The sequence below is a fragment of the Ranitomeya imitator genome, chromosome 6, assembly GCF_032444005.1.
Source record: "Ranitomeya imitator isolate aRanImi1 chromosome 6, aRanImi1.pri, whole genome shotgun sequence".
Lineage (NCBI taxonomy): Eukaryota > Metazoa > Chordata > Amphibia > Anura > Dendrobatidae > Ranitomeya > Ranitomeya imitator.
This window is the reverse complement of record NC_091287.1, coordinates 499801025-500089382: the sequence shown is the minus strand read 5'-3', so window position 1 is coordinate 500089382 and position 288358 is coordinate 499801025. Positions and strand designations below refer to the sequence as shown.

Below are 288358 nucleotides of genomic sequence, written 5' to 3'. Positions count from 1 at the left end.
ACGATCAGGTTTATTAGCCTGAAATTTTTGCAGCACCCGCCGCAAATCAGGGGAGATGGCAGACACAATTACTCCCTCTTTGAGGATACCCGCCGGCTCAGACAAACCCGGAGAATCGGGCACAAAACTCCTAGACAGAGCATCCGCCTTCACATTTTTAGAGCCCGGAAGGTACGAAATCACAAAGTCAAAACGGGCAAAAAACAGCGACCAACGAGCCTGTCTAGGATTCAACCGCTTGGCGGACTCGAGATAAGTCAAGTTCTTATGATCAGTCAAGACCACCACGCGATGCTTAGCTCCTTCAAGCCAATGACGCCACTCCTCGAATGCCCACTTCATGGACAGCAACTCTCGATTGCCCACATCATAATTTCGCTCAGCAGGCGAAAACTTCCTGGAAAAGAAGGCGCATGGTTTCATCACCGAGCAATCAGAACTTCTCTGCGACAAAACAGCCCCTGCTCCAATCTCAGAAGCATCAACCTCGACCTGGAACGGAAGCGAAACATCTGGTTGACACAACACAGGGGCAGAAGAAAAACGACGCTTCAACTCTTGAAAAGCTTCCACAGCAGCAGAAGACCAATTGACCACATCAGCACCCTTCTTGGTCAAATCGGTCAATGGTTTAGCAATAATAGAAAAATTGCAGATGAAGCGACGATAAAAATTAGCAAAGCCCAGGAACTTTTTCAGACTTTTCAGAGATGTCGGCTGAGTCCAATCATGGATGGCTTGGACCTTAACAGGGTCCATCTCGATAGTAGAAGGGGAAAAGATGAACCCCAAAAATGAAACCTTCTGAACACCAAAGAGACACTTTGATCCCTTCACAAACAAAGAATTAGCACGCAGGACCTGAAACACCGTTCTGACCTGCTTCACATGAGACTCCCAATCATCCGAGAAGATCAAAATGTCATCCAAGTACACAATCAGGAATTTATCCAGGTACTCTCGGAAGATGTCATGCATAAAGGACTGAAACACCGATGGAGCATTGGCAAGTCCGAATGGCATTACTAGATACTCAAAATGGCCCTCGGGCGTATTAAATGCAGTTTTCCATTCATCGCCTCGCTTAATACGCACAAGATTATACGCACCACGAAGATCTATCTTGGTGAACCAACTAGCCCCCTTAATCCGAGCAAACAAATCAGATAACAACGGCAAGGGGTACTGAAATTTAACCGTGATCTTATTTAGAAGGCGGTAATCTATACAAGGTCTCAGTGAACCATCCTTCTTGGCTACAAAAAAGAACCCTGCTCCTAATGGCGACGATGACGGGCGAATATGCCCCTTCTCCAAGGACTCCTTCACATAACTCCGCATAGCGGCGTGCTCAGGCACAGATAAATTAAACAGTCGACCTTTTGGGAATTTACTACCAGGAATCAAATCGATAGCACAATCACAATCCCTATGCGGAGGTAGGGTATCGGACTTGGGCTCATCAAATACATCCCGGTAATCAGACAATAACTCTGGAACCTCAGAAGGGGTGGATGACGAAATAGTCAGAAATGGGACATCACCATGTACCCCCTGACAACCCCAGCTGGATACAGACATGGATTTCCAATCTAATACTGGATTATGGACTTGTAGCCATGGCAACCCCAACACGACCACATCATGCAGATTATGCAACACCAGAAAGCGAATAACCTCCTGATGTGCAGGAGCCATGCACATGGTCAGCTGGGTCCAGTACTGAGGCTTATTCTTGGCCAAAGGCGTAGCATCAATTCCTCTCAATGGAATAGGACACTGCAAGGGCTCCAAGAAAAACCCACAACGCCTAGCATACTCCAAGTCCATCAAATTCAGGGCAGCGCCTGAATCCACAAATGCCATGACAGAATACGAAGACAAAGAGCAGATCAAGGTAACGGACAGAAGAAATTTAGACTGTACCGTACCAATGGTGGCAGACCTAGCGAACCGCTTAGTGCGCTTAGGACAATCAGAGATAGCATGAGTGGAATCACCACAGTAGAAACACAGCCCATTCAGACGTCTGTGTTCTTGCCGTTCAACTCTGGTCAAAGTCCTATCGCACTGCATAGGCTCAGGTTTAAGCTCAGGTAATACCGCCAAATGGTGCACAGATTTACGCTCATGCAAGCGTCGACCGATCTGAATGGCCAAAGACATAGACTCATTCAGACCAGCAGGCATAGGAAATCCCACCATGACATCCTTAAGGGCTTCAGAGAGACCTTTTCTGAAAATAGCTGCGAGCGCACCTTCATTCCATTGAGTGAGTACGGACCACTTTCTAAATTTCTGACAATATACCTCTATCTCATCCTCACCCTGACACAGAGCCAGCAAATTCTTCTGTGCCTGATCCACTGAATTAGGTTCATCGTACAGCAATCCGAGCGCCAGGAAAAACGCATCGATATTACTTAATGCAGGATCTCCTGACGCAAGAGAAAATGCCCAGTCCTGAGGGTCGCCACGTAAAAAAGAAATAATGATCCTAACTTCTTGAACTGGGTCACCAGAGGAGCGAGGTTTCAAAGCCAGAAATAGTTTACAATTATTTTTGAAACTCAGAAATTTAGTTCTATCTCCAAAAAAACAAATCAGGAATAGGAATTCTCGGTTCTAACATAGAATTCTGAACCACAAAGTCTTGAATATTTTGTACTCTTGCCGTGAGCTGATCCACACATGAAGACAGACCTTTAATGTCCATCGCTACACCTGTGTCCTGAACCACCCAAATGTCTAGGAAAAAAAAAAGGCAAAACACAGTGCAGAGAAAAAAAAATGGTCTCAGAACTTCTTTTTTCCCTCTATTGAGAATTATTAGTACTTTGGGCCTCCAGTACTGTTATGATAAGGTAATTCAGTACCACAATGGACATAGAGGTCAGAGCACATACAGTGACCTGACAGTAACCCAAAAACAAAGAACGAGCTCTGAGACGTGGGAACTCTGCTGACCGCAATCCCTAATCCTCTCCAACCACACTAGAGGCAGCCGTGGATTGCGCCTAATGCTCCCTATGCAACTCGGCACAGCCTGAGAAACTAGCTAGCCTGAAGATAGAAAATAAGCCTACCTTGCCTCAGAGAAATACCCCAAAGGAAAAGGCAGCCCCCACATATAATGACTGTGAGTTAAGATGAAGAGACAAACGTAGAGATGAAATAGATTTAGCAAAGTGAGGCCCGACTTTCTGAACAGAGCGAGGATAGGAAAGGTAACTTTGCGGTCAACACAAAACCCTACAAAAACCACGCAAAGGGGGCAAAAAGACCCTCCGTACCGAACTAACGGCACGGAGGTACACCCTCTGCGTCCCAGAGCTTCCAGCAAGCAGAAAAAAACAAATAGACAAGCTGGACAGAAAAAACAGCAAACAAAATAGCAAAGCGGAACTTAGCTATGCAGAGCAGCAGGCCACAGGAACGATCCAGGAGGAAACAGGTCCAATACTAGAACATTGACTGGAGGCCAGGATCAAAGCACTAGGTGGAGTTAAATAGAGCAGCACCTAACGACTTCACCACATCACCTGAGGAAGGAAACTCAGAAGCCACAGTACCACTTTCCTCCACCAACGGAAGCTCACAGAGAGAATCAGCCGAAGTACCACTTGTGACCACAGGAGGGAGCTCTGCCACAGAATTCACAACACCGGGGTCCCCAGTTTGCGTCTCGGTTCTGGAGAGAGCTTTGTCGTCTTCTCAGCATTGAGTTATATCTCTCTTCCGCATATCATCCCGAGACGAATGGGTTGGTAGAGAGGGCCAACCAGACCTTGGTCACATATCTGCGACATTTTGTCTCAGCCAGGCAGGATAACTGGGCATCCTTGCTATCTTGGGCAGAGTTTGCGCTAAACAACGCCGTGGCCGACTCCACTGGACAAACCCCATTTCTCCTTAACTATGGTCAGCATCAGCGGGTACCTGTGCCTATGCCCGTGTCTTCCGCCGACTCCAGGGTGGCAGACTGGGCTGTGGAGGCACGGGATATTTGGGACCGCACTCAGGAAGCCATTCGGGCCTCCAAGGAGAGAATGAGGTCCTCCGCCGATGCACATCGGCGCCCCGCTCCGACCTTTGCTCCTGGCGACTTGGTGTGGCTCTCCGCCCATAACATCAGGCTGCGAGTGGAGTCCACTAAGTTTGCACCTCGCTACTTGGGTCCTTTTAAGGTCCTCGAACAGGTTAATCCTGTGGTCTATCGTTTAGCCCTTCCGCCACGCCTGGGTATCACCGACACCTTTCATGTGTCCCTCTTGAAACCCGTATACATGTCCCGGTTTTCCGAGTCATCTGCTGGGACATCGGGTTCGTCTACGGACGATTACGAGGTGAATGCTATTTTGGGGTGCAAGGTGGTACGTGGTAAAAAATTTTATTTGGTGGACTGGAAGGGTTATGGTCCTGAGGACAGGTCCTGGGAGCCTGCTGAGCACATTCAGGCTCCGCAGCTCATTGCTGCCTTTGAGCGTAGCGAGGTCCAAGGAGGGGGGGGCCCTAGGAGGGGGGTAATGTTAGGGGTCGAGTTCCCGCCTCTGCACAGGGGGAATCTCGGGCCATCTCCGCTGCGGTCTCCCATTCCTCTCCTGCCGCAGTTGAGCCTGCTCAGCGGAGACGTCAGTCCAAGCGTCTTGCTCAGTCCCACTCTGTACAAAGAGTTACTGCTGCCTTTCCTGCTTCTGCCATTGAAGTCAGTGCTGGGCAGCGGCGAGCAGACGCCTCTGCGACTAAGTCCTGCTTTTCTCATTCTGAGCATGCCCTGAGTAAGATGTCTCAGTGGAGATCGAGGGTCACATGGTAGGAAGGTCCTATAGCTGCTAGGACTAACTCCTGCTTTTTACACACTGAGCATGCCCAGGGTAAGATCTCTCAGTGGAGATCTAGGGTCACATGCTCAGGTATGGCAGTCTCTCATTGGTCCTTCTAGGAAGGTCTTTTACTTGCTGCAGCTATATAAGGCTCGCATGGCTGCACGGCCATGCGCTAGTATCAATGTATGACATGAGTTTTGCGCCAGTGTGGTCACGCTTGTGTGTATTCAGGGACCCGGCTGAAATAAGCCACTAGAATACCGGCACCTCCGGTGAGGAGATTGTGTGTTTGGTTACAGGGCCCCGGCTGAAATAAGCCGATAGAATACCGGCTCCTCCGGTGAGGAGATTGTATGTTTGCCTCCTGGACTGCGTGACCACAAGCTGCTATCTGCTCAGCAGTTACTGTGTATTCCTGTGGAGTTTTACAGGACACAGTCCTTTCCTTATAGCGACTCTGTGAAGCAACAGAGTTCGCTTCTACCGCCATATTGTGCCGCTGTTTGCCAGCAGCAGGTTCTTTTCCTGCACGGTGGACCCCGGGCTGCGAACACACCAAATAACATCTCTATATTTACTCGGTGCATTCCGCCAGCCCTAACATATGGTTTCTTCTTTGCTTGATGGTCTGGAGCATTAACTTGCATTTGTAGTTTGCACGTAAAACTGTGTTCATAGACAAGAATTCCTGGAAGTATTCCTGAGCTCATGCAATGATGTGCACAACAGAATCATGCCTAGTTTTAATGCAGTTTTGCCTGATGGTCTGTAGGTCATGAGCATCCAATATATGACAAGCAGCCTTGTCCCTTGTACACGTGGATTTCTCCAGAATCTCTGAATGTTTTGATGATATCAGAGAAATTCCCCAAAGGAAAAGGCAGCCGCCCACATATATTGACTGTGAGTTAAGATGAAAGTCACAAACACAGAAATGAAACAGGTTTCAGCAAAGGGAGGCCAGACTTACTAAACAGACCGAGGATAGGAAAGGTATCTTTGCGGTCAGCACAAAAAACTACAAAAGACCACGCAGAGTGTGCAAAAAGACCTCCGCACCGACTCACGGTGCGGAGGTGCCACTCTGCATCCCAGAGCTTCCAGCTAGCAAGACAAAATCATGATAGCTAGCTGGACAAGGAAACAATGAACAAATAATAACTAGCAGGGACTTAGCTTCTGCTGGAGTAGACAGGTCACCAGAAAGATCCAAGAGCGAACTGAACCAGTACAAGAATATTGAGAGCTGGCATGGAGTAACGATCTGAGTGGAGTTAAATAGAACAGCCAGCCAAAGAATAAACTACGTCACCTGTGGAAGGAACCTCAGAAGCAGCAGCTCCACTCACAGCCACCAGAGGGCGTCCATGGACAGAACTCGCCGAAGTACCATTCATGACCACAGGAGGGAGTTCGAAAACAGAATTCACAACAGTACCCCCCCTTGAGGAGGGGTCACCGAACCCTCACCAGAGCCCCCAGGCCGATCAGGATGAGCCAAATGAAAGGCACGAACTAGATCGGCAGCATGAACATCAGAGGCAAAAACCCAGGAATTATCTTCCTGACCATAACCCTTCCACTTGACCAGGTACTGGAGTTTCCGTCTCGAAATACGAGAATCCAAAATCTTTTCCACCACATACTCCAACTCCCCTTCGATCAACACCGGGGCAGGAGGATCAACGGAGGGAACCATAGGCGCCACGTATCTCCGCAATAACGACCTACGGAACACATTATGGATGGCAAAAGAAGCTGGAAGGGCCAAACGAAATGACACAGGATTGAGATCCTCAGAAATCTTATATGGCCCAATGAAACGAGGCTTAAACTTAGGAGAGGAAACCTTCATAGGAACATGACGAGATGACAACCAAACCAAATCCCCAACACGAAGTCGGGGACCAACACAGCGCCAGCGGTTAGCGAAACGTTGAGCCTTCTCCTGGGACAATGTCAAATTGTCCACCACATGAGTCCAAATCTGCTGCAACCTGTCCACCACCGTATCCACACCAGGACAGTCCGAAGTGTTGTGAATTCTGTTGTCAGGCTCCCTCCTGTGGTCATGAATGGTACTTCAGCTGGTTCTGTCCATGGACTTCCTCTGGTGGGTGTTTCTGAGTTTCACAGGTGACGAGGTTAATTCGTTAGCTGCTGCTCTATTTAACTCCACTTAGATCTTTGCTCCATGCCACCTGTCAATGTTCCAGTATTGGTCTAGTTCACTCCTGGATCGTTCTTGTGACCTGTCTTCCCATTAGAAGCTAAGTTCCAGCATGTATTTCTTGGGTTTGCTATTTTTCTGTCCAGCTTGCTATTTAATTTGTTGTCTTGCTTGCTGGAAGCTCTGGGACGCAGAGGGAGCGCCTCCGCACCGTGAGTCGGTGCAGAGGGTTTTTTTGCGCCCTCTGCGTGGTCTTTTTGTAGGTTTTTGTGCTGACCGCAAAGTAACCTTTCCTATCCTCGGTCTGTTCAGTAAGTCGGGCCTCACTTTGCTAAATCTATTTCATCTCTGTGTTTGTATTTTCATCTTTACTCACCGTCATTATATGTGGGGGGCTGCCTTTTCCTTTGGGGAATTTCTCTGAGGCAAGGTAGGCTTTATTTTTCTATCTTCAGGGCTAGCTAGTAGTTTCTTAGGCTGTGCCGAGTTGCATAGGGAGCGTTAGGCGCAATCCACGGCTATTTCTAGTGTGTATGATAGGTTTATGGATTGCGGTCAGCAGAGTTCCCACGTCCCAGAGCTCGTCCTTATTATCAGTAACTATCAGGTCATTCCGTGTGCTCTTAACCACCAGGTCCATTATTGTCCTGACCACCAGGTCATAACAGTACAGGTGGCCCAAAGTACTAATGCATCTCAATAGAGGGATAAGAGAAGTTCTGAGACCATTTTTTTTTCTTTGCAGTGTGTTTTGTCTCTATTTTCCCCTTTACCTCTGGGTGGTTCAGGACACTGGTGTAAACATGGACATTCAAGGTCTGTCCTCTTGGGTGGATAATCTCATTACAAGGATACAAAACATTCAAGATTTTGTGGTTCAGAATCCGATGTCAGAGCCTAGGATTCCAATTCCTGATTTGTTTTTTGGTGATAGATCTAAGTTCTTGAATTTCAAAAATAATTGTAAATTGTTTCTTGCCTTGAAACCTCGCTCCTCAGGTGACCCTGTTCAACAAGTAAAGATCATTATTTCTTTGTTACGTGGTGACCCTCAAGACTGGGCATTTTCCCTTGCGCCAGGAGATCCGGCATTGCGTGATGTTGATGCGTTTTTCCTGGCGCTTGGATTGCTTTATGACGAACCTAATTCAGTGGATCAGACAGAGAAAATCTTGCTGGCTCTGTGTCAGGGTCAGGATGAAGCGGAGATATATTGTCAGAAGTTTAGAAAGTGGTCTGTGCTCACTCAGTGGAATGAATGTGCCCTGGCAGCAATCTTCAGAAAGGGTCTCTCTGAAGCCCTTAAGGATGTCATGGTGGGGTTTCCCATGCCTGCTGGTCTGAATGAGTCTATGTCCTTGGCCATTCAGATCGATCGCCGCTTGCGTGAGCGTAAAGCTGTGCACCATTTGGCGGTACTATCTGAGCATGGGCCTGAGCCTATGCAATGTGATAGAACTTTGACCAGAGCTGATCGGCAAGAACACAGACGTCGGAATGGGCTATGTTTTTACTGTGGTGATTCCACTCATGCTATCTTCGATTGTCCTAAGCGCACTAAGCGGTTCGCTAGGTCTGCCACCATTGGTACGGTACAGTCTAAATTTCTATTGTCTGTTACTCTGATTTGCTCTTTGTCATCCTATTCTGTTATGGCATTTGTGAATTCAGGCGCTGCCCTGAATTTGATAGACTTGGAGTATGCTAGGCGCTGTGTTTTTTTCTTGGAGCCCTTGCAGTATCCTATTCCATTGAGAGGAATTGATGCTGCGCCTTTGGCCAAGAATAAGCCTCAGTATTGGACCCAATTGACCATGTGCATGGCTCCTGCACATCAGGAGGATATCCGCTTTCTGGTGTTGCATAATCTGCATGATGTGGTCGTTTTGGGGTTGCCATGGCTACAGGTTCATAATCCAGTATTGGACTGGAAATCTACGTCTGTGTCCAGCTGGGGTTGCCAGGGGGTACATGGTGATGTTCCATTTTTGTCTATTTCGTCTTCCACTCCTTCTGAAGTTCCAGAGTTTTTGTCGGATTATCGGGATGTATTTGATGAGCCCAAAGCCAGTGCCCTACCTCCTCATAGGGATTGCGATTGTGCAATTAATTTGATTCCTAGTAGTAAGTTTCCTAAGGGCCGATTGTTCAATTTATCTGTGCCAGAACACGCCGCTATGCGGAGTTATATAAAGGAATCCTTGGAGAAAGGCCATATTCGCCCGTCGTCATCACCGTTAGGAGCAGGGTTCTTTTTTGTGGCCAAGAAGGACGGTTCTTTGAGACCTTGTATTGATTACCGCCTTCTTAATAAAATTACAGTCAAATTTCAGTATCCTTTGCCGTTGCTGTCTGATTTGTTTGCTCGTATTAAAGGGGCTAGTTGGTTCACCAAGATAGATCTTCGAGGGGCGTATAATCTTGTGCGAATTAAACAAGGCGATAAATGGAAAACAGCATTTAATACGCCCGAGGGCCATTTTGAGTACCTGGTTATGCCATTCGGGCTTTCCAATGCTCCATCAGTATTTCAGTCCTTTATGCATGACATCTTTCGAGAGTACCTGGATAAATTCCTGATTGTGTATTTGGATGATATTTTGGTCTTTTCGGATGATTGGGAGTCTCATGTGAAGCAGGTCAGAATGGTGTTCCAGGTCCTTCGTGCGAATTCCTTGTTTGTGAAGGGGTCAAAGTGTCTCTTTGGAGTTCAGAAGGTTTCATTTTGGGGGTTCATTTTTTCCCCTTCTACTATCGAGATGGACCCTGTTAAAGTCCAGGCCATTTACGATTGGACTCAGCCGACATCTGTGAAGAGCCTGCAAAAGTTCCTGGGCTTTGCTAATTTTTATCGGCGCTTCATCGCTAATTTTTCTAGTGTTGCTAAACCGTTGACTGATTTGACCAAGAAGGGTGTTGATGTGGTCAATTGGTCTTCTGCGGCTGTAGAGGCTTTTCAGGAGTTGAAGCGTCGTTTTTCTTCTGCCCCTGTGTTGTGCCAGCCAGATGTTTCGCTTCTGTTTCAGGTTGAGGTTGATGCTTCTGAGATTGGAGCAGGGGCTGTTTTGTCGCAGAGAAGTTCTGATGGCTCGGTGATGAAGCCATGTGCTTTCTTTTCTAGAAAGTTTTCGCCTGCTGAGCGTAACTATGATGTTGGTAATCGTGAATTGTTGGCCATGAAGTGGGCATTCGAGGAGTGGCATCATTGGCTGGAAGGAGCCAAGCATCGCGTGGTGGTCTTGACAGATCACAAGAATTTGACTTATCTTGAGTCTGCCAAACGGTTGAATCCGAGACAGGCTCGATGGTCGTTATTTTTCTCCCGTTTTGATTTTGTGGTTTTGTACCTTCCGGGCTCTAAGAATGTGAAGGCTGATGCCCTGTCAAGGAGTTTTGTGCCTGACTCTCCGGGTGTTCCTGAGCCGGCGGGTATTCTCAAAGAGGGGGTAATTTTGTCTGCCATCTCCCCTGATTTGCGGCGGGTGCTGCAAAAATTTCAGGCTGATAGACCTGACCGTTGCCCAGCGGAGAAACTGTTTGTCCCTGATAGATGGACTAGTAGAGTTATCTCTGAGATTCATTGTTCAGTGTTGGCTGGGCATCCTGGAATCTTTAGTACCAGAGATTTGGTGGCTAGATCCTTCTGGTGGCCGTCTTTGTCGCGGGATGTGCGTTCTTTTGTGCAGTCCTGTGGGACTTGTGCTCGGGCTAAGCCCTGCTGTTCTCGTGCCAGTGGGTTGCTTTTGCCCTTGCCGGTCCCGAAGAGGCCTTGGACGCATATTTCTATGGATTTTATTTCGGATCTCCCCGTCTCTCAAAAGATGTCGGTCATTTGGGTGGTTTGTGATCGCTTTTCTAAGATGGTCCATTGGGTACCTTTGTCTAAATTGCCTTCCTCCTCTGATTTGGTGCCATTATTTTTCCAGCATGTGGTTCATTTGCATGGTATCCCGGAGAACATCGTTTCTGACAGAGGTTCCCAGTTTGTTTCAAGGTTTTGGCGATCCTTTTGTGCTAGGATGGGCATTGATTTGTCTTTTTCCTCGGCTTTCCATCCTCAGACAAATGGCCAAACCGAACGAACTAATCAAACTTTGGAAACATATCTGAGATGCTTTGTTTCTGCTGATCAGGATGATTGGGTGTCCTTTTTGCCGTTGGCTGAGTTCGCCCTTAATAATCGGGCCAGCTCGGCTACTTTGGTTTCGCCGTTTTTCTGCAATTCTGGTTTCCATCCTCGTTTCTCTTCAGGGCAGGTTGAGTCTTCAGACTGTCCTGGTGTAGATACTGTGGTGGATAGGTTGCAGCAGATTTGGACTCATGTTGTGGACAATTTGACCTTGTCCCAGGAGAAGGCTCAACGTTTCGCTAACCGCCGGCTCTGTGTGGGTCCCCGACTTCGTGTTGGAGATTTGGTTTGGTTGTCGTCTCGTTATGTTCCTATGAAGGTTTCCTCTCCTAAGTTTAAGCCTCGTTTCATTGGTCCGTATAAGATTTCTGAGGTTATAAATCCTGTGTCATTTCGTTTGGCCCTTCCTGCTTCTTTTGCCATCCATAATGTGTTCCATAGGTCGTTATTGCGGAGATACGTGGCGCCTGTGGTTCCATCCGTTGATCCTCCTGCCCCGGTGTTGGTCGAGGGGGAGTTGGAGTATGTGGTGGAGAAGATTTTGGATTCTCGTGTTTCGAGACGGAAACTCCAGTACCTGGTCAAGTGGAAGGGTTATGGTCAGGAAGATAATTCCTGGGTTTTTGCCTCTGATGTTCATGCTGCCGATCTGGTTCGTGCCTTTCATTTGGCTCATCCTGGTCGGCCTGGGGGCTCTGGTGAGGGTTTGGTGACCCCTCCTCAAGGGGGGGGTACTGTTGTGAATTCTGTTGTCGGGCTCCCTCCTGTGGTCATGAATGGTACTTCAGCTGGTTCTGTCCATGGACTTCCTCTGGTGGGTGTTTCTGAGTTTCACAGGTGACGAGGTTAATTCGTTAGCTGCTGCTCTATTTAACTCCACTTAGATCTTTGCTCCATGCCACCTGTCAATGTTCCAGTATTGGTCTAGTTCACTCCTGGATCGTTCTTGTGACCTGTCTTCCCATCAGAAGCTAAGTTCCAGCTTGTATTTCTTGGGTTTGCTATTTTTCTGTCCAGCTTGCTATTTAATTTGTTGTCTTGCTTGCTGGAAGCTCTGGGACGCAGAGGGAGTGCCTCCGCACCGTGAGTCGGTGCAGAGGGTCTTTTTGCGCCCTCTGCGTGGTCTTTTTGTAGGTTTTTGTGCTGACCGCAAAGTAACCTTTCCTATCCTCGGTCTGTTCAGTAAGTCGGGCCTCACTTTGCTAAATCTATTTCATCTCTGTGTTTGTATTTTCATCTTTACTCACCGTCATTATATGTGGGGGGCTGCCTTTTCCTTTGGGGAATTTCTCTGAGGCAAGGTAGGCTTTATTTTTCTATCTTCAGGGCTAGCTAGTTTCTTAGGCTGTGCCAAGTTGCATAGGGAGCGTTAGGCGCAATCCACGGCTATTTCTAGTGTGTTTGATAGGTTTAGGGATTGCGGTCAGCAGAGTTCCCACGTCCCAGAGCTCGTCCTTATTATCAGTAACTATCAGGTCATTCCGTGTGCTCTTAACCACCAGGTCCATTATTGTCCTGACCACCAAGTCATAACACCGAAGGCTCAACCTGCCCTGAAGAGAAACGAGGATGGAAACCAGAATTACAGAAAAAAGGCGAAACCAAAGTAGCCAAGCTGGCCCGATTATTAAGGGCGAACTCAGCCAAAGGCAAGAAGGACACCCAATCATCCTGATCAGCAGAAACAAAGCATCTCAGATATGTCTCCAAAGTCTGATTAGTTCGTTCGGTTTGGCCATTTGTCTGAGGATGGAAAGCCGAAGAAAAAGACAAATCAATGCCCATCTTAGTACAAAAGGACCGCCAAAACCTCGAAACAAACTGGGAACCTCTGTCCGAGACGATGTTCTCCGGAATGCCATGCAAACGAACCACATGCTGGAAAAACAATGGCACCAAATCAGAGGAGGAAGGCAATTTAGACAAGGGTAACAAATGAACCATCTTAGAGAAGCGATCACAAAACACCCAAATGACCGACATCCTTTGAGAGACAGGGAGATCTTAAATAAATATGCGTCCAGGGCCTCTTCGGGACCGGCAAGGGCAAAAGCAACCCACTGGCACGAGAACAGTAGGGCTTAGCCTGAGCACAAGTTCCACAGGACTGCACAAAAGAACGCACATCCCGTGACAAAGAAGGCCACCAAAAGGATCTGGCCACCAAAAGGATCTAGCCACCAAATCTCTGGTACCAAAGATTCCAGGATGACCCGCCAACACCGAACAATGAACCTCAGAGATAACTCTACTAGTCCATCTATCAGGGACAAACAGTTTCTCCGCTGGACAACGGTCAGGTCTATCAGCCTGAAACTTCTGCAGCACAAGTCGCAAATCAGGGGAGATGGCAGACAAAATTACCCCCTCTTTGAGAATACCCGCCGGCTCAGGAACACCCGGATAGTCAGGCACAAAACTCCTTGACAGGGCATCAGCCTTCACATTCTTAGAGCCCGGAAGGTACGAAACCACAAAATCAAAACGGGAGAAAAACAGCGACCATCGAGCCTGTCTAGGATTCAACCGTTTGGCAGACTCGAGATAAGTCAAATTCTTGTGATCCGTCAAGACCACCACACGATGCTTGGCTCCTTCAAGCCAATGTCGCCACTCCTCGAATGCCCACTTCATGGCCAACAACTCTCGATTGCCAATATCATAATTGCGCTCAGCAGGCGAGAATTTTCTAGAAAAGAAGGCACATGGTTTCATCACCGAGCCATCAGAACTTTTTTGCGACAAAACAGCCCCTGCTCCAATCTCAGAAGCATCAACCTCAACCTGAAACGGGAGCGAAACATCTGGCTGGCACAACACAGGGGCAGAAGAAAAACGACGCTTCAACTCCTGAAAAGCCTCTACAGCCGCCGAGGACCAATTGACCACATCAGCACCTTTCTTGGTCAAATCAGTCAACAGTTTAGCAACACTAGAAAAATTAGGGATGAAGCGACGGTAAAAATTAGCAAAGCCCAGGAACTTCTGCAGGCTCTTCACAGATGTCGGCTGAGTCCAATCATAAATGGCCTGAACTTTAACAGGGTCCATCTCGATAGTAGAAGGGGAAAAAATGAAACCCAAAAATGAAACCTTCTGAACCCAAAGAGAAATTTTGACCCCTTCACAAACAAGGAATTCGCACGAAGGACCTGGAACACCATTCTGACCTGCTTCACATGAGACTCCCAATCATCCGAAAATACCAAAATATCATCCAAATATACAATCATGAATCTATCAAGGTACTCTCGGAAGATGTCATGCATAAAGGACTGAAACACAGATGGAGCATTAGAAAGCCCGAATGGCATAACCAGGTACTCAAAATGGCCCTCGGGCGTATTAAATGCTGTTTTCCATTCATCACCCTGTTTAATTCGCACAAGATTATACGCCCCTCGAAGATCTATCTTGGTGAACCAACTAGCCCCCTTAATCCGAGCAAACAAATCAGACAGCAGCGGCAAAGGGTACTGAATTTTGACTGTGATCTTATTAAGAAGGCGGTAATCAATACAAGGTCTCAAAGAGCCATCCTTCTTGGCCACAAAAAAGAACCCTGCTCACAACGGTGATGACGACGGGCGAATATGACCTTTCTCCAAGGATTCCTTTATATAACTCCGCATAGCGGCGTGCTCTGGCACAGATAAATTAAACAGTCGGCCCTTAGGAAACTTACTACCAGGAATCAAATTAATAGCACAATCGCAATCCCTATGAGAAGGTAAGGCACCAGATTTGGGCTCTTCAAATACATCCCGGTAATCTGACAAAAACTCAGGGACTTCAGAAGGAGTAGAAGGCGAAATTGACAGCAATGGAACATCACCATGTACCCCCTGACAACCCCAGCCAGACACAGACATAGATTTCCAATCCAATACTGGATTATGGACCTGTAGCCATGGCAACCCTAAAACGACCACATCATGCACATTATGCAACACCAAAAAGCGAATATCCTCCTGATGTGCAGGAGCCATGGACATGGTCAATTGAGTCCAGTACTGAGGCTTATTCTTGGCCAAAGGCGTAGCATCAATTCCTCTCAATGGAATAGGATACTGCAAGGGCTCCAAGAAAAAACCACAGCGCCTGGCAAACTCCAAGTCCATCAAATTCAGGGCAGCGCCTGAATCCACAAATGCCATAACAGAATAGGATGACAGAGAGCAAATCAGAGTAATGGACAAAAGAAATTTAGACTGTACCGTACCAATGGTGGCAGACCCAGCGAACCGCTTAGTGCGCTTAGGACAATCGGAGATAGCATGAGTGGAATCACCACAGTAAAAACACAGCCCATTCCGACGTCTGTGTTCTTGCCGTTCAACTCTGGTCAAAGTCCTATCACATTGCATAGGCTCAGGCCTATGCTCAGAGAATACCGCCAAATGGTGCACAGCTTTGCGCTCACGCAAGCGCCGATCGATCTGAATGGCCAAGGACATAGACTCATTCAGACCAGCAGGTGTGGGAAATCCCACCATGACATCCTTAAGGGCTTCAGAAAGACCCTTTCTGAAAATTGCCGCCAGGGCACACTCATTCCACTGAGTAAGCACAGACCACTTTCTAAACTTCTGACAGTACACCTCCGCTTCATCCTGACCCTGACACAAAGCCAGCAAGATTTTCTCTGCCTGATCCACTGAATTTGGTTCATCATAAAGCAATCCAAGCGCCAGAAAAAACGCATCTACATCACGCAATGCAGGATCTCCTGGCGCAAGGGAAAATGCCCAGTATTGAGGGTCACCACGCAACAAAGAAATAATGATTTTTACTTGTTGAACGGGGTCACCAGAGGAGCGGGGTTTCAAAGCAAGAAACAGTTTACAATTATTTTTGAAATTCAGGAACTTAGATCTATCCCCAGAAAACAAATCAGGAATTGGAATTCTAGGCTCTAACATCGGATTCTGAACCACAAAATCTTGAATGTTTTGTACCCTTGCAGTGAGATGATCCACACAAGAGGACAGACCTTGAACGTCCATATCTACACCTGTGTCCTGAACCACCCAGATGTTAAGGGGAAAAGAAAGACAAAAAACACTGCAGAGAAAAAAAAATGGTCTCAGAACTTCTCTTATCCCTCTATTGAGATGCATTAATACTTTGGGCCAGCTGTACTGTTAGTGCGCCCCCCGAGGAAGCAACTTGTGCGAAACGCGCATCGGGGCCTTCCTTTTCCACGCACAAGCATAAGGTTGGTTCTTTTACCGTTAGCTCTACGTTCACTCTCTATTTATTTTTACTCCCTGTTACCATGGTAGAATAATTCTGGCCTTACTTATTATACACTTATAGAGGGACTCCCGGGAACTTTCGTAATACATACTGTTGTGTATAGGGTGCATAGGGTTCCCCATGGTATTCGGAGTGTTTTATGTGTATGTACGTAGGCTTTGAACCTCCCTACAGATATATTACATCCTGGAGCCGTACTTTGGTGGTGTATGCTCTGTTATTTATTGGCACTGTTACTCAGTATGATTTAATTGTATGCATAGTAACCAGCTCACCTATTTGGATCCTTCATAAGCACTTATCAATATATTACCATACATAAATGTATTCTTTGTACGGCCCACCTGTTTATTGTGCTTGCGCGTGGCACTAGTGTTGCCTTTCTTTTATCATTGCATCGTTCTTATTGTTGTTTGTATTTACGTATTTATACCTTTTTAGAAAAAATCTTTTTTCTTCAATAAAATTATTGATTTTAGCTCCTGTGTCCATTTTTTGTTGGTTTTCTTGTACTGTTAGGGACCTGGTGGTTAGGAGCACCCGGAACGACCTGATGGTTAAACTCACACAGGACAAGCTCTGGGAAGTGGGAGCTCTGCCTACCGCAACCGCTAATCCTATCACACAACTAGAAATAGCCGTGGAGCGTACCTAACACGACCTAGACGCCTCTTCACAGCCTAAGAGCTAACTAGCCCTAAAGATAGAAAATAAAGCCTACCTTGCCTCAGAGAAATTCCCCAAAGGAAAAGGCAGCCCCCCACATATATTGACTGTGAGTTAAGATGAAAGTCACAAACACAGAAATGAAACAGGTTTCAGCAAAGGGAGGCCAGACTTACTAAACAGACTGAGGATAGGAAAGGTATCTTTGTGGTCAGCACAAAAAACTACAAAAGACCACGCTGAGTGTGCAAAAAGACCTCCGCACCGACTCACGGTGCGGAGGTGCCACTCTGCATCCCAGAGCTTCCAGCTAGCAAGACAAAATCATGATAGCTAGCTGGACAAGGAAACAATGAACAAATAATAACTAGCAGGGACTTAGCTTCTGCTGGAGTAGACAGGTCACCAGAAAGATCCAAGAGCGAACTGAACCAGTACAAGAACATTGAGAGCTGGCATGGAGTAACGATCTGAGTGGAGTTAAATAGAACAGCCAGCCAAAGAATAAACTACGTCACCTGTGGAAGGAACCTCAGAAGCAGCAGCTCCACTCACAGCCACCAGAGGGAGTCCATGGACAGAACTCGCCGAAGTACCATTCATGACCACAGGAGGGAGTTCGAAAACAGAATTCACAACAGAAACCATCCAAGTGACATCTGCTCAAACCCAAAGTACAGTACCTGGGCCATGTGGTGAGTGCTGAAGGAGTGGCCCCAGACCCCGACAAGGTCACGGTGATCAGGGACTGGCCGCAGCCCAGTAACATTCATGAGGTCCAGCAGTTCCTCGGGTTGGTGGGTTACTACCAGAGGTTTATCAAGGACTTCACCAAGAAGGCCGCGCCGTTGCAAGACCTGTTGGTGGGCCAGCCCAAGAAACCCAAGGGTAAGAATACCCTGCTGGATTGGAACGACGGACTGGAAGGGTCGTTCACTTGCTTAAAATCAGCATTAACGGGAGAGGAAGTACTAGCCTACCCAGAATACGACCAACCATTCGTATTGTGCACGGACGCCAGCAACGTGGGGCTGGGAGCGGTGCTGTCCCAGGTCCAGAAGGGCAAGGAACGCGTAATCGCCTACGCCAGCAGGAAGCTTCGCCCCACTGAAAGGAACCCAGACAACTACAGTTCCTTTAAGCTGGAGTTCCTCGCAGTCGTTTGGGCTGTGACGGAGAGGTTCAAGCACTATCTGGCCTCAGCGAAATTCACCATCTTCACGGATAATAATCCACTTACGCACTTGGATACAGCGAAACTCGGCGCCTTGGAGCAGCGGCGGATGGCCCGGTTGTCTAATTACGATTTTACCATCAAGTACCGGGCAGGGCACAAGAATGCGAATGCCAATGCATTGTCCCGAATGCCTCACCTACCCGAAACGGAGGAAGACCCAGAAGCATTTGAAGAAGTGGAACTGCCCGCTTTCCATCGGCCCAAGGCAACTCAGTGTTCCCATCAGGTGGAGAACAGGCACAGAAACAAACAGGGCGCCCCGTTGAATCACCTGCCCCGCCACGGGTGGACAGAGAACCAGGATGATGACCCTGCGGTCCGTCGGGTGAAGGAGCTCCTGACGCAGGCAGGTTTGCATCCTGGCCCGGATAATCCACCGGAGACATTACAGTTGTGGAAGGAGAGGGGCAGGCTGTTTCTTCACGATGGCAAGCTGTGCCGAAGGAACATCGACCCTCGCACTCACGAATTAGTGTGGCAGATTGTGGTCCCCAGACAAGATGTGCCCATGGTCCTGGGAGCATACCACGATGGGGCAGGACACTTCGGATGGAGAAAGCTAGAGAGGCTACTCCATGGGAAGTTCTACTGGGTCGGCAAGAAGGCTATCGAGAAGTGGTGTCGAGAGTGTGGCCCCTGTGGCCTACGCCGGAAGGATCGTGACAGCCAACGGGCTCCCCTGCAGCCCATCATCACCAAACTACCGCTCGAGTTGGTCGCGCTGGATCACGTAAAGCTAACACCTAGCCGGTCAGGGTATATCTATGCTCTCACCATGGTGGACCACTATTCCAGGTTCCTGGTAGTCGTACCCGTCAAAGATCTAACGGCTAGGACGGCTGCCAAAACCTTCCAGCAGTACTTCTGTCGACCCCATGGGTACCCAGAGAAGGTGTTGACCGATCAGGGGCTGGCATTTGAAGCGGAGGTGTTCCAGGAGTTCTGCAATTTGTACGGGTGTAAGAAGATCAGAACCACGCCGTACCATCCGCAGACCAACGGGATGTGTGAAAAGATGAATCAAGTGGTGATCGACTTACTGAAAACCTTACCTGTAGAGGAGCGGAACTTGTGGCCTACAAAGTTACCAGACATAGTGGACATGTACAACCACATTCCGGTGAATTCCACCAACTGCACCCCAGCGTACCTGATGCGAGGAAGGTCTAGCAAGTTACCCGTCGATCTGGACATGGGGGTTCTGACCCCCGAAGAGATATCACCAGATGCGGATTGGGATACCGAGAGACAGCAGAGGTACCGCAAAATACAGGAATCTGTGGAAAAGAGTCTCGCTCAGGCCAGACAGAAGCAAGATAGGGACTACAACCAGCGTGCTCCCGCGGCTCCATTGGCACCTGGTGAGCAAGTACTCAAAAGAAAGAGGAGACTACACAAGCTGGATGATCAATGGGAAGCAGAACCGTATACTGTTCTCCCCTCTGACTTCGACAATGCAAAGGTCTGTCTCATCAGTAAGGACGGAGGAGAAACCTCAGCAGCCATATCCAGAGACCACCTGAAAATATGCCCGGATAAGCTGAAAGATGGGGAAACAGATCCCAGGATTTCTCCGCCTGTGGAAGAAGAGAAGATGATACACACTGTTCTTGGCGATTTTCCCCAGTCCTGGACTCAAATAAATCAGGCCATTGTGGTACCTGTCCTAACGTTCCGTCAACCGAGATCGCCAGAACTAAATGTGGTGCCAGGGCAGCTGGACCCGCCAGCGCAGCCGACCCCACCAGAAGATGCGAGGCCAACTGTCGAAACAGCGGGTCCTCCCTCTGTCATCGGTGAATCTGCCATGCCCACCACTAATAGTGGTAGCACTGAGGACGCAAGTATGCCAGTGCTGCCCAGAATCACTAGAAGTGTAGCTAGAAGACAGTGCACTACACTAGCGATAGCAAGCGTAGCGGGTCCTGTCAGGCCAGTAGCAACCCCTGCACTGCGGAGGTCCACGCGTAGCACCAAGAACCAGACTCCACTTCGTTATAGACCTTGGCGATATTAGCGATAGTTGTTATTTGGTTGAAAATGCTTGTGTAAATATTTGTGTTATAGGTTAAAAATGGACAATGGTGTGATGGACAGTGAATCACTCCAAAACTTTCACAGGGGCCCCTTTGTTTAATCGGGGTCCCTGCTATTCGATGGTTACACCTACAGAACTGGGAGTCATGAACTATGCATGACCAATCTTTTGCAACGTTCAAGCGTCCTTACCTTCCATAACGGAAAGCACTGTTATGTTTATTTGTTCATAGTATATATATAGGAATTTTTGTGTGTTTTCTATTAACATGTATTGTTGTTCTTCTTTTCCCAGTCCGGGAGTACTGGATTTAACCGGGGGGGAGTGCAGCGCCCCAGAGATCTGGTCGTTGCAGTAGTATCGCTCTGCCACTAAGGGAAGTGATGGTACGTCTGATGGCACTAAAGGAGTTCTACTGACCAGGTATCACCAAGCACACACTACACTTCATACTCCGGCCACTAGGGGGAGCAAAAGGCTTATTTATTGGGCCACTTCTCACATTGGTAAAACTAGGGGTCGGACAGGAAGTTAGGCAGAACGAAGCCTGGGAGAGTTCCAGGGAGGATCTGTCAGACCTGGGAAATCTGGCAGGTACCTAGAGAAAAGACAGATGGTTATGGGACCGCTGTTGTGAATTCTGTGGCTGAGTTCACTTCTGTGGTCACAAGTGGTATTGCAGTCTCTGGGCTTCCTCCCTCAGGTGTTTTGGTGAGCTCATTGGCTGCCTTGCTATTTAGCTCCACCTGAGTCTGTCTTCCTTGCTCCTTGTCAATGTTCCAGTGTTGGATCTGAGCTACTGCATCTTTCCTTGGGCCTGCTGCTCTGCTAGATAAGTGCTTCTAGTTTGTTTTCTGTTTTTTCTGTCCAGCTTGCTATTAACTTTTGCTGGAAGCTCTGAGAAGCAAAGGGGTGCACCGCCGTGCTGTTAGTTCGGCACGGTGGGTCTTTTTGCCCCTTTGCGTGGTTTTCGTTTTAGGGTTTTTTGTAGACTGCATAGTTCTCTTTGCTATCCTCGCTCTGTCTAGAATATCGGGCCTCACTTTGCTGAATCTATTTCATTCCTACGTTTGTCTTTTCATCTTGCTAACAGTCATTATATGTGGGGGGCTGCCTATTCCTTTGGGGTATTTCTCTGAGGTAAGTCAGGCTTGTATTTCTATCTTCAGGCTAGTCAGCTCCTCAGGCAGTGCCGAGTTGCATAGGTAGTTGATAGGCGCAATCCACTGCTGCTTATAGTTGTGTGAGGATAGATTAGGTACTGCAGTCTACAGAGATTCCACGTCTCAGAGCTCGTCCTATTGTTTTTGGTTATTGCCAGATCTCTGTATGTGCGCTGATTACTGCACGCTGTGTTGCCTGATTGCCAGCCAGAACAGTACAAGGAGCCCTTCAATGATTTCCAATATAGGGAAAAAAGAAATCCTGACATAGTAACATAGTAACATAGTTAGTAAGGCCGAAAAAAGACATTTGTCCATCCAGTTCAGCCTATATTCCATCATAATAAATCCCCAGATCTACGTCCTTCTACAGAACCTAATAATTGTATGATACAATATTGTTCTGCTCCAGGAAGACATCCAGGCCTCTCTTGAACCCCTCGACTGAGTTCGCCATCACCACCTCCTCAGGCAAGCAATTCCAGATTCTCACTGCCCTAACAGTAAAGAATCCTCTTCTATGTTGGTGGAAAAACCTTCTCTCCTCCAGACGCAAAGAATGCCCCCTTGTGCCCGTCACCTTCCTTGGTATAAACAGATCCTCAGCGAGATATTTGTATTGTCCCCTTATATACTTATACATGGTTATTAGATCGCCCCTCAGTCGTCTTTTTTCTAGACTAAATAATCCTAATTTCGCTAATCTATCTGGGTATTGTAGTTCTCCCATCCCCTTTATTAATTTTGTTGCCCTCCTTTGTACTCTCTCTAGTTCCATTATATCCTTCCTGAGCACCGGTGCCCAAAACTGGACACAGTACTCCATGTGCGGTCTAACTAGGGATTTGTACAGAGGCAGTATAATGCTCTCATCATGTGTATCCAGACCTCTTTTAATGCACCCCATGATCCTGTTTGCCTTGGCAGCTGCTGCCTGGCACTGGCTGCTCCAGGTAAGTTTATCATTAACTAGGATCCCCAAGTCCTTCTCCCTGTCAGATTTACCCAGTGGTTTCCCGTTCAGTGTGTAATGGTGATATTGATTCCCTCTTCCCATGTGTATAACCTTACATTTATCATTGTTAAACCTCATCTGCCACCTTTCAGCCCAAGTTTCCAACTTATCCAGATCCATCTGTAGCAGAATACTATCTTCTCTTGTATTAACTGCTTTACATAGTTTTGTATCATCTGCAAATATCGATATTTTACTGTGTAAACCTTCTACCAGATCATTAATGAATATGTTGAAGAGAACAGGTCCCAATACTGACCCCTGCGGTACCCCACTGGTCACAGCGACCCAGTTAGAGACTATACCATTTATAACCACCCTCTGCTTTCTATCACTAAGCCAGTTACTAACCCATTTACACACATTTTCCCCCAGACCAAGCATTCTCATTTTGTGTACCAACCTCTTGTGCGGCACGGTATCAAACGCTTTGGAAAAATCGAGATATACCACGTCCAATGACTCACCGTGGTCCAGTCTATAGCTTACCTCTTCATAAAAACTGATTAGATTGGTTTGACAGGAGCGATTTCTCATAAACCCATGCTGATATGGAGTTAAACAGTTATTCTCATTGAGATAATCCAGAATAACATCCCTCAGAAACCCTTCAAATATTTTACCAACAATAGAGGTTAGACTTACTGGCCTATAATTTCCAGGTTCACTTTTAGAGCCCTTTTTGAATATTGGCACCACATTTGCTATGCGCCAATCCTGCGGAACAGACCCTGTCTCTATAGAGTCCCTAAAAATAAGAAATAATGGTTTATCTATTACATTACTTAGTTCTCTTAGTACTCGTGGGTGTATGCCATCCGGACCCGGAGATTTATCTATTTTAATCTTATTTAGCCGGTTTCGCACCTCTTCTTGGGTTAGATTGGTGACCCTTAATATAGGGTTTTCATTGTTTCTTGGGATTTCACCTAGCATTTCATTTTCCACCGTGAATACCGTGGAGAAGAAGGTGTTTAATATGTTAGCTTTTTCCTCGTCATCTACAACCATTCTTTCCTCACTATTTTTTAAGGGGCCTACATTTTCAGTTTTTATTCTTTTACTATTGATATAGTTGAAGAACAGTTTGGGATTAGTTTTACTCTCCTTAGCAATGTGCTTCTCTGTTTCCTTTTTGGCAGCTTTAATTAGTTTTTTAGATAAAGTATTTTTCTCCCTATAGTTTTTTAGAGCTTCAATGGTGCCATCCTGCTTTAATAGTGCAAATGCTTTCTTTTTACTGTTAATTGCCTGTCTTACTTCTTTGTTTAGCCACATTGGGTTTTTCCTATTTCTAGTCCTTTTATTCCCACAAGGTATAAACCGCTTACACTGCCTATTTAGGATGTTCTTAAACATTTCCCATTTATTATCTGTATTCTCATTTCTGAGGATATTGTCCCAGTCTACCAGATTAAGGGCATCTCTAATCTGTTCAAACTTTGCCTTCCTAAAGTTCAATGTTTTTGTGACTCCCTGACAAGTCCCCCTAGTGAAAGACAGGTGAAACTGCACAATATTGTGGTCGCTATTTCCTAAATGCCCAACCACCTGCAGATTTGTTATTCTGTCAGGTCTATTAGATAGTATTAGGTCTAAAAGTGCTGCTCCTCTGGTTGGATTCTGCACCAATTGTGAAAGATAATTTTTCTTGGTTATTAGCAGAAACCTGTTGCCTTTATGGGTTTCACAGGTTTCTGTTTCCCAGTTAATATCCGGGTAGTTAAAGTCCCCCATAACCAGGACCTCATTATGGGTTGCAGCTTCGTCTATCTGCTTTAGAAGTAGACTTTCCATGCTTTCTGTTATATTTGGGACATCATTTTTTTTTCTTAGCTCTGTCTTCAGTCTTTTTTTTCCCCTAGACATTAGAGTGCTTCAGGACACAGCTGTGGACATGGATATTCAGGCTCTGTGCTCCTCAATGGATAATCTCGTTGTAAATGTACAAAAGATTCAAGATACTATTGATCAGAAATCGATGCTAGAACCAAGAATTCCGATTCCTGATTTGTTTTTTGGTGACAGAACTAAGTTCCTGAGCTTCAGAAATAATTGTAAGCTATTTTTGGCCTTGAAACCTCATTCTTCTGGTAATCCTATTCAACAGGTTTTGATTATTATTTCTTTTTTGCGCGGCGACCCACAGGACTGGGCGTTTTCTCTTGCACCAGGAGATTCTGCATTGAGTAATGTTGATGCATTTTTCCAGGCGCTGGGATTGCTTTACGATGAGCCTAATTCAGTGGATCAAGCTGAGAAAAATCTGCTGGCTTTATGCCAGGGTCAGGTTGATGTAGAAGTATATTGTCAGAAATTTAGAAAATGGTCAGTACTCACTCTGTGGAATGAATCTGCACTAGCGGCTTTGTTCAGAAAGGGTCTCTCTGAAGCTCTTAAGGATGTAATGGTGGGATTTCCTATGCCTGCTGGTTTGAATGAGTCTATGTCCTTGGCCATTCAGATCGGTCGTCGCTTGCGCGAGCGTAAATCTGTGCACCATCTGGCGGTATTGTCTGAGAGTAAGCCTGAGCCTATGCAGTGCGACAGGACTATGACTAAAGTAGAACGGCACGAACACAGACGTCTGAACAGACTGTGTTTCTATTGTGGTGATTCTACTCATGCTATTTCTAATTGTCCTAAACGCACTAGGCGGTTCGATAGCTCTGCCGTTATTGGTACTGTACAGTCCAAATTCCTTTTGTCCATTACCTTAATGTGCTCTTTGTCATCATATTCTGTCATGGCGTTTGTGGATTCAGGCGCTGCCCTGAATCTGATGGATTTGGATTATGCTAAACGTTGTGGATTTTTCTTGGAGCCTTTGCGGTGTCCTATTCCGTTGAGAGGAATTGATGCTACACCTTTGGCCAAGAATAAGCCTCAGTACTGGGCCCAGCTGACCATGTGCATGGCTCCTGCACATCAGGAAGTTATTCGCTTTTTGGTACTGCATAATTTGCATGATGTGGTCGTGTTGGGGTTGCCATGGCTACAAACCCATAATCCAGTATTGGATTGGAACTCTATGTCGGTAACCAGCTGGGGTTGTCAGGGAGTACATGGTGATGTTCCATTTTTGTCTATTTCGTCATCCATTCCTTCTGACATCCCAGAGTTCTTGTCGGACTTTCAGGATGTATTTGAAGAGTCCAAGTCTGATGCCCTACCTCCGCATAGGAATTGTGATTGTGCTATCGATTTGATTCCTGGTAGTAAATTCCCTAAGGGTCGTTTATTTAATTTGTCCGTACCTGAACACACCGCTATGCGCAGTTATGTGAAGGAGTCCCTGGAGAAGGGACATATTCGCCCATCGTCGTCACCATTGGGAGCAGGGTTCTTTTTTGTAGCCAAGAAGGATGGTTCGCTAAGACCGTGTATTGATTACCGCCTTCTTAATAAGATCACTGTTAAGTTTCAGTATCCCTTGCCATTGATTTCTGACTTGTTTGCTCGGATTAAGGGGGCTAGTTGGTTTACTAAGATTGATCTTCGTGGTGCGTATAATCTGGTGAGAATCAGGCAGGGAGATGAATGGAAAACGGCATTTAATACGCCCGAGGGTTATTTTGAGTATCTGGTGATGCCGTTCGGACTTGCCAATGCTCCATCTGTTTTTCAGTCTTTTATGCATGACATTTTCCGTGAGTATCTGGATAAATTCTTGATTGTTTACTTGGATGACATTTTGATCTTCTCAGATGATTGGGAGTCTCATGTGAAGCAAGTCAGAATGGTTTTCCAGGTACTGCGTGCTAATTCCTTGTTCGTGAAGGGATCAAAGTGTCTCTTCGGTGTGCAGAAAGTTTCATTTTTGGGGTTCATCTTTTCCCCTTCTACTATCGAGATGGATCCGGTTAAGGTTCAGGCCATCCAGGATTGGACTCAGCCGACATCTCTAAAAAGTCTGCAGAAATTCCTGGGCTTTGCTAATTTTTATCGTCGCTTCATCTGTAATTTTTCTAGCATTGCCAGACCATTGACCGATTTGACCAAGAAGGGTGCTGATTTGGTTAATTGGTCTTCTGCTGCCGTGGAAGCTTTTCAGGAGTTGAAGCGTCGTTTTTGCTGTGCCCCTGTGTTGTGTCAACCTGATGTTTCTCTTCCGTTCCAGGTCGAGGTTGATGCTTCTGAGATTGGTGCAGGGGCGGTTTTGTCACAGAGAGGTTCTGGTTGCTCAGTGTTCAAACCATGTGCTTTCTTTTCCAGGAAATTTTCTGCTGCTGAGCGTAATTATGATGTGGGCAACCGAGAGTTGCTGGCCATGAAGTGGGCATTCGAGGAGTGGCGTCATTGGCTTGAGGGTGCTAAGCATCGCGTGGTGGTTTTGACTGATCATAAGAACCTTACTTATCTTGAGTCTGCCAAGCGCTTGAATCCTAGACAGGCCCGTTGGTCGTTATTTTTTGCTCGTTTTGATTTTGTGATTTCATACCTTCCGGGCTCTAAAAATGTGAAGGCGGATGCTCTGTCTAGGAGTTTTGTGCCCGACTCTCCGAGGTTATCTGAGCCGGCGAGTATCCTCAAGGAAGGAGTCATTGTGTCTGCCATCTCCCCTGATTTGCGGAGAGTGTTGCAGAAATTTCAGGCTAATAAACCTGATCGTTGTCCGGCCGAGAAACTGTTCGTCCCTGATAGGTGGACTAGTAAAGTTATCTCTGAACTTCATTGTTCGGTGCTGGCCGGTCATCCAGGAATCTTTGGTACCAGGGAGTTGGTTGCTAGATCCTTCTGGTGGCCATCTCTGTCACGGGATGTGCGTGCTTTTGTGCAGTCCTGTGGAATTTGTGCTAGGGCTAAGCCCTGCTGTTCACGTGCCAGTGGGTTGCTTTTGCCCTTGCCGGTCCCGAAGAGGCCTTGGACACATATTTCGATGGATTTCATTTCTGACCTTCCCGTTTCTCAAAAAATGTCGGTCATTTGGGTGGTCTGTGATCGCTTTTCTAAAATGGTCCATCTGGTGCCCTTGGTTAAATTGCCTTCCTCCTCTGATTTGGTGCCTTTGTTCTTCCAGCATGTGGTTCGTTTACATGGCATTCCTGAGAATATTGTTTCTGACAGAGGTTCCCAGTTTGTCTCGAGGTTCTGGCGAGCCTTTTGTGGTAGGATGGGCATTGACCTATCTTTTTCCTCGGCCTTCCATCCTCAGACTAATGGCCAGACCGAACGAACCAATCAGACCTTGGAAACATATCTGAGATGTTTTGTTTCCGCTGACCAGGATGATTGGGTGTCATTTTTGCCGTTGGCTGAGTTCGCCCTTAATAATCGGGCCAGCTCGGCTACCTTGGTCTCTCCATTTTTCTGCAATTCTGGGTTCCATCCTCGTTTCTCTTCAGGACAGGTTGAGTCTTCGGACTGTCCTGGTGTGGATTATGTGGTGGACAGGTTGCAGCAGATCTGGACTCAGGTAGTGGACAATTTGACCTTGTCCCAGGAGAAGGCTCAGCTTTTCGCTAATCGCAGACGCCGTGTGGGACCCCGACTTCGTGTTGGGGATCTGGTTTGGTTATCTTCTCGTCATATACCTATGAAGGTTTCCTCTCCTAAATTTAAACCTCGTTTTATTGGTCCGTATAGGATTTCTGAGATTCTCAATCCGGTGTCTTTTCGTCTGACCCTCCCAGACTCCTTTTCCATACATAATGTATTCCATAGGTCGTTGTTGAGGAGATACGTGGCACCTATGGTTCCATCTGTGGAGCCTCCTGCCCCTGTTTTGGTGGAGGGGGAATTGGAGTATATTGTGGAGAAGATTTTGGATTCTCGTGTCTCTAGACGGAAACTCCAGTATCTGGTCAAATGGAAGGGTTATGCTCAGGAAGATAATTCCTGGGTTTTTGCCTCTGATGTCCATGCCCCAGATCTTGTTCGTGCCTTTCATGTGGCTCATCCTGGTCGGCCTGGGGGTTCTGGTGAGGGTTCGGTGACCCCTCCTCAAGGGGGGGTACTGTTGTGAATTCTGTGGCTGAGTTCACTTCTGTGGTCACAAGTGGTATTGCAGTCTCTGGGCTTCCTCCCTCAGGTGTTTTGGTGAGCTCGTTGGCTGCCTTGCTATTTAGCTCCACCTGAGTCTGTCTTCCTTGCTCCTTGTCAATGTTCCAGTGTTGGATCTGAGCTACTGCATCTTTCCTTGGGCCTGCTGCTCTGCTAGATAAGTGCTTCTAGTTTGTTTTCTGTTTTTTCTGTCCAGCTTGCTATTAACTTTTGCTGGAAGCTCTGAGAAGCAAAGGGGTGCACCGCCGTGCTGTTAGTTCGGCACGGTGGGTCTTTTTGCCCCTTTGCGTGGTTTTCGTTTTAGGGTTTTTTGTAGACTGCATAGTTCTCTTTGCTATCCTCGCTCTGTCTAGAATATCGGGCCTCACTTTGCTGAATCTATTTCATTCCTACGTTTGTCTTTTCATCTTGCTAACAGTCATTATATGTGGGGGGCTGCCTATTCCTTTGGGGTATTTCTCTGAGGTAAGTCAGGCTTGTATTTCTATCTTCAGGCTAGTCAGCTCCTCAGGCAGTGCCGAGTTGCATAGGTAGTTGATAGGCGCAATCCACTGCTGCTTATAGTTGTGTGAGGATAGATTAGGTACTGCAGTCTACAGAGATTCCACGTCTCAGAGCTCGTCCTATTGTTTTTGGTTATTGCCAGATCTCTGTATGTGCGCTGATTACTGCACGCTGTGTTGCCTGATTGCCAGCCAGAACAGACCGCGCCTGCACTACCTTGCGGCGGTACCCTAAAAAAGAGACAAGAAAGGAAGGATATTGTGGAGCAGTGTAAACGAGATCAGCACAAAGGAGATCCAGTAGGAGTCGTGCCGAGAGAGAGAGAGGCAACATCTTACTGAGGTGCATAGTCGGTGGCCGGAGCACAGAGGAAGTAACAGTCTCCACGCATTACTTCAAACAGCGGCAGGGCAGTTAATTACAGGTTGGCTGTCTACCATACAACACCTAAGAAGGACATAGGAGGCAACGTGGGAGAGGGGCGACACTAGGGTTACAGAATACCTCCAGGCCTACCTGTCATAAAGGTGCGTCCTAGCCATATCATACCTGGGGGACGGAGAAGAGAAAGATCTAAAACGGATGAGAACAGCAGTTGTGAGGACTATCCTGAATGCTCAGCAGGGAAGCACTACAACACACAGGCGCTAGTGGGTAGACACTGATTTTCACCTGCAAAGGGAACCCTGGATGTGCCTTCAGACCGGCCGGCCTCAGACAGCCCTGGTGAAAGTGCCCCGGATTAAGGATCCTGAAACCTTCAGTAAAAGGTAAAGAAACTGAACTCTGTGTCCTCGTTATTCCTCGCACTCCGCACCACCATCTTTATTGGACGCCCCTTAGCAGGGTCACGACCAGGTCCAGCCACCGTGACAACCGCAGAACTGAAGGAGAAGGGACCGGTACCGAGTGACTTGTGGCCCTGTGTCTGGGGGCGCTCCATATGATACGGAGCCATCGCAGAACCCAGAAGGGTGATCACTGAGATTACCTAAACTCCAATAGCATATCTACCTAGTTATACAACTTAAAGACTATGGACTCCTATTAAATGGAAAAAAAATGTTTTCTACATAAGTTAGTGGTTGCTTTTAGTTGATAAAATTATACTAAGTTTTACAATGCAATCTTCATTCGTTCATTTATTTTCAAACTCCCTAAATCTGCGGTTTGCAGCCTGACCCAAGTTTCATATTTGTCTCCAGTGGGAGTGTCCTTCTCTGTAATACATGCTGGATCTAAGGTATGTGACAGCATATCCAGGGTGCTGCTAACAGCACTGCTCCAGTACTGTACGTTCATCTCTTTGTGCTTTCCTACTTGTCTAGGAACTGTTCTATATGCCCTCCAAGATCCTGTTGTCCCAATCCATGCAGATCTGTGCACAACTCCTTTCCTGCTGCTATCACTAACCATGAGAAAGGTGAAGTGGAGAGTAGAACAGTATCAGGAGCAGCTCAGCCAGGATTATTGCAATTATTACATCTCGGTTAGATAATAGACTTACAGACACTCTGCGGCCGAAGAAAAAAGTGACCATTTGGATCTAAAAGTCTATACTAATTCTCAATCTGCACATGGGATTGACAAGGCTATGGTTAGGTGGATTCATAACTGGCTCAGTGATCATACTCAAAGAGTGGTAAGAGATGGTTGTGCATCCGATTGGCAGAGTTTTTCAAGTGGGGTACCACAAGGCTCTGTCCTGGCCCCTGTGTTGTTCAATATTTTTATAAATGATCTAAATAAGGGAACTAAAGGTAAACTAATCAAATATGCAGATGATGCAAAGCTAGGAGGAATAACTAACACTAGACAAGACAGAGAAAGGATTCCGAAGGATCTAGATAAGCTTGAGCAATGGGCAGTGACTAATATAATGGTATTTAACTAGTAGAAGTGCAAGATTCTACATCTGTGCAAGAAAAATGAAAATCACATCTACAGAATAGGAGGAATAGAACTAAGCAACAGCACGTGTGAAAAATACTTGGGTATACTAATAGATCACAGACTCAACATGAATCAACAGTGTGATGCAGCAGTAAAGAAGGGAAACACAGTTCTAGGAGGTATTAGGAGAAGCATAGAGTCTAGATCACGTGAAGTAATTATCCCCCTCTACTCCTCCTTGGCCAGGTCTGGAATATTGTCTCCAATTCTGGGCTCCATAATTTAAAAAAAAGACATTGAAAACTGGAGCAAATTCAGTGAAGAGCTACCAGAATGGTAAGCGGACTGCAAAGTATGTCCTACAAGGAATGCTTAAAGGATCTGTGAATGTTTATCTTGCAAAAAAGAAGGCAAAGATGTCACAGTGTAGAGGGATCATCCTTCTTCTCATTTGCACATGGAAACACTAGAAGCAATGGAATGAAACAGAAAGGGAGAGGATACAGATTAGATATTGGAAAAAACTTTTTGACAGAGAGGATGAAGAGAGGAACAGGCTGCCACGAGAGGTGGTGAGTTCTCCTTCAATAGAAGTCTTCAAACAGAGGCTGGACAGACATCTGTCTGAGATGGTTTAGTGAATACTGCATTGAGCAGGGGGTTGGACACGATGACCCAGGAGGTCCCTTCCAACTCTATAATTCTATGATTCTATGATTGTTTGGCTCTATATCTGTATGGCGCATGTTCTATTGATTTTCCTCTAAGCTCACCTTGACTTCATTAGGCAATGTATAGTATACGGACATATGAAAAGTTAATACCTTCATTGTGATGTGTGAGTTGAAATGCAACCAGCAGAATTGTGAATGCAGCTCTGGGCTATAATAGAAGCTCCCGGACCCAAATGTAATAATCCAAAGGGCTTCCAACTTATTAAGAGTCTGAAATAGTATTGGTCTTCTCATATGTGCCAAAGGGATCTTTTGGTCCCCAGGCTACAGGGTGTGATGGCAACCCTTCCACCCCGTATAGTTACTCTCCTGTCTGTAACTCAGGATTAGTACCAGATAATCATGATTCACTTTGCAATTGTAGATCTTGGCTTCATCTTACCTAGCCTTGTATGCGTAAGTATATAGCATGTAAATTCATATGGCTTGGGATGTATTTATGTGTATAATTTATGTTCTGCTCAAAGACTCTTTTGTGATCGATCATACTGGTTTTACAACTAATATAATGGTGAAGAAGACCAAAACTCTAGGATTTCAGCCAATGCAGTGAAGCTGTGGTTTTCATCGAGAAGTTTGTCAAAACAATTGAGAAGAGATTGTAATTTTAAGATTTAATGGCAAATTAATATACTTGAAGTTGCGGCCAAAAGTGTTCTGGTTACTAAGTGATTATTCCAAAACAGACGCTAACAAAGCATTGAGATGTGTGAGTGAAACTGCGCGCTGAGGGTTAGTGCTGGGGACAGCGTGACCATCACAAGGTGCAGTTCACATGAGTATTTAACACCCTATAGAAAGAGATGGGAGAAAGGGAGTAGTTATAAAGATAGATAATTAGATCGTGTCTCCAGTTGTTGTAGGAGCAGGGATGTCCTAAGGAACGTGCAAGATGTGTATCAGCCATTCTTCTTAAAGGGGGAGCCACCAGGACCCTTTTATATTAACTGCATAGGAGTATTATGAGCATATTTTATATTACTCTGTTAGATTACATATGAATCTGTTATCTGATTTATTTCACCGTGCTATTTGGCCATTACAGTAGTAGGTTGACAAAACATTACTAAACCAAGCCTTAATTAAGGCCATCTATAAGCTCTCGGAAGCCATTATGTAACCTATTGGGTTCCCGTAATCGTGTCATGAGGGCCCAGTGGAAGTGTCAGAAGAACCCCCTCTGTCTGATTACTTAGATGTCATGGTCGCTTTTCACCATGGCATCTAAGGGGTTAAACTAATGCAATAAGAGCTAGCTCCAATTGCAGCATTTACTAGTGGGTAAAACAGCTGGCAACTGTGTACAAATCCTCCTTATTTTTGTCATACATATATGGCAAATGTCAAGAGAAGAGGATAGAAGCCAGTCAGGTGGCACTATGCCCCTCAGCTCACGAGACCCATAGCAATCGTGGGGCTTACCGCTATTGGTGGTATGCCACTGGTGAATAGTATGCAGTAGGTGCTGTCCCATATATAATCCAACGACCACAGGAGAAATGATTCTTAAAACTTGACATTTATTTATCATCATTTTAAAAAGCACAGATATGCAGATATGGGCAAGGAATGAATACTACATGTTTCAACCTACATGGTCTTAATCATAATCCAATGCACAGAGCCATGAGTGTGAATATACACAGGAACTGAATAAAGTATTCTTAGTACTTTATTGGCAGCAAAAAAAAAAAGTTAATGGCAAAGTTGCATGCTGTCATGAGACTGTCTATATCTCTGTTATTGACCATTAGCAAATAAATGGTTAACCACAGGCAGAGGTTTTGATCAGGCCAACTGGATACTTGCTTGAAGAAAATATTACACACTGTTGCAGCAGTGTTGTGGGTGAACAGCACCAATATAGCAGTGAAGAGTTAATTTTGCTTACAGCAAAAATAATATGGTTATCCATTGGTCTGAGCTAGAAAGTTATTGCAGATAGATGATCAACAAGCAGGAGTTTGCTGAAGAGAAGATCGGCCAGCTGAGATGAATGGATAGTGAGGCAAAGTCCAGAAACACACAAGGTGATTAAATGCAAAACCTACTGAATACTCAGACACCACATAGCTGAAAAACCAGGAGAAGGCAGTAAGGCCAGGTTCACACTGCATTTTAGCGGTCCGTTAGATGAACTACGTTACACCGCGGCATAACGCGGTGTAATGCAGTCCGTTAACGCCGCCATTAAGCCCTATGGCGGACGCATCGCTAGCACATGCCCATAATGGGCGTGCGCTAGCGATGTGCCGTCATTGAGTGACGGACCATGAGACGCGGGCTGCAGCATTTCCGAGTCCGTCACTGCTAGCGCAGATAGAGCATCTGCTAGCTCTATCTGCGCTAGCGGTATGACAAGTCGGCACTTGTGTTAACAGCAGCCCGTTAATGCATGTGTTGAACGGGCTGCTGTTAGCGCAATGTGAACCCAGCCTAAGAGAAGGGAGCAGAGATCGGTGCTGGTGCAGAGACAGGCGAGAGGGTGTAGTTCTAATAGTACAGCTATATTAGGGCTTCACAGTGTCTACAGGGAAAATACAGAGAATGTATAATGCTTGTATTGTTTCAATAAAACAGATGGGATATGCTGCATTCCAGGGGTGGACATATCGCTGATGCATCTGGTGCAACTGCACCGGGGCCCGGAGGTGGAGAGGAGCCCACAGGCAACAGCGACTATTTCAGCTAGATGCGAGTCCAAAGACGCACATTTAGCTGAAATGTACTACTGCACAGGAGACCCACCGGCTCCCTGCACTGAAATTCATGCCACCGGCATATCAGAGGCCAGCAGCTGACATGCCCGTGACTGGGGGCGCATGGCTGTGACATCGTGCACCATGGCGCACATGCTGACATCAGCTGCCAACTAATGCGCCGGATAAAAAAGAAGACACTGTGCATTGTGGGAACAAGAGGAAGGTGAGAAAAATTGTTTATTTTGTCTTAATGTTTTGGAGGAGAACAGAACAGTTCATATTACCCCAAGATGGGGCACATTACCCCAGGAAGGGAACCAGAATGGGGCACAATACTCTAAAAAGGGGACCAGGATTGGACACAATGCCCCAGGAAGGGGACCAGGATGGGATACATTGCCCTAGTAGGGGACCAGGATGAGACATATTACCCCAGGAAGGGGACCAGGATGGGACACATTGCCCCAGGAAGGGGACCAGGATGAGACGTATTACCTCAGGAAGGGGTCCAGGATGGGGCACATTACCCCAGAAAGGGACCAAGATGAGGCACATTTTCCCAGGAAGGGGACCAGGATGGGACACATTTCCCTAGAAAGTAGATAAGGATGGGACACATTTCTCCAGGAAACAAACTAGGATGAGGCACATTACTCCAGGAAGGGACCAGGATGGGGCACATTATCCCAGGATTTCTCACATTATCTTAGAAAGCGGACCAGGGTGGGCACATAATACCAGGAAGGGGTCCAGGATAAAATACATTACCTCAGAAAGGGGACCAGAATGGGGCACATTACACCAGGAAGGGGACCAGGATGGGGCTAATTATCCCAGGATTGCTGGCATTATCCTAGGAAGGGGAACATGATAGGGCACATTATATCAGAAAGGGGCAAATTATCCTTGGAAGGGGACCAGGATAGAGAAAATTATCCCAGGAAGGGGACCAGGATGGGAAACATTTTTCCAAGAAGAGGACCAGTATGGGGGGCATTATTACTGGAAGCGTGATTATTACCTAATGTCATCCTCTCCCACACCTCCACCCCATTTCATTATAAGACATATATTGTCTTCTCCCACCCCCTAATTTATTATAATGCTATCAGGGACAGGGGCCAAGGCTATGGGCACAGGTTAAGGATTTGCAGCTGAAAATTCTGCTGCCAAACCTAATGTGTTGGCAAGAGAAACACTGAGTAAAATACGTGGTTTTGACGTGTTTTTTACATGCATTTTTCTTGCAGATTTTTCCACACTCATTAGTAAGTGTGAACAACGCTGCAAGATTTCACATTATGCAGATTTTAATCTGCTAGAAATCTGCAAAGAAAAAATGTGTGTGCATGAGACTTCAGCGATCTTATTTGCTTTGCTAGTACTATAAAACGTTGCATATTTTCCACAGCAAATCCATGCAGAAGAAAGCAACAAAATCGCAAAGTTTGCACATAGCCTTCAAATAAAATGGGGGAGAGTCACAGAGACAGATTCATTTATATTTATTGGATGCAGAAATTATAGTTAATGGAGGGCACAGTGCTGCTTATCAGTTTAAGTTTTGAATGGGGTTCATGACTATTAGTATATTAATGAGTTGTATTCAAGGGGATTTTTGTATTCAAGGGGATTTTTTATTCAGGAGCCAAAAAGTATGTTAACAATATACTGTATGCGACCTCGTTATTTTTAGGGCTGCAGTGATCATCATGACAAGACAAGCCATGGATGAGAGATGTCGACATGAAGGTCTGACCAGATGGAGAAGAAACAACAGAAAACGACTCTCATCAGGTGAAACGTCAGCGGTCACTGGATCTAAGCATTTATACTGTATAACTTTGAGTAATTGTGTTATTTTTAAAATGACCTTAGACCTCCTTCACACGCCCATTTTTTGTATCCATATGCGGTCCATTTTTTTAAGGACCGCAAATTCAGCCACACGCACACCCATTGTATTGAATGATGGTGCACACTTGAGGTTTTTCACACAGACCGTGCAGTGTCCTTGTTATATTTAATTTTTTCAAATAAATGGGTAAAAGAGGGAGAGGGGAAGTATTTATTGGTATGGTGTATCTGAAAAAGTCATATTTTTCAAACTGTATAAATATTGAAACCATAAGTTACATAGTTCAGAATCTTTTATTACCGCTTAAGTTTTAAAAAAAAATTTGGTATCAAACTCAAAATTGTACAGACATGGAAAATTGTATTGTCAGGTCATTCAAAGTTATAACTCGTCTTGCAAAAAAATAATCCCTCATATGGCTATGTGGACGAAAAAATTAAAGAAATATGTGGCTCTTCCTCAGGTTTTGCAGGTACTCGGTGCAACTCGAAAGTAGGACACTTCCATAATATGGTCGTGTGCACGAAGACTGAAACTAATTTTTTTTTTACCCCGACTTTGTTTCATTAGAATGGCAGCACTTCTCTGATGAGATGAGCAGTGTTCCTGAAATTTGGCCCTAATAATATATACACTCCAATCCCTTAGATTTCAAGCCAACAGTTACTCAGTACTTTGCTTGTGCACAATATAATGACTCTGTGCAGGAGAAATGCTCATCCATGATGATTGCTACACAACATGATCATTTGTTGTCATTTAATTTTCAATTTTTCCCGTATGTCATCCCTAAACTAATTTAAAGGGGATAACCAAGGCTTTGTGAAAAAAAAGTGCCTAAGCACTAACAGACAGGTAGTTGCTACCTACCTATATGTTGTGCCTGGTGCCCGTCAAGACTCTGTTGTCGGGTGTCCCAGGGCCAGGGGCTCCTTTCCTGTCCCTAACATGAGAGGTTCCCTCGCTCGCCTTGTTCCTCAGATTACACCTGATGGTGAAGATGCTGGGGCCACGTACCTTGTCTTAGCTCCAGAATCTGCCCTCAGTCTGCATTCTTCTCCCACCCAGGGAAGAGGGGAATATTAGTGTACCATAGTACACCAACCAGAAAAAAACAAGGTAATATGGACAGGGATGAAGGAAAATACCAATCATATAAATATACTCACATAAATAACAGAGGTAAACACCAAAGAAAGGAGGATGGGGTAAAACCAAAGTAGGAGAAGAAAGGGAATTGTCACACATGCAAAACCTAGCAACAGTCACAGATATATCCACCAACCACTTTGTCCAACAACAACCAGCAACAACCAAAAGCCATGCAGTATAAGCTACAGGTGCTTTTCACAAAAGTTGAATATCATCAAAAAGTTAATTTATTTCACTGCAAGAGAAATTGACATGCTGCGTGTTACAGAACCCCCAGCACCAAGAATATGTTATGTTATATATATATATATATATATATATATATATTATGTATAATAGGTTCCATGTGAAATGCATCAGTCCATAGGCTGCATCCCTGGGCAGAGAGGACAAGATATCCCCCTTCTGTCCTCCCCCACCTTCGTAATTCCCCTAGTAAATACCAGCAGGCTCCGGCCCCCTGCGGCTATTGTAATGTATGTCTGGCCTGTTTTTTCTATTGGCCTGCCCTGTGTCTCTGTGTTATATATTCTGTGTGCTGTAAATAAAGTGTGTTCTTTTAGACTGGAAATACCTGGAGTAGCAGTCAGCTTTTATATGCTCCCATGTAATCAAGAAATCCTAGCCAGCGTCCTTCATTCAGAATCCAGCAAAAGCAGAATGGACCTCCTGAAACACGGGGGGTGCTGAAAGAGGTACTACAGCACAGTAGACCCCGTTACACTGGTGGCAGACAGCGGGATGTGATACCCCTTCTACAGGAGGAAAGGAATGAATGGAAGACAACTACCAGAAGTTAAAGAGGACTACACTAAAAGATCTGGTGGAAGCCCGAGGGTTAATCGCCAGCAACAAAACAAAAGCGGATTTGATAGCAGCCATCATGGAACACGACAGTGCAGCGCCCCCCAATGTGAACGTGGAGGAGACTGAATTCCAGAGGGAGGTAAAGAACAGACTGGCGTTCTATGGCCCAAACCCTGCAGTAGAGATCATACGAGAGGTGATGGCTGATGTGCGTACTGATCTGAAGGAAGAGATGGCCGAGCGGACCAGGATAGAGCTAGCCAAGATGGAGATGGCAGAGCGGACCAAAGTGGAGCTGGCCAAGATGGAGATGGCAGAGCGGAGAGAGGAGAGTCAGCGAGCAAGGGGAGCTCTGGCCCCCGACCAGGTACCTTCAACAGTAAGCCACAAAAAGATCCAGTATTATGCCTTCTGACAGTTGGGGGAGGCAGAGGAAGACATTGATGGCTTTCTGCAGGACTTTGAGCGGCAGTGTGCCCTTCATCAAGTGAAGCCGGAGGAACGGGTTCAAATTCTGGCCAGCAAGCTGACAGGCCGGGCAGCAGACGCCTATCGCACGGAACCTGATGAGGACTGTATGGACTATGAGCGGATCAAAGAAGTGATCTTGGCCCGGTATGCGCTGACACCAGAGGCATACCGCCAAAAGTTCCGCGGACTTATAAAACGAGTAACCGATACCCACACTGAATGGGCCTGTAAATTACGGCGGTCACTGCTACAGTGGGTACAAGGGAGCCAAGCAACCACTAAGGAGGACGTCCTCCAGCTCTTCTTGTTAGAACGATTCTTTAATGGACTAAACCCCGAGACACAGGAATGGCTTCGGGACAGGCGGCCAATGACTCTTGAGGAAGCCGCTCGTCTGGCCGATGAACATCATGACGCCAGGAGGCCTCAGTTGTCAGGATCGAAGATGGTCACTAGGGGTCCGCCCATGGACCTGGAGGGCCCCAAACCACCGAAGATTGTAGGGGGACCAGCTAGAAACCCGGTCTACCACAGTTCCCCTGGGGCACGATGCCACACCTGCCGTCAGCTGGGCCACCTGCAAAGACAATGTCCCAACCGGACTCAGCATACCCAGTGGCCAAAGGCGGGAACAGCTACCTTCCACCGGGCTGCTGTACACTGCTACCAAGGCAAAGCTGACCCGGCATTGGGGGCTACAACTAACCAAGGGGTGGAAGACATGGAGGAAGTGCTGCATGAAGTAGACCCCGTGCAGGCAGCCCGGGCAGATAGTCGACAACAGCATCGACAGGTCATGTGGGTTAATGGGAAACGCATGCAGGGACTAAGAGATTCCGGAGCAACTTTGACCCTTGTGAAGCCTCATCTCGTCCGGGACCAAGAGAAGACGGACCGGACAGTGGCAGTCCGTGTAGCAGGGGGAGCCATAAATCGACTGCCCACTGCCAGGATTCACCTGAACTGGGGAGTTGGGGATGGCCTTGTTGAGGTTGGCTTGATGGAGGTTTTGCCTGCAGACGTTTTGCTGGGAAATGACTTGGGGCCCATATTGTCTGCCTTCTCAGTTGCCCCTCTGGCTGAGACATATCCTGTGACCACCCGGAGACAAGCTCGAGCTGCGGAGGCGGAATCACACTCAGAGGAGGCCCAGGTAAGACATCCCAGCCCTACACGTATTCCCATAGCCAGACACATTTCTTGGTCCACCTCAGATGAATTTAAGAGGGAGTTACTTGAGGATCCTTCATTGGAGGGATATCGTGGGAAGGCACAGGAGGGGAGAGGGGTACTGGAAGGGGAACAGTTTATATGGAAGCAGGGACTCCTCTACCAGATCACAGAGCAGCACCACACAAGGACGAGCCCCACTATAAAACAACAGCTGGTAGTTCCCAAGAAGTATAGGCAGGAGTTACTGCGAATCTCTCATGACATACCCTTGGCCGGGCACTTCGGCGTCAGTCGCACCAGGCATCGTCTGACACAAAACTTCTTTTGGCCGGGGGTAACCTATGATGTCCGTCAATACTGCCAGACCTGTGACAGTTGCCAGCGCATTGGCAAGAGGGGAGATCAATGCAAGGCCAAATTACGCCCCCTCCCCATTGTGGAGGAACCATTTAGCCGAGTAGCGGTCGATCTGATAGGGCCGTTAGCCAAACTCAGTCCATCAGGGAAAAGGTATATATTGACAGTGGTAGATTATGCCACACAGTATCCAAAGGCGGTTGCGTTACCTAACATACTGGCAGAGACGGTGGCGGCTGCCCTGCTCCAGGTTTTCTCACGGGTTGGATTTCCCCGGGAGATTATCTCAGACCAGGGTACCCAGTTTACAGCAGAGGTGACCAACCAACTGTGGAAGCTGTGCGGCGTAAAGTCCATTAGAAGCACCCCGTAACACCTGCAAACCAATGGGTTGTGTGAACGCTTTAACGGGACGTTAAAACAACTCATTGGGACTTTTACCAGGACCTACAGGGACTGAGAGAAATTCTTGCCTCACCTCCTGTTTGCCTATCGAGAGGTGCCCCAAGAATCCATTGGATTCTCTCCATTCGAACTGGTATACGGGAGACGGGTAAGGGGACCCCTAGACTTAGTGCTAGAACACTGGGAAGGGGAGGGCATCATAGAAGGGGTTCTTATTGTAACCTATGTGCTGGAATTCCGGGACCGCCTACAGGAGCTGACCAAGGCTGTACGTGGGAACATGCAGGTGGCCCAGCGGTGCCAGCACGTATGGTACGATCGGAGGGCCAGAGAGCGCACCTTGGAAATAGGGCAGAAGGTCCTGGTGTTAGAGCCCACTACGCAGAACAAGTTCCAAGCTGCTTGGCAGGGGCCCTACCAGGTAGTGGGGAAAATAGCCGACACCACCTATAATTTTGCCGATTGTGACGACCCCAGGGTTATCCGCATGTTCCACGTGAATATGCTGAAGCCCTATCGGGAGCGCCCTGAAGAGGTAGTGGCCATCTGTGCACCTGATGCAGAGGATTTAGCCGGACTTCCCTTGCCTGATGTCTTAGGGGAGAGGACTCAGTCTAAAACATGGGACCAGGTACACTGGGGTGAAGACTTAGGTCCCCGGGAGAGACAGCAGGCGGAGGAGTTGTTGAGGCAGCAACAGAGGATGTTTTCGGGGAAAACCGGGTACACTCACCTGGCACAACACAAGGTTGAGACCCAGGATCGGACCCCCCTGCGACAACCCCCCTTCCGCATCCCTGAGTCTGTACGAGAAGGGATGCGACATGAGATACAAGAGATGTTGCGTTTAGGGGTCATTGAAGAGTCAGATAGTCCCTGGGCATCCACCATAGTGTTAGTGCCCAAGAAGGATGGGGCTACACGGTTTTGTGTAGACTATCGTAAGCTCAATGAGAAAACAGTGACGGATGCGTATCCCATGCCGCGTGTGGATGAGTTGTTAGACCGGCTGGCGGGGGCAAAGTATTTGACCACCATCGATCTATGCAAAGGCTACTGGCAGATTCCCCTTAGTCCTGATGCTATTCCCAAGTCGGCATTTGTCACCCCGTTTGGCTTATTCCAGTTTCGAATTATGCCATTCGGGATGAAGACTGCCCCGGTGACCTTCCAGAGGCTGGCTGACCGGCTTCTGGATGGTCTCCAGGACTATGCGTGTGCCTACCTGGATGACATCGCCATCTACAGCGCGACATGGGAAGAGCATCTAAATCACCTAGAGACAGTATTATACAGGATCCACAAGGCCGGAATCACCCTGAACCCAAACAAGTGTCACGTGGGCAAAGCAGAGGTTCAGTATTTAGGGCATTGGGTGGGAAGTGGGAAACAGAGACCAGAACCAGCCAAGATTGAGGCCATAGCCAAATGGCCCACCCCACGAACTAAAACACAGGTCATGGCATTTCTAGGGACAGCGGGGTATTACAGGAAATTTGTTCCCAATTACAGCAGCGTGGCCAAGCCCCTCACTGATCTGACCCGTAAGAACCAACCCCGGCAGGTAACCTGGACCCCAGAGTGTGAGGAAGCCTTCCGCCAGCTAAAGGACGCCCTCACCGATACCCCTGTATTGGCCGCACCCAATCCAACTAAACGTTTCCTTGTTCACACAGACGCTTCTATGTTTGGATTGGGGGCAGTATTAAGCCAAGTCAGGCCGGACGGCCAAGAACACCCGGTAGCTTACCTGAGTCGGAAACTACTGCCCCGTGAAGTGAGCTATGCGGCCATCGAGAAGGAGTGCCTGGCAATAGTATGGGCACTCAAAAAGTTACAACCATATTTGTATGGACGACAGTTTTCCCTCCTAATGGACCATAATCCCCTAGTCTGGCTTAATTGGGTCTCCGGAGACAACGCCAGATTACTGCGGTGGAGTTTAGCCCTACAACCTCTGGACTTCACCATCCACTACAGACCCGGCAAACAAAACGGTAATGCCGATGGACTAAGTCGACAAACGGAACTGGTACCAACCCCATAAACTTCGGTCATCCCCAAACCGATCCGTTAAGGATCAGACTGTGTATGCCGATCGCGTCGCTGAAAAGGGGAGCCGTGTTACAGAACCCCCAGCACCAAGAATATGTTATGCTATATATATATTATGTATAATAGGTTCCATGTGAAATGCATGAGTCCACAGGCTGCATCCCTGGGCAGAGAGGACAAGATATTCCCCTTCTGTCCTCCCCCACCTTTGTAATTCCCCCAGTAAATACCAGCAGGCTCCGGCCCCCTGCAGCTATTGTAATGTATGTCTGGCCTGTTTTTTCTATTGGCCTGTCCTGTGTCTCTGTGTTATATATTCTGTGTGCTGTAAATAAAGTGTGTTCTTTTAGGCTACGTTCACATTGGCGTTCCGCCAATGTGCGTCGCTGTTGCGCCGGCGACGCAGCGGCGACGCAGCGGCGACGCGCCCCTATGTTTAACATAGGGGACGCGTGCGTTTTTAGGGTGGCGTTTTTCGACACTTGCGTCGTTTCCGACGCTAGCGTCGGACGCAAGAAAATGCAACAAGTTGCATTTTCTGTGCGTCCGATTTTGGTCAAAAAACGACGCACGCGTCGCAAAACGCGCGCTTTTTCGTGCGTCGCGCATTGCGTCGCCGACGCAGGGCGGCGCAACGCTAGTGTGAACGTAGCCTTAGACTGGAAATACCTGGAGTAACAGTCAGCTTTTATATGCTCCCATGTAATCAAGAAATCCTCGCCAGCGTCCTTCATTCAGAATCCAGCAAAAGCAGAATGGACCTTCTGAAACACGGGGGGGTGCTGAAAGAGGTACTACAGCACAGTAGACCCCGTTACAGTGCAGTTCTGAAAGGCGCGCTGAGTGTCAGTGTCCTCTGGTGATCCGCAGGCGCACATACACGCAAAGTGGACATGGGATTTTTAGAAATCCCATCCACTATGCTGTAACAACTCGCTGCTGCAGTTTTGACTCTGCATAAATACGTCGCATCAAAACCACAGCAATTCCTGAATGTAACATAGTAACATAGTAACATAGTTAGTAAGGCCGAAAAAAGACATTTGTCCATCCAGTTCAGCCTATATTCCATCATAATAAATCCCCAGATCTACGTCCTTCTACAGAACCTAATAATTGTATGATACAATATTGTTCTGCTCCAGGAAGACATCCAGGCCTCTCTTGAACCCCTCGACTGAGTTCGCCATCACCACCTCCTCAGGCAAGCAATTCCAGATTCTCACTGCCCTAACAGTAAAGAATCCTCTTCTATGTTGGTGGAAAAACCTTCTCTCCTCCAGACGCAAAGAATGCCCCCTTGTGCCCGTCACCTTCCTTGGTATAAACAGATCCTCAGCGAGATATTTGTATTGTCCCCTTATATACTTATACATGGTTATTAGATCGCCCCTCAGTCGTCTTTTTTCTAGACTAAATAATCCTAATTTCGCTAATCTATCTGGGTATTGTAGTTCTCCCATCCCCTTTATTAATTTTGTTGCCCTCCTTTGTACTCTCTCTAGTTCCATTATATCCTTCCTGAGCACCGGTGCCCAAAACTGGACACAGTACTCCATGTGCGGTCTAACTAGGGATTTGTACAGAAGCAGTATAATGCTCTCATCATGTGTATCCAGACCTCTTTTAATGCACCCCATGATCCTGTTTGCCTTGGCAGCTGCTGCCTGGCACTGGCTGCTCCAGGTAAGTTTATCATTAACTAGGATCCCCAAGTCCTTCTCCCTGTCAGATTTACCCAGTGGTTTCCCATTCAGTGTGTAATGGTGATATTGATTCCTTCTTCCCATGTGTATAACCTTACATTTATCATTGTTAAACCTCATCTGCCACCTTTCAGCCCAAGTTTCCAACTTATCCAGATCCATCTGTAGCAGAATACTATCTTCTCTTGTATTAACTGCTTTACATAGTTTTGTATCATCTGCAAATATCGATATTTTACTGTGTAAACCTTCTACCAGATCATTAATGAATATGTTGAAGAGAACAGGTCCCAATACTGACCCCTGCGGTACCCCACTGGTCACAGCGACCCAGTTAGAGACTATACCATTTATAACCACCCTCTGCTTTCTATCACTAAGCCAGTTACTAACCCATTTACACACATTTTCCCCCAGGCCAAGCATTCTCATTTTGTGTACCAACCTCTTGTGCGGCACGGTATCAAACGCTTTGAAAAAAATCGAAATATACCACGTCCAATGACTCACCGTGGTCCAGCCTATAGCTTACCTCTTCATAAAAACTGATTAGATTGGTTTGACAGGAGCGATTTCTCATAAACCCATGCTGATATGGAGTTAAACAGTTATTCTCATTGAGATAATCCAGAATAACATCCCTCAGAAACCCTTCAAATATTTTACCAACAATAGAGGTTAGACTTACTGGCCTATAATTTCCAGGTTCACTTTTAGAGCCCTTTTTGAATATTGGCACCACATTTGCTATGCGCCAGTCCTGCGGAACAGACCCTGTCACTATAGAGTCCCTAAAAATAAGAAATAATGGTTTATCTATTACATTACTTAGTTCTCTTAGTACTCGTGGGTGTATGCCATCCGGACCCGGAGATTTATCTATTTTAATCTTATTTAGCCGGTTTCGCACCTCTTCTTGGGTTAGATTGGTGACCCTTAATATAGGGTTTTCATTGTTTCTTGGGATTTCACCTAGCATTTCATTTTCCACCGTGAATACCGTGGAGAAGAAGGTGTTTAATATGTTAGCTTTTTCCTCGTCATCTACAACCATTCTTTCCTCACTATTTTTTAAGGGGCCTACATTTTCAGTTTTTATTCTTTTACTATTGATATAGTTGAAGAACAGTTTGGGATTAGTTTTACTCTCCTTAGCAATGTGCTTCTCTGTTTCCTTTTTGGCAGCTTTAATTAGTTTTTTAGATAAAGTATTTTTCTCCCTATAGTTTTTTAGAGCTTCAATGGTGCCATCCTGCTTTAGTAGTGCAAATGCTTTCTTTTTACTGTTAATTGCCTGTCTTACTTCTTTGTTTAGCCACATTGGGTTTTTCCTATTTCTAGTCCTTTTATTCCCACAAGGTATAAACCGCTTACAGTGCCTATTTAGGATGTTCTTAAACATTTCCCATTTATTATCTGTATTCTTATTTCTGAGGATATTGTCCCAGTCTACCAGATTAAGGGCATCTCTAAGCTGGTCAAACTTTGCCTTCCTAAAGTTCAGTGTTTTTGTGACTCCCTGACAAGTCCCCCTAGTGAAAGACAGGTGAAACTGCACAATATTGTGGTCGCTATTTCCTAGATGCCCAACCACCTGCAGATTTGTTATTCTGTCAGGTCTATTAGATAGTATTAGGTCTAAAAGTGCTGCTCCTCTGGTTGGATTCTGCACCAATTGTGAAAGATAATTTTTCTTGGTTATTAGCAGAAACCTGTTGCCTTTATGGGTTTCACAGGTTTCTGTTTCCCAGTTAATATCCGGGTAGTTAAAGTCCCCCATAACCAGGACCTCATTATGGGTTGCAGCTTCATCTATCTGCTTTAGAAGTAGACTTTCCATGGTTTCTGTTATATTTGGGGGTTTGTAACAGACCCCAATGAGAATTATGTTACCATTTTTCCCTCCATGAATTTCGACCCATATGGACTCGACATCCTCATTCCCTTTGCTAATATCCTCCCTTAAAGTGGACTTTAGACAAGACTTTACATAGAGACAAACCCCTCCTCCTCTCCGATTTTTACGATCCTTTCTAAACAGACTGTAACTCTGTAAGTTAACTGCCCAGTCATAGCTTTCATCTAACCATGTCTCGGTTATTCCCACTATGTCAAAGTTACCTGTAGATATTTCTGCCTCTAGTTCTTCCATCTTGTTTGTCAGGCTTCTGGCGTTTGCGAGCATGCAGTTTAGAGGATTTTGTTTTGTTCTAATCTCCTCGCTGTGGATTGTTTTAGAAATGTTCTTACCTCCCTTCTGAGTATGTTTTCCTGGGTCTTCTTTGTTCAAGTCTAATGTTTTTCTTCCCGTCCCCTCTTCTTCTAGTTTAACGCCCTCCTGATGAGTGTAGCGAGTCTTCTTGCGAATGTGTGTTTCCCAGGTTTGTTGAGGTGTAGTCCGTCTCTGGCGAGGAGTCCATCGTACCAGTAATTCACACCGTGGTCCAGGAATCCGAATCCTTGTTGTCTGCACCATCGTCTTAGCCAGTTGTTTGCATCAAGGATCCTGTTCCATCTCCTGGTGCCATGCCCGTCTACTGGAAGGATAGAAGAAAAAACTACCTGTGCATCCAGTTCCTTTACTTTCTTCCCCAACTCTTCAAAGTCTTTGCAGATTGTCGGTAGGTCCTTCCTTGCCGTGTCATTGGTGCCAACATGTATCAGAAGAAATGGGTGGATGTCCTTGGAGCTGAAGAGCTTTGGTATCCTATCGGTCACATCCTTGATCATCGCACCTGGAAGGCAGCATACTTCTCTTGCAGTTATGTCCGGTCTGCAGATGGCTGCTTCTGTGCCTCTCAGTAGTGAGTCTCCTACCACCACCACTCTTCGTTGCTTCTTGGCTGTACTTTTTGCTGTCACTTGTTGCTGTGTGCCTTTTTCTTTTTTGCTTGCTGGTATTGCTTCATTCTTAGGTGTGCCATCTTCATCCTCTACAAAGATTTGATATCGGTTCTTCAGTTGTGTGGTTGGTGATTTCTCCACGGTCTTCTTGCTTCTTTTGGTCACATGCTTCCACTCATCTGCTTTTGGAGGTTCTCTGACACTTTTTTCACCTTCTGTGACCAGTAGAGATGCTTCTGTTCTGTCTAGAAAGTCTTCATTCTCTTTGATGAGTTTCAAAGTTGCTATTCTTTCTTCCAGACCCCGCACCTTTTCTTCTAAAAGGGCCACTAGTCTACACTTCTGACAGGTGAAATTTGATTCTTCTTCTGGTCGATCTGTGAACATGTAGCACATGCTGCAGCTCACCATGTAGGTTGTCACATCTGCCATGTTGCTCCTAGATCCTGCTGACTTGCTGTGTGTTTTCCTTCTTGTGTAATCTACTCAGCCAAGCTCTCTTGCAATAATGTCCTACAGGCAAAAATGTAGGAACAAGACACCCTACGGAAGAAAACTGTCACCATTCCCATGTTATTATGTTATTTTAGGTGTATCCATATAAATGGCCCACCCAAAAATGTTTGCCTCATCCCTGAACATAATGTTCTGTGTAAACTGAGGGTCCTGTTCCAATTTTTTGTTTTGCTCAGTCTGAAAATTCTGCGCGTCGATCTGGGTCATCCTCGTTGAGATGCTGCAGCAGCTGGATTTTGTAAGGGTGCCATTTGTGAGTAGCTAATATCCGCCGAAGGGATGTTCGACTGATGCCAGATCGGCGCGCTGAATTTGCAGAATGGGCAAAACAAAAATTGGAACAGGACGCTCAGTTTACACAGAACATTATGTTCAATGATGAGGCAAACTTTTTTGGGTGGGCCATTTTTATGGATACACCTAAATCAAATGGGAATGGTGACAGTTTTCTTGCGTAGGGTGTCTGGCATTGAAATTTGCTGCAATGAACCGGGTACTGCGTTCACCAGACATCAACACAATTTCTATCCACTCCTCACGTGTTAACCTCTGCGACATGTCAATGGCTGTAAACAAAGAGAAACTTGTAAATAACTCATGGAATAATAAAGTTATGTTAAAACCAAGCACACCATTGTTTTTCTTGTGAAATTCTCAATAAGTTTGATGTGTCACATGGCCCTCTTCCCATTGGAAAAAATAAAGTTGGATACAAAATGGCCTACTTCAAAATGGTCGCCATGGTCACCACCCATCTTGAAAAGAGTTCCCCATCCCATATACTAATGTGCCACAAACATCAAGTTGATATCACCCACCATTCCCATTTTATTTAGGTGTATCCATATACATGGCCCACCCTGTAGTACAGATACATACACGTATAGGTCCTACCAGGCTACACTAGGCCCTTATACCAAAAGCAAAAACATTCAGAGAGGGCTGCTGTTAGCATAGTATAGCACATAAAAATACAGACAATAAGTATCTCATGGCCCTAATTCTTGCCCTTCTCACCGCAGAGGTTGGCACCCCCTTTTGCTCAAATGGTGCCCACTCTCAGCGTAGCCTCAACCAATATTTATTCTGAACAAAATTCTCTCAAAATGGCGCCGACCACGTCTGCGCAGTAGCATCTATTGGTGATCTAATAGATGGTACGGTGCAGGCGCCGCCAGCGCATTTTTGCTAGAGAAAAAAAAATTGTCTTCACCAAGATGACGCCATTGGCGCCTGCGCAGTAGCATCTACCGGATTGCCATTAGCTGCTACTGCGCAGGTGGAGCCATTTTGAGAAAGAATTTTCTTTTTCAGAATAAATGTATATCACTAAATACAATAATTTAATACATATTATAGATGGGATCATGCTTGCAGCCTGGCGCCTGCCTGCTGAACGTAATTTTTTTTTAAATACATATAATATTCAGTATGTAAAATAGGGGGCAGGTCACAGAGATCAGTGACCTATCATAAGCCATACAGATGAATATGTAGGCAGAGCACCACATAAAGCCCCGCCCACAGCTCTGCCCACAGGCCACCCCAGAGCATGAGCATATCATTAACTCAAAACTGAAAATAAAGATTAAACAACAACCACAAGACGGATTTCATCACCAGGTACCATTTTAATCAGTATAATGGCGCCGACCTGACACTGTCTGTATGTTACTGTGCACAATCCCGCTGACAAGTTCCCTTTAATAGGTGCTTTTTCCATGCTCTTATGAAATCTGAATAAAATATATAGACACGTCTGCATGAACCACCGCAGTCAATGCCTCAAATTAGACAATTTTTATGCAAATTCACAAACATATACAAAAATAGACTGAGGCACCCTAATAGGTGCTTTTTTCATACTCAACGCATTTACCCCCACAGATCAGAGGTTCCTCAGGAGTACTGACAAATGTGAACATAGCATAGTTATGCCTTATGCTCTCAACAGGTTATCATGTACTGCATGGTACACAACACTGCATAGTTATAAGTAATAATGTTTAGCTTAGTATAGTAAGGAGATTGTTTTAATGTTAGATAATAGACAGTTTTTAAAGGGAGACAAATATGCATTGTATTATATTGTTGCTGTTGCGTTGATGTGCAATAAGATTTGCCTTTTAGAAGTTTGTCCTCCTTCTCTCCTTGCCTAGCTCCCAGCTCTGATGTCAGTAATCTCTTCCTTCTTCTTGCCAGATAGTGTATGTCAGTCATTTTCAGAATAATATTTTTTTACCTAATGTAATTTTGCATAATAGAAGAATTCAGCTGGAAATAAACCTTCTGGAATTTTCATATGTGCCTCTGCAGTCGAGTCAAGCTATCTGATGAAATTTCTTCATGTGAGTACCGGTACATAGAAACAGCCAATAAAGTGCGTCTCAAGAGCCCACACTCGCAGTCTAGTTACAGAGTCAGAGTACACATCAAACATCTGATCTATATTTGTCTTGATATCCTTAATCAGGAGAGAAAGAAATGAGTCAACTTTAATGTGTATGGGAACCTATATTGTAATTCTTTACATGGGAGTGGCACTAGTTGGAGAAAAAAAAATTAAAATGGATAGATGTACTAGCTGGGAATCGCCCCACCCTTGGTGAAATTGGAGAGTAATTTACACCAAGATTCAAAGTTACAATAATTTTATCTGTGATGAAAAATTAATTTGCGACCATGAAGGTTTGCTTGATCTTCTGTTTTACTGCTCCAACCAGCAGCGTAATTTATTTGTTGCCTTAAAGATTCTGGTCAGTTTCCTTTAGTTGCATATTTTATACCAAGGCAATCGATATTTCACTCACAGAAAACCCCTTTGAAGTGAAACTCTAGTAAGACTCCAAGTCTTCGGGGAATCAGCCAAGTATAGAAAAAAGCCTTCTCCTCTTCTGCTCATCTTCTAAAAAGACAACAAAGAAAATGTAAATGACATAAACCTACAATGATATATGAGACCGGACATTGGCTGGATAGTATTGGCCATCCACTCCCACATCAGTAGAGTGTCGCTTATTTTATGAAGGCATGTCGCATAATTTCCTTTATTCTACAAAGGGGCAAGTGAGTGGGTCGTCCTGACGGCATGACGTATATTTTCCATCCCCATTTCTTCTTTGATCTGAGGCCAAATTGCTCTTCGAACATCACTTTAATAGCCCGTTCCATCTCCAGTGGTGCATCTTATGCATTTTTCCATGCGTTCTGTAACCACATAAAAGTATGTAACCCCTTTAATACAGAGGAAGTCTTTTACAATCTGTAAGTGTTCTGGAAGTAAATATTGAGTCTTGACTTTGCTTTTTACAGCTTTTCTCTGGCATATTTGTAATAATTGAATATTCCATAACAACCCTGCATATCCACTGTTCATTGACTTCAGTGGAAAGTTCAAGATCTGTTATTGGATTCTTTCCCTACAATTCATGATGAAAGGATAAACATGAACACACATTTTAATGAATTGCCTCAGGCAAATATCTGTCTTGCCTGCTCATCTCGGTCCATGGAGCTTTCCCAGAAGATTTTTTTTTTTTAAATATCTGGAGGAAAGGTTAATAAAGCATGTCATTATACTGTATCATAAGAACCTGACTCAAGATTAAATATTGGGAATGGAAAAAATAGTTTATACATTGATATTCTTGTTCCTAACAAGGGGTAATATTCCAAAGGAGAGTTTAACATAATCCTTAACCTGTCAGTCCAGAATGCCCTATGGAATAAAACAGCAACAGTAGCATAAATGTAAAAATATGAAAGTATAGGTAGTCCCCAACTTACGAACATCCAACTTAACTTCGACCCCTAGTTCTGCATGTTGGACGACCCAAAACCAAATACTCACCTCATCGCTTAACTCTCCAGCCGCCATCTGGTCTTCTTCTTCCCACCTTTATTTGTTGCATCTCTGACTTCTTCACTTTAGGCTAGGACTTCTTGCCACCTTCGGGTCTGAGCCCACTGCATGCCACAAGGTTGCGTCATCATTGCGACCAAACAATCGCCAGTGAGCTCTGGCCTGGATGTACCAGAAGTCCTAGCCTATAGTGAAGATGTCACAGATACAGTGCGTCAGAAAGAAAAGGACCAGACGGCGAGCAGCACAGTGGCTGGAGAGGTAAGTATTAAGAGGTAAGCTTAAAAAAAACCTTATATGCATCACTTTTTTGGCTGCCCAACTATTCGCCATGCGGTCCTCTTCTTTTCACCGTCATGCGCTGCATCTACAAGACGTCTAAGCCAAGAAGGTCACTCCATGTTACAATTAATTCACTTTCACGTCACAACTTTTTGATGCGTTTTAAACCACAAGGCCTGCACATGGCCGGAAGTCATGTACCATAGTGAAAAGGTGAGAGATGAGGCATGCGACAGTGGAAAAAAGGACCAGGTAGCGGGGCAGCCGGGTTGATAAGCAGTGAGGTGAGTATACGTTTTTTTCCCTGGGCATGTTCTTACTCGCATACATATTTGGTTATGAACAGTTATAGTCTAGCCTAGGTTTAGTTAATAACCTAACAAACCAGGGACTGCCTGTACACAAAGGCTGAGCAGACACTGACCACAATCAAACCCGTATCTACCCATGTGTAAATATAAAATACACACATTCATATACAAATCACATACAAACACATTTTCCACAAATATATATGCTACACATGCATACTCTCATTACATGTGACAAATTATTTTATAGACAATGGGAAAACAGTTTTATGTACGGTTCAGAAATTTCTGGATGTTTGGCAATTCTGGTAGTACAATACAATTAATAGAGGATGCTCTTCCATTCAGCACCTGCATCTATTAGCCACAGCAAAGGGAAGCTATATAGTTTCAATAGAATCTGTGCAATACTTACTTTTCCCTCTGGAGGAGCTGCAGGGGAATTCAACACTTACCGCTGGTGGTTTCTCCATTGATTCCAATTGAATGCTGGTTGTCTAAGCAGTAGGATACTGTGTGATCAGTTTATGGTCGATTGAACCATCTAACAAAAAAGGTATTGACCAAATTATACAAGCTCTTTATAAAATGTACACAAGAAGTTTGTCCATGATAGCCTCACAACACTAAGTAAGACTTCCATGCTTTGTTCTAGCTTGGGGTTGTGGAGCCCTGGCCTTCACCCTGTAAACTGTACAAGAATGTGGGCTTACACAGAGTACTTGGGTTCAGTCATTGCAGTAGCTGATAGCCAATTGGGTTGGCACAAATGGTTAGGTCTCCGGGTCAGAACCAGGAGAGCAGACAAACAAAATTCTAAATCAGAAGAATGGTCAGGCCAAGGTCAGAATGAGAATCACAGATGCTAGACATTATCAGAACAAAAAGGAGTAAACCAGAGCTAGTATTACCTATAACTGGCATTTCCCAGCAGTATGTTGAGAGTTTTAGTAGGGTGTGGCTTTGTCCAATCTGACACAGCACTGAATACTGAAATGGAGCAGAATACTCCAGCTAAACAGCACCCACACCCATACTGCCAGACCGGAAGGCACCACAGATCTTTTCTACGCTACCCTTGACAGATTTTGCACCTCTAAGTGATTGCAGACTTGTGAAGTCTCATAACTCGTGTGCTGTGAGGATTCATCGTCGGGCATGTGACCGCAATTATGTGATTTTCATTCATGCAGTCATGTTACAACTAGACGTGAGCAGCCTCAATCAACGCAACTGTAAAGGGCAAGGCTGGATACGTCTAGTCAGAATGTGGTCATAAGAATGCCAATCGCATACTTGCCGTACCATGACCACACGCACGATGTAAAGATTCAAAAGTCTGCAGTCACAGAGAGTGACCGCAGACTTGTATCCTTAGGCCAGACAGACAACTCCTTTGAAAGTGAAAGGGGCACCCAGCAGCTCGTAGCTATTGAAGGACATAGTTTAACTTTAAGTTTGGTTGAATATTGTTTCTTGACGATGCTTCACCTTCTATGCAGATATACTGTATTTTTAATACTATACCAAAAATTACAACATAAAACGGATTGTATATGTATATAATAGGCAAAAATAATAAATGACAAAAATGTGTACTTTCTGTAAAAGTTCAAAGGATTTTCATGATTAAATATCACATTGCTTGGTTACAACCCACAAAACAATGACACAAAAAATGCTAATTTGTCTGTGCATTCATATACTGTTTATGGTGGCCTCTGGTGTGTCTGTGATTCTCTCTCAGAACGTCCATTACTGGTGACAAGAGGTCACTTTTAGCTCATCGGCTGGCTGGCCGGTACAGAGGGAGCCAAAAGAACACCACTGGGCATTGCAACAAAACATTTACATCCTAAACAAAGAAGCATTGTTTTGGAAATTATTCCAAGAAAAATATGTTTTGCTTGTAGTATAACAGAGAAATTGAATGCTTAATAATAGGACAGCCCTTTAAGAAAAATAAATGATACAATTACAGATCAAAAATACAACAGCACAAATTGTACTTCACCCAGAGGAAGGACCATTGAGATACAACATCAAAAATTAGACAACATTTTTTACTGGACATCTGCTTTTAATAATTAGTGTATTTTAACAAGAAATACAAAAATACTTATTTTATATCCATCATATAATGAGAAAATAGCTAAAAGTTATTTAAAGATACCAGAGTAATGGGCTACAAATTATAGATGTGTGTAATAATAGAGATTGTCATTGTATATACAGATTATTAGATTATATTAGAATTTATAACATTTGTTTAGCATTAGACATAACTAATAGTGGTCACAATTACTCTGTGCTCATGCTATCTGGGCATTAATTGCATTAATTGTTTGGTTCACCTGGTGAGGTGGATTTACAAAGCCGCAGGTCAGGATGGACACACGGGCTCAGAACGTTGGTACAGACGGCTGAAGGGCACGTAGAGGAGTGACGAATTGAACATACTGAAACCACGGGACCTGGAGGGCGATTGAAGAGGGAAACAGTATGTCTGGGCAGTGGCGTATCCAAGGGGGCAGCCGGGGCGTTTGCCCCGGGCATAGTCGACAGGAATTCGGCGGAATTCTGCCGCCCCCACACCGAGCCAGCTGTCAAATCAGAAATCAGGACATTATGGGGGCAGAAATCTGAGCAAATTATTGGGGGCAGAAATCAGGACATTATGGGGGCAGAAATCTGAGCACATTATTGAGGGCAGAAATCAGGACATTATGGGGGCAAAAATCTGAGCAAATTATTGGGGGCAGAAATCAGGACATTATGGGGGCAGAAATCTGAGCATATTATTGGGGGCAGAAATCAGGACATTATGGGGGCAGAAATCTGAGCACATTATTGGGGGCAGAAATCAGGACATTATGGGGGCAGAAATCTGAGCACATTATGGGGGCAGAAATCAAGACATTATGGGAGCAGAAATCAGGTCATTATGGGGGCAGAAGAAATCTGAGCACATTATGGGGGCAGAAGTCAAGACATTATGGGAGCACAAATCAGGACATTATGGGGGCAGAAGAAATCTGAGCACATTATGGGGGCAGAAATCAGGACATTATGGGGGCAGAAGAAATCTGAGCACATTATGGGGCAGAAATCAGGACATTATGGGGGCAGAAATCTGAGGACAGTATGGGGGGAGAATTTTAATTTTTACATTGTGAACTAGGGAAAGTATGGATGGGGGGGGGGGGGGGGCGCGAAACTGATCCTTTGCCCCGGATGCAGGAAAATCTAGATACACCTCTGTCTGGGCCCACACATAGAGGAAGGTAGCGGAACCACAGGTGTATCGCAAGGATGAATCCAAAATATCAGTCCAATAACAGTGACTGGTTGATCCAAAAGATCGCTAGCAGAAGGTTTACTGGCAGAATGGTATGCAGGAACCAGGAGAATTGCAAGATGACTGTGCAAAAATACAGAAAATGAGGTTTGTCAGATGCAGTGAAGAGCAGGAGGCACAGAAGGGGTTAACAAGATTTACTTTGAATGGGATAATTGTGTACAAGTAATACTTTGCGCAGGGAGAAGAAAAATAACAGCGTAATGTGCTGGAACACTGAGTGCAACAGCAGTATTTGCACAAAAATAACACAATATTTGGGAAAAGAGGGTGTATGAGAGAGGTAACTTATCGGTTGAAGTTCTTGTAGGCGAGAGGTTGGAACAGCTCCCGCTAACGTCGCAATCCGTGAACAAAGTCTCTGGCTCTGCTGCGCAGGAACGAAATGGACTGTCTCCTGACCGTACCAAAGTATCCGGGCTTGCTTGACTGGAGTGCGTCGGTGTGTGGGATCAGTCCCTTTTGTTGTTTCTTCTGGAATGTCTCAATACACGGAGAGCACACAGGCTGACAAGCCGCAGAGGTGTGTGAACCTCCCACGGGCTCGCTATGATCAAAGCACGAGGTGTACCGGACCAGTACGGGAACACCCGGGGGCAGTGCCGTCTCAGAGGGTGAGTCAGTTCGCAAGGTATTGGTGTATGTGGCGTCAGTATTTGAAGCAGTTGGGAGTGAGTCAACCTTCACCCTTCTCCCTTGTCGCCTTCCTGCCAAATCTCTCGTCTTCCCTTTTATCTCCCCCATGCCCCCTTCTTTCAGGTGCTCAGGCTCTCTCTCCACCCAGACCAATTGCCCCCCAGCAACTGTGGTGACAGCCCCGATAGTTCCGACCCTATTGCGCATATAGAACTGCTGACTCTGTTCTGGCTCATCTTCTTACAACTGCATAGTGTAATGGGATGGTTGAGCACTCCAAAATAAACTCTAGAGTCTCAATACTAAGACATTTCTATCTAGGCCTTAAAAGATCTGGGGAAATTATTTATGGTCATAGAGATACACTCGGCAAATCCCAATATGGGGAAGAACAAGGGGTGACAGCCATGCTCTTGTGATGGATGCAGTACGTGGCTAAGCATTGTCTGGCTAAAATATACACGGTCTTCCCTGAAATAGACTTGTCTGGATGGGAGCACATGTTGTCCTAAGGCCTCTCTATCTCAAAATTGATGGCGCCTTTCAAGATGTGCAATAGGCCCCTACCATAAGCACTAATGCAGCCCCATACCATCAGAGATGCAGGCTTTCTAACTGTGCCCTGATAACTGATAACAAGCTTGATGGTCCTTCTCCTCTTGAGTCCCCAGGGCATGGCGTCCATGGTTTACATTAAGAATTTCAATTTTGATTCATCTGTCCACTGAACTGTTTTCCATTTTGCCTCAGTCCATTTTAAATGAGCTTTGACCCAGAGAAGATGGCAGCGTTTTTGGATTACGTTGATATATGGTGTTAGGGGTCAAGTTCCCGCCTCTGCACAGGGGGAATCTCGGGCCATCTCCGCTGCGGTCTCCCATTCCTCTCCTGCCGCAGTTGAGCCTGCTCAGCGGAGACGTCAGTCCAAGCGCCTTGCTCAGTCCCACTCTGTACAAAGAGTTACTGCTGCCTTTCCTGCTTCTGCCATTTAAGTCAGTGCTGGGCAGCGGCGAGCAGACGCCTCTGCGACTAAGTCCTGCTTTTTTTAATTCTGAGCATGCCCTGAGTAAGATGTCTCAGTGGAGATCGAGGGTCACATGGTAGGAAGGTCCTATAGCTGCTAGGACTAACTCCTGCTTTTCACACACTGAGCATGCCCAAGGTAAGATCTCTCAGTGGAGATCTAGGGTCACATGCTCAGGTATGGCAGTCTCTCATTGGTCCTTCTAGGAAGGTCTTTTACTTGCTGCAGCTATATAAGGCTCGCATGGCTGCACGGCCATGCGCTAGTATCAATGTATGACATGAGTTTTGCGCCAGTGTGGTCACGCTTGTGTGTATTCAGGGACCCGGCTGAAATAAGCCACTAGAATACCGGCACCTCCGGTGAGGAGATTGTGTGTTTGGTTACAGGGCCCCGGCTGAAATAAGCCACTAGAATACCGGCTCCTCCGGTGAGGAGATTGTATGTTTGCCTCCTGGACTGCGTGACCACAAGCTGCTATCTGCTCAGCAGTTACTGTGTATTCCTGTGGAGTTTTACAGGACACAGTCCTTTCCTTATAGCGACTCTGTGAAGCAACAGAGTTCGCTTCTACCGCCATATTGTGCCGCTGTTTGCCAGCAGCAGGTTCTTTTCCTGCACGGTGGACCCCGGGCTGCGAACGCACCAAATAACATCTCTATATTTACTCGGTGCATTCCGCCAGCCCTAACAGTATACTAGCGCCAGGGTCTGGCTGGTAAATGGCGGACGATCAGCGTTTACAGCGGTACATCCAGCAGCTGGAGGGTAGGTTGACGGCTCTAGAGCGCACAACCTCAGCTGTGGATGTTACCGCAGTCGCTGTTCAGGCTGCAAGTGTAGCTGCAGCCAGTTTGTCCTCTGCCACCCCTGCTCCGACTTTATCCCGTCTCCCGCTTCCAGACAAGTTTGCTGGTGACAGTAAGCTATGTCGGGGATTCGTGAGTCAGTGCTCCATACATCTTGAGCTTCTGGCTGCACGTTTTCCTACGGAACGGGCGAAAGTGGAGTGGGCAAGCTGCTATGGGAGCGCAATGATCGTGTGGCGCAGAGTGCTCCTCTCTTCCTGGACGCTCTGAAACAGGTCTTTTTGGGACCTCGTGTCACCCACGATACCGCGCTCCGATTGTTGGCAACAACACAGGGTTCGTCCATGGTCAGCCAGTTCGCCGTGCAATTCCGGACTCTGGTCTCTGAGCTGGAATGGCCGGATAAAGTCCTTATTCCGGTGTTCTGGAGAGGACTGGCAGACCATGTGAAGGACGCCTTGGCCACCAGGGAGATTCCCGCCACACTGGAGGAGCTTATTTCTATATCTACCCGCATCGACCTCCGTTTTAACGAGCGGAGGTTGGAGCGGGCCCAGTGTAGGCAGAGGTTTCGGCTGGCTCCCACCTTCGCCAGACCTCTGGAATCCTCCGTTCAGGCCATGGAGGTTTCTCGAGCGGGACCTAAGTCTCGGACCGCTCGAGTACCCGTGGTTTGCAGAAATTGCCAACAAGAAGGACATTATGCCAATAAATGTCCACGGCGGTCGAGTAAACGATCGCGTCTAGTAACCCTTGGAGGAGGTTCACTAGACACAGCGGCATTTTCCTCCAAGCTGTCCTTCAAAGGGACAATCATATTAGGCTCTTACTCTCTAACAGTCGAGCTTTGTGTGGATTCTGGAGCTGAGGGGAATTTCATCTCCTCAGCTTTTGCTCTGCGCCATGCAATACCTCTGGTGATGCTCGCCAAACCGGTGACTGTTAGGGTAGTAAATGGGCCGACACTTCCATCTCAGATCACACACCAGACTGTCCCTTTCACGTTAGCTATGTCCCCATCTCAGGAGATAATTTCCCTTCTTGTCCTTCCCGAGGGAATGGATGAGATTCTGCTGGGAATACCCTGGCTCCGTTTCCACTCCCCACATATTGAGTGGTCCTCTGGGAGGATATTGGGTTGGAGTGAATCCTGTAAGGGCAGATGTGTGAAAGAGTGCGTTCAGGTTTCCACCACTGAGATACCCGCAAATCTCTCTTCTCTTCCCAAATACTATTGGTCCTATGCAGACGTCTTCTCCAAAAAGGCTGCGGAGACCCTTCCGCCTCACCGCCCCTATGACTGTCCTATAGATCTCTTGCCTGGAGCAGAACCTCCTCGGGGACGTGTCTATCCCCTCTCTCTTCCGGAAACGGAGGCCATGTCCCAATACATCCAGGAGAATTTGGCAAGAGGGTTCATTAGGAAGTCAGTGTCACCAGCAGGGGCAGGGTTCTTCTTCGTGCAGAAGAAGAATGGAGAATTACGTCCTTGCATAGATTACAGGAGTCTTAACGCCATCACCATTAAGAATAAGTACCCGCTGCCCCTGATTTCTGAGCTTTTTGATAGGCTAAGGGGAGCTAAGGTATTTACCAAATTAGATCTGCGGGGTGCTTATAAAACCTGATTCGCATCCGTGAGGGGGATGAATGGAAGACGGCATTTAACACCAGAGATGGGCACTATGAGTATCTGGTGATGCCATTCGGGCTCTGTAATGCCCCAGCCGTTTTCCAAGACTTTGTCAATGACATCTTCCGGGATATGCTTTCCACGTCGGTCGTAGTCTATCTGGATGATATTCTCATCTTTTCTCCAGATATTGACTCCCACCGGAGAGATGTTGGCAGAGTCTTCGACCTCTTACGGGCAAATTCTCTCTATGCAAAGTTGGAGAAGTGTATGTTTGAGCAGGAGTCTTTACCTTTCCTGGGCTATATCATCTCCGCCCAGGGATTGGCTATGGATCCTGCCAAACTACAGGCTGTGATGGACTGGCAAGAACCCCATTCTCTTAAAGCGGTGCAGCGCTTTATGGGGTTCATTAATTATTACCGCCAGTTCATTCCCCACTTCTCAACTTTGGTAGCTCCCTTGGTAGCCCTCACCAAGAAGGGAGCAAATCCAAAATTGTGGTCAGAAGAGGTCTCCAGGGCCTTTTCTTCTATTAAGTCCCGTTTTGCTAGTGCTCCCATCCTACATCGTCCCGATGTTGATAAGCCATTCATAATGGAGGTGGATGCCTCATCCGTTGGTGCAGGAGCAGTCCTCTTCCAAAAGGATGCTCAAGGTCGGAAGCATCCTTGCTTCTTCTACTCCAAGACCTTCACACCAGCGGAGAGGAATTATTCCATCGGGGACAGGGAGTTGCTAGCGATGAAGTTGGCTTTCTCGGAGTGGAGACATCTCTTGGAGGGGGCTCGCTTTCCCTTTCAAGTCTTCACTGACCACAAAAATTTGTTATATTTGCAATCAGCCCAGCAGCTAAATTCTCGCCAGGCCAGATGGTCCTTGTTCTTCTCCCGGTTCCACTTCACCCTCCATTATCTCGCTGGGGAGAAGAACATTCGTGCTGACGCCCTCTCTCGCTCTGTTGTGTCATCTGAGGAGGAGGAAGGGGAGCCTCGGCTTATTGTCCCTTCTGAGAGCCTGAGAACCGTAGCTCCGGTTTCGCTAGAGTCTGTGCCTCCGGGCAAGACTTTTGTACCCATTAATTTGCGACCGGAGGTTCTCTCTTGGGCTCATTCGTCCAGGGTGGGTGGACACTTTGGGACAAAAAGGACATCTGAGCTACTGGCGAGGTCGTACTGGTGGCCACATATGGTTCGTGATGTCAGAGATTACATTCAGGCATGTGTCTCCTGTGCCAAAAATAAATCTCCTCGACAACGGCCAGCAGGGTTACTCTATCCCTTGCCGGTGGCAGACAGGCCCTGGGAGATGGTGGGGATGGACTTTGTGGTGGGTTTGCCCAAGTCTCGTGGCTGTACCATCATTTGGGTTGTCACCGATCATTTTTCTAAAATGGTGCATTTGGTCCCGCTTCCACGGTTACCTTCTGCACGGGCCTTGGCAGCGTTGTTCATAAAACACATTTTCCGCCTACATGGTATGCCGGACAAAATTGTCAGTGACCGGGGTGTTATGATAAGGTAATTCAGTACCACAATGGACATAGAGGTCAGAGCACATACAGTGACCTGACAATAACCCAAAAACAAAGAACGAGCTCTGAGACGTGGGAACTCTGCTGACCGCAATCCCTAATCCTCTCCAACCACACTAGAGGCAGCCGTGGATTGCGCCTAATGCTCCCTATGCAACTCGGCACAGCCTGAGAAACTAGCTAGCCTGAAGATAGAAAATAAGCCTACCTTGCCTCAGAGAAATACCCCAAAGGAAAAGGCAGCCCCCCACATATAATGACTGTGAGTTAAGATGAAGAGACAAATGTAGAGATGAAATAGATTTAGCAAAGTGAGGCCCGACTTTCTGAACAGAGCGAGGATAGGAAAGGTAACTTTGCGGTCAACACAAAACCCTACAAAAACCACGCAAAGGGGGCAAAAAGACCCTCCGTACCGAACTAACGGCACGGAGGTACACCCTCTGCGTCCCAGAGCTTCCAGCAAGCAGAAAAAAACAAATAGACAAGCTGGACAGAAAAAACAGCAAACAAAATAGCAAAGCGGAACTTAGCTATGCAGAGCAGCAGGCCACAGGAACGATCCAGGAGGAAACAGGTCCAATACTAGAACATTGACTGGAGGCCAGGATCAAAGCACTAGGTGGAGTTAAATAGAGCAGCACCTAACGACTTCACCACATCACCTGAGGAAGGAAACTCAGAAGCCGCAGTACCACTTTCCTCCACCAACGGAAGCTCACAGAGAGAATCAGCCGAAGTACCACTTGTGACCACAGGAGGGAGCTCTGCCACAGAATTCACAACAGTACCCCCCCCTTGAGGAGGGGTCACCGAACCCTCACCAGAGCCCCCAGGACGACCAGGATGAGCCATATGAAAGGCACGAACAAGATCGGGAGCATGGACATCAGAGGCAAAGACCCAGGAATTATCTTCCTGAGCATAACCCTTCCACTTAACCAGATACTGGAGTTTCCGTCTTGAAACACGAGAATCCAAAATCTTCTCCACAATATACTCCAATTCCCCCTCCACCAAAACCGGGGCAGGAGGATCAACAGATGGAACCATAGATGCCACGTATCTCCGCAACAATGACCTATGGAATACGTTATGTATGGAAAAAGAATCTGGAAGGGTCAGACGAAAAGACACAGGATTAAGAACCTCAGAAATCCTATACGGACCAATGAAACGAGGTTTAAACTTAGGAGAGGAAACCTTCATAGGAATATGACGAGAAGATAACCAAACCAAATCCCCAACACGAAGTCGGGGACCCACACAGCGTCTGCGATTAGCGAAACGTTGAGCCTTCTCCTGGGACAAGGTCAAATTGTCCACTACATGAGTCCAAATCTGCTGCAACCTGTCCACCACAGTATCCACACCAGGACAGTCCGAAGACTCAACCTGCCCTGAAGAGAAACGAGGATGGAACCCAGAGTTGCAGAAAAACGGCGAAACCAAGGTAGCCGAGCTGGCCCGATTATTAAGGGCGAACTCAGCCAAAGGCAAAAAGGACACCCAGTCATCCTGATCAGCAGAAACAAAGCATCTCAGATATGTTTCCAAGGTCTGATTGGTTCGTTCGGTCTGGCCATTAGTCTGAGGATGGAAAGCTGAGGAAAAAGACAAGTCAATGCCCATCCTACCACAAAAGGCTCGCCAAAACCTCGAAACAAACTGGGAACCTCTGTCAGAAACGATATTTTCTGGAATGCCATGTAAACGAACCACATGCTGGAAGAACAATGGCACCAAATCAGAGGAGGAAGGTAATTTAGACAAGGTTACCAAATGGACCATCTTAGAGAAGCGATCACAGACCACCCAAATGACTGACATCTTTTGAGAGACGGGAAGATCTGAAATAAAATTCATAGAGATATGTGTCCAAGGCCTCTTCGGGACCGGCAAGGGCAAAAGCAACCCACTGGCACGAGAACAGCAGGGCTTAGCCCGAGCACAAATCCCACAGGACTGCACAAAAGTACGCACATCCCGCGACAGAGATGGCCACCAAAAGGATCTAGCCACTTAAGGTACCTTCACACATAACGATATTGTTAACGATATTGTTGCTTTTTGTGACGTAGCAACGATATCGTTAATGAAATCGTTATGTGTGACAGCGACCAACGATCAGGCCCCTGCTGGGAGATCGTTGGTCGCTGAATAAAGTCCAGAACTTTATTTGGTCGCTGGACTCCTGCTGACATCGCTGGATCGGCGTGTGTGACACCGATCCAGCGATGTCTTCACTGGTAACCAGGGTAAACATCGGGTAACTAAGCGCAGGGCCGGGCTTAGTAACCCGATGTTTACCCTGGTTACCATCCTAATAGTAAAAAAAACCAAACACTACATACTTACCCACAGCCGTCTGTCCTCCAGCGCTGTGCTCTGCACTCCTCCTGCTCTGGCTGTGAGCGTCGGTCAGCCGGAAAGCAGAGCGGTGACGTCACCGCTCTGCTTTCCGGCCGCTGTGCTCACAGACAGTACAGGAGGAGAGCAGAGCACAGCGCTGGAGGACAGACGGCTGTAGGTAAGTATGTAGTGTTTTTTTTTTTTTACTTTTAGGATGGTAACCAGGGTAAACATCGGGTTACTAAGCGCGGCCCTGCGCTTAGTTACCCGATGTTTACCCTGGTTACCGGCATCGTTGGTCGCTGGAGAGCTGTCTGTGTGACAGCTCTCCAGCGACCAAACAGCGACGCTGCAGCGATCCGGATCGTTGTCGGTATCGCTGCAGCGTCGCTTAATGTGAAGGGGCCTTAACTCTCTGGTACCAAAGATTCCAGGATGACCAGCCAACACCGAACAATGAACCTAAGAGATAACTTTATTCGTCCACCTATCAGGGACAAACAGTTTCTCCGCTGGGCAACGATCAGGTTTATTAGCCTGAAATTTTTGCAGCACCCGCCGCAAATCAGGGGAGATGGCAGACACAATTACTCCCTCTTTGAGGATACCCGCCGGCTCAGACAAACCCGGAGAATCGGGCACAAAACTCCTAGACAGAGCATCCGCCTTCACATTTTTAGAGCCCGGAAGGTACGAAATCACAAAGTCAAAACGGGCAAAAAACAGCGACCAACGAGCCTGTCTAGGATTCAACCGCTTGGCGGACTCGAGATAAGTCAAGTTCTTATGATCAGTCAAGACCACCACGCGATGCTTAGCTCCTTCAAGCCAATGACGCCACTCCTCGAATGCCCACTTCATGGACAGCAACTCTCGATTGCCCACATCATAATTTCGCTCAGCAGGCGAAAACTTCCTGGAAAAGAAGGCGCATGGTTTCATCACCGAGCAATCAGAACTTCTCTGCGACAAAACAGCCCCTGCTCCAATCTCAGAAGCATCAACCTCGACCTGGAACGGAAGCGAAACATCTGGTTGACACAACACAGGGGCAGAAGAAAAACGACGCTTCAACTCTTGAAAAGCTTCCACAGCAGCAGAAGACCAATTGACCACATCAGCACCCTTCTTGGTCAAATCGGTCAATGGTTTAGCAATAATAGAAAAATTGCAGATGAAGCGACGATAAAAATTAGCAAAGCCCAGGAACTTTTTCAGACTTTTCAGAGATGTCGGCTGAGTCCAATCATGGATGGCTTGGACCTTAACAGGGTCCATCTCGATAGTAGAAGGGGAAAAGATGAACCCCAAAAATGAAACCTTCTGAACACCAAAGAGACACTTTGATCCCTTCACAAACAAAGAATTAGCACGCAGGACCTGAAACACCGTTCTGACCTGCTTCACATGAGACTCCCAATCATCCGAGAAGATCAAAATGTCATCCAAGTACACAATCAGGAATTTATCCAGGTACTCTCGGAAGATGTCATGCATAAAGGACTGAAACACCGATGGAGCATTGGCAAGTCCGAATGGCATTACTAGATACTCAAAATGGCCCTCGGGCGTATTAAATGCAGTTTTCCATTCATCGCCTCGCTTAATACGCACAAGATTATACGCACCACGAAGATCTATCTTGGTGAACCAACTAGCCCCCTTAATCCGAGCAAACAAATCAGATAACAACGGCAAGGGGTACTGAAATTTAACCGTGATCTTATTTAGAAGGCGGTAATCTATACAAGGTCTCAGTGAACCATCCTTCTTGGCTACAAAAAAGAACCCTGCTCCTAATGGCGACGATGACGGGCGAATATGCCCCTTCTCCAAGGACTCCTTCACATAACTCCGCATAGCGGCGTGCTCAGGCACAGATAAATTAAACAGTCGACCTTTTGGGAATTTACTACCAGGAATCAAATCGATAGCACAATCACAATCCCTATGCGGAGGTAGGGTATCGGACTTGGGCTCATCAAATACATCCCGGTAATCAGACAATAACTCTGGAACCTCAGAAGGGGTGGATGACGAAATAGTCAGAAATGGGACATCACCATGTACCCCCTGACAACCCCAGCTGGATACAGACATGGATTTCCAATCTAATACTGGATTATGGACTTGTAGCCATGGCAACCCCAACACGACCACATCATGCAGATTATGCAACACCAGAAAGCGAATAACCTCCTGATGTGCAGGAGCCATGCACATGGTCAGCTGGGTCCAGTACTGAGGCTTATTCTTGGCCAAAGGCGTAGCATCAATTCCTCTCAATGGAATAGGACACTGCAAGGGCTCCAAGAAAAACCCACAACGCCTAGCATACTCCAAGTCCATCAAATTCAGGGCAGCGCCTGAATCCACAAATGCCATGACAGAATACGAAGACAAAGAGCAGATCAAGGTAACGGACAGAAGAAATTTAGACTGTACCGTACCAATGGTGGCAGACCTAGCGAACCGCTTAGTGCGCTTAGGACAATCAGAGATAGCATGAGTGGAATCACCACAGTAGAAACACAGCCCATTCAGACGTCTGTGTTCTTGCCGTTCAACTCTGGTCAAAGTCCTATCGCACTGCATAGGCTCAGGTTTAAGCTCAGGTAATACCGCCAAATGGTGCACAGATTTACGCTCATGCAAGCGTCGACCGATCTGAATGGCCAAAGACATAGACTCATTCAGACCAGCAGGCATAGGAAATCCCACCATGACATCCTTAAGGGCTTCAGAGAGACCTTTTCTGAAAATAGCTGCGAGCGCACCTTCATTCCATTGAGTGAGTACGGACCACTTTCTAAATTTCTGACAATATACCTCTATCTCATCCTCACCCTGACACAGAGCCAGCAAATTCTTCTGTGCCTGATCCACTGAATTAGGTTCATCGTACAGCAATCCGAGCGCCAGGAAAAACGCATCGATATTACTTAATGCAGGATCTCCTGACGCAAGAGAAAATGCCCAGTCCTGAGGGTCGCCACGTAAAAAAGAAATAATGATCCTAACTTCTTGAACTGGGTCACCAGAGGAGCGAGGTTTCAAAGCCAGAAATAGTTTACAATTATTTTTGAAACTCAGAAATTTAGTTCTATCTCCAAAAAAACAAATCAGGAATAGGAATTCTCGGTTCTAACATAGAATTCTGAACCACAAAGTCTTGAATATTTTGTACTCTTGCCGTGAGCTGATCCACACATGAAGACAGACCTTTAATGTCCATCGCTACACCTGTGTCCTGAACCACCCAAATGTCTAGGAAAAAAAAAAGGCAAAACACAGTGCAGAGAAAAAAAAATGGTCTCAGAACTTCTTTTTTCCCTCTATTGAGAATTATTAGTACTTTGGGCCTCCAGTACTGTTATGATAAGGTAATTCAGTACCACAATGGACATAGAGGTCAGAGCACATACAGTGACCTGACAGTAACCCAAAAACAAAGAACGAGCTCTGAGACGTGGGAACTCTGCTGACCGCAATCCCTAATCCTCTCCAACCACACTAGAGGCAGCCGTGGATTGCGCCTAATGCTCCCTATGCAACTCGGCACAGCCTGAGAAACTAGCTAGCCTGAAGATAGAAAATAAGCCTACCTTGCCTCAGAGAAATACCCCAAAGGAAAAGGCAGCCCCCACATATAATGACTGTGAGTTAAGATGAAGAGACAAACGTAGAGATGAAATAGATTTAGCAAAGTGAGGCCCGACTTTCTGAACAGAGCGAGGATAGGAAAGGTAACTTTGCGGTCAACACAAAACCCTACAAAAACCACGCAAAGGGGGCAAAAAGACCCTCCGTACCGAACTAACGGCACGGAGGTACACCCTCTGCGTCCCAGAGCTTCCAGCAAGCAGAAAAAAACAAATAGACAAGCTGGACAGAAAAAACAGCAAACAAAATAGCAAAGCGGAACTTAGCTATGCAGAGCAGCAGGCCACAGGAACGATCCAGGAGGAAACAGGTCCAATACTAGAACATTGACTGGAGGCCAGGATCAAAGCACTAGGTGGAGTTAAATAGAGCAGCACCTAACGACTTCACCACATCACCTGAGGAAGGAAACTCAGAAGCCACAGTACCACTTTCCTCCACCAACGGAAGCTCACAGAGAGAATCAGCCGAAGTACCACTTGTGACCACAGGAGGGAGCTCTGCCACAGAATTCACAACACCGGGGTCCCCAGTTTGCGTCTCGGTTCTGGAGAGAGCTTTGTCGTCTTCTCAGCATTGAGTTATATCTCTCTTCCGCATATCATCCCGAGACGAATGGGTTGGTAGAGAGGGCCAACCAGACCTTGGTCACATATCTGCGACATTTTGTCTCAGCCAGGCAGGATAACTGGGCATCCTTGCTATCTTGGGCAGAGTTTGCGCTAAACAACGCCGTGGCCGACTCCACTGGACAAACCCCATTTCTCCTTAACTATGGTCAGCATCAGCGGGTACCTGTGCCTATGCCCGTGTCTTCCGCCGACTCCAGGGTGGCAGACTGGGCTGTGGAGGCACGGGATATTTGGGACCGCACTCAGGAAGCCATTCGGGCCTCCAAGGAGAGAATGAGGTCCTCCGCCGATGCACATCGGCGCCCCGCTCCGACCTTTGCTCCTGGCGACTTGGTGTGGCTCTCCGCCCATAACATCAGGCTGCGAGTGGAGTCCACTAAGTTTGCACCTCGCTACTTGGGTCCTTTTAAGGTCCTCGAACAGGTTAATCCTGTGGTCTATCGTTTAGCCCTTCCGCCACGCCTGGGTATCACCGACACCTTTCATGTGTCCCTCTTGAAACCCGTATACATGTCCCGGTTTTCCGAGTCATCTGCTGGGACATCGGGTTCGTCTACGGACGATTACGAGGTGAATGCTATTTTGGGGTGCAAGGTGGTACGTGGTAAAAAATTTTATTTGGTGGACTGGAAGGGTTATGGTCCTGAGGACAGGTCCTGGGAGCCTGCTGAGCACATTCAGGCTCCGCAGCTCATTGCTGCCTTTGAGCGTAGCGAGGTCCAAGGAGGGGGGGGCCCTAGGAGGGGGGTAATGTTAGGGGTCGAGTTCCCGCCTCTGCACAGGGGGAATCTCGGGCCATCTCCGCTGCGGTCTCCCATTCCTCTCCTGCCGCAGTTGAGCCTGCTCAGCGGAGACGTCAGTCCAAGCGTCTTGCTCAGTCCCACTCTGTACAAAGAGTTACTGCTGCCTTTCCTGCTTCTGCCATTGAAGTCAGTGCTGGGCAGCGGCGAGCAGACGCCTCTGCGACTAAGTCCTGCTTTTCTCATTCTGAGCATGCCCTGAGTAAGATGTCTCAGTGGAGATCGAGGGTCACATGGTAGGAAGGTCCTATAGCTGCTAGGACTAACTCCTGCTTTTTACACACTGAGCATGCCCAGGGTAAGATCTCTCAGTGGAGATCTAGGGTCACATGCTCAGGTATGGCAGTCTCTCATTGGTCCTTCTAGGAAGGTCTTTTACTTGCTGCAGCTATATAAGGCTCGCATGGCTGCACGGCCATGCGCTAGTATCAATGTATGACATGAGTTTTGCGCCAGTGTGGTCACGCTTGTGTGTATTCAGGGACCCGGCTGAAATAAGCCACTAGAATACCGGCACCTCCGGTGAGGAGATTGTGTGTTTGGTTACAGGGCCCCGGCTGAAATAAGCCGATAGAATACCGGCTCCTCCGGTGAGGAGATTGTATGTTTGCCTCCTGGACTGCGTGACCACAAGCTGCTATCTGCTCAGCAGTTACTGTGTATTCCTGTGGAGTTTTACAGGACACAGTCCTTTCCTTATAGCGACTCTGTGAAGCAACAGAGTTCGCTTCTACCGCCATATTGTGCCGCTGTTTGCCAGCAGCAGGTTCTTTTCCTGCACGGTGGACCCCGGGCTGCGAACACACCAAATAACATCTCTATATTTACTCGGTGCATTCCGCCAGCCCTAACATATGGTTTCTTCTTTGCTTGATGGTCTGGAGCATTAACTTGCATTTGTAGTTTGCACGTAAAACTGTGTTCATAGACAAGAATTCCTGGAAGTATTCCTGAGCTCATGCAATGATGTGCACAACAGAATCATGCCTAGTTTTAATGCAGTTTTGCCTGATGGTCTGTAGGTCATGAGCATCCAATATATGACAAGCAGCCTTGTCCCTTGTACACGTGGATTTCTCCAGAATCTCTGAATGTTTTGATGATATTATTTACTGTAGATGAACATATTCAAAGTCTTTGTAATTTTATCTTCCACAATTTTTAGTTGTTCAAGGATGGTTGAACCTCTGACTATCTTTGCTTCTGAGAGACTCTGCCTCTCTAGCATACTTGTTTTATACAGTCATGTGGCATAATTGAAAGTTGATGTTAGGTCTCGAGTTCCCGCTTCTGCACAGGGGGAATCTCGAGCCACCTCCGCTGCGGTCTCCCATTCTTGTCCAGCCGCAGTGGAGCCTGCTCAGCAAGGACGTCGGTCCCAGCGTCTTGCTCATTCTCACTCTGTTCTGAGAGTTACTGCTGCTTCTCCAGTCTCTGCCATTAAAGTCAGTGCTGGTCAGCAGCGAGCGGACTTCTCTGGGACTAAGTCCTTGTCTGCACACACTGAGCATGCCCAGGGCAAGATCTCCCGTTGGAGATTGAGGGTCATGTGCTCAGGCTCTGCAGCACATTCCATTGGTCCTCTTGGCAGGTCTTGGAAGGGCAAAGTTTCTGTGGCCACTTCCTGTGCTGCAACTATATAAACTGCGCATGACCGCACGGCCATGCACTAGTGTACACTTGCTTACGTGTGTTTGTTGTGAGTGCAAGTCGTCCTTGGATACCCCTTCCCTATTGAATGTCTGTTCGCGGAAGGTGTATGGTTGCTATCTAGCGCCCGACTTATCCTACAGCACTAATCACACGTTACAGCGTCCAGCTGATGTGACCGCCAAGCTGCTTTTCATTAGTACACCACTTACTTTTGTTAATCCTATCCCTATTTTTTTTACGTGTTGCTGCCATCAATTTCTAAATGACTTAATTTTTTAAAATGTCTGACATTCATCTTCTGATGTGTGTTGTAGTTCTGCTGTGAATAGATATGGCAATATGAGATTTACAAATCATTGCATTCTTATTTTCTTTACATTTTACCCAACATCCCAATTTTTGGGGAGAACCATACATTTTCTACATCACCATAATTAACTTGTCAGTTTTCTCAACCCAAAATAGTCAAGCTTTGCCAAAAAAGGCATAATAAAAAATGCTAGGATGATAGATATGAGTACAGTAAGAGTAATATGGCAGCGGGTCTCAGTATAGATATGACATGTATAGTTTTCAAATTGTACATGTAAGAAAGGTGTGCAAAAACAGACATGCACTGTTAACTGTCTACATTTTTTAAACATTTTTACTATTTTTTTCAGCAAAATTCAACTTTTTTCCTAAAAGTTATGTGAAATGCTAAGTAGAATGCAAGTCCAAAAAGTGACCACCTGCGGCAGGGCGCTGTATTGATGTATCATGTAAAGATGTAAATAGGTGTGCAAAATAGAAAAAAAAATAGCTTGTGACAGACGCACAGAGGTTGACAGTGATAGATAAGTGTCTGAATTTGAAGTTGACAGTGATAGATAAGTGTCTGAATTTGAAGTTGACAGTGATAGATAAGTGTCTGAATTTTGGAGAATTTTCTTTAGTATTTTAAAACAATTATTTTGCCTTTTCACAATAAAAAGAATGCTCAAGAAATGCAAAAACTCAGTACAGTCGCTTGTGACAAGCAAGCACAGCATTTCTGTTTGACACTGATTTCAGGGTTATTTTATTCCTGTGGCTTGGTGCTCCTTTCTAGTGCATTGTGAATGAAGAAAAAAATGTGTAATTGTACGTTACTGCTCAATCATACTGAGTCTGCCACTGCTCTGTCGTCTTTTATCTTTCTCTCCACTTATCAATTGAATCTCTGTATTATTCACAGATTAATACATTCATCTTCTTCACTGCTGCAGTTGTACAACATATTACTGTCTGAAGTATTTATCCAATGCTTTAGTGATCTCTCTCTTTCTATCTCTATTGTTGAGCTTTGATCTTTAACTATTCAAAAAAAAGCTGCTGCATTCCCTGCCTTGACTTTTATACAGGCTATCATAGTCCCTCTTGCTTAGCTGTGGCTGCGTCTGAGGTCATCTCAATCCTTCTATGGCTTATGCAATGTGTAAAAAAATCAGTGAGCATTTCTTTATTGAATCATAAATTCTTGAAATTCATCAGGACCTACAAACTCCTGAGATTCGATTCACATCAAACCGATTTGCTCATTTCTACTTTGCACTACCAAAGTCCTGATCAAATGTATAGCATTCTTTGCGCATTTGACATACTTTCCATAGTGCGTGGTTTGAATATTTCCAATGACATTTTTTACAAATGACCCCATTGTGCTTGTTGTCTGGGAAATTCACTTTTTAAATTTCCCAACTCAAGTGGGAATTATTGTCGTAAATTTATCATTTATTCTCAAATTACCAATTGATTATTGTATAAGAGAACTGACTCTCCAGAGATATGAACATCCCTAGATCTTGACACTTGCCCTGAGATAATTAAAAACATCAATGTTCTATATGTCAGAATTGTCCTCAGTCGTTTATGGAAAAAGGCTATTTCTGTAAACATTTTCCTGCTTTTTTGGACACGGTTGGAAATTGAAAGCATACTCCCTGCAATGTGAGGTCAGATACAAGCGCACATTTATCATTAAATGTTGTTCTTGACTCGTCCATAACTTTTTTATTTCTCCATCTACATAGTCGTTTGACGACTTGTTTTTTTGCTGGATGAGTTGTGGTTCTGAATGACAAAATTGACATTGCCATAAAATTTAGTAAAAAGACAGGAAAAAAATTGGGGTGAAATTGTAAAAAAAAAAAGTGCAATTCCACCATTGTTTTTTGGGCAATGTTTTTACGGCATGGTGCAGTAAAAGTGACCGTACGGCACTACCATATTTGTTTTTCTTGTACTTTTTTTTTAGATTAAAAACAATCTGAGCATTGTAAAAAAAATTTGGTTTGTGCCCCCATTTTTCTGAGACCTGTAATGTTTTCACTTTTCAGTTAACCCCTTTCTGACATGGGACGTACTATCCCGTCGAGGTGGGGTGGGCCCCCATGACCACGGACGGGATAGTACGTCCAGCGCGATCGGCGGCGCTCACGGGGGGAGCGCCGCCGATCACGGCCGGGTGTCAGCTGCCTATCGCAGCTGACATCCGGCACTATGTGCCAGGAGCGGTCACGGACCGCCCCCGGCACATTAACCCCTGGCACACCGCGATCAAAGATGATCGCGATGTGCCAGCGGTGCAGGGAAGCATCGCGCAGGGAGGGGGCTCCCTGAGGGCTTCCCTGCGCCCCCCGCAGCAACGCGATGTGATCGCGTTGCTGCGAGGGTCTTACCTCCCTCCCTCCCTGTTCCAGACCCGGATCCAAGATGGCCGCGGATCCGGGTCCTGCAGGGAGGGAGGTGGCTTCACAGAGCCTGCTCAGAGCAGGCACTGTGAAGCAGCCTGCACTGCTATCAGATCGGTGATCTGACAGAGTGCTGTGCAAACTGGCAGATCACCGATCTGTATTGTCCCCCCCTGGGACAAAGTAAAAAAGTTAAAAAAAAAATTTTCAAATGTGTAAAAAAAAATTTAAAAAAATATTCCAAAATAATGAAAAAAAAAAATATTATTCCCATAAATACATTTCTTTATCTAAATAAAAAAAAAAACAATAAAAGTACATATATTTAGTATCGCCGCGTCCGTAACGGCCCAACCTATAAAACTGGCCCACTAGTTAACCCCTTCAGTAAACACCGTAAGAAAAAAAAAAAAAACGAGGCAAAAAACAACGCTTTATTATCATACCGCCGAACAAAAAGTGGAATAACACGCGATCAAAAAGACAGATATAAATAACCATGGTACCGCTGAAAGCGACATCTTGTCCCGCAAAAAACGAGCTGCCATACAGCATCATCAGCAAAAAAATAAAAATGTTATAGTCCTGAGAATAAAGTGATGCAAAAATAATTATTTTTTCTATAAAATAGTTTTTATCGTATAAAAGCGCCAAAACATAAAAAAATGATATAAATGAGGTGTCGCTGTAATCGTACTGACCCGAAGAATAAAACTGATTTATCAATTTTACCAAACGCGGAACGGTATAAACGCCTCCCCCAAAAGAAATTCACGAATAGCTGGTTTTTGGTCATTCTGCCTCACAAAAAATCGGAATAAAAAGCGATCAAAAAATGTCAAGTGCCCAAAAATGTTACCAATAAAAACGTCAACTCGTCCCGCAAAAAACAAGACCTCACATGACTCTGTGGACCAAAATATGGAAAAATTATAGCTCTCAAAATGTGGTAACGCAAAAAATATTTTTTGCAATAAAAAGCGTCTTTCAGTGTGTGACGGCTGCCAATCATAAAAATCCGCTAAAAAACCCACTATAAAAGTAAATCAAACCCCCCTTCATCACCCCCTTAGTTAGGGAAAAATTAAAAAAATGTATTTATTTCCATTTTCCCATTAGGGCTAGGGTTAGGGTTAGGGCTAGGGTTAGGGCTAGGGTTAGGGCTAGGGTTAGGGCTAGGGCTAGGGTTAGGGCTAGGGTTAGGGCTAGGGCTAGGGTTAGGGCTAGGGTTAGGGCTAGGGTTAGGGTTAGGGCTAGGGTTAGGGTTAGGGCTAGGGTTAGGGCTAGGGTTAGGGCTAGGGTTAGGGCTAGGGTTAGGGCTACAGTTTGGGTTGGGGCTAAAGTTAGGGTTCGGGTTGGGGCTAAAGTTACAGTTAGAGTTTAGATTACATTTACAGTTGGGAATAGGTTTGGGATTAGGGTTAGGGGTGTGTCAGGGTTAGAGGTGTGGTTAGGGTTACTGTTGGGATTAGGGTTAGGGATGTGTTTAGATTAGGGTTTCAGTTATAATTGTGGGGTTTCCACTGTTTAGGCACATCAGGGGCTCTCCAAACGCGACATGGCGTCCGATCTCAATTCCAGCCAATTCTGCGTTGAAAAAGTAAAACAGTGCTTCTTCCCTTCCGAGCTCTCCCGTGTGCCCAAACAGGGGTTTACCCCAACATATGGGGTATCAGCGTACTCAGGACAAATAGGACAACAACGTTTGGGATCCAATTTCTCCTGTTACCCTTGGGAAAATACAAAACTGGGGGCTAAAAATATTTTTTGTGGGAAAAAAAAAGATTTTTTATTTTCACGGCTCTGCGTTATAAACTGTAGTGAAACACTTGGGGGTTCAAAGTTCTCACAACACATCTAGATTAGTTCCCTGGGGGGTCACTTGTGGGGGGTTTCTACTGTTTAGGTACATTAGGGGTTCTGCAAACGCAATGTGACGTCTGCAGACCATTCCATCTAAGTCTGCATTCCAAATGGCGCTCCTTCCCTTCCGAGCTCTGCCATGCGCTCAAACGGTGGTTCCCCCCAACATACGGGGTATCAGCGTACTCAGGACAAATTGGACAACAACTTTTGGGGTCCAATTTCTCCTCTTACCCTCGGGAAAATACAAAACTGGGGGCTAAAAAATAATTTTGGGGGGAAAGATTTTTTTTTTTAATTTTCACGGCTCTGCGTTACAAACTGTAGTGAAACACTTGGGGGTTCAAAGCTATCACAACACATCTAGATGAGTTCCTTAGGGGGTCTAGTTTCCAAAATGGTGTCACTTGTGGGAGGTTTCTACTGTTTAGGTTCATTAGGGGCTCTGCAAATGCAATGTGACACCTGCAGACCATTCCATCTAAGTCCTCATTCCAAATGGAGCTCGTTCCCTTCCGAGCCCTCCCATGCGCCCAAAGAGTGGTTCCCCCCCACATATGGGGTATCAGCGCACTCAGGACAAATTGGACAACAAATTGTGGGGTCGAATTTCTCCTGTTAACCTCGGAAAAATACAAAACTGAGGGCTAAAAAATAATTTTTGTGGGAAAAAATTTTTGTTTTATTTTTACGGCTCTCCATTATAAACTTCTGTGAAGCCTTTGGTGGGTCAAAGCACTCAGCACACATCTAGATAAGTTCCTAAGGGGGTCTACTTTCCAAAATGGTGTCACTTGTGGGGGGTTTCTACTGTTTAGGTACATTAGGGGCTCTGCAAACGCGATGTGACACCTGCAGACCATTCCATCTAAGTCTGCATTCAAATGGCACTCCTTCCCTTCCGAGCCCTCCCATGTGCCCAAACAGTGGTTCCCCCCACATATGGTGTATCATCGCACTCAGGACAAATTGGGCAACAAATTTTGGGGTCCAATTTCTCTTGTTACCCTCAGGAAAATACAAAACTGGGGGCTAAAAAAATAATTTTTGTGGGAAAAAAATTTTGTTTTATTTTTACGGCTCTGCATTATAAACTTCTGTGAAGCACTTGGTGGGTCAAAGTGCTCACCACACCTCTAGATAAGTTCCTTAGGGGGTCTACTTTCCAAAATGGTGTCACTTGTGGGGGGTTTCAATGTTTAGGCACATCAGTGGCTCTTCAAACGCAACATGGCGTTCTATTTCAATTCCTGTCAATTTTGCATTGAAAAGTCAAACGGCGCTCCTTCCCTTCCGAGCTCTCCCATCCGCCCAAACAGTAGTTTACCCCCACATATGGGCTATCAGCGTACTCAGGACAAATTGTACAACAACTTTTGGGGTCCAATTTCTTCTCTTACCCTTGGGAAAATAAAAAATTGGGGGCGAAAAGATAATTTTTGTGAAAAAATATGATTTTTTATTTTTACGGCTCTGCATTGTAAACTTCTGTGAAGCACTTGGTGGGTCAAAGTGCTCACCACACCTCTAGATAAGTTCCTTAGGGGGTCTACTTTCCAAAATGGTGTCACTTGTGGGGGGTTTCAATGTTTAGGCACATCAGGGGCTCTCCAAACGAAACATGGCGTCCCATCTCAATTCCAGTCAATTTTGCATTGAAAAGTCAAATGGCGCTCCTTCGCTTCCAAGCTCTGCCATGCGCCCAAACAGTGGTTTACCCCCATATGTGGGGTATTGGCATACTTAGGACAAATTGTACAACAATGTTTGGGGTCCATTTTCTCCTGTTACCCTTGGTAAAATAAAACAAATTAGAGCTGAATTAAATTTTTTGTGGAAAAAAAGTTAAATGTTCATTTTTATTTAAACATTCAAAAAATTCCTGTGAAGCACCAGAAGGGTTAATAAACTTCTTGAATATGGTTTTGAGCACCTTGAGGGGTGTAGTTTTTAGAATGGTGTCACACTTGGGTATTTTCTATCATATAGACCCCTCAAAATGACTTCAAATGAGATGTGGTCCCTAAAAAAAAATGTTGTAGAAATGAGAAATTGCTGGTCAACTTTTAACCCTTATAACTCCCTAACAAAAAAAAATTTTGGTTCCAAAATTGTGCTGATGTAAAGTAGACATGTGGGAAATGTTACTTATTAAGTATTTTGTGTGACATATATCTGTGATTTAATTGCATAAAAATTCAAAGTTGGAAAATTGCAAAATTTTCATAATTTTCGCCAAATTTCCGTTTTTTTCACAAATAAACGCAGGTACTATCAAAGAATTTTTACCATTGTCATGAAGTACAATATGTCACGAGAAAACAATGTCAGAATCACCGGGATCCGTTGAAGCGTTCCAGAGTTATAACCTCATAAAGGGACAGTGGTCAGAATTGCAAAAATTGGCCCGGTCATTAACGTGCAAACCACCCTTGGGGGTAAAGGGGTTAATGGAGCTGTAGGAGGGATTGGTTTTTTTTTGCATGGTGATAGATATGATGTATTGAATACTTTTTACTGCACGTTTTGGAGGAGTGCAGGGGCCGAGAGCCTCTGGTGTCTCTTTTTTTTCTTTATGGATTATATTGTACGTATGAATTCATTTTACTTTTTCAAAAACTGGACTTTTTACAGCTGTGACAAATATGTTTATTTTTTATTTATTTTAACTTGGGAAAAAAGGAGTGATTTAAACTTTAATACTTACATTTTTTTTACATTTAATTGTATTTTTTGTTTTTAGTTCACTGAGCCTGTGACCATTTGATTGCATGCTTCAGGAACTGCTCAGAACATAGCGTAGAGCGCATAGGCTGTAACTACGTCCCTGACACTGACTAACATCTGACTCCGCATTAGAGGTGGCTGTCAGTCAGTGGCAGGCCATGGTTACAGCCACCGCTCACTATGCACTGAGGGGTTACTGAAGCCACACCTCTATGACCTCCTGGCAGTGAGACTCGTTCTGTGGTGGCCGCACGGCTTCAGAACTCTATCAAACTGCAGACTGACCCTATTACCTGCAGGTTAATAGCGTTTTTTACATGACAGGTTCCCTTCAAGTCAGAATTGTCCTTTACACAAACAATTTCTCGACAAGCCTATGAAAATTCATGTAATTTATTTAATTGCCATGTTTTAGGGTTTAGGGTGCTGGTGTCTGACTGAAGCAACAAGAAAACTAATGGCATCACCACTTCCCAAAGTATTACCACTGCTACGTCTTTGCAGGTGGCATGTAACCGATGATTTTGGTTGGCCAGGACCAGATGTTTGACAGCTCAATGAGGGAGGCCACCAGTCAGAAATAATCTTTTACTCAATAATAATTTGTTGGGGATTATATACAGTAGATAGAGGGTACACATCTTTATTAATGTATCCTTCACAATACGGTGCGTTTTCCACACACAGTTTCCATTCCTTCTACTTTACTCGCTTGTCCCATATCATCACCAATTCTTTCTATTTCACCACAACTCAGCTCAGTAATACAGTCCAGTTACCAATAATAAATAAAATAATAATCTTTATTTTTATATAGCGCTAACATATTCCGCAGCGCTTTACATTTAGCACACATTATCATCACTGTCCCAGATGGGGCTCACAATCTAAATTCCCTATCAGTATGTCTTTGGAATGTGGGAGGAAACCGGGGTGCCCGGAGGAAACCCACGCAAACACGGAGAGAACATACAAACTCTTTGCAGATGTTGTCCTTGGTGGGGTTTGAACCCAGGACTCCAGCGCTGCAAGGCTGCTGTGCTAACCACTACGCCACCGTGCCGCCCCAAGAGGACCAAGAGTCCTATTCACAACCCACGGTTCTGCATCTTCTTTACCCTCTAGGGAACTATATTGCCAGTATGGATTAACTTATTTTCTCTGTCCCTGATGGTCTGGAACTCCCGCCTGGGGCACTCTCTTCATCTCACGTATTCTGTCCCATCTTGGACGGTTATCTCTGGAGTTATAAAATCTGGGTCATACTGCTAGGCTTCTTCTATTATCTGTCTCCGATCAATGAGTCTGTCTTTTGGTCACTTCTCTCTTTCTCAATGATCAAACCTTAGGTCTGATTTCTATGCACACGTCTATCTGACTTTCTGACAGGAAACTGTCTCTGTCCCTTGACCTTAGCCTCTCCCCCTCTGGGCTAGTCCCAATCTTTAACACTAAATCTCCCTATCTTCGGGTAACACACTGTACCAACATCATTAACCCATATCACAATTCACATTACACAATATAACATTACCCTTTTTGTTGAAGGAAGAACATGGACAGCGAGTCCATCTCCTTACACAACCTCACAATGGCCAACTCTTCCTTTTTCCGACTGATTGCTATAGACAACTGTTTTAACTGTTTTCTGAGCTAGTTTTAGTAAATGCCATCTCCCCCACTTCCAATGTTTGCATTCATGGAAATTTAGAAATCTCCTGCAGTGAAAAAAAAAGTTTCCTTCTGTGTTTGTTTGGGACAGATCTCTTTATACACCAGATTAACAATGTTTTTACTGGGACGATTGAGTTTCAGTTTCCATGGAAAAGTAAATAAACACAAAGTTTTCACCGGATATTTTAAGTCTGTGATGCAGAATTACTCAACGAATTTAGATTTTTATAAAGCTGAGGATTTTACAAGAACATGAAAAGATTAATAGACTATAGTATCAAAGATCATTCTGTATTGGAAATAATTATTTTAACATGCGGACATTGCTGCAGAATTCACCAATTTCGATGTAAAGGTAAAAATCCATGGTGTCCCCGTTTCTCAAACTCCTGTCCTCATGGCCTCCAACATCTTGTTTTCAGGATTTCCTTAGTATTGTACAGGTTAGAGAACCGATTGCAGCTTCTGATGCCTTAATGATAATTCCATCACCTGTGCAATACCAAAGAAATCCCATAAACATGACGAGTTTGTGGCCGTGAGGACTGGAGTTTGGGAAACACCGCCATAGGGCATACACAACAGATCGTCCTTTTTGTAGCAAGGTGGCCTTCAGATTTATATGGGGCATTTGGAAAAAAATGTCGGTGTTGGCCAACTGTATCAGCTTAACAAGGATCGACCAAGTTTTTCCAGAATACCCCAGTTGGCTTTATTGACTGCCCATGTTTACCTATTATTGACAGAATTTTTATACATCATGTAAAGGGGTTTTCAAGAAACTTGCATTGAACTGAAAATTTACAAGGCATAAATCACATGTAAACATGGCGTTATTTAGTGTAGTGACACACGGGCCGTCATTCACCAAAGCTGGAAATCTGGAAGTCTTGTTGTTCAGAGCAACCAATCAGAGTTCAGCTCACCAGTACATTTCTGAAACTGCCCTTGAAAAAATATAAGCTGCACTGTAATTGGTTGCTCTGGGTGATAAGGTCAGTATTGTTGTTAAAGAAGTTTACCTCGCAATTTGGAGGTACCAATTTGGTTTTTCTAGATGTCCAGTTGCATATTGAAGATGGGGGGATCTCCACTACAGTTTACCGTAAACCCTCGGCATGCAATTCTTTATTACATTACAATAGTGCTCATCCGCCATATATGAAGGGATCTTTGCCCTATAGTCAACTTCTTAGGGTCAAGAGAATCAATAGTGATCCTGTGAGGTTTGCGCAGCAGTCAGTCGATTTGATTGGTAGGTTCAAGAAACGAGGGTACCCCCCATTGGTGCTAAATACTGCCTATGATAAAGCAGTTGCCACGGACATTTCTACCAACCTGAAAAAAAGACAAAAAGAAAAAAAGTTTGTTTTTAGTTTTAAATTTGGTCCTCTCGACAACCACATCAGAACCGTCATACGTAAAAATTGGTCTATTCTACGACAAGATACCGACCTTAAAGAAGTAGCAGATAGGGGACCTCTTTTCGCTAGCCGCCGCAGTAGAAATATTAGAGACAGCATAGTCCGTAATCGCTTTGTTACCACCAAAAATAATTGGCTTACGGACAGTATCCCTACAGGTAACTTCACATGTGGGAGCTGCAATTTCTGTAAATACCACCATACAGGCAATAGAGTTAGAGTAGGTCATATACAGCATGTTGTACGAGACTTTATTTCTTGCAGGACTACTCATGTTGTCTATGTTCTTTTTTGCCCGTGTAGACGCTTTTATATTGGCAAAACGTTTCGCCCGCTATTTGTTCGTATTAGGGAGCATTTCTATTCCATTAGAACAGGGAAAGGAGCTCCGAGGTTAATAGACCATCTACATACTCACCATGCAGGAGATGCCCAAGTGCTGAGATTTGCAGGTCTGGAGCGGGTTTCGTTGCCTGAAGGGGGAGGGGACTTGTGCCGCCTCCTGCTACGTAGGGAAGCCAGATGGATCCTGCGTGCAGACGCAGCAGGACCATCTGGTTTAAATGACAAGGTCGACATGTCGGTCTTCTTATAGAGTGTCTTTATCGTCATTACTAAAAGGTATATTCGGTTTAGTTTGTAGTTTTCAATGTGTGCTATTTTAATATTGTTGTTTTTAACATAATTTTGTTTTAAATGTAACACTGTTTATGTTTGGAGTCCAGGGGGAGGAGTTTAAGTTCCGGATGGGTCTATAAAACTCTTTCCTGTTCCACACAGCATTAGGACCCGTTGAAGTGCCGCAGAGCACGAAACGGCCGTTGTCCGTAGCTGACTCTATCCCTCCCTGCTTTCCGTTTATTAATATGTCCTAATAAAGTGATATTCACCGCAACAGGGTAAGTGCGCGCCTACTTTTTTCTATTTTTCTGCTGGATTCTGTGAACATTTTTTCTGGCTGCAGCACCCCGTTGTTTTAGGTGTAGAGGATTTATACAGCCAGTATCATCTGTTTTTGGTGCCAGACCGATAATATAACACGGTCACTGAGTTTGACCCTCGAGCAGTGCGGATGTGGGTGTCTTTCACCATTGGACATTGTTGTTAAAGAAGTTCTGACGAGTGTGGCCCAATGTTTCCACCAATGGTTATTATCATGATGTCCTTGACATATAGAAAGGGGAAATGAATATTAATACACTGTACATAAAAGCCCCCAAAGATAGGTCATCAATATTAAAATCCTTTAAAACTCTTTCAGAAATTCTATGCAGAATTATGACATCAGGGGTTAAAGGCTATATTAAGAATAAAGAAGGGTTTTGTGTGTTTTTATTTTGTTTTTGTCTCTAATTAAACATATTTTTCTGAGTTAAATGAAGGGTTAAACTAAGTGTATAACAATCTTATCAGGCAGATTTTAAGGCCCTTGGAGAAGACTTCCCACTGAAAAAGAAGATTCTTAATTGGAGATGTCAACTGGAAAGAGCCCACCTTGCCACCCAAGAATTTATTTTTCCTTAATGGTCGCCTACTTTTTAGTCATTCAGATTAAGGTTAGGGCTATACGGCCTTTGCCGTTGCCGGCTGGTGCCGTTGTTAAATCGCAGAGCATTGTGAGTAAATGGGGTTCGCATTGTGACTTCTAAGATAACAGCAGATCACGAAAAAATTCAACTATGTCGGATTTTTGCAACTTGCTTAGCGGATATAACGTGATCCCATTCACTTGCATTGTGCTACACAAAGCCATCTTTCCCCTTGATAAAGAGGTGCATTTGACACGTGAAACGCACGTCGGGGTCTCTTTACACCTGGCCCAGGGTTCCTCCTTGCTCTGCCACTGGTAAGTCCTGCCCTCCTTTTGATTTCTTGGTTTACTAATTGCATTATTGCGTTGGTTGGAGTGGCGACTTTACCATGAATATATTGGCACTGGCACTTTACTATAACTTCTAAATGTTTACATGGGCAGTTGCAAACATGGATTCCCTGGTTCCTCTGCTTCTATCCTGCTATTGCTTTACTTTTTGCAATTGTTTGATTACTATTATTCACATATGTGTTTTGATATATTACTAATAAATTTCCTTTTTATTTTATATACCTGAATGCTCCTTTTTCTCCTTCATTTACAATTTTTGGAGTGGGTATTTGTTTTTGCTGCTTGTGGATAGGCTATGTCTAGCCTTACCCTATGACATATAACATGTCACTGAGGATCTTGCATTTACAAATCCATCTTTGGCCGAGCTTTGTGCCGTGGTCAAAGTCACCGTGTAGCTCAAACCAAAATGATTGAGCCGTTTATTGGTTATTTATTATAATAAACATAAAATGTAGCACTCTGCAGCGCTATAGTATACAAATATGAAACGTGAAAATTGAATTTCATTACTGCACTCGAAATATGAAAAATTGAGAATGCTTAGTGCATAAATTGGCCAATTCATGTGTACCTGGCAGCCACGTTAAGGCAATTCTCGTTTGCCAGGACCTAATGCCAATCCTCTTTTAGGCTAGGTAACACATTAGCGTTTGTGTGCACAGCGTTAGATCCGCATCGATCTGCATGTGTCACGTGTACATATATTTAACATGGTGTACGCAGGGACATGCGTTTGCATGCGTCCGCATGTTTTTGCGTACGCATGCTTCATTTCGCGGTGTGTGGCAGTGTCCGGCGAACGCAACATGTTGCATTTTTTGAAGCGTCAATTATGAGCATTCATGTGTATGTGGATGAGTGTGTCAAAACAATGCATTACTGTCTATGGGAGCGCATTGGTACACAAGGACATGCAAACGCATGCGTTCGATACGTATGCATACTTCAGAATGAGCAGGTCCAGGAAGTGATTTTCTACTGAAAAACCATTGGAAATATCGAACGCATTCGCATAAATAACGCAAATGCATGTAAAAACGCATACAAACGCATGCACACGCAGCATTTTTTTTCGTCATGCGTAAGATGATGCGGATAAAAAATGCTTAAACATGCGTTTGCAGATGATATGCTGCGCACACAAACGCTAATGGGAACCTAGCCTTAGACAGTCTACACTTTTTCCGGGAACCTAATGTGAATCCTCTATGTCATGACTCTTGACAGGATGGAGCCGCCTCCATCCTGGTCAAGTCAGGGTTAATTTTAGTCCGCCTCTCTTTGGTTCTGGGGCGGCTATTTAATGTTGGCAGTTCCTGGATTGTTTGTTGGTGATACTTTAGTATACGCGGCTGGTGGTGGCTGACACAGGTTTACTCGTCCGTATACATTATGCCTCTGTGCTTGTGTGTCTTGTTGTAAATGACTCGGTTCTGTTTCCTGACTTCTGCCTTAGCATTCTGCTTTACACTGTTCTGTCTCTCCTGGTAATCAGACCCCTTGGCTTGTCCCTGTTTACTCTTGGTCTTATCCTTATGTACCTCGCTCCCTACTGGCTTTGACCCTCGGCTCGCCTTGACTACATTTTCTATTTGGTGCCTTGCACCCTGTGTGTTCAGTGTCTTTCCCTGCATTCATGTGTGTGGCTCCGCCTCCTGGTCACGTGACTGTCCAGTGCCAGGTCCTGCACGGCATTAGTGTAAGGTCCTTGAGCTTGGCGTGCCTTGTTTCTGCACTCCCTACATTTATTCACGTGCCCCCTGATAGCGCCCCCTAGGCAATGCCAGTGAGACCCTAGGTGTCACGACACTCTCCTAGACTAACGTCTAAATCTCAATGTATGATCCTGTTGCAATTAAAAACGCCTGAGGCTAAAGGGCGGAGTGCTCAGTCAGAAGGCTAATACAAATATCAAAAAACTGACCATCACATTGAAACATAAATCAGGTGTGAACAGGTGCCTACCTAGGAGTTGCCAACTCATATACAATAAACATAAAAGGTAGTCCTCTGTAGCACTATAGCATACAAATATGAAATACTAGTTGGCCCGTGCAAAATTTTCGCACATTGGTTGTCGGGGCCGCAGGCAATTTCAGGAACATCAAGCTGGTCAAATGTTAATGTATTTAATAGGATGAACACAGAGAGTTATTTATATATGTAGATTGGTATGATAAGTAAAAGCTAAAAAAATGTCTTGAGGTTGTGGTGCCACCTGCAGGTTATTGTTTGTTTCTGCAGGTTTCTGAATGAATGTTTAAACTGTATTTATTGATCAAATCATGAATGTGTGTTTTGTTTGTCTTTTCTTGCTGAAGGGGGCAAATTTTCCTTTCAAATGGTGTATTATTTGTGTGTGTGGGGTGAAGTAATCACCGAAAAAGCAGTGCATGTTTACAAATGTTTTTGCATATGTGACTCACCATTTGTGTGTGTGGGACGAAGTAATCACTGAAAAAGCAGTGCATGTTTACAAATGTGTTTGCATATGTGACTCACCCGCAGTGAAGTGTGCAATCCTTGAATTTACCTGAAATAGGCTGGGCAAGCTGGAAAGACCCCAATGCAAATGCCACCTGCAGGTAATTTGACCTTTGAAATGGTGTATCATTTGTGTGTGTTGGTGAAGTATAAGCGGAGCAAGTGTGCAATTGAATAGGCAGTGCATGTTTACAAATGTGTTTTCATATGTGACTCACCTGCAGGGAAGTGTGCAATCCTCCAATGTGCCTGAAATCGGCTGGGCAAGGAGTTCAGCAAGCTGGAAAGCCCCCAAGGCAAATGTTAGGATTTGTTTGTGATGTCTGTAAGCAGCTTTGGGGTAGTGTGGTGCCACCTGCAGGTCATTTTTCCTTACAGCAGGTTTATTAAAATTAATGTTTAAACTGTATTTTGTGATCACATCGTGGATATGTGGTTTGTTTGGCTATTTTCTTGCTGAAGGGGGCAAGTTTACCTTTCAAATGGTGTATCATTTGTGCGTGTGGGTGCAGTATGAACGGAGATACAAAGTAATCACCAAAAAAGAGTGTTTTGAAATAACATAGAAGGATCAAAAATTGAATTGCATTACTGTACTAGAAATATGAAAAAGGTAGACTGTCTAAGAGAGGATTGGCATTAGGTCCTGGCAAACAAGAATAACCTTAACGTGGCTGCCAGGTACTCATGAATTGGCCAATTTATGCACTAAGCATTCTCAGTTTTTCAGTTTTTATTTTGTTTTATGAGACTTAGTACACCTTGTGTTCTTTGTTGTTGGTATTCAATGTACATACAGATTCTGGTGTGAGCGGGGGCAGCTTTCTCAGCTCTGCTTCATGCTACATCTAAGAACTCTAATTTTGTCACAATTGCTGCACCCAGCAATCTAAGTGAACCTTCGCTGGAATCAGGGTCTCTTTTCCTACATTATGATGCTCTGAGATGAGGAAGCTAAAATATTGTGATGGATTCCCTTTAAGAGAAACCACATCTGCGACAGTTGTTCCCCCGCTGTGACGGTATCCCCTTTTACCACAATAGTTGTGTTTATTTTTACTAAGAATTATATTTCCAATATTAACTGAAATTATCTTTTTACTTAAATTACATTTTTCATAGAAGCAAGTCTAGAACTATTTCTTAAAAATAGAAAACTGCTGTAAAATCAGCATTATTTCATGATTGAGTAATGAAGCTATTCCTGTCGTACCATTACTGACACAAGCGGTGGAGTCCCTGTGGGCCACCCATCTTAACTTGACTAGAATAGATCATGTTTTCCCAATATGCCTTTGACACCCTGTGGGCCCCGTCATGTGCCCAGATTTGCCTCATATTCACATCAGAGCTAAATTTTTTCCAGCATTATGGAAGGGAATTTCCTAGACAGGAGCTTAGTCTGTCGTGTGTCTGGCAAGTTGCTAACAATGGTGGTTACAAGAATAATTGGGGGGCGGATGCGACAGCGCAATTACGTGCTCCATGTTGACCATAGTTGGCCACTGCAGGAACACCATGAGCGCAACAGTTTGCAAAAAATGATCCACCACTTTCTAATTAAGGTTTTAACCCTACATGGACCCAACTACGAGCCATTAATTTCCTGCAGCAGCTTATCTCCAGAGTTAGTCAGACATAGGTGCTGAGCTCACCCCTTCACTGCCATCAGTTGTACGTCAAATGAGTACACCAAATGCGGTAAAAGGCAGGGAAATAGACTGGAGAAAAGCAGGGGTTCGGAAACAACTTACATGTAATTTTTTACCCATAGATTTCATGTGCTAATTCTTTTTAGCTTAACATGAAGCACGCCTAAGCCATATACTGAATTTCTCTAATCCCCTCCACGACAGCACATAGGAGGTTGCCTCCCCATCCTAATTAGGGATGGGAAACAAAAGGTTTAAATAGCCCTCCCCTTCCCCTGATCCCCAGTGTTTTCCTGTCCCTAAAGGGATGAAGAGGTTTTTCCGTGTGTGCTCCTGGGATGGGCGGGCAACATCCTAGGGAGTTACTTTTAGCTGGGCAGCCTGGGTCGATCGTTCCTGACCTTCCTCCCTGAAGTTGCTCCTGCCGCAGGCGGGACCGCACCATCCTCTGGCACCCTTGGCAATGCTGGATGGGTAGATGGGGTAGATGGGGCTGGGGGCCTCCCCTAGCCCCCCAGCTTCATTACTCTGTCTCCTCTCATGCCTGCATGCCGGCGGTGTCTTCCGCTCTCTCCGGCATCTCGGGGCATACGGAGGAAGTGACGTATACCGCCGGGACAGGGAGCACTACATCACTTCCGCCCTGCGTTCCAGAGTGGAATGCACCGCCATTTTGGCGGGAAATTTAAAATTTAAGTTTTTTCATTTTTTTTTTGTCCTTCAATCCGGGAGGTGCTAGGAAGCATCCTATTACAGAGGGGGAGAGATCTCATCCAATTGGGTGAGGAAAAAAGGTGCTGAATCTCGGTTCCTATAAAAGGACCCTGATGGAAGACTCCATAAGGTAGGACTAAGGTCTGAATGATGGATGTGTCTTCGCTGAGAGATGCATCTGCAGAGCCCAGCGCAAACCCTGGCCCAGGGAGTATATCTGGTAAAGGGATACCCATCTTGGTTCAGGACCCATCCTTATGGGAACCTCCTTCTCCTCTCTTCTAGGGAGACAAGGATCCTGCACCAAAAACAAAAGAAAAAACTGCAAGCCACAAGTGCACCATTTGCAGTAAAAAAAAACTCCCCTCCAGTTATAAGAAAGTCTCGTGCCAGCTATGCACAGAGAAAATTGTCCGGGAGGAACAACCATCCATGACAGATGAAGTAAGAGGGGTGGTGCGACAGGAGATACAGTCTTCTCTGGCTACCTTTTCCCGATGCGGATTCTGTGGTGAAACTTTTAAAATTCATCCTCACCCACAATTACTTTGAATTTGACAACAAGATCTATCTACAGGAGACTGGCACAGCAATGGGAAGTAAAATGGCTCCACAGTAAGCAAATCTTTTCATGGCCAAGCTTGAAAATGACTTTTTGTCCTCATGTCCCATCAGCCTTCTGGCGTACTAACGCTACATTGATGACATTTTAATCATCTGGAAGGAGTCTGAGCCACAGCTAAAGACGTTCCATGAACAGTTTAATCAATTTCATCCCACCATCAACTTGACACTCAACTACTCCTGTACTGAAATTAACTTTTTGGGCACCATCATTAAGCTGCAGAACAATAAAATAGAGACATCTCTGTATCAGAAGACAATCGACCGTCCAACATACTTTAAATGGGACAGTTTCCATCCAAAACACATAAAAAACTCTATTGTCTACAGCCAAGCCATCAGATACAATCGTATATGTTCCAACCCAATGGATAGGGATGAACACCTTGGTCACCTCAGAAAGACCTTTTTGAATCATGGCTACCATCCAAGAACAATTGAAAACCAGATTACAAGAGCCACCAGAATATCAAGAAATCGCCTGCTACATTACAAAGCTAAAGAAGAAAATAACCGGGTAACTCTGGTAGTTACCTACAATCCAAATCTGGAGGTGCTAAGGGGAGCTGCACGGAAATTACAACCTTTACTACAAAAAGATGCCCCTTACAATCCATTTTCCCAGACCCCCCACTACTGTGTTTTAGGCAGCCCCCAAGTCTAAGAAGCATCATTGTCAAAAGCTTCCTGACCTCTCCAACAGCTGCAGGTACCTTTCCTTGCAATCAGGAAAAATGTAAAACCTGTCCATTTATAATGACCACGGACAAGATAAAGATCCCCACCTCACATCAGGACTACAAGATACCAGGTACTTTCAGCAGCGTCACTTCTAATGTGGTGTACCTCATTAAATTATTTGTACTAAATGTCCAACTGGGGGTCTGTATGTGGGGGAGACAGGGCAAAAACTGAGGACAAGGATGAATTCTCACCGCCATACAATAAGAGAAAAAAGAATGGATCGACCTGTGGCAATACATTTTTGTCTCCCCAATCATAACATTATGGACATTAAATTACTTGTATTAAAAGGTAACTTCAAATCTCAGAGACAGAAAAATATGGGAATATAAACTGATGATGACCTTTGATAGTCTTAGTGCAGGAATGAATGTGTCGCATGGATTTATGTCTTTTACATCAACTAAGGAACTAAGGAATTTGTCCCTCAGACCAATGTGGGGTCATCACAACAGAACCAGACCCCAATCAGAGGACAATAAAACATTCCTTAGGCTACGTTCAGACTAGCGTTGTGCGCCGCTGCGTCGGCGACGCAACGCACGACGCACGCAAAAACGCGGCAAAACGCACGCAAAAAAAATGCACGTTTTTTGCCGAAAATCGGACGCAAGAAAAATGCAACTTGTTGCGTTTTCTTGGTCCGACGCTTGCGGCAAAAAAGACGCATGCGTCGCCAAACGCAACAGACAAAAACGCATGCATCCCCCATGTTAAACATAGGGGCGCATGACGCGTGCGTCGCCGCTGCGTCGCCCGACGCTAACCCGACGCACACTAGCACAACGCTAGTCTGAACGTAGCCTTATCGAAGAACTGGTCCAATATTTATGGACATAACTGTTTATCACTCATGGTTATTCTGCTTCATGTCACCTGTCTTTTCCATGTTTTTTTTTCCTGTGATGTGTTGTGCATAAGTATGTTATTCTCCAAAATTTCTTTTAGTCTATGCCTGATGAAGAGGCCTGAGTAGTCTCAAAAGCTTGCAATTTGTTACCATCTTTTCAGTTAGCCATTAAAAGGTATGAACCACTGAGGACTCTCAATTCTAAATATTTTTCTATCTACTGGTAAACACGGTACCAAGATATATATCTTTCCTGTACCTTTTCCCAGTCATTCACGGGGGGGCCACAGTCTCAAAAAAAAGAAAATATACCCCTGAAGACATCTCGGACTCAGAAGCTGAATCATCAGTCTCTGGGGACTGGAGGGAGGAAGGTGAACTTACTCCGAGTCAGATGGAGGATGATAAGAAACTGTTCTTTTCCTCAGAGGATATGGAAGAACTGCTGTCAGCGGTCAGGAACACGATGAGGGTTGAGGAGGAGAAACCATCCCGCTCAGTCCAAGATGATTTATTTGGTGGTCTGAAGTCAAGAAGGAAGATGGTCTTCTGTTATGATACGGTGGTTTAGGAGCAACATGGAACGAGCTCTGAAGAAAGTGGTAACTGTACTGACCGCAGTCCCTAAGCTGAACACAACACTAGAAGTAGCCGTGGAATGCTCCTAACTCTCCCTAGGCATCTCGTCACAGCCTAAGAGCTAACTACCCCTAAAGAGAGAAGCAGGAAAACTATCTTGCCTCAGAGAAAATCCCCAAAGGATAGATTAGCCACCCACAAATAATGACTGTGAGTGGAGAGACATACACAGAATGAAACCAGGATGAGCACAGGAGGCCAGTCTAGCTTGATACATAGGACAGGATGGAATACTGTGCGGTCAGTATAAAACACTACAAAAATCCACGCAGAGTTTACTAAAAATCTCCACACCTGACTAAAGGTGTGGAGGGTAAATCTGCTTCCCAGAGCTTCCAGCAAGACAGAATTAATTCATACTGATAACGCTGGACAAACATAGAAGCACTGAACGGAAGTCCACAAACTGTGAACAGAAAAGAGCAAGCAAAAACTTAGCTTTGCAGAACTGGTCAGGATAACAGGGAACTCCAAAGAGATGTGAATCCAACCAGGAACATTTACAAGTGGCACTGGCTGAAGGACAGAACCAGGCATAAATAGCAGAGGAGAAAAGACGATCAGTGGAAGCAGCTGAAGACAGCTAACTCCAAGGAGCAGCCATACCACTTGAAACCACCGGAGGGAGCCCAAGAGCGGAATTCACAACAGTACCCCCCTTGAGGAGGGGTCACCGAACCCTCACCAGAGCCCCCAGGCCGATTAGGACGAGCCAAGTGAAAAGCACGAACCAAATTGGTGGCATGGACATCGGAGGCAACAACCCAAGAATTATCCTCCTGACCATAACCCTTCCACTTGACAAGATACTGAAGCCTCCGCCTCGAAAAACGAGAATCCAAAATCTTCTCAACCTCATATTCCAACTCTCCCTCAACCAACACCGGGGCAGGAGGGTCAACCGAGGGAACAACGGGCACCACATATCTCCACAACAAAGATCTATGGAAAACATTATGAATGGCAAAAGAGGCTGGAAGAGCCAAACGAAAAGACACCGGATTAATAATTTCAGAAATTTTATAAGGACCAATAAACCGAGGCTTAAACTTAGGGGACGAAACCTTCATAGAAACATGACGAGAAGACAACCAAACCAAATCCCCCACACGAAGCCAGGGACCATCACACCGACGGCGGTTAGCAAAACGTTGAGCCCTTTCCTGAGACAACGTCAAATTGTCCACCACATGAGTCCAAATCTGCTGCAGCCTGTCCACCACAGAATCAACACCAGGACAATCAGAAGGCTCAACCTGCCCAGAAGAAAAGCGAGGATGAAAACCAAAATTACAAAAGAAAGGTGAAACCAAAGTAGCCGAACTAGCCCGATTATTAAGGGCAAACTCAGCCAACGGCAAGAAAGACACCCAATCATCCTGATCAGCAGACACAAAGCATCTCAAATAGGTCTCCAAGGTCTGATTAATTCGCTCAGTTTGGCCATTAGTCTGAGGATGAAACGCCGAAGAAAAAGACAAATCAATGCCCATCCTAGCACAAAAGGCCCGCCAAAATCTAGAGACAAACTGAGAACCTCTGTCAGACACAATATTCTCCGAAATGCCATGCAAACGAACCACATGCTGAAAAAACAATGGAACCAGATCTGAGGAGGAAGGCAACTTAGGCAAAGGTACCAGATGGACCATTTTAGAGAACCGGTCACAAACAACCCAGATAACAGACATCTTCTGGGAAACAGCCGCCGCCTGATGATGCGTGCGGCTCAGTGACGTCATTGCGACGGAACTGGCCACGGCGCCATCTTGGATGCCGCCGGCGATGCAATTTCCGGTCGGGCGAGCGGCAACATGCGCCGCATCAGGTGGAGAGGGGGTAATTAGAGTTCAGTACTATATAAGGCACATTCCGGACACGTAGCAACATCGCCCCCTGACGAAGCTGACGCGAAACGCGCGTTGGGGCCACCGCGTGGGTTATCCTAGTTGCCTCTTATCTGGGTAAGGATCATTTTGACTTATTTACGGCGGTTCCCTCTATCTGGCCTGTTGATTATTGACCTGACCTGGGTCACTTAGCCTGTGCACAGGGCTAGATACTACTTATATCAGCTAGATAGTTCCATAGGGGAGCCTCATACTACCTGGTCCTTGACTCTTTAACTTTATGGCACTATGCACTTTAAAAGCTAATAACTGGGCATTAGGATTCCCCACAAGACGTCTGTTTTCCATCTTTTGCTACCATTCACCCTCTCTTGTATTTGTTTATATAAGGTTTACTTGAGAATGTCATTTTTGTATGTTTTTGGTTATGGTTGTTACTTTTTGTGAAATAAAAGATATTTATATATGGACTTGAACTCCATTTTTTCCTCCGTTGTATGCTATTTTGAGGAGTGTCCGTTGTGACAACAGTAATTAAATATCTCCCTGGGTGGAGGATTGGCTTTACCCAATCCTGAGCTATATTTTCTTGCAGCCCAGAGCCAGCATTTGAAGGGCTGGGCGCGGGAGGCGTCTGCCAGTGCGGTACAGCACTTGATGGAGAGGGTGACAGACCGACGACCGGTGGCGCAGTGTCTGGAGGATGACTCCTTGAGAGTATTGGGGAAATTATACCCAACTATGTTTTTGATACATAAATTATGGACCAGACTGCGACAGATTCGGGGGGTTACGGGGCTGACTAAATTTACACCGATATGGCTTAATAATAATTTGGTTGAGTTTGCGGCCCTTGGAGTGCTGGCGGAGTGGCAGGCCAAAGGAATCCACTTGGTGGCTCAGATAGTTCAACAACGAGGATTAAAGTCCTTTTCGCAGCTGCAAGGGGAGTTTGGATTGAGACCGTCTGGGGAGTATCAATATGCTCAGATGAAACATGCTTTTAAAGCTCAAAACAAGGGCGGTGGTATTGAGATCCAGGAGGACATAGTTCTGGAATACGTGTGTGGGGAAGGATCCACAAGGGGAGTCATTACCACCCTTTATAAGGACCTTCTACATGCATATTTGCTAGACTTCCCCCTAAAAGCGAGAGCGAAATGGGAAAGAGATTTAGGCCCAATGGAGGATGAAACCTGGGAGTCGGTGTTGGAGTGGGTTCCACGAGTGTCACTGAGCGAGCCGTATAGACTATCGCAGCTGTACATCTTGCACAGAGTCTATAAATCACCGGAAGTGTTGTGCAGAGCGGGGTTGCGTGCTGACTCTGAATGCCCGAGATGTAAGAATGAGAATGCAGGAATATACCACATGATGTGGACATGTCCAAGACTGGTTGCTTTCTGGTTGGTGGTACTGAGTCGTGTGGAAGGGGCGTATAAATGCAGAGTGCCGAGACATCCGATAGTGTGTATACTGGGACATGTAGAGGAAATTAGAGTGGATAATACCTGGAAGATAGCAATAGCTAGGCTATTATATATGGCAAAGAAGGTAATAGCAAGGAACTGGATCAAGGAGGAACCGCCTACAAGGGGTGAATTCCTGAAATATGTTAAACATGGTCTCAATTTGGAAAAGGGGGTCTACAAAAGACGTGGGAAAATAGAAACATTTGACAAAATGTGGTCTCCGTGGCTCGAGCTGGGATGAGTAGTTATGGGAAATGGGAGGATGAGGGCCTCTGAAAGGAAGAGAGTGCTAAAGGAACAAGCGGACATAAGTGAGTCAAATGGCTCAAAGAACCATCAATACTGGTAACAAAAGTATAAATGGGTATGAGCTGTCAGGGGAGGGGGAGGTTTGGGTTTTGTTGGGATTGTTGGGGATTTGGAAAATGTAAAAATTTTGTAAAATACTGGAAAAATGCATAAGTTGTATTGTTCATATTCGATTTTAATAAAAACCTATTTAAAAAAAAAAAAAAATCTCCCTGGGTAGCTCCCCCACTTGGGGTCTGAGCATGGTGGGGGTATTTGATAGAATATCTTCATATTTGATCTTTTTTGGCTATCTTCTGGGAAACAGGAAGATCCTAAATAAAATCCATGGATATATGCGTCCAGTGCCTCTCAGAGACCGGCAGAGGCAAAAGCAACCCACTAGCATGGGAACAGCAAGGCTTGGCTCGGGCGCAAGTCCCACAGGACTGCACAAAAGCACGGACATCGCGCGACAAGGAAGGCCACCAAAAGGACCTAGCAACCAAATCTCTGGTACCAAAAATCCCAGGATGACCAGCCAACACAGAGCAATGAACCTCAGAAATCACCTTACTCGTCCATCTATCGGGAACAAACAGCTTCCCTACAGGACAGCGGTCAGGCCTATCAGCCTGAAATTCCTGAAGCACCCGCCGCAAATCAGGGGAGATGGCAGAAAGAATCACCCCTTCCTTAAGAATTCCAACTGGCTCAAAGACTCCAGGAGAATCAGGTGAAAAACTCCTAGAGAGGGCATCAGCCTTAACATTCTTAGATCCCGGAAGATACGAGACCACAAAATCAAAACGGGAGAAAAACAGAGACCATCGAGCCTGTCTAGGATTCAGCCGCTTGGCCGACTCGAGGTAAACCAGATTCTTATGATCAGTCAAGACCACAATGCGGTGCTTAGCTCCCTCAAGCCAATGATGCCACTCCTCAAACGCCCACTTCATAGCCAACAACTCACGATTGCTGACATCATAATTGCGTTCCGCAGGCGAAAACTTTCTTGAAAAAAAGGCACACGGTTTCATCAAAGAACCATCAGACTCCCTCTGAGACAAAACGGCCCCTGCCCCAATCTCAGCAGAAGCGTCGACCTCAACCTGAAAAGGAAGAGAAACATCTGGCTGACGCAACACAGGGGCAGAAGTAAATCGGCGCTTAAGCTCCTGAAAGGCCTCAACAGCTGCAGAGGACCAATTCGTCACATCAGCGCCTTTCTTCGTCAAATCAGTAAGGGGCTTAACCACACTGGAAAAGTTGGCAATGAAACGGCGATAGAAATTAGCAAAACCCCAAAATTTTTGAAGGCCCTTCACAGATGTGGGTTGAATCCAGTCATGAATAGCTTGGACCTTAACAGGATCCATTTCTATAGACGAGGGAGAAAAAATAAAACCCAAAAAAAGAGACCTTCTGAACTACGAATAGGCACTTAGACCCCTTCACAAACAAAGCATTATCACGAAGGATCTGAAATACCATCCTGACCTGCTTCACATGAGACTCCCAATCATCGGAAAAAATCAAAATATCATCCAAATATACGACCATGAATTTATCGAGATAATTGCGGAAAATATCATGCATGAAAGACTGGAACACAGATGGAGCATTAGAGAGCCCAAATGGCATCACAAGGTATTCAAAATGGCCTTCGGGTGTATTAAATGCAGTTTTCCATTCGTCACCCTGTTTAATACGAACAAGATTATATGCCCCTCGGAGGTCAATCTTAGTAAACCAACTAGCCCCCTTAATCCTAGCAAACAAATCAGTAAGCAGAGGCAAGGGGTATTGGAATTTAACTGTGATCTTATTAAGAAGACGATAATCAATACAGGGTCTCAAGGAGCCATCCTTCTTAGCAACAAAAAAGAAACCCGCTCCCAATGGTGATGAAGAGGGCCGAATATGCCCCTTCTCCAAAGACTCCTTAACATAACTCTGCATGGCGGCATGCTCTGGCACAGACAGATTGAAAAGTCGGCCCTTAGGGAACTTGCAACCAGGAATCAAGTTAATAGCACAATCACAGTCTCTGTGTGGTGGAAGGGAACTGGACTTGGGCTCATCAAATACATCCTGGAAATCCGACAAGAACTCAGGGACCTCAGAAGAGGGGGAAGAGGAAATTGACATCAAAGGAACGTCACTATGTACCCCTTGACAACCCCAACTAGTCACAGTCAAAGTTTTCCAATCCAGCACCGGATTATGTTCCTGTAACCATGGAAAACCCAGTACAACAACATCATGCAGGTTATGTAACACCAGAAAACGGCAATCTTCCTGATGAGCCTGGGCCATGTACATAGTCATCTGCGTCCAGTACTGAGGTTTATCCTTGGCCAAGGGTGTAGCATCAATACCCCTCAAAGGAATAGGGCTCTGCAAAGGCTGCAAGGAAAAACCACAGCGCCTGGCGAATTCTAAGTCCATTAAGTTCAGGGCAGCGCCTGAATCCACAAATGCTATGACAGAAAAGGACGATAATGAGCAAATCAGGGTCACAGATAAGAGAAATTTAGGCTGTATAGTACTAATGGTAACAGACCTAGCGACTCTCTTAGTACGCTTAGGGCAATCAGAGATAACATGAGTAGAATCACCACAGTAAAAACACAGCCTATTCTGACGTCTGAATTCCTGCCGTTCTGTTCTAGTCAAAATCTTATCACATTGCATAGGTTCAGGACTCTGCTCCGAGGACACTGCCATATGGTGCACAGCTTTGCGCTCGCGCACACGCCGATCAATCTGAATGGCTAGAGACATAGATTCGCTCAAACCAGTAGGCGTAGGGAAGCCCACCATAACATCTTTAAGGGCTTCAGAAAGACCTTTTCTGAAAATAGCAGCCAGAGCCTCCTCATTCCATTTAGTGAGCACAGACCATTTTCTAAATTTCTGGCAGTATAACTCTGCCGCTTCCTGACCTTGACACAAGGCCAACAGGGTTTTCTCTGCACGATCCACAGAATTAGGTTCGTCATACAATAATCCGAGCGCTTGAAAAAATGCATCTACATTCAATAATGCCGGATCCCCTGTTTCAAGAGAAAAGGCCCAGTCTTGAGGGTCACCACGCAGCAAGGATATGATGATTTTTACTTGCTGAATGGGATCACCTGAAGAACGGGGTTTCAAAGCAAAAAAACAATTTGCAGTTATTTTTAAAGTTCAAAAACTTGGATCTGTCCCCAAAAAACAAATCAGGAATAGGAATTCTAGGCTCTAAAGCCGGAGTCTGGACAACATAGTCCTGGATACTCTGTACTCTTGCAGCAAGTTGATCCACACGAGAAAACAAACCCTGAACATCCATGCCAGAGCATATATCCTGAACCACTCAGATATCAAGAGGAAAAAAAAGACAAACCAGCGCACAGAAAAAAAAACGGTTCAGAACTTTCTTTTCCTTCTTTTGAGATGCATTTAATTCATTTTTGGCCACTTGTACTGTTATGATACGGTGGTTTAGGAGCAACATGGAAGAAGCTCTGAAGAAAGTGGTAACTGTACTGACCGCAGTCCCTAAGCTGAACACAACACTAGAAGTAGCCGTGGAATGCTCCTAACTCTCCCTAGGCATCTCGTCACAGCCTAAGAGCTAACTACCCCTAAAGATAGAAGCAGGAAAACTATCTTGCCTCAGAGAAAATCCCCAAAGGATAGATTAGCCCCCCACAAATAATGACTGTGAGTGGAGAGGGAAAAGACATACACAGAATGAAACCAGGATGAGCACAGGAGGCCAGTCTAGCTTGATAGATAGGACAGGATGGAATACTGTGCGGTCAGTATAAAACACTACAAAAATCCACGCAGAGTTTACTAAAAATCTCCACACCTGACTAAAGGTGTGGAGGGTAAATCTGCTTCCCAGAGCTTCCAGCAAGACAGAATTAATTCATACTGATAACGCTGGACAAACATAGAAGCACTGAACGGAAGTCCACAAACTGTGAACAGAAAAGAGCAAGCAAAAACTTAGCTTTGCAGAACTGGTTAGGATAACAGGGAACTCCAAAGAGATGTGAATCCAACCAGGAACATTTACAAGTGGCACTGGCTGAAGGACAGAACCAGGCATAAATAGCAGAGGAGAAAAGACGATCAGTGGAAGCAGCTGAAGACAGCTAACTCCAAGGAGCAGCCATACCACTTGAAACTACAAGAGGGAGCCCAAGAGCAGAACTCACAAAAGTGCCACTTACAACCACCGGAGGGAGCCCAAGAGCGGAATTCACAACAGTCTTCCCTATTCATCACAACGCCCAAAATTTAATCCTGGATGAATGGGAATTTCCAGAAAGGAAGTTGAACATTCCAGGTGAGATTTAGGATCGCTTTTCCCTGGTTGAAGGCACCTCAAAGTGTTGGACTGAACTCCTCAGGGTAGATATCCAGGTCACTAGGGTAGCCAAAAAAACTACACTACCCTTTGAAAACTCCTCACAACTTAATGACCCTCTTGACTGCAAGATGGACAGCTTACTGAGGAAGTCCTGGGAGGCATCAGCAGCTTCCTTAAAAACAAACGTCACATCCGCCTGTGTCATGTTTCTCTGGCTACAACAGTGGAAGACCATATTAGAAATCGTACCCCGAGGGAAGATCTTCTGACATCTTTACCTCTCCTACAGAAGGCGGTGGGCTTTCTGGCAGACACCTCGGCTGAGTCAGTTCGCATTGCGGCAAGGACATCAGTACTCTCCAATACTACCCGATGAGCCCTGTGGCTGAAGATGTAGAGCGGTGATATTCTAACCAAATCTAAGCTATGCTCCATTCCTTTCGAGGGCAAATATGTGTTTGGGCCAGCACTGGATTAGTTACTGGAGAAAGTAACTGACGAGAAGAAAAATCTTCCTGAACCAAAACCACCCAAGAAAAAACCTTTTCGCCCACCTCAGTCGCAGACCCCTCAATACAGGGGAAAGGGTAAAACCGGGCGATGGAGTTACCCCTAAAGGAGGTAAGGGAAAAATATTTTTCAGAACCCTCGCTCAGACAAAAAATGAATCCAAACAGGTATGGGGCAGGATTTCAAACCACTTCCCAAACTGATAGGACATAACATCAGACCAAAAAATCCTGGACTCAGTCAGATGGGGAGTAAAAATAGAATTCTCTTCTTTTCTCCCAACAAAGGGTAGAAGTAACACACCTTCCGTCTGCAAGGCCTCAGAAGATTCTGTATACAGAGCTCCAACAGATGTTATCCTTGGCGGTAATAGCATCGGTTCCAGAAGCAGAGCGAGGCTAGGGCCATTACTCCCGGCTATTTCTAGTAAAAAAAGCCAAGTGGGAATTACCGGGTCATCATCAACTTAAAGAAGCTGAATCGGCACATTGTGTACCGGTGCTTCAAAATGGAATCGATAAAGACTACAATACCATTGATCGGGAAGGGCTTTGCCATGTCCACCATAGACCTCCAAGAGGCATATTACCACATACCCATCCATCCGTTCTACCACCGGTATCTGAGATTTGCGGTTACTCTAGATCAAGAAATACATCACTTCCAGTTGAGAGTTCTTCCCTTCGGTATATTATTGGTGCCTCAAACATTTACAAAGATAATTGCGGAGGCCTTCTCCAGGAACAAGTCATCTGTATCGTCCCCTACCTGGATGACCTTCTTGTCATGGCTCCCTCCAACACCACTCTAAAAGAGCATCTTCGATCAGTCCTGCATACCTTGGCATCTTTAGGCTGGATTGTAAACCAAGAGAAATCAGACCTAAATCCATCAACCAAGAAGGTCTTTCTAGGAATTCTCCTAGACTCCCAGAACCTAAAATCCATTCTCCTAGTCACCAAGCAGTTATGCGTAAGATCAAAAGTGCGGACGCTAAAAATACAGAAGAGGGTGAACATAATATTCACCATGTCAGCGTTGGGATCAATGACTTCTTGCATCCAAGAGGTTCCCTGGGCCAAGGCGCACTCAAGAGTGCTCCAGAAGTTTATTCTCTCCCGTTGGAACAGAAATCCAGAGACTCTCAGTACAAGAATCTCTCTTCCACAACACGTAAAGCTATCCCTCAACTGGTGGCTCAGCCAAGAAAACCTGGCAAAAGGGATACCCTGGATCCAATATCCTATGACGTTGATTACAACAGATGCCAGCAAACGCGGTTGGCGAACTGTAACGTCTCGGGGAGTCTTTCAGGGAGTCTGGCCCAAAAAGATGGACTACCAGTCTTCCAATTTCAGAGAATTAAGAGCGGTAGAAGAAGCCCTGAGAGTAGCAGAACCATTAATCCAGGGAACCAATGTCCGAGTTTACTCCGACAATATGACCACCGTAGCCCATCTACATCATCAGGGCAGCTCAAAATTCGAACGTCTGCAGCAGATCTCGGCAAGAATATTTTGTTGGGCAGAACATCATCTCCTGTCCTTATTAGCTCTCCATCTGAAAGGATCCGATAACGTCAAAGGGAACTTCTTGAGGAGGACAGATATAGATCCAGGGGAATGGAGCCTCAATATGAGAGTATTCCAGGCTATAACCAAAAAATGGGGTCTCCCAGAGGTAGACCTATTTGCAAACTTGTAGAATGCCAAAACAGAGCGGTACTTCTCCAAAGGTCCAAACAAAACCCAGTCAAGGGTGAATGCCTTCACTCACCCGTGGAACTACAGACTGGCATACGCATTTCTGCCAATACCTTTATTACCAAGGAATCTGCAAAAGGTCAGAACAGACGGGGTCAAAACTATCCTGATTGCCTCTATCTGGCCAAAAAGGAGCTGGTTCGGAGCCCTAAAACTGATGAGCTCAGAAGGACCTCTGATCCTACATCTGTAGCACGACCTTCTAGATCAAGGTCTCACCTTTTACCCGGCACCCCAGAGCCTATGCTTGGCATCCTGGCTTCTGAAACCACAATCCTGAGAGCCAGAGGCCTCTCAGTTGCCGTTATATCCACTTTACAGAAAAGTAGGAAGCCGATCACAAATGTTATATATTCCAAAGTATGGAAAACCTTCTCAACATGGTATGGATCCACTCCCATTGATCCTTTCTACCCAGACATAGCAAAAATCTTAGATTTTCTACAGGACGGCTTATCCAAAGGGCTACGACCAAGTACCTTAAAAGTTCAGGTGTCAGCCCTGAGCTCCTACTTCGACCAAAATCTAGCTGACCATCGATGGATAAAGAGATTCATGTCAGCAGCTTCCAGAATCCCTCCAAAGAAACCCAACATGGTCCCATCTTGGGATTTGAACATAGTGCTAAAATGTCTAACTATTCCACCATTTGAGCCTATAGACCAGAGAGACAGATTATAATGGAAAGTGGCACTTCTCGTGGCCATTACAGCGGCAAGAAGGGTGGGCGAGATTCAAGCTCTATCCATCAGGGAACCTTATTTAAGAATCCTGGATGACAGAATAATATTCCGCATAGACCCGTCTTTTTTGCCAAAAGTATCATCTGACTTCCACAGGTCCCAAGAAATAATTCTACCCTCCTTCTGTGACAATTCAAAAGACGAGAGCGAAACAGGATTCCATTCTCTGGATGTTCGACCGAAGGTTCCCTTCTATTTGAATCATACAAAGCCTTTGCGGAAAGATCAAAATCTTTTTGTTCAGTATGGTGGACCAAACAGAGGAAAGAAAGCCTTGAAGAGCTCTCTAGCTAACTGGATCAAAAAAGCAATCAGGGACACTTACAGTAATCAGGATCTATCACCTCCTGAATCCTTGAAAGCCCACTCCACTAGAGCTGTCTCCATCTCCTGGGCAAAAAGGGCCAATGCGTCCATCGAGCAGATTTGCAAAGCTGCTACCTGGTCCTCCATCCATACCTTCACTAAACACTATAGATTAAATCTAATCTCAATAAGAGATCTAGCCTTTGGCAGGAGAGTCCTGCGAGCTGTTGTCCCTCCCTTACCATTATTCTTTGGTATATCTCCTGTGTGCTGTCGTGGAGGGGAATAGAGAAAATAGAATTACACTTATCGGTAATTGGTTTTCTAAGACCCTCCACGACAGCACGGGTAATTACCCCCCTAATAAATTATGTTCATTTGATTCCTTCGTGTACATAAATCAAGCATTCACTCTTTGTGGTCCTTGGAAAACACTGGGGATCAGGGGAAGGAGAGGGCTATTTAAACCTCTTGTTTCCTGTCCCTAATTAGGATGGGGAGGCAACCTCCTATGTGCTGTCGTGGAGGGTCTTAGAAACCCAATTACCGGTAAGTGTCATTCTATTTTTTATATGTCTTTCATCTGGAGGATTTATTGCCTCTTATAAAAAAAAATACAATAGAAAATAGTGGTCATAAAGTATTGACCAATGGCATGGTTTTCGTGGTGATCACACCATTTCCTCAGGACAGTCTATGAGGAAGTGGTGTGATCACCATGAAACGCGTAGAAATAAAGTCTATTCTCTATTACATCTACTTGGACTTCTCTGGTACATTATCCTGACAGGCGAGCAGCACAGTCTGATGCCCCATTCTCTTCACCTAACAAAGGATCATCACATCGGGGCTTGCAGCAGCCGCCAGTGCTAAGTGCAGTGGTTGTGTCTCACACAACCATAATAGGTGAGTGAATTTATACTATCTGTCACAAATATTCCCTTTATCTCGGATAAGACCCTATGTGCGCTCTATATTTCTTCTAGCTCCAAGATCCCATCTCAATATGTAGCAGGTGTAATAATAATAATGTTAGGAAATAACTCCAATTACGAATGTAGTATAGTATTTCTGATTCACTATGTCTGTTGCTCATGAGCAGGCATTGCAGGATCTTAGGTTTCCATGGTTACGAGCAACTAGCTGTCAGTATGTGAGTGGTCGTATGTGTCAGTGGTGAGTGGTCAGGGTGAACCAGGTACGGACTGGGGCTGAAATTCAGTCCTGGCAATTGAGATCACACAAGCCCATGTTGTCCCTGTCACCATGAACCAGATGGGATATATTACTAATATTACCCTGGATGGAGAAAAGGAACATTTTCTACAAGAACAATATTTCTAATGATACCCGTGGCTGCTTTGTTTGGTTCGCCATTTTTTGAGTCCTATACTTTTTTATTTTTCCCATTGATGAAGCTGTGTGAAAGCTTGCTTTTGACATGTCCTGCTGATGTTTCTGACCTCTGTAATTGCAAACAAAGGTTTCTGACCAAATGTTAAGTTCTGTTTTGCTATTGTATCAAATTCTTCTTTTATGCAATAAAATGCTAATTAATTATGTAAAAAAACATACAATGTGATTTTGTTTTTTTTTATTTTTAGATTCTGTCTCTCACAGGTGAAGTGTTCCTGCAATAAAAATTACAGACCTCTCCGATCTTTGTAGGTGGGAAAATCGGCAGTGTATCAAATACTTATTTTGCCCGCTGTAGGTAAATCCTGGTCTCCTATGAAGTGCAGCTTAAGGCTGCCAATGTGGCAACCATGGCAGCAATACTGCAATAATACAGTGTATTATAAAATCATTGTTCTCCTATGTACAAACATGGCAGACATCGTATTCTGCCACCGATCTACATGGATGAGATGTGTCTGAGGGATGCGATCACAAATCTCTATATAAGCAATGGCGGATAGCGTTACTCGCCAACCTGTGCTCCTAGTCCTTATCGGCTGCGCGTGGTGGTCCGGAAGGATGATGCAGTGACGAATTCTACAGACTTTATTTACAGAACCTTGATTAGATGAGATGTCAGGGAAGATGAAGGAATGAAGATGAGGTAGGAGTGAGGACTGTAGGTTAGAGCTGTTACAGAAGCACCAGATTAGAGATAATAGAAGCTCCAGGTTAGAGGTAACAAGAGAATCCTTTCTCCAGCTCTGCAGCACATGTGTGTTCTAAGAGGGCAGGGAGTACAAAACAGGAAGAGAAGGAAAAGATAGGAGGAGCTATAGACAGAAAGGTCTAAAGCCCCCGTTACACATAGCGAGATCGCTAGCGAGATCGCTGCTGAGTCACAAGTTTTGTGACGCAACAGCGACCTCAGTAGCGATCTCGCTATGTGTGACACGTAGCAGCGACCAGGCCCCTGCTGTGAGATCGCTGGTCGTGTCGGAATGGCCTGGACCGTTTTTTGATTGTTGAGGTCCCGCTGGGTAGCACACATCGCTGTGTTTGACACCTTACCAACGACCTCGTTGACAGGACGTCCCATTGAATCATCATGAAATAGCATCGTTGTACAGGTCGCTACAGGTCGCCGCATCGCTGCTGCGTCGTTGGGGAGATCGCACTGTGTGACATCTCACCAGCGACCACATAGCGACGCAGCAACGATCCCTGACAGGTCATATCGTTGTCGGGATCGCTTAAGCGTCGCTATGTGTGACGGGGCCTTTAGAGAGGAACAAAATATTACAGTGTAATACAGCAATGGCCATGTATGGCTGAAAGTCTATCAGAATAAGCTGAATAGCACACATGGCGTCCTTCATTTGGCTTCTGCCTTCCATTACAATAACAAGGCATACCTCCCAACTCTGAAAGATAAGAGAGATAGACACCTACAGTCATGGCCAAAATTTTTGAGAATGACACCAAAATTATATTTTCACATGATCTGCTGCCCTCTGGTTTTTATTAGTGTTTGTCTGATGTTTATATCACATACAGAAATATAATTGCAATCATATTATAAGTACCAATAGGTTATATTGACAGTTAGAATGAGTTAATGCAGCAAGTCAATATTTGCAGTGTTGACCCTTCTTCTTCAAGACCTCTGCAATTCTCCCTGGCATGCTCTCAATCAACTTCTGGACCAAATCCTGACTGATAGCAGTCCATTCTTGCATAATCAATGCTTGCATTTTGCCAGAATTTGTTGGTTTTTGTTTGTCCACCCGTCTCTTGATGATTGACCACAAGTTCTCAATGGAATTAACATCTGGGGAGTTTCCAGGCCATGGACCCAAAATCTCTATGTTTTGTTCCATGAGCCATTTAGTTATCACCTTTGCTTTATGGCAAGGTGCTCCATCATCCTGGAAAAGGCATTGTTGGGCGTCAAACTGCTCTTGGACGGTTGGGAGAAGTTGCTCTTGGAGGACATTCTGGTACCATTCTTTATTCATGGCTGTGTTTTTAGGCAAGACTGTGAGTGAGCCGATTCCCTTGGCTGAGAAGCAACCCCACACATGAATGGTTTCAGGATGCTTTACAGTTGGCATGAGACAAGACTGGTGGTAGCGCTCACCTCTTCTTCTCCGAATGAGCTGTTTTCCAGATGTCCCAAACAATTGAAAAAGGGGATTCATCAGAGAAAATGACTTTGCCTTAGTCCTCAGCAGTCCACTCCCTGTACCTTTTGCAGAATATCAGTCGGTCCTTGATGTTTTTTCTGGAGAGAAGTGGCTTCTTTGCTGCCCTCCTTGAAACCAGGCCTTGCTCAAAGAGTCTGCGCCTCACAGTGCGTGCAGAAGCACTCACACCAGCCTTCTGCCATTCCTGAGCAAGCTCGGCACTGCTGGTAGTCCGATCCCGCAGCTGAAACAGTTTTAAGATACGGTCCTGGCGCTTGCTGGTCTTTCTTGGGCGCCCTGGAGCCTTTTTAACAACAATGGAAGGTCTCTCCTTGAAGTTCTTGATGATGCAATAGATTGTTGACTGAGGTGCAATCTTTGTAGCTGCGATACTCTTCCCTGTTAGGCCGTTTTTGTGCAGTGCAATGATGGCTGCACATGTTTCTTTAGAGATAACCATGGTTAACTGAAGAAAAACAATGATATCCTTTTAAAGTGTCCAGTGATATCATTCTTACTTAATCATGACTGATTGATCGCCAGCCCTGTCCTCATCAACACCCACACCTGTTTTAATGGATCAATCACTAAAACGATGTTAGCTGCTCCTTTTAAGGCAGGACTGCAATGATGTTGAAATGTGTTTTCGGGGTTAAAGTTCATTTTCTGGGCAAATATTGACTTTGCAAGTACAGTAATTGCTGTTAAGCTGATCACTCTGACATTCAGGACTATATGCAAATTGCCATTCGAACAAATGAAGCAGTAGACTTCGGAAAAATTAATATTTGTCTCATTCTCAAAATTTTTGTCCATCACTGTACAGCGCCGCCGCAATTTTTATTTTACTCTAAACCAGTACTCGAATAATGCCTAGTCACTTATATATAAAGTTGAAAAAACTTGGCACTCACGAGAGAAATTAAGTATGAAAAAAAACAAGTTTCCATTTATTGTGCATCCAGAAAAATAACCATTGTCAAACGTTGCTCTCTCCATGTGACGCACCGCCTTGTGAGATGCAGGGCCTAGTATCTCGGAGGATGGTTCCGTCACGATGACTCCAATGGCTCTAACAATCCCTAGGTTCGGTGGCAATTATAAAGGGGAGACGACGGATATATGAGACTGTGAGTTATATTGATGCCCGCAAGGGATGAGGCTGCGGACGAAAGAAGCATACATCGGGGTCTCGTGCAAACTTGAGTAGCCTATAATATTTTTCTTAGGCTGCCGTCACACTAGCAGTATTTGGTCAGTGTTTTACATCAGTATTTGGAAGCCAAAACCAGGAGTGGGTGATAAATGCAGAAGTGCTAAATGTGTTTCTATTATATTTTTCCTCTAATTGTTCCACTCCTGGTTTTGGCTTACAAATGTTGATGTAAAATACTGACCAAATACTGATAGTGTGACGGCAGCCTTACAATTGCGATGGTCAAAGCCATTTCTCGGTCCCGGCTTTGGGAGGATGGTGGTAACTTTTCATTTGACTAACTGTGCTGCATGAGTATCAGATGGGAGTATCTAGGGAATCTGCTGCTCAGTTCTGCAGTTCCTTCTCTTGTCTTGGCACTCTGTTACTGTAAGATGCGGGGCACTCCGAATAGGGTGCTATTTGTACAGCCCGCTTGTCCCAATCCAGGAGCCCCAATTTTCTACCTCCTCTCCCCACCAAAACTGTCCATAAAGTGCTGTTTGTCCCGCACGCACCAACTGCCACTTATCTTCAAATCAGAAAACCATGTTGCGATGCCAAACTAAGGCAGAAGAGGGCAGCATAGTACTACAAGTTGTAATACCAAAACAAGGCAGGAGAGGGCAGCATCAAATTAAATACAGTAGTTTACCTCCTCCCAAGGCAAGACAAGGAGCCGGTGTCGCAAGTGTAATCATGTAAGGAATAGAGAACACACTTACCATAAGATATATAACATACATTAGTAATGGCTTTCCTGGTCACTACAAATGTAGTATGCACAATGCGGAGTGGGGAGGGCTTCTCGGGCACAGTGGGATCCTGCACTCAGTCCTGAGACATACACTTATGCAATATATATTCCTCACAAATTTCCTACTTGTGAAGACAAAAACGTAGGAAATTGTAAAATAATCGGTGATGATTCCAGGGTCTGATCAGTTTTTAATAATGCGTTCAAATCTCAAAAGTGAAGTATTATGGCCTCACCTAGTGGACACGTTCTTAATAGCTCCAGAGCTTTATGTTGGAAATATTACCAGTTCTTGAATTGATTGAATCTGTCAAGGAATTTGAAAATTCTTCTTCATTATTAGATTTGTTACAGCAAATGGCTACAGAGAAATCCCACAACTATTTTAGGGCACATTCAGAAGGCCGGGTTCATTTTTCAGAACACCAAGAACAGATCCTTCAATAAAAAAAGAAACCGTCTGTTCTTAGGCTGGTTTCACATTGGCGTTTTTTGGGGTGCGTTTTTGCGGTAAAAAACGCAAAAAAACGCATGGTGAAAAAACGCATGTAAACGCGTGTAAACGCTGCGTTTTTTTGATGCATGCGTTTTTGCATGTGGTGAAAAAAACGCAGCGTTTTGACACGTTTACATGCGTTTTTACATGCGTTTGCGTTTTTTAAATGCATGCTGAGAAATGTGTGACAGCTGCCAATCATCACAATAAAGTAAAAAACCCACTATAAACAGAAATAGTTAGGGTTAGGGGTAGGGGTAGGGTTAGGGGTAGGGATCATAACCCTAACCCTAAAGGGATCCTACCCCTAACCCTACCCCTAACCCTAAGGGATCCTAACCCTACCCCTAACCCTAAGGGATCCTAACCCTACCCCTAACCCTAAGAGATCCTAACCCTAACCCTACCCCTAACCCTACCCCTAACCCTAAGGGATCCTAACCCTAACCCTAACCCTACCCCTACCTCTAACCCTAACGGATCCTAACCCTAACCCTACCCCTAACCCTAAGGGATCCTAACCCTAACCCTAACCCTACCCCTAACCCTACCCCTAAACCTAAGGGATCCTAACCCTAACCCTACCCCTACCCCTAAGGGATCCTAACCCTACCCCTAACCCTACCCCTAACCCTACCTCTAACCCTAACCCTAAGGGATCCTAACCCTACCCCTAACCCTAACCCTAACCCTACCCCTAACCCTAACCATAAAGGGATTAGGGTTAGGGTTAGGATCCCTTAGGGTTAGGGTTAGGGGTAGGGTTAGGGTTAGGGGTAGGGTTAGGTTCCCTTTATCACCTTTATGTTGGGGGGTGGCATATCAGTGTGTTTTCTGGTTTTTTAATAAAAAAACGCATGCGTTTTTTACCGCAAAAAACGCATGCACCAAAAAACGCATGCGTCGCCATTGACTCCAATGTATTTTTTGACCCCCAAAAAACGCATGAAAACGCATGCGTTTTTTTTGGGTCCAAAAAACGCTTCTAAAAATACTACAAGTAGCATTTCAGAAAATGAACGCATGCAGTAAAAAAACGCATGCGTCAAAAAACGCGACCAAACGCGTACACAAAAAAAACACATGCGTTTTCAATGTTAAATATAGGGAAAAAAACGCATGCGTTTTTTTGAAAAAAAACGCTGCAGACAAAAACGCAAGTGTGAAACCACCCTTAGATGGAGCTTCATACACCAAATGATTCTGATCAGCAAAATTGGATCCAATTGACAGAAAGGAGCAAAAACCCACTTAAAATATGTATGTGTGAATAGATCCATTGAATTTAATGGGTTATAAAAACGGACGGCACATTGATGAGAAATCCGTCCCAATGATTAGAATTGTTTGTATCACAAACGTGGTCGGTCGCTTTACCTAATGCAGACTGATGTGTACAAATGTAAAGTTCTGCTTTGTGCACGTATCATTTATGTCATTTACTGCAAAGGTGAAGAATCCAAAGTTCAGCCGCTGCAGCCAATCCTCTGCCTTCATTTCAGGCACTTTTCACCTACTGTCCGCCTGTTAAAGAAACTGATAATAAACTACCGGGTGGGCCATTTATATGGATACACCTAGATCAAATGGGAATGGTTGGTGATATCAACTTCCTGTTTGTGGAACATTAGTATATGGGAGGGGGAAACTTTTCAAGATGGGTGTTGACCATGGTGGCCATTTTGGATACAACTTTATTTTTTCCAATGGAAAGAGGGTTATGTGACACATCAAACTCATTGAGAATTTCACAAGAAAATAACGATGTGCTTGGTTTTAACGTAACTTTCTTTTTTCATGAGTTATTTACAAGTTTATGACCACTTATAAAATGTGTTCAAAGTGCTGCCCAAGTGTTGGATTGTCAATGCAACCCTATTCTCCCGCTCTTGACACACTGATAGCAACACTGCAGAAGAAATGCTAGCACAGGCTTCCAGTATCCGTTGTTTCAGATGCTGCACATCTTGTATCGTAAGGCAATTGTCTATACCCTTACGGTATGTTTCCACGTTCAGGAAACGCTGCGTTTTTGACGCAGCGTTGAGCCGCAGCGTCAAACATGCAGCGTCCAGATGTTACAGCATAGTGGAGGGGATTTCATGAAATCCCGTCTCCACTATGCAGTAAAAAATGCATCCGGCGGACCTGCGAAAACGCACATGAGGCGCGTCTTTTAAGAACGCAGCATGTCCTTACATTGCAGAAAAACGCAAGGACAACGCTGGTGACCTGCCAGTGACCTCAGGTGCAGATTTTACCTGCATAAAATCCTGACCAAATCCTGATGCAATCCTGAACGTGGAAACATACCCTTAGGCCGGGGACACACACAACGTATAAAAAAACGGACCGTTTTTGACGGACGAGAATCGCACAAATGTTACCAAAACATTGATCCGTGTGCAGTGCGAGGATGTGATTTTCTCGCATCAAATGATCCGTGTGACATCCGTATGGCATCCGTACTGCGTGTTTTTATCGCAGGCTTGCAAAACCGACATACGGCTATACAAGGGATCCATGTGACAAAAAAAAACCATATATACTGTCTATATATATATATATATATATATATATATATATCAGTGAGACACATATATGTATATATATTAATATTTCATCCAGCGCGATATAGCAGAAAGCCGGTAATTCAATTACCGGCTTTTGCTTTCTCCTTCCTAAACCCGACATGATATGAGACCTGGTTTACATACAGTAAACCATCTCATATCCCCATTTTTTTTGCATATTCCACACTACTAATGTTAGTAGTGTGTCTATGCAAAATTTGGCCGTTCTAGCTAGTAAATTAAGGGGTTAAATGGCGGAAAAAATTGGCGTGGGCTCCCGCACAATTTTCTCCGCCAGAGTAGTAAAGCCAGTGACTGAGGGCAGATATTAATAGCCTGGAGAGGGTCCATGGTTATTGCCCCCCCCCCCTGGCTAAAAACACCTGCCCCCAGCCACCCCAGAAAAGGCACATCTGGAAGATGCGCCTATTCTGGCACTTGGCCACTCTCTTCCCATTCCCGTGTAGCGGTGGGATATGGGGTAATGAAGGGTTAATGTCACCTTGCAATTGTAAGGTGACATTAAGCCAAATTAATAATGGAGAGGCGTCAATTATGACACCTATCCATTATTAATCCAATACTAGTAAAGGGTTAAAAAAACACAAACACATTATTTAAAATTATTTTAATGAAATAAAAACAAAGGTTGTTGTAATATTTTATTGAACGCCCAATCCAATCACTGAAGACCCTCGATCTCTAACAAAAAAACATAATAAACCAACAATATCCTTACCTTCCGCAGATCTGTAAAGTCCAACGATGTAAATCCATCTGAAGGGGTTAAAATATTTTGCAGCCACGAGCTTTGCTAATGCAAGGTTGCTCATGTCTGCAAAACCACGGAGAATGAAGGTAAAGTAGGTCATTGACCTATATTTACCTGCATTTGCGGTGAGGCGCCCTCTGCTGGCTGTTCCTAGATCGTGGGAACTTTCCTAGAAAGCTCCCTGGCTCGAGTTCATATGAGGACAACCAGCAGAGGGCGCCCTCTTATATTACAATAAATATTACAACAACCTTTGTTTTTATTTCATTAAAATAATTTGTAATAATGTGTTTGTGTTTTTTTTAACCCTTTACTAGTATTGGATTAACCCCTTCCCGACCCATGACGCCACGTAGGCGTCATGAAAGTCGGTGCCAATCCGACCCATGACGCCTATGTGGCGTCATGGAAAGATCGCGTCCCTGCAGATCGGGTGAAAGGGTTAACTCCCATTTCACCCGATCTGCAGGGACAGGGGGAGTGGTAGTTTAGCCCCGTGGCTACGATCGCTCTGATTGGCTGTTGAAAGTGAAACTGCCAATCAGAGCGATTTGCAAAATAACCTATTATAACTGGTGAAATACAGTTAGGGCCAGAAATATTTGGACAGTGACACAAGTTTTGTTATTTTAGCTGTTTACAAAAACATGTTCAGAAATACAATTATATATATAATATGGGCTGAAAGTGCACACTCCCAGCTGCAATATGATAGTTTCCACATCCAAATCGGAGAAAGGGTTTAGGAATCATAGCTCTGTAATGCATAGCGTCCTCTTTTTCAAGGGACCAAAAGTAATTGGACAATGGACTCTAAGGGCTGCAATTAACTCTGAAGGCGTCTCCCTCGTTAACCTGTAATCAATTAAGTAGTTAAAAGGTCAGGGGTGGATTCCAGGTGTGTGGTTTTGCATTTGGAAGCTGTTGCTGTGAGCAGACAACATGCGGTCAAAGGAACTCTCAATTGAGGTGAAGCAGAACATCCTGAGGCTGAAAAAAAAGAAAAAATCCATCAGAGAGATAGCAGACATGCTTGGAGTAGCAAAATCAACAGTTGGGTACATTCTGAGAAAAAAGGAATTGACTGGTGAGCTTGGGAACTCAAAAAGGCCTGGGCGTCCACGGATGACAACAGTGGTGGATGATCGCCGCATACTTAATTTGGTGAAGAAGAACCCGTTCACAACATCAACTGAAGTCCAGAACACTCTCAGTGAAGTAGGTGTATCTGTCTCTAAGTCAACAGTAAAGAGAAGACTCCATGACAGTAAATACAAAGGGTTCACATCTAGATGCAAACCATTCATCAATACCAAAAATAGACAGGCCAGAGTTAAATTTGCAGAAAAACACCTCAAGAAGCCAGCTCAGTTCTGGAAAAGTATTCTATGGACAGATGAGACAAAGATCAACCTGTACCAGAATGATGGGAAGAAAAAAGTTTGGAGAAGAAAAGGAACGGCACATGATCAAAGGCACACCACATCCTCTGTAAAACATGGTGGAGGCAACGTGATGGCATGGGCATGCATGGCTTTCAATGGCACTGGGTCACTTGTGTTTATTGATGACATAAGAGCAGACAAGAGTAGCCGGATGAATTCTGAAGTGTACCGGGATATACTTTCAGCCCAGATTCAGCCAAATGCTGCAAAGTTGATTGGACGGCGCTTCATAGTACAGATGGACAATGACCCCAAGCATACAGCCAAAGCTACCCAGGAGTTCATGAGTGCCAAAAAGTGGAACATTCTGCAATGGCCAAGTCAATCTCCAGATCTAAACCCAATTGAGCATGCATTTCACTTGCTCAAATCCAGACTTAAGACGGAAAGACCCACAAACAAGCAAGACCTGAAGGCTGCGGCTGTAAAGGCCTGTCAAAGCATTAAGAAGGAGGAAACCCAGCGTTTGGTGATGTCCATGGGTTCCAGACTTAAGGCAGTGATTGCCTCCAAAGGATTTGCAACAAAATATTGAAAATAAAAATATTTTGTTTGGGTTATGTTTATTTGTCCAATTACTTTTGACCTCCTAAAATGTGGAGTGTTTGTAAAGAAATGTACAATTCCTACATTTTCTATCAGATATTTTTGTTCAACCCTTCAAATTAAACGTTACAATCTGCACTTGAATTCTGTTGTAGAGGTTTCATTTCAAATCCAATGTGGTGGCATGCAGAGCCCAACTCGCGAAAATTGTGTCACTGTCCAAATATTTCTGGCCCTAACTGTATTACAATCCAGCCATGGCCGATGCTGCAATAACATCGGCCATGGCTGGAAACACTAATGTGCCCCCACCCCACCGATCGCCCCCCCAGCCCCTCGATCTGTCCGGTACACTGCTCCGGCTCCCCTCCGTCCTGTGCTCCGCTCCCCCCGTGCTCTTGTCCGCTCACCCCCGTGCTCCAATCACCCCCCCTGCACTCCGATCCACCCCCCCCGTGCTCCGTTCCACCCCCCGTGCTCCGTTCCACCCCCCCCGTGCTCCGTTCCACCCCTCCCGCGCTCCGATCCACCCCCCCATGCTCCGATCCCACCCCCATGCTCCGATCCCCCCCCCCCGTGCTCCCCCCCACCCCATCATACTTACCGATCCTGCTGGGGTCCGTCCGTCTTCTCCCTGGGCGCCGCCATCTTCCAAAATGGCGGGCGCATGCGCAGTGCGCCCGCCGAATCTGCCGGCCGGCAGATTCGTTCCAAAGTGCATTTTGATCACTGAGATAGATTATATCTCAGTGATCAAAATAAAAAAATAATAAATGACCCCCCCCCTTTGTCACCCCCATAGGTAGGGACAATAAAAAAATAAAGAATTTTTTTTCCACTAATGTTAGAATAGGGTTAGGGTTAGGGGTAGGGTTAGGGTTAGGGCTAGGGTTAGGGCTAGGGTTAGGGTTTCGGTATGTGCACACGTATTCTGGTCCTCTGCGGATTTTTCCACTGCAGATTTGATAAATCCGCAGTGCTAAACCGCTGCGGATTTATGGCGGATTTACCGCGTTTTTTCTGCGCATTTCACTGCGGTTTTACAACTGCGATTTTCTATTTGAGCAGTTGTAAAACCGCTGCGGAATCCGCACAAAGAAGTGACATGCCGCGGAATGTAAACCGCTGCGTTTCCGTGCAGTTTTTCCGCAGCATGTGTACAGCGATTTTTGTTTCCCATAGGTTTACATTGATCTGTAAACTCATGGGAAACTGCTGCGGATCCGCAGCGTTTTCCGCAGTGTGTGCACACACATTTAGAATTAGGTTGTGCACACGGTGCGGATTTGGCTGCGGATCCGCAGCGGATTGGCCGCTGCGGATTCGCAGCAGTGTTCCATCAGGTTTACAGTACCATGGAAAACCATGGTGCGGAAAATACCGCGCGGAAACGCTGCGTTGTATTTTCCGCAGCATGTCAATTCTTTGTGCGGATTCCGCAGCGTTTTACACCTGTTCCTCAATAGGAATCCGCAGGTGAAATCTGCACAAAAAAACACTGGAAATCCGCGGAAAATCCGCAGGTAAAACGCAGTGCCTTTTACCCGCGGATTTTTCAAAAATGATGCTGAAACATCTCACACGAATCCGCAACGTGGGCACATAGCCTTAGGGTTAGGGTTGGAATTAGGGTTGTTGTTAGGGTTAGGGGTGTGTTGGGGTTAGGGTTGTGGTTAGGGGTGTGTTGCGGTTAGGGTTATGGCTACAGTTGGGATTAGGGTTAGGGGTGTGTTGGGGTTAGTGTTGGAGGTAGAATTGAGGGGTTACCACTGTTTAGGCACATCAGGGGTCTTCAAACGCAACATGGCGCCACCATTGATTCCAGCCAATCTCGTATTCAAAAAGTCAAATGGTGCTCCCTCAATTCCGAGCCCCGACGTGTGCCCAAACAGTGGTTTACCCCCACATATGGGGTACCAGCATACTCAGGATAAACTGCACAACAATTCCTGGGGTCCAATTTCTTCTGTTACCCTTGTGAAAATAAAAAAATGCTTGCTAAAACATCATTTTTGAGGAAAGAAAAATGATTTTTTATTTTCACGGTTCTCCGTTGTAAACGTCTGTGAAGCACTTGGGGGTTCAAAGTGCTCACCACATATCTAGATAAGTTCCTTGGGGGGTTTAGTTTCTAAAATGGGGTCACTTGTGGGGGGTTTCTACTGTTTAGGCACACCAGGGGCTCTGCAAACGCAACGTGACGCCCGCAGACCATTTCATCAAAGTCTGCAGTTCAAAAGTCACTACTTCCCTTCTGAGCCCCGATGTGTGCCCAAACAGTGGTTTACCTCCACACATGGGGTATGACCGTACTCAGGAGAAACTGGACAACAACTTTTGGGGTCCAATTTCTCCTGTAACCCTTGGGAAAATAAAAAATTCTGGGCTAAATAATTATTTTTGAGGAAAGAAAACGTATTTATTATTTTCACGGTTCTGCATTATAAACTTCTATGAAGCACTTGGGGGTTCAAAGTGCTCACCACACATCTAGATAAGTTCCTTTCGGGGTCTAGTTTCCAAAATGGGGTCACTTGTGGGGGGTTTCTACTGTTTAGCCACATCAGGGGCTCTGCAAACGCAACGTGACGCCCACAGAGCATTCCATCAAAGTCTGCATTTCAAAACGTCACTACTTCAATTCCAAGCCCCGGCATGTGCCCAAACAGTAGTTTACCCCCACATATGGGGTATCACCGTACTCAGGAGAAACTGGACAACAAATATTGGGGTCAAATTTCTCCTGTTACCCTTGGGAAAATTAAAAAATTCTGGGCTAAATAATTATTTTTGAGGAAAGAAAACGTATTTATTATTTTCACGGCTCTGCATTATAAACTTCTGTGAAGCACTTGGGGGTTCAAAGTGCTCACCACACATCTAGATAAGTTCCTTTCGGGGTCTAGTTTCCAAAATGGGGTCACTTGTGGGGGGTTTCTACTGTTAAGCCACATCAGGGGCTCTGCAAACGCAACGTGACGCCCACAGAGCATTCCATCAAAGTCTGCATTTCAAAACGTCACTACTTCACTTCCGAGCCCCGACATGTGCCCAAACAGTGGTTTACCCCCACATATTGGGTATCACCGTACTCAGGAGAAACTGGACAACAACTTTTGGGGTCAAATTTCTCCTGTTACCCTTGGGAAAATAAAAAATTGCAGGCTAAAAGATCATTTTTGAGAAAATATTTTTTATTTTTTATTTTCATGGCTCTGCGTTATAAACTTCTGTGAAGCACTTGGGGGTTCAAAGTCCTCACCACACATCTAGATTAGTTCCTTTGGGGGTCTAGTTTCCAAAATGGGGTCATTTCTGGGGGATCTCCAATGTTTAGGCACACAGGGGCTCTCCAAACGTGACATGGTGTCCGCTAATGATTGGAGCTAATTTTCCATTTAAAAAGCCAAATGGCGTGCCTTCCCTTCCGAGCCCTGCCGTGCGCCCAAACAGTGGTTTACCCCCACATATGGGGTATCAGCATACTCAGGACAAACTGGACAACAACATTTGGGGTCCAATTTCTCCTATTACCCTTGGCAAAATAGGAAATTCCAGGCTAAAAAATCATTTTTGATGAAAGAAAAATTATTTTTTATTTTCATGGCTCTGCGTTATAAACTTCTGTGAAGCACCTGGGGGTTTAAAGTGCTCAATATGCATCTAGATAAGTTCCTTGGGGGGTCTAGTTTCCAAAATGGGGTCACTTGTGGGGGAGCTCCAATGTTTAGGCACACAGGGGCTCTCCAAACGCGACATGGTGTCCGCTAACAATTGGAGCTAATTTTCCATTCAAAAAGTCAAATGGCGCGCCTTACCTTCCGAGCCCTGCCGTGTGCCCAAACAGTGGTTTACCCCCACATATGAGGTATCGGCGTACTTGGGAGAAATTGCTCAAAAATTTTTATGATCCATTTTATCCTATTGCCCGTGTGAAAATGAAAAAATTGAGGCGAAAAAATTTTTTTTGTGAAAAAAAGTACTTTTTCATTTTTACAGATCAATTTGTGAAGCACCTGAGGGTTTAAAGTGCTCACTAGGCATCTAGATAAGTTCCTTGGGGGGTCTAGTTTCCAAAATGGGGTCACTTGTGGGGGAGCGCCAATGTTTAGGCACACAGGGGCTCTCCAAACGCGACATGGTGTCCGCTAACGATGGAGATAATTTTTCATTCAAAAAGTCAAATGGCGCTCCTTCCCTTTCGAGCCTTACCATGTGCCCAAACAGTGGTTTACCCCCACATGTGAGGTATTGGTGTACTCAGGAGAAATTGCCCAACAAATTTTAGGATCCATTTTATCCTGTTGCCCATGTGAAAATGAAAAAATTGAGGCTAAAAGAATTTTTTTGTGAAAAAAAAGGCTTTTTCATTTTTACGGATCAATTTGTGAAGCACCTGGGGGTTCAAAGTGCTCACTATGCATCTAGATAAGTTCCTTGGGGCGTCTAGTTTCCAAAATGGGGTCACTTGTGGGGGAGCTCCAATTTTTAGGCACACGGGGGCTCTCCAAACGTGACATGGTATCCGCTAAAGAGTGGAGCCAATTTTTCATTCAAAAAGTCAAATGGCGCTCCTTCCCTTCCAAGCCCTGCCGTGCGCCCAAACAGTGGTTTACCCCCACATATGAGGTATCAGCGTACTCAGGGCAAATTGGACAACAACTTTCGTGTTTCAGTTTCTCCTTTTACCATTGGGAAAATAAAAAAATTGTTGCTAAAATATAATTTTTGTGACTAAAAAGTTAAATGTTCATTTTTTCCTTCCATGTTGCTTCTGCTGCTGTGAAGCACCTGAAGGGTTAATAAACTTCTTGAATGTGGTTTTGAGTACCTTGAAGGGTGCAGTTTTTAGAATGGTGTCACTTTTGGGTATTTTCAGCCATATAGACCCCTCAAACTGACTTCAAATGTGAGGTGGTCCCTAAAAAAAATGGTTTTGTAAATTTCGTTGTAAAAATGAGAAATCACTGGTCAAATTTTAACCCTTATAACTTCCTAGCAAAAAAAAATTTTGTTTCCAAAATTGTGCTGATGTAAAGTATACATGTGGGAAATGTTACTTATTAACTATTTTGTGTCACATAACTCTCTGGTTTAACAGAATAAAAATTCAAAATGTGAAAATTGCGAAATTTTCAAAATTTTCGCCAAATTTCCGTTTTTATCACAAATAAACGCAGAATTTATTGACCTAAATTTACCACTAACATGAAGCCCAATATGTCACGAAAAAACAATCTCAGAACCGCTAGGATCCGTTGAAGCGTTCCTGAGTTATTACCTCATAAAGGGACACTGGTCAGAATTGCAAAAAACGGCAAGGTCTTTAAGGTCAAAATAGGCTGGGTCATGAAGGGGTTAATAATGGATAGGTGTCATAATTGACGCCTCTCCATTATTACTTAGGCTTAATGTCACCTTACAATAGCAAGGTGGCATTTACCCTTCATTACCCCATATCCCACCGCTACACGGGAATGGGAAGAGAGTGGCCAAGTGCAAGAATTGGCGCATCTTCCAGATGTGCCTTTTCTGGGGTGGCTGGGGGCAGATGTTTTCAGCCGGGGGGGGGGGGGGCAATAACCGTGGACCCTCTCCAGGCTATTAATATCTGCCCTCAGTCACTGGCTTTACTACTCTGGCGGAGAGAATTGTGCGGGAGCCCACGCCACTTTTTTCCGCCATTTAACCCTTTAATTTACTAGCTAGAACGGCCAAATTTTGCATATACACACTACTGACATTAGTAGTGTGGAATCTGCAAAAAAAATGGGGATATGAGATGGTTCACTGTATGTAAACCATGTCTCAAATCATGTCGGGTTTAGGAAGGAGAAAGCAAAAGCCGGTAATTGAATTACCGGCTTTAAAGCTATCTAGCGCTGGAAGAAATATTAATATATATATATATATGTGTCTCACTGACATATATATATATATATATATATATATATACCTATTCTATGTGTAGACATTTATTCTACCTATTCTATTCTAAGCTGTCAGTGTGATTTTACTGTACACCGCACTGAATTGCCGGCTTTTCTCTCTAACAGCGCTGCGTATTCCTCGCAAGTCACACTGCTGGTCCGTGTGTGATCCGTATTTTTGGGGCTTCCATAGACTTTCATTGGCGATTCTCGGCCGAGAAACGCTGACAATCGCAGCATGCTGCGATTTCACTCGGATCCTGAATACGGCCAAGAAAATATCGGATGATGGGAGCTGCCCCATTGATTAACATTGGGACGAGTGCTATGCGATTTTTTATCGCATTGCACTCGTCCGTATTACGGTCTAGTGTGACCCCGGCCTTAGGGTATGTGCACACGTTGTGGTTTTTGATGCGTTTCCGTGGCGTTTTTGGACTCGCGGAATTGCCCCAAATCCGCAGTGCGTTGGGCACCCAATGTTAATAAATGGGAAATTCAAAAAACGCTGTGCATGTGCTGCAGAAAAAATGCGCGGATTCGCAGTGGTTTTTTTTCCGCAGCATGTCAATTCTTTGTGCGGAACTGCAGCGTTTCTGCACCCATTGAATTCCATTGTGTCAGGCCAATCCGCAGCAAAACCGCAGATGTAAAAAAGATCTGCGGCTTTGCTGTGGATGTGGGTGCGAAAAACGCTGCGGCCCGGGAGGAGGGAAGTGTGTGGGCGGGGTGTGGGCGGTGACTGTGTGCGTGTCTGTGTGTAGGCGGGGTCTGTGTGTGTGGGTCTGTGTGTGTGAGGTCTGTGGGGCTGTGTGCAGGGTCTGCAGGGCTGTGCGGGGGATTGCCGGGGCTTTGCGTAGTCTATGGGGCTGTCTGGGGGATTGCCGGGGCTATGCGGGGTCTGAGGGGCTGTGCGGGGGTCTGCCAGGACTGTGCCGGGAGGGGGAGCTCCGTTAAGCTTAGTGCCATGCTCGGGCATAGGAGTGTGGGCCATGTGCAGGACTCGATGTTGTGGCCCTCTTTGCTGATTAATCCACCGCAGCCTTCCCCTGATAACTGAGTGCTTGCGGCTCCCTTGACTTTGGCTGCACGAGTTTATGGACTAGGGGCTCAACAGGTAAACTAGAGACCACCCTTTGTCGCCAGAAGTTGTACTGTGAGCTGTGGATTCTCCTCTGAAGACATTACATCGGCCGTTGCTGGGACTACAACCCTCACTGGATCATCTGTGTCCGAGGAAACCAAGGACACGAAAAGTTTATTGAGTGAATTGCTATCACATTGTCATTGTTTATTTCCCCTCCATTTGCAATTTAACTGTTTATCTCCCTGCGAGGAGTATCTTTATTGTTCAATTAAATTGTTAACCCTTGTGTCTTGTGTCACTGCATCCCGCAACCTGCTTACATGTTCACTGTGTGGCAGTATTACATAAGCAGTGTAGGGCAGTATTACATAAGCACAGTATGGTGATATTACATAAGTACAGTAAGACTGTATTACATAAGCATTGTATGGCGGTATTACATAAGCACTGTATGGCTCTGTTACATAAGCACTGAATGGCGGTATAACATAAGCACTGAATGGCGGTATAACATAAGCACTGTATGGCGGTATTACATAAGTACAGTATGGCTCTCTTACATAAACACTGAATAGAAGTATAACATAAGCACTGTATGGCGGTATTACATAAGCACTGTATGGCTCTGTTATATAAGCACTGATTGGTGGTATAACATAAGCACTGTATGGCGGTATTACATAAGTACAGTATGGCTGTATTACATAAGTACTGAATGGAAGTATAACATAAGCACTGTATGGCAATATTACATAAGCACAGTATGGCTCTCTTACATAAGCACTGAATGGAAGTATAACATAAGCACTGTATGGCGGTATTACATAAGCAGTGTATGACTCTGTTACATAAGCACTAAATGGCGGTATAACATAAGCACTGTATGGCGGTATTACATAAGCACTGAATGGCGGTATAACATAAGCACTGAATGACGGTATAACATAAGCACTGTATGGTGGTATTACATAAGTACAGTATGGCTCTCTTACATAAGCACTGAATGGAAGTATAACATAAGCACTGTGTGGCAGTATTACATAAGCACTGAATGGCGGCATAACATAAACACTGTATGGCGATATTACATAACAAACAGTTTGGCGATATTACATAACCACAGTATGGCAATATTGCACAGGCACTTTGGTCTATTAGTTCAAGCAATAAAAATAACTGAACAATATACTTATTATAGTATTAAAAATGTACAAAATTTCCTAATCTATGAAAAATATGTGACTATTTACAGTATCTATACAGTATATCTATTATTTCATATTTATTCATTTTTTTAAAGCATTGAACAACAAAATATTACTAATCAAAAAGAAATGATGGCTGAGGCCTCATCCATAAGAGTGCCATCCATAAAAGTGCCATCTACAATGCCATCCATAACAGTGCCATCCATAACAGTGCCATCCACGCATGCCATCAATAACAGTGCCATCTACACATGTCATCTATAACAGTGCCATCCACACATGCCATCCATAACCGTGCCATCCACAGATGCCATCCATAACAGTGCCATCTACAGATGCCATCCATAACAGTGCCATCTACAGATGCCATCCATAACAGTGCCATCCACACATGCCATCCATAACAGTGCCATCTACACATGCCATCCATAACAGTGCCATCCACGCATGCCATCTATAACAGTGCCATCCATAACAGTGCCATCCACACATGCCATCCATAACAGTGCCATCTACAGATGCCATCCATAACAGTGCCATCTACAGATGCCATCCATAACAGTGCCATCCACACATGCCATCCATAACAGTGCCATCTACACATGCCATCCATAACAGTGCCATCCACGCATGCCATCTATAACAGTGCCATCCATAACAGTGCCATCCACACATGCCATCCATAACAGTGCCATCTACAGATGCCATCCATAACAGTGCCATCCACACATGTCATCCATAACAGTGCCATCTACAGATGCCATCCAAAACAGTGCCATCTACACATGCCATCCATAACAGTGCCATCCACGCATGCCATCTATAACAGTGCCATCCATAACAGTGCCATCCACACATGCCATCCATAACAGTGCCATCCACACATGCCATCCATAACAGTGCCATCTACACATGCCATCCATAACAGTGCCATCCACGCTTGCCATCCATAACAGTGCCATCTACACATAGTAACAAAGTTTGCAAGGCCGGAAAAAAGACATTTGTCCATCCAGCTCAGCCTATATTTTGTCAGAATAAATCCCCAGATCTAGGTCCTTTTTATGATCCTAATAACTGTAAGATACAATATTGTTCTGCTCCAGGAAGACATCCAGCCTCTCTTGAACCCCTCGACTGAGTTCGCCATCACCACCTCCTCAGGCAAGCAATTCCAGATTCTCACTGCCCTAACAGTAAAGAATCCTCTTCTATGTTGGTGGAAAAACCTTCTCTCCTCCAGACGCAAAGAATGCCCCCTGTGACAGTCACCTTCCTTGGAATTAACAGATCCTTGGAGAGATATTTGTATTGTCCCCTTATATACTTATACATGGTTATTAGATCGCACCTCAGTCGTCTTTTTTCTAGACTGAATAATCCTAATTTTGCCAGTCTCTCTGGGTATTGTAGTTCCTCCATCCCCTTTATTAATTTTGTTGCCCTCCTTTGTAATCTCTCTAGTTCCATTATATCCTTCCTGAGCACCAGTGCCCAAAACTGTACACAGTACTCCATGTGTGGTCTAACCAGGGATTTGTACAGAGGCAGTATAATGTTCTCATCATGTGTATCCAGACCTTTTTTAATGCACCCCATGATCCTGTTTGCCTTGGCAGCCGCTGCTTGCAGTACCATTCATGATCACTACATAATGTATGGCGCTGCGTCACTTTCACTTAGCTCTGATCCTTTCAATCAGTTGACCGATGGGGGTGCCAGAAGTTGAACCTCCACAGATCTGATATAGGAATCTCATTAACACAGATCCCCATCATCATGAAGCTTACACATGGGAATATAATACTATGTTATACAGTCATGGCCAAAAGTATTAACACCCCTGCATTTCTGTCAGATAATACTCAGTTTCTTCCTGAAAATGATTACAATCACAAATTCTTTGGTATTATTATCTTCATTTAATTTGTCTTAAATGAAAAAAACACAAAAAGAATTGTCCTAAAGCCAAATTGGATATAATTTCACACCAAACATAAAAAAGGGGGTGGACAAAAGTATTGGCACCGTTCGAAAAATCATGTTATGCTTCTCTAATTTGTGTAATTAACAGCACCTGTAACTTACCTGTGGCACCTAACAGGTGTTGGCAATAACTAAATCACACTTGCAGCCAGCTGACATGGATTAAAGTTGACTCAACCTCTGTCCTGTGTCCTTGTGTGTACCACATTGAGCATGGAGAAAAGAAAGAAGACCAAAGAACTGTCTGAGGACTTGAGAAACCAAAGTGTGAGGAAGCATGAGCAATCTCAAGGCTACAAGTCCATCTCCAAAGACCTGAATGTTCCTGTGTCTACCGTGCGCAGTGTCATCAAGAAGTTTAAAGTCCATGGCACTGTGGCTAACCTCCCTAGATGTGGATGGAAAAGAAAAATTGACAAGAGATTGTGCAGATGTTGGATAAAGAACCTAGACTAACATCCAAACAAGTTCAAGCTGCCCTGCAGTCCGAGGGTACAACACTGTCAACCCGTACAATCCGTCGGCGTCTGAATGAAAAGGGACTGTATGGTAGGAGACCCAGGAAGACCCCACTTCTTACCCCGAGACATAAAAAAGCCAGGATGGAGTTTGCCAAAACGTACCTGAAAAAGCCTAAAACGTTTTGGAAGAATGTTCTCTGGTCAGATGAGACAAAAGTAGAGCTTTTTCGGCAAAGGCATCAACATAGAGTTTACAGGAGAAAAAAAAGAGGCATTCAAAGAAAAGAACACGGTCCCTACAGTCAAACACGGCGGAGGTTCCCTGATGTTTTGGGGTTGCTTTGCTGCCTCTGGCACTGGACTGCTTGACCGTGTGCATGGCATTATGAAGTCTGAAGACTACCAACAAATTTTGCAGCATAATGTAGGGCCCAGTGTGAGAAAGCTGGGTCTCCCTCAGAGGTCATGGGTCTTCCAGCAGGACAATGACCCAAAACACACTTCAAAAAGCACTAGAAAATGGTTTGAGAGAAAGCTCTGGAGACTTCTAAGGTGGCCAGCAATGAGTCCAGACCTGAATCCCATAGAACACCTGTGGAGAGATCTAAAAATGTCAGTTTGGAGAAGGCACCCTTCAAATATCAGGGACCTGGAGCAGTTTGCCAAAGAAGAATGGTCTAAAATTCCAGCAAAGCGTTGTAAGAAACTCATTGATGGTTACCAGAAGCGGTTGGTCGCAGTTATTTTGGCTAAAGGTTGTGCAACCAAGTATTAGGCTGAGGGTGCCAATACTTTTGTCTGGTCCATTTTTGGAGGTTTGTGTGAAATGATCAATGTTTTGCTTTTTGCTTCATGCTCTTTTGTGTTTTTTCATTTAAGTCAAATTAAATGAAGATAATAATACCAAATAATTTGTGATTGCAATCATTTTCAGGAAGAAACTGAGTATTATCTGACAGAATTGCAGGGGTGTTAATACTTTTGGCCATGACTGTATGTTATATGATGAAGCACAGAACAATGATAAGTTAGCATCATTTGTAGTTTTTCAGTAGTTTTCTCATTTATATTTTGGACCCCAATGAAAAAGAGGGTCCCAATTATTATAACACATCTACAGCACCGGTCTCCTATATTGGGCAGAGCTCGTCTAACCAATGCATCTGCACCCCAATCCCTACTACACCACGGTCCAAAAGTCCAGTTTCCAACAGTGTTATTTAGGATCAGGTCAGAGATCAGTGATGGGAAAGTTAAGGTGAGGCAGTAAGGTGAGTGACTGCTCCTCTCCATTGAGATCTTCAGGTGGAAAACTCCAAACTCAATGTTGATACGGGTATTGTGAAACCTTTGGCACAAAGCTGGAAATGGTAAGAATGCAGTCTTCTACCACGGCAGTGGGTTAATTCCGTTATATGACATCAGATGACTTTCTCTGACATCATGGCCGCAGGTTTTGTTTTACGTCATTTGCTCAAGATTGTGGAATTCACAAGATGAAGAGACTAGAATGCTAATTTTTGAAGCAGGACATAGGCGTTTGCCCCGGTCCCATCGTCACAGTCACGTCTTCAAGATGCAAACTTTGAAAAAAGACACAGGCCTAAAAGAAAATAAAACAAACGTAACGTAAGCTAAAAGTACAAGACAAAAAGAAGATGGAGATGGTGATCGTTGTTACAAATCGACCGCTAAGGTAGGTCTCCTTATTACACATAAGTATGTCCAAATGAAGCAGGACTACCGGGCACAAACATAGAGCAAAAAAGTGCCAATAAATGCTGGCTAATACCTTTCATCTAGGCATCACCCCTTGTGAAATATGTGATAGAACTGTGTGACGATTAGAAGAACCAACCAGCAGGACAGGTACACCTTATAGATGACCTATTACACCAGAATTAGTGGGAACAAATGTAAACTATTAACCAAAGTTCTGGTCAGGAGCTAGAAAGGATCTGTCATCTAGGCATCATGTGAAGTACATGATATAAAAACAAGGTGGAGATGGTGATGCTTAGAAGGGAACAGCCAACAGAACTGGTCCCTGGTATGACATCTTATAAACAAGCATTAGTGAGCATAAGGGTTACCATGACAGTGTGGAGCCAGAAGACTGCAGTGTCAGGTTGCTCCTACTCCGACGCTGGGAAGAAGCATTTCATCTTCATTTTAAATGTGTTTATTTCTTCTGGCAGAACAGGAGTTAATCGGTCATGTGTTAAATCCCTGTGTTCACAGCTGTGCTCTAATACTAATCCTTGCCAGAGCTAGCATTTGCTGCATGGCTAATGGAGGGAGGGGAGTTCTTATGAGAAGGAGAGTTGGAGGAGTAATCTGTGACTGTTGTTTGGTTTGCATGCGTGGTAATTCCTTATCCTTCTCTATTTTGGTTTATTCCCCTACCTCCACACCCCAGTGCATTCCTATGTTATATGTGATTAAATATTTTGTATGCCTGTATTTTGTGTTGCCTTGTTTGTCGGGTGGGTGTACTACGGTACACAGTAGCGCCCCCTCTTCCCTGGGTGAGGGAGGTGAACAGACGGAGGGCTAACTTAGGAGATAAGGCAAGGGCGAAGGCATCTTCGCCATCTGAAGTATCCCGTGGAGCAGGAAGAGCTAGGGTGCCCCCTAGTGTTGACAGGGAAAGAGCCACTTGTCCCAGGTCACCCGGCAGCTGTGTCATGACAAAACCATCAACAAAAGTGCTAGAAAGGACCAGTCATCACCTCTTAGTGAAGTACATGATATAAAGAGAGTACTGATTAGAAGAACCAACCAGCAGGACTGGTCCCTTTATTGCACCTTACAGATGACCTATTACATCAGACCTTTTTGTTAATGGCAGTCAAGAAAACCACTGAGAAATATTTCAATGGTGGGTCAGATTGGCACCAGGATTTTATCATCATCATCATCATCATTATCATCTTAGCAATCCATGCTACTGTCATTTAAAATGGTAGATTAAAAAAATCATGGCTGCATTCTTCCAGTAATAGTACCACACCACACTAAATATGATTGGAGCATTATCAGGATAGAAATCAGGCTTGCCGAACCTAACTTCTAAAATTACCTTTTTCAAAAACACTTGTATTGCTTCGTCTTTGGGAGCGCTGCTCTGAAGCTTCACATTTATAGAAACACGGCCTGTGATGACATCAAATAGTATCAATTATTATAAAGAAAATTGAAACAATCAATCAATTACAAATAAGAGAAATCCCATATAAAGTAAATAAAAAAAGATTAGAGAGCCTAATATAATAATAATAACAATAATACAAGTTAAGCACAGTAGGAAGAAATTATATATAAAGAACAAGTGATATAGAAAACAATCGCTTTATTAGAGGTAGGAAACATTAATGACAGGTTTAAAAGTGAACCAGCGAATAGATGGCACCACAACACGGTAGGGTGTTTATACTTTTATACCTCCTGCTGTGGTGGGGCACCAACACCTCGACGCGCGCTTCAGCTTCTTGCCTTCTTCTGAGGGATTGATGTCACCCACAGAGCAGAGATTTAAAAAAGTTGCCCGTTGTAATGCTCATGTGGACGGCGCATGTCACGCTGATGTGAACCTGGGGCAGTCACATCTCCAGTAAATGTGTTTTGGTGCTATCTACTGGCTGACTCACTTTTAAACCTATAATTCATATTTTACATATCTAATAAAATTATTGTTTTCTATACCACAGGTTCTTTCTGCGTAATGTCTTCTTAGGCTTCAATTATTATAAATCAGAGGCTTTATACACTGTAGGCAGTGCCACTTACTTCGCACCACAAATAATTATTTCCTGCTATTCTCGATATGAACACTAGAGGGAGATCTAAACGCAATTATTATAAAAAAGGGGAAGTTGGCCGAACAGCAGCAAGAGGAGTAAAAAATACTAAGAGAGATCAGCAAAAGAATCACATAAATGTTTCCTGCAGTCCCATGTAACACCACAGCTAACACAGTGATAACTGAGTACAGATAATGTAGTAGATGTCACATGCAGTCCTATGTAACACCACACATAACACAGTGATAACTCTCTGAGTACAGGTAGTGTAGTAGATGTTGCCTGAAGTCCTATGTAACACCACAGATAACACAGTGATAACGCTCTGAGTACAGATAATGTAGTAGATGTCACCTGCAGTCCTATGTAACACCACAGATAACACAGTGATAACTCTCTGAGTACAGAAAATGTAGATGTCACCTGCAGTCCTGTGTAACACCACAGATAATACAGTGATAACTCTCTGAGTACAGATAATGTAGTAGATGTCACCTGCAGTCCTATGTAACACCACAGATAACACAGTCATAACTCTCTGAGTACAGATAATGTAGTAGATGTCGCCTGCAGTCCTATGTAACACCACAGATAACACAGTGATAACTCTCCGAGTACAGATAATGTAGTAGATGTCACCTGCAGTCCTATGTAACACCACAGATACCACAGTGATAACTCTCTGAATACAGATAATGTAGTAGATGTCACCTGCAGTCCTATGTAACACCACAGATACCACAGTGATAACTCTCTGAGTACAGATAATGTAGTAGATGTCACCTGCAGTCCTATGAAACACCACAGATACCACAGTGATAACTCTCTGAGTACGGGCTTGTTTTCACTTGCGAGGAACATGTCTGTGTCTCGCATGTGGAAACGAAGCTCTGGTGCCGGCACTCCGGAGCGGAGCGTGCGGCTGCATGTGTTGCTATGCGGCCGTACGCTCCGCTCCACAGTGCCGGCGCCAGAGCTTCGTTTCCACATGCGAGACACGGACGTGTTCCTCGCAAGTGAAAACAAGCCCTAAAGATAATGTAGTAGGTCACCTGCAGTCCTATGTAACACCAAAGATACCACAGTGATAACTCTCTGAATACAGATAATGTAGTAGATGTCACCTGCAGTCCTATGTAACACCACAGATAACACAGTGATAACTCTGAGTACAGATAATGTAGTAAATGTCACCTGCAGTCCTATGTAACACCACAGATAACACAGTGATGACTCTTTGAGTACATATAATGTAGTAGATGTCACCTGCAGTCCTATGCAATTGCAATTGTCTATGCTGTGAAGATACGAGATGTGCAGCCTCTGAAACAATGAGTTTCTCAGTGTGTCAAGAGTGGGAGAAGAGGGTTGCATTGACAATCCAACACAATGGGCAGCACTTTGAACACATTTTATAAGTGGTCATAAACTTGTAAATAACTTATGAAAAAATAAAATTACGCTAAAACCAAGCACCCCACTGTTTTTCTTGTGAAATTCTCAATAAGTTTGATGTGTCACATGACCCTCTTCCCATTGAAAAAAATTAAATTATATCCAAAATGGCCGACTTCAAAATGGCTGCCATGGTCACCACCCATCTTGAAAAGTTTTGCCTCTCCCATATACTAATGTGCCACAAACAGGAAGTTGATATCACCAACCATTCCCATTTTATTTAGGTATATCTATATAAATGGCCCACCCTGCAGTATATGTCACCTGCAGTCCTATGTAACACCACAGATAACACAGTGATATCATAGGCATCACTGAAACTTGGTAGCATGATACACATTATTGGAATACAAACCTTGAAGGCTACAACTTATTTATTAGAAACAGGAGAGAGGAGCTGTTGCATTGTATGTTAAAATGTAGATCTCGCAGAGATCCAAGCTTCAGAGACTGGTAGCTCTGTTGAAACTGTCTATAGATATGGATAACCTCGTTTTACAGATGTCTCTGTACTCAAAAACGTGCAACATAGTGATCATGGGAGATTTTAACTATCCTGATATTTGTTGGGAATCTCTCTCAGGCAAAAGTGTCGCGTCCAGACATTTCTGATCTTCTCTTGCCGATAACTTTATCGTTCAAAATGTAGAAGAGAGAACAAGACCAAAAGCAGTAACAAAAGGATTTGGGGGTTATGTCAAATGTAAAAGAAAAGTCAAAGATGCTATAGGATTTTTACAGGATGAAAAGGGTGAAGTGGTCAACAATGATATTGAGAAGCTAAACTTTTAAATTCCTATTTTGCATCTGTGTTCTCTAAGAAAGCAAATGCAACATCAACTGATCTTCATGGTGTCACCAAATGAATATAAGAATCCACACTATCCAGAAACAGAGATGATGAGGGAACACTGAGCTAATTTACATGAATTTAAATCTCCTGGTCCAGATGAATTACATCCTAAGGTACTGAAAGAGTTAGCAGAGGAAATTGCAGAACCACTTGCCAGAATCTTTGAAAAGAACAGGAGAAGTCCCAAAAGATATGGGAATGGCAAATGTCCCTATCTAAAAAAAAAAGGAAAGAAAACGGAGCCAGGATAATTATAGGCCAGTGAGCCTTATTTCTATACCAGGAAAGATTTTTGAACAAATTAATAAACAGCATATATGTAAGTGCTTGGATAAGAAAACAGTAATTAACCAGAGCCAGCATGGGTTTGTAGTAAACAAGTCATGCCAGACTAATTTAATTTTCTTCTATGATGGAATCACTGACTGGGTGGCTCAGAAAAATAAGGTAGATATAGTATATCTCGACTTCAGCAAAGTATTTGATAAAGTATCTCATACTATCCTTATTGAAAAAATGATCAAGTATGGGATTGAGAAAGCTATGGTTAGGTGGATTCAGAACTGGCTCAGTGATCGTACTCAAAGAATGTTAATAAATGGTTGCACATCCAATTGGAAAAGTATTTCAAGTGGTGTACTGCAACGCTCGGTCCTGGCCCCAGTGTTGTTCAACATTTTTATAGATGATGGTGAGCGGTCTGCAAGGTATGTCCTACGAGGAACGGTTAAAGGATCTAGGAATGTTTAGCTTGCAAAAAAAGAAGGCGGAAAGGAGACTTGATAGCTGTCTACAAATATCTAAAGGGATGTCACAGTGTAGAGGGATCATCCTTATACTCATTTTCACATGGAACCACGAGAAGCAATGGAATGAAACTGAAAGGGAGAAGATACGGGTTAGACATTAGAAAAACCTTTTTGACAGTGAGAGTGATCAATGAGTGGAACAGGCGGCCACAAGAGGTGGTGAGTTCTCCTTCAATGGAAGTCTTTAAACAGAGACTGAACAGACATCTGTCTTAGATGGTTTAGTGACTCCTGCATTGAGCGGAGGTTGGATACGATGACCATGGAGGTCCCTTCCAACTCTAACATTCTAGGATTCTGAGTACAGATAATGTAGTAGATGTTACCTGCAGTCCTATGTAACACTACAGATGACACAGTGATAGCTCCTCTCACCTGAGGAATTGGAGGCTGCTCTGGATCCTGTTATTGCCCTCGGAATGGTGTTGCTGCTGCCTGCAGTTCCTATGTTGCCAGGTGTGATGGTTTTTGTGTCATCAGTTATAGCAGCCGGCTCCTTGGCACCTCCGGTGTTTGTAGTCAGGGCAGTCGGCAGCGGTATTGTGGCACTGTTCAGTTTGGCAGCTGAAGTTGGTGCTCTGCCAATATTCAGTGCAGTATCTTGTGCAGAATTGGTGACCATTGGCACCATACTGGTGCTATGTCGGTGTGGGAGGTCAATAGAGACGTTCCCTCCGGTCGCTATATTGAACCCTGCCGGAGTCATCGGACTTCCCTGGTTCCCACTGGTCGTAGTCAGTTCTATGGTGTCACTCTGTGCCCAGACCAGCAGAAAACCTAAACCAAGAAAGAAGAAAGGAAGAAAGTCCTGTGAGATTCCCAACCACGGGCAGAGCCTCAATGGTGCCCACCGGCAAAAGCAGATTAGACCTCGTAGTTTCCTACCCTGAGGCACAGGTGGGATTATAGGAGAGGCATATAGGGCAACTACCTGGTATCCACCATCGATGAGCGCATTACTCCATGCTACATGTGGGTGACCTCAACGAGGGCAACCAGATCCTGTGGTGCCAAAACCATGAGGTCTGCCACCATAGTCTGCTTTCCTGTGGACACATTTGGCACCAGCAGAGACTGTCCCACTCATCAGGACTATTAGGCACACTATGATAATATTTGGGCACTGTGTGGCATGGGCACCACATGGTGTTGTTACGGGACATTATATAGCATTGTTATTCGGAGGTAGCATTACCATATTATATGTGCTATGGTAAAAAATTTTATACCTTGATTATTATTTAGACAAATAAACCTATATATCTTTAACAATTTTGTATTAGCTTTACAAGTGTTATTCATAAAAGTGAGTTGCCCGCCAGGGCCGTGGGGTACCCAGTACCGGGTCCGGTGTTCACAGGGGGATGTCACGGTGGCGACCCGATCTGTGGCCCAGGGCGCCCATGTAAAAGGGGAAAGTCTTTAAGGGGATTTGGTGAATAAAGTTTGTGTTTGTGACACCACCTGTGGTATTCGGTCAGTGGGGACCGACGCTGCATTAAGGGGTCCTCTGGGGTGATGTTATGGCAGCTAGATGGTATACCTTCTCACAGGTGAAGTATATCCCCAGGGCTCCCGATGTCTTGACCTAGGGTATACGTGAGTTCCGTGACCTGGAAACAATTCCCCCAATCCTCTTAAACAGGCCCCCCTTTCATACATAATAACCTAAAGAATAAACTTCTATCATACGTAAATCAACAGACTGAGACATATGTTGGATTTAATTGGCCACAGCAGCCATTTTATTAAAATAAATGATAACAGAACTTTTATAACAACCCAAAATAGGAGGGCGGTCCTCGAAGCCCCAAAGTTATAAACCTCAGCATCCCAAATTCCACAATGTTCAGCCCAGGATAAGTCTTACCCCCAGCCGTAAAGCACCAGCTCAGGGATAGATAACAACCAATCCTGGTCCACCGAACCCACCCTCATGCCAGGGGCCCATAAATCCACCTCACGCGGGATAACCGAACCGCGCCTTGTTAAATTCTCTCATGGGGTGTCCAGGACCTCTCAAGATCCCCCCCATTGAACCACCATTTACCATTTCCACCGACTTCAAGGACCTCCACCCCCGCCATACTGCCGTGACAATACCCTAACAGTATACACAGACCAAAAAACAAGTACATTTAGGTACCTCTTGAAACAATACTCAAAAAACCCTCACAGGCAGAATTCACCCCCTTTACCCTAGCCAAAAAGGGAAGGCGGGCGGGAGATTCCTCACTTGTCACGCAGGCACCTAAAATGGATGCCTGCGTGAGGAGCGTGCCCCCTTTTATGTGCCCCCTCCCCACAGTCCCTTAGTCTCACCTCCTCACATTCAAAAATTACCATTAACCCTCCCCTCATATCCGGATTAACCCTTACCTCACTACCTCATCTAAACAGCTCCAGCTCCCCAGGTCCCACATAACCCCATCATGGCGGCCTCCCCTTAAGTGCCGTGGGCCCCACAGTACGGCCTTTCTTGACATAGGGTATACGTGAGTTCCGTGACCTGGAAAAAATTCCCCCAATCCTCTTAAACAGGCCCCCCTTTCATACATAATAACCTAAAGAATAAACTTCTATCATACGTAAATCAACAGACTGAGACATATGTTGGATTTAATTGGCCACAGCAGCCATTTTATTAAAATAAATGATAACAGAACTTTTATAACAACCCAGAATAGGAGGGGCGGTCCTCGAAGCCCCAAAAGTTATAAACGTCAGCATCCCAAATTCCATAATGTTCAGCCCAGGATAAGTCTTACCCCCAGCTGTAAAGCACCAGCTCAGGCATAGATAACAACCAATCCTGGTCCACCGAACCCACCCCCATGCCAGGGGCCCATAAATCCACCTCACGCGGGATAACCGAACCGCGCCTTGTTAAATTCTCTCATGGGGAAGTCCAGGACCTCTCAAGATCACCCCCCATTGAACCACCATTTACCATTTCCACCGACTTCGAGGACCTCCACCCCCACCATGAACACGAATGGCCTGACACCTTAGCCATTCATGTCCCTCCACACCTTCAAACTTAATTCAATGCCACTGAGAATAGCCAAACACCACATATCATTTCCCACCGCGTTCAGGTGCACGCCATCGGCTCTCCAGTATGCTCCTTGACCCGATCCCAAGTCCACATGTCTCACAGCCAACGCACCATTCCGAACCATAAACCGTGATATAGCCCTGTTTACTTTGATCCGAGCTCTATTCACCCCTTCAGGGGATCTAGCACCTCGCCATAGTTTACGCGGAATTATGTCAGACCACACCAACAACACCTTTGGAAGCATGACCCAGAACCTCAGGATATCAAATTTAACATCCTTAATCAGCTCCCTACAAGACCGTTAAGCCAAATCATTCCCCCCTAGATGAATCACCACAATCTCCGGGACTCTATCCAGTCTAACGAAACGATGGAATTCAGGTAACCATTCCTTCCACACCATCCCCCTTTTACCGATCCATCGTAATGTCACTGTCTCTCGGAAAGACCCAATTGACGGCCGTCTGGACGCACCGCAGCATGCAACGCGGCCCAAACAACATACGAGTGCCCCATAATCCAGACGAGCACCGGATCAGCCCCTGCAATAAAGAAAGGCAACAAACAATTAACTCACCACAGCCCTGAACTCACAATAAGTTTGGGCGAACATACGACCGGAACCTAGAAGATTCCCAACTCCCAATTCTCCGTACCACATCCTCTCCAAGGCCCAACCTAGCAGCTTCAGGCGCTGCCCCGATCCTGGAGTGACCGCTATATTGTGTTGCAGGTAAGCCCGCTGCCGCCAAACATTTCCTAAATACCAAAATAAACTGAAAACGGGACAAGAAAGACCCATTTTCGTGCGCCAAGAATGGCTCATCTAACACACCGCCCTTTGCCATGTACTTCTTCACGGATGCCACAGGGCATAACGGGGGTCCCTCAACACTGAACAGCACCACTTTGCACCCCTTCCCATACACGTCCATTTTTGAGGACTTAACAAACACCACCACCCTATTCCCTTCAACATCAACGTTTTCTCTTTACAAAGTACCTCTTTTACTAACGGACGGGCTAACCAACTCTCCTAACCGAAATGTCCCGAAGAAGGCCAAAGAAAGAGCTGCCCGGAACAAAACCACTTCCCATTCAGAAAAACACACTTCCTGCAACTCCCAACCAATGGCTGAAAGCACCTCATAAGACACGGGACGCCGACCGTCCGAGGCCTTCCAACCTTTCTTCCAAACACGAATAACTTGCCGAACCAAAAAGGATTTCGTTAAATCCTTACACCCCCTGCATTTAAGGTTGAAGGCTAGCCCCGCCAAAAACTTATTCAAACGTGTCACAGACCATCCTGCCTCCCAATGATGACCAAGGAACAACAAACCATACTCCTCCTCTATCTCCTGATCCATACTTGACTTCCAGGATTCCCACAGGCCCCAAGCCGGATTATAATGAGACCAAGATGAGTCCGCGAGCGATTTGGCGAATAACTCCGTTACGGCCCTCGCGGCAGGATCCACAATTCCACCGGACAATCCAGACCCGCACTCTCCGCCTGGGGTGCCAGTTCCCGGAAAAGCTGCCACTGAAATTGAGAAAGAGCAACAACTATTGGATCAGGCGCTGACAAGCCAACTTCAGATACAATCCATGAATTGAACTTAAGCCCCAGGAAAACCAAATGCTGCAAGACCTTCACTACTGCAGGCGTAGCCACTGACAATGAGTTTACCGCCGTCACCATTCCTACATGCTCACAAAGAAAAGAAATCTTCAAGTTCCTCAATTTGTCGCCCCACAGGGCCAACACAACTACCCTGGGGAACAAATGCAGCAGTAACCGGTTGTTTGTCCAACCTTCCTCCTTCCATTCTTCTGGTTAAGCCGCTGCTGACCAGCTACCGTGAAAGAAAAGATCAAAGCCGCTCTTTTCGACAACATGAACCAAAATGCCAAAGGAAGCGGCATATGCAACAGGCTGAATCCACAGAGATCTGCCATTGTACTTGTCAAGAAAAGCCGCCCACACCTTCAAATCGTCCCGAAATTCTTTCTTTAACCTGATGAAATACAAAGGGGACTTTACCCCTACTGTTGCCAAGGATAGGCGGCGGCAGAACGCTCGACCCATCGGCATGATCCTACAGGCAAAGTTCAGTTTCCCTAACAGCGATTGCAAACCGCGCAAATTTATCTTCTTCAAACCAATCGCATTAACCACATCCTGACGCAATGCGGTAAGCTTATCTGCGGGTAGCCTACACTCCATTGCTACCGTGTCAATTTCAATGCCTAGGTGTTGTGAATTCTGTTTTCGAACTCCCTCCTGTGGTCATGAATGGTACTTCGGCGAGTTCTGTCCATGGACTCCCTCTGGTGGCTGTGAGTGGAGCTGCTGCTTCTGAGGTTCCTTCCACAGGTGACGTAGTTTATTCTTTGGCTGGCTGTTCTATTTTACTCCACTCAGATCGTTACTCCATGCCAGCTGTCAATGTTCTTGTACTGGTTCAGTTCGCTCTTGGATCTTTCTGGTGACCTGTCTACTCCAGCAGAAGCTAAGTCCCTGCTAGTTAATTATTTGTTCATTGTTTCCTTGTCCAGTTGGCTATCATGATTTTGTCTTGCTAGCTGGAAGCTCTGGGATGCAGAGTGGCACCTCCGCACCGTGAGTTGGTGCGGAGGTCTTTTTGCACACTCTGCGTGGTTTTTTGTAGTTTTTTTGTGCTGACCGCAAAGATAGCTTTTCTGTCCTCGGTCTGTTTGGTAGGTCTGGCCTCCCATTGCTGAAACCTTTTTCATCTCTGTGTTTGTGACTTTCATCTTAACTCACAGTCAATATATGTGGGGGGCTGCCTTTTCCTTTGAGGAATTTCTCTGAGGCAAGGTAGGCTTTATTTTCTATCTTTAGGGCTAGTTAGCTCTTAGGCTGTGAAGAGGCGTCTAGGTCGTGTTAGGAACGCTCCATGGCTATTTCTAGTTCTGTGATAGGATTAGGGGTTGCGGTCAGCAGAGTTCCCACTTCCCAGAGCTTGTCCTGTGTGAGTTTAATCATCAGGTCGTTCCGGGTGCTCTTAACCACCTGGTCCATAACAGTACAGCTGGCCACAAGTATTAATGCATCTCAATAGAGGGATAAAAAGTTCTGAGACCATTTTTTTTTCTCTGCAGTGTTTTTTGTCTTTCTTTTCCCCTTAACCTCTGGGTGGTTCAGAACACAGGTGTAGATATGGACATTCAGGGTCTGTCCTCTTGTGTGGATCATCTCACGGCAAGGGTACAAAACATTCAAGATTTTGTGGTTCAGAATCCGATGTGAGAGCCTAGAATTCCAATTCCTGATTTGTTTTCTGGGGATAGATCTAAAGTCCTGAATTTCAAAAATAATTGTAAACTGTTTCTATCTTTGAAACCCCGCTCCTCTGGTGACCCCGTTCAACAAGTAAAAATCATTATTTCTTTGTTGCCTGGTGACCCTCAAGACTGGGCATTTTCCCTTGTGCCAGGAGATCCTGCATTGCATGATGTTAATGCGTTTTTTCTGGCGCTTGGATTGCTTTATGATGAACCAAATTCAGTGGATCAGGCAGAGAAAATCTTGCTGGCTTTGTATCAGGGTCAGGATGAAGCGGAGGTGTACTGTCAGAAGTTTAGAAAGTGGTCTGTGCTTACTCAGTGGAATGAGTGTGCCCTGGCGGCAATTGTCAGAAAGGGTCTTTCTGAAGCCCTTAAAGATGTCATGGTGGGATTTCCCACGCCTGCTGGTCTGAATGAGTCTATGTCCTTGGCCATTCAGATCGATCGGCGCTTGCGTGAGCGCAAAGCTGTGCACCATTTGGCAGTATTCTCTGAGCATAGGCCTGAGCCTATGCAATGTGATAGGACTTTGACCAGAGCGGAACAGCAAGAACACAGACGTCGGAATGGGCTGTGTTTTTACTGTGGTGATTCCACTCATGCTATCTCCGATTGTCCTAAGCGCACTAAGCGGTTTGCTAGGTCTGCCACCATTGGTACGGTACAGTCTAAATTTCTTTTGTCCGTTACTCTGATGTGCTCTCTGTCGTCCTATTCTGTTATGGCATTTGTGGATTCAGGCGCTGCCCTGAATTTGATGGACTTGGAGTTTGCCAGGCGCTGTGGTTTTTTCTTGGAGTCCTTGCAGTATCCTATTCCATTGAGAGGAATTGATGCTACGCCTTTGGCCAAGAATAAGCCTCAATACTGGACTCAATTGACCATGTGCATGGCTCCTGCACATCAGGAGGATATTCGCTTTTTGGTGTTGCATAATCTGCATGATGTGGTCGTTTTGGGGTTGCCATGGCTACAGGTCCATAATCCAGTATTGGATTGGAAATCTATGTCTGTGTCCGGCTGGGGTTGTCAGAGGGTACATGGTGATGTTCCATTGCTGTCAATTTCGCCTTCCACTCCTTCTGAAGTCCCTGAGTTCTTGTCAGATTACCGGGATGTATTTGAAGAGCCCAAATCCGGTGCCTTACCTCCTCATAGGGATTGCGATTGTGCTATTAATTTGATTCCTGGTAGTAAGTTTCCTAAGGGCCGATTGTTTAATTTATCTGTGCCAGAGCACGCCGCTATGCGGAGTTATATAAAGGAATCCTTGGAGAAAGGTCATATTCGCCCGTCGTCATCACCGTTGGGAGCAGGGTTCTTTTTTGTGGCCAAGAAGGATGGCTCTTTGAGACCTTGTATTGATTACCGCCTTCTTAATAAGATCACAGTCAATTTTCAGTACCCTTTGCCGCTGCTGTCTGATTTGTTTGCTCGGATTAAGGGGGCTGGTTGGTTCACCAAGATAGATCTTCGAGGGGCGTATAATCTTGTGCGAATTAAACAGAGCGATGAATGGAAAACAGCATTTAATACGCCCGAGGGCCATTTTGAGTACCTGGTTATGCCATTCGGGCTTTCTAATGCTCCATCTGTGTTTCAGTCCTTTATGCATGACATCTTCCGAGAGTACCTGGATAGATTCATAATTGTATATTTGGATTATATTTTGGTCTTTTCGGATGATTGGGAGTCTCATGTGAAGCAGGTCAGAATGGTGTTCCAGGTCCTTCGTGCGAATTCCTTGTTTGTGAAGGGGTCGAAATGTCTCTTTGGGGTTCAGAAGGTTTCATTTTTGGGTTTCATTTTTTCCCCTTCTACTATCGAGATGGACCCGGTTAAAGTTCAGGCCATTTATGATTGGACTCAGCCGACATCTGTGAAGAGCCTGCAGAAGTTCCTGGGCTTTGCTAATTTTTATCGTCGCTTCATCGCTAATTTTTCTAGTGTTGTTAAACCATTGACTGATTTGACCAAGAAAGGTGCTGATGTGGTCAATTGGTCCTCGGCGGCTGTAGAGGCTTTTCAGGAGTTGAAGCGTCGTTTTTCTTCTGCCCCTGTGTTGTGCCAGCCAGATGTTTCGCTCCCGTTTCAGGTCGAGGTTGATGCTTCTGAGATTGGAGCAGGGGCTGTTTTGTCGCAAAGAAGTTCTGATGGCTCGGTGATGAAACCATGTGCCTTCTTTTCTAGAAAATTCTCGCCTGCTGAGCGAAATTATGATGTTGGCAATCGAGAGTTGTTGGCCATGAAGTGGGCATTCGAGGAGTGGCGACATTGGCTTGAAGGAGCCAAGCATCGCGTGGTGGTCTTGACGGATCACAAGAATTTGACTTATCTCGAGTCTGCCAAACGGTTGAATCCTAGACAGGCTCGATGGTCGCTGTTTTTCTCCCGTTTTGATTTTGTGGTTTCGTACCTTCCGGGCTCTAAGAATGTGAAGGCTGAAGCCCTGTCAAGGAGTTTTGTGCCTGACTCTCCGGGTGTTCCTGAGCCGGCGGGTATTCTGAAAGAGGGAATAATTTTGTCTGCCATCTCCCCTGATTTGCGGCGCGTGCTGCAGAAGTTTCAGGCTGATAGACCTGACCGTTGTCCAGCGAAGAAACTGTTTGTCCCTGATAGATGGACTAGTAGAGTTATCTCTGAGGTTCATTGTTCGGTGTTGGCGGGTCATCCTGGAATCTTTGGCACCAGAGATTTGGTGGCTAGATCCTTTTGGTGGCCTTCTTTGTCACGGGATGTGGGTTCTTTTGTGCAGTCCTGTGGGATTTGTGCTCGGGCTAAGCCCTGCTGTTCTCGTGCCAGTGGGTTGCTTTTGCCCTTGCCGGTCCCGAAGAGGCCCTGGACGCATATTTCCATTGATTTTATTTCAGATCTCCCTGTCTCTCAAAGGATGTCGGTCATTTGGGTGGTTTGTGATCGCTTCTCTAAGATGGTCCATTTGGTACCCTTGACTAAATTGCCTTCCTCCTCTGATTTGGTGCCATTGTTTTTCCAGCATGTGGTTCGTTTGCATGGCATTCCGGAGAACATCGTCTCGGACAGAGGTTCTCAGTTTGTTTCGAGGTTTTGGCGGTCCTTTTGTGCTAAGATGGGCATTGATTTGTCTTTTTCCTCGGCTTTCCATCCTCAGACAAATGGCCAGACTGAACGAACCAATCAGACCTTGGAAACATATCTGAGATGTTTTGTTTCTGCTGATCAGGATGATTGGGTGTCCTTTTTGCCTTTGGCTGAGTTCGCCCTTAATAATCGGGCCAGCTCGGCTACTTTGGTTTCGCCTTTTTTCTGTAATTCTGGTTTCCATCCTCGTTTCTCTTCAGGGCAGGTTGAGCCTTCGGACTGTCCTGGTGTGGATACTGTGGTGGACAGGTTGCAGCAGATTTGGACTCATGTGGTGGACAATTTGACATTGTCCCAAGAGAAGGCTCAACGTTTCGCTAACCGCCGGCGCTGTGTTGGTCCCCGACTTCGTGTTGGTGATTTGGTTTGGTTGTCATCTCGTCATGTTCCTATGAAGGTTTCCTCTCGTAAGTTTAAGCCTCGTTTCAATGGGCCATATAAGATTTCTGAAGTTCTTAATCCTGTGTCATTTCGTTTGGACCTTCCAGCTTCTTTTGCCATCCATAATGTGTTCCATAGGTCGTTATTGCGGAGATACATGGCGCCTATGGTCCCCTCCGTTGATCCTCCTGCACCGGTGTTGGTCGAGGGGGAGTTGGAGTATGTGGTGGAGAAGATTTTGGATTCTCGTATTTCGAGATGGAAACTCCAGTACCTGGTCAAGTGGAAGGGTTATGGTCAGGAAGATAATTCCTGGGTTTTTGCCTCTGATGTTCATGCTCCCGATCTAGTTCGTGCCTTTCATTTGGCTCGTCCTGATCGGCCTGGGGGCTCTGGTGAGGGCTTCTCAAGGGGGGGGGGTACTGTTGTGAATTCTGTTTTCGAACTCCCTCCTGTAGTCATGAATGGTACTTCGGCGAGTTCTGTCCATGGACTCCCTCTGGTGGCTGTGAGTGGAGCTGCTGCTTCTGAGGTTCCTTCCACAGGTGACGTAGTTTATTCTTTGGCTGGCTGTTCTATTTAACTCCACTCAGATCGTTACTCCATGCCAGCTGTCAATGTTCTTGTACTGGTTCAGTTCGCTCTTGGATCTTTCTGGTGACCTGTCTACTCCAGCAGAAGCTAAGTCCCTGCTAGTTAATTATTTGTTCATTGTTTCCTTGTCCAGTTGGCTATCATGATTTTGTCTTGCTAGCTGGAAGCTCTGGGATGCAGAGTGGCACCTCCGTACCGTGAGTCGGTGCGGAGGTCTTTTTGCACACTCTGCGTGGTTTTTTGTAGTTTTTTTGTGCTGACCGCAAAGATACCTTTTCTGTCCTCGGTCTGTTTGGTAGGTCTGGCCTCCCATTGATGAAACCTGTTTCATCTCTGTGTTTGTGACTTTCATCTTAACTCACAGTCAATATATGTGGGGGGCTGCCTTTTCCTTTGGGGAATTTCTCTGAGGCAAGGTAGGCTTTATTTTCTATCTTTAGGGCTAGTTAGCTCTTAGGCTGTGAAGAGGCGTCTAGGTCGTGTTAGGTACGCTCCACGGCTATTTCTAGTTGTGTGATAGGATTAGGGGTTGCGGTCAGCAGAGTTCCCACTTCCCAGAGCTTGTCCTGTGTGAGTTTAATCATCAGGTCGTTCCGGGTGCTCTTAACCACCAGGTCCATAACACTAGGAAGCTCAACACCGTCACCGGGCCAACTGTTTTTTCTTCCGCTAAAGGCACACCAAAGTTTTTTGCCACACTCTCCATTGTGTGCAACAAGATCAAGCAATCTGCTGATTCCGCTGGCCCTATAAACAGAAAGTCGTCTAGATAGTGGGAACATGAACGAATCCCAGACACATCTTTCACCACCCATTCTAGAAATGTACTGAAGGCCTCAAAGTAAGCGCAGGAAATTGAGCAACCCATGGGAAGGCATCGATCGACAAAGAAGCCGCCATCCCAAAAACAACCCAATAAATGCAAACTGTCGGGATGAACTGGTAACAAACGAAAAGCCGCTTCAATGTTGGTTTTCGCCAGCTTAGCCCCCTTTCCGCATACTCGAACCCACTCCATCGCTGAATCGAATGATATGTACGACACCGAACTTAACTTGGGGTCAATACCATCATTATCCGAAGATCCCTTCGGAAACGATAGGTGATGGATCATCCTATATTTATTAGGTTCTTTCTTAGGGATCACGCCGAGAGGTGACACCCTCAGATTTGCAAAAGGAGGGTCGAAATACTGGCCTGTCATTCTTCCCAGAGCAACTTCCTTATTCAACTTATCTGAAACAACTTCCGGGAATTGTAACGCAGATTTCAATTTTTTTCTTTTCAAACTAACATCCTGCTCAACAAAAGGAATTTTGAAACCTTCCTTAAAACCGTCGCGCAATAAAGCCGCAGCTGACCTATCAGGGTATCTACTTAGAAAGACCTCTATCACGACCCACTGCACCGGAGTCACCCCTTTTTTCAGCTGAATCTCCACCTTTTTGCTTGTTATCTCTGAAACATATTTCGGCGCTATGCACCCCTCCCGCACGATGAACACTCGTGTCTAAATTTACACTTGCTACCGAATCTGCATCATTGAAAGCGAAACACAGTCCTTTCTGCAAAGCCTCTCAGTGTCCTGACTGTCCCGAACTCCCGGCGCCCCCATGAAAAGGCTGGCTGGTCTGACCTAAACGGGACGAGACCATAACTCTCATCCACAACGCTATGTCCTTGTGATCCCACCTGATATTCGGTCTAAAAGCCTTCCGCTGACGAAACTGTTCGTCATAGCGTAGCCATCCCTGTCCCCCGTAGGTCCTGTAAGCCTCCCCTATGGCATCTAAATAGTAGAATAGCGCCGAGCAATTTACCGGGGCCTTCTCCCCAATTACGCTAGCCAAAATAGCGAAAGCTTGCAGCCAATTTGAAAATGATATGGGAATCAGCCTATATCTCCGTTTCTCATCATCTTCTTTTTTAGAGTCCTCCCTTCTAAGTCTGTCCAAGTTAAATCTCTCCAGGGGTAAAAGAGAAAATATTTCTATGTACTCCCCCTTCCAGATTTTTTCCCTAACTTCTTGCTTTAAGTGCGCCCCTAACGGGCCCTCAAAGCATACATAAACCTCCCCCCTAGCCGCATCGTCCAGCTGAGGGACGTCCTCCTTTTCTTTTTCCCGCGAAGCTCCTTCACCTGACGCATCAATCCCTGACCCAGGTCCTACGGACAACGCCGTGGCCGCTCCGCCACTCTCCCTTGATGAGCCTCCAGTGTTTGACGCGGGCCCCGCACTGCTGGACACACCCGTAATCTCAGGCAACTCTCTAGACCCCTCAAACGGCCCCGTATTTCCCTAGCATCAGGGGAAACTATGCCTGGCATATTAATAAGCGGAAAAATGTTCTCACCTAGCTGCCTGGGTGCTGTGAACCCAGCAGCCGAAGATCCAGCTCCCAGCCGAAGGTGTCCTGATTCAAGGCCGGCCTGATCCGCGATGTTGACTGCCGAACTCCTGGTTGCCGTATCCGGGAACTGGCAACCTGGCGATGCCGCCGACTGCCCTGCCGCTGCAGATGGAGAATAGGCCGAGCAAGCATCCTGCCACCCGCTGGAAGATGTGTGGCTCCTTGCCACCGATACGTCCCTGGCACTGCCGCCCGAAGCGACGGAATGTCGCCTGGCAGCCACTGGAAAACCCTGGCTACCGCCAGCAGAGGGCGCTGCTGCGCTGATAACACTGGAGCTGTGCACTGCTGGCAGAGCTGGCTGACTGCCGCCCGCATTGTCCCCGTCGCTGAGGGGCCACGGTACCTGACCCCCGTCTCCTCGGCTCTCTCTGCCGCCCTCGCTGAGCGGTGCCAGCAGACGTGCTGGCGCCCGCAGCACTGGCTCCTGTCGCCCCTCGCCGCACGGACACAGAAGGAGGGGAGGAAGGCTCGGCCCCCCGGTGTAGGCCCCGCCGCTCTGGAGGATTCCTCCTGGCGCAGCGCCGCAAGGTGGAGGGGCCAGCACTGCTTACTGGAGGGTCCCCGTAGGGGCTCCTGTTTTGGCGCCGGGCCCTGGGGATCACGTTGGGGCTTAGGTGTGCCGGAGGCCTGGTCCTCCGCGGCCAGCGAAGATACATCCGCTGTCCCCTGGAGGAGTCTGTTTACGGACGCATTCAGCCAATCTGTCCCCTGGGAGCTGACTGCCCGGAGACGCTGGAGGATCGCTTCAACCTCCATGCTGGTGAGTACAGGCAGATTCCACGGAGATTCCTCACTTGTCACGCAGGCACCTAAAATGGATGCCTGCGTGAGGAGCGTGCCCCCTCCCCACAGTCCCTTAGTCCCACCTCCTCACATTCAAAAATTGCCATTAACCCTCCCCTCATATCCTGATTAACCCTTATCTCACTACCTCATCTAAACTGCTCCAGCTCCCCAGGTCTCACGTAACCCCATCATGGCGGCCTCCCCTTAAGTGCCGTGGGCCCCCCAGTACGTCCTTTCTAGATGGAAGATGGTGGATGGTGCAGTAAAGAACGAGGACACAGGTTTGCAGTCTCTTTACCTTGTTTACTGAAGACTTCAGGCAGCCATATATCTAGGGCACCAGATCACAGGGCAGGCAGGGTCTGGCCGGCTTGGAGGCAAGTTGGGAGTCCCTTTATCCAGGTGGAAATTAAAGCCTTCTTCTAGCGCAGTGGTGTTGTAGTGCCTTACTGCCTATGGCTTCAGATAAGGTCCTCACAGATCATATCTGTCCCCCATATAGGATAGGCCAATACCTGTATGACAGGCAACTCGAGCCTTTTTACAGGGACTTTAGCACGCCCCAGGCTCTATGTGTTACTGTGTCTCAGGTAACTTGCAGTTCAGCTGTCCTGCCGGTCTCTGATGTAAGTCGTGGAGTCCCTTAGAACCTCAGTGTTCCGGCTACCAGTGTCTGCGCCTCAGAAGGAGGCATCCTGCTCATGGCTGGTCTCCCACTGGTCTCCTCGCCTGTGCTCCTCTCTCCTACACGCTCACTGCAATATATTTGGCTTTCATATAATCTCTTTCCAGGAGCTCCAGCACTGCGGCTACACAGCTCCGTACACCTTCTTCTGCTCCAGTCTGCTTCCTGGCACTAACTGTTCTGACCTTCCCTTCAAACCACAATATATTTACATATACAGGGGAGTCACCTAGTAAATAAGATCAAAAGCTCCCCCTTGTGGCATGGAGTGTGAATATGTTGCATGCTTGTGTTTACCTGGTGACAGTTATCCTTTCTTGCCTCCAAATGTAAAAACACTCCCCCCCTGTGAGGAAAGCAATGCTACTGTGACAACCAGGACCCTAGGGCGCCACAAAAGCAGTAGCACAGGGTGTTGTATCTGATGTAGAGGTGTCTGTGGGTTAAGTTGTCACTGAGCTTCTGAGATCAGACAAGCCCGTACACTAACAGCCATCGGTTGTGTGCACTTGTCTCCGATCGATCATCTTCCCGATTTCATCAAAACTGGCAGATCATATGGTGCAGTCATCTATGCACTGTATGGAACTTGTATTTAGACACTGAAGACTCAGTTATCTGGGCATATTTATATCCTGTAGAGCACTGTTATATAATGCACTGTTATATATGCACTATATGACACTGTTATTTCTAGATTGTAATGCACTGTTATTTGTGCGCTATATGTCACTGCTATTTGTGCGCTATATGACACTGCTATTTGTGCACTATATGGCACTGCTATTTGTGCACTATATAGCACTGTTATATATGCATTATTTAGCGCTGTTATAAATGCACTATATGGCTCTGCTATTTGTGCACTATATGGCACTGTTATATATGCACTATATGACACTGTTATATATGCACTAGATGGTAGATGGTACTGTTATATATGCACTATATAGTACTGTTATATATGCACTATATGGTACTGTTATAAATGCATTATATGTTATGTGTTATATTATATGTACAGCCTGCACTGACCCCGCTGCCGCCTCATCACTACTGAAGCTACCGCCTCACCAACACCGGAGCTGCAGCAACCCTCAACCTATTGTCTCCTTCCCCATAATCCTGTAGAAGGTAAGCCCGCAAGGGCAGGGTCCTCCTCTGTATCAGTCTGTCATTGTTAGTTTGTTTACTGTAAGTGATATCTGTAACTTGTATGTAACCCCTTCTCATGTACAGCACCATGGAATCAATGGTGCTATAGAAATAAATAATAATAATAATATGGCACTGTTATATATGCACTATATGGCACTGTTATAAATGCACTATATGGCACTGTTATAAATGCACTATATGGCACTGTTATAAATGCACTATATGGTACTGTTATAAATGCACTATATAGCACTGTTATATATGCACTATATGGCACTGTTATATATGCACTATATAGCATGTTATATATGCACTATATGGCACTGTTATATATGCACAATATTGCACTGTTATATATGCACTATATTGCACTGTTACAGTATATATGCATTATATAGCGCTGTTATATATGCACTATATGGCACTGCTATTTGTGCACTATATGGCACTGTTATATATGCACTATATAGCACTGTTATATATGCACTATATAGCACTATTATATATGCACTATATGGTACTGTTATAAATGCATTATATGGCACTGTTACAGTTATATGAAAAAGTTTGGGCACCCCTATTAATCTTAAGCTTAATGTTTTATAAAAATTGTTTTTTTTGCAACAGCTATTTCAGTTTCATATATCTAATAACTGTTGGACACAGTAATGTTTCTGCCTTGAAATGAGGTTTATTGTACTAACAGAAAATGTGCAATCTGCATTCAAACAAAATTTGACAGGTGCATAAGTATGTGCACCCTTATCATTTTCTTAATACCTACTTTTTACTGACTTACTAAAGCACTTTTTTTGGTTTTCTAACCTCATTGAGCTTTGAACTTCATAGCCAGGTGTATGCAATCATGAGAAAAGCTACTTAAAGTGGTCACTTGCAAGTTGTTCTCCTGTTTGAATCTCCTCTGAAGAGTGGCATCATGGGCTCCTCAAAACAACTGTCTAATGATCTGAAAACAAAGATTATTCAACATAGTTGTTCAGGGGAAGGATACAAAAAGCTGTCTCAGAGATTTAACCTATCAACTCCATTGTGAGGAACATAGTAAGGAAATGGAAGAACACAGGTACAGTTCTTGTTAAGGCCAGAAGTGGCAGGCCAAGAAAAACATCAGAAAGGCAGAGAAGAAGAATGGTGAGATCAGTCAAGGACAATCCTCAGACCACCTCCAGAGAGCTGCAGCATCAACTTGCTGCAGATGGTGTCACTGTGCAGCAGTCAACCATACAACGCACTTTGCACAAGGAGAAGCTGTATGGGAGAGTGATGCGAAAGAAGCCGTTTCTGCAAGCACACCACAAACAGAGTCGGCTGAGGTATGCAAAAGCACATTTGGAGAAGCCAATTTCTTTTTGGAAGAAGGTCCTGTGGACTGATGAAACCAAGATTGAGTTGTTTGGTCATACAAAAAGGTGTTATGCATGGCGGCCAAAAAACACAGCATTCCAAGAAAAACACTTGCTACCCACAGTAAAATGTGGTGGAGGCTCCATCATGCTTTGGGGCTGTGTGGCCAATGCTGGCATCGGGAATCTTGTTAAAGTTGAGGGACGCATGGATTTCTCTCAGTATCAGCAGATTCTTGACAATAATGTTCATGAATCAGTGACAAAGTTGAAGTTACGCAGGGGATGGATCTTTCAGCAAGACAATGATCCAAAACACCGCTCCAAATCTACTCAGGCATTCATGCAGAGGAACAATTACACTGTTCTGGAAAGGCCATCCCAGTCCCCAGACCTGAATATCATTGAACATCTGTGGGATCATTTGAAGAGGGCTGTCCATGCTCGGCGACCATCAAACTTAACTGAACTGGAATTGTTTTGTAAAGAGGAATGGTCAAAAATACCTTTATCCAGGATCCAGGAACTAAAAGCTACAGGAAGCGACTAGAGGCTGTCATTTTTGCAAAAGGAGGATCTACTAAATATTAATGTCACTTTTCTGGTGGGGTGCCCATACTTATGCACCTGTCAAATTTTGTCTGAATGCAGAATGCACATTTTCTGTTAGTACAATAAACCTCATTTCAAGGCAGAAACATTACTGTGTCCAACAGTTATTAGATATATGAAACTGAAATAGCTGTTGCAAAAAAAAAAATTTTTTATAAAACATTAAGCTTAAGATTAATAGGGGTGCCCAAACTTTTTCATATAACTGTATATGTGCACTATATGGCACTGTTATATATACACTATATGGCACTGTTATATATGCACTATATAGCACTGTTATATATGTACTATATGGCATTGTTATATATGCACTATATGGCACTGTTATATATGCACTATATAGCACTGTTTTATATGCACTATATAGCACTGTTATATACGCACTATATAGCACTGTTATAAATGCACTATATGGTACTGTTATAAATGCATTATAGGGCACTGTTATATATGCACTATAAGGCACTGTTATATATGCACTATATGGTATTGTTATAAATGCACTATATGGCACTTTTATATATGCACTATATAGCACTGTTATTTATGCACTATGTGGCACTGTTATATATGCATTACATGGCACTGTTATATGTGCACTATATAGCACTGTTATATATGCACTATATGGTATTGTTATAAATGCACTATATGGCACTGTTATATAAGCACTATATGGTACTGTTATATATGCACTGTGTGGCACTGTTATATATGCATTATATGGCACTGTTATATACAGTGGGGCAAAAAAGTATTTAGTCAGTCAGCAATAGTGCAAGTTCCACCACTTAAAAAGATGAGAGGCGTCTGTAATTTACATCATAGGTAGACCTCAACTATGGGAGACAAACTGAGAAAAAAAAATCCAGAAAATCACATTGTCTGTTTTTTTAACATTTTATTTGCATATTATGGTGGAAAATAAGTATTTGGTCAGAAACAAACAATCAAGATTTCTGGCTCTCACAGACCTGTAACTTCTTCTTTAAGAGTCTCCTCTTTCCTCCACTCATTACCTGTAGTAATGGCACCTGTTTAAACTTGTTATCAGTATAAAAAGACACCTGTGCACACCCTCAAACAGTCTGACTCCAAACTCCACTATGGTGAAGACCAAAGAGCTGTCAAAGGACACCAGAAACAAAATTGTAGCCCTGCACCAGGCTGGGAAGACTGAATCTGCAATAGCCAACCAGCTTGGAGTGAAGAAATCAACAGTGGGAGCAATAATTAGAAAATGGAAGACATACAAGACCACTGATAATCTCCCTCGATCTGGGGCTCCACGCAAAATCCCACCCCGTGGGGTCAGAATGATCACAAGAACGGTGAGCAAAAATCCCAGAACCACACAGGGGGACCTAGTGAATGAACTGCAGAGAGCTGGGACCAATGTAACATGGCCTACCATAAGTAACACACTACGCCACCATGGACTCAGATCCTGCAGTACCAGACGTGTCCCACTGCTTAAGCCAGTACATGTCCGGGCCCATCTGAAGTTTGCTAGAGAGCATTTGGATGATCCAGAGGAGTTTTGGGAGAATGTCCTATGGTCTGATGAAACCAAACTGGAACTGTTTGGTAGAAACACAACTTGTCGTGTTTGGAGGAAAAAGAATACTGAGTTGCATCCATCAAACACCATACCTACTGTAAAGCATGGTGGTGGAAACATCATGCTTTGGGGCTGTTTCTCTGCAAAGGAGCCAGGACGACTGATCCGGGTACATGAAAGAATGAATGGGGCCATGTATCGTGAGATTTTTAGTGCAAACCTCCTTCCATCAGCAAGGGCATTGAAGATGAAACGTGGCTGGGTCTTTCAACCTGACAATGATCCAAAGCACACCGCCAGGGCAACGAAGGAGTGGCTTCGTAAGAAGCATTTCAAGGTCCTGGAGTGGCCTAGCCAGTCTCCAGATCTCAACCCTATAGAAAACCATTGGAGGGAGTTGAAAGTCCGTGTTGCCAAGCGAAAAGCCAAAAACATCACTGCTCTAGAGGAGATCTGCATGGAGGAATGGGCCAACATACCAACAACAGTGTGTGGCAACCTTGTGAAGATTACAGAAAACGTTTGACCTCTGTCATTGCCAACAAAGGATATATTACAAAGTATTGAGATGAAATTTTGTTTCTGACCAAATACTTATTTTCCACCATAATATGCAAATAAAATGTTAAAAAAAACAGACAATGTGATTTTCTGGATTTTTTTTTCTCAGTTTGTCTCCCATAGTTGAGGTCTACCTATGATGTAAATTACAGACGCCTCTCATCTTTTTAAGTGGTGGAACTTGCACTATTGCTGACTGCCTAAATACTTTTTTGCCCCACTGTATGCACTATATAGCACTGTTATTCATGCACTATATAGCACTGTTATATATGTACTATATGGCACTGTTATATATGCACTGTATGGTACTGTTGTTCATGCACTACATAGCACTGTTATATATTCACTATATGGCACTGTTATATATGCACTATATGGAACTGTTGTATATGCACTATATAGCACTGTTATATATGCACTACATTACACTGTTATATATGCACTATATAGCACTGTTACATATGCACTATATGGCACTATATAGCACTGTTATATATGCACTATATGGCACTGTTATATATGCACTATATGGCACTGATATATGTGCACTATGTAGCACTATTATATATGTACCATATGGCACTGTTATATATGCACTATATGGATTCACTATATAGTACTGTTATATATGCAGTAAATGGCACTTTTATATATATAGTCTATATGGCACTGTAATATATGCACTATATGGATGCACTATATTGTACTGTTGCTACATATGCACTATATGGCACTGTTATATATGCATTATATGATACTGTTATATATACACTATATGGCACTGTTATTTATTTACTATATGGCACTGCTAGTTATGCATGGTATGATGTTGCTATTTGTGCACAATATGGTTGCTTTTTTGCAGAGTTTTCTGAAGTTTTCTCTGTTTATTTCCATCTACGATAAGGGGAAGTCATCCCAATATCTCTCCCAGGATTCCACACACCTGGATCCATAATTCTGGAAACTCACAACCCCCATCATGTCTATTCTGTGCCTTGCTGAGGCGGGGAGCCGTGCGGATACCCAGATACACTATACAACTCTGAGACCTTCCTGACTACAAGAGAAGGACACCGCTGCCAGAAGAAGAAGCCTCGGAACAGACAGCAGGACGTCCGGATTTCCTGTCCGTGTGCGTCTCACATGTGGGTGAAATGCATCGAGCGCCGGGATCACGAGGAACAATCCGCTACACGAAAATCACTTCCTGCAGGGGGCTCGATATATGGACTAAACAACAAGCAATCACGGGGCTGTGACCCTAGATCCGGTCCCCTACAGACCCTATTACATGACCTAGAGGGGTCGCCACCCAGCTTTCCACTGATCCTGAATGACCTCTACGACATTATTGTCGTGTAGTCACATTTTACATCTGTCTGTGTCATTTACCACTGTGCGGCTTGCATTGTATTCATGGATAAGGTTGGGGAGCCCCTAAAATCTCTAGAAATAAAGGGGTCTTTGCTTCTCCATAATATCTTATAGGACATGAAGAAACATCCGATCCATTATCGGACGCAGCAGGATATTGTGGAACTCACCGAATAAAGTCATGGAGGCGAGGAGCAGCGTGGGCAGCAGCGTTACATCCCGTCTCTGAGGCATTGCTCTCTGTTATCAGCTGACGATCATGCACTAATGTCTTGCAGTGTCTCTACCACGGGGCCCGACCTGTGCTGGGAGAAGGCGATGCGTCGCTCCGCTCAGGATCCGTCATTTTACTAAAATACAAGGCAAATAATAAACACAAAAGCAAAAGGGGTCATCCAACTCCACAGACTATTTTGTTTTCTTTTTCAGTTAAAGTCGTGTATTTGTAGCTCAAAAAACATTTTTGCAATTGGGTTTCATTAATGTTGGCATTTACAGACTCTTTGCATCTCTGCACATTCAGCTGTGGGATCTGTGTAAGAATTCAGAAAAAGTCTGATAAAAGAGTTAGGGTATGTGCACACGTTGCAGTTTCGCCTGTGGAATTTTCTGAGCAGATTCTGCATCTCTTGGCAGAAAACTCAGGTAAAAATCCGCACGGATTTGATGCGTTTTTGATGCTTGTTTTCATGCAGATTTGTATGCGTTTCTATAAGCTAAATAAAGATCTATTATTTAATAAAAATAAAATAAAAAAGAATTGTGATGTTATTTCTTGTCCGACCTCTTCATTTACATACTCCATTGACGAATAATGTTTACACACACAGAAAGATAGATAAATAATAGATAGATGATAGATAGTAGATAGATCTAAAGATAAAAGATAGATGATAGATGCATAGATAGATGGATAGATAGATTATACCAAGCCCGATGTTTAGTACTAAACATAATAAAATGGTACATAAAGAGTTAAATAAAGACACACGCACAAAATCTGCGCTAGGCCGGGGTCACACTTGCGAGAAACTCGCACGAGTCTTGCACATCAATAGCCGGCAGTGCCGTCTGGCACTTCAGCGTTCAGCTGTATAGAAATACATGCAGCCGCACGCTCCGATCCAGAGTGCCGGCAGCAGTGCCAGATATTGATGCGAGAGACTCAAGCGAGTTTCTCGCAAGTGTGACCCCAGCAGAAAAGGCTATGCTGACAACTGTGGGCTGATATTGATAGCTTAGGAAAGGGCCATGGATATTGCCCCCTCCCTCCCCCCCCCCGGCTACAAACACCAGCACACAGCCAGCCCAGAAATGGTGCATCGCTAAGATGCGCCAATTCCAGCACTTAGTCTCTCTCTTCCCACTGTCCTGTTGGGGTGGCATATGGGGTAATAGTTGGGGGTTGATGCCACCTTTGAATTGTAAGGTGACATCAAGCCGGCTTAGTTATGGAGAGGCATCAATAAGACCCCTATCCATTACTAATCCTATAGTTGTGAAAGGGATAAATAAACAAAGCACAGCCAGAATAAAGAATTTTAATGAATAAAACACTACACAGTTTTGCCATCTTTATTCTTCTGCCAATCAATGTGACACCATCGATATCTTGAAAAAATTTTTTAGATAATAAACCAACACACTCACTGGTCCAATGTAGTCCATTTAATAACGAGGGTCCCACGATGATCTTCCCTATAGAGCAGTCACATCAGGAGACACACTGCCAGGAGACAATGGCTCCTGCAGTGCATCACTGAAGAGATTACCTGAGTACAGGCGATCACTTTAATGGTACCGTCACACTCAGCAACTTTCCAACGATCACGACCAGCGATACGACCTGGCCGCGATCGTTGGAAAGTCCTTGTGTGGTCGCTGGAGAGCTGTCACACAGACAGCTCTCCAGCGACCAATGATGCCGAAGTCCCCGGGTAACCAGGGTAAACATCGGGTTACTAAGCGCAGGGCCGCGCTTAGTAACCCGATGTTTACTCTGGTTACCATTGTAAATGTAAAAAAAAAACCACTACATACTTACATTCCGGTGTCTGTCACGTCCCTCGCCGTCAGCTTCCCGCACTGACTGTGAGCGCCGGCCGTAAAGTAGAGCACAGCGGTGACGTCACCGCTGTGCTTTATGGCCCAGTGTGATGAAGAGGCCGAAATTAATGGACCAAGCCTTAGCTTTGATAAAGAAGTGAATGCAACAGCTGCAGACTTGTGCTGGACAAGGGCGGACATACCATTGATGTAACCTGGAAATCATATATAGAGAAAGCACCACAACAGCCAAAATCATAAATATATCAAAATAATTTTTTTAATTCATAAACATAATAAAAAACAACAGACAAAAAGACTTTGTAGGGATGTGACAGAGGTAAGCCAAATTAAGGTGGCACCATGGGAAGAGCCAGATACCCTCAGGTACATATAGGATAGAACTATTTGCTCATAAAAATACATAAATATAATATGCCAAACAAAGTATCCATTAGTAGAACCTAACACTTGATACAATCAAAACATGATAAACCCAGGCCGGTCCGCTCACGAGGCATCGCCCACACGATCATGTGACCAGAGCTCCGTGAGCCGGAACTGCCCAGCCGGATTGAGACGGACGTCATCGGAACCCAGCCGCCAGGGGCAGACGCACATGCGCTCCAGCAGTAAAATGTAAGTATGCGGTGGAAATCAAATGTAAATAACATCAATACAGAATCTTACTAGACAAACATTAGTGACACCAATTGGAGTGACATACAATAAAGTGCAATACTAAAGTGAAATAACAATTTATATATGAATCAATACTTAGTTAATAAACACCCCCAAAATTGGGAATATATCCAAAAGTACACAACAATGCATAGTGAAATAAGAACCCCCAGATACGGGGTATACATAGACATCAAGCTATCAATAACAGAATAGTGATACAAAAGTGATAAATCCATTAAGAATCTTATAAATTTATATAATAATTATGAAATGGGATTCCTCCATAATAAAGTCCCAATAAGAGAGCTGAATGAAGAGGTAAAGTAGATCCAAAGCAAATCCACACGTGAAGGCCGAACAGATATGCCATCACCAGCAAAACAGGCAGACCAACGTTAATAAGAAAAAGTACTGAAAATATAAAAAAGTAATTAGTAATTAAATACACCATAAAACACAATTAAAAATGCCAATTAAAAGCACAGCACCAAGAAATCTAAAGAAAAGGGGCAAAACTTATAACCTCACTAAGGCCTTGAGGATGTACAGTACGAAGCCTCCAGATCCAATATGACTCCCTTTGTGCCAACAGGCGACTTAAATTACCCCCGCGCAAGTTGGAAACAATCCGGTCAATCCCCTTTACTTCAAACCGAGATGAATCACGAGTGATATTTCTTGAAATGACATGGGATAGTCTTCAATGACTCTACATCGTCCTCCTTAGCTGCAGCTAAAATATCACGAACGTGATCACGCGTTCGAACCTTTAAGGCCCGCATAGTAAGGCCCACATAGATTTTATTACAAGGGCAAGATGCATAGTAGATGACCACTGTTGTAGTGCATGTAATGGTTTGCGTAATGACACACAAGCCACACACTTTCCACAAGGTTGGCACCCCCAGGCGCTAATCCGAGGGGCAGACCCAGAGGAAAAAATAGAAGATGGAGAGAGTGGCACAAAATAACTCTTCACTAGGTAATCACCTAAATTTTGGGACCTCCTAGCCGTAATGGAAGGTCGTATTGGTAAATATTGCTTCAAAATTGGATTGGTGAGTAAAATTGGCCTATATTTAGCCAACGCATCTTGCATCTTGTTCCACTGAGAGTGGTATTGGGTAACCAGTTTTACCTGTGCGTTATCCTTGGTCCTACCAGGAGAATACAGGAGTTGATGCCTCTCTGTGTTTCTGGCTCTGTTATATGCCCTTTTTAACCTCCTCCTACTATAGCCCCTGTCCAAAAAACGGTTCGTCATCTCCTTGGCTTGAGCCTCAAAATCTTCAATAGATGAACAAATCCTTTTGATACGGAGAAATTCGCCAATAGGGACAGAATTAATCACACAAGGAGGGTGGGAAGACGACGCATGCAGTACAGAATTGACCGCCGTGTCCTTACGGTAGGCATCAGCAAACAACATGCCATGCTTGCCCCTCCTCACGGTGACATCCAAAGAATCAGTAACATTCAAATCAAATTTGAAGGACAGGATAATGTTTGTCTAGTAAGATTCTGTACTGATGTTGTTTACATTGGATTTCCACCGCATACTTACATTTTACTGCTGGAGCGCATGTGCGTCTGCCCCTGGCGGCTGGGTTCCGATGACGGCGTCTCAATTCGGCTGGGCTGCTCCTGCTCGTGGAGCTCCGGTCACATGATCGTGTGGGCGGTGTCTCGTGAGCGGACCTGCTCACCCGGTGACGCCCTCGTTGACCCCTGCTTCAGGGAATGTTGGCGTTCACATGCACCATGTTTGTGCAGTACCTGTATGGTTTAGACCTTGCGATAGAGCGGCCCGGCACATATAAGGTTCTGGTTACCTCTGGATGCCATCCCCCAGAAGAGGGCAAAGCGCCGAAACGTGCGTTGGGGACGGTGGCACCTCCGAGCTCCAGATACCGCTCAGGTAACGTTTACATGTCATCTTTGTGTATAGCTACTCCTTACTCCTTTTCCAGTTGTGGCACACAGCCCTCCTGGGTTTATCATGTTTTGATTATAGCACGTGTTAGGTTCTACTAAATTGATACTTTGTTTGACATATTATATTTATGTATTTTTATGAGCAAATAGTTCTATCCTATATGTACTTGAGGGTATCTGGCTCTTCCCATGGTGCCACCTTAATTTGGCTCTGTCACATCCCTACAAAGTCTTTTTGTCTGTTGTTTTTTATTATGTTTATGAATAAAAAAAATTATTTTGATATATTTATGATTTTGGTTGTAGTGGTGCTTTCTCTATATGTGATTCCCATGTATTAGTAGCACTTGGGTAGTGGGTGCGAGCCTTTTATTATTGGTTTTGCATTGATGTAACCTGTGTAGCCACACAGATGCCCAAGACATAATGGGGTCTATTTCCACCACAAAAACTGGTGAAACTGAGCATTATGATGAGTTGATAAACGCAAGGGACATTATACTGTTCGTTCTTGCACATGGGGCCATGGTCTGTCTGTGTCCTTGATATATTGATGTGCATAACCTCAGTTTGTTGGTGTCAGTTCCCCATTGAATGATCGTTGCTGAAAGCCAAAATCTTCAACAGTAAGGCCGGGTTCACACTGCGCTATGGGCGTCCGTTAGATGGACTACGTTACACCGCGGCATAAACGCGGTGTAAAGTAGTCCGTTAAGGCCGCCATTAACTCCTATGTTGGACGCATTGCTAGCGCACGCCCACAATGGGCGTTCGCTAGGGATGTGCCGTCATTGAGTGACGGACCCGGAGACGCGGGCTGCAGGGTTTTCGGGTCCGTCACTGCTAGCGCAGATAGAGCTAGCAGATGCTCTATCTGCGCTAGCGCGATGGAGAATGTCTGCACTTGCATCAGCGGCCCGTTCACGTATGTGTTGAAAGGGCTGCTGTTTAACGCAATGTGAACATGGCCTAAGCTCCAATGTTCAGGAGCTATGTACAGTCATGGACAAAAATTTTGAGAATGAGACAAATATTAATTTTTCCAAAGTCTACTGCTTCATTTTTTCTAATGGCCATTTGCATATACTCCTGAATGTCAGAGTGATCAGCTTAACAGCATTTACTGTACTTGCAAAGTCAATATTTGCCCAGAAAATGAACTTTAACCCCCAAAACACATTTCAACATCATTGCAGTCCTGCCTTAAAAGGAGCAGCTAACATCTTTTTAGTGATTGATCCATTAACACAGGTGTGGGTGTTGATGAGGTCAGGGCTGGCGATCAATCAGTCATGATTAAGTAAGAATGACATCACTGGACACTTTAAAAGGAGGCTGGTGCTTGGTATCAGTGTTTCTCTTCAGTTAACCATGGTTATCTCTAAAGAAACACGTGCAGCCATCATTGCACTGCACAAAAATGGCCTAACAGGGAAGAGTATCGCAGCTACAAAGATTGTACCTCAGTCAACAATCTATCGCATCATCAAGAACTTCAAGGAGAGAGCTTCCATTGTTGTCAAAATGGCTCCAGGGCGCCCAAGAAAGACCAGCAAGCGCCAGGACCGTATCTTAAAACTGTTTCAGCTGCGGGATCGGACTACCAGCAGTGCCAAGCTTGCTCAGGAATGGCAGCAGGCTGGTGTGAGTGCTTCTGCACGCACTGTGAGGCGGAGACTCAAGGCCTGGTTTCAAGGAGGGCAGCAAAGAAGCCACTTCTCTCCAGAAAAAACATCAGGGACCGACTGATATTCTGCAAAAGGTACAGGGAGTGGACTGCTGAGGACTGGGGCAAAGTCATTTTCTCTGATGAATCCCCTTTTCGCTTGTTTGGGACATTTGGAAAACAGCCTATTCGGAGAAGAAGAGGTGAGCGCTACCACCAGTCTTGTCTCATGCCAACTGTAAAGCATCCTGAAACCATTCATGTGTGGGGTTGCTTCTCAGCCAAGGGAATCGGCTCACTCACAGTCTTGCCTAAAAACACAGCCATGAATAAAGAATGGTACCAGAATGTCCTCTAAGAGCTACTTCTCCCAACCGTCCAAGAGCAGTTTGGCGCCCAACAATGCATTTTCCAGCATGATGGAGCACCTTGCCATAAAGCAAAGGTGATAACTAAATGGCTCATGGAACAAAACATAGAGATTTTGGGTCCATGGCCTGGAAACTCCCCAGATCTTAATCCCATTGAGAACTTGTGGTCAATCATCAAGAGACGGGTGGACAAACAAAAACCAACAAATTCTGGCAAAATGCAAGCATTGATTATACAAAAATGGACTGCTATCAGTCAGGATTTGGTCCAAAAGTTGATTGAGAGCATGCCAGGGAGAATTGCAGAGGTCTTGAAGAAGAAGGGTCAACACTGCAAATATTGACTTGCTGCATTAACTCATTCTAACTGTCAATATAACCTATTGGTACTCATAATATGATTGCAATTATATTTCTGTATGTGATATAAACATCAGACAAACACTAATAAAAACCAGAGGGCAGCAGATCATGTGAAAATATAATTTTGGTGTCATTCTCAAAAAGTTTGGCCATGACTGTATATAAATACATGCACAATGTATCTGCTCCACCTTTTATTGTTCCAGATCTATGAAGTCCTTTCTTCATGATGTAATTGTGTAATCTGCAGGGTTACAGGTGGACTCCACATTGTTCCTCTGTATCTGTAGATCAGCTCTTCTGGGATTATTCAGGAGCCGCCGATTCCGTCCAGCGCAAACAATAGTTGGTGCCATGCCACCATTCATCTGTGCACTGCAGTGTCTCCGTGTCTTACAGGCAAAGATAAGACGAGGCAGAAAGGAATACGTCCCATTAACCTTTCCAAATATGATGAAGTGGAACAGGTTTGTGTTGTGAATTCTGTGGCCAAGCTCCCTCCTGTGGTCGTGAATGGTACTTCGGCTGGTTCTGTCTATGAGCTTCCTTTGGTGGATGAGAGTGGTACTGCGGCTTCTGAGTTTCCTTCCTCAGGTGATGAGGTTAAGTCGTTAGGTGCTGCTCTATTTAACTCCACCTAGTGCTTTGATCCTGGCCTCCAGTCAATGTTCTAGTATTTATCTTGCTTTCTCCTGGATCGTTCCTGTGGCCTTTCTATCCTGCATAAGCTAAGTTTTGCTTGTGTTATTTTTGTTTGCTATTTTTTCTGTCCAGCTTGCTATATTGGTTTTTCTTGCTTGCTGGAAGCTCTGGGACGCAGAGGGCGCACCTCCGTACCGTTAGTCGGTGCGGAGGGTCTTTTTGCCCCCTCTGCGTGGTTGTTTGTAGGGTTTTGTGTTGACCGCAAAGCTATCTTTCCTATCTTCGGTCTGTTCAGTAAGTTGGGCCTCACTTTGCTAAATCTATTTCATCTCTGCATTTGTATTTTCATCTCAACTCACAGTCATTATATGTGGGGGGCTGCCTTTTCCTTTGGGGTATTTCTCTGAGGCAAGGTGGGCTTATTTTTCTATCTTCAGGGCTAGCTAGTTTCTCAGACTGTGCTCGAGGCGCATAGGTCTGGTCAGGAGCGCTCCACGGCTACCTTTAGTGTGGTTGGATAGGATTAGGGATTGCGGTCAGCAGAGTTCCCACGTCTCAGAGCTCGTCCTATGTTTTTGGTAATTGTCAGGTCACTTTGTGTGTTCTGAACTTCAAGGTCCATTGTGGTTCTGAATCACCTATCATAACAGTACTGGAGGCCCAAAGTACTAATGCTTCTCAATAGAGGGAAAAGAGAAGTTCTGAGACCATTTTTTTTTCTTTGCACTGTGTTCTGTCTTTCTTTTCCCCTTTACATCAGGATGGTTCAGAACACAGGTGTGGACATGGACATTCAGGGTCTGTTCTCTTTGATGGATAATCTCGCTATAAATGTACAGAATATTCAAGATTTAGTGGTTCAGAATCCTATGTTAGAACCTAAAATTCCTATTCCTGAGTTATTTTCTGGAGATAGAGCTAAGTTTTTGAATTTTAAAAATAATTGTAAACTATTTCTGGCTTTGAAACCCCGCTCCTCTGGTGACCCAGTTAAACAAGTTAAGATCATTATTTCTTTATTACGTGGCGACCCTCAAGACTGGGCATTTTCCCTTGCGCCAGGAGATCCTGCATTATGTAATATTGATGCGTTTTTTCTGGCGCTCGGATTGCTGTACGATGAACCTAATTCAGTGGATCAGGCAGAGAAAAATTTGCTGGCTCTGTGTCAGGGTCAGGATGAGATAGAGATTTATTGTCAGAAGTTTAGAAAGTGGTCCGTGCTCACTCAATGGAATGAATGTGCGCTGGCAGCTATTTTCAGAAAGGGTCTCTCTGAAGCCCTTAAGGATGTCATGGTGGGATTTCCTATGCCTGCTGGTCTGAATGAGTCTATGTCTTTGGCCATTCAGATCGGTTGACGCTTGCGTGAGCGTAAATCTGTGCACCATTTGGCGGTATTATCTGAGCATAAACCTGAGCCTATGCAGTGCGATAGGACTTTGACCAGAGCTGAAAGGCAAGAACACAGACGTCAGAATGGGCTGTGTTTCTACTGTAGTGATTCCACTCATGCTATCTCCGATTGTCCTAAGCGCACTAAGCGGTTCGCTAGGTCTGCCACCATTGGTACGGTACAGTCAAAATTTCTTTTGTCTGTTACTTTGATCTGCTCTTTGTCTTCCTATTCTGTCATGGCATTTGTGGATTCAGGCGCTGCCCTGAATTTGATGGACTTGGAGTTTGCTAGGCGCTGTGGGTTTGTCTTGGAGCCCTTGCAGTGTCCTATGCCATTGAGAGGAATTGATGCTACGCCTTTGGCCAAGAATAAGCCTCAGTATTGGACCCAGCTGACCATGTGCATGGCTCCTGCGCACCAGGAGGATATTCGCTTTCTGGTGTTGCACAATCTGCATGATGTGGTCGTGTTGGGGTTGCCATGGCTACAAGTCCATAACCCAGTATTAGATTGGAAATCAATGTCTGTGTCCAGCTGGGGTTGTCAGGGGGTACATGGTGATGTTCCATTTCTGTCTATCTCATCATCCACCCCTTCTGAGGTCCCAGAGTTCTTGTCTGATTACCGGGATGTATTCGATGAGCCCAAGTCCAATGCCCTACCTCCGCATAGGGATTGTGATTGTGCTATCGATTTGATTCCTGGTAGTAAGTTTCCTAAGGGTCGACTGTTTAATTTATCTGTACCTGAGCACGCCGCTATGTGAAGTTACGTGAAGGAGTCTTTGGAGAAGGGTCATATTCGCCCGTCGTCGTCGCCATTGGGAGCGGGGTTCTTTTTTGTGGCCAAGAAGGATGGTTCACTGAGACCTTGTATTGATTACCGCCTTCTAAATAAAATTACGGTCAAATTTCAGTACCCCTTGCCGCTGCTGTCTGATTTGTTTGCTCGGATTAAGGGGGCTAGTTGGTTCACCAAGATAGATCTTCGTGGTGCATATAATCTTGTGCGTATTAAGCGGGGCGATGAATGGAAAACAGCATTTAATACGCCCGAGGGCCATTTTGAGTACCTGGTTATGCTATTCGGGCTTTCTAATGCTCCATCAGTGTTTCAGTCTTTTATGCATGACATCTTCCGAGAGTACCTGGATAAATTCCTGATTGTATACTTGGATGATATTTTGGTCTTCTCGGATGATTGGGAGTCTCATGTGAAGCAGGTCAGAATGGTGTTCCAGGTCCTGCATGCTAATTCTTTGTTTGTGAAGGGGTCAAAGTGTCTCTTTGGTGTTCAGAAGGTTTCATTTTTGGGGTTCATTTTTTCTCCTTCTACTATCGAGATGGACCCTGTTAAAGTTCAGGCCATTTATGATTGGACTCAGCCAACATCTCTGAAGAGTCTGCAGAAGTTCCTGGGCTTTGCTAATTTTTATCGTCGCTTCATCAATAATTTTTCTAGTATTGCTAAACCGTTGACTGATTTAACCAAGAAGGGTGCTGATGTGGTCAATTGGTCTTCTGCTGCTGTGGAAGCTTTTCAGGAGTTGAAGCGTCGTTTTTCTTCTGCCCCTGTGTTGTGCCAACCAGATGTTTCGCTTCCGTTCCAGGTCGAGGTTGATGCTTCTGAAATTGGAGCAGGGGCTGTTTTGTCGCAGAGAAGTTCTGACTGCTCGGTGATGAAACCATGCGCCTTCTTTTCCAGGAAATTTTCGCCTGCTGAGCGAAATTATGATGTTGGCAATCGAGAGTTGCTAGCCATGAAGTGGGCATTCGAGGAGTGGCGTCATTGGCTTGAAGGAGCTAAGCATCGCGTGGTGGTCTTGACTGATCACAAGAACTTGACTTATCTCGAGTCTGCCAAACGGTTGAATCCTAGACAGGCTCGTTGGTCGCTGTTTTTCTCCCGTTTTGACTTTGTGGTTTCGTACCTTCTGGGCTCTAAAAATGTGAAGGCGGATGCCCTGTGTAGGAGTTTTGTGCCCGATTCTCCGGGTTTGCCTGAGCCGGCGGGTATTCTCAAAGAGGGGGTAATTTTGTCTGCCATCTCCCCTGATTTGCGGCGGGTGCTGCAAAAATTTCAGGCTAATAAACCTGACCGTTGCCCAGCGGAGAAACTGTTTGTCCCTGATAGATGGACGAATAAAGTTATCTCTGAGGTTCATTGTTCGGTGTTGGCTGGTCATCCTGGAATCTTTGGTACCAGAGATTTGGTGGCTAGATCCTTTTGGTGCCCGTCTCTGTCGCGGGATGTGCGTTCTTTTGTGCAGTCCTGTGGGATTTGTGCTCGGGCTAAGCCCTGCTGTTCTCGTGCCAGTGGGTTGCTTTTGCCCTTGCCGGTCCGAAGAGGCCTTGGACACATATCTCTATGGATTTTATTTCGGATCTCCCCGTCTCTCAAAGAATGTCGGTCATTTGGGTGGTTTGTGATCGCTTCTCTAAGATGGTCCATTTGGTGCCCTTGTCTAAATTGCCTTCCTCCTCTGATTTGGTGCCATTGTTTTTCCAGCATGTGGTTCGTTTACATGGCATTCCAGAGAACATCGTTTCTGACAGAGGTTCCCAGTTTGTTTCGAGGTTTTGGCGAGCCTTTTGTGCTAGGATGGGCATTGATTTGTCTTTTTCCTCGGCTTTCCATCCTCAGACAAATGGCCAGACTGAACGAACCAATCAGACCTTGGAAACATATCTGAGATGTTTTGTTTCTGCTGATCAGGATGATTGGGTGTCCTTTTTGCCTTTGGCTGAGTTCGCCCTTAATAATCGGGCCAGCTCGGCTACTTTGGTTTCGCCGTTTTTCTGCAATTCTGGGTTCCACCCTCGTTTCTCTTCAGGGCAGGTTGAGTCTTCAGACTGTCCTGGTGTGGATACTGTGGTGGATAGGTTGCAGCAGATTTGGACTCATTTAGTGGACAATTTGACTTTGTCTCAGGAGAAGGCTCAACCTTTCGCTAACCGCAGGTGCTGTGTGGGTCCCCGACTTCGTGTTGAGGATTTGGTTTGGTTGTCATCTCGTTATATTCCTATGAAGGTTTCCTCTCCTAAGTTTAAGCCTCGTTTCATTGGTCCATATAGGATTTCTGAGGTTCTTAATCCTGTGTCTTTTCGTTTGACTCTTCCAGCTTCTTTTTCCATCCATAACGTGTTCCATAGGTCATTGTTGCGGAGATACGTGGCACCTGTGGTTCCATCTATTGATCCTCCTGCTCCGGTTTTGGTTGAAGGGGAGTTGGAGTACATAGTGGAGAAGATTTTGGATTCTCGTGTTTCGAGACGGAAACTCCAGTATCTGGTTAAGTGGAAGGGTTATGGTCAGGAAGATAATTCCTGGGTCTTTGCCTCTGATGTCCATGCTGCTGATCTGGTTCGTGCCTTTCATGTGGCTCATCCTGGTCGGCCTGGGGGTTCTGGTGAGGGTTCGGTGACCCCTCTTCAAGGGGGGGGTACTGTTGTGAATTCTGTGGCCAAGCTCCCTCCTGTGGTCGTGAGTGGTACTTCGGCTGGTTCTGTCTATGAGCTTCCTTTGGTGGATGAGAGTGGTACTGCGGCTTCTGAGTTTCCTTCCTCAGGTGAGAGGTTAAGTCGTTAGGTGCTGCTCTATTTAACTCCACCTAGTGCTTTGATCCTGGCCTCCAGTCAATGTTCTAGTATTGATCTTGCTTTCTCCTGGATCGTTCCTGTGGCCTTTCTATCCTGCATAAGCTAAGTTTTGCTTGTGTTATTTTTGTTTGCTATTTTTTCTGTCCAGCTTGCTATATTGGTTTTTCTTGCTTGCTGGAAGCTCTGGGACGCAGAGGGAGCACCTCCGTACCGTTAGTCGGTGCGGAGGGTCTTTTTGCCCCCTCTGCGTGGTTGTTTGTAGGGTTTTGTGTTGACCGCAAAGCTATCTTTCCTATCTTCGGTCTGTTCAGTAAGTTGGGCCTCACTTTGCTAAATCTATTTCATCTCTGCGTTTGTATTTTCATCTCAACTCACAGTCATTATATGTGGGGGGCTGCCTTTTCCTTTGGGGTATTTCTCTGAGGCAAGGTAGGCTTATTTTTCTATCTTCAGGGCTAGCTAGTTTCTCAGGCTGTGCTCGAGGCGCATAGGTCTGGTCAGGAGCGCTCCACGGCTACCTTTAGTGTGGTTGGATAGGATTAGGGATTGCGGTCAGCAGAGTTCCCACGTCTCAGAGCTCGTCCTATGTTTTTGGTAATTGTCAGGTCACTTTGTGTGTTCTGAACTTCAAGGTCCATTGTGGTTCTGAATCACCTATCATAACAGGTTTGCATCTAGCACACGATGGACAAGTCTCAGCTAATCAGGAGCGATCAAGGAGCACCCGCAAACTCAATAGATGTAATTTCTTCACTCAAATCGAAAGAAGTAAAGTGCAAGCCATTATACATGGAGAAGACACAGATCAATACTACTGGAGGGGGCACTATGAGAACATTATTACTGTAGGGGGTAGTGAAGAGCATCATTACCAGACTGGGCACTAATGGATCAGTATTACTGGAGGGTGCTCTCTGGGGACATTCTAAATGGAGAGAGCACTCTGGGTACATCATTACTGAAGAAGGCAATAATGGATCAATATTGCTATAGGGGCACTATGTGGGCATTATTACTGTAGGGGGTAGTGAAGGGGTATCATTATCGGAACCGGGCACTAATAAATCAGTATTACTGGATGGGAACTATGGGGGAAATTATTACTGGATGTTGCATTATTACTGGATGGGACACTAATGGATCAATACTACCATAGGGGCACTATGGGGGCATTATTACTGGAGAGGACAGTAATGGCTCATTATTACTGGAAAGTGTCCTTTGGGGCATTATTACTAGAGGGGACACTCAGGCAGTGTTAATACTGGAGATAGTTCTGTGGGGGCATTAAAATGAGAGGGGACACTCTGGGGGTATTATTAATTTAAAGGGCACTCTGAGGGTGATTATAACTGGATAGGGCACTTTGGGGGCGATTATAATTTGAGCCACAAAATTGAGAGAAGTAGCAAAATTGGAAGCCAATGTAGGTTTGGAGAAAGTGGAAATGTGAAAAGTTAAGTCTCTGCAGACAAAATTCATCATTATGGTCTGATCCAGATGGAAAAGACATCAAGAGTGGACGAATCCACTCAGAAGAACGTTCTCTATAAGTCACTATACACTCATAGACAAAAGTGTTGGCATCCTTGAAATTGTCCCAGAAAATCAAGTATTTCTCCTAGAAAATTATTGCAGTTACATATGTTTTGTTATACAGTTAGGTCCATATATATTTGGACAGAGACAACATTTTTCTAATTTTGGTTATAGACATTACCACAATGAATTTTAAACAAAACAATTCATATGCAGTTGAAGTTCAGACTTTCAGCTTTCATTTGAGGGTATCCACATTAAAATTGTATGAAGGGTTTAGGAGTTTCAGCTCCTTAACATGTGCCACCCTGTTTTTAAAGGGACCAAAAGTAATTGGACAGATTCAATAATTTTAAATAAAATTTTCATTTTTAGTACTTGGGTTGAAAACCTTTTGTTGGCAATGACTGCCTTAAGTGTTGAACTCATGGACATCACCAGATGCTGTGTTTCATCCTTTTTGAAGCTCTGCCAGGCCTTAACTGCGGTGGTTTTCGGTTGCTGTTTGTTCGTGGGTCTTTCTGTCTGAAGTTTAGTCTTTAACTAGTGAAATGCATGCTCAATTGGGTTGAGATCAGGTGACTGACTTGGCAATTCAAGAATATTGCACTTCTTTGCTTTAATAAACTCCTGGGTTGCTTTGGCTTTATGTTTTGGGTCATTGTCCATCTGTAGTATGAAATGACGACCAATCAGTTTTGCTGCATTTGGCTGGATCTGAGCACACAGTATGTCTCTGAATACCTCAGAATTCATTCGGCTGCTTCTGTCCTGTGTCACATCATCAATAAACACTAGTGACCCAGTACCACTGGTAGCCATGCATGCCCAAGCCATCACACTGCCTCCGCCGTGTTTTACAGATGATGTGCTATGCTTTGGATCATGAGCTGTACCACCCCTTCGCCATACTTTTCTCTTTCCATCATTCTGGTAGAGGTTGATGTTGGTTTCATCTGTCCAAAGAATGTTCTTCCAGAACTGTGCTGGCTTTTTTAGATGTTTTTTAGCAAAGTCCAGTCTAGCCTTCTTATTCTTGATGCTTATGAGTTGCTTGCACCGTGCAGTGAACCCTCTGTATTTACTTTCATGCAGTCTTCTCTTTATGGTAGATTTGGATATTGATACGCCGACCTCCTGGAGAGTGTTGTTCACTTGGTTGGCTGTTGTGAAGGGGTTTCTCTTCACCATGGAGATTATTCTGCGATCATCCACCACTGTTGTCTTCCGTGGGCGCCCAGGTCTTTTTGCATTGATGAGTTCACCAGTGCTTTCTTTCTTTCTCAGGATGTATCAAACTGTAGATTTTGCCACTCCTAATATTGCAGCAATTTCTCGGATGGGTTTTTTCTGTTTTCACAGCTTAAGGATGGCTTGTTTAACCTGCATGGAGAGCTCCTCTGACTGCATGTTTACTTCACAGCAAAACCTTCCAAATGCAAGCACCACACCTCAAATCAACTCCAGGCCTTTTATCTGCTTAATTGAGAATGACATAACGAAGGGATTGCCCACACCTGTCCATGAAATAGCCTTGGAGTCAATTGTCCAATTACTTTTGGTCCCTTTAAAAACAGGGTGGCACATGTTAAGGAGCTGAAACTCCTAAACCCTTCATCCAATTTTAATGTGGATACCCTCAAATGAAAGCTGAAAGTCTGAAGTTCAACTGCATTTGAATTGTTTTGTTTAAAATTTATTGTGGTAATGTCTATAACCAAAGTTAGAAAAATGTTGTCTCTGTCCAAATATATATGGACCTAACTGTATGCATGTTTATTTCCTTTGTGTGTATTGGAAGAACACAAAAAAACAGAGGGAAAAAGGCAAAATTGGACATAGTTACACAGAAAACCCCCAAAATGGCCAGGACAAAATTGCTGACACCCTCAACTTAACCCCTTAGTGACAGAGCCAATTTGGTACTTAATGACCGAGCCAATTTTTGCAATTCTGACCACTGTCACTTTATGAGGTTATAACTCTGGAACGCTTTAACGGATCCCGCTGATTCTGAGACTGTTTTTTCGTGACATATTGTACTTCATGTTAGTGGTAATATTTCTTCGATATTACTTGCGATTATTTATGAAAAAAACGGAAATATGGCGAAAATTTTTAAAACTTTGCAATTTTCAAACTTTGTATTTTTATGCCCTTAAATCAGAGAGATATGTCACGAAAAATAGTTAATAAATAACATTTCCCACATGTCTACTTTACATCAGCACAATTTTGGAAACAAAATTTTTTTTTGGTAGGGAGTTATAAGGGTTAAAATTTGACCAGCAATTTCTCATTTTTACAACACCATTTTTTTTTAGGGACCACATCACATTTGAAGTCATTTGAGGGGTCTATATGATAGAAAATAATGAAGTGTGACACCATTCTAAAAACTACACCCCTCAAGGTTCTCAAAACCACATTCAAGAAGTTTATTAACCCTTTACGTGCTTCACAGGAACTGAAACAATGTGGAAGGAAAAAATGAACATTTAACTTTTTTTGCAAACATCTTAATTCAGAACCATTTTTTTTATTTTCTCACGTGTAAAAACAGAAATGTAACCATAAATTTTGTTATGCAATTTCTCCTGAATACGCCAATACCCCATATGTGGGGGGAAACCACTGTTTGGGCGCACCGCAGAGCTTGGAAGTGAAGGAGCGCCGTTTGACTTTTTCAATGCAGAATTGGCTGGAATTGAGATCGGACGCCATGTCACGTTTCGAGAGCCCCTGATGTGCCTAAACAGTGGAAACTCCCCACAAGTGACACCATTTTGGAAACTAGACCCCTTAAGGAACTTATCTAGATGTGTGGTGAGCACTTTGAACCCCCAAGTGCTTCACAGACGTTTATAACGTAGAGCCGTGAAAAAAACAATCGCATTTTTTCTACAAAAATGATCTTTTTGCCCCCAAATTTTTATTTTCACAAGGGTAACAGGAGAAATTAGTCCACAAAAGTTGTTGTGCGATTTCTCCTGAGTACATCGATACCCAATATGTGTGGGTAAACCACTGTTTGGGCGCACCGCAGAGCTTGGAAGAGAAGGAGTGCCGTTTTACTTTTTCAATGTAGAATTGTCTGGAATTGAGATCGGACGCCATGTCGCGTTTGGAGAGCCCCTGATGTGCCTAAACAGTAGAAATCCCCCACAAGTGACCCCATTTTGGAAACTAGACCCCCCATGGAACTTATCTAGATGTGTGGTGAGAACTTTGAATGCCCAAGTGCTTCACAGAAGTTTAGATTGCAGAGTCGTGAAAATAAAAAATATTTTTTTTTTCCACAAAAAAGATATTGTAGCCAAGTTTTTATTTTCACAAGGGTAACAGGAGAAAATGGACTGCAATAGTTGTTGTCCAATTTATCCCAAGTACGTTGATACCCCATATGTGGGGGTAAACCACTGTTTGGGCGCACGGCAGAGCTCGGAAGGGAAGGAGCGCCGTTTTGGAATGCAGACTTTGATAGAATGGTCTGCGGGCGTTATGTTGCGTTTACGGAGCCCCTGATGTACCTAACCAGTAGAAACCCTCCACAAGTGACCCCATTTTGGAAACTAGACCCCCCAAGGAACTTATCTAGATGTGTGGTGAGAACTTTGAATGCCCAAGTGTTTCACAGAAGTTTAGAATGCAGAGTCGTGAAAATAAAAAAATATTTTTGTTTCCACAAAAAAGATTTTGTAGCCCAAGTTTTTATTTTCACAAGGGTAACAGGAGAAATTGGACCCCAAAAGTTGTTGTCCAATTTATCCCAAGTACGTTGATGCCCCATATGTGGGGGTAACCCACTGTTTGGGCGCACGGTAGAGCTCAGAAGGGAGGGAGCACCATTTGACTTTTTGAGCGCAAAATTGGCTGTCGTGTTTGGAGACCCCCTGATGTACCTAAACAGTGGAAACCCCCCAATTCTAGCTCCAACCCTAACCCCAACACACCCCTAACCCTAATCCCAACCTGATCCATAATCCTAATCACTAACCCTAACGATAATCACAACCCTTACCCCAAAACAACCCTAATGTCAACCCTAACCATAACCCTAATCAAAACCCTAAATCCAACACACCCCTAATCCTAATCTCAACCCTAACCTCAAACCTAACCCTAATCCCAATAGACCCCTAATCACAACCCTAACCTTAACCCTAATCCCAAACCTAACCCTAATCCCAAGCGTAACCCTAATGCCAACCCTAACCCTAATCCAAACCCTAACCCTAATCCCAACTCTAACCCTAACTTTAGCCCCAACCCTAGCCCTAACTTTAGCCCCAACCCTAACCCTAGCCCTAAGGCTACTTTCACACTTGCGTCGTTTGGCATCCGTCGCAATCCGTCATTTTGGACAAGAAACGGGTCCTGCAAATGTACCCGCAGGATGCGTTTTTTGCCCATAGACTTGTATTGCCGACGGATCGTGACGGATAGCCACACGTCGCGTCCGTCGTGCACTGGATCAGTGTTTTGGTGGACCGTCAGCACAAAAAAAGTTCAATGTAACGTTTTTTTGTACGTCACATCCGCCATTTCTGACCGCGCATGCGTGGCCATAACTCCTCCCCCTCCTCCCCAGGACATAGATTGGGCAGCGGATGCGTTGAAAAACTACATCCGCTGCCCACGTTGTGCACAATTTTCACAACGTGCGTCGGTATGTCGGGCCGATGCATTGCGACGGCCCCGTACCGACGTAAGTGTGAAAGAAGCCTAACCCTAAATTTAGCGCCAACCCTAACCCTAAATTTAGCCCCAACCCTAAATTTAGCCCCAACCCTAACCCTAAATTTAGCCCTAACCCTAGCCCTAACCCTAATCCTAGTCCTAACCCTAACCCTAGCCCTAGCCCTAACCCTAATTTTAGCCCCAACTGCTCTTCTCCTGCCGGCCGGCAGATGGAGACAGATGGCGGGCGCACTGCGCATGCGCCCGCCATTTTCTTTTCCCCAGAAGATGCCGGCGGCCAGGAGGAGCAGCAGGAGGACCCAGGGACACCGGTAAGTATAATAGGGTCCCCGAATCCCCCTATTTCTCTGTCCTCTGATGTGCGATCACATCAGAGGACAGAGAATTACACTTTGCTTTTTTTTTTTTTGCGGTCGCCGGTAAACAGTTAATTACCGGCGATCGCAAAACAGGGGTCGGTAAAACCGACCCCGATCATGCTCTTTGGGGTCTCGGCTACCCCCGGCAGCCGAGACCCCAAAGATTCTCCCGGGGCCGGCCGGCGGGCGCACTGCGCATGCGCCCGCCATTTTGAAGATGGCGGCGCCCACCGGGAGCCACGAGGAGCACCGGGGGAGATAGGTGAGTATCAGGGGGCGATCGGGGACCCCTTTTCTCTGTCCTCTGATGTGCGATCACATCGGAGGACAGAGAAATTAAAAATAGATCGCATTTTTTTTTTTGCGATCGCCGGTAAACGGTTAATTACCGGCGATCGCAAATGCGAGGTCGGTACAAAACCCCCCGAATCATGTTCTCTGGGCCTCGGCAGCCGAGACCCCGGAGAAAATCCGACTCTGGGGGGCGCTATTTACTTTTTCCACAGCGCCGTTAATTAACGGCGCTGTGGTTTAAGTACCCTTAGCAGCCGCCGTTAAAAGGTGTATCGGCGGTCGCTAAGGGGTTAATATTTGGTTGCACACCCTCAGGAATAAATAACTGCAATCAGTCACTTACTATAACAATCAACAAGCTTCTTACATCTCTCAGCTGGGATTTTGGACCTCTCTTCTTTTGCAAATTGCTCCAGGTCTCTCATATGTGAAGGCACCTTCTCCAAACAGCAATTTTAAGATCTCTCCATGGGTGATCAATGAGATTTAGATCCGGACTCATTGCTGCCACTTCAGCACTTTCCAGTGCTTGGTTTCCATCCATTTCTGGGGGCTTCTTGAAGTATGTTTGTGTTATTGTCCTGCTGGAAGACCCATGACCCAGGACACAAATCCAGCTTTTTAACACTGGACACTACATTGCCACCCCAAATTGTTCGGTAATCTTCAGATTTCATGATGCCTTGCACAAAGTAAATGCACCCAGTGCCACAGGCAGCAAAACAACCCCAAAACATCTTTGAATCTCCACCATATCTGACTGTAAGTACTGTGTTCTTTTCGTTGTAGCCTTATTACATTTTCAGTAAACAGTAGAATGATGTGCGTTACCAAAAAGCTCTATCTTGGTCTCATTTGTCCACAAGACACTGTCCCAGAAGGATTTTGGATTACTCACGTACATTTTGGCAAACTGTAGTCAAGCTTTTTTATGTCTCTGTGTCAGCATTGGGGTCCTCCTGGGTGTCTTGCTATAGCGTTTCATTTCATTCACATGTGGATGGATAGTTTGCTCTGACACTGAAGCACTCTGAGCCTGCTGGACAGCTTGAATTTCTTTGAACCTTGGTTGGGGCTGCTTATCCACCATATGGACTATCCTGCATTATTACTTATCATCAATTGTTCTCTGCCATCCACAACAAGGGAGATTAGGTACAGTGCCATGGGTTGTAAATTTATTGATTATGTTGTGCGCCATGGACAAAGGAACATCAAGATCTCTGGAGATGGACTTGTAACCTTGAGATTGTTGATATTTTTCCACAATTTTGATTCTCTAGTCCTCAGACAGTTCTCTTCTTCTTTTTCTGTTCTACATGCTTAGGCTAAGTTTACATAAGCATTTTTGTGCGCAGCGTATCATCTGCATGCAGAAACGCATGAAAAAACGCATGAAAAAACGCATGCAAGAGCATGTTTACGCAGTGTTTTTATCCGCATCATCTTACGCATTTTTGCATGCGTTTGCATTGTTTATGCGCATGTGTTTGATAGGACAATGCTTTTCCAGGAGAATTTCCTTGACACAAGCCACACACAATGGGAGTGTCTCATGGGATTTCTATATATAGACACACTGCACAGATGAAATCCTCTTCTTTTGCTGCTGTATCCAGCTAAAAGATGGATCTTAGCGTGGAGCACTTAAATCTGAATTTGGATTTATCATAGAAATTGGCTTTTGCCTTTGCTGTGGCTTGTGAAAAAGAAAGAAGAGAAAAACGGAGATGTCGCCACTATTGGCAACACCCCACCGTGGAGCCTACTACTTGTTGTACACTGAGCTGCTTGAAAACCTGGAGAAGTTTTTCCACTAGGATGTTGGAACAGAGCTTCAATGAATTGTTGCTACGTGTCCAAAGATCCATCATCAGGCAGGAAACACAGCTATGTCGAGCAATTCCTGCTGAGGAACGTCTGTTGGTGACCCTGAGGTACGTAATTTTGAAAACAAGACATGTCATTAATATTCTTGTTATAACAGCCATGTACTGATCTTTTTTCCCATTTTCTTTTCCACAGATTGCTGGCTACCGGAGAGACCTTAAGATCTTTACATTTTCAATTTTAGATTGGAGTGTCCACCCTTTCTGGGATTGTTGGAGACACTTGCTGTGCTTTATGTGACGTTCTGCATGAAGAATTCCTCCCCCAACCCACAACTGAACTGTGGCTGGAAAATCCTGCAAAATTCAAGGAAATTTATAATTTTCCAAACTGTGTGGAGGCTGTAGACGGCAAACACATTCGGATTATGAATCCTGCTGGAAGTGGATCTGAGTATTTCAATTACAAAAAAATACTTTTCGATTACTCTCATGGCAATTGCAGATGCTGAATGTCGATTTGTCGCCGTTGACGTTGGCTCATTTGGACAAGGAAATGACTCACAGACTTCCAAAAACTCTGACATGGGAAGTTTGTATGGGAATAATTTCAATTTTCCACCACCACAACCTCTTCCGAAGGACCGCCAATACCGTTTGTTGTTGGGGATGAGGCATTTCAAATGTGTGCCAACCTCATAAAACCATACTCGAGTCGGGACTTGAATCACACCAAAAGGGTTTTCAACTACCGACTGACAAGGGAACAAAGAACTGTGGATTGTGCCTTTGGTTTGCTGGCATCTTAATGGCGCATTTTGGGAACACCAATCAATCTAAAAACTGAGACAATTGATGATGTGGTCAAAGCGTGTGTTGTTATGCACAATTACATCCTGGCAAAAGAGCGACAACAACATTAAAATGGATCACCTCCCCTCCCCCCCCCCAAAACAAAATAAATAAATAAATAAAACCACTAGGAAATAAAATAATTATATATTAGTATCCTGTTCTAATTAGGTACAAAAAGACAAGGCAACACATTTTCTTTAATGCTAAGTACTAACTAACAAAAAGGCATACATGAAAATTATTATACGGTCATGTTTCCCATGATGTGGATATATGGAACCTATAGATGAAGTAAAAAAGAAAATTGTCCTTGCGTAACAATGCATTCCCATAGACAGTAATGCGTTGTTTTGATGCACTCAATCCGCAATCAACCACATGCGCATGGCTGTGCATAATTGACAAATAAAAAAATGCAACATGCTGCGTTCACCGCACACTGCCAAACGACGCATGCGTATGCATATGCATGCAAACGCATGTCCGTGCGTACACCATGTTAAAGATATGTACGCTGCGCACAGATGCGCTAATGTGAAATCAGCCTTAGTGAGGCACACAGAGCAACACAATGCAAAGATTGAGGCAATTTCTCCCCTTTTTATCTAGTTTCAGGTGTGATTTTCATATTGCCCACACCTGTTACTTGTTACAGGAGAGTTTGAACAAGAACCACTTGCTTGAAACAAAGTTGTTTAACCATAATTTTACAAAGGTCACAGCAATTTTGTCAATTTTTGGGGTTTTGTGCTGGGCCTGTAAAAGAAAACATAAAATTAATAATAAACATTATAAATATTATACTTACCTGTCCAGCGACACGTTCTCCCGTCCCGCTGTCTCCTGGTCGCATCTGCTTCCGGGGCCGCTCATTACCTTCCCGCGGTATTCACTGCACTCGGCAGTCTTCGGCTTTTTCCAGCAGTGTTCGTGCAGTGACGTCTTTTACAGCCGCCTTGGACCCGAACTGTAACACGGGTTTCCCATGGAAACCCGTGTCCAGGACTGTGTGACTGAACACCATGTGTTCGGTACGGTCCCGAACTTTACAGTTTGGGTTCGCCCATCTCTAGTCATGAGTGGCTTGACACAAGGAATGCGACACTTGTAGTTCATGTCCTGGATATGTCTGTGTGTCGTGGCTCTTTAAGCAATGACTCCAGCAGCAGTCCACTCCTTGTGAATCTCCTCCAAGTTTTGAATGGTCTCTTCTTAACAATCCTTGCAAGGCTGCGGTTATCCTGGTTGCTTGTTCACCCTTTTCTACCACACTTTTTCCTTCCACTCAACTTTCCATTAATATGCTTGGGTACAGCACTCTGTGAACAGCCGGCTTCTATAGCAATGACCTTTCGTGGCTTACCCTCCTTGTGGAGTGTGTCAATTACTGCCTTCTGGACATCTGTCAAGTCAGCAGTCTTCCCCATGATTGTGGAGCCTATGGAAACAGACTAAGGGACCATTTTAAGCGCTTAGGATGTCTTTGCAGGTGTTTTTTGTTAATTATTCTAATTTACTGAGATACCGTATATACTCGAGTATAAGCCGAGATTTTCAGCCCAAAGTTTTGGGCTGAAAGTGCCCCTCTCGGCTTATACTCGAGTCAAGGTGGGTGGCAGGGTCGGCGGGTGAGGGCGCTGAGGCATACTTACCTAGTCCCAGCGATCCTCGCGCTGTCCCTGCCGTCCCACGGTCTTCTGTGCTGCAGCTTCTTCCCCTCTTCAGCAGTCACGTGGGACCGCTCATTACAGAAATGAATAAGCGGCTCCACCTCCCATAGGGGTGGAGCCGCCTATTCATTCCTCTAATCAGCGGTGCCGGTGACCGCTGATAGAGAAAGAAGCTGCGGCACGGAAGACCAGGCAGAGGGACAGCGCGAGGATCGCCAGGACTAGGTAAGTATAGCATATTCACCTGTCCTCGTTCCAGCCGCCGAGTGTCGCTCCATCTTCCCGGCCAGCGCCTCCATCTTCCCGGCGTCTGCGCTCTGACTGTTCAGGCAGAGGGCGCGATGACGCATATAGTGTGCGCAGCGCCCTCTGCCTGATCAGTCAGAGCAGAGACGCCGGGAAGATGGAGGCGCCGGAACGAGACGCCGGGAGCTGCAATCAAGGGAGGTGAGTATGTGTTTTTTCTTTTTTATTGCAGCAGCAGCAGCGGCGGCGGCAGAGATTTATGTGGAGCATCTATGGGGCACAGTGAACGGTGCAGAGCACCGTATATGGCACATCTATGGGGCACAGTGAACGGTGCGGAGCACCGTATATGGCACATCTATGGGGCACAGTGAACGGTGCAGAGCACTGTATGGCACATCTATGGGGCACAATGAACGGTGCAGAGCACCGTATATGGCACAGCTATGGGGCACAGTGAACGGTGCGGAGCACAGTATATGGCACATCTATGGGGCACAGTGAACGGTGCAGAGCACCGTATATGGCACATCTATGGGGCACAGTGAACGGTGCAGAGCACCGTATATGGCACAGCTATGGGGCACAGTGAACGGTGCGGAGCACAGTATATGGCACATCTATGGGGCACAGTGAACGGTGCGGAGCACCGTATATGGCACATCTATGGGGCACAGTGAACGGTGCAGAGCACCGTATATGGCACAGCTATGGGGCACAGTGAACGGTGCGGAGCACAGTATATGGCACATCTATGGGGCACAGTGAACGGTGCAGAGCACCGTATATGGCACATCTATGGGGCACAGTGAACGGTGCAGAGCACCGTATATGGCACAGCTATGGGGCACAGTGAACGGTGCGGAGCACAGTATATGGCACATCTATGGGGCACAGTGAACGGTGCGGAGCACCGTATATGGCACATCTATGGGGCACAGTGAACGGTGCAGAGCACCGTATATGGCACATCTATGGGGCACAGTGAACTGTGCAGAGCACCGTATATGGCACATCTATGGGGCACAGTGAACGGTGCGGAGCACCGTATATGGCACATCTATGGGGCACAGTGAACGGTGCAGAGCACCGTATATGGCACAGCTATGGGGCACAGTGAACGGTGCAGAGCACCGTATATGGCACATCTATGGGGCACAGTGAACGGTGCAGAGCACCGTATATGGCACATCTATGGGGCACAGTGAACTGTGCAGAGCACCGTATATGGCACATCTATGGGGCACAGTGAACGGTGCAGAGCACCGTATATGGCACATCTATGGGGCACAGTGAACGGTGCAGAGCACCGTATATGGCACATCTATGGGGCACAGTGAACGGTGCAGAGCACCGTATATGGCACATCTATGGGGCACAGTGAACGGTGCAGGGCACCGTATATGGCACATCTATGGGGCACAGTGAACGGTGCAGAGCACCGTATATGGCACAGCTATGGGGCACAATGAACGGTGCAGAGCACCGTATATGGCACAGCTATGGGGAAATATGAACGGTGCAGAGCACTGTATGGCACAGCTATGGGGAAATAATTATCTATTTTTATTTTTGAAATTCACCAGTAAATGCTGCATTTCCACCCTAGGCTTATACTCGAGTCAATAAGTTTTCCCAGTTTTTTGTGGCAAAATTAGGGGGTCGGCTTATACTCGGGTCGGCTTATACTCGAGTATATACGGTAATTACTTTTGGGTTTTCATTTGCTGTAAGCCATAATCATCAACATTAACAGAAATAAACACGTGAAATAGATCACTGTGTCTGTAATGACTCTATATAATATGAGTTTCACTTTTTGTATTGAAGAACTGAAATAAATTAACTTTTTGATGATATTCTAATTTAGTGAGAAGCACCTGTATATCAGCAGGTCTTTGCCATGGAATATAAGAGCTGAATGATGCAGAGGCAGAGACCCTGATTCTAGCTATGTGCTACTTACTGGACTGCTTGGTGCACTTTTGATAAAAAAAATCTTTTTTTTCGCTGTCGATGTAACAGTGATCAGAATGCTGAGCTATGTATAACCCCACCCACTCTTCTGATTGGCACCTTTCTGTGTACACTGTCAGCAAGCTGCCAATCAGAGGTGGGGGTGGGGTTATACAGATTAGCTGGACTACCTAGCATGGGACATATAGTCCTGCAGTGATAATCTCCTGCTGAATAAAACACTCATTGTATTGAAACTATAGCACACAGCCTAATAAGTGACACAACGCTAGAATCAGGGTCTCTGCCCCTATGTTATGCTGCTCTCGGATTAAACAGAAAAAACCTGCTGACAGATTCCCTTTAAGTAGTATTTATATTATCTACTCAAAATTAAAGCCCCCATTAAATGCAAACTTCCCTGTTCCTTAGCCGTTCTGCCCCCTATGGAGAATTGTCTTGATGTTCGCTGATAAGACAATCCGGAGGCGCTGATCCATTGTGGATACATTGCAAATATTTCTCCAGAAACCTCAGAATCTTCAGGCAAACCTAGGAGCGTCACATTACCCCGGCCCCACTATTTTAGGCCCTAATATATATTTGTACGTTCCCATCTGAGGCTTCTACAGGAAGTTTCCGTCCCCTGAGACATCTCCTGTTCTGCGCTGATCAGAGTCCCAGAGACGATGAATTCTCTGTACTTCTCACAGAGATGGATGAACCCGGAACGGTAAAGTTCAGGTTCCGTATCAGACACCTAGTGTCTGTGCCCGGACCCCCAAACACAGACTTCTCCCAGAAGTCTGTGTTACAGTTTGGGTTCGGCCCCCATAACAAAGCTTGTTAAAAAGCTGCGGCGCATCTGGACACTCCAAATGCTCAGAATGAAGAACATAAAAAACACAGTGGAAAACATAAAATAAACTTCCAAAAAAAAAAAAAAGTGCAAATTAAAACAATAAGGTGCAAGTGAAAAACAGGCGAAAAACTAGATGTAAAAAGTCAAATGCGCTAATGAACCGGCCCCCTTGTGCTTCAATCCTGCATCAGCTCCAAGATCTCTGCTAGATGTCAGTGAATTAGAACTCTCTGGTTTACATCCAATAACCCTGCACACAGCAAGGCGAGCGCTCAGCTCCACAAGGAGCATAGGGATCTGTCAGGTAACATTATTTCTGACAACTACTAGAAATATTGCGCTTAGACGTGATGTGAGTAAAGGCTGAAGGGTGCGTTATACGGGACTTCGGATATACAGTGTCTGCACATATACACGTAATATAGACAGAGATGACAGAGAACCCGGTCACTGGAAGAAATAAAATAAACCCTGAATTCATCAATGTGATTGGTCAAGGAGTAATAAATATGTGACGGATTTCGGGCAGAGTTTCCCTTTAGGTTTCCGGATTATTCTAAAGGTAGACTGACAGAAAGAGACAAAAAAAAAGAGAAAGAGAAGAGAAAAAAAAGACAAAAAGTGAAAGAAGGGAAAATTAATAAATAAAGATAGGTATAAAAAAGGCAGAGAAGAAGAGTGTGGCTTAAGAAAGAGAGAAAAAGAAAAAAGAAAATGAAGGAAAAATAAAAAGACAAAAAGCAAGTAAGGCTGGTTTCACACTTGCGTTTTTGTCTGCTGCGTTTTTTTTCAAAAAAACGCATGCGTTTTTTTTTCCTATATTTAACATTGAAAACGCATGCGTTTTTTTGTGTATGCGTTTGGTCGCGTTTTGCAACGCATGCGTTTTTTTACTGCATGCGTTTTTTTTCTAAAATGCTACTTGTAGTATTTTTAGAAGCGTTTTTTGGACCAAAAAAAACGCATGCGTTTTCATGCGTTTTTTGTGTGTCAAAAAATGCATTGGAGTCAATGGGGACGCATGCGTTTTTTGGTGCATGCGTTTTTTGCATTAAAAAACGCATGCGTTTTTTTATTAAATACACTGAAAACACACTAATATGCCACCACCCAACGTAAAGGTGATAAAGGGATCCTAACCCTACCCCTAACCCTAACCCTACCCCTAACCCTAAGGGATCCTAACCCTACCCCTAACCCTAACCCTACCCCTAACCCTAACCCTAAGGGATCCTAACCCTACCCCTAACCCTACCCCTAACCCTAACCCCTTTATGGTTAGGGGTAGGGTTAGGGGTAGGGTTAGGATCCCTTAGGGTTAGGGGTAGGGTTAGGGGTAGGGTTAGGGTTAGGGGTAGGGTTAGGATCCCTTAGGGTTAGGGGTAGGGTTAGGGTTAGGGGTAGGGTTAGGGGTAGGGTTAGGGTTAGGGGTAGGGTTAGGATCCCTTAGGGTTAGGGGTAGGGTTAGGGGTAGGGTTAGGATCCCTTTAGGGTTAGGGTTATGATCCCTACCCCTAACCCTACCCCTACCCCTAACTATTTCTGTTTATAGTGTTTTTTTTACTTTTTTTTAATGATTGGCAGCTGTCACACATTTCTCAGCATGCGTTTAAAAAACGCAAATGCATGAAAAAACGCATGTAAACGCGGTAAAACGCCGCGTTTTTTACACCACATGCAAAAACGCATGCGTCAAAAAAACGCAGCGTTTGCATGCGTTTACATGCGTTTTTTCACCATGCGTTTTTTTGCGTTTTTTACCGCAAAAACGCACCCAAAAAAACGCAAATGTGAAACCAGCCTAAGAAAGAGGAAAAAAGAGAGAAAAAGAAAGATAGAAGAAAGAGAAGGAAAGGGAGAGAAAAAAATGAAAGAGAAAAAAGAAAAATAGAACAAAAAGAAAAGCGGAAAAAAAGAGGAAAAATAAGGAACGAGATAGAAAAAAACAGAAAATAAATAAAAAAGAAAGGAAAGAGAGAGAAAAAAAAAAAATAGAAAAAAGGAAACGAAAAAACGAGAGAACAAGAGAAAGAAAGAAAGAAGGAGTAACCCCCTAGAACAGAGAAATAGCAAGAAACTTAAAGACAAAAAATAGAGCCAAGAGAGAGAAGGAGAGAGAAATAAGTGAGGACAAGAGCAGTGTAACGAGTAGGAGGGTGCTGGTTCTATAACCCTGTAAATCTGGTATTATTGGCGGTGTTTTACTTTTGACAGAACGCATCACTTTGCGGCATCTCTGGTCTAAGCGCTCTCATCCTTTTTTTTTTTTTCTGTGTAATTTGACCAGAATTTGCAGACAACTTTTTTGCACAGAAAACTAACAGTAAATGAGTAAATGTCTACAGATCAGATCTATGACCCCAGGAGCAGCGATCACCTGCGACCTGCTCCGGCTCCTCCACCTTCAGAGACCCTCCCAGACATGGACAGAATCTAGGACTGTCATGGACCAGGTCTGGTTTGGACTTACCTGTAGTAGATCCGTCTCCCCGAGCTTACACACACGGCACAGACCCATCTACGAGTCCTTCTCGCGTTTGTCTTCAATCACAATATTCTAGATCCTTCTCCTCCCTTTTCCTTGCATCTGGCAGAGAATCAGAAGCTGTGGAGAGACAATGGTCTGAAGCCATATAAGATACCGGAGTCCTCACAAACAATGGCTGACACAGATGTGCGAGGAGAGAGGAAACAACTGGGAGAATCCGAAGGAAGAGGCAGAAGTGGAGGACAGGATGGAGAGAGCGGAGGCCAGCCGCAGCCAGGACGGCAGCTTCCCCCATAATAGTGGGACGAGGGAAATCCTATTACTACAATTTATTTGTCTTTTTCAAGGAGTTCTCTAATTTAGAGAGTGAATAAAATCTAATCTGAAATTCCGCCGCAATCATTCGCATGGGCTGAAATCTTAAAGAAACATCGCACCCTGAACGGATACAATATATGATATCACCGGCGCTGTGACGGAGGACACGTCCGGACCAGTTACTCTGCATGGCGCAGGCTCAGTCCAGCCACTGTGACTGGTACTGGTGTGTGCGGTCCAGCTGGAGTAATCCGCTCCCTGATGTGGCCAGTGTCAGCACCACACCCAACCGGATCTCCTAACTTGCTTCTGTCCGAATGCTGCCAGTTATAGTCTACTAGATGGTGGCCGATTCTGACTGACAGAACTTGTTCAGTAAACGTGACTGAACTACGTGGCACTGTGATTGACAGAACTTGTTCAGCAAACGTGAATGAACTATGTGGCACTCTTACTGACAGAACTTGTTCAGTAAACGTGACTGAACTACGTGGCATTGTGACTGACAGAACTTATTCAGTAAACGTGACTGAACTACGTGGCACTGTGACTGACATAACTTGTTCAGCAAACGTGAGTGAACTACGTGGCACTGTGACTGACAGAACTTGTTCAGTAAGTGTGAGTGAACTACGTCACACTGTGACTGACAGAACTTATTCAGTAAACGTGACTGAACTACGTGGCACTGAGACTACGTGGCACTGAGACTGACAGAACTTGTTCAGTAACCGTGAGTGAACTACATGGCACTGTGACTGACAGAACTTGTTCAGTAAATGTGAGTGAACTACGTCACACTGTGACTGACAGAACTTGTTCAGTAAACGTGAATGAACTATGTGGCACTGTGACTGACAGAACTTGTTCAGTAAACGTGAGTGAACTACGTGGCACTGTGTGTGACAGAACTTGTTCAGTAAACGTGACTGAACTACGTCACACTGTGACTGACAGAACTTATTCAGTAAACGTGAGTGAACTACGTGGCACTGTGTGTGACAGAACTTGTTCAGTAAACGTGAGTGAACTACGTGGCACTGTGAGTGACAGAACTTGCTCAGTAAACGTAAGTGAACTACGTCACACTGTGTTATGATCTGGTGGTTTAGGAACAACATGAGACAAGCTCTGAAGGAGGTGGTATCTGTACTGACCGCAGACCCTGAACCTAGCAGCGCAACTAGAAATAGCCGTGGGGGGTACCTGACGCTCCCTAGACCCCTCGGCACAGCCTAAGATCTAACTTCCCCTAAAGATGGAAACAGGAAACCTATCTTGCCTCAGAGAAAATCCCCAAAGGAAAGATAGCCCCCCACAAATATTGACGGTGAGAGGAGGGGAAAATAACATACGCAGAGATGAAATCAGATTTTAGCATAGGAGGCCAGTCTAGCTTGATAGATAGGACAGGAAAGGATACTGTGCGGTCAGTATAAAAACTACAAAACAATCCACACAGAGTTTACAAAATCTCCACACCTGACTAAAGGTGTGCAGGGTAAATCTGCTTCCCAGAGCTTCCAGCTAACAGAAAAAAATCCATAATGACAAGCTGGACAAAAATAGAATGCACAGAACAATAAGTCCACAACATGTGGACTGAAATGAGCAAAGCCAGAACTTATCTTTGCAGAACTGGTCAGGAAACCAGGAGAATCCAAGCAGAGATGTGAATCCAGCCAGAGAACATTGACAAGTGGCATAGGCTGAAGACTAGAGCCAGGTTAAATAGCAGAGCCAGGAGAGACGATTAGTGAAAGCAGCTGCTAAAGCTAAACCCAAGGAGCGGCAGTTCCACTCAAAACCACCAGAGGGAGCCCAAGGCAGAATTCACAAAAGTGCCATTTACAACCACCGGAGGGAGCCCAAGAACGGAATTCACAACACACTGTGACTGACAGAACTTATTCAGTAAACGTGACTGAACTACGTGGCACTGTGACTGACAGAACTTGTTCAGTAAACGTGACTGAACTACATGGCACTGTGACTGACAGAACTTGTTCAGTAAACATGACTGAACTACGGCCGGACTGCAACTGTCGCTGATTGTTCGCGGGCGGCTGGCGTGACCAATCAGCGACACAGGATTTCCGAAACAGACAGAATTAGACAATTATATAGTAGATACTAGCTCTGGTTCACTCCTGTTCTTTCAGCCCTGATCGGCATGTTTGATTCTCGTTCTGACCTCGGCCCATTTACTAACGATTCTTCTGACTTACTATCGTGTCCCTTGTCATCCTTCATGGTTCTGACTATTCCTGCCAGCCTGCTCCACCAGCCAGCGGTAACTGGTATAAGTCCTCATCCCCGTATAGGGGATTGTATAAAGGGTTATAGACAGAGTAGCTACCGAACGTCTGTCCATGGCAGCCCTATATAGACCTGCCAGGAGACCATGGACAGAGCCACCTTATAGCAGTGCGGAGCTGGACATAAGGATTCTTTCCTAAGTGCTGTATGACTTCTTCGGCCATGCTCTGCCGGCTTAGAATCCACAGAAGGCATAACACAGAGTATAGCATTTGCTCAGAGCCCATCTAAGGATGATTGATATCTACAAAGTCACCTGGACAAGCACAACCTGTAACCCCTGGCCTGATCTCTAGAACCTTAGTAAAAGTTTAGCAGAGTTTTTTATGCAGCGTTTGGTGCAAATTCTGTGCCAAAATATACCCCAGAAAACTCTTCAAAATTAGTTCCTGAAAGACTGTAGTGCACATCTTGTGGGTTTTTTTTTCCACAGATTACAAAAAGCGTCATGTCAATTCTTTGGTGCATTTTTAAGTGTAAATCTATGGATTTGCTGTAGTTTTCATTGCTGATTCCAAATTTTTTTTGCAATATTTTTGAAACAGAAATGTATCAAGAAACACCCCATTGCTACACCCAATACCATTAAAAATGTGTCTAAAACCACAATAAAACAGTATAAAAAAAGTGTATTCTTAGAAAACTACAGCGAAAAAAGAAATTGAAGTGGTTTTTAGATATGGATTTTTCAACCAGAATAATCCCAAACAAAAGTCTGTGAAGATATCCTAATGAGTACTGCATCTCCACTTTACCTATTAGAGCATGTTCCTACAGTTTTATTTTTTACATGGATTTTTCTGGCTGAAGAATCTACAGCTGAAAACCATTTCTAAAGATACACAATGTCTTTTTATAATTCTTTACTTATAATATTGAGTGTAGCAAAAGGCTATGTTTTTTTTTGTTTTAGTGGAGCGCCCCGTCAGGGCAAGGGGGTACTCGGTACCGGGTCCGGTCGGCTCAAAGGGGAATGTCACGGCGGCGACCCGGTCCGTGGCCCTGGGATGTCCATATAAAAGGGGAAGGTCTTTAAAGGGATAAAGTTTATGTTCGTGACGTCACCTGTGGTATTCGGTCAGGGTGACCGACGCTGCTTTAAGGGGTCCACTGGAGTGATGTTATGGCAGATAGATGGTATACCTTCCCACAGGTGAAGTATATCCCCAGGGCTTCCCTTTGTGTAGATGGTAGAATGGTGAGAGGTGCAGTGAAGAACGAGGACACGGGTTTGCAGTCTCTTTACCTCATTTACTGAAGTCTTCAACAGCCACAGTCCAGGGCACCAAATCACAGGGCAGGTAGAGTCCGGCCGGTTTGGAGGCAAGTCCAGAGTCCCCTTGTCCAGGTGGAAATCAATAGCCTTCCCTTGCACTGCAGTGGTGTAGTCCCCCTGCATAAGCTTCAAATAAGGTCCTCACAGATGTTGTGTCTCTCTCTCTGTCCCCCATATAGGATAGGACAAAACCCGTATGACTGGTGACTTGAGCCTGTTTATAGGGTCTCTTAAGATAACTCAGCTCTGGGCGGGGACTCAGCTCTGGGGGGTGGGGGGTCACCGTGCCTCCTGGGTGTAGGTGCGGACAGGTAACCTGCAATTAGCTGTCCTGCCAGTCTCTGAAGTAAGGCTTCGAGGTCCTTACTACATCGGTGTTCCAGCTGCCGGTTATCTGCGCCTCAGAAGGAGGCAGCCTGTTTGGGGCTGGTCCCCTTCTGGCATCCTCTCCTGTGCTTTGCTTTCCTTCACGCTCACTGCAATCAATTCTGCTTTCAAAATGTCTCTTTCTGGGAGCTGCAGCTCTTAGGGCATGCACGGATCCATGATCCATGAACCCTCTATCCTCCTCAGACGGCTGTCTGGAACTGGCTGTGTCAGGAACTAACTAACTTTCCCTACAGACTACCAGTTATAAATATGGGGAGTCACCTAGTAAATAGGATGAGAAGCTCCCCCCTGGTGGCCTGGAGTGTGAATGTGTTGCATGTTTGTGGTACCTGGATGCAGTTATCCTTCCTTGCCTCTGAATGTAGCATCACTCTCCCCTGGAGGAAAGCAATACAACTGTGACGACCAGGACCCTGGGGTGCCACCTTAGCACATCTCAGCTGCATTAAACCTGGACATAAAATGCTTAGACAATTATGCAAAAATGATTTATGAGTGGAAAATGCACCAAAGTGTTGACTCTGCTGATCCTCCCATCTAATGATGAGATGACTCTGCTGATCCTACCATCTAATGATAATGAGATGACTCTGCTGATCCTGCCCCCCTAAGGATGATTTGACTCTACTGACCCTGCACTATAATGATAGAGAGGACTCTGCTGACCCTGCTGTCTGATTATAATGAGATGACTTTGCTGACACTGCTCTCTAATGATAATGAGATTACTCTGCTGATCCAACCCTCACTAATGATAAAGAGATGACTCCTTTGACCTTGACCTGTAATGATAATGAGATGACTCTGCTGACCCTGCCCTGTAATAATATGACTCTGCTGATCTTGCCCTCTAATGATGAGATGACTCTGCTGATCCTACCATCTAATGATAATGAGATGACTCTCCTGACCCTGCTCTCTAATGATGAGATGACTATGCTGATCCTGCCCTCTAATGATATGACTCTGCTGACCATTCCACCATAATGAGATGACTCTACAGACCCTGCTCTATAATGATAAGGAAATGACTCTGCTGACCCTGCTCTATAATAATGAGATGACTCTGCTGACCCTGCTCTTTAATAATAATGAGATGAGACGGCTGACGCTGTTCAGTAATTATAGGACAACTCTGATAACTCTGACTTTTAATGTTAATGAGATAACTGTGCTAACCCTAGTTTCTATTTTTTAATGTGGTGACTGCTTTTCCCATCCTTCAATGATAATGAAATTATTTTTCTAACCTTGCCTTCTACGCATGAGGCAACCCTTCTGACACCACAATCTAAAGACATACTTACTTAGATGACCATTGACCCTGCCCTCTAATATCATTGAGACTCTACTTATATTGTCCAAATCTACACAGCAAAGCTGAAAACTATGCTGCAGAAAATAACTGTCTAAAATTCAAAGGGTTCTTGTCATCTGAATCAAAGTTTGACTGTATTATTGCAACCATGCATATGTTACACTTGCAGCGTTTTACAGAAAATATACTTTGAAAAGTCATCTGAGGATTATTCGTCTCGAACTACATGTCTTCGACTGACAGGTTTCTTCCTATGCACACACATAGTTTATCACAGATTGTGAAGCTTCACGGGGTTCCCTCTGAGGTGGTGTAATATCGGGGGACCCAGTTTGTATCTAAATTTTGGAGGGCGTTTTGTTCTCGTTTAGGGGTGCATCTATCCATTTCCAAAGCGTTCACCGCAGTTCATCTGGAGAATTTCACTATTGTGAATTTGAACTGTGGTGAACTCGCCTCTGCACCATGATACTTTTTCTCACCGTACTAGCGAGGATCTCGCTGAGGTCACCACAGCTCAGCCCGGCTGGGAATGCAGCCTCAGTGACCGGCAGTAACCTTGATGATGTCACCACTAGTCACTGAGGCTGCGCTTGCAGCAGCTCCTTCCCCAGTGGTTCTCAGCCTGGATGGTCGCATCTTAGCACCGTCTAAGATGAAAACTGTTTATCCGCAGACATGAATTACAGTGTGGGACAGAACGACCGACAGGTGAGGGATTCAGTGGAATTAGGTGTTAGGTGAGTATAACTGTGTTTGTTATTTTTAACCCCTTTCTGCCATTGGAAGGAATAGTACATCCGATGGCAGAACCCCCACTTTGATGCGGGCTTCGGCGGTGAGCCTGCATCAAAGCTGGGACATGTCAGCTGTTTTGAACAACTGACATGTGCCCGCAATAGGCGCAGGTGGAATCGCGATCCACTTGGGCCTATTAGCTAGTTAAATGCCGCTGTCAAATTCTGACAGCAGCATTTAACAAGCGCTTCAGGCCATTGGGCCGGAAATGCACGCACCGCTGACCCGTCACGTGATCGGGGGTCAGCGGTGCATTGGCATGACAACCACAGGTCTCCTGGAGACCTCTATGGTTGCTGATGCTAGATTGCTGTGAGTGCCACCCTGTGGTTAGCGCTCATAGTAATAGTGTAATTCAGCTACATAGGGGCGATCGGAGCATCGCTCCTATGTAGCAGAGCCAATCAGGCTATGCCAGCTTCCAGCCTCACATGGAGGCTATTGAAGTATGGTAAAAGAAATTTTTTTTTTTTAAATATGAAAAAAAAAAAAAAAAGTTCAAATCACCCCCTTTTGCCCCATTCAAAATAAAACAATAAAAAAATAATAAACCTACACATATTTGGTATCACCGCCTTCAGAATCGCCCGATCTATCAATAAAAAAATAATTAAACTGATTGGTTATTAAAATGCAATAACAGGCAATCGTCAGCTCTTCTCGCAAAAAATAAGTCCTCACCCAACCCGAGGTTACGAAAAATGGAGACACTAGGGGTCTTGGAATATTGCCCAATTTTTTATTTTTTTTTAAGCAAAGTTTGGAATTTTTTTTACCACTTAGATAAGTCTATGAACTCGTAATGACATGGAGAATCATATTGGCAGGTCAGTTTTAGCATTTAGTGAACCTAGCAAAAAAAAGCCAAGCAAAAAATAAGTGTGTGATTGCATTTTTTTTGCAATTTCACCGCACTTTGAATTTTGTTTCCCGTTTTCTAGTACACAACATGATAAAACCAATGATGTCGTTCAAAATTACAACTTGTCCCGCAAAAAATAAGCCCTCACATGGCCATATTGACAGAAAAATAAAAAAAAAAGTTATGGCTCTGGGAAAGAGGGAAGCGAAAAAACAAAAACGCAAAACCAAAAAAAGCTCCAGGGGTTAAATAAAAAAGGAAGTGTTTTGCTTTATTTCTAATCAAGGACTTTTTTCTGACTGTGTCTTTACTTACCATACATCTATAGGATTAGTAATGGATAGGTGTCTTATAGCCTCTCCATTAGTAATCCGTGGGCTTGATGTCACCTGACAATACAGAGGTGACACCAACCCCACAAATATGAACCCCCACTTGCCACCGCTACAGGGCAAGTGGGAAGAGCCCAGCAAAGCACCAGAATTGGCGTATCTAATAGATGCACCTTTTCTGGGCGGCAGCTGGCTGCTATTTTCAGGCTGGGGGGGGGGGGGGGGGGGTGTCAATATCCATGGCCACTTACAAGCCCGAGAATACCAGCCCCAAGCGGTCTGCTTTAGCAAGGCTGGTTGTCAAAAATGGGGAAACATGACGCCATTTTTTTAAATTCTTGATAACCAACCTTGCTAACACTGACAGCTGAGGGAACAGGGGAACCCACGCCATTTCTTTAATCATTTAATTACAGCGCAGGCGCCGGCTGATGAATACTCCCTACAGCCGCCTGCTCTGTTACTAGCGGCAGCAAGCGTCGGCTGATGGGAGCAGTAGTCCCATCAGCCAACACCAATGACCAGAGGTAAATTTGACAGCATCGGAACCGCGGCTGTCTGATCGATGGTGATGATTTACCGCCGATCATAAGATGTTTTGCCGCACTGTCAATCACATGACAGCGCAACAAACATCTGGTGTTTGTGAACAGAACCCAATCAGTAACACAGACTTCCTGGTGAAGTTCGTGTTCGGTGTCGGTGCCCGAAGAGTAGATGTTCGGTACGGACGCTGAACTTTACGGTTTGAGTTCGCCCATCTCTACATTAATATATCTGCACCAGGTCTCCTGGGGGAGGGGAGAGCTTAGGACATTAAAAAGACCATAGTAAGGTCAGAGACTCGGGCCTCTCTACCTTTAAGAGTACCCCCGGGAAAGGGATAGTTGGGGTCCAAGTTCCATGAACAATTTAAGGCTACCCTTGCTTACCGAAGACCGTCACAGTGTGACAATACAGTGACTGACAGCTCTTCCTGTATATAGACAGATGTCAATCACTGTGTGTGAGGTGGTCGAGAGAGTTCAGTCCTGTATACATTGCTCCACAGAGACAAATTCTTACCAGAACATGTGTTCTTCATATTTCAAAGATTAAGTGAATGTTTATGGGATTGGTTGTGTACCAAGACCTCAATTCCGTGACTCTCCATTTGGTGGTTGAGCATGAACAGTCTACCTTTCACCAGTTCAGGATGAGCATGAGCAGTCTACTTTTTACCAGCTCAGGAAAAGCATATGGAAAAGCATGTGCAATCTATCTTTCACCAACCCAGAATGAGCATGTGTAGCCTACCTTTTTCCAGCCCAGGACGAGCATGCGCAGTGTACTTTTTACCAGCTCAGGAAAAGCATGTGGAAAAGCATGTGCAATCTATCTTTCACCAGCCCAGAATGAGCATGTGTAGCCTACCTTTTTCCAGCCCAGGACGAGCATGCGCAGTGTACTTTTTACCAGCTCAGGAAAAGCATGTGGAAAAGCATGTGCAATCTATCTTTCACCAACCCAGAATGAGCATGTGTAGCCTACCTTTTTCCAGCCCAGGACGAGCATGCGCAGTGTACTTTTTACCAGCTCTGGAAAAGCATGTGGAAAAGCATGTGCAATCTATCTTTCACCAGCCCAGAATGAGCATGTGTAGCCTACCTTTCACCAGCTCAGGACGAGCATGCACAATCCAACTTTCACCCACTGAGGACAAGCATGTGCAGTTTAGGTTTCACTAGCTCAGGGTGAGCATGAGCCATCTACCTTTAACTAGCCAATGGCAAGCATGTGCAATCTGCCTTACACCAGCTCAGAAGGAGCAAGCACAGTCTACCTTTCACCAACTCAAGAGAGACATGCAGCCTACATTTCACAAACTCAGTATGAGCATGGGCAATTTAACTCATTACAACATCATACGGCAGAGAGTTCCATAGTCTCACTGCTCTTACAGTAAAGAACCCGCGTCTGTTATTATGCTTAAACCTTTTTTCCTCCAAACGCAGAGGATGCCCCCTTGTCCCTGTCTCAGGTCTATGATTAAAAAGATCATCAGAAAGGTCTTTGTACTGTCCCCTCATATTTATACATTAAAATAAGATTACCCCTTAGTCTTCGTTTTCCCAAACTAAATAGCCCCAAGTGTAATAACCCATCTTGGTATTGCAGACCCCCCAGTCCTCTAATAACCTTGGTCGCTCTTCTCTGCACCCACTCCAGTTCAGCTATGTCTTTCTTATACGGCCCCCTCTATGTCTTCTTAGAGGCCCCTTTTTTACAGACAGCTGTCCTCTAGGCCATCATATACAGGTAATGTGGAAGATGGGATGAGGTCAACTCTCATTGTTCAAATATTCAATCTGCATAGTTTGTCCCTCACTACTTGCAGGTCAACAAGCTGCATGGAGTAATACAATGGGTAATTAACATATCAGCAAACACTGATTGCTCAATTACTCTATGTTCCTGTCTTCCAAGGATAGGAGCACAATCCGTTGCAAGAAATATCAATTGAAGAGTCAACGCTCAAACATCTATGGACAATGACTTAGGTCTAAATGACCTACTGTAAAATACCTCTGGCATAATTAAGAATAAATGCCATACGGACAGGGCCGGCGTTAGGGGCAGGCAGACCAGGCAGCTGCCTGGGGCCCGCATTCCCCCAGGGGCCCCAGCTAGCGGCAAGTCATGCAGCCGCTATGGGGCCCCTATGAGACAGGGGGGCCCGCCTGCCGCCAGCGCAGACTCCCCTGCCGCATTGAACTATACCGGCGTCTGCCGGTACAGTTCAAAGCAATGATGGAGGAGAGAGCGTCACCTTACGCTCCCTCTCCCATCATTCACCGCTCTGCCTCTGACACTGCGGGTGCGTGTCATCGCGCACTCACTGTGTGCTAGGCAGTGCGGCGGCAGCCACCGACACAGGAGCAGCGCGGGCACGAGGAGAGGAGCGTGTGTTTTTTTTTTACTGGACTGTGGGGCCATTCTCGGGAGGGGAGAGGAAGGGAGGGTGTCAGATCTTTTGGAACTCCTAAAGTGAACCCGCAGAACCACGTCAACAAACCTCCCAAAGGGTGAGCTGGCCTGGTGGGCCACCAATACAGGGAGTGTTAGGGGCAGGCCCGAGGGAGACTATTGCCGCAGAAGCTGATACCCAGGTACAGGAAGTAGGAGCGGAAAAGACGCAGAACTGGCTATGACGGAGACACAGGACCGACTGGCAATGACTGAGACTCAGAATAGGCAGGATATGGCGGATGCCCAGGACAGACTGGATATGACGGAGACACAGGACAGGCAGGATATGGCGGCCGTCCAGGACAGACTGGATATGACAGAGACACAGGACAGGCAGGATATGGCGGACACCCAGGATATGACAGAGACACAGGACAGGCAGGATATGGCGGACACCCAGGACAGACTGGATATGACGGAGACACACAGGACAGGCAGGATATCGTGGACGCCCAGGACAGACTGGATATGACGGAGACACAGGACAGGCAGGATATGGCGGACACCCAGGACAGACTGGATATGACGGAGACACAGGACAGGAAGGATATGGCGGACGCCCGGGACAGACTGGATATGACGGAGACACAGGACAGGCAGGATATGGCAGACGCACAGGACAGAGCAAGGCACAGAGGGACCTGGCTCAAATGAGGACAAATGACAGTCAGGCAAGGAGCAGAGGAAGGAGTCACCATAAATTGACCGAGTGCTGCAGAACTTCCGGGTCAAGATCCTCCAGAATCATAGAGTGGAGGAACAGAGCGTCTGTAGACCAGAGAGAGGAATTGCGCGTGCGCACAATGAGTGAGAGGTGCACACGTGCACCTGACGAGAGCCAGGGATCGGCGGCGAGTAAGGAGAAGATACCAGAAGGCGCGCACACACCGCTGGAGCGCGCCAGGACGGGTAAGTATGACGGCGCGCAGAGCGAGCAGCAGGAGGCGCCGTGACAGAGGGAAGGGGGATGTGGGCTGTGCTGTATACTGTGTGGTCAGTGCAGTATACTACTGTGTGGGCTGTGCTGTATACTACTGTGTGGGCTGTGCTGTATACCACTGTGTGGGCACTGCTGTATACCACTGTGTGGGCTGTGCTGTATACCACTGTGTGGGCAGTGCTGTATACTACTGTGTGGGCTGTGCTGTATACCACTGTGTGGGCACTGCTGTATACTACTGGGTGGGCAGTGCTTTATACTACTGTGTGGGCTGTTCTATATACTACTGTGTGGGCTGTGCTATATACTACTGTGTGGGCTGTGCTATATACTACTATGTGGGCTGTGCTATATACTATGGGGGTATACTATATTCTATGGGGGGAGGCTGTGTTATATACTATGGGGGCTGCATTATATTCTGTGGGGGGCTTTATCAGATTTTATGAGGGATGATTGCATCATACGCTTTGATGGGGCTACATTATATTCTATGGGGAGGTGGGCTGTATTATATCCTGTTCGGGGCTACATTATATTTTATTGGGGGGGGGGGGGGGGCTGTATTATATTTATATTCTATGAGGGGTGATTGCATCATACTCTATGAGGGGGCTACATTATACTATATGGGGGGCTGCATTATATTCTATGGGGAGGTTACATTATACAGGTCCTTCTCAAAAAATTAGCATATAGTGTTAAATTTCATTATTTACCATAATGTAATGATTACAATTAAACTTTCATATATTATAGATTCATTATCCACCAACTGAAATTTGTCAGGTCTTTTATTGTTTTAATACTGATGATTTTGGCATACAACTCCTGATAACCCAAAAAACCTGTCTCAATAAATTAGCATATCAAGAAAAGGTTCTCTAAACGACCTATTACCCTAATCTTCTGAATCAACTAATTAACTCTAAACACATGCAAAAGATACCTGAGGCTTTTATAAACTCCATGCCTGGTTCATTACTCAAAACCCCCATCATGGGTAAGACTAGCGACCTGACAGATGTCAAGAAGGCCATCATTGACACCCTCAAGCAAGAGGGTAAGACCCAGAAAGAAATTTCTCAACAAATAGGCTCTTCCCAGAGTGCTGTATCAAGGCACCTCAATGGTTAGTCTGTTGGAAGGAAACAATGTGGCAGAAAACGCTGTACAACGAGAAGAGGAGACCGGACCCTGAGGAAGATTGTGGAGAAGGACCGATTCCAGACCTTGGGGAACCTGAGGAAGCAGTGGACTGAGTCTGGTGTGGAAACATCCAGAGCCACCGTGCACAGGCGTGTGCAGGAAATGGGCTACAGGTGCCGCATTCCCCAGGTAAAGCCACTTTTGAACCATAAACAGCGGCAGAGGCGCCTGACCTGGGCTACAGAGAAGCAGCACTGGACTGTTGCTAAGTGGTCCCAAGTACTTTTTTCTGATGAAAGCAAATTTTGCATGTCATTCGGAAATCAAGGTGCCAGAGTCTGGAGGAAGACTGGGGAGAAGGAAATGCCAAAATGCCTGAAGTCCAGTGTCAAGTACCCACAGTCAGTGATGGTGTGGGGTGCCATGTCAGCTGCTGGTGTTGGTCCACTGTGTTTCATCAAGGGCAGGGTCAATGCAGCTAGCTATCAGGAGATTTTGGAGCACTTCATGCTGACCTGGCACCTGCTCACAGTGCCAAAACCACTGGTAAATGGTTTACTGACCATGGTATTACTGTGCTCAATTGGCCTGCCAACTCTCCTGACCTGAACCCCATAGAGAATCTGTGGGATATTGTGAAGAGAAAGTTGAGAGACGCAAGACCCAACACTCTGGATGAGCTTAAGGCCGCTATTGAAGCATCCTGGGCCTCCATAACATCTCAGCAGTGTCACAGGCTGATTGCCTCCATGCCACGCCGCATTCAAGCAGTCATTTCTGCCAAAGGATTCCCGACCAAGTATTGAGTGCATAACTGAACATTATTATTTGATGGTTTTTTTGTTTGTTATTAAAAAACACTTTTATTTGATTGGATGGGTGAAATATGCTAATTTATTGAGACAGGTTTTTTGGGTTATCAGGAGTTGTATGCCAAAATCATCAGTATTAAAACAATAAAAGACCTGACAAATTTCAGTTGGTGGATAATGAATCTATAATATATGAAAGTTTAATTGTAATCATTACATTATGGTAAATAATGAAATTTAACACTATATGCTAATTTTTTGAGAAGGACCTGTACTCTGTGGGGTGGTGGCTCCATTATACTGTATGTGGGCTGAATTATACTGTGTCGAGGACTATGGGCAGGGCCGGCTCCAGGTTTTTGAGGGCCCCGGGCGAAAGAGTCTCAGTGGGCCCCCCCTTTAACACATACCACGATTCATGATCGCATATAACACAGCCATGTAGTATATAACACAGCCCACGTAGTATACAGCACAGCCACGTAGTATATAGCACAGTCCATGTAGCATATAACAGCCCATATAGTATATAGCACAGCCACATATTATATAGCACAGCCCACATCGCGTATAACAGCCCACGTAGTATATAGCACAGCCATGTAGTATATAGAACAGCTGTGTAGCATATAGCACAGACATGTAGTATACAGCACAGCCCCCCTCCCCCCAAGAATGGTCCCATAGTCCAGTACTCACTGTTATAGTTACCAAAAAAAAAAAAAAAAACACTCCTCACCTCTCAACGTTCCCACGCCGTGCTGCTCCCTTCCAGCCCCGGTCTCGGCGGCTGCTGCTGCACTGCCTGACACACAGCGAGTGCGCGATGACGTCATCACGCACCCGCAGCGGCATTGTCAGAGACAGAGTGGGGAATGATGGGAGAGGGAGCGTCAGGTGACGCTCTCTCCTCCATCATTTGCTTTGAACTTTATCGGCAGACGCCGGTAAAGTTCAAAGCTGCGGCAGGGGACTTGGCGCTTGCGACAGGCAGGCCCCCCTGCCTCACAGGGGCCCCATAGCAGCTGCGTGATGTGCCGCTAGCTGAGGGCCCCTGGGGGAGCGGGGGCCCTAGACACTGGCAGCTGCCTGCCCCTAATGCCAGCCCTGAATGGGCCCCCCTGTCTCGCCAAGGCCACGGCACTTGCCCGGGTATGCCGGGTGCTGACGCCGGCCCTGACTATGGGGAATACGTTATACTATATGAAGAACTATGGGGTGCATTATACTACGGGAAGTGAATTGTACGACATGGATGACTATGGCGGTGCACTACACTATATAGAGCACTGTGAGGAGTGTATTATGCTATATGGAGGACTGAGGAGTACATTTTAACATATGGAGGACTATGAGGAGTGTATTATACTATATGGAGGACTATGGGACACATTATATTATATGGAGGACTATGTGGTGTGCATTTTACAATATGGAGGACTGTGGTGCACATTGTAATATATGGAGGAGTATGGGGTGTATTATACTAAACAAGCAAAATGCTGTATATTCTTTGGGTGATTGGATTGTTTATGCCGGAATAAAATCATTGTTCTCAGCAGCACATCGCCGGTGTAAACAGTAGATGTACTGCTGATAACATGATACTGTATGGTGATCTGTTAGTGATCTATTAGTGATCGTTCTGTCCCCATCATTCTTTCTCAGATGGTGGAAAGAAGCTGGGAAACAAGCGTCCAACGACTTCAGTATTGTCGATAACACTCGTTTAGCGGCCTGAACTCAGCACATGTAAATACAACCGAAATGCTTCTGTGTGATGTGCAATATGTTAGCATTTGGGGCCCTATTTTAAACTTTGCCTAGGACCCCACTTTGCCTACAACCGGCCCTGCATACGGAGAACAATCGGCATGGAGACTCTGACCGATTTTCCATACGTTTAGTGTGACTCCGGCCTAAGGGTATGTGCACACATTCAGGTTTTTTCGCGTTTTTTTTCGTGATAAAAATGCGATAAAACCGCATTAGAAACTGCAGACATATGCATCCTATCATTTAGAATGCATTCTGCAAATTTTTGTGCACGATACGCTTTTTTCCGTGAAAAAAACGCATCGCGGTAAAAAAAAGCAGCATGTTCATTAATTTTGCGTTTTTTTCGCGTTTTTCCCGCTATTCTATGCATTTGGAAAAAACGCAAGAAAAAATGCATCAAAAACGCGCAAAAAACCGCATCAAAAACACATGCGGATTTCTGGCAGAAATGTCAGGTTTTTGTCAGGAAAATTTCTGCCAGAAATCCTGACGTGTGCACATAGCCTAAGAGGTATCCTCGCCAAAAATCTGTCAGAAAAGCAGTGATGACTTGGGCCCTTGGTGCTGAAATACGAGACCAGAAAAAGCATATGTCATATTCATTGCATATCTGGGGCGAGAAATCTGAGCAGGATTTGAAACCGCTCCGATATAGAGTATAATTTGATTTCTTTGGAAGCGGAGGGGACACGCGCCTTTTGTTGGTAATTCGTGCTTACGGCACACACAGGAAATATAAATTATCAGCTTCCTGTCTCTGGAAAAACAGTGACGTGCGGCACACAGTTATTTTTGATTCACAATTCCCATCAGGGTCTATTGATTACGATCGGTGCCTACAAGTCATTGTTGAGAGTCTGGAACATTTTCCATAATAACATTTATAGTTTACTACATTCTTGGGCTGCAAAACAATAGCAGAACAAGACTGGGTCCAAAACTCAAAGCATCCAACAAGCCTCCTCTTCATGAATGGTTGTTTTCTGCTTTCTCAATATTTTTAGAAAAACTAATTTAGAAGCAGTTTTATAGAAGCCATATGATTTTACATAGGGGCGGTATTCAACACACCTTTCTTTGTCGTGTTTTTTCTTTGGTCGATATAGGGGCGGTATTGCAGTAGTTTTATTCTTGTACATAGGGGCGGTATAGTAGTAGTTTTATTCTTGTGCATAGGGGCGGTATTATAGTAGTTTTATTCTTGTACATAACATTATAACTCTTTAAAAAAATTCTGTACTTTTATTCATCTTTTTATTATTATGTCACATATATTAGGAGTTGTAGTTTTACTCTTGTGGTAAAACCTGCTGCTCCTGAAGAATTTGTATCCATCCACAGCTTTGTCATCACTGCACCATGTCACTTGGGAGCCATGTTCCTGAAGTTGGTTTACGGTAGAAAGTTTGAAACTTATTCCCATATAGGAACAAAAAAAAAGTCCAGTAGTCGGTAAAATGTCTCATGCATCGTATGAAGGCTCCGTCACTTTTTAAAAAGTTGCAGTAAATATTTGCAGTTTCTCAAGATCGCTCCTGTCTGACCAAAGCTGCCATCACCTCCACCACCAGACCACGTCACTGCCTTCAGATGGGTCTGTCTCGCTCAGAATGACCTTGACGTCCTCTCTTAGAGCAATTTCTTATGGAGAACTAAAACCCAAATCCGGTATTATTTCCAGAAAACCACGTTCCACAGCTGTAGCCAGCAGGGGTACACGAAGAAGGCAATGAAGGGGAAGAGGAGTGATCCGTAGAGGTAGTGGTCCAGCATGCCCCCCGCGATGGCCTGGAGGAAGAGCTGCCAGCATTCCAGGAGAGTCACTGGGTACTCAATCAGCTCCCGGTACAAGAAGATGCTGCCCAGAAGAGTGGTGGCCGGTGTGACTAGGACCAGCAGCCCCGCGAAAAGGAGCCTGGAAACAGAACAGACATGACCAGCTAAATAAATGCAAAACGGGGGGGAAAAAAAAGCTGTCAGTCTGAAGCAGCTCAAAAGTCGCCAGATACCTCTAGAGCTGCACTCACAATTCTGCCCTTTTTTTTTTTTTATTTAGCTTATAGCAGATTTCCGTATTGCAACTATAATAGTGTAGCTAAAAAAAAAAGTATACAGGAAGCAAAAAGTAAGGATGTGCAGGCTCAGGCCATACCAGGAGCACAGCAGATGTATGATTGCAGCTCCGGATGCAGTTAGATCTGGACAAGACAAGTCATTTGGAGATTTATTATTTGCAGGAAGAACTTACTTGGGTCCGACGGGCTGGACGATGGCGGCCACTGGCACAATGGTGACGGCCAGGATGAACCCCAGGGAGAAGTTAATGACGGCAATACAGCCCAGCTGGACGGCCAGATACAGGAGGGAGATGAGCTTCAGCATCATCCAGCCTTGGTCCGAGCCGGCCCCCGTCAGGACCCTGTGGGAAAGAGACAGGTGTGGCTTTATTAGGGAGTTGCACATTAGTCGCTCACCATATGAAGATAAAACCGTCTCCAGCGTCTCCTACAAGTCCGACCCACTAACCTCTTCCCACAACATCAATGTTCACTCGAGAGAAATGCCGTGTTCATTTTCCCTTCCCCAGAGCCGTATTCGGGGCTGGTTTATTGCGAAACGAGTTGTCGTTTATAAAGACCCCATTCACTTTACCATATAATGGACTGAAAAACGGGAAAATCGGTAATAACTAAAAATGGCAATTATCACATTGTTGTTGTTTTCCCTTTAGTGTTAATTTGAGATTTTTTACAGAACAGACTTTTCCTGATGCGGCGACACTGAATATTATCATCTTATTATTTTAATTTCTTTAATTTTAACTGGGAAAATTGGGGGGCGATTCCAAATGTCAGTGGTTCAAATTTATATGCTGTTTTTATTTTTATGTTTTACGGGTTTTGAAAAATATGTATAAAAAAAACTATTGAACCAAAAAAGTTGGTTTGTGTCGCCATAGCGCACTTATAATTATATATATATTCATATTGTTTATTGCTATTTATTCTATTTCTTGCGGCGGTGTATGAACAATTTTTTTTTTTTTTTTTTTTAAGATCTCCATGTGGGATGACTAGTTCTTTAAAGGCGTATTCCCATCTCCAAGATCCCTATATGTAGTAGGTGTAATAATAATATTAGCAAATACCTCGAATTAGAAATGTAGTATAGTTCTTCTTATAAGCTATGCCAATTACCCCATGTGAAAGGCATTATAGTAGCTTAGGTATCCATGGTTACGACCACTCATATAGTGACAGCTAGCTCTTAGTGGTCGTAACCATGGATACTAAGCTACTACAACGTGTGCACATGGGGAAAGCAACATGGCTAATCAGAAAAACTATACTACATTACTAACTGGAGGTGCTAATAATATTATTATTACACCTACTACATATTGAAGGAGGATCTTGGAGATGGGAAAATTCCTTTAAGTTCTGACCTTTGCAGAAACGTCAAACTAAATACTGTACATAATACCCGAGCCTGCTCCATACATTGGGACCCGGACGTACCACCAAAGGGTTAAAAAGCCAACAACATTACTGCAGGGCACCCACCTACAGGAGGCACCAGACAGTTTATCCCACAGCCCAAATATCTACACGTTCAATTTTATGAACATAAGAAAAAGTTTCACGACTTTCTAATAAACTTTGTGCCTTTTTTTTCTCACCATTTGCGAGATCCCTGCTTGCTTTTAGTAAATGGAAACACGCAGGCCTCCAAGGTGTCCTGACCCCGGCTCTACAGCGAGCAGGACAGGGTGACTGGGTGTGTTTGAGCCTGATCGCTTCCATTCCTCACCAGCAAGCAGAGATCTTGATCTTTTTTCGGACCTCAAACATTTTTTCTGACGGATTTCAGATGCTGCAAACTTCTTGGGACTTCTCTACCAGTCCCGTCCCACAGATGGACGATCCCTCCGACACGTGCGGATCCGGCCTTGTACCTGTGCGTGTTATGGGGCAGGGCCAATCCTGCCACGTATATAGCAATGGCGATCAGCACCACCGCCTCGGACTCCGACACCGGGAAGTGGTCGGTGGCCATCTCCTGGCTCAGCACCGGGATGTAGTACAGGCTGAGCCCCGTGGCGTGGCAGATCACGATGGGGGTCGCCAGCTGCAGGATGCCAGGTCTGCTCACCTACAACAAGTGACACAGACGATCAGTCCGGGCTGGGGAACAGCGGCCCCCCGGGAATATCATAGGAATGGGGGGAATATATACGAACCGCGTCACCGTCTCCAGCTCCGTCCTCGCTCATCATCTCTGTCCGGCTCAGCTTAATCCACAGATCCAGCGCGTGAGGACAAAGTCAAGGATCATTTAAGAGATAAATTCTTACACTCCAGTCACAACCAAAGCTGCATTCACAGTTCTGATGATTCCCTGTAAGATCTGATTAACGCTGCTCACTGCTGCCCCCTGTCTGTTGCCAGGGTCATTGTGACACAATAAGATTGTTACTGGGAACAGAAGGCGGTCTATTAGCGATGTCTGATACATTTCCTGTTCAGAGCCAATGGCATTTTGTGTGCAGCTCTGGATGTGACTGGAGGATGACAACTCAGGATTTTGTTGGAGAGAAGTAAATTATGTCAATTTGGATAAAACTGCAAAATGTTGGGGATCTGGTTTGCTAAATGGCGGCTCCCCAGGTATAAAACAGATGATAGATTTATTTTTTATTACTTTTTCAATTGAGAAAAATGAAGGTTACAAATGTTTTAATTTTCTATATTCTTTAAAAATATTTTTCAACTAATTTTCAATAATTTTTTTTATCCCCTTAGGGGACTTGAACCTGAAAACATATATACGAACAGATATACTATATACTGCAATGTAGGGAACATTAATGGTCTCATATGTAGCCCAGACAGAGGTAGGTGACAAATATGGCGATGATGTGAGTCTTCCGTTGGCCCCTGGCTGCCATTACAACCCATCAGTACCCTGTTTTAATGGAGGTCAATGTGTACCAGCAAAGAAACCATATAAATGTCGCCGTCAAAGATTGATCTAAATGAGTAAACAGCAGCGATAGGGGCTGGCTCCATTTGCAGCCGTTGGAGATCGGTGCTGGATATTTTTTGTTTTTTGTCCATTGTTTTCTTTTTCACTTTGATTTTTTTCCCCATTTTTTACCGCTAGGGGGCGCCATCTACATACAAATTAGTACAATTCCCATTGAAGTCAATGCTGTAAACATGTGTACACCTGCTCCCTCTAGTGGTGGCTAATTATCATTGCACTGTTTTGCTGAGGGACAAAGAACGTCTATCAGGAAAGTTTGAGTGCAGCCATAGCCCGGTAATGTCCGAGCTCAGCATCAGAGCAATATGCGGGGCAGGAAATAAAGCAACCATTACCGTACACACAGCATTGCAGTTTAGGATATTCGGAGGATGAGAATGAGGATGATGAAGCCGATGGCTGGCATGTAAATCCCGATAGACACGAATCTGGAGAGGGAAGGAAGCAGGTAGAAGAAGTAGGACTGGTGCAGCCGCTCCGACAGGTTATTCAGTTTGCGGAACATTCCTTCAATAGTCCTGGGAATAAAAAGAAAGGAAACAGTTCAGGTCCAGGGTTGTTTGGCTCCCCCTAGTGGACACTTGATGGAGTGCACTGTCACAGAAGCAGTATTATTATTATTTATATAGCACCATTGATTCCATGGTGCTGTACATGAGACGAGGTTACATCAGAAAACAAATATCACTTACAGTAAATAAAACTAACAATGACAGACTAGTACAGAGGCAAGAGGACCCTGTCCTTGTTGGCTTACATTCTACAGGATTATGGGGAAGGAGACAGTAGGTCGGGGGTTGCAGTAGCTCCGATGGTGTTGAGGTGGCCGTGTGGTCATTACAGATTGTAAGCTTTCCTGAAGAGATGGGTTTTCAGGTTCCGTTTGAAGGATCCAAATGTGGTGGATAACCGGATGTGTTGGGGCACAGAATTCCAGAGGATGGGGGATATTCGGGAGAAGTCTTGGAGGCGATTGGGTGAGGAGCGAATAAGCATGGAGGAGAGGAGGAGGTCTTGGGAGGACCGAAGATTACGTGAGGGAAGATATTGAGAGATTAGTTTGGAAATATACGGAGGAGAAAGGTTATGGATGGCTTTGTAGGTCAATGTTAGTAGTTTAAACTGGGAAATTGGGAGCCAGTGAAGGGATTTGCAAAGAGGGGAAGCAGGAGTGTAGTGAGGAGAGAAATTAGTCGGGCAGCAGAGTTAAGGACGGACTGGAGGGATGCGAGAGTGTTAGAGGGTAGCCCACAAAGGAGTATGTTGCAGTAGTCGAGGTGGGAGATGATTAGGGCATGCACGAGCATTTTGGTAGAGTGAGGGTTGAGGAAAGGACGGATTCTGGAAATATTTTTGAGCTGGAGGCGACAGGAGGTGGTTAGAGCTTGGATGTGCAGTTTGAAGGAAAGGGCAGAGTCAAGGGTTACTCCGAGGCAGTGAATTACCGGGACGGGGGAAAGTGTGAATTCATTTATTGTGATAGATATATCAGGTAGGGAAGATAAGTCAGATGGAGGAAAAGTGTAGTTACTCACCGATAACGGTGTTTCTCAGAGCCCATGACAGCACTACCAGAGAGAGGGGATCCGCCCTTCAGGGACAGGAAACCTACAGGATAAAAGGGCGGTACCTCTCCCCTGCATCAGTTTTTTGTTTACAGAGCATCGGAGGTCCTCCAGGTTAGTCACAACAACACAAAAAATATGCAATTTAATCATAATGCTTAACAGTGAACACCGTGTCTATATGTAAAAAACCACTTCACACAAATGTGCTCACCGCACACGTGATGAGGGGGGTGGGGGGAAGAAGCAGGTGCTGTCATGGGCTCTGAGAAACACCGTTATCGGTGAGTAACTACACTTTTCTCAGTCGCCCATGACAGCACTACCAGAGAGAATTACAGAGATCATTGCTTAGGGAGGGACCACAGCCTGCAGAACCCTTCTCCCGAAGGTTAGGTCAGACGAAGAGGCTAGGTCTAAGCGGTAGTGTCTGAAGAAGGTTGAAGGTGATGACCAGGTGGCCGCCTTACAGATCTGAACTAATGGTACCTCTGACCTTTCGGCCCAGGAGGTCGCCATAGCTCTTGCAAAATGTGCCTTCAGTCCTTGCGGAATGGCGTTCCCGGAGGATGAGTACGCCAAAGCTATTGCGTCTGTGACCCATCGAGCTATAGTGCCCTTAGAAGCTTTGAGTCCTTTCCTGGGTTCCTGGAAGCAGATAAAAAGAGACCCTTCCTTCCTATACTGCAGGGTGATTTTTATGTATTGGACCAGGCACCTTTTAACGTCTAGTGTATGGAATTTCTCTTCCTTCTTATTTTTAGGGTTTTGACAGAAAGGAGGAAGGATTATTTCTTGGGATCTATGGAATGTTGACGCAACTTTCGGTAGATAGGAAGGGTCTGTTTTTAATATAACTATCATCCAGAATTTGTGTAAATGGAGGGTTTACAGACAGGGCTTGGAGGTCACTTATCCTACGGGCCGAAGTCAGGGCTATTAGGAGGGCCGTTTTAAGAGAAAGAATTTTAAGGGGTACCGATTCTATGGGCTCAAACGGGGAGTCTGTTAAGGCTGACAGAACTGAGTTCAGATCCCAGGTTGGTAATCTACTTATAGTTAGCGGTTTAGACCTTGCGGCTGCTCTGATAAACCGTATAACCCAAGGGTTGGCTGCTATGTTCTCACAGTAAAAAGCTCCTAGAGCTGCTATCTGTACCTTTAAGGTACTTACCGAAAGGCCTAAGTCTAAGCCCTTCTGTAGAAATTCTAGTATTTCAGACACTGGAACACCATCTTGCAGTTTTACCCCAGAGGAGGACAAAATTTTTTTCCATGTTTTGCCGTATATTTTTGTGGTCACAGGTTTTCTACTTTTCATTAGTGTAGACACTAGTTTGTCAGAAAACCCTCTTTCCCTCAATAGTGACCTCTCAAAAGCCACGCTGTCAGATGGAGATTTTCTGATTGAGGGTGGAACACCGGTCCCTGAGACAGGAGGTCCGGAAGATCCGGAAGCACCCAGGGATCGGTGATTGATAACATCCTCAGCCATGAAAACCAGGCTCTCTTGGGCCAGAAGGGGGCTATCAAGATGAGTCTGGATCTGTCCTGCCTGATCTTTTTCAGAACTGCTGGAATGAGAATAGTAGGGGGAAATGCATATGTTAGGGTCTGTGTCCAGGGTATTGTGAATGCATCCACGGCCTGAGGATTCCCCCTGGGATCTAGGGAACAGAAAGTTTCCACTTTCTTGTTGTGCATATTGGCAAAGAGGTCTATTACAGGGATCCCCCATAGATCTGTAATTTTGTTGAATATGCCCTGATTTAGAGACCACTCCCCCTGCTTTAGTTGGGTACGACTCAGAAAGTCCGCTTTTTGGTTTTCCACCCCCTTTATATGTAGGGCTGATAGGGACAGGAAGTTGTTTTGTACCAGGCTGAAAATTTCGGAGGTAGTTTCCATTAATGATTGAGACCTGGTTCCCCCCTGGTGGTTTAAGTAAGCTACTACTACTTTGTTGTCCGAGCATACTCGGACATGATGGCCTTGCAGTTGGTCTAGGAAGTACAGTAGTGCATGATTCACGGCCCTCAACTCTTTTTGATTTGAGGAAGATCTGAGCTCCTGAATTGTCCATATCCCCTGAGTGACTCTGTCATCTAGGTGAGCCCCCCACCCTGTGGGACTTGCATCTGTGGTAACTATCTGAGACGCCTCTATTACCCAGGGAATCCCTTTTGATAAGTTGTTGAGATTCAGCCACCAGCCCAGGGAATGAATAGTGGGTAAACTTAGAGTCATTCGATTTTCTAACCGTCCTCCTAGTATTTTTTGGTTCCTTAAAATATCCCACTGAAGTGTCCTTGTGTGGAGCTGTGCCCACTGAACCGCTGGGAGACAGGCAGAGAGGGATCCCAGTAATGACATTGCCTTTCTTAGAGTCATGGTAGGGTTTGCACGCGCTTGTGACACTAGGTGGATTATGTTTTGTTTTTTCTTGTCTGGTAGGTAACAAACCTAAGAACTTGAGTCCAGGATGAGACCCAAGAATTCTTGAACCTTGGTTGGTTCCAGTTTTGATTTTTGGAGGTTCACCAGCCAGCCCAATTTTGTTAAGGTGTCTATGACTCTGTCGCATTGTTGACGGCAGAGTTCGGCCGAGTTGCTCACAATCAGAAAATCGTCTAGATATGGAATAATCAAGACGTCTTCCTCTCTCAGATGTGCCATCATCTCCGCTATCAACTTTGTGAAGATGCGGGGAGCAATTGATATGCCAAAGGGAAGAGCCCTGTATTGGTATTCCCTGGTCTGTCCTTTTATGACTACTGCCAGTCTGAGGAATTTCTGAGAGGTCTTGTGGATGGGGACGTGATAATATGCGTCGCTGAGATCTAGAACTATCATAAAACAGTTGGGAAACAGATTTTTTATCGTTGATTTTATTGACTCCATTTTGAATCTGTAGTTTTTTACATAGGTATTCAACTTCCGTAAGTTTATTATAGTTCGGAAGGTTCCGTCCGGTTTGGGAACCAGGAACAATGGAGAGTAGAATCCCTTCCCTCTCTCCAGAGGGGGGACTTCTTGGATGACAGCCTTGTTTACTAGTTTTACAATTTCTAGTTCTAGAGCTTCTTGTTGATGAGGAGATGATCTCAGCGGTGTTACCACATAATTCCGTGGGGGTAGGGATAAAAATTCTATGCGAAGCCCTTCTCCTATTAATTTCAATATCCAAGGGCTGGTCGAAATTTTCTCCCAGGCCGGGAGGAATTGAGTCAATCTCCCTCCCACCCTGGGGAAGACGTCACTTGGGGGGGGGGGTTTCTATCTCGAGGGGAGTTACCAAAAAGGAAACCTCTGTCTTTCCTTCTCCCGTCATCCCATCGGTTTTGCTCCCTCGGTCTCCTTCAAAAAAATTTTCTGTTCCGAAAGGGCCGTTTATTATATGTTGGGGCCAGGATGGGAAAACCTTTCTTTTTATCACCTGCTTTTTGCAGGATATCGTCCAAAGTCTCTCCAAAGAGGAATTTACCTTCACAGGGGATTGAACACAGTTTGTGTTTAGTTTGTAAATCCCCCGGCCAGCTTTTTAACCATAGGGTTCTACGTTCCGCATTTGAGAGAGCTGCCGATTTAGATGTTAATTTAATGGAGTCGGACGAAGAGTCTGCCAAGAATGCCGCGGCTCCTCTAATCATAGGGATGGACTCTAAAATTTTATTCCTAGGGACCCCATCTCTAATCTGTTTCTCTAAGTTGTCGACCCAAATCATTAAGGAACGTGACGTACATGCCGCTGCTATAGTTGGCCTTAAGCATCCTCCGGCTGACTCCCAGGCCCCTTTAAGAAAAGTATCTGCTCTTTTGTCAAGAGGATCTTTCAATGTTCCCATATCCTCGAATGGTAATGCAAACTTTTTCGAGGCCTTAGCTACCGCAACGTCGAGTTTGGGGGCTTTATCCCACGAGACCGAAGCCTCTTCTTCAAAGGGGTATTTCCTTTTAATAGAGGGAACCGATGCATTTCTCCTCTCAGGTTTCTCCCACTCCTTCTTAATTAACGTTTGAATATTTTCATTAAGGGAAACACCTTACGCTTTTTTTGGGAAAGACCACCAAACATAATGTCCTGTACCGTTTTATCAGGACGAGGATCTAACACCCCCATCGTCGATCTTACAGCCTTTACAAGGCTGTCAACCTCATCTAGGGGGAAGCAATGACGACCCCCACTTTCACTGTCTGAAGAGGAGAGGGATGAATCTTGCGTATCCGAGTTTTTACTCTCGGAGCTAGAAGAGTCGGAATTTCTATCAGGAACAGATTTCTTAGTAGATCTCCTGTCGCTTTTAAGGGAGTTAAACACCGTCTCAACCTCCGCTTTAATTACAGAGCGTAACTCAGAGGCGAAGTTCGGGGTCTCCTCACAGAGGACTCGCTCAATACAGGAGTCGCATAATTTCTTCTCCCAGGACTGTGGTAATGCTTTCTCACATAAGGGGCAGGTCCTATTTTTCATCTTCCCCGTTCTCTTCCTTGCCTAGATAAGGGAGAAGGGGAACCCCAATTACAAAAAATGAGCTTTCACGAAGATCACTCACCAATCTGACGCAGCCACAGGTACCGGTTCTGGAGGAGGGGTAGGATCCTGAGGCGTATGATCCGTGGCCGGCCGCAGGTTTACCACACTGGAACTACATGGTGTGGAATGGCTACTGGATCGGGAACTTCGGTTGCTTGCAGAAGTTCTCTTCCCCTGGGCATCTGGTTTCTGGCGCTGACGATGGCGCTGCTGCTGCTGCGGTGGCGGCGGCGGTGGCTGGAGCTGCTGATCGCTGTCTTCCATCTTGGAACAGCATGCAGCAAGGGTCTGTCAAGCGCACCTTCTTTTAAAGGGTGGCGCTTGGCCCCCTCCCCCCGTGGCTGCACTGTTTGGGGGAAGCGCTTCTTTCTTTTTCTTTTCATTCCTAGCCACTGTGCATGCGCACGCAGCTAGACGACCCGGAAATGAAGGATTCCGGTTCCGGGGCAGCGCCATCTTGGTGTAGCCATTCACCTCACTGCCCCCGAACCGGAAGTCCCTCCACTACTTCCGGTGCGGCGCCATCTTGGATCCTGGCGTCCTGTGGCAGTGTGCTGGAGCGCTCCAACTCCTATCCGGAGTGGCGGCGGCGCTTCCCCCCACTCACGCTTCTAGACCCCTCGGTCGAAGTCGTGGCGGCTTCGGATACCGGACCAGCCGTGGCAGGGGCCTCCCCGCCGCCAGAACTCGGACTGGCCGGTTCCGGATCTTCGCCAGGTTAGTCTTCCGGTCGTTCATGACAGGTACCGTCCGAGAAGGTTCCCCGTCAGGGACAGGAAACCAAACTGATGCAGGGGAGAGGTACCGCCCTTTTATCCTGTAGGTTTCCTGTCCCTGAAGGGCGGATCCTCTCTCATGGGCGACTGAGAAATAGGGATTTTTGTGTACTCACCGTAAAATCCTTTTCTCCGAGCCATTCATTGGGGGACAGACCGTGGGTGTATGCTGCTGCTGCCACTAGGAGGCTGACACTAAGTGATACAAAGAAAGTTCGCTCCTCCTCTGCAGTATACACCCTCCTGCTGGCTCTCAGCTAACCAGTTCACTGCAAAAGCAGTAGGAGATCAATAATAACATATGAGCGTATAGCATGTCATATTATATATGAGAGTATAGCATGTCAGATTATAAAACAAGCATAAGCTAATAACAGGGTGGGAGCTGTGTCCCCCAATGAATGGCTCGGAGAAAAGGATTTTACAGTGAGTACACAAAAATCCCTCTTTCTCCTTCGCCTCATTGGGGGACACAGACCGTGGGACGTCCCAAAGCAGTCCCTGGGTGGGGACAACATCAGATCAGGCCCTGTGTAACCGCGGCCTGCAGAGTCCACCTGCCCAGACCCACATCTGTGGAAGTGTGGGAATTATAGTGTTTCAAGAATGCATGTGGACTGGACGAATCCGCAAGCTAGCAGGCGTGCTTTGCCGACGCCTGGTGCCTAGAACCTTCGATAGAGAAAATTACCGAACACTTAAAACTGGTATGATGCAAGAAGGTATATGCCAAATTTATTTGAGATAACAAAAAAGGTTGCCACACAGAAATTGTAGATAGAAACCCAACGTTTCGACCCTCCCGGGTCTTATTCATGGAGTTACAAATTTTTGCAGCCGGCCGGAGCGTTACCTCAGGGAGGTGGGCCACAGGGAAGCCTGAGACTGCTTGTCAGCATGTGAATATCCCGCTGCAGAGGCCCACTGCTGACTGGATCCACTCACCATCGGTGCGCACCCCGACATGGAGCCGCAGCGCATGACTGCAGGTCAGGTATTGCAGCGTGGACGGTGCAGGGATAGAGGGATAAACCTCAATCCATCATACCTTTGCTAGGGAGGTGGTGAGGAACCGTCCGCCTCCTTGTGCCATCCGCTTTGTCAGTGGTGGGACAGTGGGGGCTGCTCGAACGCCAAAGAGTGTATCCACTGAGTTCAGCCCCCGGGAGGACAGGGCCATTTGTCCGGCATTAGGCCTGGCTGCAGAAGAGGGCATGTGGAGGCGACACTCCATGTGCTTGTCCGTTCAGGGTGTGGGGAGATCGGTGCCCTTGAAGGGGCCTGTCGCCCCTAAGAATCAGCCCAGGCGTGGCACGTCGCAGGAGAGGATACGGAGAGGCGACACTCTCTGTGCTTGCTTGTTGATGGTTCGGGGAGATCGGAACCTAGAAAGGATCTGTCGCCCCATTCGTCCGTTGAAAAAAATAAAATAAAAAATGTAAAAGGTAAAAATAAAATAAAGAGTTTTGGGTCTGAATAGCAGACCCGTCCGTGTGCCTCCTACGGACACTAAGCAAGAACTGGTTAGCTGAGAGCCAGCAGGAGGGTGTATACTGCGAGGAGGAGCGAACTTTCTTTGTATCACTTAGTGTCAGCCTCCTAGTGGCAGCAGCATAACACCCACGGTCTGTGTCCCCCAATGAGGCAAAGGAGAAAGATAATTAGTTCAGTTTTGTCCACATTGAGCTTGAGGAAGTGAGAGGAGAAGAAGGAGGATATGGCTGATAGACACTCTGGGATTCTGGAGAGCAGAGAGGTGACATCTGGGCCAGAGAGGTAGATCTGAGTGTCATCGGCATATAGATGGTACTGGAAGCCATAGGACCTTATGAGTTGTCCCAGGCCAAGGGTATAGATTGAGAAGAAAAGAGGTCCTAGGACAGAGCCTTGGGGGACTCCAACAGAGAGAGGGTGGGATGAAGAGGTAGTATGGGAGTAGGAAACGCTAAATGTGCGGTTGGCAAGGTATGAGGAGATCCAAGATAGGGCAAGGTCTTTGACACCAAAGGAAGAGAGGATCTGTAGTAGGAGGCAGTGGTCAACTGTGTCGAAGGCAAAGGACAGGTCTAGGAGGAGGAGTATAGAGAACTGTCTGTTAGCTTTGGCTGTAAGTCGTTCGTATGTTTGGTCAGGGCAGTCTCAGTGGAATGGTGGGAACAGAAGCCAGATTGTAGGCTGTTGAAGAGTTAGATGCAAAGTGAGAGGAAAGTTCAGCATGGACGTGCTGCTCAAGGAGTTTGGAAGCAAATGAGAGCAAAGATATGGGGCGATAGCTGGACAAAGCGCTTTGGTCAAGGGATGGCTTTTTGAGGATAGGTGTGATTGTGGCATGTTTGAAAGCAGAGGGGAAGGTACCAGAAGTTAGTGATAGGTTGAAGAGATGGGTTAGGGATCGGATTAGTGTGGTGGTGAGGTTGGGGAGGAGGTGGGATGGGATGGGGTCAAGTGCACAAGTGGGGAGGTGTGATTTGGAGAGAAGATGAGCAAGCTGTCCTTCAGAGATTTTGGAGAGGGAGGTTATGGGGTTTGGGCATTGGTCTGGCATACAAAGGGGTTGTGGTGGTCAGACAACAAAGACTTGCCTTGTTTGATCAATCTTATTTTTGAAGTGTGTGGCAAAGTCCTCAGCAACGATTAGGGAAGTCGGAGGGGGCAGTGGTGGGCGGAGGAGGGAGTTAAAAGTGTTGAACAACTGTTTTGGGTTGTGGGATAAGGAAGATATGAGGGTTGTGAGGTAGGCCTGTTTAGCAGAGGTGAGAGCTGATTTGATTGCGAGTGTTGCTTGTTTGAGTGCAGTGAAATCATGTTGTGAATGCGTTTTCTTCCAACGCCGTTCTGCAATTCTGGATACTTGCCGAAGATTTTTAGTGATGTTATTGTGCCAGGGTTGTCTATTGATTTGTCGCACTCTGCTATGCATGACAGGGGCGACCGAGTCGATGGCTGATGACATATTGGTAATGTAGAAATTAGTGGCAGTGTCTGTGTCGTGGAGTGAAGCTATGGAGGACAGCGGTAGAATAGAGTCAGAGCGTGCGAGGGTCTAGATGTGTGAGGATTCTACGGGGGGTGCGCATGTTGTTGGACATGGGTGACAGGTGAGGCGGACAGGGATGAGAAAGTGAGTAGATGGTGGTCGGATAGAGGGAGAGGGGAGGTGGTGAAGTTAGATAGAGAGCAGAGACGAGTAAAGACCAGGTCTAATTCTCCGGTCCTCCCAAGACCTCCTTCTCTCCTCCACGCTTATTCGCTCCTCACCCAATCGCCTCCAAGACTTCTCCCGAATATCACCCATCCTCTGTAATTCTGTGCCCCAACCCGTCCGGTTATCCACCAGATTTGGATCCTTCAAAAGAAACCTGAAAACCCATCTCTTCAAAGAAGCTTACAATCTATAATGATCACACGGCCACCTCAACACCATCGGAGCTACTGCAACCCCGACCTACTGTCTCCTTCCCCATAATCCTGTAGAATGTAAGCCAACAAGGACAGGGTCCCCTTCAATCTGTACCAGTCTGTCATTGTTAGTTTTGTTTACTGTAAGTGATATTTGTATTTTGATGTAACCCCTTCTCATGTACAGCACCATGGAATTAATGGTGCTATATAAATAAATAATAATAATAATAATAAGTGTCTGTCTGTGTGGGTGGCTGAGGAGGACCACTGAGTAAGTCCAAAAGATGAAGTAAGGGACAGGAGTTTGGAGGCTGCTGACTGGTGGGTGTCAATGGAGATGTTGAAGTCACCCATCATGATGGTGGGAATGTCAGCAGACAGAAAGTGAAGGAGCCAGGAGGAGAATTGGTCAATAAAGGCAGTGGTCGGGCCCGGAAGTCGGTATATGACAGCCGCTTGGAGGCTGGAGGGAGAGCAGATACGGACAGAGTGGACTTCAAAAGAGGGGAGGATAAGGGAGGGTAGAGGTGGGATTGGGTTAAAGGTACAGTTGGAAGAAAGGAGGAGACCCACTCCTCCACCATGTTTGTTACCAGAATGAGGAGTGTGGGTGAAGTGGAGGCCACCGTAACATAGCGCAGCAGTACTAGAAGAGTGACGTTACTGACCCCCCATGTGCAGTACTAGAAGAGTGACGTTACTGACCCCCCATGTGCAGTAGTAGAGGAGTGACGTTACTGACCCCCCATGTGCAGTAGTAGAGGAGTGACGTTACTGACCCCCCCATGTACAGTACTAGAAAAGTGACGTTACTGACCCACCATGTGCAGTACTAGAAGAGTGACGTTACTGACCCCCCCCATGTGCAGTAGTAGAAGAGTGACGTTACTGACCCCCCCATGTGCAGTAGTAGAAGAGTGAAGTTACTGACCCCCCATGTGCAGTACTAGAGGAGTGACGTTACTGACCCCCCATGTGCAGTAGTAGAAGTGTGACGTTACTGACCCCCCATGTGCAGTAGTAGAAGTGTGACGTTACTGACCCACCCATGTGCAGTAGTAGAAGTGTGACGTTACTGACCCACCCATGTGTAGTAGTAGAAGTGTGACGTTACTGACGCGCCATGTGCAGTACTAGAAGAGTGACGTTACTGACCCCCCATGTGCAGTACTGGAAGAGTGACGTTAATGACGCGCCATGTGCAGTACTAGAAGAGTGACGTTACTGACCCCCCATGTGCAGTACTAGAAGAGTGACGTTACTGACCCCCCATGTGCAGTAGTAGAAGTGTGACGTTACTGACCCCCCATGTGCAGTAGTAGAAGAGTGACGTTACTGACCCCCCATGTGCAGTACTAGAAGAGTGACGTTACTGACCCCCCATGTGCAGTACTAGAAGAGTGACGTTACTGACCCCCCATGTGCAGTAGTAGAAGTGTGACGTTACTGACCACCCATGTGCAGTACTAGAAGAGTGACGTTACTGACCCCCCATGTGCAGTACTAGAAGAGTGACGTTACTGACGCGCCATGTGCAGTACTGGAAGAGTGACATTACTGACCCCCCCCCCCATGTGCAGTACTAGAAGAGTGACGTTACTGACCCCCCCATGTGCAGTACTAGAAGAGTGACGTTACTGACCCCCCATGTGCAGTAGTAGAAGTGTGACGTTACTGACCCCCCATGTGCAGTAGTAGAAGTGTGACGTTACTGACCCCCCATGTGCAGTAGTAGAAGAGTGACGTTACTGACCCCCCATGTGCAGTAGTAGAAGAGTGACGTTACTGACCCCCCATGTGCAGTAGTAGAAGAGTGACGTTACTGACCCCCCATGTGCAGTAGAAGAAGAGTGACGTTACTGACCCCCCCCATGTGCAGTAGAAGAAGAGTGACGTTACTGACCCCCCATGTGCAGTAGTAGAAGTGTGACGTTACTGACCACCCATGTGCAGTACTAGAAGAGTGACGTTACTGACCCCCCATGTGCAGTACTAGAAGAGTGACGTTACTGACCCCCCATGTGCAGTACTAGAAGAGTGACGTTACTGACCACCCATGTGCAGTACTAGAAGAGTGACGTTACTGACCCCCCATGTGCAGTACTAGAAGAGTGACGTTACTGACCCCCCATGTGCAGTACTAGAAGAGTGACGTTACTGACCCCCCATGTGCAGTAGTAGAAGTGTGACGTTACTGACCCCCCATGTGCAGTAGTAGAAGAGTGACGTTACTGACCCCCCATGTGCAGTAGTAGAAGAGTGACGTTACTGACCCCCCATGTGCAGTAGTAGAAGAGTGACGTTACTGACCCCCCATGTGCAGTAGTAGAAGAGTGACGTTACTGACCCCCCATGTGCAGTAGAAGAAGAGTGACGTTACTGACCCCCCCATGTGCAGTAGTAGAAGAGTGACGTTACTGACCCCCCATGTGCAGTAGTAGAAGAGTGACGTTACTGACCCACCCATGTGCAGTAGTAGAAGTGTGACGTTACTGACCCCCCATGTGCAGTAGTAGAAGAGTGACGTTACTGACCCCCCATGTGCAGTAGAAGAAGAGTGACGTTACTGACCCCCCCATGTGCAGTAGTAGAAGTGTGACGTTACTGACCCCCCCATGTGCAGTAGTAGAAGTGTGACGTTACTGACCCACCCATGTGCAGTAGTAGAAGTGTGACGTTACTGACCCCCCCATGTGCAGTAGTAGAAGTGTGACGTTACTGACCCACCCATGTGCAGTAGTAGAAGTGTGACGTTACTGACCCACCCATGTGTAGTAGTAGAAGTGTGACGTTACTGACCCCCCCATGTGCAGTAGTAGAAGTGTGACGTTACTGACCCACCCATGTGTAGTAGTAGAAGTGTGACGTTACTGACCCCCCATGTGCAGTAGTAGAAGAGTGACGTTACTGACCCCCCATGTGCAGTACTAGAAGAGTGACGTTACTGACCCCCCCATGTGCAGTAGTAGAAGAGTGAAGTTACTGACCCCCCATGTGCAGTACTAGAGGAGTGACGTTACTGACCCCCCATGTGCAGTAGTAGAAGTGTGACGTTACTGACCCCCCATGTGCAGTAGTAGAAGTGTGACGTTACTGACCCACCCATGTGCAGTAGTAGAAGTGTGACGTTACTGACCCCCCATGTGCAGTACTAGAGGAGTGACGTTACTGACCCCCCATGTGCAGTAGTAGAAGTGTGACGTTACTGACCCACCCATGTGTAGTAGTAGAAGTGTGACGTTACTGACCCCCCCATGTGCAGTAGTAGAAGTGTGACGTTACTGACCCCCCATGTGCAGTAGTAGAAGAGTGACATTACCGACCCCCCATGTGCAGTAGAAGTGTGACGTTACTGACCCCCCATGTGCAGTAGTAGAAGTGTGACGTTACTGACCCACCCATGTGTAGTAGTAGAAGTGTGACGTTACTGACCCCCCCATGTGCAGTAGTAGAAGAGTGACGTTACTGACCCCCCATGTGCAGTAGTAGAAGAGTGACATTACCGACCCCCCATGTGCAGTACCAGGACCTCACATGACCGGATTGTCCTTCACTTACTCTCCGATGGTGACCATCTCGTATTTGTACTGGCGGAAGCTGTTGATGCCGCGCAGGGTGATGGCTTCGATGTGGTAGCGGAGGAAGAGGCCGTGGTCTCCCTGAGGACGGCCGGAACCTTGCTTCAGAACCATGAGCAGCATTGTGTGCAGGTTGTGCAGGTATCCGGGGAAGGTGTCATAGTCACTGCGCTGCAGCTGATCAACAAGAGGGAAACAGTGACAGCAGAGGAAAAGAAGGGGGCGCCGCACTTGACACATATGCCGGAGGGAAAGAGGGTGCCCCACTACACACATTCACTATGTATATAGTGTGCAGTGTTTGTGAAAGTTAGTGACGCCTAGAAAGCATAGAGAGCAGCACCGGTCTCACTGTGCCTCACCTTGCCCTGTATGGTGCACAGCAGCTGGTTCTTCTGGCAGAACGCTAGGAACAGGTTAACCATATCCAGGTTGGGCAGCTGCCCGTTCAGCCCTTCCACAACAACATCAAAGCTGGTGATGACGTCGCTGCTGATCTCTAGGGACAAGGCGGCCTGGATGGCTCCCGCTCGTCCCATCATCACTGACGACTGTATGTCTGTAAAGTGCAAAGAACACAGTGCAATGCTCAGTACAGCCACTAGATGGCACCAGAAGAATGCAGGGAGCTCACCACCCAGCACCAGCGGGGCATTCACACTGCACAGGTCAGACAGGCGCCCCTGCTCTATACACAGGTTCAGGTCCAATATTGCTAATAAGTCAGGTACACGACAGCGCCTCATACATGAAGGGTAATTCAGCATTTACATGTGGACCTGCAGCACTACAAGACCCAGCAAGCCAGATACAAGTGTAAACAATACACAAGGAATGATCGGATGATCGCTGTGGGTCCGTAATAACTAATATAGGAATAGATCGGGATGCCCACCCCCATAACATCCCCAACCAGCGGTCATCATGGCGAGGCGGCCTCGTCTCCGGGTTTATAAGAATATATAAAACTTAATCAATAAGAAAAAGTTCTTCGACCTTCTAAAATATTAATTTTCTTTGCAATCATCTCACTTTTAAGATCTCAGAGTAACATAGTAACATAGTTAGTAAGGCCGAAAAAAGACATTTGTCCATCCAGTTCAGCCTATATTCCATCATAATAAATACCCAGATCTACGTCCTTCTACAGAACCTAATAATTGTATGATATAATATTGTTCTGCTCCAGGAAGACATCCAGGCCTCTCTTGAACCCCTCGACTGAGTTCGCCATCACCACCTCCTCAGGCAAGCAATTCCAGATTCTCACTGCCCTAACAGTAAAGAATCCTCTTCTATGTTGGTGGAAAAACCTTCTCTCCTCCAGACGCAAAGAATGCCCCCTTGTGCCCGTCACCTTCCTTGGTATAAACAGATCCTCAGCGAGATATTTGTATTGTCCCCTTATATACTTATACATGGTTATTACATCGCCCCTCAGTCGTCTTTTTTCTAGACTAAATAATCCTAATTTCGCTAATCTATCTGGGTATTGTAGTTCTCCCATCCCCTTTATTAATTTTGTTGCCCTCCTTTGTACTCTCTCTAGTTCCATTATATCTTTCCTGAGCACCGGTGCCCAAAACTGGACACAGTACTCCATGTGCGGTCTAACTAGGGATTTGTACAGAGGCAGTATAATGCTCTCATCATGTGTATCCAGACCTCTTTTAATGCACCCCATGATCCTGTTTGCCTTGGCAGCTGCTGCCTGGCACTGGCTGCTCCAGGTAAGTTTATCATTAACTAGGATCCCCAAGTCCTTCTCCCTGTCAGATTTACCCAGTGGTTTCCCGTTCAGTGTGTAATGGTGATATTGATTCCCTCTTCCCATGTGTATAACCTTACTGAGTGTTGTCAGTGAATGGAAACATTCTGGCTAAACAAAAAAAAATCCATCCAGACGAGACACCATTCACAGCTGAGGATTCGTTACAATTGGGTAAACTCTCTGATACATAGAACAAATTATCAGCACGGAGAAGATATTGAGGGGCAATAGGGGGGTGTGGGGCTCTCGTACCGGTCACGTTGACGTCGTGGTAGCCCTCCAGCCAGGCCTCCATGCCGATTAGGTCGTGCTCGTTCACCAGGAAGATGATGTCCTTCGCCCAGTAGATCTGACCTGCGAGTGTACGGGACCAGAGTCACAAGTGTATTAACATTTACCATATGTGCCCCTAAAGGGTGTGCCAGGGGGCATCAGGGTGTAAAGGCTGCCTGTCATTATAGGAACGTGTACCATTGCATTGTGTCTGATCGGAGGGGGTCCGGGTCCAGAGACCCTCACCTATCAGTCACAACAGCGCTGTGAAGTGCACAGCTCGTACATGGGCTCAGTAGTAAATGTAGGGGTCCTTACACAGCCGTGTGTGCGCAGAACGGTGTTTTCAGTGATCGGTGGGGGGTCTTAGGACCCGGACCCCAACTGATCAGAAACACTATGCAGTGACTGCAATATAAAAAATACTTTTACAATACGACATTTACAAATAGAACTTCTAGAGTGAACACCAAAAAGTTTTTAAAACAATTGAGAAGGCAAAAGTGCAGAAATTCAGAAGCCGCCCCCCCCACTCCCAAAAAAGTGATCAGTCACATGTACCCAAAGCTGTACTAATAACATCAGCTAGGAACTCAGAAACCAAACCCTCACATGGCTCCATCGACAGAAAAATTAAGAGCCGCATAAGAACATTAGAAAAGTCGGGGGACCTCTGTGCTTGCTCAGGGGTCTCAGAGGACCCCCGGGGCTGACACATACAGGCATTATCACGCAGCCCCTCTCCGGTGGTCTCACCTCGGAAGTAGGAAGCCAGCGCCAGAAGCAGCCCCACTGCCTGGTTGTTGTTCTGGCCCTCGCTGCAGGGGACGCTGAGCACCAGGGACTCGGTACTGGCGGCACGGGGGGCCCGCAGGATGCCGTATACGTTGGTGCCTTTCACCATCTGACAACAGAAGTAGAGGATAATATTACTTCAGGGGACTTCCCCGCTGGCCGGACGCAGCTGTATCCCCCCGTAAACACATACGTAGCGCTCTGTGGACTCGTCAGGGAACGGCAGGTTCCGGACAAAGCTCTGAGTGTAAACCTCCAGCCCGATCCCACGCATCGTCCTCTCCAGCCAGGCGACAGGAGAACCCCTGCGCAGAAAGCAGACGAGCGTTAGCCGTCACCCTGCTCCAAGCACTGATCGCCTCCTGCGCTGATGGTTTGTTACAATGTGGCAGTGCAGTAACAGCCTGGATTGCAGCCCAGGGGGACTGGATAGGACTGTAACAAACCCTCAGATGTGACACATCTTGCATGTGATTTAGATCTACGTAACAAAACGTCAGCAAGCAGAGACATTGAAAATAGTGAGAAGCTTCACCGCAGACAATACTACACTATGTATTATCTGTAAACAGCCGGGATGGGAGTCCACGCTGATTGCCCCCCCGTTCCACACACTGATCTTTCACCCCCTCCCCCCGGCCCACACTCTGATCCCTCCGAAACCTTCCCCCTGGGCCCACACTCTGATCCCTTCTCCCCCCAGTCCACACTCTGATCCCTTCCCCCCCACCGGTCCACACTCCGATCCCCCCCACCGGTCCACACTCTGAACCCTCTCCCCATGGTCCACACTATGATCCCCCAGTCCACACACTGATCCCTCTCCCCCCCCCCCCCCACTCTCTGATCTCTCTCCCCCCCAGGCCACACTCTGATCCCTTCCCCTCCACAGCCCACACTCTGATCCCTTCCCCCCCACTGGTCCACACTCTGATCCCTCCCCCCCCCACGGTCCACACTCTGATCCCTGCCCCCCGGTCCACACTCCGATCCCTCTCCCCACGGTCCACACTCTGATCCCTCCCCCCACGGTCCACACTCTGACCCCCCACCCCCCGGTCCACACTCTGATCCCTGTCCCCACGGTCCACACTCTGATCCCGGAGTCGCTGCAGGATGTCGGGTGTGTACTGTGGTTGCAGCTCTGATGTGGTAACCTGTGTGCCGTCAGCAGAGTGCGGCAGAGGATCTTGTCACTCACCCGGCTGACTTCTTGTGTGCGGCGAATTCCCGGGCGTAGGAGAGCGCTTTCTCCCCGTACATGAACTTCTCGTCCACCATGGTGGAGCCCATGGAGTTCTCTGATATATAGGAGCGCAGTGTGAACGGCTGGAAAGCCAAACCCAGGAACCAGCCGAGCCCGATCAGGTAGCTGATGATGCTGTGGGGGGGGGGGGGGGGGGGGGGGGAGGAGCACAGAATTATGAGAGACCCTTGATATAGCGAGAACTCTTAATTGAAGGAGGCCACCATAGAAAGAGCAGAAAAGCACAATGCTCTGATCGCTCACTCTCTCTCCCCCAGTGTTTTGGTCTCCCTCTCTCTCTCTGCCCCAGCGTTTCGGTCTCTCTCTCTCTCTCTCTGCCCCAGCATTTCGGTCTCCCTCTCTCTCTGCCCCAGCGTTTCGGTCTACCTCTCTCTCTCTCTGCCCCAGCATTTCGGTCTCCCTCTCTCTCTCTCTGCCCCAGTGTTTCGGTCTCCCTCTCTCTCTCTCTGCCCCAGCATTTCGGTCTCCCTCTCTCTCTGCCCCAGCGTTTCGGTCTACCTCTCTCTCTGCCCCAGCATTTCGGTCTCCCTCTCTCTCTGCCCCAGCGTTTCGGTCTACCTCTCTCTCTCTCTGCCCCAGCGTTTCGGTCTCCCTCTCTCTCTCTCTGCTCCAGTGTTTCAGTCTCCCTCTCTCTCTGCCCCAGCGTTTTGGTCTACCTCTCTCTCTGCCCCAGCGTTTCGGTCTCCCTCTCTCTCTCTGCTCCAGTGTTTCAGTCTCCCTCTCTCTCTCTGCCCCAGCGTTTCGGTCTCCCTCTCTTTCTCTGCCCCAGCATTTCGGTCTCCCTCTCTCTCTCTGCCCCAGCATTTCGGTCTCCCTCTCTCTCTGCCCCAGCGTTTCGGTCTCTCTCTCTGCCCCAGCGTTTCGGTCTACCTCTCTCTCTCTGCCCCAGCGTATCGGTCTACCTCTCTCTCTCTGCCCCAGCGTTTCAGTCTCCCTCTCTCTCTCTGCCCCAGCGTTTCGCTCTCCCTCTCTCTCTACCCCAGCATTTAGGTCTCCCTCTCTCTCTGCCCCAGCGTTTCGGTCTCCCTCTCTCTCTCTGCTCCAGCGTTTCAGTCTCCCTCTCTCTCTCTGCCCCAGCGTTTCGGTCTACCTCTCTCTCTCTGCCCCAGCGTTTCGGTCTCCCTCTCTCTCTCTCTGCCCCAGCGTTTCGCTCTCCCTTTCTCTCTACCCCAGCGTTTAGGTCTCCCTCTCTCTCTGTCCCAGCGTTTCGGTCTCCCTCTCTCTCTGTCCCAGCGTTTCGGTCTCCCTCTCTCTCTCTCTCTGTCCCAGCGTTTCGGTCTCCCTCTCTCTCTCTGCCCCAGCGTTTCAGTCTCCCTCTCTCTCTCTCTGCCCCAGCGTTTCGCTCTCCCTCTCTCTCTACCCCAGCATTTAGGTCTCCCTCTCTCTCTCTGCCCCAGCGTTTCGGTCTCCCTCTCTCTCTCTGCTCCAGCTTTTCAGTCTCCCTCTCTCTCTCTGCCCCAGCGTTTCGGTCTACCTCTCTCTCTCTGCCCCAGCGTTTCGGTCTCCCTCTCTGCCCCAGCGTTTCGCTCTCCCTCTCTCTCTATCCCAGCGTTTAGGTCTCCCTCTCTCTCTGCCCCAGCGTTTCGGTCTCCCTCTCTCTCTGTCCCAGCGTTTCGGTCTCCCTCTCTCTCTCTCTCTGTCCCAGCGTTTCGGTCTCCCTCTCTCTCTCTCTGTCCCAGCATTTCGGTCTCCCTCTCTCTCTCTCTGTCCCAGCATTTCGGTCTCCCTCTCTCTCTCTCTCTGTCCCAGCGTTTCGGTCTCCCTCTCTCTCTGTCCCAGCGTTTCGGTCTCCCTCTCTCTCTGCCCCAGCGTTTCGGTCTCCCTCTCTCTCTGCCCCAGCGTTTCGGTCTCCCTCTCTCTCTGCCCCAGCGTTTCGGTCTCCCTCTCTCTCTGTCCCAGCGTTTCGGTCTCCCTCTCTCTCTGTCCCAGCGTTTCGGTCTCCCTCTCTCTCTGCCCCAGCGTTTCGGTCTCCCTCTCTCTCTGCCCCAGCGTTTCGGTCTCCCTCTCTCCCCCCCAGCTTTTTGGTTACCCTTACCCCCCCCCCGCGCTCCGCTCATGCACTCACCAGAGCGGGGAGTTGAGCCGTGTGATGAGACGTGCCAGCGCCTGTCGCCGGTTCGGGTCGGAGAGGATGCCCATGGTGCCAGTCTGCTCCCTGTAATAAAATACAAAACTGAAAGAAGCGGAGAAAGTAAAGAGGGGGACAGTGACTGCACCATTATAACCGAACGTTTTAACACCCAGAGTGCTGGAGTCAGGCGATGTTGGTATGTTAAAGCCGGGGAGGGATAATAGAAGCATATTATACCGGTGTTGAGGCTGGTCATTACAGCACTCAGCGTGCTGGAGTTAGGAGATGCTAGATCCAGCAGGCGGGGAGGGATAATAGAAGAATAAGGCTACTTGCACACATTGAGCATTTGGCTTGCAGAAATTCCTACATCTCTTTGCAACAAAAACGCAAGGTTTTGGTGCGTTTATGCATGCAGTTTTTTTTTTACAGTAAAGAATGCTTCAGGGTACTGGGATTAGGGCTTAGGGTTAGCAGCTGTCGCTGACACCAAGCCCTAGGAAACGAAGAGGTGTCAGCCAGACACACTCATTACTAACCAGTAAGTAATGTGTTAAATAAACACACACACAGTCACCAGCCTATGTAGGAGCATTAACAGAATGAACCTACATAGGCTGTAACCAAAAAGCAACTGGCAGAAATCAGCATACCTGTTAATTTTTACAAAAAAAAGGGGTCCCCTGTAATTTTCATAACCAACAGAGGGAAAGCCGACAGCTGATGTTAATAAAAGGTTCCCAGGCTATTAATATTCGCTAACAGCTGTTTGCTTAGCCTTCACTGACTAGGTTACAGGGGAACCCCATAAAAAAAATTGACGTAGGGTCCCCCTATATTTAATAACCAGCAAAGGCTAGGCAGACAGATGCGGGCTGATAGTAATAGCCTAGGAAGGGGCCATGGATATTGGCCTCCTCCCAGACTAAAAACGTCAGCTCTCAGCTGCCCAAGAAAAGGCGCATCTATAAGATGCGCCAAATCAGGCGCTTAGGCTCACTCTTCCCACTTGCTCTGGTGCATTGGCAAGTGGGGTAATAGGGTTGGGGTTCTTGTCAGCTGTGGTGCCGAAAGTGAGAGCTTCACTGATCAGCTGATAAACTTGTGTGACCTCTCTCATAGCAGCTCAGCGCTATACACTATGGGAGCGATTACCTCCTGGCAGTTTGTAGTCGGCGGCCGTTTAGAGCGGCCACATCTCCTAATGTGACTGTTCTACAAGTGAGATCGCCAAGGGACACTCTGGATTACGTGGACTACGGAGGACAGGAGACTATATGGTGGTTTATTATTTTTGATTGTTTACAGGAAACATTGGCATCGGGGATTTGTTGTTTTTTATTTGAATACTAGATGGTAGCCCGATTCTAACGCATCAGGTATTCTAGAATATGTATGTAGCTTATTTATGAATATTTTAGAATAATACTTTCAATACACAGGATTCGGCCAGCCGCGTCCAATTAGCGAAGTGTGATTCAAATCCTGCACCAATTCGTAGCCGGACTGCGCATGTCGCTGATTGTTCGCGGCCGGTCATGTAGTATATAACAGCCCACATAGTACATTGCACAGCCCGCGCAGTACATTGCACAGCCCGCGCAGTACATTGCACAGCCCGCGCAGTACATTGCACAGCCCGCGCAGTACATTGCACAGCCCGCGCAGTACATTGCAATGTGGGCACCATATCCCTGTTAAAAAAAATAATTAAAATAAAAAATAGTTATATACTCACCTTCCGTTGGCCCTGGATCGAAGCGGTTACCGACGCTCCTCGCGCACTCTGGTCTGAAGAGTGCATTGCGGTCTCGCGAGGTGATGACATAGCAGTCTCGCTAGACTGCTGCGTCATCATCTCGCGAGACCACAATGCATGGAGCGGTCACCGGGGCGTTGCAAGGAGCGGGAAAGGCCTGTTCCTGATCCGGGGGCCGACGGACGGTGAGTATATAACTATTTTTTTTAATTATTTTTAATAATAGATCTTTTTACTATTCATGCTGCATAAGCAGCATGAATAGTAAAAAGTTGGTCACACAGGGTTAACAGCAGCGTTAACAGAGTGCGTTACAGCGCGGTCAACGCTGCCATTAACCCTGTGTGAGCGCTGACTGGAGGGGGTTATGGAGCAGGCACTGACTACGGGGAGGAAGGAGCGGTCATTTTACTGCTGGACTGTGCCCGTCGCTGATTGGTCGTGACTGTTTTGCCCCAACCAATCAGCGACTTGGATTTCCATGACAGACAGCCGCGACCAATGAATATCCGTGACAGAAAGACAGACAGACGGAAGTGACCCTTAGACAATCATATAGTAGATGTATTTCATTATTTTACTTTTTGTTTTTTTACTTTGAACCCAGGTGTCAGCTGGTGGGAGAATCTCTCATCAGCTGACGCCTGTGACCTGCAGTAAGTTTTTTACCGCTGGTCACAGTAACACAGCTGTGGGATCAGGCTGACATCTGAAAGCGTGAATCCACAGCACTTTGACTGACAGTAACAATCTAACAGGTGGTAAGGTTACCGCCTCGCCGGTATTTCCCACGCTGTAACACAGATGATAGGTGACAGCGTGGGAAACCCCACAGGAAGTCCATAAAAACGCAAGCAGAAACTCAGCAAATCCACAAACATTTTTATACTCAAGTTTTTGCTGCGGATTTAACTGTCTCAATTGAAGTCAATGGGTGAAAAACACAAAAAATCTGCACAAAGAATTGACATGGTTCAGCAAAAACGCACTGCAAATACTGAAAGGAAAATCCCTGTCATGTGCACAGCACTTCAGGAATCTCATTGAATTAGCTGGGATAAGGATTCCCTAGTGTTTTTCGCCCGTTTCCGAGCGGAGAAACTGCACCATGTGCACACAGCCTAAGACACCGGTGTGGAGGCCGCACACTAACACCCAGCGTGCTGAAATATCCCCGTATCCTGACTCCAGCACGCTGGGTGCTATAATGTGCGGCCTCCACACCGGTGTATTAAACTCCTATTATAGCACCCAGTGTGCTGGAGTCAGGAAATTTCAGCCGGGAGAGATAATAAAAGTATAATACATTGGTGTGATAATGCTGCCGGGGGGATGGAGGGGCGACACAGTATAATATATGGGCGGATACAAGAAGCAGCGCAGTGTAAGATACAGGGGCTGTAGGTGAGAGGTGATAAAGTACAGGGGGCTGAGGGGGAGTCACTATAATGTACAGGGGGCTGAGGGGGAGACACTATAACGTACAGGGGGCTGAGGGGGAGACACTAACGTACAGGGGGCTGAGGGGGAGTCACTATAATGTACAGGGGGCTGAGGGGGAGACACTAACGTACAGGGGGCTGAGGGGGAGACACTATAACGTACAGGGGGCTGAGGGGGAGACACTATAACGTACAGGGGGCTGAGGGGGAGACACTATAACGTACAGGGGACTGAGGGGGAGACACTATAACGTACAGGGGACTGAGGGGGAGACACTAACGTACAGGGGGCTGAGGGGGAGACACTATAACGTACAGGGGGCTGAGGGGGAGACACTATAACGTACAGGGGGCTGAGGGGGGAGATACTATAATGTACAGGTGACTGAGGTGGAGACACTAATGTACAGGGGGCTGAGGGGGAGACACTAACGTACAGGGGACTGAGGGGGAGACACTATAACGTACAGGGGACTGAGGGGGAGACACTATAACGTACAGGAGGCTGAGGGGGAGACACTATAACGTACAGGAGGCTGAGGGGGAGACACTAACGTACAGGAGGCTGAGGGGGAGAGACTAACGTACAGGGGACTGATGGAGGAGACACTATAACATACAGGGGTCTGAGGGGGGAGCCACTATAACTTACAGGGGGCTGAGGGGGAGCCACTATAACGTACAGGGGGCTGAGGGGGAGACACTATAACGTACAGGGGGCTGATGGAGGTGACACTATAACGTACAGGAGGCTGAGGGGGAGACACTATAACATACAGGGGGCTGAGGGGGAGACACTAACGTGCAGGGGGCTGAGGGGGAGACACTATAACGTACAGGGGGCTGATGGAGGAGACACTATAACGTACAGGGCGCTGATGGAGGAGACACTATAACGTACAGGGGGCTGAGGGGGAGACACTAACGTACAGGGGACTGAGGGGGAGACACTATAACGTACAGGGGGCTGAGGGGGAGACACTAACGTACAGGGGGCTGAGGGGGAGACACTATAATGTACAGGGGACTGATGGAGGTGACACTAACGTACAGGGGTCTGAGGGGGAGACACTATAACGTACAGGGGACTGAGGGGGAGATACTATAACGTACAGGGGGCTGAGGGGGAGACACTAACGTACAGGGGGCTGAGGGGGAGACACTATAACGTACAGGGGGCTGAGGGGGAGACACTAACGTACACGGGGCTGAGGGGGAGACACTATAACGTACAGGAGGCTGAGGGGGAGACACTATAACGTACAGGGGGCTGAGGGGGAGACACTAACGTACAGGGGCGACACTATAACGTACAGGGGGCTGAGACACTATAACGTGCAGGGGTCTGAGGGGGGGGACACTATAACGTACAGGGGACTGAGGGGGAGACACTATAACATACAGGGGACTGAGGGGGAGACACTATAACGTACAGGGGACTGAGGGGGAGACACTATAACGTACAGGGGACTGAGGGGGAGACACTATAACGTACAGGGGACTGATGGAGGAGACACTATAATGTACAGGGGGCTGAGGGGAAGACACTATAACGTACAGGGGGCTGAGGGGGAGACACTATAACGTACAGGAGGCTGAGGGGGAGACACTAACGTACAGGGGGCTGAGGGGGAGACACTATAACGTACAGGGGGCGACACTATAACGTACAGGGGGCTGAGACACTATAACGTGCAGGGGTCTGAGACACTATAACGTACAGGGGACTGATGGAGGAGACACTATAACGTACAGGGGGCTGAGGGGGAGACACTAATGTACAGGGGGCTGAGGGGAAGACACTATAACATACAGGGGTCTGAGGGGGGAGACACTATAACATACAGGGGTCTGAGGGGGGAGACACTATAACGTACAGGGGACTGAGGGGGAGACACTATAACGTACAGGGGACTGATGGAGGAGACACTATAACGTACAGGGGGCTGAGGGGAAGACACTATAACGTACAGGGGGCTGAGGGGGAGACACTATAACGTACAGGAGGCTGAGGGGGAGACACTAACGTACAGGGGGCTGAGGGGGAGACACTATAACGTACAGGGGGCGACACTATAACGTACAGGGGGCTGAGACACTATAACGTGCAGGGGTCTGAGACACTATAACGTACAGGGGACTGATGGAGGAGACACTAATGTACAGGGGGCTGAGGGGAAGACACTATAACATACAGGGGTCTGAGGGGGGAGACACTATAATGTACAGGGGGCTGAGGGGGAGACACTATAATGTACAGGGGGCTGAGGGGGAGACACTATAACGTACAGGAGGCTGAGGGGGAGACACTATAACGTACAGGGGGCTGAGGGGGAGACACTATAACGTACAGGGGTCTGAGGGGGGAGACACTATAATGTACAGGGGTCTGAGGGGGAGACACTATAATGTACAGGGGGCTGAGGGGGGAGACACTATAATGTACAGGGGGCTGAGGGGGAGACACTATAATGTACAGGGGGCTGAGGGGGAGACACTATAACGTACAGGGGTCTGAGGGGGGAGACACTATAATGTACAGGGGTCTGAGGGGGAGACACTATAATGTACAGGGGGCTGAGGGGGAGACACTATAACGTACAGGGGGCTGAGGGGGAGACACTATAACGTACAGGGGACTGAGGGGGACACACTATAACGTACAGGGGACTGAGGGGGACACACTAACGTACAGGTGATCAGAGCCATCAATAATGACATTACACAGACATCACTGTCCCAGTCACCGGGTAACGTGCACACATTATACACCGCTCCTGGGGACTGTAATGTCCAGTCATCACACAGGTGCCGGATTATCAGACGGACTCCACAGACCCCGAACCCTCCATCTCTCTCACCTCCTCCGTGTGCAGCTGCTGTCACTGCAGAGATTTCCGCATCATAGAGACCAGAAAGAAAAAGACAGAGCGGCCATAAGTGGTGACCATGGAAACTGTTAGGAGGAGACAGCGCCACCTAGCGACACAAAGAGGAACTGCGCGGATAGTCTCTACATTTAGAGGGAGCTGCTGCCAGAGTGTATGTGCCCCCATAATAACAGCGATATCCACAGTGCCCCCATAATAACAGCGATATCCACAGTGCCCCCATAATAACAGCGATATCCACAGTGCCCCCATAATAACAGTGACGTCCACAGTGCCCCATAATAACAGTGACGTCCACAGTGCCCCCATAATAACAGTGACGTCCACAGTGCCCCCATAATAACAGTGACATCCACAGTGCCCCCATAATAACAGCGATATCCACAGTGCCCCCATAATAACAGCGATATCCACAGTGCCCCCATAATAACAGCGATATCCACAGTGCCCCCATAATAACAGCGATATCCACAGGTCCCCCATAATAACAGTGACATCCACAGTGCCCCCATAATAACAGCGATATCCACAGTGCCCCCATAATAACAGCGATATCCACAGTGCCCCCATAATAACAGCGATATCCACAGTGCCCCCATAATAACAGCGATATCCACAGTGCCCCCATAATAACAGCGATATCCACAGTGCCCCCATAATAACAGCGATATCCACAGGTCCCCCATAATAACAGCGATATCCACAGGTCCCCCATAATAACAGTAACATCCACAGTGCCCCCATAATAACTGTGACATCCACAGTGCCCCCATAATAACAGCGATATCCACAGTGCCCCCATAATAACAGCGATATCCACAGTGCCCCCATAATAACAGCGATATCCACAGTGCCCCCATAATAACAGCGATATCCACAGTGCCCCCATAATAACAGCGATATCCACAGTGCCCCCATAATAACAGCGATATCCACAGTGCCCCCATAATAACAGTAACATCCACAGTGCCCCATAATAACAGCGATATCCACAGTGCCCCATAATAACAGCGATATCCACAGTGCCCCATAATAACAGCGATATCCACAGTGCCCCATAATAACAGCGATATCCACAGTGCCCCATAATAACAGCGATATCCACAGTGCCCCATAATAACAGCGATATCCACAGTGCCCCCATAATAACAGTGACGTCCACAGTGCCCCCATAATAACAGTAACATCCACAGTGCCCCCATAATAACAGTGATATCCACAGTGCCCCCATAATAACAGTGATATCCACAGTGCCCCCATAATAACAGTGATATCCACAGTGCCCCCATAATAACAGTGATATCCACAGTGCCCCCATAATAACAGTGACGTCCACAGTGCCCCCATAATAACAGTGACGTCCACAGTGCCCCATAGTAACAGAACGTATTGATGCCATGGCAGCTGCTGCTGAAGCTCATCCTGTTTGCTCACGTGTAGTGCGGCGTGGGGCAGTAGCCGCAGATGAGGCTCCACCGGTCTCGCCCGGCGTGCTACATGAAGGCGTGGGTCCTGGCTGGGTGTTGAGAGGGCATTGCTCCGGTCCAGGCCGCGTGCAGCCTATGGTGTTGGCCGGCCAGGACTGTAGGTGTCACAGTTCAGTAAAGGAGACCCCCCGAGTCTTTACTGAACGGTAGCTTGGTTGGGATTATATACACAGGGTGGAGGGTACACAGCCTTATGGACGTTTCCTTCACAGTGTAAGGGTATGTGCACACGTTGCGGATTCTCTGCGGATCCGCAGCGTTTTTTGAGGTGCAGAAACGCTGCAGATCCGCAATTGATTTACAGTACAATGTAAATCAATGAGAAAAAAAAATGCTGTGCACACTTTGCGGAAAATACGCTACAGAAACGCTGCGGCTTAAAAGAAGTAGCATGTCACTTCTTTTTTGTGAATCTGCAGCGTTTTTGTACCCATTCCATTATAGAAAACCACAAGGGTAAAAAACACAGCAAATCTGCAAGAAAACCGCAGCAAAAACGCACAAAAAACGCAACAAATCCGCAGGTGCGTTTTCTGCTAGGAGAGGCAGAATCCGCACCAGAAATTCCTAAGGCTAATCCGCATCGTGTGCACATAGCCTAAGCCATATTCACACAGTTTCCTCCCGCTAAGTTCTACTCCAGGGCCAGTGAAGAACATTTTCGCTGCACTTCATCACAGGCCAGCTCTTCACCATAGTCCTGATCAGCAAGTCTCTCGACCCGCCCAGCATCTCCGCATCCTATTTCTTCCACTAGTGGCGCCCTTGATCTACCGCTTAGGATCCCCAGCAGTTCTGACACATCATCTTATCCAAAGACCCCTTTATGGTGAAAGGCCACTCTGTCTCTTCAACCATTTGTAGGTCGCACTACTCACTAATCCCTTAATCTTAGCTGTAGTTTGTCCACAATGGCAGCACTGCTCACAGAATACGTGCGGCAGCCGTGTGTCGCCCGTGTACCGACTGAGGACCACACGGACCGTGCAGGAGACAGCGCTACAGTTAAGCGCTGTCCCCTGCGTGTGGTGCTGAAGCCGGTATTTGTCCCTTCTCCCCAGCAGCGTTCGCTGGAAAGAAGGAATGAAAAATCTTTTTTTTTATTTTCCCTTAAAAATAAAGTTTGTGCGTCCCCTCCCGCCTCCCATCCCCTGTGCGCCCCCCCTGCTTGCCTGCCGGGAAATACTCACCCAGCTCCTGCGATGTCTCCTCTCTGCGCCGGCAGCAGGTCCTGTGTGAGCGGTCACATGGTCCCGCTCATTAAAGTGATGAATATGCGCATATTCATCACTGTAATGAGCGGGACCATGTGACCGCTCACACAGGACCTGCTGCCGGCGCAGAGAGGAGACATCGCAGGAGCTGGGTGAGTATTTCCCGGCAGGCAAGCAGGGGGGGCGCACAGGGGATGGGAGGCGGGAGGGGACGCACAAACTTTATTTTTAAGGGAAAAAAAACAAACATTTTTCATTCCTTCTCTCCAGCGAACGCTGCTGGGGAGAAGGAACGAATACCGGCTTCAGCACCACACGCAGCAGGGACAGCGCTTACTGTAGCGCTGTCTCTCCTGCGGGCGGTACGTGCACACGGAGGAGTGTACACTGTTTTCCGTGTGCACTTGTGCTGTCCGTAGTGTGGTCCGTGCTGTCGGTAAAAAATGGACATGTCTACGTGTTTTGCACTCGAACACATGGTCCGTGTGAAAACACGTACATGTGCAGAAACACATAGATTCTAATGGGTCTACGTGTGTCAGTGTCTCCGGTACGTGAGAAAACTGTCACTACACATACCGGAGACACTGACGTGTGAAAGAGGCCTTAATATGTTTATTAACTCTTCAGGTGTTACACAGCAGCAGAAGCAACATGGAAGGAAAAAATGAACATTTAACTTTTTAGTCACAAAAATGATCTTTTAGCAACAATTTTTTTTATTTTCTCAACGGTAAAAGGAGAAACTGGACCCCGAAAGTCATTGTACAATTTGTCCTGAGTACGCCGATACCCCATATGTTGGGGGGAACCACTGTTTGAACGCACGACAGAACTCGGAAGGGAAAGAGCGCCATTTGACTTTTTGAATGAAAAATTGGCTCCACTCTTTAGCGGACACCATGTCACGTTTGGAGAGCCCCCGTGTGCCTAAACATTGGAGCTCCCCCACAAGTGACCCCATTTTGGAAACTAGACCCCCCAAGGAACTAATCTAGATGCATAGTGAGCACTTTGAACCTCCAGGTGCTTCACAAATGTATCCGTAAAAATAAAAAAGTACTTTTTTCACAAAAAAATTCTTTTAGCCTCAATTTTTTCATTTTCACATGGGAAACAAGATAAAATGGATCCTAAAATTTGTTAAGCAATTTCTCCTGAGTACACCAATACCTCACATGTGGGGGTAAACCACTGTTTGGGCACACGGCACGGCTCGGAAGGGAAGGAGCGCCATTTGACTTTTTGAATGAAAAATTAGCTCCAATCTTTAGCGGACACCATGTCGCGTTTGGAGAGCCCCCGTGTGCCTAAACATTGGAGCTCCCCCACAAATTACCCCATTTTGGAAACTAGACCTCCCAAGGAACAAATCTAGATGTGTGGTGAGCACTTTAAACCCCCAAGTGCCTCACAGAAGTTTATAACGCAGAGCCGTGAAAATAAAAAATTATTTTTTAGCCCACAGTTTTCTATTTTCACAAGGGTACCAGGAGAAATTGGACCCTAAAAGTTATTGTCTAGTTTGTCCTGAGTACGCCGATACCCCATATGTGGGGGGGGGGGGGGGGAAAACCACTGTTTGGGCACACGTCAGGGCTCGGAAGGGAAGTAGTGACATTTTGAAATGCAGACTTTGATGGAATGGTCTGCGGGCGTCATGTTACGTTTGCAGAGCTCCTGGTGTGCCTAAACAGTAGAAACCCGCACAAGTGACCCCATTTTGGAAACTAGACCCCCCAAAGAACTTATCTAGATGTGTGGTGAGCACTTTGAACCCCCAAGTGCTTCACACAAGTTTATAACGCAGTGGCGTGAAAATAAAATAATTTTTTTTTCTTTCCTCAAAATAATTTTCAGCCCGCAATTTTTTATTTTCAGAAGGGTTACAGGAGAAATTGGACCCAAAAAGTTGTTGTCCAGTTTATCCTGAGTACACGGATACCCCATATGTGGAGAGAAACCACTCGGCACATGTCGGGGGCTCGGAAGGGAAGTAGTGATATTTTGAAATGCAGACTTTGATGGAATGCTCTGCGAGCGTCATGTTACGTTTGCAGAGCCCCTGATGTGCCTAAACAGTGGAAACCCCCCCCACAAGTGACCCCATTTTGGAAACTAGACCCCCCAAGGAACTTATCTAGATGTGTGGTGAGCACTTTGAACCCCCAAGTGCTTCACAGAATTTTATAACGCAGAGCCGAGAAAATGAAAATCATTTTTTTCTCACAAAAATAATTTTTTAGCCCCCATTTTTTATTTTCCCAAGGATAGCAGGAGAAATTAGACCCCCAAAGTTGTTGTGCAATTTTTCCTGAGTACGCTTATGCTCCATATGTTTGGGTAAACCACTGTTTGGGCGCAAGATTGGCTGGAATCAATGGTGGCGCCATGTCATGTTTGGAGACCCCTGATGTGCCTAAACAATGGAAACCCCTCAATTATAACTCCAACACTAACCCCAACACACCCCTATCCACAACCCTAACCCCAACACACCCCTAGCCCTATTCCCAACCATAACCCTAATCACAAGCCTAACCCTAACCCCAACACACCCTTAACCTTAACCCTATTTCCAACCTTAACACCAATTCCAACCCTAACCCTAAGGCTATGTGCCCGCGTTGCGGATTTGTGTGTAGATTTTTCCGCACCGTTTTTGAAAAATCCGCATGTAAAATGCACTGCTTTTTACCTGCGGATTTACCGCGGCTTTCCAGTGTTTTTTTTGTGCGGATTTCACCTGCGGATTCCTTTTGAAAAACAGATGTAAAACGCTGCGGAATCAGCACAAAGCATTGACATGCTGCGGAAAATACAACACAGCGTTTCCGAGCGGTATTTTCCCCACCATAGGCACAGCGGATTTGGTTTTCCATAGGTTTACATGATACTGTAAACCTGATGGAAAACTGCTACGAATCCGCAGCGGATTCCACACTGTGTGTACATAGCCTAATTCTAACCCTAACTCTACTCCTAATTGCAACCTTAACCCTAATTCTACCCCTAATTGCAACCCTAACCCTACCCCTAATTGCAACCCTAATTCTACCCCTAATCCTAGTGGAAAATAAAAATAAATATAGTTTCTTGATTTCATTATTTTCCCTACCTATTGAAGTGATAGACTATTTTTTTTATTTTGATCACTGTGATAGAACCTATCACAGTGATCAAAATGTACCTGGAATGAATCTGCCGGCCATTTTAGAAGATGGCGGCGCCCATGGAGAAGATGGACAGACACTGGGACTCGGTAAATATGGGGGGTGAGATTGCACGGCGGGGGAAGCGGAGGGGAGAGGAGGACAGAGGGGAAAAGATCAGTGGCGGTGGCAGATCGCGGTCTCCCGCCATGGCCGATGATATTGCAGCATCGGCCATGGCTGGATTGTAATATTTCACCAATTTTCATTGGTAAAATATTACGATTGCTCTGATTGACTTTCAACAGCCAATCAGAGCGATTGTAGCCACGGGGGGGCAAAGCCACCCACCCTGGGCTCAAGTACAACTCCTCTTGTACCTGCAGGGCAGGTGAAATTAGTTAACCCTTTCACCCCACCTGCAGGAGCGCGATCCAACCATGACGCATATGCTGCGTCACAGGTCAGATTGGCACAGGTTTTCATGATGCATACGCTGCGTCAAAGGTCGGGAAAGGGTTAAAAATCCGCTATAAATAGTAACGCAAACCCCCCTTTATCACCGCCTTAGTTAGGGAAAAATAATAACATTTAAAAAAAAAAATGTATTTATTTCCATTTTCCGGTTAGGGTTGGGGCTAAAGTTAGGATTAAGGTTGGGATTAGAGTTAAGGGTGTGTTAGGGTTGAAGTTAGAATTGGGGGGTTTCCACTGTTTAGGCACATCAGGGGCTCCAAACGAGACATGGCGTCCGATCTCAATTCCAGCCAATTCTGCAAACGGTGCTCCTTCCCTTCCGAGCTCTGCCATGCGCCCAAACAGGGGCTTACCCCCACCTATGGGGTATGAGCGTACTCAGGACAAATTGCACAACTATTTTTGGGGTCCAATTTCTCCTGTTATCCTTGGGAAGATAAAAAAAAAAAATGGGGTCACTTGTAGGGGTTTACACTGTTTAGGCATATCAGCGGCTCTCCAAACGTGACATGACGCCTGCAGACCATTCCATCAAAGTCTGAATTCCAAAACATCACTACTTCCCTTCCGAGCCCCTTTGTGTGTCCATACCGTAGTTTTCTCCCACATTTGGGGTATTGGTGTACTCAGGACAAATTGGTCAGCCCAGACTGACACACTGTCATTAACTGTCAGCTCTGGGGGCTGGAGAGAAGACCTGGACAGCTTCACAGCCATTAAATGTAAATCAGATCATTTCCATTCACTGCCAGCAAGCAGAATATATACACTGCAGAAAAAAAAGCTTTTCATTATTAAAGTGCTATTCCATTTTAAGTAAATTTTTTCTTCACCATAAAACTTCAGCAAAAATATAAAAAAAACAAAACTTTTTCTTATTAAACCAAAACATAGAAGAATCTGTCCCTGGTGTCCTCGGCTCCTTCACTGCAGTCTACGATTCTGTGCGGAGATCCGGCTTTCATGGCTCCTCTCTCCATGACTGTCCACACACTGATCCAGAGTCTCCTCTACGCTGCCCCTCGATCTCCGACCAGTGCCGACACCTCCTGTAAGTGGTCGCGCACCACCTGCTCCAGCACCGCATACACGTCCTTACACGCCTTGCTGGCCGCATCCATCACTCGCTCCAGGTGATCCTCGTGCAGCCGCGAGTTCATCTCCAGCAGCGCGATCTGCTCAGACTTGGGTAACAGCGCTAAAGACAAGTAGGGTCCCCCCGCCGACTCCTCCACGTAGCTAAGATCCGCCAGCGGTGTGTCCTCAATGAAGCCGGCTGAGCTGGCGCACACGTAGTCCCGCATGGGGATGCCGGCGTCGATCACAGCCAGGGTGGCTGCGTTCACACATGTGCAGTAATTGCCGCCATCAGCCTGTAGGATCTAAAAGGAGGAAAGTATATAATTATAGTATAACCTAAAATTCTGCTACACGGCCAATCCCCAGTCACAGATGGCTGACAACAGAGAGCAATAGATGACAGCTGGCCACTCCTAGCCTGAAACAAGAGATTGTATTGTCTGCAAAGGAAACAGCAGATATCAAGAACAAGGTTCCTTCATTCTGTTTGGCTGATAATAGAGAACAATAGTAGTATAGCAAACAGAGGTAGCATAAGGGTACCGTCACACTAAGCGACGCTGCAGCGATACCGACAACGATGTCGATCGCTGCAGCGTCGCTGTTTGGTCGCTGGAGAGCTGTCACACAGACCGCTCTCCAGTGACCAACGATCCCGAGGTCCCCGGTAACCAGGGTAAACATCGGGTTACTAAGCGCAGGGCCGCGCTTAGTAACCCGATGTTTACCATGGTTACCAGCGTAAACGTTAAAAAACAAACACTACATACTTACCTTCAGCTGTCTGTCCTCCGGCGCTCTGCTTTCCTCTGCACTGTCAGCCGGAAAGCAGAGCGGTGACGTCACCGCTGTGCTTTCCGGCTGGCCGGCACTGACACAGGATGCAGGAGGAGTGCAGAGAAGCACAGGGCCGGGGACAGACAGCTGAAGGCAAGTATGTAGTGTTTGTTTTTTTTAACGTTTACGCTGGTAACCAGGGTAAACATCGGGTTACTAAGCGCGGTCCTGCGCTTAGTAACCCGATGTTTACCCTGGTTACCAGTGAAGACATCGCTGAATCGGCGTCACACACGCTGATCCAGCGATGTCAGCAGGAGTCCAGCGACTAAATAAAGTTCTGGACTTTCCTCAGCGACCAACGATCTCCCAGCAGGGGCCTGATCGTTGGTCGCTGTCACACAGAACGATTTCCTTAACGATGTCGTTGCTACGTCACAAAAAGCAACGATATCGTTAACGATATCGTTATGTGTGACGGTACCTTTAGACTTCGGGGCTTTGGACAACTTAAGTCCAGCTGATATCAACAGTTTTGGCTAGTTTCTAATATGTATGGGGGCGCCGTCCAACTGATGGTCGTAGATATATCAAGTGGACATATCGGATTTCTGACTACGGATCACATTTCTCTCCGAGATAAGTCAGCGCCTTTCTCACTGAGAACACAGGAGGGAACTCCCGTGCCTGGGAGGGGCGGCAGAACATTACCTGGACCCCATTCACTTGAATGGGAGGCCCGAACATCCAGTGTTTGCTATGCTGTAATGTACATGACAGCGCGGCAAACACCGCTTCTGATCGGCAGTGAACTCATCCCCGCCGGTCAGAGAGATGCGGTTCCCACGCTGTCAGAAGCTGTGATCGGAGGTATAAAGTTTACCACTGGCCACTGGTGTCAGCTGATGGGACTACTGCTCCCATCATCTCAAACCTGCTGCCACTAATAACAGCGAGAGCTGGAGCGGCAGATGGGAGTATTCATCAGCCGCTCCTGTGCTGTAAATAAATAATTCTCACGGTGCTAGCGGGGATCTCAGAGAGGTCACCGCAGTTCATCCCAGCTGGGCACGGAGCCTCAGTGATGTCACCGCTGGTCACTGAGGCTGTGCTTGCAGTTTAGTCATCCGTCCTTATTAAAGGAGTCTGTGTCATTCTTCCAATTAAAAGGACTTTATTCTTGGTGTCTGTTTTTTGTACAATGCGACTATGGGGTTAGTAATGGTATGTGTCTTTCAGACGTCTCTCCATTACTAACCCGTGGCCTTGATGTCATCTGATGGTGACATCAACCCCCTTCCTCCACCAACTATCACCTCACTTGCCACCGCTACAGGGCAAGTGAGAAGAGCCTTGTAAACACCAGAATTGGAGCATCTAATAGATGTGCCTTTTCTGGGCAGCTGCGGGCTGCTATTTTTAGGCTGGGAGGGGGCCAATATTCTCAGGCTGGTAATGGGCCATGGATACCAGCCCGCAGCTGTCTGCTTTAGCAAGGTTGGTTGGCAAAAATGGGGGGGACCCCACGCTGTTGCTTTTCAAAATTATTTATTTAAATAATTAAAAAATATGGCGTGGGGACCCCTCTATTCTTAAAATCAACCTTGCTGAAGCTGACGGTTGCAGCCCGCAGCTGTGAGTTTTGCCTGGCTGGGTTATAAAAAATAGGGGAGGAACCCACACCGGGTTTTATAAATTTATTTATTTACAGCGCAGGAGCGGATAAAGAATACTCCCATCCGCCGCTCCTGCTCTCGCTGTTGTTAGCGGCAGCAGGTGTCGGATGATGGGAGCTGTAGTCCCATCAGCTGACACCAGTGACCGGAGGTAAACTTTATACTTCTGATCACAGCTGAGCGCTCACGCTGTTATTTGACAGCGTGGGAACCGCGGCTCTCTGACCGGCGGGGAAGATTTCACTGCCGATCAGAAGTGTTGTTTGCCGTGCTGTAATACACATGACTTTTTCAGACGTTGATAGCGAATATGTTTATTTTTTTTCCCATCTTTCATTTTGTAGTGGGAAAAAAAAAAAAGAGGGAAAACTTCTAAGTTTAAAATTCTTTTTTTTTTTTTAAATTCTTGCATTAAAGGGAACCTGTCACCTGAATTTGGCGGGACCAGTTTTGGGTCATATGGGCGGAGTTTTCAGGTGTTTGATTCACCCTTTCCTTCCCCGCTGGCTGCAATATTGGATTGAAGTTCATTCTCTGTCCTCCATAGTATACGCCTGCGAAAGGTAATCTTGCATTGCGCAGGCGTGTACTACGGAGGACAGAGAATGAACTTCAATCCAATATTTCGGCCAGCATGCAGCCAGCGGGTAAGGAAAGGGTGAATCAAACACCCGAAAACTCCGCCCATATGACCCAAAACTGGTCCCGCCAAATTCAGGTGACAGGTTCCCTTTAAGCGCCTTAAACCTGCAGCGCTTTGATTAGTCGCACTATACACAGATGGAGGCACATTATGGGAGGACGTGCTGCACAGATATCGCGTGCCTCGCCCCTTCTCACCTGCACGTATATATCTATCTGAGAGCGCGGGTACAGCTGGGTCAGGATGGCGGCCTCAAACGTCTGCTTCAGGTGTAGGGTCATCTCGGTGGACGTTCGGTCTCCGTGCGGCCGGCGCTTCCTTTCCCCGGTGCTGAATGTGGCCATGCTGTACTGGCAGTTCACCACCGCGCGATCATGGAGGGTTTTGGCCCGAGAGCCGCGGATCTAAGAGAAGAAACAGAGGGGACGGAGCCAGTGTCAGCACTGTACGATGTCAATAAAGCTTGATTGTGATAAAGTAAAAAGCTCAGTAACTTTACAACAGAATTTGGGCCAGATCCATTATTTAATTTTCTTTTGGCGTTAATGATGCGGTGACAGGGAGGGGGGGAGGTAGGATCGGAGTACATGTGCACAAAAATTATGAAACGTTATAAAAAAGTTGCGATTGATTTATCACATGCAAAAAAGTGGAAAACTAAAAATCAACATAAAAAGGCGCAAATCAAAACCAGGCAAAAAAAACACTAAAAACGAGACAAAAAAAGGGGCAAATGCAATAATGAAGAGGCCAAAAATGTATCATCTGGGGCTGTAACCGTCACCTCGTGGGGTCCGTACACCACCGCCAGCGCCTTGGTGTTCCCCTGCTCCATGTACGCAGAGCCGTCAGCCTGTGCAAACACTCCCATCCGGGCCTGGATCTTCCGCAGCTCCCCAGCCTTCCTCCCGTCCACACGGTAGCCCTGATCCGACAGCAGCTCCAGGCCGGCCATGCTGCTCCCTCTGCTGCAGAGAAGCTAAAGGAGCAGGGTGTGGTGATGATGATGATGATGATGATGTCACGGTCATGTGACCAGTCACATGTGTGGGTGGAGCCAGACTCCACTCCAGGGCGTACTGCTTGAAGAACTAAAGGACCTTTGATGATGTCATGGCCATGTGATCGGTCACATGTGTGGGTGGAGCCAGGCCCCAGGGTGTACTGCTGGAAGAACTAAAGGACCTTTGATGATGTCATGGCCATGTGATCGGTCACATGTGTGGGTGGAGCCAGGCCCCAGGGTGTACTGCTGGAAGAACTAAAGGACCTTTGATGATGTCACGGTCATGTGATTGGTCACATGTGTGGGAGATGCCAGGGTTTCTCCATGTGTTCCTGGAGATGATGAAATAAAAAAAAAAGGATCAAAAAGTCATATGTATCCAAAAAACAGTAAAATTAAGGAAAATGTAAAATGTGCGTCTTTCAGAAAATGGCGACACAAAAACAAATACATTAATATGGAAAAACGTCACTGCTGCTTACTGACATTCCTGCCTACAAGGGTTAATAACAGTTTGTTAATAGGTTTTTTGGTTCCCAAAACGATGTCGCTGACAAACACAAACCATCACCCCCATCATCTATATACATAATTGTCTAAGGGGTACTTCCGTCTGTCTGTCCTTCTGTCACGGATATTCATTGATCGTGGCCTCTGTCTTTCACGGAAATCCAAGTCGCTGATTGGTCGCCGCAAAACAGCCACGACCAATCAGCGACGGGCACAGTCCGGAAGAAAATGGCCGCTCTATACTCCCCGCAGTCAGTGTCCCGGGCGCTCCGCTCCCCGCAGTCAGTGTCCCGGGCGCTCCACTCCCCGCAGTCAGTGTCCCCGGCGCTCCGCTCCCCGCAGTCAGTGTCCCGGGCGCTCCACTCCCCGCAGTCAGTGTCCCCGGCGCTCCGCTCCCCGCAGTCAGTGTCCCGGGCGCTCCGCTCCCCGCAGTCAGTGTCCCCGGCGCTCCGCTCCCCGCAGTCAGTGTCCCGGGCGCTCCACTCCCCGTAGTCAGTGTCCCCGGCGTTCCGCTTCCCGCAGTCAGTGTCCCCGGCGCTCCGCTCCCCGCAGTGTCCCCGGCGCTCCGCTCCCCGCAGTCAGTGTCCCCGGCGCTCCGCTCCCCGCAGTCAGTGTCCCCGGCGCTCCGCTCCCCGCAGTCAGTGTCCCCGGCGCTCCACTCCCCGTAGTCAGTGTCCCCGGCGTTCCGCTTCCCGCAGTCAGTGTCCCCGGCGCTCCGCTCCCCGCAGTGTCCCCGGCGCTCCGCTCCCCGCAGTCAGTGTCCCCGGCGCTCCGCTCCCCGCAGTCAGTGTCCCCGGCGCTCCGCTCCCCGCAGTCAGTGTCCCCGGCGCTCCACTCCCCGTAGTCAGTGTCCCCGGCGTTCCGCTTCCCGCAGTCAGTGTCCCCGGCGCTCCGCTCCCCGCAGTGTCCCCGGCGCTCCGCTCCCCGCAGTCAGTGTCCCCGGCGCTCCGCTCCCCGCAGTCAGTGTCCCCGGCGCTCCGCTCCCCGCAGTCAGTGTCCCCGGCGCTCCGCTCCCCGCAGTCAGTGTCCCCGGCGCTCCGCTCCCCGCAGTGTCCCCGGCGCTCCGCTCCCCGCAGTCAGTGTCCCCGGCGCTCCGCTCCCCGCAGTCAGTGTCCCCGGCGCTCCGCTCCCCGCAGTCAGTGTCCCCGGCGCTCCGCTCCCCGCAGTCAGTGTCCCCTGCGCTCCGCTCCCCGCAGTCAGTGTCCCGGGCGCTCCTCTCCCCGTAGTCAGTGTCCCCGGCGCTCCGCTCCCCACAGTCAGTGTCCCCGGCGCTCCGCTCCCCGCAGTCAGTGTCCCCTGCGCTCCGCTCCCCGCAGTCAGTGTCCCCGGCACCCGCTCCATACTCCCCTCCAGTCACCGCTAACACAGGGTTAATGCCGGCGGTATCGCATTCCATTACCACCGCTATTAACCCTTGTGTCCCCAACCTTTTACTATCGATGCTGCCTATGCTGCATCAATAGTAAAAGAAAGTAATGTTAAAAATACTACAAAAACAAAAAACCTGCTATACTCACCCTCCGTTGTCCGCTGAGCCGCTCGCGACTGCCGCCATCTTCCTTTCCCAGTGATGCTTTGCGAAATTACCCAGAAGACCTAGCGGTCTCGCGAGACCACTAAGTCATATGGGTAATTTCGCAAAGCATTCTGGGAACGCAAGATGGCGGCAGCCGCGCGCCCATCTGCACAGCGCCGTTGGATCCCAGGAAGCGGAGAGACGGGACGCTGAGGAGCAGCGACAAGAATGGTGAGTATGTTCAACTACAAGGGGCCCTCGGATCGTTAGGGGAGTATGTTTATTTTTTTTAACCTGTGACATACGTGGCTCGGTAATATAGTACGTCACTGGGCAATATCGTACGTGGCTCTGTGCTGTATACTACAAGGTTGGGCAATATACTACGTGGCTGGACAATATACTACCTGGCTCTGTGCTGTATACAACGTGGCTAGGCAATATACTACGTGACTGGGCAATATACTACCTCGCTGTGCAATATACTACGTGACTGGGCAATATACTACCTCGCTGTGCAATATACTACATGGCTGGGCAATATACTACCTCGCTGTGCAATATACTACATGGCTGGGCAATATACTACCTCGCTGTGCAATATACTACGTGGCTCTGTGCTGTATAATACGTGGCTGGACAATATTCTACGTGGCTCTGTGCTGTATACTACGTGGTTGGGCAATATACTACGTGGCTCTGTGCTGTATACTACGTGGCTGGGCAATATACTACGTAAATGGGCAATATACTACGTAACTGGGCAATATACTATGTGGCTGGGCAATATACTACGTAAATGGGCAATATACTACGTAACTGGGCAATATACTATGTGGCTGGGCAACATACTACGTGACTGGGCAATATACTACATGGCTGGGCAATATACTACGTGACTGGGCAATATACTACGTGGCTGGGCAATATACTACGTGACTGGGCAATATACTACGTCGCTGGGCAATATACTACGTGGCTGGGCAATATACTATGTGGCTGGGCAACATACTACGTGACTGGGCAATATACTACGTGGCTGGGCAATATACTACGTGGCTGGGCAATATACTATGTGGCTGGGCAACATACTACGTGACTGGGCAATATACTACGTGGCTGGGCAATATACTACGTGACTGGGCAATATACTACGTGACTGGGCAATATACTACGTGGCTGGGCAACATACTACGTGACTGGGCAATATACTACGTGACTGGGCAATATACTACGTGACTGGGCAATATACTACGTCGCTGGGCAATATACTACGTGGCTGGGCAATATACCACGTGGCTGGGCAATATACTACGTGACTGGGCAATATACTACGTGGCTGGGCAATATACTACGTGACTGGGCAATATACCACGTGGCTGGGCAATATACTACGTGACTGGGCAATATACTACGTGGCTGGACAATATACTACGTGGCTGGGCAATATACTACGTGACTGGGCAATATACTACGTCGCTGGGCAATATACTACGTGACTGGGCAATATACTACGTCGCTGGGCAATATACTACGTGACTGGGCAATATACTACGTGACTGGGCAATATACTACGTGGCTGGGCAATATACTACGTGGCTGGGCAATATACTACGTGACTGGGCAATATACTACGTGGCTGGGCAATATACTACGTGACTGGGCAATATACTACGTGGCTGGGCAATATACTACGTGACTGGGCAATATACTACGTGACTGGGCAATATACTACGTGACTGGGCAATATACTACGTCGCTGGGCAATATACTACGTGACTGGGCAATATACTACGTCACTGGGCAATATACTACGTCGCTGGGTAATATACTACGTGACTGGGCAATATACTACGTGGCTGGACAATATACTACGTGGACATGCATATTCTAGAATACCCGAAGCGTTAGAATCGGGCCACCATCTAGTAATATAATATTTGGCTTCTGAGGCGCAACGGTAAAAAAACAACAAAAAAAAAAAAAAACTGGCAGAAAAGCTAAAGCTGGCCTAGACAGGAAGGGGTTAAGTTCCTAATTACAGGTACATTTTTCTTCGTCTACTTTTTGGCGTTTTTCGCTTCGTTCCTTTAATTTGTGCCTTTTTTACAGTCTCTTTTGCGTTTTCGCCTGTTTTTTTGTTTCTTTTACTTTCGCCGTTGTGTTTGGCGTTTTCAGATGTTTTTATTTGATTCAGTTGTGATTTTTTTTAACGAGTTGCAACATCTTTGAGCGAGTGTTTCCCAGTTTCCCTCAGATGTGATATTATGAACGGCGTTAGAATTTTTTTTTTTAAATTAAGTTACATTTTTTAAGCGGAACATGAAATATTTCACTCTAAAAAGATGCAAAAATAAAAATGAAAGCCAAAAATATAGAGCGGCGCTCCACCTGTTAACCAGTTAAATGCCGCTGTTAATCTGTGACAGCAGCGCCTACACTGCGTCGGCAGGGGGACGCGTCATTCCAGGCACCCAACGAAGCCCTCAAAGACGTGATCACGGGGTGGCATGAAGGTAAAGGGTCTGCTGAAGACCCTCACACCTGTAATGACGGTCTCCTGTGAACGCCGGCTTCTGTTCATAGGAGACGGTGATATTTGCTATTACAGCAAAACTAATAGCGCTGCTGTGTATAGAACAAGGGATCAGACGATCGCAGGGTCACGTCCCCAAAAGGACTATTAATTACAGTGAAAAGTTAAAAAAATAAAATAAAGTAAAAAAAGTTGAAATCCCTCCTTTTGCCCCATAAAATAATAATAATAAAAAAAACCACAAATATTTGTTATTCTTATATTTGTAAAAGTGCAATCAAAATATAAATTGAATTAACCCAATCGGTAAACGGCACAATGAGAAAAAAAAAAATCACAAAGCCAGAATTACATTCTTTTGGTTGCTGCAATATTGCAATAAAATGCAATAACGGGAGATCAAGGCAATATATCTACCCCAAGTGGTATCAGTAAAAACATCAGCTCAGGGCACAAAAATTAAGCCCTCACCCAGTGTCCGAACATGAAAAATGGTCTCGGAAATTGTAGGAATTTGACAAATTTTTTTTTCCCTATGTAACTAAAATAAACACTAGACATGTTTGGTGTCTGCGCACTCGGACAGAACTGGGGAATCAGAATGGCAGCTCAGATTTACCATATAGAGAACCTGGTATATATATATATATATATATATATATATATATATATATATATAAAAATATATATATATAAAAAATAACCCAAAAAACTATGTTTTGCAATTCTGCCGCATTTGGAATTTTTATTCCATCACATGATAAAATGAAGGATGTCGTTCAAAAGTACAATTCGACCCACAAAACACAAGACCTTGAACGGCGACGGGGAAGGAAAAATAGAAAAGTTATGAGAAGAAGGGGAGGAAATTACGAAGACGAAAAAAAAAACAAAAACAGAAAATAGCGGCGGAGTGAAGGGGTTAAAAGCATTCACGGCAAGAAAAACATGTATTAAAGTCTCAGACCACCGCGATAAATCCCACAGGAAGAGATTATAAATATAATCAATAATTGTATGAACCTAAAAATGACGCCATAAAAAAAAAAAAAAACGCTACCAGAAAAAAACAAAATAAAAAAACAAATGCCGCACGGCCGCATTGATGTAAATAAAAGATATGAATATTAATAAATGACAAAAAAGGAATAAAAATAAATATTTTAAAACACTTTTCCCCTTTGTAAAATGCTTTATTACTTTATTATCCCCCGCAGCCTCATAAGTCTAATGACCATGTAATTGCTACATGGCACACTCAGCTCAGCTACATGGCACACTCAGCACAGCTACATGGCACACTCACATCTGCTACATGGCACACTCACATCAGCTACATGGCACACTCTCAGCTCTGCTACATGGTGCACTCTCAGCTCTGCTACATGGCGCACTCTCAGCTGTGCTACATGGCGCACTCTCAGCTCTGCTACATGGCGCACTCAGCACCACTACATGGCACACTCACATCTGCTACATGGTGCACTCTCAGCTCTGCTACATGGCGCACTCTCAGCTCTGCTACATGGCACACTCTCAGCTCTGCAACATGGCGCACTCTCAGCTCTGCTACATGGCGCACTCTCAGCTCTGCTACATGGCGCACTCTCAGCTCTGCTCCATGGCGCACTCTCAGCTCTGCTACATGGCGCACTCTCAGCTCTGCTACATGGCGCACTCTCAGCTCTGCAACATGGCGCACTCTCAGCTCTGCTACATGGCGCACTCTCAGCTCTGCTACATGGCGCACTCTCAGCTCTGCTCCATGGCGCACTCTCAGCTCTGCTACATGGCGCACTCTCAGCTCTGCTACATGGCGCACTCACCGCTGCTACATGGCGCACTCACCGCTGCTACATGGCGCACTCAGTGCTGCTACATTGCGCACTCAGCGCTGCTACATCGCGCACTCAGCGCTGCTACATCGCGCACTCAGAGCTGCTACATGGCGCACTCAGCGCTGCTACATGGCACATTCACATCTGCTACATGGCGCACTCACATCTGCTACATGGCACACTCACATCAGCTACATGGCACACTCTCAGCTCTGCTACATGGCACTCTCAGCTCTGCTACATGGCACACTCAGCACTGCTACATGGCACACTGACATCTGCTACATGGCACACTCTCAGCTCTGCTACATGGCACACTCAGCGATGCTACATGGCGCACTCAGCGATGCTACATGGCGCACTCAGCGATGCTACATGGCGCACTCAGCGATGCTACATGGCGCACTCAGCGATGCTAAATGGCGCACTCACATCTGCTACATGGCGCACTCACATTTGCTACATGGCGCACTCACATCTGCCACATGGCGCACTCACATTTGCTACATGGCGCACTCACATCTGCTACATGGCGCACTCACATCTGCTACATGGCGCACTCACACCTGCTACATGGCGCACTCTCAGCTCTGCTACATGGCGCACTCTCAGCTCTGCTACATGGCGCATTCACCGCTGCTACATGGCGCACTCACCGCTGCTACATGGCGCACTCAGCGCTGCTACATGGCGCACTCAGCGCTGCTACATGGCGCACTCAGTGCTGCTACATGGCGCACTCAGCGCTGTTACATGGCGCACTCACATCTGCTACATGGCCCACTCACATCTGCTACATGGCACACTCACATCAGCTACATGGCACATTCTCAGCTCTGCTACATGGCACTCTCAGCTCTCCTACATGGCACACTCTCAGCACTGCTACATGGCACACTCACATCTGCTACATGGCACACTCTCAGCTCTGCTACATGGCACACTCAGCGATGCTACATGGTGCACTCAGCGATGCTACATGGCGCACTCTCAGCTCTGCAACATGGCGCACTCTCAGCTCTGCTACATGGCGCACTCTCAGCTCTGCTACATGGCGCACTCTCAGCTCTGCTACATGGCGCACTCTCAGCTCTGCTACATGGTGCACTCTCAGCTCTGCTACATGGCGCACTCTCAGCTCTGCTACATGGCGCACTCTCAGCTCTGCTACATGGCACACTCACATCTGCTACATGGCACACTCACCTCTACATGGCGCACTCAGCGCTGCTACATGGCACACTCAGCGATGCTACATGGCAAACTCAGCGCTGCTACATGGCACACTCACATCTGCTACATGGCACACTCACATCTGCTACATGGCACACTCACATCTGCTACATGGCAAACTCAGCGCTGCTACATGGCGCACTCAGCGCTGCTACATGGCACACTCAGAACTGCTACATGGCGCACTCAGCGCTGCTACATGGCACACTCACATCTGCTACATGGCACACTCAGCGCTGCTACATGGCACACTCACATCTGCTACATGGCGCACTCAGCGCTGCTACATGGCACACTCACATCTGCTACATGGCGCACTCAGCTCTGCTACATGGCGCACTCAGCTCTGCTGCATGGCACACTCAGCGATGCTACATGGCACACTCACATCTGCTACATGGCGCACTCAGCGCTGCTACATGGCACACTCACATCTGCTACATGGCACACTCACATCTGCTACATGGCGCACTCACATCTGCTACATGGCACACTCACATCTGCTACATGGCGCACTCACATCTGCTACATGGCACACTCACATCTGCTATATGGCACACTCACATCTGCTACATGGCGCACTCACATCTGCTACATGGCGCACTCACATCTGCTACATGGCGCACAGCATGGCGCACTCACATCTGCTACATGGCGCACTCAGCGCTGCTACATGGCACACTCACATCTGCTACATGGCGCACTCACATGTGCTACATGGCGCACAGCATGGCGCACTCACATCTGCTACATGGCGCACTCACATCTGCTACATGGCGCACTCACATCTGCTACATGGCGCACTCACATCTGCTACATGGCGCACTCACATCTGCTACATGGCGCACTCACATCTGTTACATGGCGCACTCACATCTGCTACATGGCGCACTCACATCTGCTACATGGCGCACTCACATCTGCTACATGGCGCACTCACATCTGCTACATGGCGCACTCACATCTGCTACATGGCGCACTCAGCTCTGCTACATGGCGCACTCACATCTGCTACATGGCACACTCAGCTCTGCTACATGGCGCACTCAGCTCTGCTACATGGCGCACTCACATCTGCTACATGGCACACTCACATCTGCTACATGGCACACTCAGCGCTGCCACATGGCACACTCACATCTGCTACATGGCGCACTCAGCGATGCTACATGGCAAACTCAGTGCTGCTACATGGCACACTCACATCTGCTATATGGCACACTCACATCTGCTACATGGCACACTCACATCTGCTACATGGCACACTCAGCTCTGCTACATGGCACACTCAGCGCTGCTACATGGCACACTCACATCTGCTACATGGCGCACTCAGCGCTGCTACATGGCACACTCACATCTGCTACATGGCGCACTCAGCTCAGCTACATGGCACACTCAGCACAGCTACATGGCACACTCACATCTGCTACATGGCACACTCACATCAGCTACATGGCACACTCTCAGCTCTGCTACATGGTGCACTCTCAGCTCTGCTACATGGCGCACTCTCAGCTGTGCTACATGGCGCACTCTCAGCTCTGCTACATGGCGCACTCAGCACCACTACATGGCACACTCACATCTGCTACATGGTGCACTCTCAGCTCTGCTACATGGCGCACTCTCAGCTCTGCTACATGGCGCACTCTCAGCTCTGCAACATGGCGCACTCTCAGCTCTGCTACATGGCGCACTCTCAGCTCTGCTACATGGCGCACTCTCAGCTCTGCTCCATGGCGCACTCTCAGCTCTGCTACATGGCGCACTCTCAGCTCTGCTACATGGCGCACTCTCAGCTCTGCAACATGGCGCACTCTCAGCTCTGCTACATGGCGCACTCTCAGCTCTGCTACATGGCGCACTCTCAGCTCTGCTCCATGGCGCACTCTCAGCTCTGCTACATGGCGCACTCTCAGCTCTGCTACATGGCGCACTCACCGCTGCTACATGGCGCACTCACCGCTGCTACATGGCGCACTCAGTGCTGCTACATTGCGCACTCAGAGCTGCTATATGGCGCACTCAGCGCTGCTACATCGCGCACTCAGCGCTGCTACATGGCGCACTCAGAGCTGCTACATGGCGCACTCAGCGCTGCTACATGGCACATTCACATCTGCTACATGGCGCACTCACATCTGCTACATGGCACACTCACATCAGCTACATGGCACACTCTCAGCTCTGCTACATGGCACTCTCAGCTCTGCTACATGGCACACTCAGCACTGCTACATGGCACACTGACATCTGCTACATGGCACACTCTCAGCTCTGCTACATGGCACACTCAGCGATGCTACATGGCGCACTCAGCGATGCTACATGGCGCACTCAGCGATGCTACATGGCGCACTCAGCGATGCTACATGGCGCACTCAGCGATGCTAAATGGCGCACTCACATCTGCTACATGGCGCACTCACATTTGCTACATGGCGCACTCACATCTGCCACATGGCGCACTCACATTTGCTACATGGCGCACTCACATCTGCTACATGGCGCACTCACATCTGCTACATGGCGCACTCACACCTGCTACATGGCGCACTCTCAGCTCTGCTACATGGCGCACTCTCAGCTCTGCTACATGGCGCACTCTCAGCTCTGCTACATGGCACATTCACCGCTGCTACATGGCGCACTCACCGCTGCTACATGGCGCACTCAGCGCTGCTACATGGCGCACTCAGCGCTGTTACATGGCGCACTCACATCTGCTACATGGCCCACTCACATCTGCTACATGGCACACTCACATCAGCTACATGGCACACTCTCAGCTCTGCTACATGGCACTCTCAGCTCTCCTACATGGCACACTCTCAGCACTGCTACATGGCACACTCACATCTGCTACATGGCACACTCTCAGCTCTGCTACATGGCACACTCAGCGCTGCTACATGGCGCACTCAGCGATGCTACATGGTGCACTCAGCGATGCTACATGGCGCACTCTCAGCTCTGCAACATGGCGCACTCTCAGCTCTGCTACATGGCGCACTCTCAGCTCTGCTACATGGCGCACTCTCAGCTCTGCTACATGGCGCACTCTCAGCTCTGCTACATGGTGCACTCTCAGCTCTGCTACATGGCGCACTCTCAGCTCTGCTACATGGCGCACTCAGCGCTGCTACATGGCACACTCACATCTGCTACATGGCACACTCACCTCTACATGGCGCACTCACATCTGCTACATGGCACACTCAGCGCTGCTACATGGCACACTCAGCGATGCTACATGGCAAACTCAGCGCTGCTACATGGCACACTCACATCTGCTACATGGCACACTCACATCTGCTACATGGCACACTCACATCTGCTACATGGCAAACTCAGCGCTGCTACATGGCGCACTCAGCGCTGCTACATGGCACACTCAGAACTGCTACATGGCGCACTCAGCGCTGCTACATGGCACACTCACATCTGCTACATGGCACACTCAGCGCTGCTACATGGCACACTCACATCTGCTACATGGCGCACTCAGCGCTGCTACATGGCACACTCACATCTGCTACATGGCGCACTCAGCTCTGCTACATGGCGCACTCAGCTCTGCTGCATGGCACACTCAGCGATGCTACATGGCACACTCACATCTGCTACATGGCGCACTCAGCGCTGCTACATGGCACACTCACATCTGCTACATGGCACACTCACATCTGCTACATGGCGCACTCACATCTGCTACATGGCACACTCACATCTGCTACATGGCGCACTCACATCTGCTACATGGCACACTCACATCTGCTACATGGCACACTCACATCTGCTATATGGCACACTCACATCTGCTACATGGCGCACTCACATCTGCTACATGGCGCACTCACATCTGCTACATGGCGCACAGCATGGCGCACTCACATCTGCTACATGGCGCACTCAGCGCTGCTACATGGCACACTCACATCTGCTACATGGCGCACTCACATGTGCTACATGGCGCACAGCATGGCGCACTCACATCTGCTACATGGCGCACTCACATCTGCTACATGGCGCACTCACATCTGCTACATGGCGCACTCACATCTGCTACATGGCGCACTCACATCTGCTACATGGCGCACTCACATCTGTTACATGGCGCACTCACATCTGCTACATGGCACACTCACATCTGCTACATGGCACACTCACATCTGCTACATGGCACACTCACATCTGCTACATGGCGCACTCAGCGATGCTACATGGCAAACTCAGTGCTGCTACATGGCACACTCACATCTGCTACATGGCACACTCACATCTGCTACATGGCACACTCATCTGCTACATGACACACTCACATCTGCTACATGGCACACTCACATCTGATACATGGCAAACTCAGCGCTGCTACATGGCGCACTCAGCGCTGCTACATGGCCCACTCAGCGATGCTACATGGCACACTCTCAGCTCTGCTACATGGCACACTCACATCTGCTACATGGCACACTCACATCTACATGGGACTCTCACATCTGCTACATGGCACACTCAGCGCTGCTACATGGCACACTCACATCTGCTACATGGCACACTCACATCTGCTACATGGCACACTCACATCTGCTACATGGCGCACTCACATCTGCTACATGGCACACTCACATCTGCTACATGGCACACTCACATCTGCTACATGGCACACTCACATCTGCTACATGGCACACTCAGCTCTACTATATGGCACACTCACATCTGCTACATGGCACACTCACATCTGCTACATGGCACACTCAGCGCTGCTACATGGCGCACTCAGCGATGCTACATGGCAAACTCAGTGCTGCTACATGGCACACTCACATCTGCTACATGGCACACTCATCTGCTACATGGCACACTCACATCTGCTACATGGCAAACTCAGCGCTGCTACATGGCGCACTCAGCGCTGCTACATGGCACACTCAGCGATGCTACATGGCACACTCTCAGCTCTGCTACATGGCACACTCACATCTACATGGCACACTCACATCTGCTACATGGCACACTCAGCGCTTCTACATGGCACACTCAGCGATGCTACATGGCAAACTCAGCGCTGCTACATGGCACACTCACATCTGCTACATGGCGCACTCACATCTGCTACATGGCGCACTCACATCTGCTACATGGCGCACTCACATCTGCTACATGGCGCACTCACATCTGCTACATGGCGCACTCACATCTGCTACATGGCGCACTCAGCTCTGCTACATGGCGCACTCAGCTCTGCTACATGGCGCACTCAGCTCTGCTACATGGCGCACTCACATCTGCTACATGGCACACTCACATCTGCTACATGGCACACTCAGCGCTGCTACATGGCGCACTCAGCGATGCTACATGGCAAACTCAGTGCTGCTACATGGCACACTCACATCTGCTACATGGCACACTCATCTGCTACATGGCACACTCACATCTGCTACATGGCAAACTCAGCGCTGCTACATGGCGCACTCAGCGCTGCTACATGGCACACTCAGCGATGCTACATGGCACACTCTCAGCTCTGCTACATGGCACACTCACATCTACATGGCACACTCACATCTGCTACATGGCACACTCAGCGCTTCTACATGGCACACTCAGCGATGCTACATGGCAAACTCAGCGCTGCTACATGGCACACTCACATCTGCTACATGGCGCACTCACATCTGCTACATGGCGCACTCACATCTGCTACATGGCGCACTCACATCTGCTACATGGCGCACTCACATCTGCTACATGGCGCACTCACATCTGCTACATGGCGCACTCAGCTCTGCTACATGGCGCACTCAGCTCTGCTACATGGCGCACTCACATCTGCTACATGGCACACTCACATCTGCTACATGGCACACTCAGCGCTGCTACATGGCACACTCAGCGCTGCTACATGGCGCACTCACATCTGCTACATGGCAAACTCAGTGCTGCTACATGGCACACTCACATCTGCTACATGGCACACTCATCTGCTACATGGCACACTCACATCTGCTACATGGCACACTCACATCTGCTACATGGCAAACTCAGCGCTGCTACATGGCGCACTCAGCGCTGCTACATGGCACACTCTCAGCTCTGCTACATGGCACACTCACATCTGCTACATGGCACACTCACATCTACATGGCACACTCACATCTGCTACATGGCACACTCACATCTGCTACATGGCAAACTCAGCGCTGCTACATGGCACACTCACATCTGCTACATGGCACACTCACATCTGCTACATGGCGCACTCAGCGATGCTACATGGCAAACTCAGCGCTGCTACATGGCACACTCACATCTGCTAGATGGCACACTCACATCTGCTACATGGCACACTCAGCGATGCTACATGGCAAACTCAGCGCTGCTACATGGCACACTCACATCTGCTACATGGCACACTCATCTGCTACATGGCACACTCACATCTGCTACATGGCACACTCACATCTGCTACATGGCAAACTCAGCGCTGCTACATGGCGCACTCAGCGCTGCTACATGGCACACTCAGCGATGCTACATGGCACACTCTCAGCTCTGCTACATGGCACATTCACATCTGCTACATGGCACACTCACATCTACATGGCACACTCAGCGATGCTACATGGCAAACTCAGCGCTGCTACATGGCACACTCACATCTGCTACATGGCACACTCACATCTGCTACATGGCACACTCACATCTGCTACATGGCAAACTCAGCGCTGCTACATGGCGCACTCAGCTCTGCTACATGGCACACTCAGCTCTGCTACATGGCGCACTCACATCTGCTACATGGCACACTCACATCTGCTACATGGCACACTCACATCTGCTACATGGCACACTCACCTCTGCTACATGGCACACTCAGCGATGCTACATGGCACACTCATCTGCTACATGGCACACTCACATCTGCTACATGGCGCACTCACATCTGCTACATGGCACACTCACATCTGCTATATGGCACACTCACATCTGCTACATGGCACACTCAGCTCTGCTATATGGCAAACTCAGCTCTGCTACATGGCGCACTCACATCTGCTACATGGCACACTCACATCTTCTACATGGCACACTCACATCAGCTACATGGCACACTCAGCTCTGCTACATGGCACACTCAGCTCTGCTACATGGCGCACTCAGCTCTGCTACATGGCGCACTCAGCTCTGCTACATGGCGCACTCACATCTGCTACATGGCACACTCACATCAGCTACATGGCACACTCACATCTGCTACATGGCACACTCACATCTGCTACATGGCACACTCAGCTCTGCTACATGGCACACTCAGCTCTGCTACATGGCACACTCAGCTTTGCTACATGGCACACTCACATCTGCTACATGGCACACTCACATCTGCTACATGGTGCACTCACATCTGCTACATGGCACACTCACATCTGCTACATGGCACACTCACATCTGCTACATGGCACACTCACATCTGCTACATGGCACACTCACATCTGCTACATGGCACACTCACATCTGCTACATGGCACACTCAGCGCTGCTACATGGCACACTCACATCTGCTACATGGCGCACTCACATCTGCTACATGGCAAACTCAGTGCTGCTACATGGCACACTCACATCTGCTACATGGCACACTCACATCTGCTACATGGCACACTCATCTGCTACATGGCACACTCACATCTGCTACATGGCACACTCACATCTGCTACATGGCAAACTCAGCGCTGCTACATGGCGCACTCAGCGCTGCTACATGGCACACTCAGCTCTGCTACATGGCACACTCAGCGATGCTACATGGCACACTCATCTGCTACATGGCACACTCACATCTGCTACATGGCGCACTCACATCTGCTACATGGCACACTCACATCTGCTACATGGCACACTCACATCTGCTATATGGCACACTCAGCTCTGCTATATGGCACACTCAGCTCTGCTACATGGCGCACTCACATCTGCTACATGGCACACTCACATCTGCTACATGGCACACTCACATCTGCTACATGGCACACTCAGCTCTGCTATATGGCACACTCAGCTCTGCTACATGGCGCACTCACATCTGCTACATGGCACACTCACATCAGCTACATGGCGCACTCACATCTGCTACATGGCACACTCACATCTGCTACATGGCACACTCAGCTCTGCTACATGGCGCACTCACATCTGCTACATGGCGCACTCACATCTGCTACATGGCGCACTCACATCTGCTACATGGCACACTCACATCAGCTACATGGTGCACTCACATCAGCTACATGGTGCACTCACATCTGCTACATGGCACACTCACATCTGCTACATGGCACACTCACATCTGCTACATGGCACACTCACATCAGCTACATGGCACACTCACATCTGCTACATGGCACACTCAGCGATGCTACATGGCACACTCAGCTCTGCTACATGGCGCACTCACATCTGCTACATGGCGCACTCAGCTCTACTACATGGTGCACTCAGCTCTGCTACATGGCGCACTCACATCTGCTACATGGCACACTCACATCAGCTACATGGCACACTCACATCTGCTACATGGCACACTCAGCTCTGCTACATGGCACACTCAGCTCTGCTACATGGCACACTCAGCTTTGCTACATGGCACACTCACATCTGCTACATGGCACACTCACATCAGCTACATGGCACACTCACATCTGCTACATGGCACACTCAGCTCTGCTACATGGCACACTCAGCTCTGCTACATGGCACACTCAGCTCTGCTACATGGCACACTCACATCTGCTACATGGCGCACTCAGCTCTGCTACATGGCGCACTCAGCTCTGCTACATGGCGCACTCACATCTGCTACATGGCACACTCACATCTGCTACATGGCGCACTCACATCTGCTACATGGCACACTCAGCTCTGTAACATGGCGCACTCACATCTGCTACATGGCACACTCAGCTCTGCTACATGGCGCACTCACATCTGCTACATGGCGCACTCAGCTCTGCTACATGGCACACTCAGCTCTGCTACATGGCGCACTCACATCTGCTACATGGCACACTCACATCTGCTACATGGCACACTCACATCTGCTACATGGCACACTCACATCTGCTACATGGCACACTCACATCTGCTACATGGCACACTCAGCGCTGCTACATGGCACACTCACATCTGCTACATGGCACACTCAGCTCTGCTATATGGCACACTCAGCTCTGCTACATGGCGCACTCACATCTGCTACATGGCGCACTCACATCTGCTACATGGCACACTCACATCTGCTACATGGCACACTCACATCTGCTACATGGCACACTCACATCTGCTACATGGCACACTCACATCTGCTACATGGCACACTCAGCGCTGCTACATTGCACACTCACATCTGCTACATGGCACACTCACATCTGCTACATGGCACACTCAGCTCTGCTATATGGCACACTCAGCTCTGCTATATGGCACACTCAGCTCTGCTACATGGCACACTCACATCTGCTACATGGCACACTCACATCTGCTACATGGCACACTCACATCAGCTACATGGCGCACTCACATCTGCTACATGGCACACTCACATCTGCTACATGGCACACTCAGCTTTGCTACATGGCACACTCACATCAGCCACATGGCACACTCACATCAGCCACATGGCACACTCACATCTGCTACATGTCACACTCAGCTCTGCTACATGGCACACTCAGCTCTGCTACATGGCGCACTCACATCTGCTACATGGCGCACTCAGCTCTGCTACATGGCGCACTCACATCTGCTACATGGCGCACTCAAGCTCTGCTACATGGCGCACTCAAGCTCTGCTACATGGCACACTCACAACAGCTACATGGTGCACTCACATCTGCTACATGGCACACTCACATCAGCTACATGGTGCACTCACATCTGCTACATGGCACACTCACATCAGCTACATGGCACACTCACATCAGCTACATGGCACACTCACATCAGCTACATGGCGCACTCACATCAGCTACATGGCACACTCACATCTGCTACATGGCGCACTCACATCAGCTACATGGCACACTCACATCTGCTACATGGCACACTCAGCTCTGCTACATGGCACACTCAGCTCTGCTACATGGCACACTCAGCTTTGCTACATGGCACACTCACATCTGCTACATGGCACACTCACATCAGCTACATGGCACACTCACATCTGCTACATGGCACACTCAGCTCTGCTACATGGCACACTCAGCTCTGCTACATGGCACACTCACATCTGCTACATGGCGCACTCAGCTCTGCTACATGGCGCACTCAGCTCTGCTACATGGCGCACTTAGCTCTGCTACATGGCGCACTCACATCTGCTACATGGCACACTCACATCTGCTACATGGCGCACTCACATCTGCTCCATGGCACACTCAGCTCTGTAACATGGCGCACTCACATCTGCTACATGGCACACTCAGCTCTGCTACATGGCGCACTCACATCTGCTACATGGCACACTCACATCTGCTACATGGCACACTCACATCTGCTACATGGCACACTCAGCTCTGCTATATGGCACACTCAGCTCTGCTACATGGCGCACTCACATCTGCTACATGGCACACTCACATCAGCTACATGGCGCACTCACATCTGCTACATGGCACACTCACATCTGCTACATGGCACACTCAGCTCTGCTACATAGTTACATAGTTACATAGTTATTAAGGTTGAAGGAAGACTATATGTCCATCTAGTTCAACCCATAGCCTAACCTAACATGCCCTAACATGTTGATCCAGAGGAAGGCAAAAAAACCCCATGTGCAAAGAGTAAGCTCCACATTGGGGAAAAAAATTTCTTCCCGACTCCACATACGGCAATCAGACTAGTTCCCTGGATCAACGCCCTATCAAGGAATCTAGTGTATATACCCTGTAACATTATACTTTTCCAGAAAGGTATCCAGTCCCCTCTTAAATTTAAGTAATGAATCACTCATTACAACATCATACGGCAGAGAGTTCCATAGTCTCACTGCTCTTACAGTAAAGAATCCGCGTCTGTTATTATGCTTAAACCTTTTTTCCTCCAACCGCAGAGGATGCCCCCTTGTCCCTGTTTCAGGTCTATGATTAAAAAGATCATCAGAAAGGTCTTTGTACTGTCCCCTCATATATTTATACATTAACATAAGATCACCCCTTAGTCTTCGTTTTTCCAAACTAAATAGCCCCAAGTGTAATAACCTATCTTGGTATTGCAGACCCCCCAGTCCTCTAATAACCTTGGTCGCTCTTCTCTGCACCCGCTCCAGTTCAGCTATGTCTTTCTTAAACACCGGAGACCAGAACTGTGCACAGTATTCTAAGTGTGGTCGAACTAGTGACTTGTATAGAGGTAAAATTATGTTCTCCTCATGAGCATCTATGCCTCTTTTAATGCATCCCATTATTTTATTTGCCTTTGTAGCAGCTGCCTGACACTGGCCACTGAATTTAAGTTTGTCATCCACCCATACACCCAGATCTTTTTCATTAACGGTTTTGCCCAGAGTTTTAGAATTAAGCACATAATTATACATCTTATTACTTCTACCCAAGTGCATGACCTTACATTTATCCCCATTAAAGCTCATTTGCCATTTATCAGCCCAAGCTTCTAGTTTACATAAATCATCCTGTAATATAAAATTGTCCTCCTCTGTATTGATTACCCTGCAGAGTTTAGTGTCATCTGCAAATATTGAAATTCTACTCTGAATGCCCCCTACAAGGTCATTAATAAATATGTTAAAAAGAAGAGGGCCCAATACTGACCCCTGTGGTACCCCACTGCTAACCGCTACCCAGTCCGAGTGTGCTCCATTAATAACCACCCTTTGTTTCCTATCCCTGAACCAGCTCTCAACCCACTTGCACATATTTTCCCCTATCCCCATTATTCTCATTTTATGTATCAACCTTTTGTGTGGCACCGTATCAAAAGCTTTTGAAAAGTCCATATACACTACATCCACTGGGTTCCCTTGGTCCAGTCCGGAACTTACCTCTTCATAGAAACTGATCAAATTAGTCTGACAGGAACGGTCCCTAGTAAACCCGTGCTGATACTGGGTCATGAGGTTATTCCTCTTCAGATACTCCAGTATAGCGTCCCTTAGAATGCCCTCCAGGATTTTACCCACAGTAGAGGTTAAGCTTACTGGCCTATAATTTCCGAGTTCAGTTTTTGTCCCCTTTTTGAATATTGGCAGCACATTTGCTATACGCCAGTCCTGTGGCACAGACCCTGTTATTATGGAGTCTTTAAAGATTAAAAATAATGGTCTATCAATGACTGTACTTAATTCCTGCAGTACTTGAGGGTGTATCCCATCCAGGCCCGGAGATTTGTCAATTTTAGTGATTTTTAGACGCCGCCGCACTTCCTGCTGGGTTAAGCAGGTGACATTTAATTGGGAATTTTTATCACTAGACATTTTGTCTGCCATGGGATTTTCTTGTGTAAATACTGATGAAAAAAAGTCATTTAGCATATTGGCTTTTTCCTCATCCTCATCCACCATCTCACCCAGACTATTTTTAAGGGGACATCACTATAATTTTTTAGTTTCTTACTATTTATGTAGTTAAAGAATATTTTAGGATTATTTTTACTCTCTCTGGCAATGAGTCTCTCTGTCTCAATCTTTGCTGCCTTGATTTGCTTTTTACAGAATTTATTTAATTTTCTGTATTTATTTAATGCCTCCTCACTACCTACTTCCTTTAATTCTCTAAATGCTTTCTTTTTGTCACTTATTGCGCCCCTTACAGCTGTATTTAGCCATATTGGTTTCCTCCTATTTCTAGTATGTTTATTCCCATACGGTATATACTGTGCACAGGTCCTATCCAGGATGCTAATAAACGTCTCCCATTTTCTTTGTGTATTTTTGTGTCTCAGGATATCGTCCCAGTTAATTGCACCAAGATCCTCTCTCATCCGTTGGAAATTTGCCCTCCTGAAGTTTAGTGTCCTTGTAACCCCTCTACTACACATCTTTTTAAACGATACTTGAAAACTTATTATTTTGTGATCGCTATTTCCCAAGTGACCCCCAACCCTTATATTTGATATGCGGTCTGGCCTGTTGGTTAATATTAGGTCTAGCAGTGCCCCCCTTCATGTTGGGTCCTGAACCAGTTGTGAAAGGTAATTGTCTCTCATAATTGTCAAAAACTGATTACCTTTGCTGGAACTGCAGATTTCCGTTCCCCAATCTATTTCAGGGTAGTTGAAGTCCCCCATAATAATGACTTCTCCTTGAGTCGCAGCTTCATCTATTTGCTTTACGAGGATATTCTCCATTGCTTCCATTATTTTTGGAGATTTATAACAAACCCCTATCAGTAATTTATTATTTTTTCCCCCTCCCCTTATCTCCACCCACAGGGATTCTACATTTTCATTAAATTCACCTATATTATCGCGCAGGATGGATTTTAAGGATGATTTTACATACAGACACACCCCACCCCCTCGCTTATCTGTACGGTCATTTCTGAACAGGCTATAGCCCTGCAAGTTAACAGCCCAGTCATGGCTCTCATCCAGCCACGTTTCAGATATCCCCACCATGTCATAATTATGCTCCAACAACATTAGTTCTAATTCGTCCATTTTGTTGGCAAGGCTTCTGGCATTAGTATACATACATTTTATGTTCCTCTCTGTACTTCTATTTCTTAAATTATTAACTGTTCTGACCCCAACCCCCATGCCACCGCCACCCCCAACTTCCTTATTTGTGCCCAGGTCTCTGTCTGCACTATCTTCCCCTCCTATAAAATGAATACCCTCCCCCCCAATTCCTAGTTTAAACACTCCTCCAACCTTCTAGCCATTCTCTCCCCCAGCACAGCTGCACCCTCCCCATTGAGGTGCAGCCCGTCCCTACATGGCACACTCAGCTCTGCTACATGGCACACTCACATCTGCTACATGGCACACTCACATCAGCCACATGTCACACTCACATCTGCTACATGGCACACTCAGCTCTGCTACATGGCACACTCAGCTCTGCTACATGGCGCACTCACATCTGCTACATGGCGCACTCACATCTGCTACATGGCGCACTCAGCTCTGCTACATGGCGCACTCAAGCTCTGCTATATGGCACACTCAGCTCTGCTACATGGCACACTCACAACAGCTACATGGTGCTCTCACATCTGCTACATGGCACACTCACATCAGCTACATGGTGCACTCACATCTGCTACATGGCACACTCACATCAGCTACATGGCACACTCACATCTGCTACATGGCACACTCACATCTGCTACATGGCACACTCACATCTGCTACATGGCGCACTCAGCTCTGCTACATGGCGCACTCAGCTCTGCTACATGGCGCACTCACATCTGCTACATGGCACACTCACATCTGCTACATGGCGCACTCACATCTGCTACATGGCACACTCAGCTCTGTAACATGGCGCACTCACATCTGCTACATGGCACACTCAGCTTTGCTACATGGCACACTCACATCTGCTACATGGCACACTCACATCAGCTACATGGCACACTCACATCTGCTACATGGCGCACTCAGCTCTGCTACATGGCACACTCAGCTCTGCTACATGGCACACTCAGCTTTGCTACATGGCACACTCACATCTGCTACATGGCACACTCACATCAGCTACATGGCACACTCACATCTGCTACATGGCGCACTCAGCTCTGCTACATGGCGCACTCAGCTCTGCTACATGGCGCACTCAGCTCTGCTACATGGCGCACTCACATCTGCTACATGGCACACTCACATCTGCTACATGGCGCACTCACATCTGCTACATGGCACACTCAGCTCTGTAACATGGCGCACTCACATCTGCTACATGGCACACTCAGCTCTGCTACATGGCGCACTCACATCTGCTACATGGCGCACTCAGCTCTGCTACATGGCACACTCAGCTCTGCTACATGGCACACTCACATCTGCTACATGGCACACTCACATCTGCTACATGGCACACTCACATCTGCTACATGGCACACTCACATCTGCTACATGGCACACTCAGCTCTGCTATATGGCACACTCAGCTCTGCTACATGGCGCACTCACATCTGCTACATGGCGCACTCACATCTGCTACATGGCGCACTCACATCAGCTACATGGCGCACTCACATCTGCTACATGGCACACTCACATCTGCTACATGGCACACTCACATCTGCTACATGGCACACTCAGCTCTGCTACATGGCACACTCAGCTCTGCTACATGGCACACTCAGCTTTGCTACATGGCACACTCACATCTGCTACATGGCACACTCAGCTCTGCTACATGGCACACTCAGCTCTGCTACATGGCGCACTCAGCTCTGCTACATGGCACACTCACATCTGCTACATGGCACACTCACATCTGCTACATGGCACACTCACATCTGCTACATGGCACACTCAGCTCTGCTACATGGCACACTCAGCTTTGCTACATGGCGCACTCAGCTCTGCTACATGGCGCACTCAGCTCTGCTACATGGCGCACTCACATCAGCCACATGTCACACTCACATCTGCTACATGGCACACTCAGCTCTGCTACATGGCACACTCAGCTCTGCTACATGGCGCACTCACATCTGCTACATGGCGCACTCAGCTCTGCTACATGGCGCACTCACATCTGCTACATGGCGCACTCACATCTGCTACATGGCACACTCAGCTCTGCTACATGGCACACTCACATCTGCTACATGGCGCACTCACATCTGCTACATGGCGCACTCAGCTCTGCTACATGGCGCACTCACATCTGCTACATGGCGCACTCACATCTGCTACATGGCGCACTCAGCTCTGCTACATGGCACACTCACATCTGCTACATGGCGCACTCACATCTGCTACATGGCGCACTCACATCTGCTACATTGCACACTCACATCTGCTACATGGCGCACTCACATCTGCTACATGGCACACTCAGCTCTGCTATATGGCACACTCAGCTCTGCTACATGGCGCACTCAGAACACTCAGTCACCTGTACATGTGCTAAACAGCAAACTCAGCACTGCTGCATCCACACACGTGACTACGACGTCTGGCTCCAGCGCTCACACAACTTTATTTATACAGTGTTTCTGCAGACAAGACTTCACAGTAGCTGGAGGAGCTTTGACACCAGGAAGGAGCGCGCCGTATATTCATATGGAAATGACGTCATGGAAGGTCCTTAAACACCTGGTAACAGCAGCCACCTACGAGCCTGGTCACATGGGTATGACGTCACGGAAGGTCCTATAGGACTGTGTAATATTATCTACCAACCCGTCCTCCCACCACTAGGTGTCGCTGGATATATTTGCAATGACGCTCTGTCCATCGGGTATAAAAGAAGCAACGCGAAGGCGGCGGCGCCATGTTAATTACACGTGCGATATGGAGAGGAGTGTAGTTGCCCTGTGTGAGGGGAGGAAACCTGTCTGTGACGCCATTACACCGCAAATCTATGATAGACAGCAGACGGCACTCCTTGCTGTCAATAGCGTTAGTGGGAATATGGTCTAGGGTTTTAATGATTCTATGAGGTAAAATTACCTCACAAAAGATGGTTCCTGTGAAGAAAGTTAGAGCGGTGTCTGAGATCAGTATACAGACACTAATCTTGTAAGGAAATCTGTAGTGTTAGTTCAGGACTCCACACTTAAAGTAAAAACACAGAATCTGAATTAATTTGGAAAGAAAATCCCCTAAAAGCTTCAATAATACATGTGCTGTTGTAGATGAGGAACCTGCGGAGACGAGGGGGGGAAATGAAGCATAGATGATTGTAAATGATCAATAGCGACAGCAAATGATGGCACAAAAGTGACTAAACACTAAAATAATGAGTAAATACAGAGATCCTCTGTAAAGCAAAGGAGGTGATGAGAGAAACAAGAAAATAACAGCGCACAAGACGTAAAATAGGCAAAACTCAGCGAATTATGTGTACATTTCTTCAAAACTAAAAATTACTGAAATAAAGCACGAAAATGTTTAAAATTCAATCATAGGTTTATAAAAATACAATAACGGGGATACAAGCGAAAACGCCACGCAGAGCTCCATAAAGTATCTGAAAAGCACATTCAGTATAAATAAAATTGATTTAAGAAACAGACGAGGCAGAAAATGATCTTACAGCGTCGTAATACAAAACAAAATAAGATAAAACGTGTGCAATACTGACGACAGGAAAAGGAGGAAAAAAAATTCACATTTTAAAACGAGAAAAAAAACATTCTGATGTGCAATTTGCCTCTCCAAGAACTAAAAACATATTACAGAATATAAAACGGGAAGAAATTAAACATAAATAATAAAAGGAACTGCGAAGCGCACTTATGTCACGAGGCAAATCCTCCAAAAACCTGCAGCAAATAGTACAACAGCAGTCCATGGGTATACATCCCGTATATTTAACCATGGTAACACAAAACCCGTAAATTTTAACAAATAAAAACACCAAATATGGATAATTAATGGCCGTGGTGTTTTATTCAGGGTAACCATAAAATTCTTTGCAATAAATAAATAATTCCAATAACCGTTTACCAATAAATTGACCATACCAAACCAATCCACCCAATTAAATTGGCAGAATTTCCCTCGAATATAACACACGATATAAAATTAAGGGAGGGGGTAGGCGGGATCTTCTTTCTTCAAAAGTGACTGAAGAAAACTGGGCAACTTTATGCTATTTATAGAAATTTTCCCGGTCATTTTATGAATAGACCAATCAGGTGAGGCCAAAAAAGGCGCCATAAAAACTGGTAATAACCAGACAAAACCAGCTCGTGTCCTCACAGCTTTACTCAAAGTATAATAAGACCATATATGGTCATAACAGGAAATAAAAGGAAATAAGACCAAAACAATAAGAACAAGATTAATTACTACAAAATCAGGGTCTGTGTTCCCATGAGACCCCTCCTACATTAGATTCGGGGAGGGGCTATCATGGTAACACAAAACCCATAAATTTTAACAAATAAAAACACAGACACCAAATATGGATAAATAATGGCCGTGGTGTTTTATTCAGGGTAACCATAACATTCTTTGCAATAAATAAATAATTTCAATAACCGTTTACCAATAAATTGACCATACCAAACCAATCCACCCAATTAAATTGGGCGATTTTCCCATACGCCATGGCTCACAGAGACATGCTCCCCCCACAAAACACCACAGCCATTTCTCAATCATAGTCTGAAGATCAAGATTAAAAATGTCTAGGCCTATGTCAGACAAGTGAATCAAATCATTCCGATAAAGTCCCAGAGTAAAACCTTTTAAGTTCAAATGCCTGTAAGAGAAACTTTCAACCAAAAACATGAAACGTTCCATTCCTTTGTTGATTCTTCATCTAATCCTGTCGAGGAAAATTAAATTCGGAGTGGACCATAGCAACCTCGGGACGATTTCGGAAAAAAAGAGGTGCTAAAAAACTTAAGTTTAGAAAAGAAACGTCATTTCTCATTTGCGCGAGGAGATCCACTGTTTTGTTTTTTCCAATATTGTTGCCTCCTACATGAATAATAACTAAGCCAGGTAACAGAAATTTTGCAGATAATTTAAGAAACTAAATCCTTCCACATCATACCTCTGACACTGTGCCAAAAAACTTGTAAATAACAGAAATCAAAAGAAAGGTTTTCAGTGTACGACCTATGACGAGCTCGCTTCTGGGCCCAAAAATGAAAGAGTGCCCAATGATCCAAATGGATAAACGATCTGCAAATGGAATATCAAGTTTTAATAAACATAAAGATCTGGATGAACATATAACTTGAATCTTCTAGATTCCCACCTGCCTAACTGCATAATCTTATCGTCTCTGAAACCCAACCTAGCTGCTTCCGTTGCAGCACCGATTTTGAATGAATGTGACGAAATTTGTAGGTGACCTTTTCCTAATTTACCGAGACATCTTTTTAATAATGTGTTGAACTGAAAAATAGTAGCTGGTTCCCCGTTTGAGTGAATAAAAAACGGGCAAGAGATAGATGACCTCAATTTCACCCAATTTTTAGCACTTGCCACTGGGCAAATAGGGGAGTCAGGAATTGAATTTAAACGGATGATAGATCCTTTGCACAACTGATCAGTTTTAGATCTTCTAATATATAAGATCAAATAGGAATCATGTATGGACACGTCAGAAAACAAACCTGACGGCATGGCCTTTTTACCTGAAACAATCTCGCCTACCCGAAGCGCACTGAAAAATGCAAAACAAAAAGCTGTAGAAAACAAACATGACTCCACAGCGTTGAAGCAAACCGCATCTAAAGCCTGGCATAAATCCTTAAATAGCCCGAAAGAAATCGTCCGCCTGGTGTCTTGCTTAAAAGTCCGTTTCTTAAAACCTTTTAAAAATTGTTTTACTGGGAAAAAACTAGATAAAGGAGCTTTACCCGCTAATTTTAAGAAAAAGGAAACCCCAGGAAATGATTTAGTTAATGCTGAGTATGAAATACCCTTTCTTTTCCAAATAATTTTATTGAACAGTATAATTGACAAATATCAAATGTGAGAAAAATTTTAGATTTTTGTAAGGGGAAGAAAAGGGAGTGGGGGGGAGGGGGAAGGAATGAAGTATAGGAGGGTAACAAAGGGAGAAACTGGAGAACTTTAATTCCAAAACTAATAACATAATTGGCTTGATACCATAACTTAGTTTTAAATGAGCACATTCTCAGACATTAGTAGCAGAGAAAAGGAAAAACCCGAAATCTCATTTGAAAGCAGTTGCTACTTGATTATTAATAGGAAGAATACCTGAAAGAGAAAATTAACTAGCAAAGGAACATCAGGTACCAACAAATAGCGAACAAGTTAGGTTTGAGGAAAAAGAGCATTCCATTTGTCCCACTTTAAACCATACCTGGATAGATTACCATTTATTACAGCAAATCTGTATTCCAGGGAATTATGAAGGTAGAGTCTGTCGACAACGTCCGAGAGTCCCAGCACCGTTTTCTTTTTCCAATAGAGAGCAATCAGGTTTTTTGTAACTAATAATATGTGTATAACCACATATCTCAAAGAAGGGTGAACACCATCGAAATCAATAGAGAGCAAGGCAGTTTGAGGGGTAAGAGTAATCTCTTTGTTGAGAATTTTGTTAATGTAGATGGATATCTGTCTCCATAGAGGCTTAATTTTTGGGCAGCTCCAAAACACGTGGAGCAAACTTCCATGGTAACCACATTCCCTCCAGCAAAGAGGAGATTGCGTATTATCAATATGAGAGAGCCTAACTGGAGTAAGATACCATCTTGTCAAGATCTTAAAAAAGGATTCGTGTAGGGTTAGATATATAGTGGAGGAATAAGAATTAATTATAGCCCTTTCCCAGAGCTCTTCGTTGAAAGGAGTTCTTGGATCTTTTTCCCAGTGAGATGAGTAGGAGTTTTTGGTAAAGAAAGTGTCATTATTGAAATGATTATGGAGATACTTTGTGCTCCAAAATATCTTGTGATTGGTATTGTTGAGGAGTAGAGTCGCTACTTCCGCCTTCGAATATGGTCCATTTATGAATTTATTGATTTGTTCTTTCAGCACAACATACAGTTAGGTCCATATATATTTGGACAGAGACAACATTTTACTAATTTTGGTTATAGACATTGCCACAATGAATTTTAAACAACAATTCAGATGCAGTTGACGTTCGGACTTTCAACTTTCATTTGAGGGTATCCACATTAAAATTGGATGAAGGGTTTAGGAGTTTCAGCTCCTTAACATGTGCCACCCTGTTTTTAAAGGGACCAAAAGTAATTGGACAGATTCAATAATTTTAAATAAAATGTTAATTTTTAGTACTTGGTTGAAAATCCTTTGTTGGCAATAACTGCCTGAAGTCTTGAACTCATGGACATCACCAGACGCTGTGTTTCCTCCTTTTTGAAGCTTTGCCAGGCCTTCACTGCGGTGGTTTTCAGTTGCTGTTTGTTTGTGGGCCTTTCTGTCTGAAGTTTAGTCTTTAGCAAGTGAAATGCATGCTCAATTGGGTTGAGATCAGGTGACTGACTTGGCCATTCAAGAATATTCCACTTCTTTGCTTTAATAAACTCCTAGGTTGCTTTGGCTTTATGTTTTGTGTCGTTGTCCATCTGTAGTATGAAACGACGACCAATCAGTTTGGCTGCATTTGGCTGGATCTGAGCACACAGTATGTCTCTGAATACCTCAGAATTCATTCGGCTGCTTCTGTCCTGTGTCACATCATCAATAAATACTAGTGACCCAGTGCCACTGGCAGCCGTGCATGCCCAAGTCATCACACTGCCTCTGCCGTGTTTTACAGATGATGTGATATGCTTTGGATCATGAGCTGTACCACGCCTTCGCCATACTTTTCTCTTTCCATCATTCTGGTAGAGGTTGATGTTGGTTTCATCTGTCCAAAGAATGTTCTTCCAGAACTGTGCTGGCTTTTTTAGATGTTTTTTAGCAAAGTCCAGTGTAGCCTATTTATTCTTGTTGCTTATGAGTGGCTGCACCGTGCAGTGAACCCTCTGTATTTACTTTCATGCAGTCTTCTCTCTATGGTAGATTTGGATATTGATACGCCGACCTCCTGGAGAGTGTTGGTCACTTGGTTGGCTGTTGTGAAGGGGTTTCTCTTCACCATGGAGATTATTCTGTGATCATCCACCACTGTTGTCTTCCATGGGCGCCCAGGTCTTTTTGCATTGATGAGTTCACCAGTGCTTTCTTTCTTTCTCAGGATGTACCAAACTGTAGATTTTGCCACTCCTAATATTGTGGCAATATCTCGGATGGGTTTTTTCTGTTTTCGCAGCTTAAGGATGGCTTGTTTCACCTGCATAAAGAGCTCCTTTGACCGCATGTTCACTTCACAGCAAAACCTTCCAAATGCAAGCAACACACCTCAAATCAACTCCAAGCCTTTTATCTGCTTAATTGAGAATAAATAATCTTAATAATCTTTATTTTTATATAGCGCTAACATATTCCGCAGCGCTTTACAGTTTGCACACATTATCATCACTGTCCCCGATGGGGCTCACAATCTAGAATCCCTATCAGTATGTCTTTGGAATGTGGGAGGAAACCGGAGTGCCCGGAGGGAACCCACGCAAACACGGAGAGAACATACAAACTCTTTGCAGATGTTGTCCTGGGTGGGATTAGAACCCAGGACTCCAGCGCTGCAAGGCTGCAGTGCTAACCACTGTTCCACCGTGCTACCCCAATGACATAGAGACAATGAGAATGACATAACAAAGGGATTGCCCACACCTGTCCATGAAATAGCCTTGGAGTCAATTGTCCAATTACTTTTGGTCCCTTTAAAAACAGGGTGGCACATGTTAAGGATATGATACTCCTAAACCCTTCATCCAATTTTAATGTGGATACCCTCAAATGAAAGCTAAAAGTCTGTACTTCAACTGCATCTGAATTGTTTTGTTTAAAATTCATTGTAGTAAGGTCTATAACCAAAATTAGAAAAATGTTGTCTCTGTCCAAATATATATGGACCTAACTGTATGTCATGAAATCTGAAGGCTGTAGATTAAATTTTTCTTTTAGTTTTTCAAAGGTAGTAAAGTTGCCGTTATACAAATCTCTAATTTAATGCCCAGTTGTGACCAATTCGCTGGTAATTGGGAGTTATAGATATCCACGAGTAATGAAAGCGGGAAGTTATATAATAATTCTGATTTATTGATGCCTCTCTTAGGTTTTGCGAGTTTAACCCATGCGGCGGAAATAGCTCCTATAATGGGGTGTGAAGATGTGGGAGATTTAGATTTGAATATTTTATCGTATATACAATTTTTTAGGGGGACGGTATTTGTTGTAGGACAATTCCAGTTCCACCCAGGCTGGATTTGTTGAGTAATTAAGCCAATTAAGACTTTGCTTTATGAGATTACTGAAGAAATAGGCCTGAATGTTCGGTAATCCTAGGCCTCCTCTGATTTTATTTTTATAGAGGATATTGCTAGCCACCCTTGCTCTTTTATTACCCCATATAAATGAATTAATCAACGTTTGTAGTTTGTTTAAAAGGGAAGTAGGGATCATTAGTGGAAGTGTCCTAAACAAATAAAGGATTTTGGGAAGGACGATTGTCTTGACTGCAAGTACTTTACCTGCCCATGTCAGCCCTGACTTACTCCATGTAAGAAAGTCGTGTGAAATAGTGTTTATTACTTTATCAATATTAATTTTGATAGTGGACGAGAAGTTTTTAGTGAATAATACCCCTAAGTAGGGGATTTTAGTCTCTTCCCAGGTGAAACCCGTCCTCACCCTCAAGTATTCCTCGGTTTGTTTGTCCAAATTGAATTGAAGTAACTTGGACTTTTTGTTGTTTATTTTAAAGTAGGAGATCCTAGAGAAAGACTCCAGGATCTCCAACAAATTTGTAGTTGAGGTTATTGGGTCCGAAAGGGAGAGCAACAAGTCATCTGCAAAGAGACTGATTTTATATTGGCGATGAGAAGCGCTGATACCCTTGATCAGTTCACTGTTTCTGATTTTGATCGCCAATGGTTCTATAGCCAGAGAAAATAATAGAGGTGATAATAGACACCCCTGTCTGGTGCCATTGCTTATTGAAAAAAATTTAGACATTTGGTTGTTAATATAGATCCGTGCATTAGGAAAAGAATATAGAGCAAAAATAGATGTGATTAATCCTTCACAAAAGCCAAATCGAGTCAAGACGGCTCTGAGATATTCCCAGTTTACTCGGTCAAACGCTTTTTCAGCGTCCAGAGTGATTAGTAATGAAGGGGCTTGAGTTTTGTTTATTTTCTTGATAATGTTGAGAAGCCTCCTAGTACCATCTGATGTCTGTCTACCTTCAATGAATCCCAGTTGATCGTTGTGGATCAGCTTGGGTAGAATATTTTTCAATCTCTCAGCAAGTATTTTAGAGTAAATTTTTAGGTTGCAGTTTATGAGAGAGATGGGTCTATTATTTTGGACTTTGTCAGAGTCACTTTGGCTCTTGGGAATCATGATTATTGTTGCTTCCAGCATTTCTTTTGGAAAAAAGCCACAAAGTGATGCTCTGTTGAAGATCTATTCCAAATGCGGGGATAAGGCGTCCGTGAAGGTCTTGTAGTATTCGCCAACAAAACCATCAGGGCCAGGTGATTTTTGTGGTTTTAGATTGTGAATTATATTTTTTATTTCTGCAATATTAAATGGCGAAGTTAGGAGATCTAGGTCCACTGGATCTATTTTAGGAAGGTGAATGTCTTTCAGAAATTCCTTTATGGTTGCTATATCTGGTTGGGGGGTGTTAGAGTCCAATTTTAGGTTATAGAGGTTATGGTAAAACTCAGCAAAGGTGTCTGCAATCTCTTTTGGGTGGTATTTAGTCTTACCTAGTGAATTCTGAATCTTGATGACTGCTTTTAATTCTCTCTTTTTTTAGTTTATTCATCATGAATTTTGTTGGCTTATTTAGAGAGGTGTAAACTTTAAATTTAGACGTTTTAATTACTGAGTCGTAGTCAGATTGAATAGTCGCTTTCAGTTTTTGCCTAAGTTTGAGGATTTCAATATGAATATCTGACGAGGGCGAGGGGAGACTATTTTGGGCTTCTTTAATTTTAATTTGGGATTGTAGATTCTTTTATGTTTTCTCTTTTCTTTTTGTTGTATCTGGACGAGATCTGCATAAGTTTGCCTCTCAAAACAGCTTTATGGGCATTCCAGAGAGTGAACAGGTCGATTCCCTCTGTGGAATTTTCATTGAAATAATTTTTAATGGTTTCCTCTAATTCTGTTCTGAATTCGGGAATGTTGAGCAGAATAGTATTACATTTCCATGTATAAGAGTTATGAGACAGTGGGCCAAGGCAAATTTCTGTCAGTACTGGGGAATGATCCGAGAACGATTTATTAAGAATAGATACATTCTTGAACTGGGACAGGGAGAAAATATCCGTCAGCACCAGGTCAATCCTCGAGGAAGTCTTATGAACTGAGGAGTAATGGGTATATTCCTGGGAAGAGGAATTGAGGCAACGGAAAACATCATAGAGCTCATTTTCTCTGATCCTATTATTAATGGTTGGAGCTAGGTGACTGAGGTGGAATCAATATGTCCATCTGGAACGATATTGAAATCGCCCATCAAAAGTAAGATTCCCTTTTGGTGTGTTTTTACTTTTTTTAATAGCTTGTTGAGAAAGTTTATTTGTCTATTGTTTGGGGCGTAGATGTTAACGATGGTATGTGGATTGTTGTTTATTAGGCAGACCAAAATGTGGAACCTGCCTTGTGGATCTCTAACTTCCTCAATCAATTGAAAAGGGACTGAGTTCTTAACAATAGTGATCACTCCGGCTTTCTTTTTTTGTTGTAGTGAAGAAAAAATATGTGGGTAGTTTTTGTGTGAAAAGGAGGGGTGGTTACCTTCGATTAATTTGACCTCTTGAAGGCATATGAGGTCTGCCTTGCTCTGCTTGATCTCCTTCCATAACGTAAATCTCTTCCAAGGGCTGTTGAGACCTCTGACATTGTACGACAGACTCTGTAGGGACATTGAACACTACTTGAATTCTCTTCTGTTGGAAAACAGTACAAAAGAGAACAAATTAGTTATAAACAGTATTAACAGTAAGAGTATGAACCTTGAACAGTAAGGAGTGAGAACCCACTAAAGTTCTCTTGAAGGATCTCAACTCTCAGTGAGATCTCTTCTAATATGGGGGAAAAGTTTGTGTGGTAAGAGACTCCAGCTACACCCATGGTGCCTGTTAGAGACCATCAGAGTGGCATAAGACAAAATTACGCACTTGAGAGATGTTTTGTTTGATTGTGGGGCTAACCGTCAGAGAGAAAATTGAGGAAGTCCCAGCCTTCATCCGGGCTTATCAGAGGGATTGTCTTCCCCCTATATGAGACCAAAAGTTTGGTAGGGAAACCCCACTTGTATTGGATCCCCTTGTCTCTCAACTTTGCAGTAATCCCCCTGAAAAACCTGCGTACGTCTATGGTGTGTTTTGAGAGGTCTGCATACATTTTTATGTGGGAGTATGGGTCTGAGAATGAGCCTTTTTCTTTCAGAAAATTTTGTACTTTTTCTTTAGTTTCAAAAAAGTGAATCCTAAGGATGGTGTCTCTTGGTTTGTCCAGAGAAATTTTGGGAGGGTGGGGTAATCTATGTATTCTATCTATGGAAAGTTCGAGGTCTGTTAGGTTAAGGATAGCTGATTTAAAGAGAGTTTTGGTATATTCAGATAGCTCCGTTTGTGTGATATTTTCAGGGATGCCTCTGATCTTGATATTATTTCTCCTATTTCTGTCTTCAAGATCAGCAAGCTTGAATTGTAGGTTAATGAGTTCCACCCTCATATCCGAATTTTGTTTTTCAAGGGTTTCTGTTCTATTTTCTATCTCCTTGACCTTTTTTTCACTAATTTCTAATTTCTTTGTAATACCCTCACAAACTTCGGAAAATGAATTTTGGAACTTCCCCAAACCTGCCTCAAGTCTCTTAACTATGAGTTCAGATATTTTTTGGAAAAAATTCTCATTAGGATCTATCTTTCCCTCTAGCAATGGTTGAGCATCGATTTTTCTTCGAGTAGCAGGGCTCTCATTAGGAGAATAGTCTTTATAGCAGTCAGAGTCTTCAGACCCAGAGCCATCTGTGAAGTCTCCATCTGGAGTGTTCCTTTTTGAGGACTTGGAGGTGTCCATGGACTCAGAAAAGGCAGTATTCAGGTTAACGGGAATTCAGGTTAACGGGAGTTTGTTTTTTACTATCCCTGATATTTGGGGAATATAGGTGCTACTTTTAGTTAAACATGAGGACAGAGATTTTTGTGTACCTGGTTTGGGGATACTGCTAGAATCAGTTCCAAAAGTTTTATTTTTACCAGAAAGGGGAGAAGTTGGTTTAATGGGTGACCTCGACTTGTCACGACTATATGGGCCAGAAACATCCTCCGAGGATCTGGAAAAGGAGGTGTGTAAAGGATTTTTATTGTTTTGGGCAGTTTTCTTTGTTTCTTTTCTTTGTTTCATTTTTAACTGAATTAATCAGGTTTAAAAGTGGCGCTTAAAGTGGGCAAACTAGGTTGAATTAGTAATGTTTTCCTATAAACAGCGTAAATGTTTAGCCTCAGCGTAGCCCGCACAATATTACAGAGCTTTTTTATAAACGATACACAGGATTATATCACAGTATTACTCTGACAGACAGTATAAGCAGTAATCCACAGCGTGACTCCCGCGATCGATATGCAGTGTTCCACAGCGCAGCTCCCGCGGACAGAAGTAGCAGTGTTTCACAGCGCGTCTCCTGTAAATAGTATAGGCTGTATTCACAGCACAGCTCCCGCAGTGAACCACTATGTAATTTCCATATACAAATTTAGGAGTGTTCCTTAGGGCAGTTTCGGCAATTGAATTTAGCAGTGTTTCAAAGCGCAACTCCTGTCAACGATATTAACAATGATCCACAATGCGGTTCCTCTGACAATATTAGCGTTGATCCCCAGTATGGTTCTCACATGCAATATTAATGATATTTCACAGCGCAGGTCTCACAAACAAAATGGCGGCGTTCCAGAGCGCGGCTCCCTGTTCCACAGCGCGGCTCCCTGTTCCACAGTGCGGCTCCCTGTTCCACAGTGCGGCTCCCTGTTCCACAGCGCGGCTCCCTGTTCCACAGTGCGGCTCCCTGTTCCACAGCGCGGCTCCCTGTTCCACAGCGCGGCTCCCGTATACAGTGAGCGTGGCTCCCGTATACAGTGAGCGTGGCTCCCGCAATTCTCACTAACATAGTTCCACAGCACGGCTCCACAAGCAATATCAGTAGCGTTCTACAGCGCGGCTCCCTCAAACAATTTTAGTAGTGATCCACAGCGCAGCTCCCGCCAACAAAATTAGTACCGTTCCACAGCACGGCTCCCGCAAATAAAGTTAATGAGATTCCACAGCGCGGCTCCCGCAAACAATATTAGCCTAGTTCCACAGTGTGGCTCCCGCAAATCAAGTTAATGAGATTCCACAACGCGGCTCCCGCAAATAATATTAGCCTGGTTCCACAGTGCGGCTCCCGCAAACAATAATGATTTACCTTTGCCCGTTAGGGCGATGTCCCCGGTCTGTGGTGGCTTATCAGGACCATCTTCTCCTGTGATGCGTCCACGGGTGTCAGGATCTGCTCCCTCATTTGTGCCTGCTGTACGCGGTCAGGAGCGGTACCCTCCTTGTAGAGCAGGGGCTCCAAAGCAGGTGCTACGGCCCGCAGCTGGAAGGGGGGGGACGACTGCAGAGATCAGCAGCGGTATATGGGAAGCGGCGTCCGGGCAGTTTGGGGAAGGAGTTATGGACGGCGGCGACAGTGGAGATGTCACTCACCACTTATCGCTGTGTTCGGCTCTCTCCTGTTTCCCGCTGCGGCTGGATGCTCCTCCGTCAGTAAGATGGGGCCGCTGTCCCGGTGTCCTCAGGTCTGGCTGGTGCGACGTGCTATTCCTGCTCCAGGGCACCCTCTCTCACAGCCGCGGTGATGTCCGCCTCTGCGATGTCCGCCTCTGCACTGTCCGCCTCTGCACTGTCCGCCTCTGCACTGTCCGCCTCTGCACTGTCCGCCTCTGCACTGTCCGCCTCTGCACTGTCCGCCTCTGCACTGTCCGCCTCTGCACTGTCCGCCTCTGCACTGTCCGCCTCTGCACTGTGGACCGGCTTGGTGCGGTGGCACTAAGGGGAGCCCCCCCCCGCAGTTGCTTCTGGAGAGCCAGGGCCGGCGCGGTGGCGTCCTGGCTGGGTGAATGGGCGGCAGCGGCGCTCGTCGCTCCCCGCTCGTCGCTCGTCGCTCCCCGCTCCCCGCTCGTCGCTCCCCGCTCCCGGTCTTCTCCCCCGGTCGGCTGTTTTCCCCGGAGCTCGGCTACCTGCAGGACCACAGATCCGGCACCAAGGCTGACGTCTGCAGCTGCTGTAGAGCGGTCCCCTGGCTCCGGCAGAGATCCTCAGTGTCGGCTCTTCTCCTCGTTGCGGGGTCCCACGCAGCTCCCAGAGTATAAGCGGTGAGACTCTCAGTCCAGTCCACACTCTGTTATCGCAGCATCGGGTCCGATCGCGCATGCGCAGTGCCAGCTTTAGTTAGGTATTCCCTCTATCCTCGTGACCGGATATTACCTCACTGATTTGCGGCATTTAAACCTGCTTGGAGGCTCATTCCTCACACCACCTTCCTGGTTACCGGACGCACGCCGATCTCACCGCTGTCACAGGTAATATTTACACCTGGTTCGGGCTATTGGTTTTCCATTTTTATTGCACCCTCCCATATTCAGTTTACTTTCTCTTGCGCTTAGCCAAATCTGCCGTTCCCCTGTATAGCAGATTCTGCTTATGGTCTCCAAAAGGCAGTGATTACCCCCTACAGGTACAGAGAGTTTTTTCTTTTGTTTTTTCTTTTTCTTGGTGGGGTGTGATACTTCTTGTATCTTAATACGTTCTTTGCATGCAGCTATATCCTTCAAGTGGGTCACCAGTGATATATACATGATGAATCTCCTTATTAATAAGAAAGATCACTCTGGGGTTGTATTCTATTATTCACTACAGGCCTAGTGCCTGCGTCTTTCCTCCTCCCACCTTTACCTATGGACTTCGGTTGGATCTTATATGGTAATCAAACTTTATATGAACGTGGTTCATGTGTTTTCCTTTTCTAATATGTATATGGTTATACGTTTCCTTAGTTTTTATGTTTTTCTCCCCCTTTTGTTCTGTTTAGAGTTTTTTTCTGTTTTTTTCTGTTTTGAGGATTTATTCAGCCAGACAATGTATTTTATTTGTTGATCATATTATAATGGACTGTTCATGTTTTCTCTGTACATAGACTTCCTTGAGAAAGGCATAAGTTGTCGAAACGTTGGAAATTGATGTCTGTTGTTAATCGGCTGTTCTATAGTAAATCTACCTTTTGAAAGTTGAAAAAGTTGAAGCTATTGTGGACCTTATTGAGTGCCGAAGGTTATTCTCTTTTTTGATTTATATTTATTCCTTCTGAGCACCTCCTTGCATCATAGAGTGCACCATTTCTGACCTTAATATTATATGCTTTATTGAGTTTGGCTGCACCACAGAGGATTTGGTATCATGTCTTTCAACACGGTGTCCTACGGTCAAGCAGAGGCGGATGAAATTATTTCTCACGTGAAAATCCCTGGAGAATTTTTACACACCCCTGTGGAAGAGATTCGTTCTAGAGATTGGGAACGTGAACTCAGGAAGAAGACTTCTTTGGAACTGCACTATATGACTTTGGCTGAGTATCATAAAGTGAAACGCATACCTCGAGGCTTACGAGTGTCTTTCTGTCCCACTTTGTTTCAGGATAAACCGGACTATTGTTTGAAGTTTGAGGGGATCCTCAACAAATGTTCTATGGACATTATCTTATTGACTATTGAGTATGTTCAAAAAGAAATTTGTGAATTGGATAAACAGATTGAGGTTATACAACAGCAGTTGTGTAACACTCTGGCTACTGACAAATTTGATAGTCAAGCAAAAAATTGACAAAACTATTGATGATTTCAGAATTATATTACAGGACAGAAATGATCCAAATTCCTACGTGATACGGAGGATTATCACCGTAAAACGGTCTATAGATGGCGAGATGCTAATGCCCAACAGGATCGTCGTCCATTTAGGAGGGATTATTTGACTACCTCCTCTAACTCTGAGAGTGAATCGAATCCCCGTACCACTTCCCCTTTTTTAGAACAAAGGAGAGGTCGGTCCAACAAAAACCGACGAGGAGGGGCTCCAGATCACATAGACGGCAGCAACAGGATCAGAACCCGGTCACAGGTAGGGACCAATTGGTCTATAACATCTCATCCTACAATCTTTCCCCATCAGAACTGAATGTCCTGCAAAAAGGTCTTTCATTCTGCCCCACACCATCTTTCAACGAGTTTCAGTTAGATCAGGAACTCCAGAGATTTTTTAGGAATTTGAGGCTTAAAGCACATTTCACCAAATTTAACCCTGTTAGTGACCATTCAGTGATTTCTTCTGATTCCACTCAAACTTCATTTAGTCTGAAAGGACTTAATTTGACTATACCGAGTAATTTATAATCCTCCGAAATCCTACCATCCAGTGGAGACTTACATCTCACTTGTCACACAGGACATACAGAGGAAGTGTTTGTACCCCTTTAGAAAAGAGAGCCCTTGACAGTCTGAAGGGGAATAAATTGATTACTATTAAACCCGCTGACAAGGGGGGAGCGATTGTCGTTATGGACACTTCCTTTTATATCTCTATGGTTCACCAACATTTGGACGATGTGAATACATATACACCAGTTGACAGAGATCCTACTTGGGAGATCTTTAGGGAAATCCAACAATTGGTAAAGACATATAGAGAACATAATGTCATTGATTCTAAGTTAAGTGAATTTTTACTGAACCTCCATCCTGTCATCCCTGTCTTCTACACACTGCCCAAGATTCACAAACATCAAACCCGTCCTCCGGGACGTCCTATAGTAGCGTCAACAAATTCTGTTCTTTCACCATTAGCTAGGACAATTGAAAAGATCCTCACTCCCCTCCTAGGTCATATTACATCTTACATCAAAGACACCTCTGATTTCCTTGAAGGCCTGGGCTCAGTGGGCACCCTACCTAAAGATTGTTATCTGGTTACCATGGATGTCAACAGCCTGTACACGAGTATAGACCATAACAAAGGGATGGAAGCGGTACAGTGGTTTCTTGATACATATACAGATTTCTCTTCGATTCAAAAGGACTTTTGTCAGACATTACTAAATTTAATTTTGACCAAAATTTTTTTTCTCTTCGGTGACCAGTTTTTTATTCAAAGGGTTGGGACCGCCATGGGGTCAAATGTGGCGCCTCCGTATGCCAATATCTTCATGGCGTCCTTTGAGGAGCATCATGTATATACCAATAATCTCTTCCAACAGTACTCTGTGTACTAGAAGAGATTTATTGATGATATATTCCTGATATGGAAGGGCAATGAGGCTTCACTTACCCAGTTTTTCTCAGAGATGAATGTTCAGATTCCTAATCTGAAATTTACTATTGCTAAAGACCAGCACAGTGTCAATTTTTTGGACACCTTGATAATCGTTAAGGATGATGGATCTCTTGAATTTGATCTTTACACCAAGTCCACGGATAGAAACAGCTTATTATTGTATTCAAGTTGTCACCCCTCTCATGTTAAACGGTCCCTACCCAAATCACAGGTTCAACGCGTTAAGCGAATTGTCACGAACCCTAGCCTAAGAACACAACGCACTGTAGAGATGAATAAAAAATTTCTCGACCGTGGATATCCACCGTCTCTTTTAAATAGGGCATCTTCATCTATCCCCAATCGAGAGAAAAAAATCTGCGAGAGTTGCTTTTGTTACCACGTATCACCCTTATGCGAATTTCTTCAAAGGTTGTATATTGGAACATTGGCCACTATGCAAATTTTTTCAAAGGTTGTATATTGGAACATTGGCCACTATTAGGGAAGGCTTATCCTTCCATTCCTGAATTCTATAACTCTCCGTTGATATGTTACAAGAGACCACACAACATTAGAAATCTGCTGGTTAAAGCGGATGTTGCTTCAGCTAGAACATTATAACGTCAGTCCCTTTTGGCCACTCAGAGACAAGGAACCTTCCCCTGTCTACACTGCCCTCGGTGTTCAAATGTCACTAAGGGCAGTACCTTTTCTCATCCTAGATCTGGAAAATTATTTCAAATCAATGGCTTTCACATGCGATTCAACCTATGTGATCTATTTGATCAAATGCCCATGCGGTCTCGGATATGTGGGTGAGACTACCCAGCATATCCGAGACCGCATTTCTCAACATAAATCTACCATACGGTGCAAACGCATGATGTTACCTGTACCATTCCATTTCATTTCAGCTGGGCATTCGATTTCCCAGCTTAAATTTCAAGTATTGGAGAGTATTTCCTCCCCTAGACGTGGTGGTAATCGGGTTCAGAGGTTAAAAGAGAGAGAAGCCTTTTGGATATTCAACTTACAAACACTCCATCCACGAGGAATGAATAGGGAATATGAGGCTTTGCAAAGATGAACGTCACATTTACTTATTTTATGTATGTTACATGGTATAGCATGATTGTTGTTATATTACATCTGGTCTTTTGTGATTTTCATTGCGTCTCTCTGATCTTCCCTTTTTCAGATGCCGTCATGATCACTATTCTTCTTTCCAATAGTTCGTCTTCTGACTGAGTGACACCTCCTCCACACTCTGTTGACTACATCTGAGTATCACTTTTGGGTGTCTTTTATTTGTTGCTCTAGATAGCATTTACCTTGTTCGCTTAGGTCTAGATAGCATTTACCTTGTTCGCTTAGGTCTAGATATTATATCTTGTCCCTACTGGGCCCCTTGTGCAGGATTTAGCTTACAAAGTGTTCTTAAACCTAGTCCTTCTTCTGCGGTGCTTACTTTTGCGCCTGTTTTATTTCTGTGCGCACTATAGACTCTGTGTTATATTGCGTTTATGCCCGATCGGGGTCTTCCTATATGTTTTATTACGTAGATTTAGGCATTGTCTCTAATGCGCACGCGCCGGTTTTTTCCTGTCTGGGGAATCCCCTACCTCCAGATCTACAACACAACGCACTCTGTTATCGCAGCATCGGGTCCGATCGCGCATGCGCAGTGCCAGCTTTAGTTAGGTATTCCCTCTATCCTCGTGACCGGATATTACCTCACTGATTTGCGGCATTTAAACCTGCTTGGAGGCTCATTCCTCACACCACCTTCCTGGTTACCGGACGCACGCCGATCTCACCGCTGTCACAGGTAATATTTACACCTGGTTCGGGCTATTGGTTTTCCATTTTTATTGCACCCTCCCATATTCAGTTTACTTTCTCTTGCGCTTAGCCAAATCTGCCGTTCCCCTGTATAGCAGATTCTGCTTATGGTCTCCAAAAGGCAGTGATTACCCCCTACAGGTACAGAGAGTTTTTTCTTTTGTTTTTTCTTTTTCTTGGTGGGGTGTGATACTTCTTGTATCTTAATACGTTCTTTGCATGCAGCTATATCCTTCAAGTGGGTCACCAGTGATATATACATGATGAATCTCCTTATTAATAAGAAAGATCACTCTGGGGTTGTATTCTATTATTCACTACAGGCCTAGTGCCTGCGTCTTTCCTCCTCCCACCTTTACCTATGGACTTCGGTTGGATCTTATATGGTAATCAAACTTTATATGAACGTGGTTCATGTGTTTTCCTTTTCTAATATGTATATGGTTATACGTTTCCTTAGTTTTTATGTTTTTCTCCCCCTTTTGTTCTGTTTAGAGTTTTTTTCTGTTTTTTTCTGTTTTGAGGATTTATTCAGCCAGACAATGTATTTTATTTGTTGATCATATTATAATGGACTGTTCATGTTTTCTCTGTACATAGACTTCCTTGAGAAAGGCATAAGTTATCGAAACGTTGGAAATTGATGTCTGTTGTTAATCGGCTGTTCTATAATAAATCTACCTAAAAGTTGAAGCTATTGTGGACCTTATTGAGTGCCGAAGGTTATTCTCTTTTTTGAGCCGCAGGGAAGTGTCAGCGCTGCGGCTATGGTTACCACAGCTGGTGGAGGGAGGGGGGAACGTAGGGAAGTTTTTCCGTGATCTTCAGCCCCACTAGGTCTGTCCTTAAGCCCGATGAGGCTAACCTTTAGCTGTGGTGTCTTCCCTCAGTCAGGGCGCCAGGTTGTAGGGGCTAGAGCTGTTGTACGATCCCCAAGATGGCGGCTGTCTTCCTGAGAGGAGGGAGAGCTGCACGCTGCACAAGTCCCGTAGCTCAGGATCCCCTGAGACTAGAGACTCGATTCAAGGCTCCTCTTGCTCCCAGTAACGATACAAGGAGGAATATGTCCCAAATTAGGCGTTTTAAGGTCTCTATTGTAGCTTTAAGTTGCTTTAAATAAGGTTATTAGCTGGAGCTCCAAGCTCCTGCTTCCTTACATAGCAAGAGCCAGGCTACGCCCCCCATGAAATACCCTTTCTAACTAAATATTCGACGAATTTTAAAGCCGATAACGGAGACTATTCCGCATAGTCAAAATTACTAAAACCACAAAAGTTAACCCATTGGTTCCATGCGGCCGAATTGTCAGCCCATGATTTAGCAGCCAACGAGTTTTTAATAAAGAGATGGATCAACCCTGGATTATGTATCAAACCTGAGGAGGGAAGAAAGTCGGTTCTTTCTCTGCTTCCAGAGCCAATTGCCGGAATACTGACCACTGCCGATGACAAATGGAATTGGAAATTAAATTGTTATCATCATGGCCCAAACTAGCAACCAAATGTTAAATTTTAGGCAATATAAAACCAAAGATCTCATGATCCTAGCCACAAGGATATTTTTGGAAGATAGCGTGTTAATACAAAAAACCCACACTTTGACGATTAGACAGAATCAAAATTCTCTTATCCTTTAAAATAGGGCCCCAAATGCACAAAAATAAGGAAAAAAGGTCTAAAACCGTTCCGTTATCCGTTATCTTTTGTGAGTCCCATGATTCTGTCCATTTCAGCAAAAGATCCCAAAGCCAGCTGACTTATCTGTTGAAAACAGTAATGGAATAGAGCTGGACCGGCTAAATGAACTCTGCCAATAAGAGATACCGTTGAACTCTGAAAGAAAATCAAGCCAAACCTTAATATCACATCTCATCTCGAAGCTGATGCGAACATGAGACTCAAGGGTCCTAAGGCCTTTTGTAGCGTCATACAGGCGCCTAGAAAAGACCCTTCCCATAGGGATGACACGCAAAGCAAAATTCAAAAAACCATGTAAAGACTGAAGCTCTTTTAACGTGACTTTCCTCTTTCCAAAAATATGCAATTCTTTTAAAATCTTTGACCTAGCTACCTCTGGAAACTCCTATAGAGAAGTTACATTTTTAACCATATTACATTCTGAGCCTTGAAAGGGGGGAATAAAAAAACCCATCGGAAAAACCTCTATATAACAATTCCTTATTCCCTAGATCTGGAAAAATGTCTAGCCACGGTAGCATTTTTTCCAGCCTCACCGGGGTCAATGCTTTTTTGAAAACCCTCTTTAATAGGCCCTTGCTGGGAATTAAATGACTGCTTCTTAAAGCATTTGAAAACAGCAGAATGAGCACTCGTGGCGAAATCTGCAATTTTGCAACCACTTACATGAAGATTCGTTGAAAGCAAAACAAATGCCTTTCTTAATTGAAGAATTAGCTGGAGACTTAGCCAACAAGTGCCTCTGCGGAAGCATCATATTTAACCTTAAACCCACATCTTTTACACCCCATGACAAATTTGAATGGACTGCACGTTTTTGCCTAAAGGCCTCGTAACAGCCAGGCCATCCCTCCAAAGTTACGATAAGCTTCGAGTTTAATGTCAATGTGCTGGAAAAGTCCGCTACAGGAATTGGGTAATTTCTCCCCTAACACAGCACAGTAAATAGAAAAAGCCTGCAGCCAATTATGAAAAGATTTAACAACCCCAGACTTCTTGTCATCTGACAAAGACTTGTCATGCTGTTTATCAAATTTACTATGTTGCTCCTTCTGATAGGGCAGGAGGGAAAATAAGTCTATATAACTCCTGCTCCAAATCTGCTCTTTGATAGAGGCACTCAAATGGAAACCCAAAGGGGATAATTCGCAAGTGAGAGCCTCCTTCAAAAAGGACTGTGGTACATTAGAAGGAATAGGGTTAATACCCTGTAAACGTTGAACAATTGCTGGGGAATCTGACTTCACAGAATCGCCCAGCACCTCAACCAATATTGAGCTAACTACGGACTTGAGCTCAGAGTGGGAGACAGACGGGGCACATATAAAGCCTCACCCCCTCTGAAAAGATTTGGTTCCTGTTCCTCCGTGGAACTCCTGTTCAAGCTCGTTAGGAGGGGCGAGCGGAGTAGTGATGGGCAGTCCGACTCTTTTTGGTGATCCGGTTCATTCGGCTTCGCTCACCATAAAGAGCCGACTCTTTCGGCTCACGAACAGGCTCTTTTTTAAATAAAAATGCGTTTTACACTGTCATGGTTCCAGGTCTTTTCCTGTACAGTGAGATCCTCATTATACACCTCTATAAGTCTCTAGTGAAGCAGTACAGACTGTTTTTTAGCATTGCAGTTTCCTCAGATCGTTCGCTCTTGTGAACAGGGCCCGTGCTACTCGGTTGTAGTTAATGTGTTACTTTTTAATATGTGGAGTTTTTTTTGTACATTGCTGTAGTCATTTCCTCTTGGACACAATTTATCTGCATCCGTATTTTTTCTACAAACGCGCGGAACTGCATCCTGATCAGGATTTGGTTGGAAATGTCAAATTCTGACTTCTGGGGTAGAGGGGAAAGAGGAGAGGGAAGAGACTGGTGAAAGTGAAAGGAAGAAAAATGGGGCTTGGAGCCTGCGCAGTATATCATCCACATGCAGATCAGACACAGGCATCCTGATTCGGGGGTGTCTACATTGACAATCATATGTTTTTTGGATGCGCTGCCACGTACCAGGATGTCTGCAGATTTTTTTAACACCCAAAATTCGCAACAAGCTGCATTTTGGGAGAACATGAGAAATTGTGACGCATACTGATCCTGATGCAAATGCAGGTCCATGCGTCCCTATGTTAAGTGTAGGGATGCATCAGGATTGCTACACATCACAACGCACTCTACAAAAGCGCTAGTGTGAAAGCAGCCCCTAACCAGGAGCCCCCATGTTATAGCTCCTAATACATTCTATTAACATTAGCAGGCTATAACATGGGGCACAAGCCGTTCTAGTGAGGCCGTTCACGTGAGGCCGTTCACGTGAGGCCGTTCACTGTATGACAGCACAGCATGTAGAGTCTACATTATGTCTGCATACTGCTTCCATACAGTTCACTTTCCCATACAGCACATCCCTTGCTTCTGAGCATGCTCAGTTCCGCATAACGGATCCCTGCACACGGAATCATATGGATCCATGTGTGTCCTAGATCCGTGCTCCATGGTAATCCCAGATTGTAGCCACGTGTCCGTTGCGTTTTTGTGCGTGTGGTAAAATATGCAGACACACCGATCCGTGGGAAAACGGTGACAACTGGATGCACACGCAAGACCCATCTGTCACCATTGAAAGTCAATGGAGATGAAAACGGATCCGTGTGCAGCCATTGTCACAGAATATTTGCGAAATATGCAAGTGTGAAACCAGCGTAACTCTATGATTGGAACTGTACTAGATCTCTTCACAGGTTCCGCCTAAAATCACTTTATATTAATTACTAGATGGTGGCTCGATTCTAACGCATCGGGTATTCTAGAATATGCATGTCCACGTAGTATATTGCCCAGCCCACGTAGTATATTGCCCAGCCCACGTAGTATATTGCCCAGCCCACGTAGTATATTGCCCAGCCCACGTAGTATATTGCCCAGCCCACGTAGTATATTGCCCAGCCCACGTAGTATATTGCCCAGCCCACGTAGTATATTGCCCAGCCCACGTAGTATATTGCCCAGCCCACGTAGTATATTGCCCAGCCCACGTAGTATATTGCCCAGCCCACGTAGTATATTGCCCAGCCCACGTAGTATATTGCCCAGCCCACGTAGTATATTGCCCAGCCACGTAGTATATTGCCCAGCCACGTAGTATATTGCCCAGCCACGTAGTATATTGCCCAGCCACGTAGTATATTGCCCAGCCACGTAGTATATTGCCCAGCCACGTAGTATATTGCCCAGCCACGTAGTATATTGCCCAGCCACGTAGTATATTGCCCAGCCACGTAGTATATTGCCCAGCCACGTAGTATATTGCCCAGCGATGTAGTATATTGCCCAGCGATGTAGTATATTGCCCAGTCACGTAGTATATTGCCCAGTGACGTAGTATACAGCAGAGCCACGTAGTATATAGCACAGACATGTAGTATATTGCCCAGCCACGTAGTATATTGCCCAGTCACGTACTATATTGCCCAGTCACGTACTATATTGCCCAGTCACGTACTATATTGCCCAGTCACGTAGTATATTGCCCAGTCACGTAGTATATTGCCCAGTCACGTAGTATATTGCCCAGTCACGTACTAAATTGCCCAGTCACGTGCTAAATTGCCCAGTCACGTACTATATTGCCCAGTCACGTACTATATTGCTCAGTCACGTAGTATATTGCCCAGCGACGTAGTATATTGCCCAGCGACGTAGTATATTGCCCAGCGACGTAGTATATTGCCCAGCGACGTAGTATATTGCCCAGCGACGTAGTATATTGCCCAGCGACGTAGTATATTGCCCAGCGACGTAGTATATTGCCCAGCGACGTAGTATATTGCCCAGCGACGTAGTATATTGCCCAGCCACGTTGTATATTGCTCAGCCACGTAGTATATTGCCCAGCCACGTAGTATATTGCCCAGCCACGTAGTATATTGCCCAGCCACGTAGTATATTGCCCAGCCAAATAGTATATTGCCCAGCCAAATAGTATATTGCACAGTGACAAATAGTATATTGCACAGCGACGTAGTATACAGCGCAGAGCCATATAGTATACAGCACAGACACGTAGTATACTGCCCAATCACGTAGTATATTGGCAAGTCACGTATATTGCCCAGCTACGTAGTATATTGCCCAGCCACGTATGTAACAGGTTAAAAAATAAACATATACTCACCCTCCGAAGGCCCTTTGTAGTCCTATCGCCTGTGTCAGTGTACGCAGCAGCTTCCGGTCCCAGGTTTGGTATGAGCGCAGGACCTGTGATAACGTCGCGGTCACATGACCGTGACGTCATGGAAGGTCCTTCTCGCATAGCATCTTTGGAACCGGAACCTGCCGCTTGCGCTGCCGAGGACAGCACGCACGTCAGAGGGTGAGAATAACCTTTTTTTAAAATTTTTAACATAAGATCGTTTTACTATCGATTCTGCATACGCAGCATCAGTAGTAAAAAGTTGGTCACACAGGGTTAATAGCTGCGTAACCGGAGTGCGTTACACCGTGCTCCGGTAACGCTGGCATTAACCGTGTGTGAGGGCTGACTGGAGGGGAGTATGGAGCAGGCACTGACTGCGGGGAGGAAAGAGCGGCCATATTGCCGGCAGACTGTGGCCGACGCTGATTGGTCTTGGCAATGGTCGTTTGCCACGACCAATCAGCGACTTGGATTCCATGACAGAGGCCGCGACCAATGAATATCCGTGACAGACAGAAGGACAGACAGAAAGACGGAAGTGACCCTTAGACAATTATATAGTAGACTAGATGGTGGCCCGATTCTAACGCATCGGATATTTTAGAATATGTATGTATGTATATAGCAGCCACATAGTATATAGCACAGGCCACATAGTATATAGGAGGCATGTAGTATATAGCAGACAAATACTACATGGTCTGCTATATACCATGTGGCTGCTATATACAGATATACATACATATTTGTTGTGATAGGCAATTCAGTATCACAATGGACATAGCGGTCAGAGCACATACAGTGATCTGACAATAACCCAAAATAATAAAACGAGCTCTGAGACGTGGGAACTCTGCAGACCGCAATCCCTAATCCTCTCCAAACAACACTAGAGGCAGCCGTGGATTGCGCCTAACTCTGCCTATGCAACTCGGCACAGCCTGAGAAACTAACTAGCCTGAAGATAGAAAATAAGCCTACCTTGCCTCAGAGAAATACCCCAAAGGAAAAGGCAGCCCCCCACATATAATGACTGTGAGTTTAAGATGAAAAGACAAACGTAGGGATGAAATAGATTCAGCAAAGTGAGGCCCGACTTTCTTAACAGAGCGAGGATAGGAAAGATAACTTTGCGGTCTACACAAAACCCTAAAGAAAACCACGCAAAGGGGGCAAAAAGACCCTCCGTACCGAACTAACGGCACGGAGGTACACCCTTTGCGTCCCAGAGCTTCCAGCAAAACAATTAGACAAGCTGGACAGAAAAAATAGCAAACAAATAGCAAAGAAGAACTTAGCTATGCAGAGCAGCAGGCCACAGGAATGATCCAGGAAAAAAACAAGTCCAACACTGGAACATTGACAGGAAGCATGGATCAAAGCATTAGGTGGAGTTAAGTAGAGAAGCACCTAACGACCTCACCAGATCACCTGAGGGAGGAAACTCAGAAGCCGCAGTACCACTTTCCTCCACAAACGGAAGCTCCCAGAGAGAATCAGCCGAAGTACCACTTGTGACCACAGGAGGGAGCTCTGCCACAGAATTCACAACAGTACCCCCCCCTTGAGGAGGGGTCACCGAACCCTCACCAGAGCCCCCAGGCCGACCAGGATGAGCCACATGAAAGGCACGAACAAGATCAGGAGCATGGACATCAGAGGCAAAAACCCAGGAATTCTCTTCCTGAGCATAACCCTTCCTTTTAACCAGATACTGGAGTTTCCGTCTTGAAACACGAGAATCCAAAATCTTCTCCACAATATACTCCAATTCCCCCTCCACCAAAACCGGGGCAGGAGGGTCAACAGATGGAACCATAGGTGCCACGTATCTCCGCAACAATGACCTATGGAATACGTTACGTATGGAAAAAGAATCTGGGA

At 45.9% G+C, this 288358-nt stretch overlaps 3 protein-coding genes across 4 annotated transcripts; all 3 read right to left on the bottom strand.

The window, feature by feature from the left end:
- Positions 1 to 124538: 124538 nt before the first annotated feature.
- Positions 124539 to 181168, bottom strand: LOC138641497 (uncharacterized). Its single transcript, XM_069728987.1, has 5 exons — positions 180973 to 181168; positions 151657 to 151836; positions 130866 to 131267; positions 126650 to 126723; positions 124539 to 125170 (listed from the first exon to the last, which is right to left on the bottom strand). Exons 2-5 carry the CDS (start codon positions 151718 to 151720, stop codon positions 125081 to 125083), a joined length of 630 nt encoding a protein of 209 aa, XP_069585088.1. The 5' UTR covers positions 151721 to 151836; positions 180973 to 181168; the 3' UTR covers positions 124539 to 125080.
- Positions 181169 to 197157: 15989 nt separating this feature from the next.
- GPAA1 (glycosylphosphatidylinositol anchor attachment 1) lies at positions 197158 to 227552 on the bottom strand. 2 transcript variants are annotated; one of them, XM_069731706.1, is made up of 13 exons: positions 227433 to 227552; positions 221365 to 221454; positions 219234 to 219413; positions 218226 to 218337; positions 217994 to 218141; positions 217217 to 217318; positions 215556 to 215752; positions 215174 to 215370; positions 201703 to 201856; positions 200533 to 200604; positions 200248 to 200444; positions 198541 to 198711; positions 197158 to 198207 (listed from the first exon to the last, which is right to left on the bottom strand). In XM_069731706.1, exons 2-13 carry the CDS (start codon positions 221436 to 221438, stop codon positions 197964 to 197966), a joined length of 1848 nt encoding a protein of 615 aa, XP_069587807.1. In that variant the 5' UTR covers positions 221439 to 221454; positions 227433 to 227552; the 3' UTR covers positions 197158 to 197963. The 2 variants fall into 2 exon arrangements, with proteins under 2 accessions (XP_069587807.1, XP_069587806.1); XM_069731705.1 differs by having other exon boundaries at positions 221365 to 221472; positions 227433 to 227471.
- Positions 227553 to 232013: 4461 nt separating this feature from the next.
- Positions 232014 to 239000, bottom strand: LOC138643023 (exosome complex component RRP41-like). Its single transcript, XM_069731704.1, has 3 exons — positions 238753 to 239000; positions 238166 to 238372; positions 232014 to 235174 (listed from the first exon to the last, which is right to left on the bottom strand). Exons 1-3 carry the CDS (start codon positions 238921 to 238923, stop codon positions 234803 to 234805), a joined length of 750 nt encoding a protein of 249 aa, XP_069587805.1. The 5' UTR covers positions 238924 to 239000; the 3' UTR covers positions 232014 to 234802.
- Between the last annotated feature and the right edge of the window lie 49358 nt (positions 239001 to 288358).

Coding starts and splice junctions, on each gene's coding strand:
- LOC138641497 (XM_069728987.1), bottom strand. CDS start 151,720: ATGCCTCAGAGACGGGATGTAACGCTGCTGCCCACGCTGCTCCTCGCC. Junction 131,268..151,656: donor CGCCTCCATGACTTTATTCG/GTGAGTTCCACA, acceptor TTCTTGGTTTAG/GTTTTCTGCTGGTCTGGGCA. Junction 125,171..126,649: donor TACAAGTGTTTTTGAAAAAG/GTAATTTTAGAA, acceptor ATTTTCTTTTAG/GCCTGTGTCTTTTTTCAAAG.
- GPAA1 (XM_069731706.1), bottom strand. CDS start 221,438: ATGGGCATCCTCTCCGACCCGAACCGGCGACAGGCGCTGGCACGTCTC. Junction 219,414..221,364: donor CGGCTCAACTCCCCGCTCTG/GTGAGTGCATGA, acceptor CCCCCCCCACAG/CATCATCAGCTACCTGATCG. Junction 198,208..198,540: donor GTCCAGCCCGTCGGACCCAA/GTAAGTTCTTCC, acceptor TTCTGTTTCCAG/GCTCCTTTTCGCGGGGCTGC.
- LOC138643023 (XM_069731704.1), bottom strand. CDS start 238,923: ATGGCCGGCCTGGAGCTGCTGTCGGATCAGGGCTACCGTGTGGACGGG. Junction 238,373..238,752: donor TGGTGTACGGACCCCACGAG/GTGACGGTTACA, acceptor TTCTTCTCTTAG/ATCCGCGGCTCTCGGGCCAA. Junction 235,175..238,165: donor AGATAGATATATACGTGCAG/GTGAGAAGGGGC, acceptor TCCTCCTTTTAG/ATCCTACAGGCTGATGGCGG.